This window comes from Trachypithecus francoisi, unplaced genomic scaffold (assembly GCF_009764315.1).
Source record: "Trachypithecus francoisi isolate TF-2019V2 unplaced genomic scaffold, Tfra_2.0 Lachesis_group19, whole genome shotgun sequence".
Taxonomy (NCBI): Eukaryota; Metazoa; Chordata; class Mammalia; order Primates; family Cercopithecidae; genus Trachypithecus; species Trachypithecus francoisi.
This window is the reverse complement of record NW_022681464.1, coordinates 48456927-48680188: the sequence shown is the minus strand read 5'-3', so window position 1 is coordinate 48680188 and position 223262 is coordinate 48456927. Positions and strand designations below refer to the sequence as shown.

At 52.4% G+C, this 223262-nt stretch overlaps 2 protein-coding genes, 2 long non-coding RNA genes, 1 other non-coding gene and 1 pseudogene across 9 annotated transcripts; 4 read left to right on the top strand and 2 right to left on the bottom strand.

Annotated features, from left to right (window-relative positions):
• Positions 1-35613: 35613 nt before the first annotated feature.
• Positions 35614-41573, bottom strand: LOC117064214. Its single transcript, XR_004429328.1, has 3 exons — positions 41066-41573; positions 40475-40794; positions 35614-38050 (listed from the first exon to the last, which is right to left on the bottom strand). It is a non-coding gene; the product is annotated as an uncharacterized LOC117064214 (long non-coding RNA).
• Positions 41574-44189: 2616 nt separating this feature from the next.
• Positions 44190-129635, bottom strand: LOC117064211. 2 transcript variants are annotated; one of them, XM_033178471.1, is made up of 4 exons: positions 129152-129635; positions 122879-123044; positions 84664-85582; positions 44190-44971 (listed from the first exon to the last, which is right to left on the bottom strand). In XM_033178471.1, exons 1-3 carry the CDS (start codon positions 129578-129580, stop codon positions 85572-85574), a joined length of 606 nt encoding a protein of 201 aa, XP_033034362.1. In that variant the 5' UTR covers positions 129581-129635; the 3' UTR covers positions 44190-44971; positions 84664-85571. The 2 variants fall into 2 exon arrangements, with proteins under 2 accessions (XP_033034362.1, XP_033034361.1); XM_033178470.1 differs by lacking the exons at positions 44190-44971; positions 84664-85582 and having other exon boundaries at positions 120408-123044.
• LOC117064213 lies at positions 48445-50031 on the top strand. The gene is made up of 4 exons (XR_004429327.1): positions 48445-48588; positions 48881-49021; positions 49329-49428; positions 49757-50031. It is a non-coding gene; the product is annotated as an uncharacterized LOC117064213 (long non-coding RNA).
• LOC117064269 lies at positions 68965-69098 on the top strand. The gene has a single exon (XR_004429343.1). It is a non-coding gene; the product is annotated as a small nucleolar RNA SNORA70 (small nucleolar RNA).
• Positions 68994-69511, top strand: LOC117064212 (annotated as a pseudogene).
• A 123-nt stretch (positions 129636-129758) lies between the features above and the next one.
• Positions 129759-201466, top strand: CTDP1 (CTD phosphatase subunit 1). 4 transcript variants are annotated; one of them, XM_033178466.1, is made up of 13 exons: positions 129759-130230; positions 144582-144665; positions 145397-145490; positions 147252-147380; positions 153930-154080; positions 160372-160462; positions 162892-163058; positions 164146-165189; positions 167719-167860; positions 168019-168225; positions 178611-178773; positions 186946-187112; positions 200667-201466. In XM_033178466.1, the coding sequence occupies exons 1-13, from the start codon at positions 129917-129919 to the stop codon at positions 200803-200805; spliced, it is 2892 nt and encodes a 963-aa protein (XP_033034357.1). In that variant the 5' UTR covers positions 129759-129916; the 3' UTR covers positions 200806-201466. The 4 variants fall into 4 exon arrangements, with proteins under 4 accessions (XP_033034357.1, XP_033034358.1, XP_033034359.1 ...); XM_033178467.1 differs by having other exon boundaries at positions 164164-165189; positions 200667-201009; XM_033178469.1 differs by having other exon boundaries at positions 129779-129979.
• The last annotated feature ends 21796 nt before the right edge of the window (positions 201467-223262 follow it).

Here is a 223262-nt window from a genome sequence, read left to right as displayed (position 1 = left end):
ACAATCTTTTTGTCACCCCCGGATAAAACCCCGTGGCCTTCAGCAGCTGCTCCCTGTCTCCTCCCCGCCCCCTGCAGTCCCTGGGACCTTGAGTTAACGCGTCTCTGGATTTGCCCGTCCAGGCATTTCATGTCAGTGGAATCATAAACGTGGAGCCCTCTGTGGCTGGTGTCTTCCCCATAGTATGTTTCCCAAGGTCATCCGTGTGGTCACGTGGGTCAGTATTTCATCCCTTTTTATGGCCAAGTCATGTTCCCCGGGTGATGCGGACCCCACGTCACGCTGCTCCTTTGTCGGCTGGTGGACACAGTGGCTCCCACCTCCTGGCTGCCATCAGCTGCGCTGCTGTGAACGCTGGTGTTCAGGTTTTTGTTCAGGTCCCTGTTTTCAATTATTTGGGGCATATTCCCTGGGAGTAGAAATCCTGGGTATTACGGTAATTGTATGTTTAACTTTTTGAGGAACTGTTTTCTCCTCCTCAGTTTTTAAATTATCCATCCCTAAGACAGATCCTGGCTCACTAACCTAATTTGGAATCACATATGTGAAGCACATCATATTTATAATTATTTATGCCAAAAAAATTAAGTTAGGTAGAAGATGACTAAATGTTCATTTATACCAAAGCAGAAAGCAGACCCCCCCAGCCAACCCCACCCTGTGCCCGCCTGCAGCCCCCTCAATGCCCGCCCACAGCTTCCCCAGCAGACCCCTCCGGTGCCCGCCTGCAGTCCCCCTGGCTGCCCCCGTGCCCACCTGCAGCCCCCCCAGCAGACCCTCCTGTTTCTGCCTGCAGCCCCCCCAGCAGACCCTCCTGTCTCCGCCTGCAGCCCCCCCTCCCCCTGGCAGACCCTCCTGTCTCTGCCTGCAGCCCCCCCTTCCCCCAGCAGACCCTCCTGTCTCTGCCTGCAGCAGACCCCCCTGCTTTGGGTTTCTGCCAGGACCTAAATGCACAGTGTCTGAGTTGCCGTGACGGTGCCCACAGAGCCCAGATGACACACGTTCATTTTACTTCACATATAAATTAGAGAAAAGAGCCGTGGTGAGGACGTCGGTGCTGAGACGTAAGCCAGTGGATGCGGTTCATGAGGAAAGGGGCTTCTACCGACATCTATGCAGCGACTTTCCAGCTGACCCTAGAACTCAGCATCCTGACCTTTCTATAAACACAGCGGCAGAGCGTTTTCCAGGTTGTGTCGTCAGAAAGTGACTACCATCTCCACGTGGCTGTTCTCTGGGATCAACAAGTTTTTCAGCACGTGGGACTTGGGTCCCATCTTCCTGGCAGGACAGAGCTGAGTGGCTCCTTCCTCAGAGTGTGGCTGGAGGGCAGATGCGCTGCCACTACTGTGAATGGTTTAATTTGCAGAGCACTTTCGTGTCCAGCAGGCAATGCCCTTTTCCCAAAAAGGAGGGAAATGTTCATGAGCATCTATTCTGGGGCAGCCTGAGTCTCATCCAGACTGGGGGGAGCGGGGGGCGGCCTGGGTCCCATCCGGACAGGGAAGCCGGGTGATTCAGGCCCACAGTACTCAGCCTCTCACGGGCCGTTTCCCCTCCCTGCTGTGCCCGCTCTTCCGACCTGGGCACTGGGGGCACAGTCTGGGCTCCCACTCCACCCGCCACCACTCTTCCCAGCTGAGAGTCTGCAGAGGTGCGTTTTCCAGACCGCATGTTTGTTTCTGAGGGGCCTGCTGGCTGCACAGACCCTGGTCGTGTGAATGTTGCCTTACGGGGTCCCTGGGTAGTGCAAACACCACGCCACTCTCATGCTGCCCAGCACAGATGTGGGGACAGGTCCTACCCAGAGGCAAAGCAGGCCCCCAGTGGCACCGCTGGAATGCTGTGGACTCTCAGCAGACACCTCGGCCTCTCTGCAGTGGGGGTGTCTGCTTTCCTGGGTGTGGTTCTCATGGGAGACAGCTGCACGCTGAGCCCCCGAGGGAGGGCAGGTGCCTGTGAGACGTCAGCAGAGACCAAGTGCCCACCCGGCTCCAGGGCTCTCAACAACCCCCTTCTGGGGATGCCAAGTTGGGCTCCCTCCCCCAGCCAATGCCCAGTGCCACGCCTGGTGCCACTCACACAGCTGTGAGGCAAGATCTGCCACCTGTGACCTTCAGGGAAACCCTCCCCTTCCCCAGCCTCAATGTCCTCATCTTGAGAATTGAAGGGGAGCCGCCTTCGCCACAGCACCATCCTGGAGGCTGAGATCCGTGGGTAGGCAGGACCCCCTGCCAGGAAAACAGAGCTAACCCCAAACCCAGTGAGTGAGCGCATCGTGCTGTCCGCGGGAAGGAGGCAAGAGTGGAGGAAAACAGGAGACACAGGCCATGGGAAGTTATGGGGAGGGGCCAGGACGCCAGCCTCTGAGGCCACGGGCAGGGCCACCTTCCAGGTGTCCAGGACAAGAGCTCTGAGAAAGGGAACGGTCAGTGTTAGGCCTCAGGTCCGAGGGCACCGGGTGCTGGCAGCAGGAGGGCTTGGGTAGGAGCCGGAGGGTGGCAGGTTTTATCTCCCAGAAGTGACTGAGGCCACATTTATGGACCCACAGGCTCCTCTGAACCTTGCTGTCCCCTGGCTGAGGGATGGAGGCACCTTCCCCTCCCTTGGCCTGCACGGACTCTGACAGCCTCAGCGAAGGTCACGCAGGGAAGCAGCTCTCCAGGACATGCAGGGCTGGGCTGGACAGCATCCTCCGTCCGCTTCCCCGGGACACTCCCCCTCAGCACCAGCCAGGGTGTGAGGAAGCCCAGGCCACACAGGGAGGCTGCAGCAGGTGTCCCAGCAGGGCCCGGGCGGAGGTCCCAGCGGACAGCACCAACCATGCAAGAGAGCGAACGAGTAAGAGAGAGACAGAGAAGTGTAAGACTAGTGAGCAGCCAGCAAGTGAACGAGCGGAGTCCCCTTGTAGCTGCAGAGACGGCACTCCCAGCACCTCCGGGTCCCAGCACCTCCAAATCCCAGCACCTCCGGGTCCCAGCACCTCCAAATCCCAGCACCTCTGGATCCCAGCATCTACTGGTCCCAGCACCTCCAAATCCCAGCACCTCCGGGTCCCAGCACCTCCAAATCCCAGCACCTCTGGATCCCAGCATCTCCGGGTCCCAGCACCTCCAAATCCCAGCACCTCTGGATCCCAGCATCTCCTGGTCCCAGCACCTCCAAATCCCAGCACCTCCGGATTCCAGCGCCTCTCGGTCCCAGCACCTCTGAATCCCAGCATCTACTGGTCCCAGCACATCTGGGTCCCAGCACCTCCAAGTCCCAGCACCTCCGGGTCCCAGCACCTCCAAATCCCAGCACCTCCGGGTCCCAGCATCTCCTGGTCCCAGCACATCTGGGTCCCAGCACCTCCGGGTTCCAGCACCTCCAGGTCCCAGCACCTCCAAATCCCAGCACCTCCGGGTCCCAACACCTCTGGATCCCAGCACCTCCGGGTTCCAACCACCCATGTGTCTCTCCACACATTCCAATATGCCCACAATTCTCAGGGCTCAGATTCACAGCAATCCTAAAACTGTTAGCAAATTATCTGAGATGCTGTCTCCATGGAAGGCCACTATCAGCGGGTTCTATTCCAACCCGATATATGATTAGTAATTTTTTAATGTCCAGTAAAAAAGAGGGTTGAGTTAAAATACTCCTTAATTAATGGAACAGTATAATTAGTGGCCTAATTTTAAATGATGGCGTTCTGGAGCTCCTTTGGGGATTTAGTTTTAGCCTATGAATAGGAGAATTACAAGACAAAGTGAACTCAGGAATCCTTTTATCCTTTTTGAGAATTGCTTCTCACGCTGTAATGTCTAAGCAGGTCTAAGTCACGCTGGAACCTTCTTCCCAAATCCTTCTCTTCCCTTCACAGCCTCCCAAATCTCTTCCTCCCTTTCTTCCCTGCTCTTATCACTCTCCTGGCCTTTAACATCTAAACTGACAGCAGGTGCAGGAAAACAATGAGGGTGGAAAAACCAATGAAGTCGGGAATGGAGACCGGTTTCCTTTGCCGAGATACTCGACAGTCAGCACCCCATGCCGGGGGCTCAGTGAGCAGCTCGGCCTTGTCCTTTAACACCTCTGTCTGGTTCTGGCTCCGGAGTAATGCCAGGCTCAGAATGAGTTGGGAAGTGCCTCCTCTTGGCTTCTGAAGAGTCTGTGTAAAACTGGCCTGGTGGAATTCACGAAGTCACTCGGACCTGACGTTTTCTCTGCAGGAAGATTGCTAATTACTAATTCCTCCAATAGATACAGTGTTATTCAGGGTCCTTGTGTTTTGACGCTTATGTCTTTGGTAGCTGATGTCCTTTAGAACGTGTCCATTTTATCCAGCTGGAGAATGTATCAGCATAAAGGTGTTTGCGGGGTCCTTTGCTATCCTCTAGCATGCACAGAACCAGATGGCATCCCCTCTCTTGCTCGTGACCTGGGCCACGTGCGTTGTCTCTCTTTTCTCCTGACGATTCTGGCTGGAAGTTTATCAATTTTGTTGATCTTTTCAAAGAACCGGCTTCTGATTGCAAATATCATAAACTCTGATATTTATTATTTTCTTACATTTGCTTACTTGGAATTTCATTTGCATTATCTAGTTTTTTAAGGTAAACTCTGAGGTCATCAGTCTGAAACTTTCTTCTCTTCTGATATAGGCACGTAGTACTATAAAATGCCCTTCATACTGCGTTAGCTCTATCCCACAAATGTGGATTTGTTTTCACTTTATTAAATTCAAAATCCTTTCTAATTTCCACTTGACTGCTTCTTTGACCTACTGAGAAGTGTTGAGTTTTCAAATATTTGGGAATTTCAAGGTTTTCTAACTTAATTCCATTATTGTTCAGATAATGCACTTTATATTATTTTAGTTTTTATATGCATTAAGACTTATTTCACAGTCCAGAATGGAGGCTGTCTTGCTAATGTTCCCAAGTGCGTGATAAAAATCTGTCTTCTGTATTACTGGGTGAAGTGTTCTTAAAATTTCAGTGAGGTCAAGCTGCTCAGTGCTGGTGTTCAAGTCTTTCAGCTCCTGACTGATTTTCTGTCTCCTGTTATGTTAATTACTATGTAGAGAGGGCGTTTTGGCCTCGGACTCTGTGGGTTTCTTCCTGCTCGTGTCCCCATCAGGTTTTCTTCTGTGTATTTTGAAGGTCGATGATTTGGAATTGTTGAGCGCTCCAAGTTCATCAACTCCTTTATCATGAATTTTCTCCCCTTGTCCCTGGTAATACTCTGCTCTAAAATCTACCTGGTCTGATATTAATCAATCTTTTGATTAGTGTGCATCAGAGACATTTACTCATTTTTTAACCTTTAGCCCATGTATAGATTGAACATTTCAAATTTGAAAATCTAAAATCCAAAATGCTCCCAAATCTGCAACTTTCTACTCCAAGGAAATGCTCATTGGAGCATTTTAGATTTCAGACTTCTTCTCTTTGGGATGATCAACTGGTGTAATGCAAATATTCCAAAACCAGAAAACATCTGAAAATCAAAACAGTTCTGGTCCTGAGCATCTGGGGTAAGGGAAACTCAGCCTGGATATCTTTATATATGAAGTGGTTGTCTTGTAGGCATCCAATCTGGTCTTACTTATTATACAATCTCATCATCTCTGCCTCCGAGAGCGGTGTTTTAGACGATTGCACTTCATCTAATTATTGATCATGTTAGATTTAGAGCTACCCCCTTGTTGTTTTTCATTTGATCCATCTATTACCTGTTTCCCCTTTCTGGCTTCTTTTTTTTTAAATCGAGTATTTTTATGATACCCCTTTTTTCTCCTTTGTTGGCGTCTGAGCTATATCTCTTGTTGTGTCACTTTAGTGGTTGCTTTAGAGGTTACAGGTAATCTCTTTTGCTTATCCACAGCCTACCTTCAAGTGCTGTTACCACATGGTGAATAGGATAAGAACCTCCCAAATGCAGACCTCCACCTCCCTGTACCCAGCTTTCGTGCAATTGTTATCAAACTTCTTGCATCTATGTATGTTATAAATCCATAGTGTATTCTTAATATTTTGCTTTAAAGAGTAAATTATCTTTTAAAGAGATTAAGTAATAAAAAATTATAAACATTTCACACTTATCCATTCCCAGCACTACTCACTATTTTCTGGAGACCAAGATTTCCACTCAGTTTACCTTTCCTGAAGAACTTTCCTTTAATGTTTGTGTAGTACAGATCTGGGGGTGGTAAATTATTTTGGCTTTTGCATATGTGAAAAAGCCTTTACTTTGTCTGTGTTTTTTTTTTTTTTTTTGAGGCGGAGTCTCGCTCTGTCGCCCGGACTGGAGTGCAGTGGCCGGATCTCAGCTCACTGCAAGCTCCGCCTCCCGGGTTTACGCCATTCTCCTGCCTCAGCCTCCCGAGTAGCTGGGACTACAGGCGCCCGCCACCTCGCCCGGCTAGTTTTTGTATTTTTAGTAGAGACGGGGTTTCACTGTGTTAGCCAGGATGGTCTCGATCTCCTGACCTCGTGATCCGCCCGTCTCGGCCTGTGTTTTTAATTTTTTAATTTTAAAATAATTATAGAGTCACAAGAAATTGCAAAAAAAAAAAAAAAAAAAAAAAGGTAGTACAGACAGGTCCTGTTGAGACTTCACGTTTCTCCTCAAAGTGGGAACTGGCACTGGTACCACTTAGAGGGCTTATGTGGATCTCACTAGCTTTACATGCACATATATGTGGGTGTGTATAGTTCTATGCAACTTTTTCCTCAAATGTATGTTCATGTAACCACCACCAAAGTCAGGATACAGAATATTCCATTATGAGATTTCCTAACCCTTTGCAGCCATGCCTGCACCCTTCCTCCATCCCCAGCCCCTACAACCAGTGATGTGCTCTCCATATTTACAATTAACATTTTTTCTTTTTTTTTTTTTTTTTTTTTTTTTGAGACGAAGTCTCGCTCTGTCACCCAGGCTGGAGTACAGTGGCCGGATCTCAGCTCACTGCAAGCTCTGCCTCCCGGGTTTACGCCATTCTCCTGCCTCAGCCTCCCGAGTAGCTGGGACTACAGATGCCCGCCACCACGCCCGGCTAGTTTTTTGTATTTTTTAGTAGAGACGAGGTTTCACTGTGTGAGCCAGGATGGTCTCGATCTTCTGACCTCGTGATCCGCCCATCTCGGCCTCCCAAAGTGCTGGGATTACAGGCTTGAGCCACCGCACCCGGCCTACAATTAACAGCCTGCAGCCTTCGAGACTGGCTTTTCCTCACTCAGCATAGCTCTCCTGCCAGCCATCCACCTTGTCACCTGCGTCTGGCATTTGCTCCTTTATTTCATGGCGTGATCGTACCACAGTTTGTTCCACCATTCAGTCACCGAAGGACATCTGAGCTCTTTTCTTCTTCCCCACATTTTGGCTACTATGAATTAAGCTGCTGTGAACACTGGTGGTGTCCAGGGTTTTGGTGAACGTGCGTTTTCGTTTCTCTGGCATAAAGGCCCAAGAGTGCCATTGCTGGGTCATATGTAAGTGCATGCTTAGCTTTTCTTCAAACTACCCAACAATTTCTCAGAGTTGCTTTATCATTTTGCATTCCCACCAGCAGTGCAGGAGTGACTGGTTTTATTTTAGCCGTTCTGATGGGTGCACGGTCATGCTTTATCGTGGCCTAAACTTGCACCTCCCTAACGGCTGATGACGCTGGACATCTTCACACACCATTTGTTGTCTCTGGATCTGGACACATTTGGAGCTGGTAAACATCTCCTTGGGCCTTCTGTTTATTTTTTACTGCCGGGTTTGAGAGTCTTTGTACATCCTAGTGCAAGCCCTTTGTCCGATACATTTCTCCCTATCTGCAGTCTGTCTTTTCAGTCTCTTAACAGGATCTTTAGGAGAGAAAAACTTGAATTTCAATGAGGTCCAATTTTTGATTTTCCCTTTTTCGAGTCGTGCATTTGGTGTCAAGCCTAAGAAGTTTTCACCCAGCCTCAGGTCTGGAAGAGTTTCTCCTGGACCTTATTCTACAGGTTCTGTAGTCTTGAGCTTTAAGTTTGTAATCCATTTTGAGTTAATTTTTGGAGAAGACGTAAAACTCAGCCCGAGGGTCCCTTTTCCCTGTGTCTAGTTGTTGCAGCTGTGTTTGCAGAACAGCCACGTGTGTGCTTTGGACAAGGTGGTGTAGCTCTCAGTGGGACTCTCTATCCTACTTCCTTGGCCTCCATGCCTGTCTGTCCCCAGTTCCACCAGTCAGCGTCACCATCATCATGGAAGTCGTGAAATCTAGGGGAGCGATTTCTCACACTTTCATTCATTCTTTCTTTCTTCATTCTTTCCCAAAATTATCTTAGCTATTCTAGGCCCTGTGTCTTTCCCTATAAAGTTTGGAATAAGTATGTCTATCTCTACAAAAGCACCTTGCTGGGATGTTGGTGGGAACTGTATTTAACCCGTAGACCAATCTGAGGAGCCCTGGCACGTTTACTGTCTTGCGTCTTCCAGCCCACAAACATGGTACGTCTCATACATTTAGCTCTCAAGCAAAGCTTTTTCATCGGCTTTTAAATTTTTCAGCATACAGATACTCCACGTGTTCTGTTAGGTTTGTGTCTTGTATTTCATTCTCTTTGGACCAATGTAAATGGTGTGTTGTTAATTTAGATTTCTACGTGTGTAGTGTTAATACATGGACATGCGATTGACTTTTGTTGGTTGACATTTATCCTGTGAGCTTACTAAATTCACTTATAAGTCCTAGTTTTGCTGTAGGTTCCTTGGTTTTCTATGGAGACAATCATATCATCTACCAATAAGGCCATTTCTTCCCCCCTAATCTGTATGCCCGTCCTTCCCTTCCTTTTTGTGGTTTTCAACAAACGTGGAAAAATGTCAGCCGTTCTGTTCAAATATCCCTGCCCCTCCTCCAGCAACTGCAGCTGCGTATGGGTTAAGTTGCTTGACGCTGGCCCACGGTTCACTAACTCAGACCTTTTCTATGTTTTTATTTTACGTCACTTCTAGTGCCGTGTCTTCAAATTTACCAGCTTTTTCCTTCTGCACCGTCTTGTCTGCCATGAAACCTGCCCACTATACCTTTCGACTCCAGCACTGCAGCGTTCCACTCCAGAAGTCATTTGGGAATGTTTACACGTCCGTGCTCAGCCTCGCCTCTGACCCCCTGAACAGGGGGAAGATTGTCCCAGTAACTGTTTTACTGTCTTGGGTGCTAACTCTTCATCTGCTCCGTTCACCATTGGTGTTAACTATTCGGTTTTCTTCTAGGTTGTACTCTCCTGCCTCTTTGAACGCCTGCTCATTTCTGATCACATGCTAGACACTGTGAATTCCGCCTCGTTTGGTGCTAGTTGTTTTGTGTTCTTATAAATTGGCTGATTCGGAGCTTTGGAGGACATTGATCCTTGTGGGCCATCCTTGCTCTCAGGCTTTGTCAGGTGGGACCTGAGCAGTGTTTAGTCTCCAACTAATTTTTCACTCTGTGAAGACAAAGCCCTTCTCAGGACACTGCCTGGTGCCTTGCGAGTGTCTCCACCATGGACGTCGGGACGAGGACTACTCCCGGCTCTGAGTGAGACCCCATGTTGCTCCCCAGAGCCTCTCGGGAGGTTCTTTGCCAGGCTGGTCAGCCCTCGACTGAAGACTCAGGCTGCCCCTGCAGATTCCAGAGTCCTCCCTCTGGTCAGCTCTCCTCGCCAGAGATCCAGTCTGAGACCTCCAGCCTCTGTGTCCTCCCTGGACCCAGCTCCTTCTCCTCAGCCCTGCCTGGGGCCTCTCCCCTCACCGAGACAAGAACCCATGCCCGCCGTACACTGGGCCCCACCTCGTTTGCCCGCCCCCTCAGGGACCATGGTCTCTCGGTGCCTGGTGTCTGAGGCTAACAGGGACCATGGCCTCTCGGTGCCTGGTGTCTGAGGCTAACACATTTTTCAGATATTTTGTCCATTTTCTAACTATTTTCATGGAAGGGTGAATCTGGTCCCTGTTAGTCCTTCTTGGCTGAAAGCATAAGTTCTGATGCTGATGTCTCAGAGCTTCCTTGGCCAAATTTTAGTCAGTGCAGTAGTCAATCTTCCATTGCCCTGCATTTTATGCGATACAACAATAATGCTATTCAAATACAAACTCCTGTCTAGCTGAAAGAAAGGCTTGTGATCACCAGCTCTGCCTGGGGCCTCCTGTAACTTTAATCGGAAGGGAAAGCATCAAACAGAGGCTGAAAAACAGCTCTGGCTGCCAAATGTGCCTTTTACCTGGAGGAAAAACAAAAGAATCCTGGGGAAGACACAGGAGGTTTTCACTTTTTAAAACAGCAACAGGGAAACAAAAATGTATCCATGTCCAGCTGGCATGGGAATCCCCACTCCTCCCACACAGCTCGGGGGGCTGGGGTGGCTGTCAGTGTCCTGGGAGCTCCCCGCTTCCCATCCGCCGCCTCCGCCCAGCCGCACTGCGCTTTCTCATCCTGATGTCTGCACACGCTGCTGCCTGGCTTGGCCACTGCCTCTCCAAGGCTGCACTGCTTTTCAGGGAGGGCCACTACTGGCCACCTGCCGCAGCATGGAACCTGGAGACTGACCACGGAACTGCCTGCGTGTGTCTACCCAGAAAATGAAGGTTGCTGAATTCACGGATGATTCTAATTCTTGTGTTTTCGTGGACTGTACCTGGAAACCTTATTAACTGAGACTACCTTAATTTGGAATTTGGAATGCTTGGACCTTCCTTAATGATGATTTGGCTGGATTCAAGTTTACCTTCTGACTTTCTAGTGAGAAAGGAGTTTGCCAAGCAATTTAATCTCTTAAAACAAGAGTGCAAGTGTTTTCTCACGGGAGCATTTTAAAGACTTTTTGGAATGCTCATTGTCTGCATGCAAATAAGGCTGCTAATTATGAGATTTTTTTTTCCAATTCATTGGCGGTCCCAGCAGGACCTGACTTGAAAATGTGCTATTAGCAATTAGTTCTTGTAATGACATAGACTTGAAAGAAATAAAGGAAAAAAATTTTTAAAAATACCCTCTAATATAGACTTTTCACAAATTTAGACACCATTAATCTAGATGATAACAGTCAATGTATGCAGCTCAACTATGGTTGTCAGAGTATTTTTCAAATGTGTGCTACCTCATTTGATCCTCAAAGCTGCTCTGAGAGGGAAACGAGGCATGCCACATACCCAGTTCACAAGTGAAGGCACTGACAGGGTTAATTAACTTGCAGGCTGCAGAGTTTTCTCACTGTGTTAATAGTTTGTTCCATCCATCCATCCACGGACCTACCCATCCATCCACCCACTCATCCACCCACCCATCCACGCATCCATCCATCCATCCACCCACCCACCCATCCATCCCTTCATCCACCCCTTCATCCATCCACCTACCCATCCACTCACCCATCCATCCATCCATCCATCCATCCATCCATCCACCAACCTATCCATTCATCTACCTACCCATCCATCCATTATCCATCCATATCCATCAATCCATCGCTTCATTCATCCCTTCATCCATCCACCCACCTATCCATCCCTTCATCCACCCCTTCATCCATCCACTTACCCATCCACTCACCCATCCATCCATCCATCCATCCATCCATCCATCCACCATCCATTCATCTACCTACCCATCCATCCATATCCATCCATATCCATCAATCCATCCATCCATCCCTTCATTCATCCCTTCATCCATCTACCACCCATCCATCCATCCACCTACCCATCCATCCATTATCCATCCATATCCATCCATCCACCCATCCATTCATCCCTTCATCCACCCACCCATCCATCCATCCACCCATCCATTCATCTACCTACCCATCCATCTATTACCCATCCATATCCATCCATCCATCCACACATCCATCCCTTCATCCATCCACCACCTATCCATCCATCCATCCATCTATCCATCCATTCACCCATCCACCTACCCATCCATCCATTATCCATCCATATCCATCCATCCACCCACCATCATCCATCCATCCTTCATCCCCCATCCACCCTTCCATTCATCCACCTACCCCTCCATCCATTATCCATCCATATCCATCCACCCACCCATTCATCCATTCATCCATCCCTTCATCCACCACCCATCCACCCTTCCATTCATCCACCTACCACTCCATCCATTATCCATCCATATCCATCCACCCACTCATTCATCCATTCATCCATCCACCCACCCATCCACTCACCCATCTATCCACCCACCCATCCATCCATCCATCCACCCATCTACCACCCATCATCCATCCATCCACCCATCCAGCCATTCATCCCTTCATCCATCCATCCACCCACCTACCCACCCACCCACCCATCCATCCATCCATCCAGTCATCCTTCCCTTCATCCATTTATTCACCCACCAACCCACCTATCCATATCCATCCATCATCCATCCATCCACCCATCCATCCACCCATCCATCATCCCTTCATCCATCCATCCACCACCCACCCATCCATCCCTTCATCCACCCCTTCATCCATCCACCTACCCATCCACTCACCCATCCATCCATCATCCATCCATCCATCCATCCACCAACCTATCCATTCATCTACCTACCCATCCATCCATTATCCATCCATATCCATCAATCCATCGCTTCATTCATCCCTTCATCCATCCACCCACCTATCCATCCCTTCATCCACCCCTTCATCCATCCACTTACCCATCCACTCACCCATCCATCCATCCATCCATCCATCCATCCATCCACCTATCCATTCATCTACCTACCCATCCATCCATTATCCATCCATATCCATCAATCCATCCATCCATCCCTTCATTCATCCCTTCATCCATCTACCCACCCATCCATCCATCCACCTACCCATCCATCCATTATCCATCCATATCCATCCATCCACCCATCCATTCATCCCTTCATCCACCCACCCATCCATCCATCCACCCATCCATTCATCTACCTACCCATCCATCTATTACCCATCCATATCCATCCATCCATCCACACATCCATCCCTTCATCCATCCACCCACCTATCCATCCATCCATCCATCTATCCATCCATTCACCCATCCACCTACCCATCCATCCATTATCCATCCATATCCATCCATCCACCCACCCATCCATCCATCCATCCCTTCATCCACCCATCCACCCTTCCATTCATCCACCTACCCCTCCATCCATTATCCATCCATATCCATCCACCCACCCATTCATCCATTCATCCATCCCTTCATCCACCACCCATCCACCCTTCCATTCATCCACCTACCACTCCATCCATTATCCATCCATATCCATCCACCCACTCATTCATCCATTCATCCATCCACCCACCCATCCACTCACCCATCTATCCACCCACCCATCCATCCATCCATCCACCCATCTACCACCCATTCATCCATCCATCCACCCATCCAGCCATTCATCCCTTCATCCATCCATCCACCCACCTACCCACCCACCCACCCATCCATCCATCCATCCAGTCATCCTTCCCTTCATCCATTTATTCACCCACCAACCCACCTATCCATTATCCATCCATCATCCATCCATCCACCCCATCCATCCACTCATTCATTCATTGCTTCATCAATCCATCCACCCACCCACCCACCCATCTATCCATCCATCCCCCTACCCATTTATCCATTATCCATCCCCTGTCCATCCATCCACCCATTCATCCATTATCCATCCATCCATTCTTCTACCCATCCATGTACCCACTCATCCACCCATTCATCCATTATCCATTTAGCCACCATTAATCTATTAACTCATCCATTTAGCCACATTCATCTATTAACTCATTCATCTATCCATTATTTATGCACCCAACCACCCATCCATTCATTCATCCACCCATTCACCCATCCATCATCCATCATTCCACCACTCATCCACACACCCATGCACCATCCATCCATTTCCATTTATCCATCATCCATCTATCCACTCATTCATCCACCATCCATCCACTCATTCATTTATTCATCCATCTACCCACCCACCCACCCACCCATCCATTATCCATCCATGTATTTACCCACCCAGCCATCAATCCATCCATTATCCATCCACCCACACATCTATCCATTCACCCATTCATCATCCGTGCATTCTTCCACTATCTATCCATCCATCCATTTATCCATCCATCCACTCATTCGTCCATCCATCTACTCATTCATCATCCATCCACTCATTCATCCATTCATCCATCCATCCATCCACTCATCCATCCACTCATCCATCCATCCATCCACTCATCCATCCATCCACTCATTCATCCATCCATCCACTCATTCATCCATCCTTCTGCTCATCCATCCATCCATCTGCTCATCCGTCCATCCACTCATTCATCCATCCGTCTACTCATTCATCCATCCATCCACTCATCCATCCACTCATTCAGCCATCCATCCACTCATTCAGCCATCCATCTGCTCATCCATCCACTCATTCATCCATCCAGCCACTCATTCATCCGTCCATCCACTCATTCATCCATCCATCTACTCATTCATCCATCCACTCATTCATCCATCCATCCACTCATCCATTCCCGCTGAGTTCACATGCTTTACTATGCTTTCTCACTTACACCTCATGACGATGGCTGACACTGAGATTCCAGCACTACTCTACAGAAGAGTTTGCTAAGGCACAGCAAAAGCCGGCTGCACCTGAGAGTTGTTCCACTCTGCGCAAGGGTCTGTCCCGACACCTCTGCCAATTGAATTGTTCCAGGCTGTCCCTCAGGCACACTCAGTGAACTGAGACAGGAGGGGATGTTTGGCAGGGAGCAGTGAGAGCCATGGAGGGGAAGGGAGGGCAAGGGACGGGGTGGCCAGGACCAAGGGCCCCCAGTGCTCTCCCTGCCTCACCCCGGCCTTCCCAAGCTTTGCTGGGGGTCAGACCCTCCCAAGCCAGTGCCCAGGGTCCCAGGAGGAACCCGCAGGGTTCTGGGCTCCACTCTGCTGCCCTCTTGCGCACAGATTCACATTTCCCTGGGTCTGTTGGGTGGGTTCCCTGGCAGAGCTGAATCCTGGTGGGGGGCATGTCCCAGCTTTCTGGAAACAGATTCTCACAGGGGCCACAGGCCCAGGTCATTTCTGCCCCGAGTACTCCCCCTATCCTTGTCATCAGGCCCCTTGGCCAAGCTGTCCCATCTTGTCCTGGTTGCTGGTGATGGATGGCTGGTGTTTTACTCCAGGACGGGTTTGCTGGTTTTTCTTGGGGGGCAGAGCAAAATCCCTCCCCCGCTGATTCAGCTGCCTCTGCCAGGAGCCTCTCTGGGATGAGACAGGCTGGCGGTGCCTGGCAGGAGGGTGTGTGGAGACACACATGTCACTTTGGGCAGCTGCCCCAGGCTGTGCGCTTAGCGTGTGTGCGCCATGTGCCTGGGGACATGGAGACCAGACCTGGGGAAGGACAGGAGGCCCTGAGAGGGGAGGGGACTGAGTAAATCAAAGCCAACATGACACAGTCCTGGGTTTAGCCCAAGTTACCAACCATGGCACTTTCAGAAATTTTTTAGTTCTGTGTTATCATACTGATATTTACAACGACCAGGAAGATGTTTTTGTGCCTGGGCCCCAAACCGTGACTGCACGATGGCGGAACAGCTCTGAGTCCTGAGGGGCAGCCAGTGGGGCACCCTTGAGGGGCCTGAAGGACTGCGCATCCCCGAACCTTCCCACTGGAGGCTCCCAAGGCAAATCCACCACAGCCTGTCGTGGCTGGGGCTGAGGTTAGAGTGAGGCACTCACGCCTGCCTCCCCGGGCACCCCCTCACCCCACACTGGGAAACCCGGCCTCACCCCTGCCCGGCCCAGCCGGTGCCCAGGCTTGCGAAGGCCGCTGACGATGGTCACTATTTCATGCTGAGGAGCCCAGGTTGATGCCGGAGGAGCTTTGTCCGCAGTCCCCCCGCTGCCCCAGGAGCCCTTCCCAAGACAGCAGTGGCTTCTGAATGATGTTGGACCTGTCTAATCTCTGGCTGTTGGCAGCCTTCACTGTGGGCCACATTGTCCTGTGGAAAAGCTGCCACGGCCGAGGCTGTGGGTAGGGGCGTGAGGGGCCTGGGCTCCTTTGGACACCATGATGGCTTCTTCCCCAAGTGACTGCTACAACTGTGTCCAACTCTGGGTGAGCCAGCTGGGCCAAGGACAGTGGGCTGGAGAGGGAGGCGGCCCTGAGGCTAAGACCAGGGGCTCCCTAGGACAGGGTAGGCCAGTTCTTCCCCTTGCAGGTGGCTCCCTCTCTGCCCTTCGGCCTCTCTCTGTGTGGAGGGTGGGGGGGACCCCCAGCATTGCACCCACCCGGCTGCGGCTGCCCTGCTTTTCCTGGGCCTCCCAGATGCCCGGGTTCCACCTCCTCCTCTGCCCCCCGCCTGCCGCCGCTGGCACCCAGACAGCAGGCAGTGAGGATCCCCACCTCGGCCTGTGAGAAAAGACAGTGCCCTCTTCTCTGCAATGGCTGCAGGCAGGCCGGGCCCCCCACGGTGGAATCCACCCCTCAGGCTGCCCCATGTCCACAAACATCCCTGCCTGGGGAGGCTCTGGAGGGAAGGAGGGAGGTGGCCCTTGCCATGTTGTGAGGTAGGAAGACAAACTCCTGGGAAGCAGGAAGCCCCGGCAGGGCTCGGTCCTGGGACCCCCAGCCACCTGGCGCAGACCCCTCCCCTCATGGCCTCGGTCCCAGGACCCCCGGCCACCGGGCGCAGACCCCTCCCCCCATGGGGGCCCCCGGTGGCTTCTCTGTAATCCACAGATATGGAAAGAGCTTCACTGACCCTGCAAGTCCAAAACGTACAGGGCTGTTTCTATCAAATAAAAAATGGTCATCATCTTATCACAAAGCTGTGAGGGCCTCTGCCCTTTTCTTCGCGGTTCCACTGTATTCAAGGATTTGAAATAGAGTCTCATGTTGGCCACCACTGAAGGTGCTGGACTAATAATACGTTTGCAGAAAACTTCCAAGGGGAGTTTCTAAGCTCCATTAACCAGGCCATCCATTTCCTGATCCTTCCATTAACCAAGAAATTCTGGGTTGTGTTTTGAGGAGCTGCACTGAGATCCTGGTAGCATTTCTGTTAATGAGAAGGAAGGAGCTCGTGCGGGGGGGTATGCACCCAGGGAAACAGGACACCCCTGCTATTCCTGCTGCTCCAAGCTAGAGGTTGAGGTGCCCCCGCCCCACCCCATTACCAGTGAGAGGAAGAGGAATGAGGCTGGAACACGGCGCTGAGAGGCCTGATCCAGGGCGGTGGACAGGCCGGATGCTCGGCGCTGAAGTGGGAAAATGTTTCCCAGGGCCAGGCAGGAGCTACAGGCAGGGAGGGCGGGTGTGGACCCCGGGGCAGGTGCCCTCGACCTCGGCGGCTGCTTGAGGGCTTTTGGTTGTGGTTTGTGTCCTCACAGGAGGCATTTGTGTTTGCTGGGGAGACTCTGCATATTAAATCCCTGGGCTCTGGGAGAAAAGTCCAGTTTTATTCCATTTGCGGGATCTCTCCTCCTCCCTCTTTCAACAAAGAGCTCACTGCCCGAAGCTGGAAGACGCACTCTGGGCCGAGGCTGGCTGCATGCAGGAGGGGCCCTAAGCACCTGTAATGTCACATACGGTTCTGTCGTGGCTACGGCCGCCGGGGCCCGGTGGGGTCTGAGTGCTGAACTAGTGAAGGCAAAGGGAGGCAGGACCCTGAGGCCGAGGGGAAGGCACGGCACAGTGAGCGGGGCTCAGCGCTGCCTTGCATTGTGAGTGTGGGCGGGCCCTGCACACACAGCCACAGTGGAGGCCCGCACACTCACGGACCTGCCTCCCTGCCCAGCAAACCTTCCAGATGCTTCCTGGACTTGCAGATACTGAGCGATGTAGCTCCATCAGGCTGCTGTGGCCTGGGGATTTTTATTTCTAGTAGATGTAGAAACTCTTTTCTTCAGCCCTTAATCTGTGCCAGCCTGGCACCCCCTGGGGCAATGGGGCCTTATCTTCCACTCAGCACCACATGACACCCGTCAGGATGGAAAGGCGGTGCCCACATACCACGCTTACCCTCTCCACGCTTGCCCTCTCCACACTCACCCTCTCCCTGTTGCTGCATGGCAGCTGTCAGACCCCACGGAAGATTGCGCCTAACTTGCTGGCGTAACTCGCTGGCTTGGCTCCACCAGGCAGCCCGGGGCCCCCATGTCTTCTCCTGTTGTGTCCCTCCCCTGGGCACTGTCCACTCCCTGGCGGGCTGGGCCACCCACCCCCCCACACACTGCAGCCCCTGCAGAGAGGCCCCTTCCCTGCTGGCTGAGCGCCCAGCGTCTGCGGAGACAGAAGCTCGCTCTGGGCATCGTGGGGAGGGGGCTGTGCGGCCTGCTGACACGGCTGCCCGGTGTGGACGAGGCCATGGCGCCTCGCAAGGGTGCACGCTCTTTAATCCTTGCGGCAAGTGAGATGGCTCAGTGCCCGCTTTGTTCACAAAACAAGGGTGTTTTGTTTCGCCTCTTTTCTTCTTGGTGGGTGAGCAGTATTTTTTTAAGTGCTAAACTTGTGGTTTGCAAAGCAAACCCCACTGTCACTCACAGCCAAGGCCTGTGCTGAGTTCCACACCGCTGTGTGGCTCCGGAGGCTGAGTCTCAGTTTAGCTTCAAATACAGGCTTAGAAAATGGGAGACTGGTGAGCCCACTGTTTAGATTAAAAACAGTTTAAATAAGTTTCCAGGAGTTTCACGAACCTAAATGTGGTGATAACAGTGTAAGGATCAAAAGGAAAGGGCTCTCCCCTCGCTGACAACGTCTGGATCGAAACATTCTTCACTTCCCTGAGACTGTACCCCAGAGCCGCACGCCGGCCACAGCCGGGACTGTACCCCAGAGCCGCACGCCGGCCACAGCCGGGACTGTACCCCAGAGCCCCACGCCGGCCACAGCCAGGACTCTAGGGAGGCAGAGCTGGCCGGGCCGAAGCAGGTCTGGGTCAGAGCCTCCCCCGGGGGGCTGCAGTGTCATTCAGCACCTTCCCGGGGCTGGGTCATGGGCAAAACGCACATGGCTCCTTCCCAGCGAGCCAGGCCCACACGCAGAACGACGGCCCAGACGCCTGGCTCTGGCAGAGGCAGCTCTGAGCAGTGAGCCCTGTGCCCCACTCCAGAGGAGGGCTGGGCCCCAAAGGGCGGGCGGCCCGCTAGGAGCCACACGGCCGACACCTTGGGCTGGCCACGGAGTGGGGTCTTCTGTCTGGTGTGGCTGCAGCTGTGTCTGGAGGAAAACGCAGAAGCTCCTCCAGATGCCTGCAAGTCCCCACCACTTTGGTGCCCATCCCGCCAGCTGCGCTGTGGCTGCCCTGGGCTTGCTCTTGTCGCCCCACCCCCCGAAGGCCTCCAGGGCCCTCAGTTGGCTGCTGACCCAGGGCCTCCTCCAGAGCGCCTGACTCAGGCACACAGAGGCTGCGGAAGGAGTAAGAGAGTGAGTCGGAGAATTGCAACCAAATTCAGAATCCGCCCAGCCCTGAGGCCACCTCTTGCCTGCCGCCCACCTGGGTGGGGCTTTACTTCCACTCAGGCCCAGGCGCACCTGCCGGACCTCCGGTGCCTCTGCGACTCCTTCTTCGCACTGGCCTGGGCCTGGCCTCCCAGCCCTCTGCTCTGTCTCACTGAGGCAAGGCGTCCACACTGGCCAGTTCTGACTTTGGTCCCGGGGGGCCGCCCTCCACCTGCTGGCCCTGCTGACGCTGAGTGTGACTCAGCCATGCCCGGCAGCACCGCAAGACGTCTGCTGAGCACAATGTCTACCTGGCATTCAAGGTAAGACACGTGAGGCTCGACGTGTCTGTGAGAGTTCCAGATGAGCCTGGCATTGGGACCTGTGGACCATGCACCACTGACGGCCCCAGCACGGTGGCCTCTTCCTCAGCCCAGGTCCTGACTGAAACGACATGGCCGACCTTCCTTCCCACAGGGCCCTCCTGCCTTTTGATTCAGACTGAAGCTCGGCTTTTCTTGGACTCAGACCGGAACCCCACTGCCAGCCTCCGGGGTCTCGGGCTTGCAGATCTGGGGGCTGGTGACCCCTGTCACTGTGCGAGCCTGCCGCACCCGTAGCTGCACCCGTACCCACATCCGTACCCACACCCGCAGCCGCAGCCTCAGTTGGGGTAGAATTGATTCCTCCCCAGTTCCGTGAGAAGCCCCTCGAGCTCTAATGAGCACTGAGATGGCCACGCCTGTCCACACTGCCGCAGCAGCCACCCTTGAAGCCCATCCCAGCCCTGCACAGCCCTCGGCCTCTGGGCACCCCAAGAACACAGGCTGTCCCCCAGGGTGCATGGCGCCCGCCAGCTCTCGGAGGCCGGCTGCGGCTTGACTTGGTGAGGGAAGAGGCCTGGCTTGGGACAGGAGGAAGCTGCATTCCAGCCTCAGAGGAGCCTCCTTACCCTGGCCGCCGCTCTCCGAACCCTCCACACGACAATAAGATGATTTCAGGATCATAATTACTAAAGAAAACATTGCCAAGAATGATTCTGTAGCACCCCTTGTTCGCGTCCCCACTCAGCATCTCCACGCGGGGGCCACGTGTTGGTGTCTGCTGCTGGGCAGCCAACAGCATCCACAGGGTCCCCCTCTCCGTGCACGGCTCACAACCCCACGTCCACCCAGGCTCACAGGGAGCCCGGCTGCATCCCGCCAGAGGGCGGCGGGGTTTTGTTTGGCAGGAAGGGGTGAGGAAGGAGCGAGCTGTTGTTAGTCTCGCCCCTGGTCGGCTGCTACATTCACCCTCTTCCTGTTGGAAGCAAGAGCAGCTCCTTCCAGCGTCACGGGATCCCTTGGGAGCACGAAGGCACTGAGGAGCTGGGACAGGGTCTCCTCCAGTCTGGGGGGAATGAGGAGTTGAGTCGGTGGCATGGGTGTCGGGGAGGAGTGAGGGTGCAGAGTCCTCTTGAGGGCGGGCAGGGGGAAGAGGAGAGGCCAGTGGGTGGGACGGGGCCAGGAGCCACTGGCCCTGCTGTGAATGAGGCTCATCCTGAAGCAGCTGGAGAGGTGGTGGCACCCATGGGCCGAGACGGGAGGGCAGCTCCTGCAGGCAGTGTAGGTGCTGTGCCAGGCTGGGTCTCGGGGGCAGTGAGGCAGACACCCAGGGCCTGAGCGAGGAGGACGGCAGGAAAGAACAGGACACGGCACCCCAGAGGCTCTTGGAGTTCGCCGTGCTTGGGTCTGGGGGCCTGGCCACTTCCCCCGCAGCCTCCTGCTTACACCTGGGGATGCTTGACCCCAGAGGGAGGAGGCCTGAGCGGGGCACTGGGCTGGGGGCTCGGTATCCTCACGGGTCACTCACACGCCGGCTCTCCCAGGACGGGGACCCTGCACACCGGTGACATCTCTCGGGCCCGGCCGGGCTCTGGGACCCTGGGCTGTGGTGTCCTCCAGACCCAAGGCCCTGGCAGGGCCTCCTCTCTCACCAGGCGTCCGAGGTGCCCGCTGCATGCGGGGTTTCTCACGTGTTGCCAGGGGCGCTGGTTATTTTATTTTGCTTCTGGTTTTGCTCTGCCAGCCGCTCGTCGCCCAAATTCTCTGACTTTTTTTCTCAGCACCTCTGCTGGGAGCTGTCTACGAGCTCAGGCCGATGGGTTCTGCCAGCAGCACCAACTCCCACGGCTCACGGGGATGGGGAGTTCGGGGCTCTGAACCCGTGTGTGGAGCAGGGGGAGCATCACCTCATTCCCCGGGGGCCCCTTCGCATCCCAGGCCCCACCGGACTGTGACGGCAGTGGGAAGGGAGGATACGTGTGGGGCCGAGAGGGAGCTCCTAGGAGACGCAATTGTTGTCCCAGGGTGGCTGTGACAGAGCCTCACAGACCCACAGACAGGGCGGTGCGGACGGCGGGAAGGCAGGTGACAGAGCCTCACAGACCCACAGACAGGGCGGTGCGGACGGCGGGAAGGCAGGTGACAGAGCCTCACAGACCCACAGACAGGGCGGTGCGGACGGCGGGAAGGCAGGCATCCTCCCTCCCGAGGCCAGAGCCGGTGCTGAGCTCTGCGGGGAAGCCGTCCCAGCCTCCCTCCAGCCTCCCTGGGCCTGGCGCTTCTTCGCCATCTCCACCTCCGTTGTGTGGTGTCTGTGCATCTGTGCCTTTGTGGGCTCTTCCTTGGGGCCTCGGTTGTGGAGTATGAGGGCCCCTGCCCAGGACCTCATCCCAGTTGCTCACCTCAGCAACAACCCTGTTTGCAAACAAGGCTCCACTCTGAGTCCTGGGTTCAGGACTTCACCCTGTGAGTTTCTGGGAGACACAGGTCGACCTCTGGCAGAGGTCCCAGACTCGGTCTCTGTGGGGACGGCGGGGGTCGGACGCCCACCCCACCACGGGCCTCCCTGCTCCAGGCGGATCTGTGGGGTCCAGGCCCCACTCTCGCCCACAGGACTGCGCTGGGGAAGAGGCTGGAGGAGAAAGGAGCCTCTGCCTTGCTGAGGATTTCCCAAGCAGACATTGGACAACCTCAGCCCAACTTCACCTGAAATTCTGATCAATAAATAATGTCTGATAATGACATCTTCCAACAGCATTCCCCATGCCTGTGGGTCCCGGGGCCGTGTTCCCCCTGCCGCTCTGGGATAGGAGTGGTTTTACCCATGGGGCTCCCTGGGGCACCCGCCCTGCAGATCCTGAGGCTCCAGGAGGCCTTGCCTGTGACTCCATGGGGAAGAACGGGCTGGGGCTGCCAGCGTCTGAAGCCCTCTCCCCTGCGAGCTTGGGCAACGCGGCGGCCTGCGGCTCCGGCCACTGGGAATGAGCCTAGCTTTGGGGACTTGACCTGGCCGTCGGCCATCGCAGGAGCCCCTGCTGTGGGCTGAGAAGAGCGGCCGTCCTGGTCACACCCCTCGGAGAAGCTTCTCGAGGCTTTTGGAGGGAGGAGCTTTCACAGCCTTAACGCTGCCATGGGAACCAGGAGAGTCCCACGGAAATTCATGGAAAGCTCCGCCAAAGACCATTTAGGCTTCTGTCTCCTGAACTTAAACCTGGGTAAGGCGAGGGTAAAGGCAACGCCTGCGTTTGGCGGGGCCAGGTTTCAGCAGCTCACACCTAGGGAGACACGTTGGGCAGCCGAGGCTACCGCCGTGCTCAGGCGCGGCCCTCCGTGACTCAGGGAGGACCCGCCCACTGATTCACCGGCTGCACCTGCCCTGTCCTGAGAAACCCGGTTCTCCCAGGGCTGACCTGGCCTGACCCAGGCTCCCCAAGGAGACCTGGAAAGTGCTTCCAAAAGGCACCTTCTCACCCAGGCCCTCCACGTCCAGGGCTGGATGTCTCATCAGCAGTCACTTGTCACTGAGTGCTGGATAAACAAGGCGGTGAATGAACTAGCGGGCGCATGAATGGCACCTAACACTTAGAGTCACATCAAGAACCCACGGAAAAGAGACGGGCAGGGCAGAGGCTGTCTCTCGGGCAGTTCCTAATCGCAGGGGCAATGGTGCCAACCCTGCTGTGCCAGCAGCCATGCTGCCACGTCATCTCCTGCCCATGCCACAGCTGCCCCCACACCATCTCCTGCCCACGCCGCAACTGCCCCCATGCCATCTCCCACCACACCACAGCTGTCCCCACACCATCTCCTGCCATGCCACAGCTGTCCCCACGCCATCTCCTGCCCCCATGCCATCTCCTGTCCCTTCTGTCCCTCCCGGGGCCCCTTGGCCTCGAGGTCTGCTCCCACCCTAACCTCTCAGATAGCATGGAGGGGCAAGTGGCTGAAAAATCCTGAAGAGCTGCACTCGAAAGAAGGACGGGACTTCAACAGCACACGGAGCCTGAGGCTAAACTCTGTAAAATACAGCACGCGGCCTCCCGTTCCTGTTCCCGCGCCCCAAGGACGCACTGGCTGATGGTGGCGCGTGTGCCCTCTGATCCCAGATGTCTCTTCCAAACACGCCGGCAGCAGCCACTGCAGGTTGTTGGCCTCTCTGCCTTAAGCTGACGGTTTGCTGATGTGGGTGCTGGAACTTCGAACCTCAGTGTGGGAGGAAGGGATGCCGGGGCCTCCTGGCCTGCCTGAGGTCATGCCTCCCTCTTGCCTGAGCTTACCCCTACTCTAGGGACACCCTTAGAAATGGCAGCATTGCTCTAACTGGCTGATTCAAACAGAGGGCTCTCCAGAGTAGAATGCGTTTCTGCATGGGGCGCGCAGCACAAGAGCCTCCATGATTCACAGGGAAGATGGGCCTGCGGCTAAGGGTCTCGCTATCATCTGAGGTGGTTGCTGCTGCCACAGTGGTTGATCAGGTGTCTGTCCCGTTTGGCTTGAAAATCTAAGTAAGGGGCGAACCTGAGCCCCAAAGTCGTGCATGGCCGTATTTAACCCTCAGTCCCCGGTAGCTGGCGGGTGGATGTCACAGTCGTCACTTCAAAGGTGACTGGTTAGCCTCAGAGGGTCAGCCTGCAGCCTCCCCGGCCCAGTGTCTGGCAGAGCTTTGCCAAGTGGCTCCCAGAAAGTTACCACCCAAGGGCATCTAATGCAATCCTTTGTGAAATTCTTTGATACCCAGGAGTATCATGTTGCTGTTTAAACCACATCTTGTTTATCCTCCTAAATTCTTTATTTATTTATTTTTTTTTTTTTTGAGACAGAGTCTCGCTCTGTCACCCAGGATGGAGTGCAGTGACATGATGTCGGCTCACTGCAAGCTCCGCCGCCTCCCAGGTTCAAGCAATTCTCCCACCTCAGCCTCCTGAGTAGCTGGGACTACATGGGCATGCCACCAGACCTGGCTAATTATTGTAATTTTAGTAGAGACAGGGTTTCACCATATTGGTCAGGCTGGTCTTGAACTCCTGACCTCAGGTGATCCACCCACCTTGGCCTCCCAAAGTGCTGGGATGACAGACGTGAGCCACTGCGCCCGGCCTATCCTCCTAAATTCTTTTTTTTGTTTGTTTGTTTTTGTTTTTTTTTTTTGTTTTTTTTTTTTGAGACGGAGTCTTGCTCTGTCGCCCAGGCTGGAGTACAGTGGCCGGATCTCAGCTCACTGCAAGCTCCGCCTCCTGGGTTTACGCCATTCTCCTGCCTCAGCCTCCCGAGTAGCTGGGACTACAGGCGCCCGCCACCTCGCCCGGCTAGTTTTCCTGCTAAATTCTAAGCAGGAGATGGAAAGCACATGGCGGAGAGCCTGCGGCACTCACACAGACACAGCAAAGCTCCCTGATTTGGTTCCAGTCCTGGACCAGCAGCTCCTTGGAGTGGCAGCGAGACGTGAGGACGCGGGGCCGGCTTCCCGGGTCAGGGAGAGTTAAGCCGCCTTGGCAAGTGCCCGTCCTCTTCCTCCTCCCGCCCCTCCTCCCCTGTCTTCTTTTTTACTGGGAGAAAAAGCTTTATAGTTTCTGCTTGGTCCACGGCCCAGGGAGGCCTCGTGGTTGGAGGGAGAGCTTGGACAGAGGCTGCAAGGCTGAGGGTGGGCCCTGCAAGGCAGCCACTGCTATGAGGCTCCTGGTGAGCTAGAGACCCTGCCTGGCCATCAGGGTGCGAGGTCAGTGGTGGTCTGCCTCCCGGCAAGTCTCACTGCCTTTGTCAGGAATGGTTTTAGGAAGTCGCAGAGATGGGGTCTGGGCAGGCAGAACCAAGGTGTGCAGACCAGCAGGGCTCCGTTGTTCTTGGGGCTCAGGGTCAGTGGCAACCAGCAGCTAATGCAAAGAGGGTGGGCTGGTCCTGGAAGCAGGGACAGCCAGAGACAGGCTGCAATGGGGGTCTGGGGGCCACCAGACCGTTCCTCAAACACCAAGAGTGCAGGAGGCCAGCAGCGAGAGCCCCGGACACCCAGGGGCAACTTCTGGACCCGACGGGCTGTTTCCCCACCCGGCTGCCCTCCCTCAAGTGTGCTGCCGGGTGTGGCTCCCTCAGCCTCGGGGCCGACCTCGGTGTCTGCGCACTCTCTCTCGATCTTCCTCATCTGCGGGGTCAGGGGTCACACGGCACCATTGCCTGGGTCTCCGTGCAGGGACAGTCGACTGCTGACTCTGCTAGAAGGCTGGAAACGTTACCTTAGGTGGAAACGTATCTTCAGCCATCTCAAGCTCCCCGAGAAGGTGACGAAAGTTCTCCAGAGAATCCAGAAGTGCGAAGAGAAACAGATCATAAGCTTGATTCGGATGTGTGTTTAGGACCTAGGAACCCAGTTTAATTGAATTTTCTGGTGAATGCATGATTAACTGGAAGACCCTTTTCTCTGTTATATTTTGTTGAAAAAGATCTCGCTGAAATTATACCTATTGTCCTTCTTAGGAAGTAGATAAAAACAAAGAAACAAAAAAGCTCCTGTCTCTGATTGCTGGTGTCTTAGCTGGTTTCCCCCCAGTGAGCAACAAAGGCTTCTGTGCAGGTGGTCCCTTTCTGTGCAGGTGTGGAGCTCTGCAGTGGAGACATGGAGGGGCTGAGAGCCGAGGCGAGGATGCCTTCATGGATTGGTTACCATGGCCGCGTCACAGACGACCCCAACACTGAGCAGCATCCAGCAGCAAACGTGCATCTCATCCCCAACACTGAGCAGTGTCTGCAGCGAAGGAGCTGTGTGAACTGCCTGCGTTTCATGGCCTCAGGGCCTCTTGCTAGTGTGAGCCTAGCTGTCGCTATGTCTCAGGCACTGCCATCATCTCCAGGCGCATGGGAGAACCCTCCCTACGAGAAACCCACTCCAGGAGCAACCACCCCCGCAGGAGAATTCCCACAGGAGAATCCCCCTCCCAAGCCCCCATAACCGGCTGTCAGTCGGAATCTCAGCTTCCTGCGTGGCAGCCAGCTCCCCTCCCAGCTGGAGGGAGAGAGGACAGCCTGAGACGCACGCTGTGAGCACCAGGGTGTGAGGTCACTGGGGGCATCTAGAGGCTGCCCAGCCCGGCAGACAGCATGGCCACTTCGATGGGCAAACCCTTCTAGAGGCCTTTGCAGTGAGTCCTGGGGCTACTGACTCCACAGACGAGGAGAGGCTGAGGAGAGTCCATGGCTCCTTTCTGCAGGGAGTAGTGGTCAAGTGAGAGACAGTAGAGGGGACATGAGCGGGTCCACAGAGGTCCCCACATGCTGGGGGTTCCTAGGGCCCTCACTCCTCGCAGTGAGACGAGTCTGGCCCACTGACCTTAGCCCAGCCTGGCCCTTCTCAGCAACATGCGGTAGAGGCATCCAGGTCTACAGAGAGGGCAGGCCCAGGTGGGCCTGTTCCGTAGGGAGGGGGCCTCCTGTCTGCTTCTGGGTCCTGGTGAGGGATGCCCCCGGCTGTTCTGCTCCTAACGGAACCACCCTGCTGAGGGCTAGGGAGCCTGAAATGATGTGGGTTGAGACCAAGGGCTTGTCCATGGGCCCCCAAAACCAGGGCACATGTGATGGGCGTGCCCCCCAGACAGGACTGGGAAGGAGGCACTGCGGGGGGACAGGAACCTGGAGGGAGGGAGGTGGCTAAGCAGGCCGAAGCAGGGGACTGGGGCTCTCCCAGGCCCCGGGCAGCCAAGGGGACCAAAAGTGGCTCCTTTCCAATCTCACTCCCCCTGTCTGCTCTGTCTTGGGTGATGGCTTCTCCCTCCCTTCAGCTGCTCAGGTTCAACCTCTCAAGACCCTGGCGACTTGGTGGCACAGCCTTGTACTTCCTCTGTCCACCTCCCCACCACCATCCTCTGCCAGGGGTCCACAGGCCGCCTTGTCCAGCCAGCAAGGACTCATTGCCTCTCAGGCTCTTGGCCCAGCCCCGGGCACGTTCCCCAACCCTGCTCTGCACAGCTCCAGACCCTGCTCGGAAACTGCAGAGTCAGGAAACCTCGTGGCACTGTGGCTGTGCTCAGAAGGCATGACCAGCCCCTCCACCAGCCTGAAGTGGCCAGGTGTGTGCAGGGGGCTTGAGGGGGACGGGGACAGGCCAGGACGGTCTGTCTGGGAGATGAGTCCAGTCCCTTCAGCTCTGCCCCGGGTGCCTTGCGTAAGAGCAGGGACTGTCCTGTGTTCACAGGGCACGGGGCATCGTGACCATCCCAGACGTGGGTCACCATGACATGGGCGTGACGTGATTGAAGAGGAAGCCCTGAGCTTCAGGCATGAGCCGCTGGGTGATGTTTAATGATGTTCCGCAGGAAATTCCTAATGATCAGTGAAATTGAGGATCTATTTTCAGAGAAGGCGCTAAGAAAGGAACTCCCCCACAGGGTGGGAAACGCCTCCTCCTTCTCCATGTTCAGGCTGGAGGGGTGTGGAGCCCTCCCTGAGCACCGGGGACCCCTGGAGATCCCTGCAGACCCCTGGAGACCACTAAGACCCCTGAGACCCCTGCCAGCCTCCAAGGGCAGCTCCAACCAGGCAGGAGGCCCCAGCCTTGAAGCCCACAGTGAACATGGCAGAGCGTCCAGAAGAGAAGCCGAGGCTCTGCTCGGAGCCAGTGAAGCCTGGAAAGCTCATGGTGCCCAAATCTCAGGCGGGGGACGGAGTTGGGAGCAAGAAGGCAGGACCCACCTGCCCCCAGCATCTGCCGTGTGGACGGGAACTGCACACTGTTCGCCAGGGGGATGGTGGGTATAGTGATTCGCAGTGCGTTTTCCTGGGTGGGTGGGAAAAGACCCTTCCTGTTTGCTCTGTCTTGGCCGATGGCCTCTCCCTCCTCTCAGCTGCTCAGGTTCCACTGAATCTTGACCTTAAGAGGCCTGTTGGTTGTTAGTTGATAGATACCTGGACCAGGGGTCTACAAGCAGGGCAAGAGTCTCCACAGGACTCTGACTTTAGCCAGGCATGGTGGTGATGGCGCCTGTGGTCTCAGCTACTCAGGAGGCCGAGATGGGAGGATCGCTTGAGCCCGGGAGGTCACGGCTGCTGTAAGCCAAGATTGCGCCACTACACTCCAGCCGGGGCAACAGAGCAAACCCTGTCTCCAAAACAAACAAACAAACAAAACGAAAGGAGAACCCTGTGTTTGTGGGCTTCTTTGGGTGCCACACAGAACATTTGTGGGTGTGGATTTTAGCAGGGAAGGGAAAATGCGCAGGAAGAAGTAGGGGTGCAGAGGCAGCGACGGCTTCTCAAGATGTAACTCTGGTGTTACGGAAGGTTAAGGGCACGCATTGATAGGAGCAGCTTCAGTTTTCTGTGAGCTGAGAACCAGGCCATGGGTCCACTGGGTCCTGTGCGGCACTGACCTCTGTGGTTGGGGCCTGGGCCTCCCGCGTGGGCCGCTGGGTCCTGTGTGGTGCTGACCTCTGTGGTTGGGGCCTGGCAGTGTGGGCTGCTTGGGTGTCTGCAGATGGCTGCATTTCAGTCTTGAATGGTGAGAAACTCCCCACAGTCAGAGGATGCCTGGCCGTGGCATTCTCTCTGATGATGCCACATGTATGATCATCCCCAGACCACGTTCTCACGGCAAGGAGAGGGAAGAACGCAGTATTCCCTACGAAGAATAAGATGCCTCTTCGTGATGGCAAGCCTGATAACTTGGCGATTAATCCTCAGTGCCAAGAATCCTCATGCTGAGAGGGACAGTTGCTCCTGTGTTTGGCTCTGGGCCCTCAGTCGACGCCTCTGGTTACGGTGACACAGGAGAGCGTCGCTGGAGAGGGTGGTGGCGTCCCAGGCTGTGTCTGCTCTGCCGGGCCACAGCGTGGTCAGCTGGCGCCCGGGGAGTAGAACAGGAAGTGCTCAATTACCAGGCCCCCTGACAGGCCACGTGTGGGGACACGATTCATTGATAAAGCAGAGCATGTCCTGAAGGTCCCCCTGGAATGGCCCTGCTCCACTGGGAGCGGCGGCGGGTAGGGACGGCAGTTCCCTGGCCTGCAGGAGGGAGCTGAAGAGGCTCGCAGGCCTGTGCAAGGGAATCAGGAGGCAGGAGGAAGACAGACCCCGTGGTGAGGGCTGAGCTCTTGCCATCCTGGTGGCCTCATTCCATCTGGGCTACAGCATGGTCAGTGCCTTTCTTAGAGGGCACCTAAAACGAGACCTGCCTGGAGATTTGATGCCACCAGGAACTTACTACTAAACTTGTATGTGTGGGGATAGTCTGACAGTAATGTTTTCTTTAAAGATTCTTACTTTTCAGAAACAAATGCCAACATATTTTTATAATGAAATAGTAGAATGTCCAGAATTTGCAGGGAATGGGTAAATGGATGAAGCAAGAGGGGCCTGAGCTGGCCCCTGGGAAGCTGGGGTGCATGGGAGGTCTACTGTGCTAGTCTCTCTACTTTTGTTTGTGTTTATATTTTTTCCATAATATAAAATCAGACCGGGCACAGTGGCTCATGCCTGTAATCCCAGCAGTTTGGGAGGCCGAGGTGGGTGGATTACTTTAGGTCAGGAGCTTGAGACCACCCTGGCCAACATGGTGAAACTCCGTCTCTACTAAAAATACAAAAATTAGCCAGGCGTGGTGGCGCACGCCTGTAATCCCAGCGACTCTGGAGGCTGAGGCAGGAGAATCACTTGAACCTGGGAGGCGGAGATGGTAGTGAACGGAGACTGTATCACTGCACTCCAGCCTGGGCGGGACAGAGTGAGACTCTGTCTCAAAATAAATAAATCAATAAATAAAAATAAAAATTTCCACAACACAAAATTGAAAATAGCCCCAGAGGAGAAGTTGCCATTCACATTTTCTGTGTCTTCATTCTGAGAGCTGAAAATATCTGCAAGACAAGGACTCATGAGACCCTCTGCTTAAAACCTGAGACTTGCAGAATCTCCATCCACCACCACGACAGCCTGCCATTGCCACCATCCCCTGGGTCAGCTCGGCTGTCTATGCCAGACTCCTCCACAACTCTCTGGCCAGACGGTCTGCACTATTTGGTATATGACATGCTCAATAAAACGCAGCTCTTATCACCATCAAATTATTTTCCATGATAGGAGTTTTGATAGGGGTTAGGCAGAAAAAGTATGAGGTTAGAGGAAGGGATGACCAAGGATGCAGAAATAGGTACGAAGGGCACCAGAACTAACCTTTGCTGATTTATGGTGTGTCGTGGGCATTCAATAGATTGCCTGTGGTAAGGAGTTTAGACTTGCATATTGAAGTAGCCCCACATTAAAATAATAATAACCAATGGGTTGAAGATTATATTGTTGGCAGAGTTTTATGTTGGACTCATCCTAGTTTGTACTTTCAGCTTGAGCATGAGTGGAAATTAGGAAGCTCATCTCATCTTCCGACACCACAATTCCAAGGGAACGAGCATAAGGAACGTGTCTCAGGTCTCAGGGGAGCTTACAAATCCCCACAAATACCTCTGCTTATGTCGAATTAGGGCATCCAGGAACTTCTTACCACTTAAGAGAATAGGCCTGATTGCCAGAATAACATTCAGACTCTCTGTAAAATATCAGCCCGCTGGCCTCAAGTAATTCCCTCCTTGTTTAAGAAATCTAAGCATTAAGAAGCCCAAGCATTAGGAAACCCGAGCATTAAGAAGCCTGAGTGTTGGATGGGTGTGGTGGCTCACACCTGTAATCCCAGCATTTTGGGAGGCCAAGGCGGGTAGATCACAAGGTCAAGAGATCAAGAGATCAAGACCATTCTGGTCAAGATGGTGAAACCCCATCTCTACTAAAAATACAAAAATTTGCTGAGTGTGGTGGTGCATGCCTGTCGTCCCAGCTACTCAGGAGGCTGAGGAAAAAGAATCGCTTGAACCCGGGAGGTGGAGGCTGCAGTGAGCCAAGATCACACCACTGCACTTCAGCCTAGTGACAGAACGAGACTCCATTTACAAGAAAAAAGCCTGAGTGTTAAGAAGCCCGAGCATTTATCATCTTTAGTGTCACCAAGTCGCCTTGTCATTTTAAATAAGTCAATCATTAAGGAAGATTTTCTATGAATTTTTTATTATAAAAATAATTGGCCGGGCGCGGTGGCTCAAGCCTGTAATCCTAGCACTTTGGGAGGTCGAGACAGGCGGATCACGAGGTCAGGAAATCGAGACCATCCTGGCTAACACGGTGAAACCCCATCTCTACTAAAAAAATACAAAAAACTAGCCAGGTGTGATAGCGGGCGTCTGTAGTCCCAGCTACTTGGGAGGCTGAGGTAGGAGACTGGCGTAAACCTGGGAGGCAGAGCTTGCAGTGAGCTGAGATCCAGCTACTGCACTCCAGCCTGGGCCACAGAGCGAGACTCCATCTCAAAAAGAATTTTTTTTTTAATTAAAAAAAAAAAAATCATTGAGGAAGAATTGCCTATTAATTTGTTTCCTTTTTTCTGTTGTTTTGTTTGTTTGTTTTTATTGAAGACAGGGTCTCACTCTGTTGCCCAGGCTGCAGTGCAGTGGCTCAGTCATAGCTCACTGCGGCCTCAGCCTCCTGGGCTCAAGTGATCCTCCTGCCTCAGCCTCTCAAAGAGCTAGAATTACAGGCATATGCTACCAGGCCTAGATAATGTTTTTTTTTTTTTTTGCTTTTTGTTTTTAAGATTTTTGTAGAGATAGGATCTCACTATGTTTTCCAGGCTGGCCTTGAATTCCGGGGCTCGAGCAATCCTCCCACCTCTGCTTCCCAAAGTGCTGGGATTATAGGCATGAGCCACTGTACATGGCCAGAATTTTATTTTTCCATGATAAAAATTATAGCAACATTATAAAACTTTTAGGCATGCGAGAAAAATATCACATCTAATCTTACCACTCTATCTCATAATTAGCATTTGGTGTTCTTATCTCTGCCTTTTGTTTTATACATTTTTAACTTTGCCAAAACCAAGATACACAGGAGTTTTGTGTTGTTTTTTTCTAAATATCTAAGCATTTTCCCCCCACATGATTACATAACCCGCTTAACCATTTCTTTAAATGGCAACATTATTGTGATGGTCAGTTGTATTTGTCAATTTGGCTAAACTGTGGTGTCCAGTTGCTTGGTCAAACACTGATCTAGATGTGAAAGTTTTTAAAATACGTTATTAAAATTCGCTGTCAGTTGACTTTAAGTAAAGCAAATTACCCTCTGTAATGTGGATTACTCTTATTCAATCAGTTGAATCCTTTAAGAGTAAAGACTGAGATTTACTGACGAAGAAGGAATTCTGCCTCAAGACTACAACATAGAAATCGAGTCCAACTGTTCAGCCCACTGGCATGCCCTGTGGATTTTGTTTTAGAGTTACCAGTCCCCACAATTACATGGCCCAATTCCCTAGAATAGGTTTCTCTCCCTCTCTCTCATGTTGTGTGTGTGTGTGTTTATATTTGCGTATGTGTATGTGTTTATATTTGTGTATGTGTGCGTGTTTATATTTGCATGTGTTTATATTCGTGTATGTATGTTTACATTTGTGTGTTTATATTTGTGTTTATATTTACATATGTGTGTTTATATTGGCATGTGTGTGTTTATATTGGCATGTGTGTGTTTATATTTGCATGTTTATATTTGCATATGTGTATGTGTTTATATTTGTGTGTATGTTTTATTTGCATGTTTATATTTGTGTATGTGTATGTGCTTATATTTGCGTGTGTATACTTGTGTATGTGTGTTTATATTTGTGTATGTGTTTATATTTGTATATGTGTGTATATGTTTATAGTTGTGTATGTGTGCATTTATATTTGCATATATATTTATATTTATGTATGTGTTTATATTTGCATGTGTGTTTATATTTGCATGTGTTTATATATGCATGTTTACATTTGTGTTTATATTTGCATGTGTTTGTTTATACTTGTGTGTTTATATTTGCGTATGTGTATGTGTTTACATTTGCGTGTATATTTGCATGTTTATATTTGCATGTGTGTTTACATTTATGTGTGTGTTTACATTTGCATGTTTATATTTGCATATGTGTATGTGCTTATATTTGTGTATGTTTATATTTGTGTTTGTATTTGCATGTGTTTATATTTGTGTATGTGTTCACATTTGCATGTTTATCTTTGCATATGTTTAAATTTGCATGTGTGTGTTTACATTTGAGTATGCGTGTTTACATTTGAGTATATGTTTATATTTACGTGTTTATATTTGCGTGTGTTTATATTTGTGTATGTGTATATGTGTTTATATTTGCATATGTGTGTGTTTACATTTGCGTATGTGTGTGTGTTTATATTTGCATATATCCTGCTGGTTCTATTTGTGTGGAGAACTCTGATATTTATATTCTATTGAGTTCTTAAATTTATTTATTGCTTTGCTATTGTTGGATATTTTCCAACTTATGCTACTTAAATAATACATCAGTAAATATATGTACACACTTGTTTTCCAAATTATGCTACTAAAATAATACATCAGGCCGGGCGTGGTGGCTCAAGCCTATAATCCCAGCACTTTGGGAGGCTGAGACGGGCAGATCACGAGGTCAGGAGATCGAGACCATCCTGGCTAACACAGTGAAACCCCGTTTCTACTAAAAAATACAAAAAACTAGCCGGGCGTGGTGGCGGGCGCCTGTAGTCCCAGCTACTCGGGAGGCTGAGGCAGGAGAATGGCGTAAACCCGGGAGGCGGAGCTTGCAGTGAGCTGAGATCCGGCCACTGCACTCCAGCCTGGGTGACAGAACAAGACTCTGTCTCAAAAAAAAAGAAAAAAATAAATAAAATAAAATAAAATAAAATAATACATCAGTAAATATATGTATACATCTGTTCATATTTTGGATTACTCTATATTAGACTACATTCTTAGACATTGAATTATCACACTAGCAGTGTGCCCACATTGTTGGCATACATATTTTCTTCTGCCAACACCAACAATGTAATCTTCAACTCATTGCTTATCATATTTTTAAAAATGTGAGCTAGTTCCATAAATAAATCCAAACCCCTCATCATGGGTTACACCTTCAATGTTTAATCCATGCCAGACTGTCTAGCTACAGGGAGTTTGCAAAAAATAAAAATAAAGAAACATAACATTCAAAAGAAAGAAAATGAGAATAGAGCACTCCAGGCAAGGGAACAGCAAGTGCAAGAGGAAGGTCTTTAAGTAAAAACAACGAATCCCCAGCAGCCTGCACCAGGATGCAATCCACGCACTGCTTTGAGAGAGACTTATAAAAACAGTTAGTAATTTAACGTGTCTGAGAATTTTTGTGCAAATATATGTCATCTTTTATTAAAAATAGGTACAGTACACTTAGGAAAAAAGTTTAGTTGCAAGCAACTTCACGTTCAAAAATTTGTACATGTATGAATACACAACATGCCCCAATTCACATTGGTTGCACTTTTGATCTGACTCCTTCCAGTCTCCGAGGAAGCTTGGAGGACATGACACAATTATGTTTTCATTCCTTGGCCACTGCTCTGGTCCAGAAGTCATCTTCTGGAAACAGGTTTCCTTGGTTCCAATTTACCCATATCTTCCTTCCTAAAGTAAATCCCTACAACAACACATGCTAGCGTGTGTGTGTGGTGGGGGGCAGGGGGGATACAAAAATACAAATGTAAAAGTAGACAGGGAGATGCCTTTATTTATTTATTTATTTAGAGACAGTCATGCTCCGTTGTCCATGCTGGAGTGCAGTGGTGCGATCTCGGCTCACTGCAACCTCCGCCTCCTGGGTTCAAGCGATTCTCCGGCTTCAGTCTCCCAAGTAGCTGGGACTACAGGTGCCTGCCACCACACCCGGCTAATTTTTTATTTTTTATTTTTTAGTAGATACAGGGTTTCGCCATGTTGGCCAACCTGGTCTCGAACTCTTGACCTGAGGTGATCTACCCACCTGGGCCTCCCAAAGTGCTGGGATTAGAGGCGTGAGCCACTGTGCCTCGCTGATGCCTTTATCACAGATATAAAAGGAATTTGGGTGGCTTGGCATCTTGAAAGGAGAAAGGAAAGCGAGTCTCCACTTCTGACCATATGAAAAGGTAAAATGTCTTGTTTTTGCTGTGAACATGCTGTGTGACAGGTGTGCGACTGAGGCTGACATGAGGGGGGCGCCGTGTGAAGGGTCCTGGGTCGTGGGCATGCCTGCCTTCTTGTTCCTTTGGGGTGAGGGTCCCGGGTCGTGTGCATGTCTGCCTTCCTGTTCCTTTGAAGTGAGGGTCCCGGGTTGTGTGCACGCCTGCCTTCCTGTTCCTCTGGGGTAAGGGTCCTGGGTCGTGTGCACGCCTGCCTTCCTGTTGCTTTAGGGTAAGGGTCCTGGGTCGTGTGCACACCTGCCTTCTTGTTCCTTTGGGTCTTTACTGGAGCTCGTTTCTGGGCTTGTTCTAAGAGTCATTTCTGGAGAAGTCACTTGGGGAAAGGAGGAGGAACAAGAGAAAGTGTGGGACGTAGCGAGGGACCATCACAGAGACAGATGTGGCTCAGCCGCAGCAGGTTCTGGAGGACCCATGGCTGCGTCAGAGGAGCTCCGAGGGACTAACTCGATGTGCCCTGTGCGTTTGTGTGAGATCCGTCAGCCTCCCATCTGTGTGCACCACCGCCTGGACTATCCTTGCTTCCAAAAGTGCCCCGTCCCTTTCTCATCTACAGAAGCTTAAACTGTGGTCACACATGGCCTCTGAATTCTTTCTTCTTCTAAGCCAGGGCTTTGCAACTTTTTTAAAACTGAGACCCACAATAAAAGGCACATTTTACACCACAACCAGCACGTACACGCAGAAGTGAAATAAGAGTTTGTGAAACAATACTCCCTCTGATGAGTGATTCCCTGATAGAAATCACAACTTCCATAATGATCACAGAAATAGGTGCTTCCATGCCGCTCTGTTCCTTTTTGAAAATGCTCGTTAGGACTCATTAAATTGATTTCACAACCAGCTGTTTCACAAACACATCCAAGTCGTTGCAGCCTGGAAGCCGCTTCTCTGCGGAGGCTGCAGCAGCGCTGACCCGAGGGCCCGTCCTCATTTCTGCCTCTTCCCGGCCCCTCTTGCACAGGTCATGAAACCCACTGCATTCCCATCGCCCCATCCTGGAGGACTCTCTTCTTCTGTCCCCACCCCAACAATCCTCCTGCTGTACCTTTCCCCAGGCCCCATCAAACTGCACGGTGTCAGTGACTCGCCTCGCTGCCCGGGCACCCACCCCTGGCCGGCGCCAAGCCCGGCCTTGTCCTCGTCCCTCTGGCCTCGGGCTGTGGGATCTGCCCTTCATTCTGTAAAGACTTTTGTGTCCCTGAAATGCTTCCTTTGTTGTGACGAGACTAAGGTGTGAGAAAGGATTACAACAGACGAAAATGCAGCCACGTCTTAGGCCTGGAATTGTGGGTGACTGGTAGCATAGTCTTTATATATTTGCATTGCATTTTCCAACTTGTCTCCAATGGATCACATCACTTTTAGGACCAGGAAGAAAATCGACGTTAAGATGAGAAGAAATGGAAAGGCATTGCTGGGCCATCTGTCTGGGTCTTGCTGGTGTCACCCTCCCCGGGGGGGTGGGGGGTGCTGGCTGCAGGTGGTCTCTCCTGGAGCCTGTGCCCACCTTCAGTGAGGAGCAGGAAAGCTCGAAGCTGCTGCTGGTGGCTGGTGGCGCTGCTGTGGGGGACTGCATGTGGTGGGGCCATTGCTGCCCCTCAAGGGCACCATGGGGGCCCCCAGTCTGCGGGGCTGGTGAGTGCCTTCCTGGCACAGATGTTTTTTATATGTTTGTTCCAGCTACGTCTGGCTAAGCCGTCTCTTTCTAAATGCAGGGTCTGTGCACACATTTGCTCCTGGGATTCTTTTCCACTTTGAAAGGCAGTTCTCGGCAGGGCTGGCTGTGTTTCCTTTGCGATGTGAGCTGCCCGGTGTCGGATGTCACGGAGCTGGGGTGTTGGGGACGTGGAGGAGGGAGGCGCAGGCCTCTGCTCGCCAAGGCGGATCCCAGCCGGTCTGCAGCCTCACCTCCTGTTTCAGTGGCCGCGCTGATGATGTCACCCACATACCGAAGTGAACATGCTATTTCCTGACCTAAAGTCGGCCAAGGGGAGCGGGCAAGTCTGTGTGAATCTTCCTTCCCCCTGAGAGGGCGAAGTCAACACAGAAGATGTGGTTTCTCTGAGCTCCAGCCTCTGGGATCTGACCTTCCCCCCAGCTCCCTCCATTTCTCCACTTTCTGTCTCCTCTGTTTGTCTAAGGGAAGAGACGGGAAAGAAGAAGTGTGGCCTGGGTGGATTCTGGCCCTAAAGTGAAGCATAAAGGAATAAAGAGAAAGAACAGGATGTCTCCACGAGCTCAGGGCAGGCAAAGCTTCCTCAAATAGAACACAGAAAATCCAAGCCATACGGGAAAAGGTTAATCTCATTTGACTTCATTAAAATGACAAACTTTTGTTCATCGAAAGACATCATTCCAAAAAGAAGAGGCAAGTCAGACTCAGAGATTGGTGGTACGTGCAGCCAACAAATAACCAGAATATATATAAAGAACACTTACAAATCAGTAAGAAACATGCTTGCAGCCCTATTTTTTTAATGGGCAGAATACTGGCACAGACGTTTCACAGATGAAGACACCCAAATGATCAGTCCACATTGGAAAGGTGCTCAGTGGCACCATTCATCAGGAGGACAACCACGAGATGCCATCGTCCCCCAACAGAAGGTTTGAAGCCGAGAGGACTGACGGGGCCAGTGTCAGAGGGGGTGTGGGGCAAATAGCCCACGCGTTGTGGACGGAAGCCTCAGCAGACACAGCTACCTTGTAAGGGCTGGTTATTGGTGATTCTTTCTCTGCAGGTGGTCCGACCTGTGTGCCCCACTGGCTCGCCACTCTTCCCATGAGGTTAGGGCAGGCAAAGATTTCTTACACAGGCCCCAGAACACTTGCACTCCACTGCGTCTTGGAAAGCAGCCCTGTCTGCAGCTTTGTTTTCTGCTCCACCTGCGTGGCTATTACCTGTGGAGCCTAAACATTGCTCAAGAACCTGGCAGCAGCTGCAGCCATGCCCCCACCAGGCTCCTGATAAGACTGGAAATCACGTGTAATGCTGAGTGCCATCAGCTGAGATTTGGGCCTTAAAGCTGCTTCTTATGCTAACATTTTTTTTTCTCAGCATGGAACTGAAAAGTGTCCTAAATGTGGAAAATCGAATTGGGTCTCAGAAATAAATAAATGCCTCTTCAATAATTAACAGACGGAGATCCAGACCAATGGCAAAGTTAATCAATGCAAAAAGGTGGTGCAGGGCAGACAAACAGAAACTCAGGAGCTCCTTTTAGAAACCAGAGGATCCTGGCGGGTGCACTCACGATCTCCCCAGGTCACTAACCTGGGGCACACGCCACACCACCTGGCCTCGGTCTCTTCATCCGATTTGCCATAAACCTCACCTGGTGTCCTCAAGTACACTTTGAGCACACGGGCATCAGAACATCAAGTGGGAAACGTGCATGAATTTTCCACTCCAGGATCCTGGAAAGAGAAGCACTTGTTCCTAGAGAACCTCCTTATTCTGACCTTTGGGTAACTAGATAATTCTTCCTGAATTCTGCTGAGGGTGAAGAATATTGTGTTCCATGTTTTAAAAACACACTGGAAGAACACCATTCTTTCTGAAGCCAGAAGGGAAATACATCAGCAGCTGAGGTGAGGTTTTGCTACTGTGTTCAGCGGATTTAGATTAACATGGCGTCTGAGTTCAGCAGGACACGCTCTTACTGTCACCATCTGAGTACAACAGGACACGCTCTCACCTTCACCATCTGAGTACAACAGGACACACCCTCATTTTACTGTCTCAGTACAGCAGGACGCGCCCTCACCTTCACCGTCTCAGTACAGCAGGTTGCGCTCTCACCTTCACCGTCTCAGTACAGCCAAACGCGCCCTCACCTTCACCATCTCAGTACAGCCAAATACGCCCTCACCTTCACTGTCTCAGCACAGCAGGACACGCCCTCACCTTCACCGTCTCAGTACAGCCAAACGCGCCCTCACCTTCACCGTCTCAGTACAGCCAAATGCGCCCTCCCCTTCACGGCCTCAGTACAGCAGGACACGCCCTCACCTTCACAGTCTCAGTATAGCAGGACGCGCCCTCACCTTCACTGTCTCAGTACAGCAGGACGCGCCCTCACCTTCACTGTCTCAGTACAGCGCGACACGCCCTCACCTTCACCGTCTCAGTACAGCCAAACGCTCCCTCACCTTCACAGCCTCAGTACAGCAGGACACGCCCTCACCTTCACAGTCTCAGTACAGCCGGACATGCTCTTATCTTCACCATCTGAGTACAGTGGGACAGCACTGTCACCTTCACAGTCCCAGTGAGTGATCTATGGAACTGGCGTTTTTTTTTTTTTTTTGTGGAGTGTCTGAAAAAAATCTCTCCAGTGGTGGTGGCTGGGGTGAGTTATCAAGACGAAGCAAATTGGACTGAACTATATGAGAAAAAGCCAGGCTTGTAGAAGACAGGCTGATGGAAGCCCACAGAAATGAGTGAAACTGAAGGCGGGGCAGAGGTTGCCCCAGACCTTAGCTACACACACCCCTGGGAGCTGTTTCTCAAAGATGTTTACACCAGCAAGAGGCTCAGCGTTCATCGTTTATAACAACTTCTGGGAGCTACAGTTGAGTTTACAAACATCTCGCCTTTCAGTACTTACCTATGCAGGGTGGCAACTCAAGCTGTCATGGTCATAGAATTAAGAAGGATGAACGTGGACAGGTAGGGTTTCATTTTCCGTATCCCTCCAGCAAGCAGAGTGGGTGAGGATGGGGACACTTTCTTCCCCCTGCTTGACAGCCGACTTCTTAGAGGCCTTAGTAGACATCCACCAAACATCCGACCACCACAGAGGGTGACGGGAAGGCCCGCTCATTCAGGGCAAGCAGCTGCGGAGCTCACACGGGGTCGGGGCAAGGGCAACTGCCGCGGTGGCATTCGGCATCCCGCTGGCATGAGCTTGTGGCCAGGGTAGGGGCCCTGGAAGAGAGACAGGAATTAGTCATCCCACGGTTTGTCGTCTGGCGGTGTAGTTTGATACTTGAGAGATGTGATCTTTATTTCAGAAACACCATCTGGCCACCAGCCCAATTCTTGACTTTTTGATTTCTCTCAAGATGATCATTAGGAGTGGTTTCAACAAAACTGAACACAGAATTTTGAGGACCCCAAACATGACTTAACCAGAGCCCTCACTGAATTTTTCATGAGTCAGCCCGGCCCTCCCCACTGACTTCACCCGGGCGGTCACCTGTCTTTCTTCTTCTTTTATCACTTTTTGCTTCTCTTTTAGTTTCCAGCTCTGACTGAATTCAGACCCAAATTCTTCCAGGCCGTCTCAGGGAAACTCAGAGGCAAATTTGAGTGCAGGGAGCAGGGGCTTCGCGTGGAGCTGCGACTGCCCAGCGCTGAGAGGGACCTGAGACGCCGGTGCCTTCCAGGCTGCCCCGAGCTGCGAGGGACCTGAGACGCCGGCGCCTTCCCGTGCTGAGAGGCACCTGAGACGCTGGCGTCTTCCCAGACTGCCCCGCGCTAAGAGGGCACCTGAGACGCCGGCGCCTTCCCAGGCTGCCCCGCGCTGAGAGGGACCTGAGACGCCGGCGCCTTCCCAGGCTGCCCCGCGCTGAGAGGGACCTGAGACCCCGGCGCCTTCCCAGGCTGCCCCGCGCTGAGAGGCACCTGAGACGCCGGCGCCTTCCCAGGCTGCCCCGCGCTGAGAGGCACCTGAGACGCCGGCGCCTTCCCAGGCTGCCCCGCGCTGAGAGGCACCTGAGACGCTGGCATCTTCCCAGGCTGCCCCGCGCTGAGAGGGAACCTGAGACGCTGGTGCCTTCCCAGGCTGCCTCGCGCTGAGAGGAATCTGAGACGCTGGTGCCTTCCCAGGCTGCCCCGCGCTGAGAGGCACCTGAGACGCTGGCATCTTCCCAGGCTGCCCCGCGCTGAGAGGGAACCTGAGACGCTGGTGCCTTCCCAGGCTGCCTCGCGCTGAGAGGAATCTGAGACGCTGGTGCCTTCCCAGGCTGCCCCGCGCTGAGAGGCACCTGAGACGCTGGCATCTTCCCAGGCTGCCTCGTGCTGCGAGGGACCTGAGACGCCGGCGCCTTCCCAGGGAGCTCTGGAGAGGGGCCTCGGGTTGGGGAGGAGGGAGTCTGCCATCCTCCCCTCTACAGGCAGGGCTGTCTTGTGATGGAGGCTCAGGATCCACTCCAGGCCCTCGACGACCCCCAAGCAGAAGTAGGGGTGGTGTTTCCTGCCACCCCTCACCAGGCAGGAATGCCAGGGATTCCGCAGCCAGAGTCGAACCTACGTTTATCTAAATGGAAGGAGAGAGGCGTCTCTGGCCAGAGAAAGAGGGGAAGTGGCACCCCCCAGAGAAGAGGTCGTCCCGAAGCCACAGAGTGGCTGGTGGCCGCTTCAGGAGGAGGCTTCGGGACCTGGGGAGGAACGGCCAAGCGAGGCAGGTGTCCGTGCAGGGGACACTCCATTAAGATTCCGCCCCAAATAGTGACGGAGGTCCGGGAGCTGCCCTGTCAGGGATCTGTGGGGCATGTGTGTTTCCTTTACCACCTCCAGAAACTCCGCTACAATGGCAGCGAGTGGAGGGGGTGACCCCGCAGGACGAAGAAAACAGCAAGCCACAGTGGTTCGGAGAAAAGGCCGGCAGTGGCACAAGGTGGGTCTGCAGGGGCGGGTGAGCTGCATCCCAAGCCCAGGAGAAGCTGGAGACACCGGGAGCTGGGCCGCCCTACGAGGCTGCAGACAGAGGTGGGGCCGCCAGTTCCAAAAGCAACTCCAAGACCTAAAGGCTGTCTTCCAACAAGCTCCGCCCTGGACGCATGTCCTCTCACCAGGCGGGAGCGGGGCACCCTTAGCCAGGGCTGCAGGGAGGGTGGGCGGATGCCACGGGTGCCCGGCCCTGCCTCCCGTGACAGGTCACCGAGATGTGATGATAGGGAGCACGTGAACTCTGGGCTCATTCTAGTCCTCCTGGCTGCTGAATGCTGGCCGCATGACATTTTGCAGTTCAGAACCCAAGATGAAGAGGGGTATGTGGGGCCCCTAAACAGCAGCAAGGAAGCCGGCCGGCCGTTGGCAATGCCTCAGTGCGTTCAGGAAAAGGATTTCCTACCTAGAAGTGGAATCCAACCATATTATCAGTCAAGAGTAAAGAGAAAAAGACATTTTCAGACCAGTACAGAGGCTGCTAGAGGATGTGCTTCACCCAAACGAGGCATCAGCCCTGAAGGAGGACCTGGCGCCAGGACACAGGAGAGACGGGGGCGGCAGGGGTGTCTGGGGATGGGAGGGGCTCCTGGGTGACAGTGCAGGAGAGCCAAGGGCTTCCAGGGGGGTCTGAACCAGCATTCTCATTGTATGGGGAGTTTTCTGTTTCAGACTGAGAGGTTGGGAGAGAATTGAGGATGGGTATATGAGCAAAGCCATTTGAAAATCAAGGCAATTATTAATTCCAGACAAAATATAATTTGTATAAGATGGGCTATGTAATCACAGCACATTAGGATACATTGGCTGCTTTGACAAAGACCTAAATAATAGTGGTCTAAATAATCTAGAAGCTCACTCTCAGGAAACCACTAGCATGGAAGTGGATACAGCAGCTCTGCAGGACCAGGCCTGGCCATCCTGAGCATATGGCAGGCATCTGCTCACAATCTGCCCACCATCAAGCCCACACTTCCCCCTGGGGGAGACCAGGGGAGGGGCATCTTTCCTGGTCCCATGTCCTGCCAGGAAGTTGTATGCATCATGTCCACTCATAGGCACTGACCAATGGCCAAAACCCAGTCCCACAGCCCACTGCAGAGGAGGCTTGCGCACCTGCCCACAGGGCCAGCAACACTGGGATTGCTATAAAAGATGTCTCAAGGCAACTGGAGGAGGTTGGGCCTTGGATGCCATTAAGGGATGACTGCTAGTTTAGCCGGGTATGATAGCAATATTGTGGTGATATTGGTAAAAGCCCTTACCTGTAAGAAATACAAACAAAAGTGTTGATGGATGAGACGACACGAAGCCTGAGATCTGCTTCAGAATATACCACGTGTATTTGGCTATTACTCGTGATTAAGAAGTAAATTTTTAAAAAGATCAAAGAATTTCTCTTGTCACATCTAGTAGAGGAGGCTGGAAGGTGATGGACGAGCCGTCCCTGCCTGTGGGTATGCCCACAGCTGCTGTGAACACCCACTAGATGAGCTGATGCCCACTTAGCGTGGGGTCCACCTCCACCTGGGCCCGACACAGGAGGGGCCCAGGGAAGGAAACAAACAGCCCTAGAGGTGGACATTTCCAACAGCCCCAAATGGTCACCCTCCCCAGCAGGACACTGGTAGAAAATACCTATAACTTAGAAATCATTGAAAAGCAGTGAAACTTTTTTTAAATTGAAGGTGAAAACCAAAAGGAAGTTTAAAGAATATTCCAAGTGAGCAGAGGGGGTGGCGGGATCACTCAAAAACACTGCTGTGTGGTTATGGTCATTATAAGCATAAAATATTTCTAAAATACTTAAAAGATCACTTTAATAAAAATAAAATAACAAAGTGATAAAAAAAAGTCTTGCTGAAGCAAGGAGCCTGATGTGCACAGGACAAACAGAAGTGAAGTGAAGAAGAACAAGGGAAACTGCGCGGTCAGGATCTGTGCACACGCCTGGCTGGGTTTATCACCCCTGCAAGGGCTTCGTGCCACATATGGACACCGTCAGCCCAGTGGCCAGAGCCTGGCTGGGTTTACCACCCCTGCGAGGGCCTCGTGCCATACACAGACACTGTCAGCCCAGAGGCCAGAGCTCCCCAAAGCCAGGGCTGCTGCCTGGAGAACAGGTACCCTTGGGGTGGGAGCGGCGCCCCGCCATGAGCCGCAATGGGGCTGTGTGAGCTGTCGGCGCCTGGCATTGCACATTCCGCGTGTGTCCCAGGAGGACCCTGTACAGAGACGAGACCGTTCCATGCTTTCCTCATTTGCTTCTCCCATGAGCCGTGATGGGGCTGCATGTGCCACCGGCACCTGGCATTGCACATTCCGCGTGTGTCCCAGGAGGACTCTGTGTGGGGACTGTTCCACACTTTCCACATTGGCTTCTCTGGTAGCAGGTAAGCTCCGGGATCCCGTCAGCACTGCCTCCGCGGGTCTCCTGAAATATTCAAAGAGTATAAACAGGTGAAAAGTTTTAACCCCTGAATAGCCGGGATGTAAAAAATGAAATCTAGCAAGTGATTAAACGAAATCACAAACCTAATTGCTTACACTTAAAATAATACTAAAGCAAATGTGAGATTATGTTTAACTTGGAGGACCAGCACCGTCAGCAACGTGGTTCTGTTCTAATTTTTCACCAGGGAGGGCTCTACATTCCAGGCTGTTCGTGCAGCACGATTATGAAGTCCTCAGTGTCTGTGAAGTTCAAGTGTTTTAAATGGAGCAGAGGCCCCTCCAAGGATTGCCCACCCCATTTCCACCTCAGCCCTGTTGGCAAACCATCCCTGCTGCCATGAGCAGGGAGCAGGAGCTCCCCCCTTCTGATGCAGCGGCTAGATACCAGGAGGGCCACGGAAGCTGGCTCCCTGAGAGACTCCGAACCTCAGATCCAACTGGGGGATGCCAGGTGCTAACGGGACTACGTGGCCCTAGGTGGAAACTGTGACTCCATGGGACTCCTGTCTTCTGCGACCTGCTCCAAGGCTGCCCTTGTGCAGAGCTCGGCCATGGGGCTGTGGCCCTGACCCCTCTGCCAGGCTGCCCACACCACTCCAGGGGACGTGGTTTCCACTGTGGGCAGCTGGTGCAGTGTGACCGTGGTGCAGGTGGGGCCTCTGGGCGGAGGACATCTGGGTAAACTGGGCTATAGCGGGGCCCAGAGTTCGGGATTGAGGGGAGGCCATGCCAGGTGACCTCTGCAAGGACTTGGGGAACTGCATGCAAAATCACAGAAAGAAAGATATGGTTCTTAACCAGCTTCCACCCTGTCTTACAGCCTCTTTGTTTACTTCCCAGTTGATCTTTAATTTCAGTTGCCAAAGCAGCTGTTTGCACCATGCAGATGAGTCCCAGGGGCCTCAGACCCGCCCAGCCGCCCGCCCAGGGTGAGAATTGGGGCTGCGGCCGGGCTGGGCAGATAGGGTCGGGGGGCACAGCTCACAGGGCCCCCCACACTCCACAGTGCCAAGTCCTCTTTCTCCAGAAGTCCCAAGCTAACAGGAAGAAAGAAAAATGGAGGGAGAGAGAGAAAGAGAAGTGAAAAAATACAGTCATAAATCTGGGACCTGTTTTTATTGGTGCTTCTATTTCAGATTTCCAGTTTGGAAAAATACTTTTTTATGCATCCCAGGCACCTTGGTGATGGTGGAATGATGATGATAAATGCAAAAAGTTTTTAAAAGTCCTTTTTATGCCCAGGAGAACAAAGCCCGGTACAGTGCAGCCGCCTCAGGGCCTCTGTCACTCTTAAAGAGGGTTGGCTTGTCCAGCTTAACTTTGCCCCATGCCTGCGTGCTGGTGTGCCTATGCCAGGATGCCCTCGGTGCCCTGAGACCCTGTCCACGCCTGGCTGCGCCTCCCAGGTTTGTCTTAGGGAGCGGAGGTTGGCCAGGCACCCTGTGGGAGGCTCAAGCAGGGAAAGTGCCTGTCGTTGGGGAATAACTCGGGGGAAGCACTTGCAGATGAACTGCAGGGAACAAGTGAAGAGTGTGGACACTGGAGCAGGGGGCGGTGAGAAGAACAAGCGAGGAGTGTGGACACTGGAGCAGGGGGCGGTGAGAAGACGATGCAAGGTCTGCCATCCGAAGGTGGGCTCTGTGTCCCCTGAGGTGGGAGGCCGTGAACACAAGGCTGGGTTTGCACCTCAGGTTTGTGCTGGGTGATGGGACCTGCCGGGGCCTCCCTGCCCTGCCTGTGAAGAGACTGTTTTTGCTGTGAGTGTGCGTGCATGGCGGTCCTGCTGTGCCTGCATAGGTGGGTTTAATTGGTTCCAGCTGCACTGGCAGCTCCTCTCCCCCACTATGATGTGGCGCATGGAGTTATGGGTGGAGCCCTTTGAAGCAGCTGCAAGTCATTCCATCGTGTAAACTGAAATAAGGAGAGGGTGAAAAATGCAAGCCATGACTCTGCCCGCTCCACAGCTGGGCTCACACAGCTCCATGAGACGGCCGCCCAAACTAAGCTACCTCCATGGGCCTTGGCCAACTGACAAGAGGAAGGGAAGGAGATTACTCTAAGCCCCAGATATTCTGGTGAGCTGGAAGCTGGCCGGGAGGGCTGGGAGCCAGTGACACCTCCAGCCAGCAGGCCTGTGTGGAGGCCCCGTTCCGGTGAGTGTGCCCAGGGGCGAGGGGTGTCCGGCCGCCACTGACCGCCAGCTGCCCAGGAGGCAGAGGTGACCCGAGAGGGGGCTGCTCAGTTCAGGGAGGAGCCCAGCCCCCAACACAGGGCATGGATGGAATCTCTCAAGGTTCCCCGGGCATCCTGCCCACCCAAGCTGACTGCTAAGGTCATTGAAATGGAACAGGAGCTCAGGCCTAGAGTGTCCAGGCCAAGTGACCACCATGAGTGCCTGAGAGGCCGGATGTGCAGGCTGGCTCCTGGCTTCTCACCTGAGCCTCCCCACCCCCTTGCCTCCACGTCTGAGAATACCTGGCGCCCCAGCATGGCCTTGGGGAGGCAGCAGTGCTAAGCACATGGGGCCAAGAGGATGGCTCTGGGCCAGTCGGGTGCTGGGACAGTGGCTGGCAGGGGACCCATTTGGAGAAGAGCCCACTGCTCTGAGCAGCTCCAGCTGCAGCTCCCGCCGCCCTCTTGTGAGGGCCTGCCTGGGCCCATGTCCAAATCCCAGCACCACAGGCCAGACGGCCGGCAGGTCTCACGGGGTGAGCACAGCAAAGGCCGCTTTTACACGGGGCCCCCTCCAAGAGCTGCTGCCCGAGAGGGAGCATGGCCCACAGAGACCCCCTGGACTCGGCCTCTGGGGTCCACCTGGTGGCTTCTGAGGGTGCTGCCCGACCAGAAGCTCGAATCCTGCTGGCTGCACTGTCCTGAGGCCACAGCCAACACCCACTCCTGCCTCCAGCCTGGTGTCCCTTCCCACTGTTAGCAAGGCCTGGGGGACGAAGGGACCACCACAGTGCGGTGGGAAAGAGAGAGCCCTCAGCTTCACCCTGGGTGTGTTGTGGAGACGCAGACTCATCTGAGGTCAGACGGGGGCACTGGACTTGCCAAGGTGTCCACGCTCAAAAGGAGCGTCTGGAGCGGGGGTTGGCATGAGGGGTTCAGGGGCTTCCTGGGAGCAGTTCCAGCTGACAGAGCTCCATGGAAACCAGATGTGACCTCGGGGACCGCCGGCCTGTGGGATGTGCACCAGAACCCAACACTGCGGGAGCCCAGCCTTCCTCTCATTGGGTGGCAGTGGCTGGGCTCACACACACCCTAGCGGCGTCCAGCTCCCCTGTCAAGGAGAGACCCCTCCCCAGAGTGGGCTGCGGGGCCAGTGCCAGCAGTGACGGGGTCCATCCTCACTGTCTCCTGAGGGGCCAGGCCTGGCCTGAGACTCCGATCTCGGGGACGACAGCCACCAGCTGGATGAACTGGCCCCATGTCCTTCCTACTCCTCACCTCCCTTCTCTTGCTGGGACTTCACGAGAGAGCCTGAGTTACTGAGTCGACGGGAAGCAGAAAAGACTCCCATGCAGCTCAGGCCCCTGTGGCAGGACCAGGAAGGAGGGAGAGGTAGCACATTGCCAGAGCGCTCACGGACACCAGGTTTGCTCCCCATGCACTGTCTGTGCCACGCCGCAGGTGCCAGGCAGCCACAGGCATTGTTTGGGCCCCGAGCCGGTCAGGCTGGAGTCAGGTCCCGCTAAGCCACACGTGACTCTTGCTTGGAGTGGGGGCTGAGGGGTGTCTTCCTGCTGCAGGGCTGCAGCTGGTGCCTGGTTCGCTCTGTCCAGACGCAGCTCTGGGCTTGCAGCCTCTGCTGCCCTGATGGGACAGCAACCCTGGGCATCGCTGGAGACTCTGAGGTCTGCACAGGGCACCATCCTGTATTCTGTAGGGTCCAGAGACCCAGAGAGGGAGGCTGGCCCAGCGCCCTAGTGGGAGAAAGGCCAGTGATGTCATCGGGGTGCTGAGGCTGACAGCCGCCTTCTACTGGATATTACTGCTGAGAACCAGCCAGGTGCCTGCACTCGCTGCCGTGAGTAATTGCCCAGCGGCCCGTGAGGTGCTGGCAGTTCCTCCATTTACGAGTTAGGAAACAGGCACAGAGAGACCAGGTGGCCTGTCCCAGCAGCACTGCTCTGGCTCTTGACCCCCATAGCAGCAGCGAAACGGCTGAAATCAAGATAGATTTATCCGTTCTCACCAGGCTGTGGGCGCCTTGCCGGTCTGCGCTCCTAGCTGGGGGCCCAGGGAGACTCTGCTTCCAGGATTGCCCGCGTGTGGGAGGAACCCAGCTGCCAGCTGCAGGACTGAGGTCCCATCTCCACCCTGGCCTCTCACAGGGCCCTCAGTCCTGCCAAGCAGCAAGCAATGCCGCACCTCAGCCTCTCACTCTGCTCTTCGGTTCCCTGGACCCCCAGCCCAAGCTCCGGTGATTACCAGGTAATTCCTGTCCCAAGGCAGTGGTGCTGAGTGTTCTAACATAGTTGCCATGTGGCTCTGTGTCCTGTGCACAGGCCAGGGGTTTAAGTGGGCATCAGCAATGCTCGCGTCAGAGACCCTCCACCACGACGTGGCCACCGTGAGCACAGCTCCGTGGCCAGCACTGGAAACGGCGTCTCCTGCCTCCAGCTGCATGACTCGGAGAAGCAGGAACTTTTCCATCCTCACTGTCCGTCCATATATCCAGGGCTGTCCACATGCACCCACACCATGTACTCGCCGTGTGGCCTGTCGAGAACACAGCATCCCCCTGCCCCTGATTTCCCAGGAGAGCTGCACGTCCATGACGGTGGTCTCCCAGGCATGCATGGCCACGGAGCACGGGAACGTGCACCCCTGCTGGGAGCGCACAGGAAGACTGCACGTCGGGTTCTGAGGCTTCCTATGAAACAGAGAACCTGAAATATCTAATTTTTTACGTTGATTACAGATTTAAATGATAACTTTTTTATAGATTGGGTTTAACAAAATATTAAAAGTAATGACACCTATTGGCCCGGTGCGGTGGCTCACGCCTGTAATCCCAACACTTTGGGAGGCCAAGGCGGGCAGATCACGAAGTCAGGAGATCGAGACCATCCTGGCTAACAAAGTGAAACCCCGTCTCTACTAAAAACTACAAAAAACTAGTAAGTCATGGTGGCGGGCGCCTGTAGTCCCAGCTACTCTGGAGACTGAGGCAGGAGAATGGCGGGAACCCAGGAGGCGGAGCTTGCAGTGAGCTGAGATTGCGCCACTGCACTCCAGCCTGGGAAACAGAGCAAGACTCCGTCTCTAAAAAAAAAAAACTAATGACCCCTGTTTTTTATTTGTTTCTTAACGTGGACATTAGAAACCTTAAAATTGCTTATGTGGTTCCCATTAGATTTCCATCAGACAGCGTGTGTCTAGAAAATGGCTATAAAGTGTTCTACCTCCTGCTGATTTTATTGTAAGTGTGTCTGATCTGCAGGACTAAACATGTGGTCCAGGGAACTGTCCACACTGGAGCACACAGAGTTGCTGAGGAGTGGGTTGGTTGTTGGTTTGGTTTGGTTTTGTTTCCAGTTTTTGAAAATTTAATATGGAAAGATTTTGAGGTCATGCATGGTCTACAAATGACGTTTCTGTCCTGATTCAGGATGGGTGCCCACACACCTAAGTCCACCCACACAGGCCTGTAACATGCACGTGTGTACCTGAGCATGTATGTACATGAGCACGTGTGTACCTGGGCATGTATGTACATGAGCACGTATGTACCTGAGCATGTATGTACCTGAGCACATGTGTACGTGAGCATGTGTGGCGGTACCAGCACAGGGATAAGCTGTGGCCTCACAGGCTTCTCACTGCTGCAGCTAGACGTGCCACTGTGAACAGTTGGGGCAGGGGCCTCCTGCCCTCATGCTGTGTGTGGCAGCCGCAGGTCCCTGTGCCTGCAGCCTGAGACAGGTGCCCAGAGTCGCTGCCTGGGGGTGAGTGAGTTCTGCTGGAGGAAATGATGTAGAACTGCGAGGATGCCGTAAGAAGGCAACAGCAGAGTCAGAAGTTAAGGAGGAGAAGACAGAGGTAACAGGGAATTGCTCCTCAGCAACGACACGTGAGAGCCGCGTGTGCCATGATCCCAGGCGCTGCGGCTGCACGGATGACACGTGGCGGGGAACCCAGCTTCCGGACCTGCCCTCGAGGGCTGAGCCTCTCACACCCAGCCTCGTCCTCCCCATCTTGAGGGTGCCACTCTCGTGCTGCACAGGGTTCACCAGCTGTGCAAAGCCTGTCTTCATTTGGTTAGCCAGAGTCCTAGGATGGGGGCCCACTCACCCATGTCACCCTGTGATGAGGACAGCAGGGATGGAGCCTTCCTTGGTCTGAGCTTGAGGCTGCAGCCCTGCGGGGTTGGGAGAGCCCTCTCCCACTCTATATGCACAGCTGCTTTCTCTCTGCTGGGCAGTCCCAGTGGACCCGGGGGGCCTTGACGTGGCTGAAGAGAGCCCTGCATGTGAGGTGCTGTCACGCAGCCTCAACACAGAACCTCCTAGAACACTGCAGAGGCTCCAGGCTCACACGACGCCCGAGCCAGCACTGCCAGGAGCCAGGGCCCAGGAAGGGCGTTGCTGGAACAAGTGCTGACCCCTCACCCCTGTGTCTCCAGCGGGGCCACATCATGCATGTCACAGATGATGGCCCTGGTACTTGGGTCAACACCCTGTGTTCACACGGACTGAAGCTGTGAGTCAGGTAGGGGACGGGGGATGGGACTGCCCGCTGCCTATTCCCTCAGTGGGAGAACCTGGCCTGCACCCAGAGCTGCACTGCTGCCCTCACCCCAGGGCCTCCTGGAGAGGACAGAGCCACCAGCAAACAGCTTCTCCCTCACAGCCCAGGGAGGCCTGCACACCCTCCGCAGAAGTCTCGGTCACCCCCATTTCTAAGTGCTCCGCCACAGGCAGCCCTCGGGAGCCCCCATGTGTCGGCTACCACCTTGGAGGGCTTGGCGTGGACAGTAGGCCATGGTGTGGGCATCTTGGGTGTCCCATGGGGACAAGTGGGGGCCCAGCTGCTCCGCAGCGTGGGCTGACTCCTCCCTCCCCCAACATGCTGCAGTTCCCACTTTGTTAAGCCCCTGGGATGCAGCTGATTAAAGAGCCGTTTGGGTTAAACGAGATCCTGGTCTGAAAATGCAGGTGGGTCTGGATTATCAAAAGGCCATCAGTCACCCACGCGTTAGTCTGAGTAAGTTTGGTCTGCTTGATTTTACTTCTGCTGGTCTGACTTTTGGATGGGAGTCTAGGGAGGAGCTTCTGGAGCTCCAGCAACCCCGAGGGATGGACTGAGGGTCTGTGCCCCTCACCTGCTTGGTCCTGCCCCTCAAGGACTTCCTGAGCCCCAGGCTTGTGTGGACACAGGGAAGCCCTGCTGGAGGGCCCTCTTTACATGGGGAGGCCTGAGCCCTGAGCAGTCAAGGAAGTTTTGGAAGTGAGTAGCTATGGCTTCTCCACCTGCTCCTGCCTGGACAGCGCCCTTCAGAACTCAAGTCCATCCATGAGACAGCACCCATGAGGGCCAGACGCCGAGTCACTCCATGAAGGCCAAAGGTGAGCACACAGGGATTTCTCTCTGAAGACACAGTGCAAGTAGCAAGTGCAGACGTGGGTGTTGACACAGGCACACACATATGCACATATGCACACACATGCCCACATGGCACACATGTACATGTGCACTATACACGCACATGCACATACAGCATACATATGCACACATGCATGCACACAGAATATGCTCACATGTACGGTGCACACGGCATACATATGCTCACATGCTTGTGCACGGCATACATATGCTCACATGCACAGTGCACATGCACATGGCATACATATACACGCACAGTGCACACATGCACACACATGGCATATATATGCTCACATGCACTGTGCACATGTATACAGCATACATATGCTCATGCTTGTGCACACAGAGCATACATATGCTCACATGCACAGTGCACACATGCACATGGCATACATATGCTCACATGCACAGTGCACATGCACACATGGCATACATATGCTCACATGCACAGTGCATATGCACACATGGCATACATATGCTCACATGCACAGTGCACATGCACACATGGCATACATATGCTCACATGCACAGTGCACATGCACACATGGCATACATATGCTCACATGCACAGTGCACACATGCACATGGCATACATATGCTCACATGCACAGTGCACATGCACACATGGCATACATATGCTCACATGCACAATGCACACATGCACATGGCATACATATGCTCACATGCACAGTGCACATGCACACACATGGCATACATATGCTCACATGCACAATGCACACATGCACATGGCATACATATGCTCACATGCACAGTGCACATGCACACACATGGCATACATATGCTCACATGCACAATGCACACATGCACATGGCATACATATGCTCACATGCACAGTGCACATGCACACATGGCATACATATGCTCACATGCACGGTGCACACATGCACACACATGGCATATATATGCTCACATGCACTGTGCACATGTATACAGCATACATATGCTCATGCTTGTGCACACAGAGCATACATATGCTCACATGCACAATGCACACACGCACATGGCATACATATGCTCACACACAGTGCACATGCACATGGCATACATATGCTCACATGCATGGTGCACATGCACATGACATCCATATGTTCACACGTGCACACATTCACATGTATATGCACTTGGCTCGTGCACACATGCCACCTACATGCCACCACATGCACACAGATGCACATTCACAGGCTCACACACTTCTTGATGCCTGTGTGGGTGCCACGCCGGTCCTTCCTTCCTGGGGCACTCCTGTCCCTCTGTATTGTGGTTGTGCCCTGGATGCTGAGAAGGCTCTGGCCTGTTTTCACTGGGATTCAGAGGCATTGTGGACTGCAGAACTGTGTCAACCCCACCCATTTTCTCCACAAATGTTCTTTATTAAGAGAACCTTAATTGAGAACATTAAGCAGAAACCAAAGAGATTATCGACTTAATAGTGGGAACGGCCCTGGTGCACCTCGTTCTGAGGCCTGGGGCGAGTCATTAGGCTCCTGCCTCAGCTTCCCCTCTGTGGGTCGGTAGCGTGGCCTGTGTGGGCTCTCAGGAGATTAATGCTATGAACCCCCAGGGGAGGGGCTGCTCTGTGCTATTTTGGCAGGTTTGTCATCACCTCGCGGGGGCCTGGAGTTGGGAGAGAGAACAAAATGAAGAGGTGCCTCTGATGACAGCTCCAGCCCAAGCCCCGAGCCGTTCTCTCTGGGAGCTGCAGGAGCCATGGCCACATGCGCTGCAGAGGGGCTGTCTGTGTGCGGCCCGATGACATGGAGGCTCCACATGCAGCCAGACAGAGCGGCCCCGTGGCTCTCCACAGCCCCGACCTGTGCCCCTGCACAGAGCTCAGGGAGGACACTACCTTCTAGAACGGATGCCAGCCCCACAGACGCACCTTGGAATCCCCTTGGAGCCCACAGGAACCACTTTTTTCTGCTTAACTCATTGTTTTATGGTCCTGGGGCTGCCAGGTCAGTGTTCCACTATGTTCCATGGGGCTGTAGGGTCCTTGGCATCTTTCACTGCTGTGGGGGACTTAACAGCTTATCCTCTCAGAACCCTGGAGGCCAAAGTCTGAAACCCCAGTGCGATAGGGCGTGGGGAGGGTATGCTCCCCGGGTGCTCCTGTTGTGGGCAGGATGTGCCCCCGGGTGCTCCTGGGTCCTCCTGGGCGCGGGCAGGGCGTGCTCCCTGGGTGCTCCTGGGCATGGGAAGGACGTGCTCCTGGTGGCTCCTAGCTGCCTGTCCCAGCACCTGCTGCTCTCGGCTTCCCTGGCTTGTACCGCTGCTCCAACCTTACCCTCTGCCTCCCACCGCACCATGTTGGTCTCTCTCAGGAGGACGCCCGTTCCTGGACTTGGGTCACCCCCAGTGCTTGTCTTGACCACATCTGCAGGATCCTGTTTCCAAATGAGGTCCCACACTTAGGTCTCAGGGGCTGGGACTTCCTTCCACACACTTCCAGGGACACAGTTGAATCCACAGCTCCCCACCGTGTTCCCATCTTTCACTGCTCTGGAGTTCACACTTTTCTGGTGCAGAGATGGCCCTCAGGCCCTACCCCCAAAGGCCTCGTCTACACCGCACTCCCTGGTGGTGGTCAACCGAGCTGCACCTTGAACCCTGGGAGCTCTGGAGGGACCGATGCCTTGTGGTGGGTCCAGGTGGCCTGAGGGCTAGAGAGGCAGAGCTCGTGTAGATGGGAAACCCCAGCTGGGAGCAGACCGGCTGGGCAGGAGGGGCCGGGAGCCAAGCTGCAGGGCTTGGGGAGGCTTGCGCCCACGTGAGCAGGACCCATGCTGCTTGCTCTCCTGCCACTCCTGCCGGCACTGGGTATGCTGGGGGCCGGGCAGTTGTATCCACTGCTCCAAGAAGCACTTGTTCCTCCTCTCCACTAAAGCGCCCCTGTGCCCCTGCATGCCCCCCGTGATGTCACATGCCTCCACATGCTCCCCATGTCCCCCCCATGTCCCCCGGCCCCCATATGCCCAATCCCCATGTGCTCCCATGTGGCACCTCCCAGCTCACCTGGACACATGAGTCTCGGGGTAACCAGCCCCCCTGCACGGACAGCAAGTGGGAGTCAGCAGCCAGGCAGGAAACTCAGGGGCTTTGTGCTTGGAGGGAAGCCCGCCCGATAGGAAAATGCTTTCGAAGCTTGTGGATCAGAGAGGTCGGTAGTGCACCGGGTAGTCAGATCGATCAGTCAGTCAGGACGATCAGCCCCATTTCTCAGGTAAGAAAACCAGGCGCCAAAACTTTCAGCAACTTGTGCACAGTAGCAGGTGGGTCACCCATCAGCAGCAGAACCAGCACAACCCCAGCAGGTCCGGGGCTGGAGGCGCCCCTGCACCCCACACCTCCCCTAGAGTCCCCCACCCTGCACAACCCTGCTCCATGCACCCAGCACCATTGCATCCCACATGCTCCTGCAACCTCCTGTCCCACACACCCCATGCCCCACACCCTCACACCCCCAGCATCCTGCACCCAGCAGCCCCCACCCCATACTCCATAACCCCTGCACCTGCTGTGCCCCTGCACACTCCCACACCCCACACTCCTTGTACCCCATACCCTCATCCCCACTCTGCACCACTGCACCCTGGCCAAGGCCTGCAGGTGCCAGGGCAGCAGGGAGCCCCTGTCACAGCAGTGAAGGATGCCAAGGACACCACAGTCCCACACTGTGGACACCCCGGACTCTGGTTGCTGTGCCAAGCCCTGGGGGTGCCTCCCTGCCTGTGTCCTCTGCTCTGAGCCCGGCTCCCTCTGGTGGGGTTCGGGTTCCTGGTAGGAGCCCAGCTTGCCTGGCTCCAGCACTCCCCCAGGGCCTCCTACACCACACCCAGGCTCCGTGCAGGCCCAGCACACCCCTCCCAGCCCTCGTGGCCAGAGAAGGGAATGGCTTTCAAAAGAGGAGCCCCTTGGAGTCCAAGATTCTTCAAAACTTCCAAAAGAAGTTCTGTATTTTGGACGTCAGTTTCTTTCAAATAACTCATTTTGTGGAACACATATGACAATTGTAGGATGGGAAAAGGCATGCAGAGCTGTGACACTTTCCTTTAGAGGTCACTACAGTGCGTCCATGTCCTCCCAACACCATGAGTGCAGCCGCACCAAAGCCAGGGGAGCAGGTGCGCTTCTCCATGGGTCGTGGTTTAAAGCAGGTGGAATCGCCATGGCTCGGGATTGAGGTGGTAATGGACATCCCAGTCCTCAGGTGGGGTTAAGTCCTCCTCCTGCACAGACCGTGCTGGGGGCAGCCTCCCTCCCACGATGCTGGGGGGACTTTGCAGTGCCCCCCAGGAAGCACTGGTGGGGCAGGCTGCAGGAGCCAAGGCCAGGGTCCTGGCATGGGACTACGGGGCCCTTGGCATCCTTCACTGCTGTGACAGGGGCTCCCTGCTGCCCTGGCACCTGTGGGCCTTGGCCAGTCCCCAACGCCACGTTGTGGTAGTAGAGACCTGGTGGTGGCCCCAAGCAGGGCTGCACCCAGCACCATCGCAACCCACACGCTCCTGCAACCTCCTGCCCCGCACACCCCATGCCCCACCTTACCCTCTGCCCAGCATCCTGCACCCAGCAGCCCCCTACGGAGGCTCTGTCCCCACTGATCATCAATGCAGACACACGTCCACGGGAGGGGCTCTCGTTTTCCCCACCTTCCAATGAGGAAACCGACCAAGACAGACTCCGCACCGAGCAGGGGTCAGACCCTGGTGGAGGTGGAGTCTCTTCACCGTGGCACAGTCCTGCTCAGTCCCTGGACTGCCCCCCTGCACCCAGCAGCACAGGCTGCAGAGACCAGGAGATGTGGGCAGGGGCTTCCCCCTTGCCTGCCTCACTCCTGCCCACCCAGTGGGCACCCCGTAGATAGGAGTCGCTCTCTGCCTGGCACTTGGACTGCTGGGCTGAGTCATGGCTGCAGGCAGCGGCTCAGTGGCATCTCCAAGGTGCCACCACAGGGACACCCTCCGTGTCTCCAGGCTGTGCTGTGGCTCCGCGGAGCCAAGCTTCCCCATGCCACTGAGTCGGGGGCTGCAGAGGCCTGTGCGAGCTGCGGTGGCTGGACCTGGGCCTGGCTGCTTGGATGCTGAACGCTGCTCTCAGCCTGGAGGCTGGCAGGCCTGCCAGGGGCCAATGAGCAGGCATCGCTCGCCTGAAGCTCTTTGCCTTCGAGGGAGCTTCAGCACCAGCCAGGAGCAGTTTATGAGAAATTCAGAGACACATGCAGACTTCTCGGTGTCTTCTGAAGAACAGCCACTGTCTCACCCACCTCTGGTCAGAGGACTCTGGAAAACTTGCGTTTCTGGTACGTGTAGAAAACCGACATGCTAAGCCGCAAAGCCGCCCCCTTCAAGGCGCAGCACACACGAGGCTCGCCCTGCCACGAGCACTGGTACCAGCTCACTTTCCGCTCTGCTCGGCGGGACTGCCGGCCAGGCCGAGCATGCAGCTGCAGAGAGGTTTAGAGTGAGGCCTTCGCTTCGCTCTCTGGTCCAAGAGTTACAGCATCTGGTGAAGTGTCTCGTTTTCCTTTTTTGGACAGTTAAGCTACAGCAGTGGGCCAGCTGGCACCAGTGTGGAGAGACAGGTATTCCTCACTTTGGGGCACCAACGTGGTTCTGGCAAAGTTGCCTCTTTTCCAGTAAAACAAGTCTCCTCTCCCCACCGCCTTCCATTTCAGGACCAGAGGTTTGTTCCTGGGGAAGCAGCCTCAGTGACTGTGAGCTTTGCCCTCTGCGGAAAGCCTGGCCACCAGCGGCACAGAAGCCAGATGCGTGGCCGTGCCGGCAGAGCAGCTGGAGCAGCCCCTGCCCCCCATGTACCTCAGTGTCCCCCAGGCCACCCGCGCCCCACTCTGCCTCGCCTGTACCACCTCCCTCACCGCCACACTCAGTCCCTCAGAGCAAAGTGCCTACTCCACAGCTCCACGCCCCTGCCCAGTGGAGCCTCAGCCCTGTCCCACCTGCAGCGTGCCCAGCCCAAGTGCCCCAAACCCAGAACCTCGGGCTCAGGGCAAAAGGAAGCCGCCCCATCCCATCACATCAGGGTCCCACTGCACTTGTTTAGAGCAGAGCACAAGTCTCCTCGCATCTGAGCCCCTTCACACAGGTGACTCTGAGAGGCTCAGGACAGAGCATTGCAGGGGACACAGAGGAGGAAGGACTCGGGCTGTGAAGAGGGGCTCGGCCTCACCAAGCAGCACGTTCTATTCATTTAGCAAAATGGCCGCCCACCCCCCTCCCAGACCCTGCTCGGGGAGAGACCACTGGGGCCGTCCCGTCCCCGACTTCTATTTTGTTTTCGCCAGAGCCGCCTCCAGCCTCCCTCTTCACTTTTTATGTCAACTCTGGGGCCCTGCTGGCTGAAAGTGAGTTCTGTTTTCCGGCAGCCTTGTGGCTTTTGGACTCGGCCTTGAAAATTAGTTCATGGCGACCCAGGCACACATCGCACTGGGAAGCCACGTGGGAGCCGTGCGGGTGGAGCGGCGCAGCCAGACTGAAATGGATCCCAGCGCCTGGGCCTCGTCAGGCCTTTATGACAGAGTGTGAAGGGAATTGCTGCTTAGTCACCAATTTGCTTGGCAAAATCGGGTGGATCAGGAAACATCAAAGGTCAGACAGTAGGAGTTTGTCTAGACACTCTATTTTGGACGACGCTCACCCGAGGTGTTTCTGTAGCAACCTTTACAACACTGCTGTTCCGGCAATACTGGAGAAAACACTGTCCCTCCTGTCAGCAGGTAGGGCCCACTCTGAAAATCCTCGCCCCGTCGCCGGGTCTGCGGCGGCGCCTCCAACTCCATTTAGAACGAGGAAGCCTGTCGGGGAGGCCCCGGGGAGGGACCGGCTGCTTGGGCGGAGGCCAGGCCTCGGGAAGCTCGTCCAAGGCTCCCGGGCAAAAGCGCCAAGAAATGGAAGTGGCTCATTTTTCCTCTGGGCCTGAGGGGAGGGTTTTGATTTTTACAGCCGCCCGCAGTCATTTCTCACAGGTTTGAAGCAGACGTTTCCAGGGAGGGAGGGAGAAGGGAGATGGGGAAGGGTGGGGAGACGCCGGAGGAGGCAGCCACCTCAGGGGATCCCTGGAAGCCTGGACGCGCTCTGCCCAGTGGTTCGGTCCCCCGGGGACACGTGGTCATGTCTGGAGGCATCTGTGGCTGTGGCGGTCACGGTAGGGAGTGCGCCTGGTATCGAGGGGTGGGGCTGCTTCCTTCTGCCTGTCCCCGCTGCCCTCCCCATCCTCCATGTCTCCCTGCCACCTGCCCTGCTGCCCTCCCCGCTCTCCATGTCTCCCTGCCACCTGCCCTGTCCCCGCTGCCCTCCCCGCCCTCCATGTCTCACCACGGTGCCCGACGGCCCTCTGCGAACCAGGAGAGGGGACGGCCAGCGCTTCGGCTTCCCTGCATTTCCCCGGGAGTGGGGGAGCCAGGAGCAGTCCATGAGTTCCCTCTTCCTCCTGGGGCCTGGGCACCAGATCCCAGAGCTCCCTACCACGCAGTGGGTTCCCTGGCCTTGCAGCCCTCCTCGGGTCCCGCGGGGAAGGTACACAAAGGTGGCTCGACAGCTCCTTAGCCCGCCACCTCCAGCAACGTCAGCCTCCCCTGCCTCAGTTTCCTGAACTCTGAAGGGAGGACGAGTGGCACGATGATTCCTGGGCAGAAACCTCAGGGCACGGTGACTGCAGGCCCCAGGTTTCTCTCCCACTGACCGCCCAAGAGACCTCAGGGCACGGTGACTGCAGGCCCCTGGCCTCTCCCCCACTGACTGCCCAGGGGAGTGAAAGTCCAGGACTCTGTGCATGCCTGGGGACCTGGGCAGTGGGGGCAGGATTGGGGACCTGGACGCAGCATCTGCCCGCCTTGCTGGTGAGGGGTGCAGGCTCCCAGGCCCTGCATCCAGACACCACCCTCACCCATGCAGGAGCAGGACTCAAACCCGCCTCTCTCGCCTCCTTGTATTGCAGAGAACGTTCAAGTCCTGATGTGGACTCTGTCTGACTGCGGCAGAAAATCCAGAGATGGCCTCTGCCACCACTGTGACGGGCTCTGGCCAGAGAAGCAGGAGGGAGGTGGGCCCACAGCTGCTGCTTCTGAGCCATTACAGGGGCAGTGGCATCCAGGGAGCACCCTGAGATGCAGCCTCTGCTTCAGCCTGACAGACCTATAGCTGCTTCTGGAGCACGCCTGGGGGACGCCCTTTCTTCCTCTGGGATGCCAGCTGGACTTACTGTGCAGACAGGGCCTGAGCCAGACCAGAGGCACTGGCTTCTAGGCGTGGGACCTTCTTAGCGCAGGACCTTCTCAGCGCGGGACCTGCAGCTGCCTTTCCCACACTCACACAGGCTCCTCCCATTGTCCTAAGAACCCTGTGGCAGTGCAGGCAGGGGTTACCCAAATGCTGACCCATGTGAGTCCGAGAGGAGCGCAGCGCCCGCCCGAGGGGCTTTGACCTCACGCTCACTGCTGTGATCATTGTCACTTACTCTGAGCTGCTCTGTTTGGGAGGGGAAGCCACACTGCGGAGGCTGAGGAGCAGCCGGGGCACGTGCCTGGCCCTGCCCTCCAGCTGGCCTGCGTTCCACGCATGAGAGCCTTGCCTAGAAGGCCTTCGGGGTGGGGGGGGTCCACCTGAGCCCCCCACCTTGCAGCCCCCCTCATTCTCGTGCACTGGGTCCCCTTTGCTGTTGGATTTGCAGCTTCTGCAGGCAAGAACCAGGTGATGTCCCCTCTGTTCTCCAAGAGCAGCTATGGGAGAACTTGGGGTAGAAGTGAATGAATGAGTGACAAACTGAGGATGCAGATGTCTTGGCTGCAGAGGAGCAAAGACAGACATTTCATTTGACTGCTCGGAAACCATACAAGCAGGAAGAGAATGAAATGAAATATTTAAAGTGTTGAGAAAGGAAAAAATAGACCCCAACCTGGAATTCTGTACCCTGTGAAATTATCCTTTAAAGGAGAAAAGAAAGACTTCCTCAGAAAAACAAAACTTAAGGGCATCAGTTGCCAGCAAACCTGCCCTGTGAGAAATGCGAAAGGAAGCTCTTTAGAGAGAAAGAGAATACTACTCAGATCCAAAGACAGGAAGAATATTGGAGGAGGAAAAAGCAAAGTAAGATAAAAACACTTTGTTCTGATTCTCCACTGATCTAATAGATAAGTTTGTCCAAAGTAATAACAGCAACAATGCAGTTGGTCATGTGTGCTTACATAGGTTAAGTATGTATGCTGACATGTATATATGCATGCATACCTAGGTATGCTGATATGTAAGTGAAATCAATTGCAGCAATGACACAAAGGATGGGAGGAAAAAATTAAAGCGATTTTGTTATTAGAAGGTGTCACACTATCCATGAAGTGGTATTGTATTATTTGAAAATGGGCCTGGATTAGTTGTTCATGTATGTTATAAACTTTAGGGCAACCACTAAAAAAAGTTAAAAAGTATAACTGATATGCTAATAAAGGAGAGAAAATGGAATCATATAAAATACTCAAAACCACAAATGACAGAAAAAGAAGACAAAAATAGGAACAGAGAACATGGGCCACAAAGGAAAACGGTAACAGACCTGGTAGATACTAACCCAACTGTATCCATAATTATCTTGAAGGTGAATACTGAAGATGCACCAGTTAGAAGATAGACTGTCCAGGAAACAAGACCCAACTATATATTGTCTATAAGAAACCCACTTTAAATATAAGTACATGTAGAGTAAAAGTAACTGAATAGAGAGATTTATATCCTGCTAACACTAAGAAAGTGGGAGTGACTATTAATTTCAGACACTTCAGAGTGAGGAGAGGGTCAGGGATGAAGCGGAGCATTCCATAATGGTAAAAGGGTCAATTCTCCAAAAAGATAACAATCCTGAAAGTGGGTGTGACTGCCAACAGAACATCAAACTACTTAAGGCAAAACGGATAGAAATACAAGGAGAAATAGATTAATCTACTGTTATAGTTGGAAACTTCAGTGTTTCTCCATCAGAAATGGAGAGATCCAGTAGGCAAAAAAAGAAAAAATCACTAAGGATAAAGTCAAACTCAACACCATCAACCAAATGAATATAATTGACATCTATAGACTATTTCATCCAACAGCAGAATAGCAACCTTCTTGAGCTCACCTGAAACATTCACCAAGATCACATTTGGGTCACAAATCATACCTTACAAATGTAGAAGAATTGTGTATTAGTCCACTTTCACAATGCTGTAAAAGAACTATCTGAGACTGGGTAATTTATAAAGAAAAGAGGTTTAATTCACTCTCAGTTCTACATAGCTGAGAAAGGCCGCAGGAAACTTACAACCATGGTGGAAGGCAAAGGGGAAGCAAGGCATGTCTTATGTGGTGACAGGAGAGAGAGAGAGTGAAGGAGGAAGTGACACCCTTTAAACCATCACATCTCGTGAGAACTCACTATCATGAGAACAGCATGGGGGAAACTACTCCCATGATCCAGTCACCTCTCAGCAGGTCCCTCCCCTGGGTGAGAGCAGACATTGCCTGATTTCTGTTTGATATGGTTTGGCTCTGTGTCCCCACCGAAATCTCATCTCCAATTGTGGGGATTACAAATTTCAGATGAGATTTGGGTGGGGAGACAGAGGCAAACCATAGCAAATAGAAATCAGGCAATGTCTGCTCTCAGACCACAATGCAGTTAAACTAAAAACCAGTAACAGAAAGGTAACTAAAAAATCACAAAACACATAGAGACTAAACAACACATTTCTACATAACACATGAGACAAAGAAGAAATACCAAGGGAAATTTAAAAATATTTTGAGCTAAATGAAAATGAAAACACAACTTATCAAAATTTGTGGGATGCAACAAAAGCAGTACTTAGAGGGAAATTTATAGCATGTATATATGTTAGAAAAGAAGAAAGATCTAAAACCAATTACCTAAGCATCCATCTTAGGAGACTAGAAAAAGAAGAGCAAATTGAATCCAAAGTAAGCAGAAGAAAAGACATAACACAAATTACAGCAGAAATCAATAAAATTGAAGACAAAATCAATAGAGAAAAGCAATGATACCAAAAGCTAGTTATCTGAAAAGACAAAGAAAATGGATATGCCTCTAGCTAGGCTAAGAAAGTGAGAGAGAGGACACAAATGAATATCAGAATGAAAGAAGGGACAACACTGTGGATCCTGTGGACAGGAAAAGGATAATAAGGGAGAAATATGAACAACTCTATGCCCATTTGTAACCTAGATGAAATGGACCAACTCCTTGAAAGACACAGTCTGTCAAAACTCACACAAGAAGAACTAGCCAATCTAAATAGACCCATATCTATTGAAGAAATTGAATAAATAACTAACAACTTTCCAGGTCAGGCATGGTGGCTCATGCCTGTAATTCCAGCACTTTGGGAAGCCACGGCAGGAGGATCACTTGAGGCCAGAAGTTCAAGACTAGCCTAGCCAGCATGGGGAAACAACGTCCCTACTAAAAATCCCCCCAAAATTAGCCAGATACGTTGGCACACATCTGTAATCCCAGTGACTTGGGAGGCTGAGGCAGGAGAATTGCCTGAATATGGGAGGCAGAGGCTGCCTGAACTGAGATCATACTACTGCACTTCAGCCTGGGCAGCAGAGTGAAACTGTCTCAAAATTAATTAATTAATTAATTAATTAACAAGTTTCCAAATCAGAAAACATCAAATCTAGATGGGTTTACAGTGAATTTTGCCTAACATGTGAGGAATAAATTATGCCAATTCTCTACAACCTCTTTCAGAAGATAGAAGTTGAGAAAATATTTCCAAACTCATTCTATGAGGCCAGCATCACCCTACTACCAAAACGAGATGAAGATAAGAAAACCACAGACCAATATATCTCATGAACATAGATGCAAAAATCATCAGCCAAATATAATCAAATTGAATTCCATAATATAGACAGAGAATTATACACCAAGACCACATGGAACTTACCCCAGGTGTGCAAATCTGGTTCAGCATTTGGAAATCAATAATGTAATCCATCATGTCAACATGCTAGGGAAGAAAAATTGCATTATCACATCAAGAGATGCAGAAAAATCACTTGACAAAATCCAGTACCCATTCATGATAAAAACTCAGTGAACTAGGAATATAGGAGAATTTCTTCAACTTGCCACAGAATATCTACAATAATAATGGTGAGAAACTCAAAGCTTTCCTACCAAGATCAGGAACAAGGCAAGGATGTCCTCTGTCACATCTTTTCAGTATCATACCAGAAGTCCTAACTAATGCAATAAGACAAAAAAGGCAAATAAAAAGTATACTGATTGGAAGAGAAGAAATAAAACTGTTCACAGATAACATGATTGTCTATGTAGAAAATCCAAAAGAATTGACCAAGAAAACCCTCCTGGAACTAATAAGCAATTATAGCAAGTTTGCAGGATACAAGATTCACATACAAAAGTCAGCTGCTTTTGTGTATACTAGCAATGAACAAGGAATTGGAAATTAAAAATATAATACAATTACATCAGTCTCCTCAAATGAAATACTTAGTTATAAATCTAATAAAATATGTACAAGTTCCATATAAGGAAAACTACAAAACTCTGATCAACAAAGTGAAACAAGAAGAAAGAAATGGAGATGAGGAACAAGGCAAGGAGAGAGACCTCTCTCCCTGAGGACACTGCAAGGCTCACTGCAGCCTCTGCCTCCCAGGTTCAAACAGCTCAAGAGGTGAGGATGTCCTCTTTCAGCTCTTCTCTCATGTTCATGGACAGAAGATTCAACATTGTCAAGATGTTCATTCTTCCCAGTTTGATCTATAGAGTCAATGTTATCCTAGTCAAACTTTCAGCAAATTATTTTGTGGATGTTGACAAACTGATTTTAAAGTTTATGTGGAGAGGCAAAAGACCCAGAATAGCCAGCACAACTCACTACAAAGAAAGGGTGATATTGGCAAAGGAATAGACAGATAAATCAATGGAACAAAATAGAGATCTCGGGTATCCACGTAGAAATCTATATCCACATCGATACAGTCAACTGATATTTGACGAAGGAGCAAAGGCAATACAATAGAGAAAGATGGTCTTTTCAAAAAACGGTGCTGGAACAACTGAGCACCGACATACAAATAATGCGTCCGGACTCAGACCTCACACCTTTCACAAAAATTAACTCAAAATGAGTCACAGACTGAAACATAAAACACAAAACTATACAATTCCTAGAAAACAGCATAGGAAGAAATCTAGATGAGCAATACCAAAAGTATGCCTGTGAAAGAATTGGTAAGCTGAACTTTCTTAAAATCAAAATATTTTTGCTCTGCAAAAGAACACTGTCAAGAGTATGAGAAAAGAAGACACAGACTGGGAGAAAATATTTACAAAAAAAATCAATACTTGGTAAAGGGAAAAATACAAAGAATGCTTAAAAGTCAATAATAAGAAAAGCCCAGTTTAAAAGTGGGTCAAAGACCTTCGCAGACCCCTCAGAAGAGGGTAGAGACACATATGAGAAGATGCCCCTGTCAGTCATCAGGGAAATACAAGTTAAAACGAGGAGACCCCTTCACGTGCCTGTTAGAACAGCCGGCCTGCAGACACGGGTAGCATCAAGGGCTGGCAACGATGTGGCGCTACAGGAACGCTCCTCCACTGCCAAAGAGGATGCAGCTAGCATGGCCACTTGGAAGACAGTTTGGGAGCTGCTTATAAATCTCAGCATGGGCTCTGACCCTGTGACCCAGCGTGCACACACCTTGGTACCTGCCCAAAAGAGCTGAACTCCCTCGTCCACACGGAAACCTGCACACACAGGTTGACAGCGGCTTCCCTTCACTTGTCCAAACTGGGACGCGACCAAGATGCCCTTCAGTTGGTGAATGGATAAACTGGGCACTTCTGGGCAGTGGAGTATCACTCGGCGCTAAAACAGAAAAGGAGCCATCAAGGCATGAAAAGACGGGAGCAGCTTGAATCCACAGCACTAAGGGAACAAAGCCAGTCTGAAAAGGCTACACACCACGTGAGTCCAACTAGACGACATTCTGGGAAAGGCAAAACTACGGAGACAGTAGAACGATGACAGATGGCCAGGGGCTTGGTGAGAGAAGGACAAATGCACAGAGCACAGAGGATGTTTAGCAGCAAAACTGCTCCGTGGGACACCACAGGGCAGATGCCTACAATCACACATTCGTCCAAACCCACGGAGTGAGCGGCCCCAGGAGGGAGCCCTGCAGTGAGCTCCGGGATCCGGACCATCCTGATGCGTCCGCGCAGGCTCATCGCCCGGCACAAATGCACATCTCCAGCCCCAGAGGGTGGTGGTGGGAGAGGCTGTGCCTGTGTAGGGGCGGGAGGCATATGGCCAACTCTCTGGACCTTCTTCTCCATGTTTCTGTGACTGTAAAACTGCTCTGAAAAGCAGTCTTTTACGAAAAATCAAACATCAAAAAAAAAAAAAAAAAAAAAGAAAAAGAAAAAAGAGGCACAAGCAATGTCTAGGATCACCCAGAACCTAAGTGTCAGCTGGAATTGAAACCTGCGTCATGGGTTTGGTCTGAGGGTGACATCGATGGGAGGTCACCTGGCTCCGCTCCAGCACCTGACCCAGCTCCAGCAACTGGCCAAGCTCCAGCTCCAGGCCCAGCTCCAGCACTTGACCCGGCTCCAGCACCTGACCCAGCTCCAGCAGCTGACCCAGCTCCAAGCCCAGCTCCAGCACCTGACCCAGCTCCAGCTCCAGGCCCGGCTCCAGCACCTGACCTGGCTCCAGCGCCTGACCCAGCTCCAGCTCCAGGCCCAGCTCCAGCACCTGACCCGGCTCCAGCACCTGACCCAGCTCCAAGCTCAGCTCCAGCACCTGACCCAGCTCCAAGCTCAGCTCCAGCACCTGACCCGGCTCCAGCGCCTGACCCAGCTCCCACGCCTGACCCAGCTCCAGCGCCTGACCCAGCTCCAGCACCTGGCCAAGCTCCAGCGCCTAGCCCAGCTCCAGGCCCAGCTCCAGCAACTGGCCCAGCTCCAGGCCCAGCTCCAGCGCCAGGCTCCGCTCCAGCGCCTCACTCCCCGGGCTGCCTGGACCGCAGGAGGTGTGGTTTGGGATGACACCATGGCTGTGATCTCGTTGGCCACAGGCTTCCCCATCCTTCTCGGCCGAGAAGCCACTCCCATGGCCACCTCTGACTCTGAGCTTGGACTCTGGAGTGGTTGCTGGAGTCACTTCCCACCATGCCGGGGGAGAGCTGCAGGAAGGCACAGGGTGTGGGACGCTGACAACTGGCAGCCGCCTCCCAGCCACACCCCAGCCTCCCGCAGGCACCAGGCCTTTGAGAACCAGAGCTGCACCTTGTCCAGCGGGTTTCATAGGTCTCAGGACTGGGAATGGCGCTGGATGCGTGGACGGGTGAAGTCCATTGTTCGTGCTGCTGCAGGTGTGAGCCGCAGCCCGTGCCCACCACCAAGGGGGCAGAATGGTGGCATGAATGGAGAAGCACTCATTTGCCAAATGATTTACGTCAGACTTTTCACAGCTGAGAACGCCACCGCAAAGCACAAACGACTCTGTTCCAGAAAGAAAAGGGACAGCAGGGCACTGAGGCAGACCACGGGAACACGAGCAGTGCCTTCCACTGTCCGGGTCCGGGGAGGGCACTGAGGCAGATCAGATCACGGCAGCCCTGGCAGCACCTTCCACACTGTCCCGGGGAGTCCTCTTTACCAGTGAGGAAAGTGACGCTTGAGGCTGAGAGGAAGACACTGATTCCAGGTGAAAGGACAATTTTTAAAGACTCTCCAGCTAGACGGTCTGTTTCTTTTTTTTTTTTCTTTTTTTTTTTTTTTGAGACGGAGTCTCGCTCTGTCGCCCAGGCTGGAGTGCAGTGGCCGGATCTCAGCTCACTGCAAGCTCTACCTCCCGGGTTTACGCCATTCTCCTGCCTCAGCCTCCTGAGTAGCTGGGACTACAGGCGCCCGCCACCTCGCCCGGCTAGTTTTTCGTATTTTTAGTAGAGACGGGGTTTCACCATGTTAGCCAGGATGGTCTCAATCTCCTGACCTCGTGATCCGCCCGTCTCGGCCTCCCAAAGTGCTGGGATTACAGGCTTGAGCCACCGCACCCGGCCCAGACGGTCTGTTTCTTCATTAATTTTCCTTAAAAGCCCCACTTGTGAGACAGGCAAATGCTCGCCCCCTGTCCCAGCCCCCGCCCCCATCATAAACCAGTGCACCTGGAGGAGGGGCTCGTGGCAGACAGGCCTGGGAAGGTGTTGGGATGTGCACCATGACCCACCTCCCGGGATGACCACAGAGCTGGGGGTGTATTTTCTGCACTTTAAAATGACTGAAGCCCTGCAGCCAATTAAGCCGACTGAGTTCCTTTCCTCATGTCGGCCCAGTGTGCAATGGCTGCAAACAGCAGCTTCCCTGGTAGTGATGCAGCCTATTTGTTGTATGGGTTGCTCTAAGGGACCTTGGAGACAGTCCTTTCAGATGGATGTTCATGTTTCTGACCTTGCACTACCCCAGTGTAGGCTCCAAACAGGCATGCGGGGTGCCATTGGAAAGCCCCAGGGCACTGTGGCCAGGGTTCACATTGACCAAGTTATGTCCATCCGCACCAAGCTGCAGAACAAGGAGCATGTGATGGAGGCCCTGTGCAGGGCCAACTTCAAGCTCCCCAGCCGCCAGAAGATCCACATCTCAAAGAAGTGGGGCTTCACCAAGTTCAGTGCCAATGAATTTGAAGACATGGTGGCTGAGAAGCGGCTTATCCCAGATGGGTCAAGTACGTTCCCAATCGTGGAGCTCTGGACAAGTGGCAGGCCCTGCACTCATGAGGGCTTCCACTGTGCTGCCCCCTCTTAATACTCACCAATAAATTCTACTTCCTGTCCACCTAAAAAAAAAAAAATGCCTTCACTTCAATTACCCCTCTTTCTTACGTACTTTGTCTGTTATTTTAGTTTTATCCTGATTCCCTCAATAAACATTATTAGTATATTAAAAAAATTAAAATAAAATAAAATGACTGAAGCATTTCTAAGGTCAAAGTGGAAGGTTCAAATAGCCCAGCCAGAGCCCAGAGCAACGTCCTCTTCAACACATTTACAAGGAAAAGCCATCTGATTGAAAGCGAGAGACTCCATGGTCACATCTGTAATTGGCCAGAAAATCACCTCATGAAGGCAGCGTGTTGTTTGAACTATGTCTGATTCCAAAAGAATTTCATTAAAGCAATTATATTTTAATAAATGTGGGAGGTTATAGATGGCATTTCATTTCATAATAGAGCCTGTATGCTGCGGCAATTAGCAGCGGAAAATGAGCGGGACGGAGCCCAGCCTTATGCCTGTGTCATGTTTTCATTACAGGAGTTACAAATAATCTATTAATCTTCCTCTAAACACCCAGCAACATGCAAGCATTCCTCACCTCAAAGTTGGTTCTAAGTAAACAAAATAAGATGCCAAGAGGTAGTGTGTCAGCATAGGATTTACAGAGTGAATCAGAGACCTTTGTACGATTGAAGACGTCGTTAGCCCTCGGGAGCCGAGTGTGGCAGCGCCGGGAGCCGGGCGCAGAGCCGGCCTCACCACCGCGCAGGAGCTCTGCCTATCTGGCCTGGTTGGTCTTTCTGGAAAGGTCCGTCTGCCCGGGTCTCGCCTGCCCTCTGCCACTGCCATCAGAAAAGCCTCAGGGGGCCCCAGTGGGCCCCGTCCCTCGGGAACCAGCTGCTGCCACGGCTGTCTCAAGCCACCTGCCAGAACGAGGGCCTCCCTCAGGAGGAACGCGTGGCAGAGGAGAAACTCCCCAAGTCTTTCAGACAAAAATATTAGGTCTATTGAACTCTCCCGAGTGGCAGACAAAATGGGATAGCCTAAATCCGAAGGAACCCCTGGAATCTCATCTTTCATCTTCTCCAACAGAAATGGACACCAGACTGGCTTTTGCCAAGAATACCACAGCCCTAGCATGATTTTTTAAGATCTATACATTTATGGTAAATTTCTTCAAAACCAAATCTTACAGAATTAATGAGGCTGGGGCTGGGCTCTGGGGAGGGGAGGTCCAAATAGAGCTGTTGGGAGCAGCCCTGGGACCCCCTCTGGGGTCTCCTGTTGTGTGGGAGAGACCTTGACTCTCAGGACACAGCAGTGGGCAGAGTGCGGTGGGTGACGGAGACATGGCCCGTGGGTGTTGGAGCCACTATCAAGATGACTGTGGTGGGAGATCCCTGGGAGACTTGGCCCTGGGCCGCTGGCAGAGGGCAGAGGGCCGTCTGTGTCTGAGGTCAGGCCCCCTCTGCTGAGGCACCTGTGCTGAGAAGCCACTGGTCCCTGGAAGGCACCTCCCTTCAGATGCAGATGGCCCTTTTTGCCTTGACTGCTAGGAAGCTCGGTGTTCAAAGGTTACCACTCTCTGAATCCCACGACACCTGCCCTCCGCCATCATCCCTGCGGAGTTGTCTGTTCTTGATTGAGAACAACCTCAAATCCCTTTTGGAAACAAATGGGTAATAAATGAATGTGTGATGGGAGCTCAAGCCCCAGCCAGCTAGGAGACCCTTGCCCCACATGCAGGGGGTCCCTCCACACAGCTCCCAGGCCCCCATCTCCCTTCTCAGACCCTTCTCTGAGAAACGTCTTTGAATGTCAGGACTAAGCTCTAATTTTTTATCTTGCCCAAATTCCTATCTAAGGGGTCTAAGAGTTTGACTCTTTTCGTCATACCCTTCAACCATAAATTCTCATCAGATGGGTCTTATTTGACCCTATATCATGACTTACTTTCCAGTCTGACTCTGGCAAAACATTATAAGACAAGAAAAAAATCAAAATATTTCATCCCAAAATGTATTTCCTTGCCAGACCTTGAAATTGCCCTGCAAAGTCTCTTGTGGGAAAAATCCACATTCTTTTTTTTTTTTTTAGACAGAGTTTCGCTCTTGTCACCCAGGCTGGAGTGCAGTAGCATGATCTCGGCTCACCACAACCTCCACCTCCCAAGTTCAAGCGATTCTCCTGCCTCAGCCTCCCAAGTCGCTGGGATTACAGGCATACGCCACCACACCCGGCTAATTTTTGTATATTTTTTACTAGAGACGGGGTTTCACCATCTTGGCCAGGCTGGTCTCAAACTCCTGACCTCATGATCCACCCGCCTCGGCCTCCTAAAGTGCTGGGATTACAGGCGTGAGCCACCGTGCCCAGCCAAAAAATCCACATTCTATAGAGGATTCCCTTCCCCTTTGTTTTCCTTCCTTCCCTTCCAGATCCAGGAGATAATTAGCTAAGAGCCAGGCACCTTTTAGGTCCAATAAGAAACAGTTCACAACCTGCTCCCTCTGAAGTCTGCTATCTGAGAGCTTCCTCTGCACAATAAGACTTGGTCTCCACAATCCTTTATCTCAGCCTCGCATTTCCTTTCTATTAATCCCAGGTCTTCTTAAACTCAACCAGTTGTCAACCAGAAAATGTTTAAATTTACCTGGAGCCTGGAAGCCCCTGGGCTTGAGTTGTCCCGCCTTTCTGAACCAAATCAATGTATTTCTTCAATGTATGTGATTGATGTCTCATGCCTCCCTAAAATACATAAAACTAAGCTGTACCCCAACCACCTTGGGTACATGTTCTCAGGATCTCCTGACGGCTGTGTCACGGGCCAAGGTCACTCATATTTGGCTCAGAATAAATCTCCAAAAATATTTTACAGAATTTGACTCTTTTCGTCAATAAATGTATAAAGCTGTTGAAACATATATCAAAACAGTTATGAAAGTATTTTTATTTTGAGACAGAGTCTCACTTCTTTGCCCAGGCTGGAGTGCAGTGGGGTGATCTTAGCTCACTGCAACCTCCGCCTCCTGGGTTCAAGCGATTCTCCTGCCTCAGCCTCCCCAGTAGCTGGGGTTTACAAGCATGCGCCACCGTGCCCAGCTAATTTTTGTATTTTTAGTAGAGACAGGGTTTCACCAGGTTGGCCAGGCGGGTCTCAAGTTCCTGACTTCAAGTGATCGACCCGCCTTGGCCTCCCACAGTGCTGGGATTACAGGTGTGAGCCACGGCACCCGGCCAAAAGTATTTCTTAAAAAACAAAATCATGGCCAGGCGCGGTGGCTCAAGCCTGTAATCCCAGCACTTTGGGAGGCCGAGACGGGCAGATCACAAGGTCAGGAGATCGAGACCATCCTGGCTAACCCGGTGAAACCCCGACTCTACTAAAAAATACAAAAAACTAGCCGGGCGAGGTGGCAGCGCCTGTAGTCCCAGCTACTCGGGAGGCTGAGGCAGGAGAATGGCGGGAACCCGGGAGGCGGAGCTTGCAGTGAGCTGAGATCCGGCCACTGCAGTCCAGCCTGGGCGACAGAGCAAGACTCCGTCTCAAAAAAAAAAAAAAACAACAACAAAATCATAACGCAGTGATACATCCTTTCACACCAGCGCAGTGAGAGCTGCGTCCCTTGGTGGTTCCAGTGGCTCCATCATTCCAGGTGGTGATGGGCAGTGCTGTGAGCTATTTGCAACAGCTGCCGTGTGCACGAAGCCACGACTTCTAGGGCAGGATTTAGCTCGCGGCATGAAGAAATGTCAGCTTCTTTCCTGTCTCCATGTTCTCCTGCTCTGACCCCCATCCTGCCTGGGCCTCCAGTGGGTCCCAGCTCCCAGATAGGTCCGGGAGAGACCCTGCCCCTGCCCCGGCCCTGATCCCCTGACACAGGGCCCTTGCCGCTCGTTCAGGCTGCAGGCCGAGCCAGGCACCTTCCCGCTACCCTCAACTGTTCCGAAATACACATTGGTCTTCATCCCCACTTCCTGGCATACAACTCCTAAAGTTCTTGGGGTCTCCTGAGTGATGTCTGTTTGTCTGCTAAGGAGACGACCGTGGTTGGCTATTCAAGCTGATCCCCAACAGGACTGTCAGGGGCTTCTGTATAACGGACTCTGGAGGTTCCTGGAGGGTAAGTGCCCAGGGAGGGCCTGAAAGCTCCAGCCCCTTCCCCACACCTCGCCCCATGCACCTCTCCATCTATATCCTTTGCAATACCATCTATAATAAACCTGGCACATGTAAGTGCGTGTCCCTGAGTTCCGTAGCTGCTCTAGAGAATTAATCGAACCCAAGCAGGGGGGTGTCATAGGAACCCAGCCTGTGGGCCGGAAGTTCCGAAGGCTCAGACTTGCCGCTGGTGTCTGAAGTGGGTGTGGGTAGCAGGGAGAGGTCTTGGGGACTGTGGGATCAGACACTGTCTCCTGGGGAAAGAGTCAGAAAGAACTGAACGGAGTTGGAGGGTCCCTGCTGGTGCCTGTGCAGAGCCGCCTGTTTGCTTGGCGTGTGGGTAAAACCCCACACATCTGGTCATGGAGTCTCAGTTGATTGTTGTGCGTAAGAGCAGAGAAGAGTCTGTTTCTTCTACTCAGGACCCCCAGGGCCACAGCCCCTCCCTGCTGAGATCCTGCCAGGCGGGAGCATCTGCAGGAGCCTGTGTAGCCCCATCTCCACCCCTGCCAGTATCCACAGAGCGAAATGCAAGCAGTTGCTTTTGGTCCTGGGGTTCAAAAGCCCCTTCCCCAGGAGGGGACCTGGAGGCCTGGCCACCTTGTTGCAGTGCCACCCCCCTGGCCCTGCTCTGACGCCCCCCTGGCCCTGCCCTGAGAGAGCCTGCGTTCTCGCCGGCAGGGTCTTGGGTCACTGGCTCAGCTGCCCCTCCCAGGCGGTGGACTTTTCCAGGGCTTGCAGGGCTAGGTGGGTGCCTGTGAGGGCCCCATGTCTGGAGTGCCACACGCGGCCGCAGCCCCCGCTCACTCGTTCCAGCAGACGTTTTCCCACAGGCAGCGGCAGAGACTCCCTTCAGACCAGAACATGGGCTGTTCACCCCGCAGGCCGTCCCCGCCTGGCACCTCCAGGACGGCAACCACCCTGCTCTCCCTGAGGCTTTCCTGGGTTTTGCTCTGAAAGCCCCACACCCTGGAAACCCCTCAGTCCTGGGCAAACTGGCCGCCCTAAGGCCCAGCCTTTCTCAGACCCTCAGCCAGCCTCTGCCTCACAGCGTTGGAGAGTTTGTCTAGGGTCCCTTTGAGGAGCCGAAGGCCTGGCAGGAGTGAGTCCCCAGGGGACAGCGTGAGGCCACGCACCCACCCAGGTGAGGTCCCAGCCTTCTCTGTGAGCCGCATCCCTGTAGCCTGTCCTGGGACTGTCCTGGCAGAGAACCACACACTGGGGACTTAAAGCAATGGACGTTATCCTCTCCCAGCTCCGGAGGCCAGAAACCTGAAATTAAGGAGCCTCCGAAGGCTCCAGGGGACGCCTTCCTGCCTCTTCCAGCAACCCCAGGTGTCCTGGGCTTGTGGCTGCATCACTCTGCCCTCTGCCCCCTGGGCACGCAGCTGGCTTCCCTGTATGGGCCCATCTCTCTGAATTCACATGACCATCCTTCAGTAAAGACACCAGCACCAGTCCCTGACTCAGGGCCTTCCTCAACCCAGTATGGCCTCATCTTAACTAAGGATGTCTACATCGACCCTACTTCCAAATAAGGTCACATTTGAGTTTCCTGAAGAACATGAATTTGGGGTACTGCTCAGCCCAGTACTGCAGTTTCTGCAACAGACAACATGGGAGCCCCCACTGTGTCTCTGTGGCCAGGACAGTGCCCCTCACCAGCCAGACTGTGGGGTCCAGGGACCCCCGGGGGAATCTGGGCCGTGGGTCTTTCAGCTGTGGGTGTTCTTTATGGACACCGTCTGCCGAGGGCAACTCTGATCCCCAAACTCTCAGCAGCCAAGTGTCCCTGGGACACCCCCACCTGTGCTGAACAGGGCTTCCCAGGGAGACCACAGACCTCAGGGCACACACAAATGCACACACATACACACGTGTGCACACACAAACCCTGCTTCAGAGAGCCCCGGAGGAACACCACGCTCACCCAGCCGCCTCACATTTCTGTGCTTCAGTCAGTTACAAGAGTATGGATTCTTGAACACTTACTTTACATCTTTGTAACCCAACACGCTTTGTTTCTTGAGGGTGTAGTATCCACCCAAATTCTCTGCAGTTCCTTCTGTGAGGGGACTCTGTCTCTTCTCCCCTAAACTTACTTTTTAGCATAATGACTCTTAAGCTTTAGAGAAGGCCATTGTTTAGTCTTTGTTAGCAGCGTGAACATAGTTTATCATCTTTTCCATCAGAAAATGCAGCACAGCACGGCTGTCCTCTGTCTCCACTGTGTGCTCGGAGCCAGGGATGCCCCGCCTCGCCCTCCTGCCCAGCGTAGCTTCCCTCTGCCTCCCCCGGGGCTCTTACTCTGCATTTGCCCCTGGCCCGGAGCCCACCCTGCTCTGCTCACCCAGTGCCTGGGCCCCTCGCTGGCTCCCGAACCCCTTGCCTTGGCTTCCCCACCGGGTCTGTGCTCCTCTGTTCTGCTGGGGCTTCCACACCCGGTCTGCACTCCCCGCCAGGTCTGCGTTCCTCACCTGGTCTGTGTTCCTCTGCTCTGCTTCACGTCTGGCCCTGCTGTCTCCACTGCTCCCAGCCTCCTCCACATCCCAGTTCTCCACGACTGCAGTCCATGTGCGAAATGCATAGTCCAGGACACCCGTGGAGGCTGCGAAATGGTGGAAGGGGTGGGGGGCGGGGAAACAGCTCTGGCCAGGGCCAACCCCACTCCCCACTGCCCTGGCAGCTCCACACACGTCCAGCTGCACAAGGCACCGAGATTGCACACGGAGGAGCCTCACTGGCCTGCAGGATTGCTGGCTGCTGGCCAGAGACACGACCCTCCAGGGTGGTTTTCACAGCAGTGGTGGTTCTGAGGATTGGAGCCAGGCTCGGGACCTGCACACACACAGGGTGCCTTCGCAGGGAGACCCCAGATCCCGGGCGGAGGGAGCCACTGCCCGATCCAGGAGAGGCCACGTCTCTGCCTCCGGCAGATGTCTCTGAAAAGACCATCTGGACACGCCACGAGAGGCTGTCGGCAGCGCTGTCCCCGACAATCCGCCCTCAGAGTCCCCATGTGTGAAACGCCGAGAGGGTTCCATGGGGTGAGGAAGGAAGACGGCGCTGCGGGGGGTGCCCAGCGTTCACAGCGCTCACGGGAGCCTGCCCGGCCCTTCCTCCAGGCCTGGGGCGGCTGAGCACAGACCACACAGGCTCTGCCTCTTGCCCCATGGCCTGTGGAGACACAACAGCGGCCACACGGCAGGCAGAGCCTCCAGCAGGCGAGAGCCTCTGCCTAACTCTCATGCTCAGGACACACTACTGCACGCCAGCAACATGCCAGGGGCCTCAAGGGCCAGGGCACAGGGAGGGACCTCTGCTCCCGGGACAGGCGCCCTTTGGGGGGACCCAAGGTCTGCGCCCTGGCGAGCAGCTCCATCAGGGCCCGAAGGCCCCGTGTCCGTGAGGCCCAGAGGGACGGAGACTGACCACTTGAGCGGGGCACTTCCCACAAGCTTCCTGTCCCTGCCTTCAGTAGCCCTGAGGAGCGCAGCCCCCTCCTCACTGTGGGTCCAGGCCCAGACAGGAGGGCACGGAGGCTGCTGGGCCTTTTGTGGCAGGACACGGGCACCCTCAGCTCCACAGAGAGCCAGGGAGGTGTCTTAGAAAGGAAGCTCCAAGTCTTCTTGCTGGACGCTTTCGGCACTGAGTGCAGACGCCAGCCCCAGTCCTTGGCCCATGGACCAGGGCACAGGAGTCTGAAGCCACTCACTACATACTCTCCTCCAGGGCTTAAAACACAGCCGGGACTCGCCCCCTCTCGGGGGTTTCTGTGTGGCCTGCCCCTGTGAGGACGCCAGCGGGCTTGGTGCACGGGTGGCCCCGGGGTCAGCTCCACGGGCACTGCTCCCCCCCGCCGCGCGCCCGCAGTGCCCGAGCCCCGCTGCCCTCCCCGCTGCTGGTGTGCGTGCACCTCGGGCCCCTCCGGGAGCTGCACAGAGTTCACACCAGGTCAATCCACCATCCCCTGCACGGAGGGGCCAGCGGCCCGGGGCGGCTGTGCTGGGGAAGGCAGCAAAACCCTTAATCTAATGATGTTTTTCTCCAACCGCAACCATTGCACGCTAGGAGCCACTCTCTCTTAATTAAGCTCAGCTCCCACATCCTTTTAACCATGCAACTTTAAAAGAAACATGTATCTTTCCAAATTAACTTTGTATCTAAGAGTAATAAGAGAGCAAGAGTTGTACTAATTAACTTACAGTCAGCTACAGAACTCATTTGCCAATGCCGTGTTGGCTTCAAGGGGAGCCAACATTTATTCAGCACAGAGGACATTCCAGGGCACTGGTCCCACCTGGGCATCACCCCTTGTTTCCACAGAGCCCCGAGGGTCTTGGAGGCAGGAGCCCAGGGACAGTGCGGAGCTGGGACTCGGGTCAAGTGTGTCTCCCTCCGGAGCCATTCCAGATTCCAGAAGGATCCAGAGCCTTCCCTCCCACACGCCAGCTCACGGCATTGGCTACAGTAATAGTCTGCCTAGAGTGTGTGCTTTTGATTGAAAAAGCCAGGAGAAAATCTTTTTCAAAGAGTGGAATGTTCAAAGAACGGAAATCTGTGAAAATCAGCCTGTGTGATTTATCAGGGCTCATTTCCATGAGACGTAGTTACATTCTCGACTGGCCAAGGACGCTGCCTGCCCAGCCTGCGCAGGGTGAGGCGCGGGGACATGGCCATGGGCCACTCTCCAGGGCTGACTGCAGGGACCTTCGCCTCCGAGGAGCCAGGAGAGATGGAGACACCCAATCTGAGATGTTCTGACAGCTGCTTCACAGGCCCAGCTGCAGGAGGATGGCAGCGTCCTTCATCCACGCGGAGCTCTGGAGCTTGGAAGCTGAGGCCGCCAGCTCCGTCCCGGGCAAGCTCAGAGCATCACAAGCTCAGAAGGAACAAACTGCAGTGTCCACGCCGGACACAGAGCGCAGGGAGAGGCCCCTTGTCCCTCACCCATGGCACGGAGCATGTGATGGCAAACGCCTCTGCTCCGAGAGAAAATGGGCAATGCCTTTGCAACCGACCAAGCAAATGCAGACACCAGATCTGCTTTCTAAAATGCTAGGGCTGTGAATCGCACATGCCCCAAGCAGGCAGAAAAGCGGAAGAACGCTGTTCCGGAGAGAGTGCGCCCAGGGGTTCCCTGGGTTTGGAGGGGGCTGAGTTTGAGAGGAGGAGGGGCTGCGTGTGTGGGCAGAGTTGGCAGAGCTGGTCGCTGCGTGGCTGAGGGAAGGGGCTGAGAGGCCATCAAGGCCCACCTGGACGTTCAGTGGCTTCCCAGTGCTTCCCCTCCAGCCTGCAGCTGCCGGCACCAATGGCTGGGTCCAGGTGGGATTCTCCAGCACAGGAGGGGCAGGGCAGCTTCCCCAGGCCAAGAGGCTGAGGAGAGCAGTGCCCAGCAGCAGGCAGATCCAAGGCAGGAACGCAGCTCAAAGGAAACGGCAGCAGCCAGTGTCCACGAGGGGACAGGCCACATGGGCCTGGCTTTGGGGCTCAGGGAGGCCAGGACGGTCCCCAAGACTCCCCACAGAGTGAAACTGGGCCAGCTCAGACACAGAGCCACGGCCCTGGACACACCCACGACAGAGACACGGATGCAGAGACACGGCCCCGGCCACATGCACGAGACACGTGCCACATGCGGCCCCCAGAGCAGTGACCTTGGCATTGGTAACTGCAAAGCAGGGGCCAGTGCGCTCCAAGTGATGCCGTGTTATTTAAAAGCCTGACATGCTGTAGAACACGAGGCCTTTGCTGTGGTTTATGGCCCGTTCTGGAGATGCCCGGGCTCTTGCCACTGGTGTCCCCAGAAAAGGGGGGACTCATAGAAGGGGCCCCTGTGATGAACAGCTGGGCCCTTTCCCCCAGGCCCAGGGTAAATGACCCCTCCACAAGCCCCTGGAAGACAGGACCCTACGTGCTCCGGGAAGACAGGACCCCGCCGTGACCACAGGACACCGCGCACTCTCAGGCATGCCATCCTCCCCAACTGACCGAGCTCCCCCAAGGCCGTCATCGCCTCCTGGGTGAGGGGAAAGTGACCATGAAGGACTTGCTCCGGGCTGGGCCGGGGTCTGTCTCAGCACTGCGGCCAGGCTGGTGGCCTTGGCTGGTGAACGTGCCTCCAGTGGGTGCCACTGCTGTGTCTGCTGCTAGATGTGGGTCAGGACCCCAGAGCATAGGGCTGAGCTCCAGGGCCTGCTCCACCCCAGTGCCTTTCTTCATGGTAAAGCCCCCCCCACTGAACCACCTCAGGAGCAGGCTGAGCCTCCACCTCTGCTGCCCTCTAGGCCCCAGCATCCCGGAGCAGAGGGTGGGGCCATACTCAGATGCCGGGCCTGGCTGTCCTTCCTCCCAAATCTAACCCTAGCCCTGAGCCACACCCCAGGTATCCTGAGCCAGCACCCTCCAGAATGTGCCTCCCTTCAGATCTCAGGCCAGCAGGGGGAGAAGGACAGCACCGCCCCACCTTTTATCTGGGAGCTTGGCCAGGCAGGGGCTGGCCCGAGCAGCAAGAGCCTCCTCCTCCTCACCGCACCGTGGCTCGGAGGAGTCTGCATCTTCTTGCCTCGGGAGCCTGGAGCATCGGAGCTTCCCTAAGCTCCACTCATCCATGCGGGACAGTCACCTCCACTCCGGAATGGGTGTGAGTCGGACAAGGGGCTCGGTTGGCTGTGCATATGAACTGGGCATGTGCTCTTGGAAATAACTTTATAAAATCCCCTGAGAAAGAAAAGTGGAGACAGCCGAGAGGACCCCACACGCCTCCCTCTGGAGGCCCAAGGCTGAGGCAGCTCGGTTTCCAGCCCCTCCTCACGGGATGCCAGGTTCACCCCAGGCCGTGAGAACCCAAGCCCGAGGCAGCTCAGCCACAGGCCCCGATCCGGCCCAGAGCCGTGCCCTGATTAGGCCCAAAGGAGAAGTCAGGATCAGGGAGAGGAGAAAACATCTGAGCAATCAGGCTCCCGCCCACCGCAGGATAACAGGCAGAGAGTGAGTCATGCTGACTGTGGGAATCTGTGTAGATGGGTTTGGTTTGTTTTCTTTGCTATTGTGGGGTGTTTGTCTCCATCTAATAATTTTCATTGTGTGCTAATAAGCACAGTGGCTTGGCTTGCATGGAAACCGCCCAGCCGGCCCTTTTGTTATGCAAAGGTTTGAAGGGGCCCAGGACCTCCCAGGGTCAGGGGAGGAGCAAATTACCTCTTCCATGTGGAAAGAGGGCGGGCATGTTATGGCTGTGGCTACAGAGACCAAGGCAGCAAACCGACACCACTGCCCTCATCGAGGCGGCAAACCGGCAGCACTGCCCCACACCCCTGTGCCCTTCGGAGGGTGGCACTGACCCATTGCCGGAGGGGCCCACAGACCCAGGGATGGGCACTTTCCCAAGAAAAGTCGGGGTCCCCTTTGGCAGCTCCCCTGGGTGACCAGGAGCATGGCAGCGTCTCCAGGACAATGGGAATGGCCAGTGCCCTGAGAGCACTTCTTCCTTTGTTCCCTCCCTGGATGGGCTGAAGGGGTCACCCTGTCTGGTATCTGCTGGATGACCAAGTTCCCTGAGCTAGAGCGTCAGGCTGGCCTTCCTCTCCTTAAATAGTCGTCAGGACAGACACACTCCAGCTGTCACACAGAAAGTAAGTGGCCCAGGCCGGGCGCCGTGGCTCAAGCCTGTCATCCCAACACTTTGGGAGGCCGAGGAGGGCGGATCATGAGGTCAGGAGATTGAGACCATCCTGGCTAACATGGTGAAACCCCATCTCTACTAAAAATACAAAAAAACTAGCCGGGTGTGGTGGTGGGTGCTTGTAGTCCCAGCTACTTGGGAGGCTGAGGCAGGAGAATGGTGTGAACCCGGGAGGCGGAGCTTGCAGTGAGCTGAGACTGCACCACTGCACTCCAGCCTGGGAGACAGAGCGAGGAAAAAAAAAAGAAAGAAAAAAAAAGAAAAGAAAAGAAAGTAACTGGCCCACAACTGTATTTGTCATGCAGGTTCCCAACCTCCAGGGCTGCTGTCATCGAAAGGTACATGACTTTAAAGACCATATCCTCACAAAATAGGATCAAGTAAAAGTGCTCAGTGGTGAAGACGCGGAGCCGGACCAGCCCTGGTGCCGGGTGCAGCAGCCACTGTGCAGGAGGCCTATCTGCACCGTCCGAGAGAGTTGGAGCCAGAACCTCACCTGCAACGCCACTCCTCCTAGAATAGGGGAACGGCCCAGGTCACCCCCCAACTCCACCAGTACAGCAGCTGCTCTGCAAAGTGGATGCCCACAGGTGCTTCCAACACACGTCAGAACTAAGCTGGAGCCCTGTCCACGCTCCTTCGTGCTCCGCTGGGAGGCTCTGCCAGAGCTGGCCGCTGGGTGGGAGGGCAGAAGGTGGTTTCATCTTCCCCACAAGGTGGGCACGCCCTCACTGGACCCCAGGGTTTTCTTCAAGCCTCTGTGTCAGAGCCAGTGGGCAACTGTGCTGCCTCTGCCCACCCTGCCCACATGGGCACACGTGGGTACATGTGGGCACACACAGGTATCTGCAGGCACACCTGGGTACATGTGGGCACACATGGGTATCTGCAGGCACACATGGGTACAGGTGGGCACACCTGGCTACATGTGGGCACACGGGTACATGTGGGCAACCTGAGTATCTGCAGGCACACCCGAGTACATGAGGGTACATGTGGGCATTTGCAGGCACACATGGGTACATGTGGGCACACCGGGATACATGTGGGCACACCAGGATACATGCAGGCACACTTGGGTACATGGGGGCACACATGGGCAGGGCAGCACTGGCAGCCGCTCCCTGCCCATCACAAGCCATGACCTCAGCTTTGACCTTGCAGGTGTGCCAGGTTCAATTCAAATGCATGCCGTGGCAATGTGTGTGTGCATATTGTACAAGCAATGTAGCTAGGAACAGTAGCTATTATTATCCTAAGGCTAAATATGGATTTTTTTTTTTTTAGGTGAAAATTCAAAACCAAAGGAAATTACTGCCATCAGGGTTGTGGCTGCAGCCAGAGCACGCCTCCCAGTCTCACACGCACGCTCTCTTGTGGAATCGGGCTCTGCAATTCTTTTGGCCGGAGCAGAAAGGAGCTGCCACACGGCCTGGGGAGACAGCTCCACCTCTGAGGTAGCAGCAAAGAAGCAGCATGGAGGGAGTGGTGGGGGAGGTGAGCAGTCCCGGCCGTCTGCTGACTTTCCCCTTTCTAAGATTTTGTTTTCATAGGGAGGAGAGAGAGGGCGCCTGAGTCTGACGAAAGGGTCTCAGGTCCCGTGTGCTGTCCACTCTCCTGCCAGCCACAGAGACCCCCGGGCCATGGTGCCCGGCCAGCCTCAGGTCCCGCGCTGCCCACTCTCCTGCCAGCCACAGAGACCCCCGGGCCATGGTGCCCGGCCAGCCTCAGGTCCCGCGCTGCCCACTCTCCTGCCAGCCACAGAGACCCCCGGGCCATGGTGCCCGGCCAGCCTCAGGTCCCGCTCTGTCCACTCTCCTGCCAGCCACAGAGACCCCCGGGCCATGGTGCCCGGCCAGCCTCAGGTCCCGCTCTGTCCACTCTCCTGCCAGCCACAGAGACCCCCGGGCCATGGTGCCCGGCCAGCCTCAGGTCCCGCGCTGTCCACTCTCCTGCCAGCCACAGAGACCCCCGGGCCATGGTGCCCGGCCAGCCTCAGGTCCCGTGCTGTCCACTCTCCTGCCAGCCACAGAGACCCCCGGGCCATGGTGCCTGGCCAGCCTCAGGTCCCGTGCTGTCCACTCTCCTGCCAGCCACAGAGACCCCCGGGCCATGGTGCCCGGCCAGCCTCAGGTCCCGTGCTGTCCACTCTCCTGCCAGCCACAGAGACCCCCGGGCCGTGGTGCCCGGCCAGCCTACTGGGTGACAAGATTGGAGGGTGCATGGAAGGGCCCAGCTGCTGTGAGGGTGCCAGTGTTCCCTCCCTCGCCTCCTGCTGCACCTGCTCTGAGCTGAGTTCTACAGATGTAGGGTTGGCAGAGAGACCACCTGGCAATGAGGTGTGCGTGTCCGGATGGAGTGTCTGTAAGGGACGTTTGCTGATGGCTCACTGAGGTGATGGTGGAACCCGCCAGTTGTGGAAAGCAGGAGCTGGCACTGGCTGTAGCGCCCAGACCCCAGGCCTCCCGCCTGTGGCCCAGCTTCCTGGCCGCCTCATAGCTCTAAAGTGAACACCCTGGCCAGAGAGATGCGTCTCATCCCCAGCAGTCCTCAGCTCCTGACGCAGCATGGATCCCTCACTCACTCCTCCAGGCAGCCCGGGACCTGCATTGATAGAGCCTCTAGCGTGGCACACCAGGTTCTGAGGGTCTTTAAAACAGACACCGGCCAGGCACGGTGGCTCACGCCTGTAATCCCAGCACTTTGGGAGGCCAAGGTGGGCGGATCACGAGGTCAGGAGATCGAGACCATCCTGGCTAACACTGTGAAACCCTGTCTCTACTAAAAATACAAAAAAATTAGCCGGGCATGGTGGCAGCGCCTGTAGTCCCAGCTACTCAGGAGGCTGAGGCAGGAGAATGGCGTGAACCCGGGAGGCGGAGCCTGCAGTGAGCGGAGATCGCGCCACTGCACTCCAGCCTGGGCAACAGAGCGAGACTCTGTCTCAAAAAAAAAAAAAAAAAAACAGACACCAATGGAAAGTTTTGTTCACAGAAATTTAACATCAAAAAGCAAATGGAAACAGAACAGAAAAGACCAATCACGTTTCCCAAGTTGGAAAGAATCGGGTTCCATCTGCCTGGGAGAAACAGGAGTCTCCACGTGCTGGGAGTGGCGCATGGGAAGTAGAGGCAGTCTCAAGAACAGAAAGCCAGGGGCACTGTCCCGCAGGGAAGGGCGCCAGGGGCCTAGGGTGGCCTCTCAGGTTCACAAACCAGGGAAGGGACCCCAATAGACGTGCACTCGCCTACATCGCCCCTGGGGGAGGCTCCCCAGCCAGTTGAGGACATACCCTGGGCTCCAGCCCCACCACAGCCTCCCTTCTAGTCCCTGGAGGATTCCTCTCACGCACGGCAGGAGGTTCTCACCGTACGGCCTGTGGGTCCTGGCATGGGGTAAGTTCCCAGGGATTCTGCCAGGGCGTCTGCAGATCAGAACTACATTTGTGACAATGCTGAGTGACACCGTGTGACAATGTGTCACTACTTTTATGACAACGCCTTCTCCAGCAGGCGGTATCTGCAGAATGGTGACTCCCTGGTAGGTACGGGGCAGCGGCTCCACACCCTGCCTGACCACAGCCAGGCACTCATCGTGCAGTAGAAACAACAGCTCCACTTTTAAAAGCCACCCCGAGGCAGAAAAACTATCCATTCTGTTGTATCTCAGCCTTGCATACAGCACAGCGGGGTGCATGGCCACAGGTGGGGGAGTACATAGGAAATGCAGGCAGAGTGCGTGTACCACACATGGAAGCTGACGGGACTGGGAAAAAGTGTGCGACTGAGTCTAGAGCCACACCTGCCACCCCCCAGCTACGCTGTACCTGAAAAAACAACCAACAAGCCACAGTCATTGGGCATCGGGCAGGCATTTTCTTGAAAATGAGCAAACGAGCCTGTTGCTTTAAGGTAAACTTGCAGTATTTGTTACCAATAACAAAATTTGAGCTTTCAAGCAAAAATTAGAATTTTGGAAAACTTGTATCCATCACCGTGAGCTTCCCAGTCAGCATGTCAAGACTTTTCCGAGGAAGTTGGTGGTGATATTTGCAAATGTGACTTTTGATATTAAATAAAGAAACACGTCAACATTTGGAAGCTCCACATGACTCGGTGAACTGACCTTTTCCAGATGACTGTCGCAGGATGCTACGAAGCCACGCCGGGTAAGAGCCCACCCAAAGCGCATGATGGCTGCACGTCACGGCCTGGCTGAGCATGGAGCATGTGCACCGTGGTCTCAGGTTCCACAGCAGCTCACCTTGAAGAAACCATCACTTCCCACCTGTTGTGTAATGCCAAGAAAGATGATGCACAATTATCCAGAAAGGCTGGTAAATAATCCTCTGTCCCGACTCAATGTCTGTGTGTGGTCAGGTTTTCTCAATTTCAACCAGAACAACAGTATCACAGCAGTTCAAATCAAAGAACCCAGTGAAAGAGGTTTGCAAAATGTAAGATAATGCCATTCTTTTTACTAAAAATATTACTAAAATTTTTATCCTATATGTGAACACTTAGTGAGTTTATTATTGCTGTTTTTAAATGAAGCAGAAAAGGATGAAATGGTCTGTTTTGCAGCAATGTGGATGGAAGTGGTGCTCATTCTCTTAAGTGAAACAGAAACACAAATGCTGCATGTTCTTACTCGTAAGTGGGAGCTGAATCACCTGTGGACACAGAGTGTGGAATTATGGGCAACAGAGTCTGGGAGGGAGTGGGGGGAAGAAAATACTTAATGGGTACAGCACACATTATTGGGGTTCCCTAAAAGCCCTGGCTTCACCACTGTGCAATGTGTGCCTGTGACAAAATTACACTTGTGCCCCATAAATTCACATAAATCTAAAATGTATAAGTAAATTTTGAAATGTAAACATGAATGAAGCCATAAGTATTTTTAAATGTCTCAGTTCTAATTGCTAATATAGTCTATATATAATTTACGTATATGATATACATACATATATAATTTACACATGTATGTGACACATACATGCATATAACACACACACACACACACATATATATATATTTTTTTTTTTTTTAATTTTTTTTTTTGAGACAGTCTTGCTCTGTCGCCCAGGCTGGAGTGCAGTGGTGGATCTCGGCTCACTGCAAACTCCACCTCCCGGGTTCACGCCATTCTCCTGCCTCAGCCTCCCCAGTAGCTGGGACTACAGGCGCCACCACCACGCCCGGCTAGTTTTTTGTATTTTTTAGTAGAGACGGGGTTTCACCGTGTTAGCCAGGATGGTCTCGATCTCCTGACCTCGTGATCCTCCCGTCTTGGCCTCCCAAAGCGCTGGGATTACAGGCGTGAGCCACCGCGCCCTGCCGCTAATACCGTATATTTCGAAGGTTATAATGCACAAAAACAAAAGCTCTGAGGGTCTTCAACAATTTTTAAAGTGTAAACATGTCCCAAGACCAAAACGCTTAAGACCCGCCGGTGAAGGCAGCTTGGCACACGCTGGGGTTTCTGCCCATCTGTTGACACAGCCGAGGCCTCTGCACCGACTCCGAGCTCCCGGCTCCGCGCGTCTTCCCACGTGGAGGCCGCCCCCGCCCGGGCTGGGGACTCGGCCCCGTCTAGACTCTGTCCCGGCCTCTGGCATCGCCTCTCGGGAGCCGGACCCCTGGATCGCTCGCGGCTCCTCTGAGCTCCCCCAGCGCAGTCCGGTCCGCACGCGGCCCTGTCCAGGCCCTTCGCGATTTGGCCGCTTCTCCCCGCATCCGGCCACAGCTGGGAACACAGGGACCGGGGCCCCCCGGGAAAAGGAGACGACGCCCCAGGAATGACGGCGCTGAGCCCCAGCGGCGGGACAGTCTCTGAGTGTTTCACGGGATTGGAAAGAAAAGAGTCTTTGACTTTCCCTGAACACGAGCTGCCTGCGACTCACGGACCCGAGGCCCAGGGAGGAGCCGCGGCCCCGGGAACCCCCCAGGGAGGTCTTTCGGGGCCGCAGCCGGGAGTCCCGGCCGCCCGCAGCCCCCCCATGGCCCGAGAAGCCGGGGACCCTCCCTGCGGGACGCGCGCCCCCCACTCAGAGCCTCCCAAGCTCCCTGGAGAGGAGGAACCGCCTCCATCTTGTCCCCGGTCCCCGCTCTCCCGGGACCCCGCGGCTGCCTCCGCCTCTCCAGGCTCGGCCTTTCCCCGGGGGTCCCGGCCCGGTCAGTCCCCCCGAAGAGCGTCCTCCCTCAGACCAGGCCCAGGCTCCCCAGTGACCCCCGACCCCACCGTCTGCCCTGCCCAGGGCCGCGGCATCGGGAGGACTGGGGGGTCCCGCGGGGGTTGCTCGGCTGCGCCTGGAATCGGCCTCGCGTCCCCCTGCGCCTCCCCGGGCGGCCGGACTCGCGCTCCCCGGGAACCCCCGACCCCGCGCGGACGAGCAGCTTCCCAGAGGCCTCAGGAAGCCTCTCATGGGGTGTCAGCTCCCCGCAGTCCCGCAAACGCCCCGGCGTGTCCCTGCCAGTGACCCCGAAACCCCAACACCCCGACACGGCCTCGGCCGGCTCCGCACCGCCCTCAGCAGCCGCGCCTTGGCCAGCGGGTCCCCCGTGCCTGCGGCCTCTGACATAGAAAACGAGGAAGGAGGCCGGGCACGGGGGCTCGGTGTCATCTCAGCCCTTTGGGGGGCTGAGGCGGGCGGATCATTTGAGGTCAGGAGTTCGAGACCAGCCTGACCAACATGGTGAAACCCCACCTCTACTAAAAATACAAAAATTAGCCGGACATGGTGGCGGATGCCTGTAATCCCCACTACTCGGGAGACTGGGTTGAGAAGCCTCCCGGGCCCGTGCTGCCCCCTGAGCCCCGGTCCACGGGCCTGTGCGCCTGATGGGGACTCGGTGGAAAACAGTTGCGAACACGAGGCCTAGAACCAGCTGCACAGCGAGGCCGGCGACACTCGAACCAACGCGGAGGCCCCCGCAGCCTCCCCAGCGCGGACTCCAGCCGGCCTCGGTCACCACGCGCTCCTGGGGGGTCCCGCCGCGCCCCCTTTGCACACCGAGGACTCGAGGCTCTGAGCACACGCAGCTCTCACCAGGGGCCGCGATCCTCGTGAGGCCAGTGGGCACAGGCTGTTCTGAGCTCAGGCGGCTCAAGAGGGGAGGGGTCCCACTCAAGAGAGAAGAGAAGGGAACCATTCTCAGAACAGGTGGGGGGCCCCAGCTGACAGCTCCCGGGATGAGGTCTCCAGGGGTGACTCCACAGGACACACGGCGCCTGTGTATGACACGGATGACCTGGCGCTTTGACGGTGTGGAAGGATCCTCAGTCCTCGGATTGCAGGAGGGTTCCTGCACCTGCCGCGGCTTGGGAAGACTTAGTAGTAGGTACAGAGAAAAGGAGGAAGGCAGATGCAGCAGCCAGCCCCGGAAAATGGTAAAGCTACTCAAGTGGGGGATGCGATTCCAGGACAGGTGGCCACCAGGCCTCAAAAGGCAGAGAGCACCCGGGGGAATACAGCAGCCGCCAATGCATCTCCCATCCATGTTAAAAGGCAGCCAGGGCCAGGTGCAGTGGCTCACGCCTGTAATCCCAGCACTTTGGGAGGCTGAGCGGGAGGATCACTTGAGGTCAGGAGTTCGAGACCAGCCGGGCTAAGATTTTCTACTTAAAATACGATTTTTAGTGTTTTTCTACTTTAAAAAAATTGTATTTTTCTACTAAAAATACAAAAATTAGCCAGGCGTGGTGGCACAAACCTGTAGTTCGAGGAGGCTGTGGCAGGAGAATCGCTTGAACCTGGGAGGCAGAGTTTGAAGTCAGCCAAGATCGCACCACTGCACTCCAGTCTGGGCGACACAGTGAGACTACAACTCAAAAAAAAAAAAAAAGGCAGATGTGCTGGCTCAGCAGGAACAAAACCTAATAATGACACATTAACGTAAACATAGCACATGGGCTCCTTACAGCTGCAAACATGCAGAGCCGAGGGGGGCAGAGGAGGCAACATCAGAGCACTAAGCTCACATGGTAACAGGATGACAGCAGACACTCTCAAAAATCAGTCAGTGTGAGCATACTGTTTACATGCTAACAGGATGACAGCAGTCTCAGAAATCAGTCAGTGTGAGCATACTGTTTACATGCTAACAGGACGACAGCAGACACTCTCAAAAATCAGTCAGTGTCAGCACACTGTTTACATGATATCAGGATCACAGCAGACACTCTCAGAAATCAGTCATTATGAGCACACTGTTTACATGCTAACAGGACGACAGCAGACACTCTCAGAAACCAGTCAGTGTGAGCACACTGTTTACATGCTAACAGGACGACAGCAGACACTCTCAGAAATCAGTCATTATGAGCACACCGTTTACATTCTAACTGGACGACAGCAGACACTCTCAGAAACTAGTCAGTGTGAGCACATTGTTTAGAAACATGGATGGAGACAGCTGGAACGTGTGTGGAAGTCGGCCGGGGCACTGCGGGTTTTCTTAACAAGTGTCACAGTCCTATTTAATCTCGCGTGTTATTTTGTAAAAACTTGAAGTAACTGTTACAAGGGGAAGCTACAAATCTGGGCACGTCAATCCCCTTTTAAAACCTTTCGATCTTTCCCATCGCCAGGAGGCCAAGTCCACGCTCCTGCATCCCATTGCCGGGAGGCCAGGTCCACACTCCTGCAACCATCGCCGAGAGGCCAGGTCCACGCTCCTGCGTCCCATCGCCGGGAGGCCAGGTCCACGCTCCTACAACCATCGCCGGGAGGCCAGGTCCACGCTCCTACGTCCCATCGCCAGGAGGCCAGGTCCACGCTCCTGCAACCATCACTGCAAGGTTGTCTGTTGCTAAAGCTGCGCCCCGGGTGTCCTGAGCCTGCAGCTGGCTGTGCACTGAGTTGTGATTTTCTCTAAATGCACACACCCTGAACGAACGAGTGAACAATCTGAGAGACGTGGGTACGTTTGCTGAGTACTAAAGCCAAGGCTGATTTGAAAGTTAGGCTGCTACAACCTGGCCAACACGGTGAAATCCTGTTTCTACTAAAAACACAAAAAAATGAGCTGGGCATGGTGGCGGGCGCCTATAATCCCAGCTACTTGGGAGGCTGAGGCAGGAGAATCGCTTCAGCCCAGGAGGAGGATGTTGCAGTGAGCCGAGATCGTGTCACTGCACTATAGCCTGAGTGACAGAGCAAGACTCCATCTCCAAAACAAAAAGATAATGAAGAAAAGATTAAAAAAAAAAAAAATTAGGTTGGTCAATTCCCATCAGCCTTTGACAGTGGAAGGGAGTTCATTGAGGGTTGACTGGAGAAGAGTGAGTTCCTGAATGGGTTGAAATAAATAATTTATTGCTGACTCTTGTCAACATCAGCCAGTCCTGGTCACCACACCCATCCCCTCCTCTGAGGGCAAATTCCAGTGGGGACTTTAGGATGGTGGCACCAGGGGGACCAAGATCCTGGGGGCATCAGTTTTGCAGGTGCAACACACACTTGGAAGCACAGGGCTGGCCTCCCCGGCTGACCTCTGACCCTGGGGTCATCTGAGGCCCGTGTCCACCCTGCCATCCTGCTGCCACACACAGGGGTCAAGTGTGTTCCTCACAAGCGTGACCTGGTTTGGGATCATGGTGATGAAGGACTCTGTGTCACCGAGTGGGAAGGACAGAGGGTAAACCAGCGCTTAGCTCAGTTCCCCCATTAGCCTCCTAATAGAGACGTCATGGTGGCGCGGGATCCATGTGGATCCATGTCACGGGGAAAATCCTATCTGGATCAACACAGCGAGTGGGAATGAGAGCCGGCACCCCCGCTCCAGCTGCCAGCAAGATCCTGCATAGGTAGCAACCAACAAGACCTGTGCCTGCCCTGGAGATGGTTTCAGGAGAATTCGCAGATGCAACTACATCTGTCAGTAGCGTGTAATCAGATGAAAAGTCCCAAATCCACCTGCAATTTTCACAAAAATAATAGGCAGGAATGAGAAGCCACAAGGTGCCTCACTGTTGGGCTCACGGATCCTCTGCACGGCTCCACGGCCAGAAGGCAAAGGCCTCATGCTGGTCCTCACGACTCATCAAATTTTCACTAGAGCAACCGCTTAGTTTTCATTGCCCAGAGAGGCCCAGTTTAAGGAAGTTTCATCTCCCCACATCTAAGTGAACAGAACAAAGAAACTGAAGAAATTTGAAATCTCTTTTTCAAAGACACCTCTACATATAAATTTAGAAGGACTTTCTATTGAGCAAAAGTTGGCAACCAAAATTTCCATTAAAAAAACCTTTAACTTCACAGTTTTTTGCTTAGTATTTACGAGTGAAGAAACTCTGCAACCAGTGACCTCGCAACACTCCAGTCACCTAACAAAGCAGAGAAGCAGCGAGTGGACCCTCAACACTCCTCCACCGTCCAGGTGTCGTGGCTACAACCGTGAGCCTGAATAGACCGTGGGTTTCCGCTCACACACGCCAGACACCACCCAAGACTCTGCAGAGACAAGCAAGCTCAGGCTTGGCTACTGCAATGATTCTACTGCCACGATTTGGTTTGGCATGAAGACCTCCACCCTTTCAATGTAATTTAGTAAAGGTCATTTTCTTCAGGGGTCTCTTCCTCCAACTTCACACTTGGGAAACTAGAAAAGGTAAGAGACAGACACCAACACTTTGACAATAGCAAATAGCTCTGGAGAGCCTGAGGTCGGAGGTAACGAGGGAGAGGAATAAAAAATAAAGGCGAAGCCGGGATGCAGAGAGGTAGAGGTTCCTCCTGCAGACATGGGGCTGAGGTGTGTACAGTAGGTAATAGAGAGGCTCCTCCTGCAGACGTGGGGATGAGATGCGTACAGTAGGTAATAGGCTCCTGCAGACATGGGGCTGAGGTGTGTACAGTAGGTTATAGAGAGGCTCCTCCTGCAGACGTGGGGCCGAGGTGTATACAGTAGGTAATAGAAAGGCTCCTCCTGCAGACGTGGGGCTGAGGTGTATACAGTAGGTAATAGAGAGGCTCCTGCAGACGTGGGGATGAGATGTGTACAGTAGGTAATAGGCTCCTGCAGACATGGGGCTGAGGTGTATACAGTAGGTAATAGAGGGGCTCCTGCAGACATGAGGCTGAGGTGTTTACAGTAGGTAATAGGCTCCTGCAGACTTGGGGCTGAGGTGTATACAGTAGGTAATAGAGGGGCTCCTGCAGACATGGGGTTGCGGTGCATACAGTAGGTAATAGGCTCCTGCAGACACGGGGCCGAGGTGTGTACAGTAGGTAATAGAGAGGCTCCTCCTGGAGACGTGGGGCTAAGGTGTATACAGTAGGTAATAGAGAGGCTCCTGCAGACATGGGGTTGAGGTGTATATAGTAGGCAATAGAGGGGCTCCTGCAGACATGGGGCTGAGGTGTTTACAATAGGTAATAGGCTCCTGCAGACGTGGGGCTGAGGTGTATACAGTAGGTAATAGAGGGGCTCCTGCAGACATGAGGTTGAGGTGTATACAGTAGGTAATAGGCTCCTGCAGACGTGGAGCCGAGGTGTATACAGTAGGTAATAGAGGGGCTCCTGCAGACATGGGGTTGAGGTGCATACAGTAGGCAATAGAGGGGCTCCTGCAGACATGGCGTTGAGGTGTATACAGTAGGTAACAGGCTCCTGCAGACATGGGGTTGAGGTATATACAGTAGGTAATAGGCTCCTGCAGACGTGGGGCCGAGGTGTATACAGTAGGTAATAGAGGGGCTCCTGCAGACACGGGGCCAAGGTGTGTACAGTAGGTAATAGAGAGGCTCCTCCTGGAGACGTGGGGCTGAGGTGTATACAGTAGGTAATAGAGGGGCTCCTGCAGACACGGGGCCAAGGTGTGTACAGTAGGTAATAGAGAGGCTCCTCCTGGAGACGTGGGGCTGAGGTGTATACAGTAGGTAATAGAGGGGCTCCTGCAGACACGGGGCCAAGGTGTGTACAGTGGGTAATAGAGGGGCTCCTGCAGACATGGGGTTGAGGTGTATACAGTAGGTAATAGAGGGGCTCCTGCAGACATGGGGTTGAGGTGTATACAGTAGGTCATAGAGGGGCTCCTGCAGACATGGGGTTGAGGTGTATACAGTAGGTAATAGGCTCCTGCAGACGTGGGGCCGAGGTGTGTACAGTAGGAAGCAGAGACTGCAGGATTCGGCCCTACACCCTAGCACTGACGACAGTCGTTGGGCCACATTTCAGGGCCAAATTTTCTGGGATTTTCAGGGAGGGATGAGCTACATGCCGGCTTTACGGATTTGGTCTACGGAATTTGCAACTCAATTTTCCACAAGTCATTGGCCCTGCCATTTAGATGGAAGGTATTGATAAGTAATAAATTATTGATAAGCCTCCACTCAAAGGTATTTCCACATTTTTCTACTCCTGGTGGAGACAGTGATTTGCCGTGAATATTTAAACAGTGCTTAGATTGAACCCCGCTCCACGCTTTGTGCCCTGGTGAAGCCGGCCCCTGCTCAGCTCCCGGGTGTCGCACTGCACATGGTCTTCCCCACCTTCAACGGTCAGCTGGGGCTGAAGATGTGGCCTAACACTAGTGCAGTCTGACTGTGCGTCCACGCTCTGGCTTCTGGCACCTGGACAAGGAGACCCTCACTTCATGGTCCCAAGGCACTGTCAGAAACCACTTTGTGGTGTCAGGAAGAACCAGTCTCAGGATAACGCAGAATAGGAAGATTAAACAAGACCACGTGGTTGGTGACATCACTGAGCTGCTGGGTCAAACCCTCCCTGAAGGCTTCTCTTCTGGATGTCAGCTACAGAAGCCAATAGACCCCCTTTGTTACATTATTATTTAAGTGAGTTTGAATGGTCAGCAATCTGACTGATACAGCTCAGTGAAAGTTGAAAGTTACACTTTAATTTCCTACCACCTTGAAAATCCTGCCTAGGCTAAAGGAAGCACTAAATGGTTTCTCTCAGGGAAGTCCTGCCGTATGGCTTGTACAGATTGGCTATTTGCAGATTCCTAAGAGGAGGAATTTCACTGATGCCACCCTTGCAGCACTTATTTTTCTGTGCATAAAGACTGTTAATTAGGACTTTATATCCTCCACAGGAAAGTCAATTTTATGAGATTGGTTCCTTTATAAAGCCTAACTCTCTGCAGTAAGAGAATATTTAAATAATAACAACAACAATATGTTTGTGAGAGCAAACAAGGGTTGCAGCTCCAATTCAAGAGGCCCACCATGGCTAGTCTTGAAGATCTTCACTCATCTGCTTTTTAAGGAGCTGTTAACTGAAAATGTGGGACTCAGAGCTTCGGGGACTTTCTGTGTTGAGTGTTCCGCCAGGGGTGCTTGCATGTCTCAGCAGCACAGAGCTATTTCTGGGGAAAGCAGAAATCATAAACTCACTGAAAATACCCATGATTGATCCAAGCTTCCTCTTTCAAAGAAAAACCGGAAGTGCCTCCTTCCGTATTCTTGTGGAAGGCACTGCAGGTGCAGGGCCACGCAGCCGGGGTGTCTGGGGAGCGGCCCTCCTGCCGCTGACTGGTCAGGCCGGCTCCCTGAGTGATTAATTCCCAGGTCACATTTCTGTTGACAGCTGGGAGACAATGATTAAAACTTGAGTGTGTTTATTCCTTTGCATTGGAACTTGAAAACATCATTTTTTTTCTTGGATAAGTAATAAGAAAAGTAAAACAAGATGAAAGAAAGGAGAGTTTGTGCTATGGACACAAAGATGTAGAAAGGCACAGTCCTGGAAGGAGTGTGGGAGCAGCTTGAGAGCAGATGGACGGAAAGAGCCACAGCAGACGCAGCCCAGAGACACCTGGAGATCAGGGCACGTGGTCCAGGCCACATTTCAAACCATGGGCAAGAGAATGGCTGCTTCCATCCCTAGAATAGAGATCATTTTGGAAAGTTAATTTGGAAGCCTGTAAGATGCAAATTCCAAGCAGATTAAAGTTTGTAGCGATGGGGTTTTCTGTAGGCGGACTTTTTCTAGATGTCCAAAGAGCTGATTGGGCAGAGCCTCAAGGTCCCACGCGGTGCTGAGGCTGAGCCACACTTGCCTCTGGAGGGCCTCATCGCCGGCTGCATGTGCAGGCTGCTCTTACAATGTCCTTATTACAAAATACAAAGAAGACCCACTCCATGTCCTGTCCAGCTGCCTCCGTGTCTAGAAAGGGGCCCATCCACTTCATGCCTGAGCGACAGGGACCCGCCCTGACAACACAGCAGCCCGCGTGCCACCGAGGAAAAGCCTCGGTGAGAACAGAGACGCGTACAGGGTGCTGCCTGGAGGGGCACTTGGCTCCTGCAAGAAGGGCTGGCGGGACGCCTGCCAGGGCGTTTTGGAACATAAGCCACTCTGCGTGCGCCTCACACAAGCAATGTCTGCTGCAGCAAAGCACGGCCCTTCTCTAAGCAGCGCAACCCCAGCCACCCTCCTCCCTGCCACTCAGGCCCCGGCTCTCGGCCCAGCCACACACGCTGCAAACCCGTGGGTGACATTTCCCCTTGCTTCAAACCTCCATCCCACTTTCTGGTTTTATTTTATTTTATGCATTTTATTCTATGTGATCTATTTATAATCTGTTCTGGAACTAGGCCAGATTTTAATCAATTAACAAATCGGCTGCTTTAGAGTCCGGTAACCCCAACTTACTCGAGTCATTTCCAGGTGGATAAAGCCCTCAGTACAGGGCTTTGGGGACAGATTCTGTCATGTTCTGGAGAAGAATGTTTTTTACACTAATTTGCTAATTGCAGAAGATTCATGCAGAAACTGAAACAGATCAATGGGAACCAGAGAACGAACGAACGCCCACACTGCAGCTGTTGCCCCCAGCCCACGCCACTGCCCCGGGGCAGAGCTGCTGTCCGAGCATTAAGCCTAACGGATCGCGCTTCCTCCAGAGTTCTCCACCCACCTCCAGAATCTGCACTGGGAGCAGCCTGTGTTTAAGGGCTCTGATGGACAGACAGCGGGGTGGACATCCCGCCCGCACGAGGGAGGCCACCGGACACGTCACCGGGCCACTGCGCCCAGCTGGCCCTGCAGAGGCGCTGCAGGAACTCAGGCACGCTTGATTTGAGAGCAGCAAGCACAGGGACACCCGTTTGTCACATCCAAATAAGCAGGTGTCAGTCTTCCTGCCCCACTCCCAAATCAGGGCTGAAGCCTGCTCTCTTCAGCTTGAAATGAGTCAGCCTGGGGCTAGCGAGTGAGCTGGGGTTCAAGTGAGGTAACACTGGCCTGGCCCCCCGAGGAGGAAGGGCTCACACTTTGGGAGCAGAGGGGCCCCACCAGTCACTCCCCAGGAACAGGGGTGCAGGCGAGGAGGGGTCAGAGTGGGGAGAAGAAGCACAGGCGAGCCCCGAGCCAGGTCCACGAGGGGAGGCACAGCTTCCCCAGGCTTCTACATGGCCGCTCAGCGTCGAGAGGGCTGGGGAACCGATGTCTCCAGGGAGGGCTCCCACGGGCAAGCCCGCAACCTCCAGAGTGGGCTGTGAGGGGACACCGGCCCAGGCTGCGCCCCCACTCTGCTGGGGTGGAGGAAGGTCGGCCAGGATCTGGAATTCCCACAGGTGAGGCACAGGCATGGGGCGCACATCTGTCTGCTCCTGGAGAACGTGGTTGGAGGCTGAGGCCGTCCTGGCTGTAGCGAGGTCGTGCTGCGTCTTCCCTGCACCCTCACAGTATCTCAGACCATGGTGCTCCCCGCAGTAACCCTGCCCGAGACACAGGCAGGGCGCGTCCAGGGGGCCTGATACGGGGCTTTGTGTTTCCGAAGGCAGCATGACTGGGTGGGAAATCGCAGTGAGAAGGTCATTGAGGTGTTTTCCACGCTAGGAGCACCCTCAACTCAAGTTAAACACACAAATCCACCAGCCTGTCTCCAACGGCCCTGGAGAGCAACTGGGCTCTGCTGCTCTCAATGCCACCGGAGGCTTGTGTAGATGAACTCACGTAAGCAGAGCTGCCCAGCACCCGCGGGGGGTCCTTGCTGATAGGACTCTGGGTGTTGTGGGGGTGACAGGCACAAGCAAGTGTGTCTGAAGCAGCAGGGAAGGTGTCACAGAAGAGGTGACAGCCTCGGGGACACTTCAGGCCCAGGGAACCTGGGGAGATGAGGGAGGAGGCATTCAGGCCGAGGGAACTTTCCAGAACCCGGCGAGGATGAGGGCAGACCATACTGTTTTCATCCGTTGTCTGGGTCAGGTGTTGTAAAGACACGCTCTTAGAACCAGCTCTGCTGGGTGACGACGCGGAGAAAAACACAGTTACTTTTGTTCTCTCCTGAACTTCAAGTACAGTAAAGAGATTTTGTAAAACAAAAGCAGCTCACACAAGGGGAACGAGGCAGAGACGTCTGCAAAGTGGAGGGACCTGGGGCCAGCATTTCTATGGACCCCAGAAACAACTCTGACAGCAGTGGGGACAGGGCACCCTGATTTAGATCCTGAACCCCAAAGCCCCTGGAACCGTGGGCCGAGGATGATGCCGGGGGGGGGGAGGGCTGGAGGTGGGGAGGGGCCTGCACAGGCTAAAGACCCTTCCCCACCCCTACCTCCTGGGGCCACCTTCCCTTCCTGTCTCATCTGTGCAGAGACTGAAGTGGCCCCTGGCCTGGGCAGCCGCGAGCTCTGGAGGGAGTCCCTCTGCCCAATGCCAGGCCAGCCACCTTCCCCACTTGCTCCCAAGCAGGAGAGCCTCTCCTCCAGGGAAACCAACCCTCTAAAAAGGAAGCCTCAGAATACAAGCAGACACGCAGCTCTGTCAAAACACCTGGGCAAACTCTCCAGCAGGAAAATAAACACAAGCAAAATCACGTGGAAGTGAACGGAAGCCACACCGGGAGAAGAGCACAGCATCAGCGCAGCCACCCTGGAGGGGCGTCACCGTCATGAGCTGTGGACAGAACCCACACTCCCACAGCGAGACTCACGGTCCCCACAATGGAACCATCACAGAAAAGAAGGAAATTGGCAGAAGCGCCGAGAGGTGAAGGCACCAGGAATTGGAGCCTGAAGACAAAGATTAAAGCTGGGATGGAAGGTGGGGCCGAAGGACCAGTCCAGAGGCCACCTTGCCGGGATGGGCGCTCCGGAGGGGGGAGCAGATACAACAGAAAGGGAGAAACCACAACCAACAACACAAGGACAGCCTCGCAGGATGAAGGACGCGCGTCCTGGCGCAGGAGGAGCTGGCAGGCCCACACGGCACAGGAGACCATGCCCGGGCAGCACCTCCATAGAAGGAGAGGGTCATACACCTTCCAGAGACCGAGAGGGTCCCAGAGAACAGCATCCAGCATCTCAAGGGTACCTCAGGGAGCCCAAACGAGGGCACGATCCCAGCCTCCCAGACACGTCATCCCCACCAGACTGTCCATCGAGTGCAGGGAAGCCCCAGGCAGGGGCCGCGACAGAGGAACCCCCAGAGCGAGGGGCCTGTCAGCATCCCTCCTGTGGGACGGGCTCCGGATACCCCCAGAACAAAGTGAGTTAGAGGCGTGGGAGACGCATCATCAGGAAGCCAAAATTAACAAGCGCTCAAGATAAGACAAGAGGAGACTGAGACACTTGGGGTTCCATTAGTATATACACAGAAAATAAAGTTGATGGAAAAAGCTAATTATTAATTTCAGGAAAACGGAAAACTGCAAGAAAAGTCATCATCGTTTGTGAGGGGCTCGGTGGTGCTGGTGTGTGTGGTCATCGCAGTCCTGGCCCATCAATCTTTGGTCTCCACGTTGTGGATGAAAGGGGGCGGGGACGTGGGGCGTGGGGAGGCGGGGCGCGGGGAGGCGGGGCGTGGGGAGGCGGGGCGTGGGGGAGGCATGGAGGAGGTGAGACCTGGGAAGGGAGCTGATGTTTATTGTGGAAGGTGACAGGTGATGCCCCAAATTAACCTGCCCAGAGGTAGTGATAGCAGCCAGTTCCACAGAGACTGGAGGTGAATGCTGAGAAAACCAGTTTAGAAATGTGGGAGTGAATGGTCTGGAAAGATGGAAAGTGAGGTACAGGACTAGGGACTGCTGTTTGCGGAACAAGCCTTAATAAAAATAAAAATAAACACATCCAAGCACAAACTGACGCTGAAAGGGACCAGCCTCCAACAGAGAAACGGTTTTCCTGACGGCAGCAGTGCCCGAGGTGGGATTCCCAGCAAGGGCTATCGTTCGTTGTTCAGAACCTTCGCCTGCAGTTGGTAATCCCACTGTTATTTTCGCATGTGTCTGTCTCCTAGGGATGAGAAGAGGCTGGTTGGGTTGTGGAAAACGAATCTATTAATTTCCAGTCTTCATCACCCCGAGATCCTATTTAGGACGAGCGCCAGGTCGGTGATGCTGCGTCTCCGAGAGCCTCCTCCTGCTGTTGGGCTGAGAGGTTCTGGAAACGAAACCAGAACGCTGTCCAGGCTGACGTGGGCATCTGGTGAGCAGAGGGACCGTCTGTAAATCTGCGTCCCACATGAGACGCACATGCCAACTGGAACTAATGCCACTCACGGCCTCATCACACCGCGGCGTCAGCGTTCTGGGCAGGCCATCCACACGCACACTCGGGCCCTGGCACTGGGTCGGATCCTGGCCATCGGCCACTATACTCTACAAGCGGCTCCTTCAGCGAGTCACAATACTTGCTGATTCTGGGCCTCAGTTTCCCCCTTGTGAAAGGCGAGGCCAGCGCCTCAGCCTCACAGAAATAAGTATTCTAGGAGCAGAGGGAAGTGTGGTTTAAAACCCATGAAAACCACAGCGAGGGCCTGAGATCCCGTCTCCCAACGGCACCACAGCCTCACAGTTCCAGCCATGGGTCACAGACCTTATTCCAGGCAAGCCGGGAACTCCAGCCAGGTCTGGGTTATTATTTCTTGCTAGTGATTTTTCAGAGAGATTTGTATCCACTGGGAACCATCAGTCATGTAGTCACCACGTGCGTGTGTGTGTACTTGCCTGTCTGTGCCTGTGTGTGTGTGTGTGCGTGTGTGTGTGTGTGTGTCTGCACCTGTGCTTGGTGTGATGAACGATGGTGGTGGGGTCGTGTGTCCTCCTGCCATTGGCTCTGACAGTTGGAGCCAATCTGGCCAGGCCGGTCCATGCATTCTTTCTTTTAAGGATGCCCTTAGGTAAAGCCTCTGCTTCTGAGTTTTCATGCAAGAGAACGTTGAGTTAAAATCATTTTAGGAAAGGAAAAAAAAAAAGAAAACAACTTGTTTTGAGTAATGTCCATGCCCTTCAAAACTGAACACAGCATTAAGAAATAGCTGAGTATCCAGAATGGCAGCCTGTCTCAGAGTGGTAATAAGGTCAGCTGCAAACCACACAGCCTGGTGTCCTACATGTGCTGGGTGGCTGAGCCGTGCTCCAGGGCCTGTAGGGCCTGGGGGGGCACTGGATGTGGCTTGATGGCTGCAGGGCCTGGTCTGTGGCCAAGAGGCCATGGCGGGCTGTGTACAGGTGAGTGCTGGGCCCACAGGATGTAGCCTGCGAGGCTGGTGAGGTGAGCCAAGACCTCTTATCTCCCATCGGGCCTTCTGTTCCCCTCTCAGGAAGCCCGTCGGTGGCCAGCTAACTTTTAAACCCAAGTGCTGAACAAGAAAAAGTCAAGGGGAAACCTAGGGGCTCCCTAAGATGAGTCTCGAAGCTGGAAAGTCACCCACATACCCAGGGAGGTTCAGGAGTCTTCATACCCAACCAAAAGCTCTTCCTCAGGTCTGTGCTAAAACGTGTTGTTTCTCCTCAGAAAAAGAAGGCATGTTCTTACACAAATTTGGAAAGGATGACAAAATAAAAGAAAGAAACTAGAAATCATCCACGGCTCATGTTAGCATTTTTGTGGATGTCCTTCCAATTGTGAGCATGACTCTGTGTGTGTGTGTGTGTGGTGTGTGTGTGTGTGTGTGTGTGTATACGTAGGGGGACAGGATAAAGTTGTGTTGAAAACACTAAAGTCAGGCTGCTTGGGTCAGAATCTGGACACCAAACAGTAGAGTTGAGCAAGTAAGTGAACCTCTCCACGTGTGTCACATAGAGGTGAGGGCCACCCCGTGGCTGGTTGTGAAATCCTGCATGACGAGCCTACCCAGGGCTTGCACGGATGCTTACCAGGTATCAGCTTAGTATTATATTGATTGCACGAATAATCATACGTGCTGTATGTACAGTTGTGTGTCAGCCTCTTCACTCAAAGTCACAATGTGCACCCCATGGCACTGCACGTTATTTGAAAGTACGACTTTCAAGGGCTAGCGCTTCTGTGATGCGGCTCGGATACCGTCCGGGGGCTGTTCCCTCTTGGTGGAAGCCTGTGGCACTTGTGATGATGGTAACACTGCAGTGAAAGCCTCACTTGTGGGCCTCTGTGATTGTCTCTGATCATCCCTCAGAACGAGCCCTAAGACAGCAGCAGGATGCAGATGTGGTTAGCACTGGGATTCACACTGCCCCGCGGCGTGGCTGAGGTCCACCCACGAGGATCCCTCGCCCGTGACCGCCCTCCTCACCCAGCACTCCAGGCGAGAATGGGATTTCACTGCTGCTCCCATCTGCAGCTTGGGATTACTGTTGAAGTGGAACATCTAGGGCTCTTCTAAATAAAGTTTCAATGTCTATTTTTGTCCATTTTTATTAATAAGATTGTCCGTCTTTCCTGATTGATATATGAATACTAGTAACTTTGATTTAATATATTGTATAAATTTTTTGCAGCTTATTATTGCAGTTTTGAAATTTGTTTATGCTGTTTCATGACTTCTTGCCTTTCCTTCGTTTTTCTTTCCTTTTTTATGTTTAGAAAGCTTTTCTCCATCCCCAGGTCAGAAAAGCATTCATTTTCATTTCTTCTAGTTGTTTTATAATTCGATTTAAAATTTTTAACTTTTAATTCATCTGTAATACATTTTGGTGCAGGTCTTAAATTATATAAATTAATTTAAACAACTCTTCTCTGGTTTATTTTGTTGTTGGTGATGGTGATAGTGATAATGATGGTGGTGGTGATGGTGGTGGTGGTGGTGATGGCAGTGATGGCTGTGATGGCGCTGGTGGTGGTGGTGGTGAGGGTTGTGTTGGTGATGGTGGTGATGGCGGTGGTGGTGACAGTGGCAGTGGTGGTGGTGATGGCGGTGATGGTGGTGGTGATAGTGATGATGATGATGTGGTGGTGATGGTGGCAGTGGTGGTGGTGATGGTGATGGTGGTGGTGAACTGTGGCCTCACGTCCCCTGGCCCACGTCGGTCAGCCCTGCTGGCAGCTGCCTTCAATCTTGCTGGGCTGTGTGCATCCCCAGCTGGAGGAGGCTGATGGGGGCACAGCACCCTCTCCAGTGGGTCCACTTGGGAAGGATCCTGGACAGCACTCCCAGTGACCCCAAGGGAACCCCTCCCAGGCAACGCCCTACAGTGCAGCCCAAGGTTCCAGGAGCTTCCTTTCTGCTGGATGGACCTTTGAGCATATTGACCCTTAGCCCCGAGTCATCCCATGGCCCTGGGGATGTAGCAAGAGGCCCCGCAGGCAGGGTGAGTATCTCCTGGAGCCATGTCTCCTGGAGAGCTCCTTAGTGGCTGGCAGAGAAGGACTGAGAAGACATCTTCCCCAGCAGGCCTGAGCAGAACACTGGCACACCCAACCTCATCCCTGGGCTGGCGTCCTCGCCCCCACCATGCCCCCAACTCCAGCCCAGCTTCTCCACATTGGTGGTCCAAATGTACCATGTGCCTCTCCCTCAAAGTCACTTTCTCAGTGAGCTTCTCCCTGCTGCCCTGCCCCCAGCCACAGACTCCTGGCCAGTTTCTTCCATAGCCCGTGACCCAATGACTCACGTGTGGCTCACTGTCTGTCTCCCTCCCTGTAGGACCGTGACTCCTGGACAGCGCCTGGATGTGGCCAGCTGGGTTTTGTTCCCTGGGCCGCCCAGCTGCCCCCTCCTGGCCTCCAGTGAGAATGAAGTCCATGTAGAGAAAGGCCCACCCGGCCCCTGCCCCCTTTTTGTTGCACTAGGGTCCCAGCCAGGGCATCCACACTTGTCCAGTCCCATTATGAACACCTCAAGCGTCTGTGCTGCTCACTCGGGCCTCACAGCTGGTGCTTCTTCGTTGAGTCAGCGAGCTTTCCTCCCCACAAAGTGAGCTTTCCTCCCCACAAGGTGTCTGGGCACTGCTGCTCTGCCGTGCATGGCGCCAGCGCACATCCCATCCCTGGACGGTCACATTCCTGGATATGCTCTCGGCAGACAAGGCACAGTGACCAGCGCCTGTCTTAACCTGGGAGAGACACCTGAGTGGCGGAGACGAGTTTTACTCCTCCTTGCAAACCCTGGCAAACATCCGCAGAGAGTCCAGGCTCCGCGGTGCTGTCCCCCGCGCTCCACGACAGGGATGGAGCTACTCATTCAAATCCAAATGCAGCCATTCCTCAGGGCCTCGGGGAACGGGATGAGAATGAAGAGACAGCGGCCGCGACAGTGGCTCCTGACCGCTCGCCGGGAGCCGCCTCTCAACTGCGCCATCACGGACGGGCCCGTCTGTCCCTGCACCACACATCACAATGTTTTCATATTCTAAAGCACAAGCGGACGTTTCAGTGAGGTCATGGATTTGGTAGTAATATTTTAGCTTGGAACTGGTAAGAAACTAAGGCAAATTAAATTCGATGCTAGTTTACACTTGCATTTTAAAAGATTTTGAAAATAAGCAGCATATGAAGCTCAAAGAGCTACTATAAACTCCTCGGAAACATCAGAAAAGCCACCTGAAATTCAAAATAAATGAGAATCCGCCACTAAAAGATCTGAAATCCAGATGAACAAACCCACAGCACGCAGCCTTCTCCGAGTGAGGCGGCCTCCACACCGACCCTCCGCACCTGCAGAGCCTCTCCGGGTGCCCGGCCAGGCCTCCGAGTGACGCAGGCCCTTGAGGGGAAAGACATTGACCTAGAACACGCCAACATCTACAAGGTGTGCAATGGTCTTAATAAAGGGCTACATCTTCTGAAATGCTGCATTTTAAAATCCTGTCTCTCTGTCTTTAGGGTCCATTTCCTTCCTAAGGCACGTTCGGAGCCGGGCCTTGCTGGGCCTCCTGGGCGCGGGCATCTCCCGGTGCAGCTCCGCCCTCCTCCGCGCTGGACGCCGCAGCCCGCCCTGGCCCGCGGTGAGTCCGGGGAAAGGCGCTCTGGGGCCGCGGCTGTAATTCGAAGGAGCGGTCCCGGGCCCACCCCAGTGAGACACCAGCACCCACGTCAGCTCCGACTTCGCGCGCCCGAGACCCCGGCCTCTGGTGCCACCTGCGCCGCGAGCCGCGAGAGGACTTGGGGCCTCGGGGACCTGCGGACCGCCCAGCTCTTGGCTGGGGAGCGGCGCGCACGTGGCGCATCCCACGGTTCCCCCGGGCCTGGGCCTGTCGGGGACTCGGGAGGGGCCCCCGAGGTCTCAGGGGGACTCTGCCGAGGCGCAGCCTGGGCCTGGGGCGCTGTGCGCCGACACGAGTGGGCGGGAAGGGAAGAGCAACCCCAGCCAGGCCGCCCCATCTAGGGCGCCTTCCCCACCCGGGCCGGCGGCTCCGCGCTCATGGGCGGCCTGGGGGCATCTCCGGGAAGGACTCCTGCTCCTGCAGGAAGTTGCCCCACGCAGAAGAACGAGGCCCCTGGGAAGCGCCCACGAACACAGGGAGACGGCGCGGGGCCCTGGAGCCGATGCGGGGCGCTCCTGCCTCAGCCCAGAGCGGTGCAGCCTCAGGCCCTGCTCTCCGCCTGGGAAAGCTCCGCGGGATCGAATCTGCTGTGAAACGTCACTGGCGCACTCGCCATCCGCGGACAGGAGCCGCTCCCGGGGGCCTTTCCACTCCGGGAGGGGACGATGCGCTCCGAACTACTCGCGGGGAGCTTGGCCTGGTGGGTTCCAGGTGGGAGGAGGCGCCGCCCGCTCAGAGGGCCTGGGCAGCTGTGTGGTCCCAGCGCGGGGGTCTGCGCCGGGTGGGGCCCCGGCCACGTGGAAACCCGGGTCTGGCTGTGCCCACTGCGGTAGCGGTGACCCTGGCGGACTTCAGTGAGGACCTGGAAGTGAGATCCTCCCAGGAGACCCCCCCTCAGGGACCCGGGCTCCAGTCCCGAATGGGAATAAACCGTGTGGACCCCACATCCACGCAGAGCAGCTCGGAGCCCTCGCCCTGGCTCTGAGCAAGCCGAGCCTTTGAAGGCCCTGGACCCAGGCTTCCCTGGAGGTCTCCCGGCCCTGCTATGCGCCCCGAAGCTCCGGTGTCTGGATGCGGCGCGGCTGGGGCTTGGCTCTACCTAGAGCCCAAAATGTTTTCAACATTAGTTTTTTATTTAAGATGAGAAAGTTTGGCTTAGTTCTGCTTCCACTTGCTGACATCTGTGCCTCCGGGAAACTTGCCAACGTCTGGACTGTAAATAAGGGACTCTGACCTAAAAGTTTTTACAAGCTTTAAAGTTTCAGTGACAATACTTGGGTAGTGATATTTCTTGGGAAGTTTGATGCCAAAAAAAAAAAAAAGCATGTGTTTTGCCTTAAGGAAGTTTGGCTGGCTGCTCCTCACGGCCTGGGCCCCCCAGGAGGAGAACCCAGCTCTGCCACACTGGTGTCTGCTGTCCTGACTGTAAACCAAAAATAAACTTCTAAGCCCCCAACTGACTGAATGGACCGCCTCTCTGTCAAGGGGATTTCAAAGAAACCTGAAAAATGAGGTCAGGCCATGTGTGGCTACCTCAAGGGTCATCCCTGCAGCTTCCAAAGCACAGGCTGGCGCGGGAGTGGGGGCCGCAGATGCCTCATTCTACCCTCCCCACTCTGGAATTCAGGCACAACTGACCAGTATGAACTTTAAAACAGGGATCTTAAGGCTGACAAGCAGGGTGTAGGTAGCAATATAAGATACCAAATTCCCACCTGAGTCTAGTCTAGCATCACATGACTGACAGCAGGCCCTGGAAGCATCCAAATGTTTTACTCTAAAATGTATTTATTTGATATATTTTTTAATGGCCCTGCAAAGCTGTCTCTTGTGGGAGACATTTACATTGTGTAGAGAATCCTCTTCCTTTTCCAGGACTTTTTCTGATGCTGAAGAGATTGGCTGAGAGTCTAGCACCTTCTAAAGGTCTAAAGAGGAAACATTTGTCATTTATTGTCTCTAAGGGTGGCCACCTATGAGACTTCATCCATATAAGAACCTTGGTCTCCAAAACGCCTTCACCAAGACACTCCTTTTGGTGATTCCAGGTCTTTAGATAATAACTTAACTCTTTCAACCAATTGCCAGTGAGAAAACTTTCAAATACACCTATGTCCTGGAAGGCTCCACTTTGAGTCATCCCACCTTTCCAGACCAAACGCATGCACACCTCACATATAATGATTGATGTCTGCCCATTATTTCTGTCCCCCTAAATGTCTGAAGTCAGCCTGGGCACATGTTCTCAGGACCTCTTGAGACTGTGCCTCGGGTCTTGGCCACTCATATTTGGCTCAGAAGAAACCTCTCTAAATATTTTACAGAGTTTGGCTTTTTTCCCTCAACATGACCCTGCCACCCACCAACTTGAGCTGATGAATAAAAATGGTTTCAGGTGTCTCCCTGCCCTCTTTGCCCCCACAAAGAGAAACACATTGTCTGAAACAGTCGGAATGTGAAGCTTACTGTCTTTATTCCTGTTTTCAGCCAGAGGTTGGGCCAGGGGTTCCCTGGCGGCCCAAGTCACCCAGGAGACACAGGGACACTCCACAGCCACAACCGTCCCACATGGGAGTCTGAGTGGAAAGTGGGGGACTGGGTTAGTGGCACTTAGAAAAGAGTGACATCTTCTCAAACTAAGTGCCAGATGCCTTTCGTGGGATGAAGGGAGTGCTGTCTACCATGCTATGGTAGACCGCAGAGAGTCCAGCAGGACCGCGGTACGAACCGGCACACTGGAACGCTGCTGTGGATGCCATGCAGGCAGCACGGGGCCCTTTCCTGAGCAGGGTGCCGCGTGTGGCCACAGCGGTGGGCAAAGCTGGGGCAGGGACTCCAGGTGCGGCTGCCTCAAGGGTCCTCCCTGCAGCGTCCGAAGCATAGGCTGCCGTTGTGTTCTGAGCCTGTGCGACGTCAGCCACACTCACTTTGGCTCTGGGATTCCTCCTTCCCATTCAAAAAGGAGGATCAGAACAAAACCCCACACATCCATATCGTTTTGACTGTAGAGTATCAGGGCACCTCAGGAGAAACTGGGGGGCCCCACAGAAGAGCCCTACATGCCCCAGATGCTCACTGCAACCTCCTCCTGTAACAAGTAGCCACGGTGAAACTTTCCAAATTCCCAGATAAAGCAGCAGGGCAGAGCAAGTCCTTCCCGGAACAGTAGGCTCCTCCGCTGTGTTTTTAAAATTGTGGTGAAACATAAATAACATAAAATGTGCCATTTTAACCATTTGTAAGGGCACCGTCCATAGGGCTAAGCACATCCACAATGTTCTGTGCAGTCATCACCACTGACCCTCTCCAGTACTTTCTCATCCTCCCAACCTGAAGCTCTGTCCCCCTGGAACACTCGCTCCCCAGCCCCGGCCCCCGGCACCCCACCTGCTTTCTGTCTCTATGGACCTGTGGACTCCAGGGACCTCCTGTGAGTAAGACTCATGCATGATTGTCTTTACTGGGTACGACGTCCCCAAGATTCATCCATGGTGTAGCCTGGGTCAGATTTTCCTTCCTTGTTCAAAGCTGAATAATTTTCCACTGTAGGCCGGACCACGTTGTGCGGGTTCATTCCGTCCTGGATAGACACTTAGGTGGTGTCTACCTTTTGGCTTTTGTGAATAAAGCTGCTGTGAAGATGGGGGTACAGGTACTTCTTCGATATCCTGATTTCAATTATTTGAGGCCTATACTCAACCTTCACTGTATTTTAACATGATTTTATCTTTCTTTAAGCCACTTTTAACATCTATAAGATTTTAACTCGTTTAATCGAGCAATAACTGTTATTACAGTTGACCCTCAAGCAATCCGGGTTTAAACTATACGGGTCCATTTATAAAGCCAGTAGTTTGCAAATGGTGAGTCCTCCTGGCTGCAGAGACTGTGTGGGGACTGGTCCCATATTCGAGGTTCTGGGACAAGTCCCCCAGGGACATCAAGGGACGACTGTGCCATTTTTCATATTTGCCACCATTTTTCATCTCTAACTGGGTTTTCTGCTAATCAACACCCCTGACTGTCAGAAGGAGGGCAGACAGGGCAGTGAGGCCCCAGTGCAGACCTCAGGCAGGCCGGGCTCACCTCAGCCTCCCCCGGCTCTATCCCAGCCTCCCGCGGCCTCCTGACCTCAGGTTCCAGGCCTCTCACCATGAGGACGATGACAGGCCCAGAACTCCTGTCCAGATTTAAAACTCCTGACTCAGCCGCGACCCTGCAGGGCCTCCAGCCGCACCTGCTCCTCCCAAGCTCGGTCCCGGCCCGGTCAGCACAGCCCCCTTGCCCTGAGGAGGAACCTGGCCCTTTGGAAGTCTTCCACTGTGTCCTCTGGGGAAACCACAGTGCCTCTCTTGCCAAAGCCTGGTTCCTTCTCTCCCTCTTTACCAGGCTAGGTTTTGCAGCGTTGTCTGTCGGATGCCATGGAGATGGGAAAATGAATTTCATCTTTCATCTTGCACATGCCCTATCTGAAGGTCCAATGTTGCCCTGGTGTGGGGACAGTGAGGGGCAAACTCGAGGAGCCCCTGTGGACATGTGGGTGGCCTCATGCCCCCCCGGGGAGGTGCCCCAGACCCCCCGGACGCCAGAACCCACGGGGATGGGGCCTCGCCTGGAACAGGGCTTCCTATCTAGATGACTTAGAATACCTCAAACTATGCAATGCGGTGTAAATACTGGTTACACGGTATTTTATTGTTATTTTTTACTGTTGTATTGTGATTTTTCTTCCCCTCTGGGGTTGGTGGAACCCTCAGATGCAAACAGGAACGCAGAGGTGGACGGTGGTTCCATGATTTGGAAATTATGAAAGACCACAGAGCCCTGCCAGCTTCTTGGTAGAACTTTGGTTTTTATAAGCTCGATAGAAGATCTTATTAGCTTGATGATTCTTTGAGACCAGGTGCTATTCTTATCCAATTTATTTATTCATTTATTTCCTCAACAAATATTTCTTAAATGACTTTTATATTCTCCCTCAAGCATCTTAAGCAGATGCTTAATAATAGGAAATAACACTCCCTTTATACAATAACATTACGCAATGCCATCATTTGTTCTCATAAAGGCAATTAGTGCATGAATTTCCACCCCCACCCTCAAAAAATTGCAACACCGTGTGCAGTGGAGAAATCTTGGGCTGTCTCAGGTTTCCCCACTCCACACTCTCCCCAAGACAAAGTGGGTAGTTACCGCACTAGAAGGTGGCCAGGAGCATGTGTGTCTACAGGCAAGCACCTTACCCTCCTGGGGTGAAAATAATTTGGAGAAAGTAGAATATATGGAAAGAAAGTCTGGAGTTAAAGAACCAAAGCTCACAGACCATCTCCCCAGGAACCAGAGAGTTACTTAAATGCTTCGAATGTCACTTCCCTCATCTAGAAAATAGGGGCGAGGCCTCTAACCTCCCAGGACTGCCACTCAAGTCAAACCCTACCCGGGCATGAGAAGCCTTTGAGGCCTGCGATTTTGGCTGACAGAGGCACAGGTGGAGGCCAGGGCAGCTCGGGGAGCATGAAGCCGCCGCGGCAGAACACGAAGCCCTCCGTGGGGGAACAGGGAGCAGGTGAACTTGCTGCCCCCGCCCCAGCTGGTGCGTCCCCAGCAGAAAGAGGCCCCCAAACACCGAGCGACTCAGTCTACTGACCATCAGGCTTGTTTCCAAAACCTTGATTTCCAGGTTTCAAAACTGTAAGCTACGCCCTGTCCATGGCCACGTGCCGCCCAAAGACCCCCCCTCAGCCCCTCAGCCTGGATTCTCGTCCCCATAACGGCAAGCACGGCTCGGGACGGCCAGTTCCATGAAGAGCCCGCTTCCCGTTTGCATTATCCGAGGACAAACCTCCCCAGCACTGAGGAGTTCTTCCGCCATGGCTGACAGCACCAATGAATCAAGGGCCTCCTGCTTGGAGACCCGAGGGGAGAGCAGGTGAGGCGGAGTCATCCCCGATCCGCGGGTGAACGATTCCCAGGCAACATGGAGCAGAGATCTGCCCCTGGACGGGGACTGTCCCATTCTCCTGGAAGTTGAGGGATTTTTGCTTCATCCTCCCACAGGCATTCTTCCTGCGCTGTTCCAGAGCCCAGAAGCTGGGGCGCCCCACAGGGCATGGCTGTGTCTCCATCTCAACCGACAGTCACTTAAAATGTTTCTCGAATTAATTTTAAATGTAATTTTGCTTTTCAACTTAGGCTCATTCTAAATAAAACGAGTGACATCATGGACTAAGATGCCTGTTATATTATTCTCTACCACATTCGAATTAATATATAATAATATGTAAGAAATAAGTAACTAGTGGCCGGGCGCGGTGGCTCAAGCCTGTAATCCCAGCACTTTGGGAGGCCGAGACGGGTGGATCACGAGGTCAGGAGATCGAGACCATCCTGGCTAACACGGTGAAACCCCGTCTCCGCTAAAAAAGACAAAAAAATTAGCTGGGCGAGGTGGCGGGCGCCTGTAGTCCCAGCTACTCGGGAGGCTGAGGCAGGAGAATGGCGTGAACCCGGGAGGCGGAGCTTGCAGTGAGCTGAGATCCGGCCACTGCACTCCAGCCTGGGCGACAGAGCGAGACTCCGTCTCAAAAAAAAAAAAAAAAAAAAAAAGTAGTAAAATAAAGAACGCGTGTGCACATTTTTCCTAAAGAGCCTCTCTTGCACGGACAGGACTAGGCATAGGGTATTTGGGGAAACTGTCTCCTGAGAAGTGAGGGGCGGAGGCAGGTGCCAGGGGGCTGAGGGCCGGCCTCCTGCGCGGGGTCCTCCCTCCGGCTCCCTGCGGTGCCAGCCCCACTTGCAAGGCGGTGGAGAGACGTCTCCATCTAGTGGCCGCCTGCTTCCATTACACTGGGAGGCAACTTCCTAATCCTCAGGGTCCTGTGTTTCCTTTTGATGATGAAAACCCTCTGGAATTGCATAGCGCTGATGGCTGCACAATCTTGTAAATATACTAAAAAAACCCCTGAATTGGACATTTTAAAGGCATGAATTATATGGTACGCGTTACATCTTCATTTTTAAAAGAACTTTTGTGAAAGATTTCAATATATGAGCAGAAAGACATTGTTCACACCTTCTTATGGTGAAATTAAAGCATCTGAAGCATAGTGAGTGTGTCTTTTTTACTTTGTCCTAGAAACATGAAGTTTAAAACATCCAGGGACCACAAGTCTTCGAGATAGAAATTGTTTCATTTGTGCTTTTCTGAAAGCCATAGCTATAGTTGTTACTAAACACCATTATTCCAGGACTCTTTTATCTGATATTCTAATAAGTTGTTTCTTTTTAAGGGCACTTCTCCCTAAAAAGTGCTCTCAGGCTGCAATTACACAGATCTGAAACGTGCAGCATCCGCCTTTGCTCTCACTCTGCAGTGGAGCTTGTGGGTGTGGTTAAATTATGATGTTTTATTCTAAGGAGAGGCTGAGAACCATCTGCTTCTTGATGGAAACCATGTGTTATTACAAGACACTACGTCAGGCATTTTAACATGATACACTCCTTGCAATTATACTCACTAAGCAGAACACCAGTGCAGAATTCCTCTAACGTTCTCCTCACACACCAACTCAAGAATCTTCCCCTGCACCTCAAATGGGATTGATCAGTGCAATTATTTTGTAAAGGTCTTTGTCAGTGGATTCAAAATAACCAGAAACAATAATTATTATTATTTAGAATTCAAGTGTAATTTTCCAGCTGAGATGCAGCCTCAGCCATACAGGTGTGGACAGAGTGGAAAATGAGGTTCTTTGTGTCCAGCACGTCTTCAGAGAGGGGAGACCCTGCTACCGGCTCCTCCTCCCCAAAAAGATGCATGAATCCGTGCGACCCTAGGCCCGTCACTGTCCCCGTGCACGTTTCATGGCCTCAAACGAGTCTTCCTTGTGTGTGTTTCAGGGAGAAAGTGCCTTCACGGGGTGAACGCAGAAGTACCACCCCAGGAAGCCTTTGCTGCCCAGCAGCAGGAAGGGGGGGTCCAGTCTGAGGCCCCAAGAGAGGAGCAGCTGAGCTCTGCTGTGGGGAGCCCAGTCCAGGGATGAGCAAGGCGGGAGGGGAAGGCCGGGGAGCGTCCGGGGAAGTCTCTGAAGGCTGCCTTCACTCAGGAGCCTGGCCGAGGCTCAACTGGCGTGACCACGCTGTGATTCGCATCTGCCTCTGCCCAGCCCTGATTCTCTTTCCTCACACAGCCATCGACCCTAAACAGATCTGACCTGCAAAACCGATCTGCACGTCAGCACAGCGGAGCCCTCAAAGACAGGATTATTTAGCACAAAATGTCACTAGCACTGTAATTGAGAGATCCTGAGACCGACTGACCACGAAGACAGAGGAGGCAGTTAGTAAGCCTGGTGATGAGAGGGCATGAGAGGGCACATCACCACCTTGTGCTAAGGGAATGGTATGAGCAAACATATGCCAATAAAGACGAAATGCAAAAATGCCTAGAAAGACACAAATGGCCAAAACTTACTCAAGAAGAAATGGAAAATCCTAATAGGCCTGCAACAAGTAAAGATATCTTAAAGTCTTCCCAAAAGAAAAGCCCTGTCCCCAGTGGCTTCATTGGTCAATTTTATCAAATATTTAAATAATACCAATTCTACACAACATTTTCAGGAAAACAAAGAGTAAGTAATACTCCACAATTCATTCCATGAGGCCAGGATCACCCTGACACCAAAGCCAGACTCAACATGACAAGAAAACTTCACACCAATATCTCCCACAAACACAGACACAAAAACCCTTAACAAAATATTAGCAAACCAAATGCAACCGCATACAAAATGGATTATAAACCAGGTATCAATTAGAGTGTACCTCAGAAATCCAAGATTGGTTTAATACCTGAAAATCAGTTAATCAATAGATATGAAAAAATCATTAACAAAATCCAATACCTATTCACGATAAAAACTCACAGCAAACAAGAAATAGAAAGAAGGGAACGTCCTCCATCTTTTAATGGACATGTACAAAAAACCTACAGCTAACATCACAGTTAACCATGAAAGACTGAGGGCTTCCCTCCTAAGATGGTAAATGAGACTACGCTGTCTGTTCTCACATTGTGCTGGAGGAGAAAAATCAACGTTAGAATTCATTAGTTTATTCACTTCCATGTAACGTACAGAGTAGACCTCAGGTGACAACTGGCCACGAACAGCTGGGAGGTGCCAGAAGCTCTCTGGCTGCGCCAGACAAAGGAAGGGTTTAAATGAAAGCTGGGCTTAAAAACAGGAACCAGATTCACCCTAAAATATGTGTTATTTTCTTAATGCCTGACTTGTAACAATAATTTCTCACATTGTGCTGGAGGAGAAGTGGTGATAACAGCCAGCCTTGATTTGTTCAGCATCTTAGGAGGGAAAGCTTCAGTCTTTCATGATTAATTCCTTTCCAAGGAAGGAAGGAAGGAAGGAAGGAAGGAGGAAGGAAGGAAGGAAGGAAGGAGGGAGGGAGGGAGGAGGGAGGGAGGGAGGAAGGAAGGAGGGAAGGAGGGAAGGAGGGAGGGAGGGAGGGAGGCAGGCAGGGAGGGAGGGAGGGAGATTAAAACCATAAATACTGAAAAGAAGAAATAAAACTATCTATTGGAGATGACCTAATCCTCTATGTAGAAACTCTTAAGAAATTTATAAAAAAGAATTTATAAAAAAACCCTACTGAACTAATAAACAAGCTTACCAAGATTGTAAGATAAATCATTAAGCAAAAATCAATTATATTTTATATATCAATAAACAACCTGAAAATTAATTAGGAAAACAATTCCATTTACAATATCATCAAAAAGAATAAAATAGTATTGAATATAACAAAAGACACTGAAAGCTACAAAACGTCACTGAGTTTTCATTAGCAAAATCTGCAAACATCGTAGAAGCAAAAACTGCAAACATCGTAGAAGAGCAAAACCAGTGGAGACATCCTGTGCTCTTTGAAAGTTTCAATATTATTTACAAAACTGCTCCAAAAATTGCTATGATTCAATGCAGTCACTATCAAAATATCAGCAAAATATCAGCATGCTTTTGTGGCAATTGACAAACGGAACTATTTATTTACATGGACCTGGAGAATCCAAAAGGATTTTGAGAAAGAAGAACAAAGTTGGAGAATGGATGCTGCTGGATTTCAGACTTCCTATAAAGCTACAGGGATCAAGATCATCTGGTATCAGCATAAGGATAGACATAAAGATCAATGGACCAGAACTTGAAATTCCAGGATGCTCATGGTCTATAGTGTAAAATGCAGCACTTTAAGGCATCCCTGGAGAGCGATTTCTTTCTGTTAAAGACTCTCCCAAGTCCAGCCCACCCTCGGTTCTATCTTGTACTGTCTGTCCACGGCTCCAATCCCTTCTCTGTTTTGAATCACATTAAGACAGTCATCTGGGGACCTGCTTCTTAGAAACTCTCTCCAGTGGCTGTAATGGAAACCTGGCAGTGATAAGAACAGAAGCAAACTAGAAAGTAATTTGTACATAAATTGCAAGTGAAATTTATAGAGGAAGAATGTTTCCTCTAACACAACATTTTACATTGTGTATTATGAAAATTTTCAAACATATGTGAAAGCACCAACAGTTCTTCTGTCCCGCTACCCCCTCCAGCACCCTCAGTCCTCAGTCCCACCGCCCCCTCCAGCACCCTCAGTCCTCAGTCCTGCTGTCCACCCCTCTCCAGCACCCTCAGTCCTTGGTCCTGCCGCCCCCTCCAGCACCCTCAGTCCTCAGTCCTGCCACCCCCTCCAGCACCCTCAGTCCTCAGTTCTGCTGTCCTCCCGTCTCCAGCACCCTCGGTCTTTGGTCCTGCCGCCCCCTCCAGCACCCTCAGTCCTCAGTCCTACCGCCCCCTCCAGCACCCTCGGTCCTTAGTCCTGCTGCCCCCTCCAGCACCCTTAGTCCTCAGTCCCGCTGCCCCCTCCAGCACCCTCAGTCCTCAGTTCTGCTGTCCTCCCGTCTCCAGCACCCTTGGTCCTTGGTCCTGCCGCCTCCTCCAGCACCCTCAGTCCTCAGTTCTGCTGTCTTCCCATCTCCAGCACCCTTGGTCCTTGGTCCTGCCACCCCCTCCAGCACCCTCAGTGCAGCACATCTTATCTCAGTCATACCCACTAGTCTCTAAACCAGGTTACTTTGAAATAAATCTCAGGTATCATACTATTTAATCTCCAAATATTTCAGCATATGTCTCTAAATGATAAGAATCTTCTTTAAGTAATATTCAAATAAGTCATCAGTTTTATGTTTTGGAATTATTTTTAAACAAACAGAAAAAATTCTCCCTTAAGTTGCATGGACAATACGCATTCAGCATAGCAAGCCTGGAGGTCTCCTTTAAAAGGCTTTTTAAGACTCATCTGATGATTTAAAGTCAAATGAGTCCTATGCTTATTTTCCCAAAATATGTACTTTTGCCAGCTGCAAAGAATACATTATAATACGCAATTGCAAATAGCCTATTGCTGTATGGCCAGAACACATGTGTTAGGAAAATAAATGTTGGAATACATTAGTTTATTCACTTCCATGTAAAGTACGGAGTAGATCTCAGGTGACTGTGCCACAGAAGAGTAGGGAAGGTGCCAGAAGCTCTCTGGCTGCGCCAAAGGAAATTTTTAAATGAAAGCTGGGCTGGGAAATGCGAATCAGATTTACCCTAAAATATGTTTTCTTTTCTTAATGCCAGACTTTTCATAACAATTTCATAAATTAAACCCCAACTGTATGGAAGGCTCAAACAGCAAAACATTCAATGCCATCTCTGCCTGCTATAATTAAAAACACACCTGGTGAAAATTGTAGGCCACGACGGGGTCCTTCTAACTCGGAGTCGCTCCAGCCACCGCCACAATCAAATGCACCCTGGAAGCTTTGGGCAGTGTGAGCACTGGGCTCAGCAGCGGAGCCTCTGTTCCCGCCCACGCTTCCGCCGGGCGATTAGAAGGCGGCACGTTCGGCCCGCGGCCCCACCAGCCCTGCAGGGCGCACCAGCTGCACTCATGGGCCACGGACTCACGGATGCCGTCCTCACCCCTCTAGAGCGGCCTTCTCCGAGACAGCACACGGACCATCTACGTTTTGCCGGTTGTCTTTTTCTTTCCGAAGTCCACGTGTGCGCTACCACCTCCTTTAAAACACAGAAACAGAAAAGCAAAACAACGACAAAGACAGCACGTTCCCTTCAGCCGAAGTGCAGCACATTTGTTTCCATTATTCCTCCGTTTCACTGAGAGGAACGCGCCATCCAGACAACCCGTGGGAGCGGCCCCCTTACTCAACTGGACGGCGGATTTAATTGGCCTGTGTGTTCGGATGCACGGTGCAAACTGTTCTGACGCGAATCCGTCGTGGAATAGCATCTTCCATGCAGATGTAGTTTTGCTCATAGACACCTTGTCTTAGGAGCTCTCTCCCCAAAATGGTAAGACTCTGACCGTCGAGGCATCGCCTTCTCCCCGTCACATCAGCAGGGCCCTTCCACTCACAGGGACTTTCCCGATTCTGCTCTTTTTTTCTCTGCCCCATTTATTGAAATAAAAGCAACCGGGAGCACATGCCCCCTCTAGAATGCATGCTGTGTCTCAAAAAACCAGCCCAAAAGGAAGAAGAGGAGGAAGAGGGGAAGGAGGGGGAGGAAGAAACTGGTTTTCCCTGTTGGTCTGTTTTATGCAGTTATAGACAAACAGAAGAAAAATCAGAGGGGATTTCTACTTCTGACAATAAGGGAGGCCAGACACTCGGAAGGGTCCTCACCAACAAAACCATCCAATCCTGCCTGACACTTGGTTTTCCTACCAGTATTGGGCTTGAATGAAGTAAGGGACTTCGTCAAGGCTCCCTCCTGACCTGAATTCAGAGGAGGGAAATCCCACAATAAAATAGAAAAGGTGAGGCTGCCCTGAGAGGACTTGCCACATCAGAGCCACCTAAAGGTTGTCTGGGCCAGGAGGTGAGCTGGGGCTCCAGGCCCAGCAGAGGAGGCAAATGTGCTCCCCATTGAGGTCCCCAGCTTGAGACAGTGGTAAAGACCACCAGGTTCTCACAGAGTGACATCAGCCAAACCTGAGCTCACGGCCAAACAGCCGCAAACACACACTGAGGAACGTGTCCATGAGCAAAAGTCAGCACACACAACCCAAACACAGAACAGACTCAGGCCCGCAGAGGCATCAAAATTCGTGGTTAGATCTGAAGAAGTTGTCCAGAATGCATAACAGAAAAACAGGGAGGCAAAAAATATTTGAAAGATTAAGAGGGAGAGATTACAGAATAAAGTCTAACAGATATCTATTTATAGGTCCAGGAAGTGAGACCAAAAAGGAAGAGGAAAAAAATGATTGATTAAAGAGATGATACTTGAAAATCTGCAAGAATTGATGAGAGTCATGAATACATAATATACTCCAAATAGAGTAAATAAAAGGAAACCTACCCTTAGACACACCGAGAGAAAATGTCAGAACGCTGAGTCCGGGCGCAGTGGCTCATGCCTGTAATCCCAGCACTTTGGGAGGCCGAGGTGGGTGGACCACCAGAGGTCGGGTTTGAGATCAGCCTGGTCACCATGGTGAAACCCTGTCTCTGCTAAAAATACAAAAATTAACTGGGCGTGGTGGCGGGCGCCTGTAATCCCAGCTACTTGGGAGGCTGAGGCGGGAGGCCAAGGTTGCAGTAAGCCGACATCACTCCATTGCACTCCAGTCTGGGTGACAAGAGTGAAACTCCATCTCAAAAAAAAAAAAATTCAGAACACCAAAGACAAACAGAAGACAGATCGCCAATGAAGCCAACAATAAGACTAACAGATTTTCTTTTTTATTTTTGTTTTGGTTTTTTTCAAGACAGAGTCTTGCTCTGTCACCCAGGTTGGAGTCCAGTGGCACAGTCTTGGCTCACTGCAACTTCCACCTCACAGGTTCAAGCCATTCTCATGCCTTGGCCTCCTGAGTAGCTAGGATTACAGGAGTGTGCCATTATGCCTGGCTAATTTTTGTATTTTTGGTAGAGACAGGATTGCACCATGTTGGCCAGGCTGGTCTTGAAGTCCTGACCTCAGGTGACCCACCCTCCTCGGCCTCCCAAAGAGTTGGGATTACAGGCGTGAGCCACCGCACCATGCCCAGATTTTTAACAGCAAAAATAGAAACTGGAATCCAGTGGAATCGTGTCTTCTAAAAACAAATTGTCATTCTACTGCTGTCTACCCAAACCATCTTTCCATGAGAGCAAATAAAACATTCTCAAAGAAACAAAACTGAGAGTTAAACTCCAACAAAACTCTCCTAAAGGAGTTCTAAAGAATGTGCTCTAAGCAGGTGGAAGCTAATCCCATAAGGGCATGACTGACTTCTGCATAGCATATCGTGTGGCGTGTAGTGTGTCCTATGTAGCGTGTATTATATAGCATGTATTATGTAGTGTGTATCATGTAGCGTGTATTACATAGCATGTAATATGGAGCATGTATCATGTAGCATGTATTATGTAGCGTGTATCATGTGGTGTGTATTATGTAGTGTGTATCATGTAGCGTGTATTGAGTAGTACATAGTGTGTATTATGTAGCATGTATTATGTAGTATCATGTGGTGTGTATTGTGTAGCATGTATCATGTGGTGTGTATTATGTAGCATGTATCATGTAGCGTGTATTACGTGGTGTGTAGTATGTAGTGTGCATTATGTAGCATGTATTATGTAGCATGTATTACATATAGATTACATATTATCTAACTATTGAGATGTCTATTCGATATACATTGTTTTAGCAGAACCAGTTCGTCTACATTGAGATAGATCTTTTTCCTTATAAATTATTTGTTACTTAAAAAAAGGAAGTTATAAAATATCAGAAGAAATGACAAACAAATAAATTGTTAAATGTATGTTAAATCTAAACAAACATTGTCTATGAGATAATAACCACAATATCTAACTTGGGAGTTATAAAAATTACGGAGCTAAAATATTGATCAATGATAGTTTGAAAGTCTGGAGAAGAGTGATCTAAGATTTATGTTGTTGAGAAGGAAACTCAAGTATTAATCTTAAATTTATTATATTCGAAATGCAAAGTAAAATTTCAATGGTGATCACCAAAAGAACAACAATGGAGTGAACAAAAATTTCAAAAATAGACAAAAAAGCAGATCTCCATAGATTCCCAAAGGAAAAATGTGTGATAAAGGAGAAAAAATACACACACACATATATAGAGAGAGAGACAGGAACGACACACACATACACACACACACACACACAAAGAGGGAGAGAGGGAGGGAAGACACACACACAAGCAAAGTTGATAAAACTGCAGGCGAAATTGTCAAATGTACTTTCAAAGTGAGAGATTTTGACGCATCTCTTTAGACTATTGCTTTTTCAATTAGAAAAAAGTAAACATATAGTAAATTTGAATAACACATTCAACAAGCTTAATTTATTAGATAGATATAGAATGCTGAACCAAATCAGAAAATAATACACATTCCTTTGAAGCAAATATTAACCATATACTGGGCTTTATGCTAACTGCATTAAATTTCAAAATAATAGTATCATACATTTTATGTTATCTAACCATAGTGCAATTAATTTAGAAACAATACAGGCTGGGCACAGTGGCTCATGCCTGTAATCCCAGCACATTGGGAGGCCAAGACGGGAGGATCACGAGGTCAGGAGATCGAGACCATCCTGGCTAACATGGTGAAACCCCATCTCTACTAAAAATACAAAACAATTAGTTGGGCACGGTGGCGTGGCGCCTGTAGTCCCAGCTACTCGGGAGGCTGAGGCAGGAGAATGGCGTGAACCTGAGAGGTGGAGCTTGCAGTGAGCCAAGATAGCGCCACTGCACTCCAGCCTGGGTGACAGAGTGAGACTCCATCTCAAAATTAAAAAAAGAAAAAAGAAATCAACAATATAAAGATAAAGAAATTTCCTATACATTTGGAAAATTTAAGATGTACTTCTAACTAACTCCTTCATCAAAGAAAAAGATTGCAATAGCAATAAAGCCATACTTGACTGATTGACTATTTTAAAACTTGTGAGAGGAAGGAAAAGTGGTATCTAGTAGGGCATTTATAGCTCTGAGGTTTGATTCAAATGAACACAGGCTTAAAATTAATGAGCTAAACATCCAATTTAAGATGATGAAAAACAACAATAATGAATCAAAATAAATTGGCAAATTCCTAGAAAATATAATTTCCAAAAGTGAAACATCTCATTTTGAGATGAGATAGGTCTGAACAGACCTGTAACTCTGAAAGAAATCTAATCAATAGATTAAAATTTTCCCACAAACAAATACCAAGACAAGAAAGGTTAAGGTTATATCAAACATTAAAAAAGGTCATCCCACACTTAAAAAATGCTTTCAAAAACGGAATTAGAGACAGAAAAGAGGAAAGCTTCCCAACTCGTTCTATGAGCCCAATATACGTTTGATTTCAAATTCAGCAAGGATAACACAAGAGAGGAACACAGGCATTTCTCACTTGTAAACATGGCCATAAAAAGATTAAGTCAAATATTAGCTAACTAAAAATCTACTTATGGAATTTGTTTTATCCCAGAAATGCATAACTGAATCTGGTTTTTGAAATAGAATAATGTATACATTATAATATGCAAATATACGTATTTCCCTCTTAACAAAATGAAAGAGAAAAACCATATGATCATCTCAACAGAGGCAGACAACCATTTGATTCTATTCTAAAATAGTCATAAAAATCTTTTAGGAGACTAGGGATGAACTGAAGTTTCTTTAACCTGAGAAAAGACATGCCAGAAAAACCCTTAGCATAAATCTTTCCTGATGGAGAAATGTCGGAAACCCTCCCTTTACCGTCTGGAATAAGACAAGGAAACCCACTATAACGGATTCTGTCAATCACTGCACTACAGGGCTAAACTACCACAGCAATGCAAGAAAAGAAATAAAACTTGGAAGAGAAGCATAAAATAGTCATCATTTATAAATGATATTTTTTTACAGTGGAAACTGCAAATAATCTACTGATATACTATTAGAAATAAAATATCTTAGTAAAGTGAGTGTGTGGTGACAGTTCATGAAAATCCACAGAAGTTCTGTAAACCAGCAACAATTAGCTGGAAAATGGCAGTTTTAAAAAAAGCTATCGTGTACAACAGGAACAGAAAAAGTAACTAGTAATACACACAAAACAAAAAAGAGTAAGTGCTATATGGAGAAAAGCATAAAATCTTATTGGAGGACTTTGAAATGAACCTAAGCAAGTGAAATGGTAAACCGAGTTGACAGACGGGAAAATTCAAATCACAGAACTGCCAGCTATCCTCAAGCTGCCCGAGATTCCACGCGGCTCTGTTAAGGCCCTAACAGGTTCATCAATAAACTCGACACATTAATTCTACAAGTTATGAAACAACAAACACCAAGAACAGCTGCAAAACTTCTGAAGAAACTTCTAAAGAAGCCGCAGCTTCTCCACCAGCACCTGCTGCTTCACCTTCGCTTTTATGTTACAGAAACGGCTTCTTTCCTTCAGCCTCATGAATGAACTTCTGCTGGTTTCTGAAGAGAGTGAAGAGAGGCAGCTTCCTCGCCTCTCCAGCCTTCATGGAATTGAAGGGAGTTAAGGCCTCAGTCTAGACAAGGCTGTGGCTTCAGGGCGTGTCATGGCTGGTTTGATGTTCTATCTAAACCACGGAAATTTTCTCTGGATCTGCAATAAGGCTGTTTTACTTTCTTATCATTTGTGTGCACTGGAGTTGCACTTTTAATCTCCTTTAAGAACTTGTCCTTTGCATTCACAACTAGGCTAACCATTTGGTGTAGAAGCCTAGCTTTTGGCCTGTCTTGGCTTCTGACATGCCTTCCTCACCAAGCTTAATCATTTCTAGCTTTTGATTTAAAGTGAGGGACCTGTAACTCTTCCTTTCCACGAAACATGTAAAGGACATTGTAAGGTTGCTAACTGGGCAGATTTCAATATTGTTCTGTCTGAAGGAACACGGAGGCTGAGGAGAGGAGACGGGAATGCCAGGTTGGGGAGCTGTCAGATCACAATTAAGTTTGGTGTCTCATGTGGGCAGCTATGGTGCTCCAAAACAATTGCAGCAGGAACATCAGAGATCACCGATGACAGATCACCATAGGTGATAGAAATGAAGTTTGGATGACTGTGAGGATTGCCAAAATGTGACAGAGACAGGAAGTGGGCAGGAGCTGTTGGGAAAACGGTGCCCACCAACTTGCTCAAGGCAGACTTGCCACAAATTCAATTTGTGAAAAATGCAGTATCTTTGAGTGCAATAAAGCGAAATGAGTAAAATGCCTGTATATAGCAACCAGTTTGAGAACTATTTCACGGCACACTGGTAGCTGATGGTACTTAGAAGCTGCCGGTTTTGACAGAGCTCACCTGTGAAGTGGTGATGGCTGGCTCGTCGGGGCCCAGGACCTGTGCGTGGCTGGGAGCTCCCTGTGGGGGTCTTTCTCGGGCTCCAGGACCTGTGGAGTGTGAGTTGTAGTTCGGTGGACAAACATGGCCAGGACAGCTTGTGCTCCTGGGGACTGGGCACCTTCCCCTAGAAAATCAGTGATGTGGGAAACAGCTGTATTAGTTGTGAGTGACGTCAGCGTGTGGTTCTCAGCAGTCCTGTGAGAGGCAATGCTACTCTTCCATTTATATTTTTAAAAAGAAGAACCTGGTGGGGCTTTTAAGCTTTAGGGATAAAATAAACCAGGAAAACAAACAGCTTTTCTTGATAAGACGGATACATACCCCAGGTCTTCCTCCCTGGAACTGAGACATTGTTGAGAGGTTGAAAGAGAGTGGCCTGCACCACATCCAATGACCGTTCAGCTTCTCTCCTTCCTGAAAAGCTTCCACGGCATTTAGCGAGACTCCTCCACGTGCTATCCCATCCTTTCACTCAGCGAAAATGAATGAAAATGGCCAGGTGCGGCAGCTCACGCCTATAATCCCAGCACTTTGGGAGACCGAGGCAGGTGGATCTCCTGAGGTCAGGAGTTCGAGACCAGCCTGGCCAACATGGTGAAACCCCCCCCCCCAGCTCTACTAAAAATACAAAAATTAGCCGGGCATGGTGGTGGACACCTGTAATCCCAGCTACTCGGGAGGCTGAGGGAGGAGACTCACTTGAACCTGGGAGGCAGAGGTTGCAGTGAGCCAAGATCGCACCACTGCACTCCAGTCTAGGTGACAGAGTGAGACTCCATCTCAAAAAAAAAAAGAAAAATCAAAACCCTAGTTGTAAACTGTAAACTTGAAGGCACCTGTAGTATTGTAACATAGACTGTTTCTCACAGATTAATTTTGGTGGAGTTATAAAAGTTGTTAGAATCAAAATGAAGGCACTTGTGTTAGAAAAGCAAACAAAAAGCCCTGACGAATGAAGGCCATGAAGGGAGCGTTCCCACATACGACTAATGAAAAATATGATAGAAGACTGCAAAACTCAAAATCTTGCACAAAGACCAGCACAACCTGACACAAAAAATACTTGTGCAAGGACGTCTGCCCAGCAACTGCCTGTCTAGCCTCAGACTAGCATCACCCTCGCTATTGATCTTTGTAGCCCGGGATAATTCTTTCAAAATAATTCTGTCATCCTCCTAATTTTCCCTTTAAAACCCTTTGTCTTCCTGTACCTGAATATGCATGCAATTTACTGTGGTATGTGTATTCCCATTTCAATGCTTTATTCTTGAATAAGTTACATCTTCTTTGAGTGACCTTCTCTCTGTTACTTAGCCTGATACATATGGTGTCAGAAATGGGACCAGAAAAATATCACCTTCGGAAGAAATCATTTTTTATTCCCATTTTTTTGGAACCATTGTGCAGTATGTACTCCACCTCTTTGAGCTCTTCACTTCCATAACTTGATTTTTCACCCTGGTGAGTCCTTTCTCAGGCTGAGCCTTTCTCTTTGTGTTGGAGGCTTTTTGATGCTACTCAGAATGTGACTTGGATGAGGCCGCCTTGATAAAGGACCGCACATCCGGCCCGAGATGATAAACAGGCTTTTTGTCTTCTCTGCGAAGTCCTTGCTGGTGCAAAGGCATAAATCTTTCTGGGCTGAATGCTCTGATTTGTACAGAATTAACATTCCCTCTGTAAGGCATGTCTTTACTTGTGAATTCACTTTTGATCTGCATGCCTAGTTTAATATTTTCTATCCGGACACCCAGGTTAAAATTTTTGTGAACACTCTTACCTTGGTTCCTTTGGACTTGATTCGAGTCTTTCCCCTTGATGGTTTTTTTAAATGTTCTGAGAACAAAAATAAACATTCTAAATGGTGGGTGCAGAACGGCTAACTAAAGGCCGCGAGGGCAGCCGCCGCAATCTCAAACATGGCCTGAACTCCTGACATTCCCTGGCTGGATTTGTAGATTTTCTTTGCTCTCAAGAGATTAATAAGAACTGAATGAGATTCTAAAACATTAAAGTATGTCAGGTGTGCTGGGATTCCAGCCAGCTACATGTTGTGGCCCATTCTCATGCACGTTTAAAGTGATCGGCAAAATGACACCAAGGAAAATCCAGAGCTCAGTGGCCATTATTTGAACTCTCTAAAAAAGCAACTCTCTGGAAAAAAACAACCTTGCAGCGATCGAGTTAGCATGGAGTCTTCGCAGGTCTCTATCTCTCCTCCCACCCTTTTTTCTTTTTCTTTTTTTCTTTTTTGCCTATTTTGAATTTTCTGACTCTTCTGCTGGTGTTGAGATGAAACTCACTGCTTATGGCATTCTAGCCAAGATTTTTTTCAAAGTCTTAAAGGGCTTTCAAATTAATGGCGTTAAGAAATTACAACAGCTCCACGGTAACCAACAACCTAGACACCTTTTAGAGACATCAGTTTAGGTTTGACTAACAATTGCTTATGGTGATGGAGCACTTAACTGAAAAATTAATAATCTAAAAGAAAAAGAACTACATAAATATTTATAATGTTTATAAAAGTTAGGCTCTCAGATTACAGAGGTCAAAAGCTGGAACTCAGAGCAATAATGTAAGGTATCTCTGTCCAGCATAAAAACTGTATTACTTTTTCTGCCATGCAGAGTCCGAAAAGAAAAAGCCAAAAACAAAATAAAACCAAACCCCTGCTCCAATGCTTCCTGCCCATATCTCTAACCAACCAAACAAGGCCAGCAACCAAAAGGCATTTGCTGCTAGTTCAAGGCTACATGGAGATTCTTATACAATGCAGTCAATCCTAGCTAAAATGTTTTTCCTTTTATAGACAGATACAGATACAGAGTCTTGCTCTGTCGCCCAGCCTGGAGTACAGTGGTGGGACTACAGACATGCACCACCAAACATGACTAATTCTGTTGTCATTGTTTTGTAGAGAGGGGTTTCACTCTGTTGCCCAGGCTGGTCTAGAACTCCTGAGCTCAAGTAATTCACCTGTCTCAGACTCCGAAAGTGCAGACATAAGCCACCATGCCTGGCCCACCTAGCTAAAATGGAAACAATTGAAAATTTAGTCCTAACCTCATTTGAAAATGAGAAACAAAAAACAAACAAACAAAAAAAGAGGTGGGTGGGGGTAGAAATGGTGTTTTTTATTTTTATTTTTAAACTGCATGGAAACTGTTTACCCAAAATTTTGGTCCAGAGCCTTCATGAGATTTCCTATCAGAGTAATTAGCACAAAACTAAAAATCTTGGTCCCCGATTGTATTCGTCTATTCTTGCACTGCTATAAAGATACTACCCGAGACTGGGTAATTTATACAGAAATAAGGTTTAAGTGACTCACAGTTCCTCATGGCTGGAGAGGCCTCAGGAAACTTACAGTCATGGCAGAGGGGAAGACGCATGTCTTACATGGTGGCAGGCGAGCCAGAGCAAGCAAGAGCAGTGAAACTGCCTGACAAAGCCCTCGGATCTCCTGAGAACTCACTCACTGTCACAAGAAGAGCATGGGGGAAACTGTCCCCGTGATCCAATCACCTCCCACCGGGCCCCTCCCTCAACTTGTGGGATTATAGGGATTACAATTGGAGTGGAGATTTGGGTGGGGACACAGAGCCAAACCACATCACCTATGTTAGAACAACAAGGTTTTCTTAAAGTATTGATTTGCCCTTAGGAAAACTGCAAGAGGTTTTGATATTTAATCCTGAAATCTGTTTTTCTTCCCCCATTTTTTGTAGAGATGGGGGAGGGGGGGTCTTCCCATGTTGCCCAGGCTAGTCTCGAACTCCTGGGCTCAAGCAATTCTCCTGCCTTGGCCTCTCAGAGTGCTGGGATTACAGGCATAAGCCACTGGGCTGGCCAGCTTTTCCTGATGTGTCTGGATTATTCTGTATAACCAAGAAAATTCCTGTGCTGTTACTAAGAGTCATGTAATTCCCTGCTCCAGGCACTCTTTTTCTTGTTTACAGTTCTCTATAATTCTTGACTAAGAGGTGGTGGCTTATGCTAATTTTTCTGACTGTGGCCTCACTTTCTTCCCAATAAATTTGTTTCAATCTGTTGATACTAAAGTTTTATTTCATGATACCTGTAAGACAGCTGATTTTAACCAAAGGTAGCACACCAATTAAAGGCAAGGTAAGTTTCATTTGCTGTCTAGCATCTCTAATTGGAAGACCACAGGGCATCTACCCAGGTTGGAGTTGTAATCATCTAGGGACGTCTACATCTGTCTACCTAGATCAGCCTGTCAGTTCCATCAAGGTCTGCATTTCAAATCCCTAAATAACACAGGTTCTTCCCCTTTTACAGAATTATGTTTTCAAACCAAAGTTCACATGCCGCCGGTGGGAAGAGGTTCAAATAGGGAATGTTGATACATATCAACATCCTTTGAGACAAACCTGTTCACCAGCACTTCCTCTCGCAGGCGCTGGCATCACCCAGGGCTTGCGCTGCTGGGAGTGTTCAAAGGAAAACTTGAGAAACATTAAATTTAACAGAGTTTAACTGAGCAAAGAATGATTCAAGAATCAGGGAGCCCCTCAAACCACAACAGGCTCAGAGAGACTCCAGTGCCGCGGTGTGGCCGAAGACTTCCAGACAGAAAAAGGAGTGAGGCACAGAAGGCAGAGGTGAGGCCTGCAAACAGCAGGGCGGCTACAGCTCGCATGTGGCCTATTGAAACAGAGTTTGAAGAGCTGACCACCTGTGACTGGTTCAAGAGTAGGTTATACTCTGTCCACACATCCAGTTAGATTACAGATCACTACGTATGGAGAAACCTACAGGCTAAACTTAAGAGAATGTAAGAAGGTGGCTTCAGGCTACATTTGAGTAGTCTGTCCTTACAGTGTCAACAAGGGGTTCATGGGAATTCATCATCCAGTGGCCTTGTAAATGTTGCCCATGCTTTTAGTTTTGTTACCTGGTTGCTCTGTCTTTATGGGATTGTGAGAAACTGAAAGACTGTGACTGCTGGTGCCATTTTCCCACAATCTCTATTTTTTAAAAATCCCATAAACGCTCTCTCGTGAGTGCCGCACGTTTTCCCTTGCAGTCATGGGGGCAGGGGCTGGAGAAGGCAGCAGAGATAGGCAAAAACCCGCAGCTACAAAAAATGCACTCCTAACAGCAAGTAATGGTGAGGGCTAAAAGGCACTGTGCCCATTCTGTGCCATTCTAATTACCAAATGTAAATGGTTTTGAGAAAACAATTTTTATCTGAGGAACGTGAGTCCTTTTAATTATCAGGCCGAGAGAGACATTCAAATGAGGTGACAATCACGCCCCACTACCCTTTGACCTGTGTTCATCTCTTTAAACTGCGACCAGTGGCAATAGCGCTACAAACAGCTATAAATTAACCTAATAACGCCACACTGGACACTACACCCACACTCAATAGCTTAACAACACAGAGTCAGTCACTAATCAATGTTATTTCTGTAAACCAGTGAAATTCCTGACAAACAAGTTCCTTTTAGTCGACTCTCTGGCTCCCTCTTTTGCCTTTAAAACCCACTGCTAACTGCTAATCGGAGTACACACTCAGGGTGCCTTGAATTTGTGCTCCTCAAGCGTGGCCCAAATAAACTCTCTACTTAAAGAAACTGTGCCTCCGCTTCTTTTTAAGCCGACAGTTTCCAAAATGTTTACTAAAATGAGAAAAGCCACCATATAAACGTGAGGGGAAAAGGCAAATACAGGGTAATCTCAATTGTACATAACACTTATATATGTAAGGACAAAGATACACAGTAAAAAAAGAACTCGGGCACGTATTAAGGCTGAAAAAGTAAAAACAGTCCAGAGGGGCCTGGCTCAGTCCAGCCTCCCGCCTCAGCCTGCCGAGTAGCTGCGACCTCAGCCACCGCGCCCGGCTAAGTATTAATGAATCTATTTTAGAGATGGGGTCTTGCTATGTTGCCCAGGCTGGTCTCCAACTCCCAGGCTCAGGTGATCCGCCCGTATCAGCCTCCCAAAGTGCTGGGACTACAGGCTGGGCCGCCCGCCCGCCAGCTTAATTCACGTAAACTCCCGACAAACGTAGAAACTGGCTCTCCTTTAATAAGACACTTGCGGCTGCTGCTCATCAGGGTTCGCCCGGGGCCACTAGGACCACGCGCCGCGCCCGCCCTCCCGCTGCGGTCGCTCGGATTTTCTGAACCCACCAGGGGCTTCCGGGCGCCTTGCCCCAAGCGGGCCCACCGCCTGCGCGGGCCGAGGGCGGCGCACCTGCCCCTGCGCTTCCGCGTCGAAGGGAAGGTCGGAGGAAGAGAAGACCACAGCAGCTCCCGCGGCGTGGGGTCCGGGCTGGACACGGGGCGGGACACGAGGCGGGACACGAGGCGGGGCCACCCGGACGCCAACAGCCTCAGGGCTCTGTGCCCGCGGCGCGCACGGCATGCCAGGACCCGTAGTCTCGCGACATTGGGACTCGCAGTGCGCGACGGAAGTCGAGGAGAGCGGCTCGCGGTGCATGCCGGAACTCGTAGTCTCAGGAGGCTGGCTCTCCGCGTGTGACGGGGTAATAGGCTGCCCGCCTGCGTTGAACGCTGGGACTCGTAGTCCCGCCGTGCCCTGCCCGCGATGCACGCCGGCATACGAAGTTCCGCGCGCGCCAGGACCGTCACTGGGACTGGGGGACAGCGGGCCGCGCTGCATGCTACTGCTCCACGGTGCCGGCTCCCGAGGAAAAGTAGGGCGCAGGAACGCAGTACTCCGCGGCCGGCACGCAGGCTTGGTCCCAACACGGAGCCGGCTCCGACACTCGCGCGGCGCTCGTGTTTACACGCGCACGTACGCACGCACGCACGCGGCGCCCTTGCCGTGACGTCACGCGCCCTCCAGGAAGTCGGCGCGGGCCAGGCGGCCGGTGGAAGCCGGTACCGAGAGGAACTACAGCGTCGCCGCCTGGGTCGTGCCGCCGCGGTGGGCGCTGCGCTCTGAGCGCAGCGCAGGCCCCGTAGCGACCGCCCGCCCGCCCGCCCTCTGTCCGCGATGGAGGTGCCGGCCGCGGGCCGCGTTTCCTCCGAGGGCGCCCCGACGGCGACCGTGGCCGAGGTGCGCTGCCCGGGGCCCGCGCCGCTGCGCCTGCTGGAGTGGAGGGTGGCGGCGGGCGCCGCCGTGCGCATCGGCTCGGTGCTGGCCGTGTTCGAGGCCGCCGCCTCCGCGCAGCCCACCGGGGCTCTTCAGTCCCGTGCAGCCTCCGGGGGCTGCGTGCGCCCCGCGCGGCCGGAGCGCAGGCTGAGGTCGGAGCGCGCGGGCGTGGTGCGGGAGCTGTGCGCGCAGCCGGGCCAGGTGGTCGCTCCAGGGTGAGTGCGCCGGGCCGGGCGGGGCTGAGGGCGGGCGGCTCCGGGGAGGGGTCCTGGGGGACCGGCCGGGCTGCTGCGGCCGCGTGGGCAGGGGCGCCCAGGGGACGGGAAGCTAAAGCGGGACGCGGGCACTGCGCTTTTCCCCTAAAACTGGATAGTCACCACCTGTGGTTTTACCAACGGGGAGCATTTTGAGATGAAAGGGTCCTGCGTAGCGACACGAAGTTACTGTTTGGGAAAGCGATGGTGTTTGTTTTTTCCTTCTGCAGTGATAGTCCCCGCCCCTTCCTTTAGCTCCACCTTTGTGACTTGGGAAAACTCATGGGTGGCTGTGAGCACAAGAGTCATCAGGCAGGCTCCAGACCTGTTATTGAAATATAAACTGTTGGGCGTGTGCACATCTTTAAATTTTTGTAAACTTTGTGAAACGCAGTTGTAAAACCTGGTGCAGCTCTGTTTCGTGGCTAAGGAACGGGCGGAACCCAGGCCTGCAGCGAAGGCAGTGGCCCCGTGGTTGACCACGGTGGGCATTGTTGCAGGCTGCTTCAGGTGATGCGGGCGTGTGACAGACTCCACAGCTGTCCGTAACTGTGCTCTGACTCCAGAACCCCTTCCGGGATGTGTTTCCGTAACACCGAAGCGTCCAGCCGTGTCTGAATCGACCCTGTGTTCTGGGATGGGCAGGCACGTGGGCACGCGTGTGCGCCTGGCTGTGGTGGTTTTGATTGTCAGAACAGAAACTCCAGGGCCTCAGAGGGGCACTCCAGCCTGCAGTGGGCCGGGCGTGAGCTCCGTCTGGGAATGATGCCGCTCGTTCTGGGGATGCCAGTCTCTCCCTCCTCGACAGCCGCCGTTCCTCGTCCCTGTGGCTTGCCCTGACCCTGTGTTTGTTGAGGATCTGCTCAGCACCTGGTTCCGCAGGAGTGAGGACTGGGACAGGAGTCTTCCCATCACAGCCCCAGAACGTCCTGGCTCCGCTTCGTTTGGAGACAGAGCCTGGGTCCTCAACCCTCTCTGCACGGGCACCCACTCCTGTCCCCTGCGTGCTGGTGGGTGGGGCTGGGAGGTTGAGGGCCGTGCCTCCCAGGAAATGCCGGCACGGCTTCCTCAGTGGGCACTGGTCATACCTGCGAGGATTGTGGAGGCTGACCCCAGTGCTGGTGTGTTCCCGGGGCAGAAAACCCTAGGATGGAAGAGCCCTACTGAGGTTTCGTTCCGTTCCTCTGATTGTACAGAAAGGGCCACTTTGACCCAGACAGGTGAATAGCTTGGTTATGTGACTAGGTAGTGTTGAAACTCCATGTTCAGTCAGTCTAGTGAATAAAACAACCCAGTGCATCAATCAGCCGACTAATGAGTTTGATGGCGGGTTCCCAGCAGTCAGTACTGTTTTACAGGGAGGTGCTGTTTGAGTTCTTGGGGTACCTCACAGCAGTGCTTCGTCCCAGGGCCCTTTGAGACACTGATGTGATGTCATTTCTCCTCAGAGTGTCTGTGTGGCACTAGGTGTTCCTCTAGTTCCAGGAGGCTCGTCTGTCTGCCTCCAGTCCACTGGTGGCAGGTGAATCCCTGCCTTAGAGAAAGCCACAGGTGGTGTTACCTGGAATTTAAGATGCCTCCTTTCCCATTTCCGTGTACTCCTGTGGGTTTGTAGACGGGTTTTATGAGCATTCTGGGGAGTGTGGTGGTGTGACATCAGCATTTCCGGAGGTGTTCCTGCCCTTGCAGTGGGCATGGGTGCCACAGATCCAGGAAGGAGCGGCTGGAAAGGCTTTAGTCTGAAGCCCTGTGTGCGTGTGCCCTGGCAGTTCTGGTCGTCTGTTTGGAATCAGGTTCCTGCCTCGCGGTTGTTAGCTAGCTGAATTCAGGAGGTGCATTTGCGGCAGGAGTCCATGCTGCTGACAGCGGCTCCAATCGGTCCCGAGGGCGCTGCCCTGGCTTGGCGGGCTGCCGTTGGGAGCCCGTATGTGTTGGCCTCCCCAAAATGCCTGCTGCACCTTTGTGGAACACAGTTGAAAATTACTAGATTAAGTCACTTGTTGACAGATTTTGTGAACAGGGTGGGGGTTACAAGTGCGTTTCTCTGGCAGCACGCCTGTGATGGGAGTAGCGCCCTGCAGTGTAGACTTGTGGTGGCTTTGCCGACGTCTCTCTGTAGAGAGCTGCAGGTAGAAATCTCCACAGCTTTGGCTTAAAGCCCAACAGTGACGGCTCTCTCCAGGACTTGAGCTCCAGCTCAGCAGCTCTGTACACTTTGCAGCTGACCCTCCAACAAGCTGGTTTGGTCTGCGAGGGCCACCTTTATGTAGATGTTTTTCAGTAAATCGTCTGCTCTCCGCATCCGTGGGTTCCATGCCCGACACTGTTTCCTGGGTGTGGAGCCCAGCCTGTTTATACAGAGGACTGACTTTCTGGATCCGTGGGTTCTCCAGGCTGACTGCAGGACCTGAGTATCTGCAGAATCTGAAGGAGTCCTGGAGCCCGCCCCCCGTGGAGGCGGAGGGACTGATGATATATGGAAGGTCTTCCCGTGACAGATTGTGCCGCTTTTTGATGACGTGGAGAATATTGGGCGTAATTCCATCCTGATGTTGGAAGGTGATGGGCATGAGTTTAGTTCTCGTCCCCGCGATGCCTCTGGGATGTTGGTCGGTAAAAAGCATCTCCCTTCCTCCAGAGAGCCTGAGTCACAGTACTTTTCACTTGAAAGGTTTTTCCTGTGTTTTTCTTTTTTTCTCTGATTGCTGGTGTGGCCATTTCCAGCAGCAGCTCCATGGTTCTCTTCTGTGGTGTCATACCAGTTGGAGGCTGGAAGGTGAGGACATCAGGGAAGAGGAACTGCCTTAAACCGTCAGTAACTCTGCTCGCCAGCCCAGGTGTTTGACTTTTACTGAGCAAGTTTCCAGAATTGCACAGGGGCTGTTTTAGAATTGACTTATCTTGACCACCTCTAAAAGTTTTCTTGAAGTTACAGGTTCCTGAGATCTTTATCTGGGAGAGCAAGCATTTGGTTGAAGTTTGCTTTGAATGTTTGTAGACTGATTATTGTGTATTGATACTTAGAGCACCCCTTTCAGGTTATGCAAATAACATGCACTTGTACAGACCAGCACGGCAGAATCCACAACTGCTTTTGAGGAGGCTCCGACCCTGGCTTCAGCTCATCTGTGTGTGAGGGCAGGGGAGGTCCGGAATCTGCTCCTGGACTTGTGCTGAAAAGAGTCTCCCACTTTTAACACAGACCCCCCCCCGGCGCTGATGGAACCCCGTGGTTCCTGGTGAGAGAGCAGGTCCTGCCCAGCTGACGGGTCAGAAACGCAGGTGTCAGAAACGGGGTGTCGGGGTGGCCGCCTGAGGAACGCGCAGGCGATCTGACGGTGGAGTTCTGGCTGGGGTGTCGGGGTGGCCGCCTGAGGAACGCGCAGGCGATCTGACGGTGGAGTTCTGGCTGGGGTGTCGGGGTGGCCGCCTGAGGAACGCGCAGGCGATCTGACGGTGGAGTTCTGGCTTGGGTGAAACCCTTGATGTGGCCACACAGTTTTGGTCCCTCAAAGGCTTAGTGGTGCCTGCGTGCCCTGGTGGCTGCTTGGCCAGGGGCCTTTGGAGAAAGTCTTGGGAAATCAGGTTTCCCGAGGGTGCTGTTGAGGACATTGCCGACGAGCTGTGGAACTGGGGGGAGGACAGCTTGGCTCTCTTGAGGCTTGGTCTGGTCGCTGTGTTCGCCCCACAGGCGTTGTGAATTAGCTTCCCGCCCAGGATGGTTTTGGGACTGGGGGGTGCCTGCCCCATTATTGTTTCTTCGTCTTGATCCTTTCACAGGGCTTATAAACGTACTTATTTTTCAGGAGTAACGGGAAATATCTTTGAAAACATAGCATTAAATCTGCTACACTGGAGTTTGCAGAGAGCAGACAGCAGCAGCAGCCTGAGTGTGCTGAGCTCCAGCGTCCGCTCATGTGCTGTCAGCTTAGTGAAGGTGGCTCCTGACCCTGCTGGCCACCAGCTGCTTGACAGTAACTTGTTTAGCTGAGACTGTGTTTGAGAAACTGAGAGGTGTGGTTGTTGCTTGTACATGAGCAGCCAGCATGCTCACAGTGCCGAGGAGCAGAGGACGTGCTGGTCCTGAGCGTAGATCAGAACGTCAGTCTAAACAGTTCTTTAAAGCACGGAATTTTAGCACAGAAAGACTCCCACGTGGGTATGTGTGAGTGAGTCTTGTGTCGCCTGGTGTTGGTTACTGAGGCAGAGCACAGTGGAGAGAGGTAATGGAACCTGTGGCCCTGTAAAACCTCCCTCTGTAAATAGCAGGTGTGAGTGAATCTGTGAAAAGCACCAGCACCAGCCAGGCAAGGTGGGTCCGTGCGCTTGTTGCCTTCATTGTTGTTATCAACAGCATTCATCCTAACCACATGAGTGGTTATTTTTAGACAAAGAACCATTCTAGGAACTTAAAAGTACTGCATTTGGGTGAAGTTACAATAGTCACTAGATTGTTGTTCTGATCTTTAATAAGATTATATGTTTTTGTCAGGCTTCATCCTATCTGGCAGAAGAGCCTCCTCACTCTATAGGAAAGAAACTGAGGTTCCAAGAAGTTTGGACCTGCCCTGCCCTGCCTTACGGGGTGTGAGGGTTCTGTTGAGGGGGACGGTGCAGGCACCTCGTGGTCTCTAGTCCTCGTTTCTTCTCAGAGCCCCTTATGGTGTTTGATGGCCCGGGTGAGGACAGTGCAGGCACCTCATGGTGTGCTTAGGGCCTTGAGAGAGCCTCCGTCCTTGGTCCTCCGCGTGCTGCTCTCTGTAGACCAGGTTTCAGCCATGGAGCTTCCTAGTGTAGAGGGAGTAGCTAGCACAGTAGCGTTTAGTGGAGTACAATTATTTTAATAGGAATTCTGACAGGTCACCATCTTTCAGAAACTTAAGTCTTTCTTTTCCTACACATTTCTTTGCTTTGGTTTTTTCCCACTCACTCACAGGGAGATATTTAAATCTCCAAAGAAAGGGGAAATTACCTAAAATAATCAGGGAGCCTGCGGTGACCAGTGAGAACTAACAAGTGGAGGCCATGTGCAAGGGTTGATGATGTCGATTGGCTTCACCTATGCCTTTAGCTGGTCCGCAGGACCAGCTAAAGTCTGCACTGGCCAGTACGGGGTGTGAGGGTGCTACAGAAGAGCAGGAGAAGCATTGCTATCTATCTATCTTTATTGCTTTGTAGATTTTAGAATAGGAATCTTTGAGAAATAGTAATGAAGTTAGAATAGGCTACTACCCAAGATTAGTTCCCCCACTTTATTCTGTGATTGGGGAGTAGAAGCTTCGGAAATTCTAAATGTGGTTCAGTCCTGCATGAACGTCGTCATCTGAGGGTCAGGTCCTGGAAATAAGGAGAGTTCGTTTTCATCCGGGTGCCGAGAATCTTGATGAACTGGTAAGTCTTTTAGAATAATTTTATTATTAATAATTCTAATAATTAATTCCTTGGAATAATTTTATTCTTCCCTGTTGCTGCCTGCACTGTTTAAAGAATGATGCTTTAGAAAAGATATCTGTGTCTGAAACGCGGGGGTTGCCGGTTTGTTGCCCGCTGAACGTGGGTAAGGTGCACTTCAGGTGCTTTGCTTTGTTTTTCCCACTTTTCACCTAACAGAAAACCACTGGGCCTTGTTCCTTCCTTGGTTGTGTTCATCTGTGATTTACCTTTGTCATGATTTTTAGGTATCTCTGATCTAATCTTTTAGATAAAGGCCTTTGGAGCATGTCCGCCTGGAAATGGTAGGTTTCAGAAATGTTGTGTGTTATCAGATTTGCCTCCATTTTCATGGTTCCTTTAAAGTTAGTTTTGAAGTGGGTTACATGAAATCATCTAGTATCTGGGTACAGAAGAATGGGTGAATTCTCCGCTTTATGTGTATTTCAGAAGTGCACAAATATCAAAACTGAAATAAGTTCTTTGTCTCAGAAAAACTGCTGCTTATATTTCGTGGAGAAAGAGAATGTAGAGAAAATGGAACCGATGAGTTTCAAAGGATTCAGGTGATATTTTTTAAAGGATAAATATACCTTTTAAAGATTATGAAGAGATGGTCTTGATAGATTTTTAAATATATATTTAGCATCATATATGTACAAAATTCCTTACAATTTTAAGAGGAACTGGAGCTAAAATTTAACTCATTTAATATTTGTAATATTTTTGAAGTAGCTTTTGAAAGAGTAATTTTCCTATGGTGCTTTAAATGGTGAATAACGCTGGTGTCATACTGTTTTGGTGCATTTTTTGTGTTGTGAACTGGTGGGAATGACAGAGTTAGCGAGTCGGTACCCAGCATCGCGTTGACTTTCAGTTCGCTGGTGGGCCTGCTCCATGGCAGTTGGCTTTTTGTCCTGAGCATACCACCAGGGGGTTAAAGTGTTTTCACACTGGAAGCATTTGACACCATGGCTCCCTGGGGTCTGTTGAGGTTCTGAGGCAAGGACCTTCGTTGCAGGTCTGTTTAGCCAGCAGAGAGGGCAGTAGAGTCTGAATGGTGTGGTGCACGTGGCACCACGTGGTTTTGAGCTGTGCTGGGAACTGGTTTTGTTGGGTGACTCGCTCTAGACCACAGTGGCAGTGTTGAAGCTTCCCAGCCGTGGCTCTGTGTGGATGTGTGCCACGCTGGGAATCAGGCTGGACTGCCCTTGTTTCTTCTTCACATTCCTCACACGTTGTGCTTTACAGCCACGGCTTCAGGAACCGCTGCCAGAGCCCCGCTGTGCAGGTTCTCCTGGAGGGCTGCGTCTGGGCTTTGGGCGACTGAACCAGGTGCAGAGTGTGAGCCACAGCTGACGACTGCACTGCTGTGTGCACAGCACTGGACTCCAGCCTGGGGCTGGTGCTGGAGCACCCTCCTACCCCTGTGGCTACAGAGGAGACAAAACAACAACACTTGTTCCTTTCAGGCTGTTTGTTTGTTTCTTGTTTTGAGATGAAGTTTCACTCTTGTCACCCAGGCTGGAGTGCGGTGGTGCGATCTCAGCTCACTACAAGCTCCGCCTCCCGGGTTCACGCCATTCTCCTGCCTCAGCCTCCTGAGTAGCTGGGACTACAGGCGCCCGCCACCACACCCAGCTAATTGTTGTGGTTTTAGTAGAGACAGGGTTTCACCATGTTGGCCAGGCTGGTCTTAAACTCTCGGCCTCAGGTGATCCACCCACCTCAGCCTCCTGAAGTGTTGGGATTACAGGCGTGAGCCACCACACCTGGCTAATTTTTGTATTTTTGGTAGAGATGGTTTCACCATGTGGGCCAGGCTGGTCTGGAACTCCTGACCTCAGGTGATCCTGCCTCGGGCTCGTGAAGTGCTGGAATTACAGGCGTGAGCCACCACACCCAACCACTCGGGCTCTTTTGGGACATAATTTTTGACTTCAAAGTTGCAGTAATAGTGCACAGAATTCTCACACCAGCTTCACCCCAGATTCCGCGAATGTTAAGGCTTTGCTGAGTTTGCTTATCTTTGCCCACGCACACGCACTTTTTTCTGGAGTGGGAGAGTTCGTTGCAGGTGTGATGTCACTTCACCCCTAAATACTTCTGTTTCCTGAAAACAAAGACGTTCTCTTACATAATGGCCGTGCAGTTACCAAAATCAGCAATGAACGTTCACACAGTGCGGTTTCCTGCTCTACAGATTTCCCGGCAGTCCTTTTAAAGTCCTTTGTAACAAAAGCAAACCGTGAGCCCCACGTGGCATCGCTGGTTGAACCCTCATGAGTCAGCTCCTCCTTCCCTCCGCCTTTCTTTCGGTATCTATCATTGCCTGCTTTTGTAGGACGTCCCTCAGTTAGATCACAGCAACGCACTCTGATGAGACTGTCCCAGAGCCTGCGTTTGGTGAAGTTGGTGTCTGTTGCGAAAAGTTACTACTTTTCCTGTTGTTATTCAGTAACTTGAAAGATATACTTTGTTACTACATGAATACCTTACATTCTTACCAAGCTGACCCACCGCTGTGGGTATCTGTCAGCGATTCCGGCTGGAATCGCTTCATTTCTAGGATGATACTCCAGGGGTGGTGTTCTCAATTCCAGCATTTCTTCTCCATTTTTGGATTGGCTTTCTGCCATAAGAACAAGTAAGGCCGGGCATAGTGGCTCATGCTGTAATCCCAGCATGAGCCGTTCACTTTGGGAGGCCAAGGTGAACGGATCACCTGAGGTCAGGAGTTTGAGACCAGCCTTGGCAACATGGTGAAACCCTATCTCTACTAAAAATACAAAAATAGTCAGGCATGGTGGTGCTCACCTGCAGTCCCAGCTACTCAGGATACTGAAGCAGGGGAATCACTTGAACCCCAGAGGCAGAAGTTGCAGTGAGCCGAGATCACACCACTGCACTCCAAACTAGGTGACAGAGCGAAACTCGGTCTCAAAAAAAAAAAAAAGAACAAGTAATTAACATGCCTATTTAGCAGTGCAGGCTCATGGCTTCTTAGTTTCTTTAATGGCTTATAATCTGTTATTGTTCTTATTTGCCTTGACACACAGTTTATCCCACCTGTGGCTGGCGGGATCCCCATGGTGCTGGTTCCCGGCGGCTGACACTACCGCTTTGTGTGCGTAACAGATTCGTGGCTGCTGCTCTCCTGGCCACAGTCCTGGAATCAACCGTTCTCTTAACAAGTCCTGCGTCCTCTTAGTGGAGAATGGCATTTGGAAACCCAAGGTCTAGGTGCAAAAAATACACTCTTCCCTCTAAATACATTTCTATACTCAGAATGTTGGAACTTAAGGAAGACCCTGGAGCCCTCCTGATCTGTAGAAGGAAGGGAGAAGGTTGGACCCACCTGGAGCTGATGCTCAGAGGTGATGGCGTCCGTGGTCCAGGCCCAGCCCATAGTCCTCTCTGATGTACCTGTGCCCTCGGACCTCCCCTGGGGAAGCTGAGAGCCCAGAACCCCGGAGAGTTGGGTACTTACTCTACTTGGGCATTTTGAGGAAGATAACTTGTTTAGAAATTGCATATCATGGCTTTCTCATGGATTTTCTTTAGGACAAACCAGAAAACATTTATTGGTGACTGATTTGACATTTTTGGGCTGAGCTCTTTGGTTGGGGTGTTTTTACGCTTGTGTATCCTGTATCCGTGTTAAAGAATCCACAGGGTGTCACTCCCCTTTTTAAGGTGTGGAGACATTTCTCTGCCTGGAGCGTGGAGGCTGGAGCATGGAGGCTGGAGTGGAAGTGTTCAGGGCTTTTCACCCCTGTTTTGTGTCAGTGTCTGCGAAGACGAAGTGTAGAAATGACTCGTATTAAGAAAGGAAATCCGTTGCTCTCTGCTCCCTGTCTGCAAGCAGGTTTCCCGGCCTTTGCACACACAGACATTCTGAGCCAGATGGCCTGGCTGGCAGTGTCCTGCATGCTGTGGGATGCTGAGCACCATCCCTGCCTCCAGGTGTGACATCCAGGAGTGTCTCCAGCCACTACAGGGGTCCTGGGGGAGCAGAGCCTCCACTAGAATAAAACAGGCAGAACCTTTTGACCCCAGTACAGAAAATTACGTGACTCTGATGTGGCTAGTATGCGAACGATTTTCTACGGAAGGTCTGTGTTTGGTCCACGTTGCTGAGAGCCTGGGGAGTGCTGCCCACATGCACTGGGCGCAGGTGCCCTTGGTGTCAGGAGCCGGCCTTGGCTCTGCCACCGGGACCTTGCGTGGTTATTATTTCCAGCCCTCACCTGCTTCCTCTTTGTCTGTCAAGACCCAGCTGTTACAGCTTGTGATGCTGTTCTAGAAACTTCCTTCCTCATACAGAACTAGGCATCTGCTGTAGGTATCTGTGGCACCTCGGTTTTGCAGTGGCTCTTGTCTGACTCGTATTACGCTGTTGGTGACAGCATGCAGTGCACGCCCAACTCAGCTTATAGTCAACATTTTTCAGACCTCAGGCTGAGGTGATGGCCCGAGGGAGGCTGTTTGTGGGAAGCAGGGCCAGTTCACACTCGCTCTTAGACCTGTGCTGGGGATGGCAGGTGGCACCTGGCCTTGCTACCAGCCCTTCTTTGGAGCAGGAGGCCCCCGTCCTTGGTGGCAGCCTAGGGTCACTGTGCAAGGGGTCACACAGCTTCCCAGGCAGGACTTGGGCTGGGGGAACAGTGGACAGCTCCCAGGGTGGACTTAGGCTGGGGGAAGAGTGGACAGCTCCCAGGGTGGACTCGGGGTGGGGAACAGTGGACAGCTCCCAGGGTGGACTGAGGCTGTGGGAAGAGTGGACAGCTTCCCAGGCAGGACTCGTGCTAGGGAACAGTGGACAGCTCCCAGGATGGACTGGAAGCAGGCGAAGAGTGAACAGCTCCCAGGGTGGACTCGGGGTGGGGAACAGTGGAGAAAACCTTTGCAGAATCCACTCTGCAGGCGTTTGGCAGTCTTCTATCCGTTTGTGTGAAGCCCCACTGGCTAGAAGGTGCCCCCCCCCGCCCCACGGAATTTGCTGGACACCTTGGTTGGTTGTCGGTTGGTCATGACTTTGAGTCTTTCTAGACGCCTGTGTTCCATGGGTTTATAGTGTATGCCTGATAAGTTCTGAAGTCAGGTAGTAAAAGTTCTCTGTTATTTTTCGAAATTGAGATTCCAGGTTTCCTGAATTTCCATGTAGATTTCAGAACCAACTTGTCAATTTCTACAAAAAAACAACACTTATTTATTGGTTAAGCTAGAGACATCCCAGATCTTTCTTCATGCTAACATGTTTAGGAGAGATTGGCAAAATCCTCCTAGACCATATTTGAGGATTCCTGAAAAAAATATTTCCCAAGCCATAGTTTTAGTTTAAAAATGAGCAAGGCAAATAAATACAAACTGCCCATTAGCTGTGCACATGAAGGAGAGGTCACAGCAGGAGGCGGCAGTGTTCTCCCCCCGAACGTGCTGAATGAGCTGGTTTACCTAACTCTGTCTTTAACACCTGCAGCCAGCATTGCGAGGGGCACACACAGACTGAGCCGGAAGTCGTCAGGTTACAGAGACCCACGAATCTTCAGACCTGAGCTGCACCTGCAGCCTTGGGGCAGGAGCATCGGCTGCTGCCACAGTCGCCTTCCCCTCTCTTCACCTTGCAGGGGGTAGAACAAGGAGCCCGCCACGAGGTGGTGTTCTACGTGGGACAGAGGGTAGAGTGAGTAGCCCGCACCTAGTGTCCTGCGTGGGGCAGGAACTGTGCAGGGTTTCCTTGCAGAAGGCTGATGGCACAATGATGTCACCTGGAGACCAGGGAAGCTTGTTAGAGGGGCTGGGGCTCCCAAGTCGGGTTGCTGCTAGGACTGGAGGAGCAGTGCCTAGGGGAAGGACGTGGGGCCATTGGGAGGACTGGGTTTAGGTGTTGGTGGTGGGGCCGCAGAGCCCTGTGGGTGGACAAAAACAGCTCAGCGGGGGAGTCGGCGGTGGAGGTTGGAGGATGCCAGGCACCGGGGAGGAGCCTGGATGTGGAGGTCCTGAGTGCAACTGTGATGGCGGTGGGGACACAGACTCCTGGGCGGGGATGGCCCCCGCAGCCTCAGCAAGCAGGGAGCAGGTGTCACTGAGGCCTATGAAGCCTGGTAGTGTCTTTGACCAGGTGCGGTGACCGGGAGGGGGGATGGTCCAGTGTGGGGTTTGTGCATTCTTTTTTTTTTTTTTTCTTTTCTTTTTTTTTCAGAGGTTGGGTTTTTTATGTTAAGTCTGCTCATTTGGGCATTTTAGGGCAGAACTCTAATCATTCATTGTAAAGTACTTTGATAAAATTAAAGAAATCATACTTGTCACCTTAGAAAGTTTAACACACTTTTTCAAACAAGGTGTCACTATTTTGTTGTCTGGTTTAAGAAAAACCTCATAAGGGCTGAGTCTCCTTCATCCAAACTGCTTGGGAACAGAGAAGTGTTTTGGATTTCCGGATTTTTTTTTTTTGGATTTTGGAATATTTGCATATATACGTAACGAGATATCTTGGAGATGGGACCCGAGTCCAAGCGCAGAATCCATTATGTTGCATATGCACTGTATACACACAGCCTGAAGGTAATTTTACACAACACTTCTAATAGTTTCCTGCATGAGCAAAGCTTTGACTGCTGCCCTTCCCATGGAGTCAGGTGTGGAGTTTCCCGTGTGCGGTCGTGTCCATGCTCAAGAGGTTTCATATTTGGGTTGGGAAAGCCCAACCTGAGTGTAAAAATTGAGATTCTTCTAACCAATAAGAAGTAGTTTTTTAAACTACTTCTGAGAATTGTGGATTTGCGGAATATATTTCTCGACAGAGTTCTCCTTGTGATTTTTTTTCTTTGTTTTTTGAGACGGAGTCTCACTCTGTTGCCCAGGCTGGAGTGCAGTGGCGCGATCTCAGCTCACTGCAAACTCCGCCTCCCGGGTTCACGCCGTTCTCCCGCCTCAGCCTTCTGAGTAGCTGGGACTACAGGTGCCCACCACCACACCCAGCTAATTTTTTTGTGTGTTTTTAGTACAGATGGGGTTTCACCGTGCTCGCCAGGATGGTCTCAATCTCCTGACTTCGTGATCCCCCGCCTCGGCCTCCCAAAGTGCTGGGATTACAGGCGTGAGCCACCACGCCCGGCCTGTGATTTTTTTTTAAATGACTCTCTCTTTCCTCTTGTTTCTTCTGATTCTGACTTAGGTATGTCTGGTTTTCCTCCTGGGGGGCTGGTGGGAGGCTCTGTGTGAGCTTGTGGGGGCCGGGAAGTGTCATGGGCCCTGGGGTTGTTAAGGGCAGAGGAGGTGCAGGGGCAGGGCCACCTTATCTCACTCTCCTCGCAGGGTCAGGATCAGGGTTCCAGGACCCAGAGGAGCTTAGATTCTTGATGGTCACTGGCAACCCACTCCATCCCCGAGGGCACAGAGCCCCACACCACGCTGTGTGGTGTCTCCTCAGCACTGTTCCTTCTCCCGGGCGATCTGCACACGCCCATCCTCCTCCCCAGGAAGAACTCCCTTCTGCTTCCCTCCAGGCTGCAGACCCGCCCCTCCAAGTCTCCCTCCAGGATGCAGGCTGCAGACCCGCCCCTCCAAGTCTCCCTCCAGGATGCAGGCTGCAGACCCGCCCCTCCAAGTCTCCCTTCCGTTCCCTCCAGGCTGCAGACATGCCCCTCCGAGTTTCCCTTCTGCTCCTCTCCAGGCTGCAGACTCTTCCCTCTGAGTTTCCCTTCTGCTCCCTCCAGACTGCAGACCTGCCCCTCTGAGTCTCCCTCCAGGATGCAGGCTGCAGACCCGCCCCTCCACGTCCACCTCCAGGATGTAGGCTGCAGACATGCCCCTCCTAGTTTCCCTCTGGGATGCAGACTGCACACCTGCCCCTCTGAGTCTCCCTGCAGGATGTAGGATGCAGACCCGCCCCTCTGAGTCTCCCAGCGCAGCCCACCATGGCACAGTGGGCATGGAGGATGTAGCTCCGCCTCGTTCCCACCTGCGGCCTGATCCTGGCACCCTCTTGATGACATGGCTGGGCGTCTCGGTGGGCCATGGTGCATCCGGCCTGGAAAGGTCCCATTGACAGATGCAGCTTGGGCAGCTGCCTCATGTGTGTCCGCGGGGCAGGGTGTTCAGAGCAGCCCAGCTGCGAGGGGGTGTGGGGTTGCAAGTACCTGGGGCGGGTGCTGAGTGTTGGGCAACCTCATGTCTGTGGGTGGAGCAGCCCGGCTGGGACAGAAGTGTGGGGCTGTGAGCACCTAGGGGTGGGCGCTGAGTGCTAACTGGCCTCATGTCTGCGGGTGAGGGTGGTCGGAGCAGCCCAGCTGGAGCGGGAGTGTGGGGCCGCGGGCCCCTGGGACGGGTACTGAGAGCTGGGCGGCCTCTGGTCTTGTGGCCTTCAGATTTCAGCACTTCTTCCATGGTTTCTGCCAGATGACCACTGTTTGGACAAGTGAAACAGTTTGTGTTTATATAAAACCAGAATATTACAGTAGTTTTGTTAGGAAAATGTAGTTGCGTCAGCCTCTCTCTAGACTGGGAATGATGTAAAAGTTTTAGGTTTTATAAGTTCTCTATCACAAATGTTAGAGGATCACATATAAATGTGTATTTTGAGACAACTTTTACATTCTCCCCAAGTCTCCTCTTTGAACTAAACATCCTTAGTGTTTTCAGCTGTTCTGTGGGTGGCACGGGGGTGGTGAGGCGTGGTGGCATGTCGTTTTTCGCGTGTCGTTTTCGTGAGGGAGACCTACAGGTGGAAAGTCTTCAAGGGGTGAGGCCACTGCTTACAAGGTTATGCAAGAGTCGGTGTAGTATTGGCACGAAAACTTAGATTTTAAAATTCGTACTGGAGGGTTCTTATGATAAACCAAGAGATTTTAAAGTGTTCTTCCCTTCGTGTTTTGTAGAGCGGTTCTGGTGAAATTGGAAGGATGCAGCCACCCGGTTGTCATGAAAGGCCTGTGTGCTGAATGTGGCCAAGACCTCACCCAGTAAGTATCCAGAAAAGTGAGATCTGCCTGCTGGGGCTCAAGGTGGCGGCCTCCCGAGAGGCCGAGAAGCTGTGCTAGGGACCCAGTGAGGCCCTTGGTTTCCCAGCGGCAGATGCAGATGCCTCCTTTGGGCCCCACGCGAGTCCCACTCAGTGGGTTTCCTTAGGAGGCGGTCCTTCCTGCTCTGCCGTCACCCCAGCCTCGTGCCATTCTCAATTGTGGTAGTGGGGGTGCTGGAGGGCTGAGACCTGTCTGTTTTCTCCTGACTGTGAAGATGCAGAACACTGAGCATCTGGAACCACACCTCCCTCAGGACAGCCTGGCTGGTCCCCCCCAAGTGCCCCCATGCTGGGGGCTGCTTTACCTCCGATGCCAAGTGGTTTCTTGGATTTATCACTTGGGCAATGGGAGGTTCGGCAGCTACTTTTTCTGCATTTTCATGGTTGAGGGCCTGTTTCTGTTTCTGTGTGACTTTGCAGTTTGTTTTCACGAAGAACTGTGGCTCTGTGTGTTCATGAGTGTGGCCATGAGCTCAGTATTTCCACCAATTTTCCTGTCTGTCTTTAAACAGTGGAGAATGTTTCCACAGTTGCCAACAGAATCAAGTTCTGTGCTCAGATAGCAGCATGTGTCCATTAAAACATCAGCTGGAATCCCATCACTTAGAGCCCAGTGTACATCTGTGCTCAGGGACCCCGCGGAAAGTGCTGAACCTGTCCTTGCACTCACAGGTTGCAGAGTAAGAACGGGAGGCAGCAGGTGCCACTGTCCACGGCGACCGTGTCCATGGTGCACAGCGTGCCGGAGTTGATGGTGAGCTCCGAGGTGAGCTGGGCGTCAGCGACTGCGTGTTGGGGAAGCGTGGTGCTCTGAGGAGGACGGCTGCGGGAGGAGGGCGGCTGCAGAAGCACTGATGTGTGCTTGTCTTCGTTGTTACTGAAACAGCCCCTCGTCACACCGATGCCTTACGGGGCTGCTGCCTTCCTGAAACGGGGACGGCTGTCCTTGGTTCTCCACTGACAAGTCCGCCTGCAGAAGCGACTCGGGACCCTGGGGCTGCATGACCTGCGTGTTCCGCAGCTGTGAACAGCCAGGCTCAGCCAGGGTTCCCTCCAGCCAAGTCCTAACTGGGGAGGGATGTGACAGCTGCTTGTGGAGCTCAGGAGGTGGCCGCGCTGCCAAGGCGTGTGCCAGATGAGCCGGGAGGGCGAAGCCTCTATTGGGGCAGATGATGGCAAGGAGTCGGTGGCCAGGGTGGGGCGAGGGGGCAGTGGTAGCACTTTGTTGGCTACAGGAGTGGCTGCTGCTGGTACCAGTGGGAAGCTGGCTCGGGAGAGTGGGCACACGCAGGGGTGGGTTGGGAGATCCCAGGGCTGTTTGCCTTGTGCTAACAGGAGAGCCCACGGCGGGTACGTGGGGTGGAGAGAAGCAGCAGGTGTTCGTGTGCCCAGTGAAGAGTGATTTGGGTTTTTATCTTCAAGTGTCTACGCCTCCTGTATGTATTTCAGGAGTTGCTGGGGCTCTGTGGGTCAGCGGCTCCGGGCACCTCCTGTGCTTGAGGCAGGCGCCGTCTTCCCAACCTCACTTCATCCCATGGGTGAAAATGCTCTGGGAGCCGAGAAAAACTAGTTTGTGATCTTATAGACTTTCAGGGCTGCACAATTTTGTGAATAGGTAAAACACTTTGCAGTGTTATGATTTTGGTAAATTCGTGCTTTTAAATGATGGACACCAATTTCAGTCTGTCTTTTTATGGGAAAACAAAATGCCAGATACAGGATTCTGGGTTTTCTGAATTACCAAACTTTAAACGAATGTGAAGTGTGTGTGCGTAGACCACAGCCGGCAAGTTTGGGGGTGAAGGGAGGAGGAAGTACCCTCGTCTTTCCGGCACCTGCCGGCCACTCTGTGCGTTGCCCTTCAGGGACGGGCACGGGAGGAGGTACCCCCTGAGCGGGACGAGGATTTTGTTGTGAGGAGTGAGGGGCAGTTACAGTGAGAAAGGCAGCATGGTGAGTCCTAGCACATCACGTCCTGTGTCCCACGCTGGGCCCCCACTGCCTGGGTGACTGGGCGCTTGTTAGCACTGCTCTGGGCCCTGCGTAGAGGGACACCCTGATGCGCTGTCGCCAGGCCCCCAGGTCTCTTCAAGGCACAGGAATAGGCTGAGCGTGGGAGGTTCTGAGCACACGGCCCTTGCCAGTCTCTGCTGCCCGGCTTGGGCCACCCGGCGTCTCCCTTTTCCCAGCCGGCTGACTTGGTTTCTTCGTTAATTCTGCAGCTCACTTTTACTGAGTGCTCCATACCGTTGAATTGACTTTGACAGAAACAACCAGTTTCTCTTCCCCTCTGTTTTCGTTGGCTCATGTATTTAACTGAATTATAAAATCGTGGTCACAAGCAAGGTTGCCGTGACCCAGGTGGTGACCTGGCCCTGTCTCTCGGCCTGTAGGGCGCAGGCCGTGGGGAGTGCCGGGGGCTGGAGAGGGACACATTTATTTCGTTTCCTGTTTCTTGATAAAATGGAGTTTTACCTTGGATGCAAACGTACTGACTTTGTCTTTTCTTGTTTCTGTTTAATTGTAGCAAGCAGAGCAGCTGGGAAGAGAAGACCAGCAGCGACTGCATCGGAACCGGAAGCTGGTGCTCATGGTGGATCTGGACCAGACGCTGATCCACACAACCGAGCAGCACTGTCAGCAGATGTCAAATAAAGTGAGTGCAGCTGGCACCCCAGGTCCCGGAGCCATGGGTCCTAGAACTTTGATTCAAAAGTGTGTTACCTTGTTTTTTAGATGATTTCCCATAGGTCAGCCTGGATTTCGAAAGCAGACTCTGTTGTTCTGGGTGTGGGCTGTGTGTCTGCTGGGCTGTTGGGTAGCATCTGCGGCCCCGGGCAGACATCTTGGTGCCCACTGTGTCTCACACTTCCTGCTCTTTGTACGGGAGCCCTTTGTGTGCCCGCCCAGCAGGCTGTAAGCGTTCCGAGCCTGTGAGGATGGTGCAGTGGATGGTGTGAGACATGTCCTGAGAGTGGTGGTCTTGGTTGGGAGGACGTTGGTGTTGGATGCCTTTGTGTCGCTGGGATGTCAGGGGCAGGTGGTGGACACCTGGGTTTGTGCTTGGGAGAACTGGGCTGGAGGAAGAGGCTGGGAGGTGGTCAGCGTGCATTCTCCAGAGGAAATACAGGAAGAAATGAAGGATAAGGGCAGAACCCTGTTTGATGCACACGGAACCCTTCCTGCGCCTCAGCTGTGTCCTCAGGATAGAGCCAGAGAAACTGAATTTCTAGACCAAAGGCTCTTTATATCTGTGCCAAGAGGCTTGCCCAGAAGCTTGTGTCGGCCTAGACGGTCGCCAGCAGGGAGGCCCTCACCAACACTGAGTTGTTTTTTAAATGTTTGCTGTTAAACAGATAGTATGTGGGCTCTGGCATTAGATTTGGGAGTTCAGGGGCCTGTCAGTCAGTTCTGACCTTTCCAGTTCCTAAAGATTCCTGGGGATCTTGCAGGTCCCGATAGCAGACGCTTAGCAGGCTGGAGGGTGCACCGCGGAGCCAGGCGCCCTCCACTGCCGAATGGTGGGGCGTGGCACCAACAGCTGGGACAGATTGATGACAGTTACACCTAAGTCAAATTTGTGACAAGCTTCGTCTGAAAGAAGTTTGGTTACGTTTGGCCTAGTACGTCAGTCTGGTGGCCAGTGTGAGCTGCACAGATCCCCCAGGTGGCACAAACTCTCACGTTTTAGGCTATTTGCAGAATGGAGAGAATCGAGTAACTGCCGTGCTGCACAGGAGTTTCCTTTAGGGCCGGAATTCAGGCCTCACCCACAAAACAGCTTCTATTTTTGGCTGTGTTAGTCATTTGTGTGTATCATGGCATCTTATACAGCAATATATTCTTCTATACAGTATAAACTGTGACTAGATATTTTCAGATTGCTTCATTCATATCCACTACTCTACTCACTAAGGTTTTTTTAATGCCTATTTTCTGACAAACTAGGTATTTTGAAGGATGTAAGGACTTTATGAAAATACGTTCTGCACACATACACCTTTGTGAGTTGTTGTGACTGTTCCCTGCTTTTATTGTGCCTGTGAAGTTGGGCATTGAGTGAGTTTTATAGGCACAGTTCATTTTATGGTGCTTCACGGATACTGTGTGTTCACAGAGAGGAGGCTCGGGGCAGCCCAGCGAGCACGGCTGGGGGTGTCATTCTCCAGCAGCATGTGCGCCACGCTCTGGAAATTCCCGTGTACTTCAGACTCCTCGGTAGTGTTCTGCTGTTACAGGGACCTGTAGTCAGTGATGTTTGAGGTCAGTGTTGTTTGAGGTCAGTGTTGTCATAGTTGCTTCATTAGTGTTCTGTCTGCTCTAGGGGATTGTGATCTGCGATCTTTGAGGTCACTGTTGTCATTGTTTTGGGGTGCCATGAAGCACACCCACATAAGACAGCAAACGTACTGGGTAGATTGTGTGTGTCCTGACTGCTCCACCAACCGGCCATTGCCTGTCTCTGTCCCGGTGCTGAGGCCTCCCTGTTCCCTGAGGCACAACCGTATTGAAATTAGGCCAAAGTAATAACTCTACAGTTTCCTGTAGGTGTTCAAGTGAGAGGAAGGCTCACCAGTCTCTCACTTTAAATTAAAAAGTAGACGTGATTGTGCTTAGGAAGGCACGCCGAAAGCCAGGATAGGCTGCAAGCTGGGCCTCTTGCACTCAACAGCCAAGGTGTGAATGCAAAGGAAAAGTTATTGAAGCAAACTAAAACTACTACTTCGGTGAACACACAAATGATAAGACAGTGAAACAGCCTTATTGCTGAGAAGAAGGTTGTAGTGATCTCAGTAGAAGATCAAACCAGCCTCAACGTTCCCTTAAGCCAAAGCCTAATCCAGAACAAGGCCCCAACTGTCTTCAATTCTGTGAAGGCTGAGAGGGGTGAGGAAGCTGCAGAAGAAAAGCTGGAAACCAGCACAGGTTGGTTCATGAGGTTGAAGGAAAGAAGCCGTCTCAGTAACATAAAAGTGAAGGTGAAGCAGCAGGTGCTGACGGAGAAACCGGTAAGTTCTCCAGGAGAGCGAGCTGAGATCATTAATGAAACTAAACACACTAAACAACAGATTTTCAGCGCAGACGGAACAGGCTTCTATTGGAAGAAGATGCCGTCTAGGACTTTCATAGCTGGAGAGAAGTCAGTGCCTGACTTCAAAGGACAGGCTGACTCTCTCATTGGAGACTGACTAATGCAGCTGCTGACTTTAAGTTGAAGCCAGTGCCCAGGTGCCTTTCTGAAAATCCCAGGGCCCTTAAGAATGGGCTGAATCTCCTCTGCCTCTGCTCCATCCATGGAACAGCAAAGCCTGGATGACAGCACCTGTGTTCACAGCGTGGTTTACCGACCATTCTAAGCTCACTCTTGAGACCTGTTGCTCAGAAAGAGATTCTTTTCAGAAATATTCCTGCTCATCGACCATGCACCTGGTCACCTGAGAGCTCTGATGGAGACGTGCAGGAGAAGAACGTTTTCATGCCTGCTGACCACATCCACCTTGCAACCTGGGGCTCAAGAAATGATTTCAACCTTCAAGTCTTATTATTTAAGAACTGCATCTTCCAAGGCTGGAGCTGCCTTAGAGGGCAATTCCTCTGATGAGTCTGGGAAAATCAAACAGAAAATCCTTCTGGAAAGGATTCCCCATTGTGAGTGCCCCCAGGAACACTTGTGATTCACGGGAGGAGGTCAGAGTACAGCATCAACCAGGAGTTCAGAAGATGGTGATTCCAGCCCTCAGTTCGGAAGATGTTGGTTCTCACCTTCATGGATGACTTCCAGGGTATCAGGACCTCAAGCGGAGGAAGGCGCTGCAGGCGTGTTGGAAATAGTGAGAGAATTAGGAGTGGAGCCTGAAGATGACTGAATTCTGGCAACCTCAGGATGAAACGCGAACAGATGAGGAGTTGCTTCTGACAGATGAGCCAAGAAAGTTTCTTGAAATAGAATCTGCTCCTGGAGAAGATGCTGTGAACGTTGTTGAAATGACAACAAAGGATTTGGAAGATTCCATCAACTTAGTTGGTAAACCAGTGTTAGGGTCTACGACGATTGCCCCTCATTTTGAAACAGGTTCTCCTGTGGGTGAAATGCTGTCAAACAGCCTTGCATGCTACGGAGACCTTTTGTGAAAGGAAGAGTTGGTTGATGGGACAAACTTCATTGTCATCTTACTTCGAGAAACCATCACAGCCACCCCCAGCCTTCAGCGAACTCCCTCTGATCAGTCCGCAGCCGTCAGCATCAGGTGAGACCGTACAGCAGAGTGAACTCCCTCTGATCAGTCCGCAGCCGTCAGCATCAGGTGAGACCGTACAGCAGAGTGAACTCCCTCTGATCGGTCCGCAGCCGTCAGCATCAGGTGAGACCGTACAGCAGAGTGAACTCCCTCTGATCGGTCCGCAGCCGTCAGCATCAGGTGAGACCGTACAGCAGAGTGAACTCCCTCTGATGGGTCCGCAGCCGTCAGCATCAGGTGAGACCGTACAGCAGAGTGAACTCCCTCTGATCGGTCCGCAGCCGTCAGCATCAAGGTGAGACCGTACAGCAGAGTGAACTCCCTCTGATCGGTCCGCAGCCGTCAGCATCAAGGTGAGACCGTACAGCAGAGTGAACTCCCTCTGATCGGTCCGCAGCCGTCAGCATCAAGGTGAGACCGTACAGCAGCCGAAAGAATGTGACGTGCTAAAGGTTCAGATGTTGTTAGCATTTTTTAATAATAAAATTATTATTTTTTTTTATTTTTTGAGACGGAGTCTCGCTCTGTTGCCCAGGCTGGAGTGCAGTGGCGCGATCTCTATATCGTGCAGCCTCCACCTCCCGGGTTCAAGCCATTCTTGTGCTTCAGCCTCCCGATTAGCTGGGACTACAGGTGTGTACCACCACACCCAGCTAATTTTTATATTTTTAATAGAGATAGGGTTGCGCCATATTGGCCAGGCTGGTCTCGAACTCCAGACCTCAAGTGGTCTGCCTGCCTCAGCCTCCCAAAGTGCTGGGATTACAGGCATTGAGCCACCGTGCCCAGCCATTTTTAATAATAAAGTATTTTTAAATTAAGCTAGGTACATTGTTCTTTTAGACACAATGCTATTGCACATTTAATAAGCTACAGTAGAGTGTCAGCATGGATTATAGTCACTGGGAAACCAAAAAATTCACGTAATTCTCAGTATCTCCAGGATAGGCCTGCTGAAGACAGTTGGAGTCTGGTTATGATGTGGCTGTTTCTCAGTTGTATGGTCTGGAAGGCGACAATGTCCTGATGTAGTGGGGAAGGGGGTCTAAGCATGAACTGACTGTCGTCTGCCTCCTCAGTAGCGTTAGTGTACCCCACTCGACATCCAGAGAAGACCCTGAGGCTGGTGCCTGGCCCTACTCCTGGCCCCTCTCAAAGCAATTTGGGGGCTCAGAAGTGGTGCTGGCCACACCTCCCGAAGCCTGGACAGCTGCTGGACTTTTTACTGTTGAGTAATAGGAAAGTTGTTACTAGAACGTCTCACTCCTAAATCTTTAACAGAGTACCTTCTTCATGAGGGTCGTAATTGACTTAGAGCTAGAAAAATGTAACTTGGAAAGTTGTTACTGAAACTCTTCACTGGTAGATCTTTAACAGAGTAGCTTCTTCCCGAGGGTCCTAACTAACGTAGGGCTGGAAAAATGTAACTGAGCTTAATTAAAGCCATTAAGAGTAAATATTTTACTGAGAACTAACAGGATTAAAAGGATCGAAGTTTAACTTCCTGAGGAAAGCAGTCTTGTTTGCGTGTCGATCATATGTAAGCGAGTGAGTTGGTATTGCTCATTTCATCTGTCTACTAAATACGATTTAGAATACTTTCAGCTTTTGTGTTGTATGTGTAAATGAAAGAAACTGTATCTGAAAATCACCCGTGCGTTTCACCAGGTTACTTGGGAATGTTGATTTCCTTTATTCAGTAGCTCAGGAAAGCACTGTGAGCAGGTGATGTGGGAGGAGGTCTGTTCAGAGCACCTACGGTGGTATTGCTGTGTAATGTGTCAGCATTTGAAGAAACAAAGACAGAAGTGACATCGGTGGTTATCTCGTAGTTAGCATAGGTTGTTACTGTTGGCGTGGTTATCGGGGTGGTTATCCTAGGCGGTCGTTGCAGGTAGGTAGTTATCATGAGTAGTGAGGGTAGCTGTCATCGGTAGTTATGTGGTTATCATAGGTGGTGACTGTTGGCTGGTTATTGGGGATGGTTATTGTGTGGTTATCATAGGTGGTGACTGTTGGCTGGTTATCGGGGTGGTTATCAGGGACGGATTGTTGCAGGTAGGTAGCTAGCATGAGTAGTGAGTGTAGCTATCATCGGTGGTTATTATGTAGTTATCGTAGGCTGTTACTGTTAACGTGATTACCCAGGGTGGTGATCTTGAACAGTTGTTGCAGGTAGGTGGTTATCCTAGTAATCATGGGCAGTCGTTAATCACACACATCGAGGGCGTTCCCGCAGCTGAGAAGGCCGCACTTGCTCACTCATACCGCGTGCATGGAAAGGACTTACACAGTGGGTTTTAAATGCCACAGGTAGTGCCTTGCATCAGTTAGGGTCACGTCCTTATTTGGAGGGACAGATGGACATGCAACCTCTGTCCCACGTGGAGGGGCGTGTGCACACTGTCTCCTGTCCCACGTGGAGGGGTGTGTGCACACATGTCCTGTGTCCCATATGGAGGGGCGTGTATACATGCCCTCTGTCCCATGCCCATGTGGAGGGGTGTGTACACACACATGTCCTCTGTCCATGTGGAGGGGTGTGTACACACACATGTCCTCTGTGTGGAGGGGCGTGTACACACACGTTCTCTGTCCCATGTGGAGGGGCGTATACACACATCCTCTGTCCGTGTGGAGGGGCATGTACACATACATGCCCTCTGTCCCATGCCCATGTGGAGGGGTGTGTACACACACATGTCCTCTCTCTCTTGTAGAGGGGTGTGTACACACGCATGTCTTCTGTCCCATGTGGAGGGGTGTGTACACATGTCCTCTGTGTGGAGGGGCATGTACACACACATGTCCTCTGTCCCATGTGGAGAGGCAAGCATGTGTGTGTCTTCAGGACACCTGTCTCGGACACGTGTGTCTTCAGGACGCCTGTCTCAGGCACACGGGTTGTGGGGGCTGCTGGGGCTTCTCAGACCTTTTCTCCTCACTGTTGCTGCCATTCTTTTCAGGGCATCATTCACTTCCAGCTGGGCCGGGGTGAGCCCATGTTGCACACACGCCTGCGTCCGCACTGCAAGGACTTCCTGGAGAAGATCGCCAAGCTGTACGAGCTGCACGTCTTCACCTTCGGCAGCCGGCTGTACGCACACACCATCGCAGGTCAGTCAGCCGCAATTGAAGGGGCCGTGTGAACAGTGGGTTTCTTTCCTGTTGCCGGTTTCTTAAAGGTGAAGAAAGAAAAGATGCGCTCCTGCAACTCAGTTGTGGTCTTCGAGTTGGCCGTTGTGCAGGGGTCGTGAGAGGTACGGGAATTCTGCCACTGGGGCCGACAGGTGGGGCTGCAGCTGCCCTGGCCGGGTGCAGTACTGGGTGGGCCGCTTTGAGAGTTTGGCAGGACGACGTGGGCACGTGGAACCTTCTTCTGTGAGCTTACTCTGAGAGACACCTTCTTAATCAGTTCACAGGGACTTCAGGCCAGGCTACTTGTGTGTGCTCGTGCTGGGTGCTCTGACCATCCCCTACCTACACGTGGGCACCCTTAGGATTTAGCGTTTGCTTCTGTCTCCCTGGGTGATAGCATGAGTGCCAGTCTGCACAGCAGGATGAAGCAAGGGGACAGTGCCACAGGACAGTGACTGTCCCATGTGTGCGACACGAGGGGACAGTGCCACCGGATGGTGAACGTCTGTTCCACGTGGGCGAAGCGAGGGGACGATGACACTGGATAGTGACCATCTGTCCCACGTGGACGAAGCGAGGGGACGATGACGTGGGACGGTGACCGTCTGTTCCACGTGGACAAAGCAAGAGGATGACGCAGGACAGTGACTGTCCCACATGGACAAAGCGAGGGGACGATGACGTGGAACGGTAACTGACTGTTCCACGTGGACGAAGTGAGAGGATGACGCAAGATGGTGACCGCCTGTCCCACGTGGACGAGGCGAGGGGACGACGCGGGACGGTGACCGTCTCTCCCACGTGGACAAAGCAAGGGGATGAGGCGGGACGGTGACTGTCCCACGTGGACGAAGCGAGGGGACGACGACGCGGGATGGTGACCGTCTGTCCCACGTGGACGTGGGCCCGAGTGGCAGTGTGGGCTCCTCCATGCTGGCTCCAGAGGTTTAGATTGAGCATTTTAAAATTCAAAGGTCTTTCCGGATTGGTCTTAGTCTTTTGTTGTTGGTGGGGAAATGAATTTTGAATCCTCCTTTAATATTTAGTGACTTTCTAGGAAATTTTGATCATGACCCTTAATTCCTATTGTAATTGAAATTCGAAACATTCACTTGTAACATTATGGCTGCTGCTGTATGGCTGTCTGAGATCGATGATGTGAAGACAAGTAATTATGCACAAGGGTGATACTGCTCACGTCCTCAAGCCAGTAAAGAAATAACCTGCTGGCCAGGCACCATGGCTCACGCCTGTAATCCCAGCACTTTGGGAGGCCGGGGCAGGCAGATCACGAGGTCAGGAGATCAAGACTATCCTGGCTAACACGGTGAAACCCTGTTTCTACTAAAAATACAAAAAAGTAGCCGGGTGTGTTGGCAGGCGCCTGTAGTCCCAGCTACTCGGGAGGCTGAGGCAGGAGAATAGCGTGAACCTGGGAGGTGGAGCTTGCAGTGAGCCGAGATCATGCCACTGCACTCCAGCCTGGGCGACAGAGCAGACTCTCAAAAAAAAAAAAAAAAAAAGAAAGAACGCCTGCTATGATTTGGGGTTTTACAGCCCCCAAGTCCATATGTTAAAACCCAGTCCCAAGGCGAGGGTATCAGGCGGGGTGTGGAAGGCGGTGAGGTCATGAGGACTCCATCCTCATGAGTGGAATCAGGGCCCTTACCCACGCGGGTTCTGGGAGCTGCGGGAGGCGCAGCAAGCCAGTGCCCACTGACCTGCAGCCACGTCGCTGGCGCCTTGGTCGGACGCCTGCCTCCAGAACTGTGAGGAAGGGACGTCTGTTCCTGAGTCACCCACGCTACGGAGTTTCTTCAGAGCAGCCCAGGCCGACTAAGCTGCCTTAGTCAACTTCCACTATGTGGAAATAGACCCTCAAATCCCTGTGTGTGTTCCAGCCCTGGATTGTGCCTTTGCAGCCAGTACCAGGCACCTCCCAGGGGCCAACCCGTAAGTCACACACACCACAGTGCCGGTGACGCCCACGCAGACCAGACGCCCGAGGGGGCGTCACGTTCACAATAACAAATGTCAGGGAGAGACTAAAAACCAGAGAAGTCTTCCTCACGGTCGTCATATCCATGGCTGTCCCCTATTCTCTGTTTGTTTTTTGTGTATAATTTTGCCCGAGTTTGTCTTAATATGTGCACAAGTTTACGTACTGTTCTTTTCACATAAGATTTCGTCACCAAGAATTTATCCGTCCCTTTGTTATAAATCTTCATCATTTTATGTGAGTTTTTCCCCCTCTATGGACTGGATCCTCTGGGTGAGTTCCTAAAACCCAGATTGTTCAGTGGGGGAGTGGTTCCTAACCGCAGGACTGTGAGGACGGCGCGCTGCATGGCCTGCTCCCTGGGAGGTGACGCGTTTGCCTCCTGCCTCCCGCCTTCCACCTCCCACACAGGGTGCTCACCAGCGGGCACAGCCTGGCGACCTGCAAGTCTGATTCCTGAAGGCGGCAGGCAGTCCAGGATGCACCGGTGATTTTTTCTTCTTCTCTTGTCCCATCTTCCGTCCATGTATCTAGTGCCCATGCAAATGTTTCTTATTTGGGGCATCCTTCTCCAGGTCTCTCAATTTAAAGTTGGGGTTATGTAGGTTGGCATATCCTTTTCTGAGGGACATCCATGTTTGTTGGTCAGAGTACACAACCCCAGTGAGGATGAGTATGTGGAAGGCTCAGGTCTGTTTAAATGCTTGGCTGGAGGGGATTTGGGCTAAAAACAGAGGGGTCCCAGGTTTTAGCTGGGCCACACCCTCCGCCCCTCACACCGACAGGCAGGGCATGGACACTACAGTCTGATCCCATGTTCATGAGGCCTCGTGTGGTGAAAGATGAAGCAGGTGCAGAGAATGCCATGTTTCTCTATCAGCCTGAAAGCTGGAGGGAGCCTGGTAGCTGCTTGCAAATTCAGCAGAACGTCCGTACTGACATCTGCAGGCCCCTGAGCCGGTTGGACAGCAGAGCAAGGGAGCCTGCTGGTGGGCGTGTGGCTGTGGAGGGCCTGGAGCCTGGGTCCTGCTGCAGGGAGACCCGCTAGGTTTGCTGAGCATCACCGGGCCCTGTCTGGCGCCTTCTGCATTTCAAGCTCTGCTTTCTACGTGAAAGTCCAGTGTTCCAGTGTGTCCAAGGGACGTGGGCCGAAACCAGACGAAGACATCACAAGAAAACTGCAGACCAGTATCCCTTTGAACATGGATGCAGAGATTCTCAACAGAACACGGGCCCTCAAGCCCGGCAATGTGGGAGGAGGACGGCGTCCGGGCCGCAGCTCCGCCCGGCAACGCGGGAGGAGGACGGCGTCCCGGCCGCAGCTCAGGAAGGGCCCGCTTGGCTTTGTCGTGGCTGGCCGGATCTGTAGAGATGACCTGGGTCAGCTTTTCTACAAGTGAGAAAGTGAGGTCCGGACTGAAGCCTGAGGTGGCTGCCGAGCTTCCACCTTTGATACTTTTCATTTTGAAAGTGACTGTGTTGACAGCATGTGTGCTTTCAGCATGACTAGGACAGAAATGTGAAGTGTTTGGGATGCGTGTCTTTTTTTTTTTTTTTTTTTTTTGAAATGGAGTCTTGCTCAGTCGCCCAGGCTGGAGTGCAGCGGCGCGATCTTGGCTCACTGCAAGCTCCGCCTCCCGGGTTCCCGCCATTCTCCTGCCTCAGCCTCCGAGTAGCTGGGACCACAGGCGCCTGCCACCTCGCCCTGCTAATTTTTTGTATTTTTAGTAGAGACGGGGTTTCACCGTGTTAGCCAGGATGGTCTCGATCTCCTGACCTCATGATCCGCCTGCCTCGGCCTCCCAAAGTGCTGGGATTACAGGCTTGAGCCACCGCGCCTGGCCCGGGATGCGTGTCTTTTGTGTGATTGTAGAGACGCTAATAATTCTATTAACAGGCTTTAGATTTAGCGACTTCGTGGCCTCAGTGATCATCTAGAAGTTACGTGTCTTTATACAGTAAGAAACAATTGCGTTTATTTCTCTTTTAAGTCCAAGTATCTTTTTGTTACTGAAATACTAACCAGTGATATCAAGGAAGGGAAAGCTCCTGGCAGTGCTGCATTGGAAACGTTTGGAGGTGGTGGTGCTTCAGCCAGGAGGCAGGTTCATCTTCCCAGAAGATCTTACGGACCCCGGAGTGCACTGTGCATTGTGCGTAGCGCCACGGGGCTGCAGGGTAACTAAAGTGGTGCACAGAGCAGCTCTTCTGTTTTAACTGTAATGTGCATGTTTCAACCTGTATCGAAAACAGCCAGCGTGTTTCTCACGTTTGTGATCTCAGAGGTGGTGGTACAGAGGTTGAGCCCAGTAGGGATGGGTGCAGGGAGTAGTTGATTAAAAGCCAGCGTGAAAACAATAGTGATTGTGTGGAGTGCAGTCAGGGCGCGTTCAAATCCCAGAAGTGGACCCCGTGTGCCACGTGGAGATGTGGAGCCAGGCGCTGTGGGGTGCGTTCAGATCTGGAAGTGGACCCTGGGTGTCATACAGGGGCATGGAGCCAGGTGTTCCAGTGAGATTTAAGTCTTGAGAGAATGTGGGCTGTGTGATTGGAGTTTGGGTTCACAGTGCCTCTGAGATGTCTAGTCTACCTCCTTTGCTTCATGCAGCGCTAACGGTTATGCAGGGGACCTGTGTGCCAAGACGAGACCACAGTCCCAGCTCTCGACTCTGGACTGGCTCACTCTTCTGCAATCTAGTCTCCGTTTTGTTCCATGGCACCTGCACGTGTCATGGCAGATAGAGGTTGTGTGTTAATGTGTTCAGTTTTCTTATAATTTCAGCCTCTTGGGAGGGTAATAATTGTGTTGTATTCATTCCTGTACCTTATATTCCTAGCAAAATTCCAAGTAATGTTAAACTCAGTAAATGTTAAATGAACAAACACTCTTAAACACGTTATCTAGGTGCCATGGAATACCTATCTCTTGAGGTATGTCCAAATTTTTGGCTTCAGCCACTTGTATGATGAGTAGCTGAAACTTTTCCTTGTAAGGCTTCATACTTACCATCACTTTTTCTCTCCAGAATGTTTTAAATGGCCGGTGAAATTAAATTGACATTGAACTTGATGCCTCCAACGTATTTTACCAGTAGAATAAATTACCTGAAAAGTCTGTTTTGGTTTTGTTTAGTACCCCTACTTCCACAAACTGAAATACGTTTACTACATATTCTGTGGTTCTTGTAAATTAGCAAGAGATGACTTATTTTTAAATTATCTTTCTTTAAAATTATGGGCACTTCACTGTAAATTGAAGACTTTGCAAACTTAGGAGGATAACACAGTAGGCTAAAAGTTCAGAAGATAAATTTATAGATCAGGAAACCCAGAGCAGAGGTAATACCAAGAAAGCTCCGCCTGATTTCTTGATTGTGACGGTGGTGCCTCCTGACGTGCAGAAGGGGTGTTTGCAGATAGCATGGTTTTGCCGTCTTTAAAGAGTCAAAGCAGAGCATCAAGCAGGTAAAGGTCTTTAGAAAATTACTTTTAAAAAATTAAAGTAGACTTGTCATTAACAGATGTCATGTAAAGTACAAGTGTCAAGTGTAGCCCAAGCAGATTCTCCGCGGTGGAAGCACCTTCCGCACGAGCTGGCCAGTGTGGCGTCGCGACGCCCTTGCTTCCCAGTCTCCTCTGTCAGGCAGGCCTCCTCGATGTTGCCTAAATTACCAGCGTGAAAACGTGTGTAATAGTGAGAAATAACTGACCTTTCTGTGTATTTCTACAACACAGCGTGTGGGTTTGTGTGATTCTACTAAAGTCACTTGGGAGAAGCAAGCTTGCTTGGTAACCTTTTCTCCACTAACCATGACAGATGAGAGCAGGGCCGCCCGCCCGGGGTTAGGAAAGACCGTATCTGAGGTGACGCAGAGTAGTTTCAGTTCAGCGTCCGGACTCCATCACGCGAAGAACCACGTGCAGTGTTTTGAGATTGAACGGTGACTTACCTGTTTGACTTATGGAGTGCCTTCCGTGATTGTCGTGTCCGTCTGGTTTAGACGGGCACTGCAGTAGGATATTACAAATTTTCCATGTTAATAGAATTATCAACACTCACAGACATGATTTGTGTTTGACAACTAAGTTCACCGTAAGAGAAAAGAAGCCCTACACGAGCCCTGTCTTACACGAAAAGGGATGGAGTGTTTGGTGCCAATTCATCATGTTTTGTGTCTGCCACTGTAAAATAACATTCAAGGCTTTACCACACGCTGTGTGACCTAAACGTGTCTCAGGCATGTAATCTTTGTCCTGTTTTCTTTTCCAAGGCTTTTTAGACCCCGAGAAGAAGCTTTTTTCTCATCGAATATTATCCAGGGATGAATGCATCGACCCGTTTTCTAAAACGGGAAACCTTAGGTATGTACCTGGCCACGCTCCTCACAAAGACCTCTTGCTGTTCGTTTCCCATTTCAAAAATCGCATCTTGAGATTTAGAGCAGTATTTCTTTCTCTATTTCTTTTCTTTTTCTTTTTTTTTGGAGACGGAGTCTCGCTCTGTTACCCAGGCTGGAGTGCAGTGGTGCGATCTCAGCTGACTGCAAGCTCTGCCTCCCAGGTTCATGCTATTCTCCTGCCTCAGCCTCCTGACTTAGCTGGGACTACAGGTGCCCGCCACCTTGCCCAGCTAATTTTTTTTTTTTTTTTGTATTTTTAGTACAGATGGGGTTTCACTGTGTTAGCCAGGGTAGTCTCTATCTCCTGACCTCATGATCCTCCCACCTCAGCCTCCCAAAGTACTGGGATTACAGGCGTGAGCCATCGCACCCGGCCTAGAGCAGTATTTCTGTATTGATGTTTTTTAGGAATTTAATGTCCCCTCTCCAGTTTTCCTTGGTAGCCTCAGAGTACCTAGAAAGTTCCTTTCTAACCTGTACTCCCACTGTCTCCCAGGTTGCCTGAGCCCCTGGTGCTTGTGCAGGGCCCCCAGTCCAGGCTCTGCCCCGTCCCAACAGCCCTTCCCTGAAACCACCCTCGAGCTGGCTTTTGTGTCTGTGGAGGCGGGGACTGTCATCCTTCAGCCTCATCTCTGTCAGACGGCACCGATTCGAAGTCAGTGCGCCGCCTGACGTTGTGCATCTGTTTGCTTAACCAACCCTGGCATATGTGATCATTCTAGTCCCTTTAGCTCCAGGTTTTCATTCCTATGCGAAGACTTGTGGTTGGAGAGGCAGGAGGCAGGTGTGTGTCCCCACAGTAGGCCAGCTTTTGCCTCTGAGGATCCAGGGAATGCCTAGGGCTCCTGGGGAACTCAGGGACTGGACTTTTGGGCCCAGAACCCAGGAGGGCAGGCGTAGGGACGGGATGGCATCGGGGAGGTGGCAGCCGAAAGGACTCGAGTGGGCAGAGGAATGTTGATCACCCCACCCCACGCACAAGTTCAGCAGCTCTGTGGGGCCCCTTTTTTAGGGGCAGTTCTTGACATCAGCATCAGCATCTGAGGTTTATAATTTTCTTAGGAGCTTGCTTGTGTTAATCCTACTAATAATTTATAAAATTCTAAGCCACATGACTTTTGCCCATCTTTTTGCTTTTTGCCATTTCTTCCTTTCCATGAGCTCCAGAGCCGCCTCCTGTCAGCTCCTCTGAGCCTTCTTGACAGGGCGGCCCCTCCCTGCCCCTGCGTAGAGACGTTTCTATGTCCTTCTATATTCTTTGACGTTTCTTGCCCACTCTGTAGGAGGAGTTTCCCCATGTCCACCCGGAAGCCCATCCCTGCCGGTGCAGCGTCCGGTGTGGCTTGTTCTCCCGAGGAGCCCTAGAGGGCGCAGCCTCAGCTTCAGCCGCTTCCTGGCTCCCGGTGGCCGCCCGCCTCCCAGTGCCTCAGTTTTTACGCTTAGGGAGTCCACGCAGACTGTGAGGCCTATGCAAGCTAATGTGAACTAAGAAGAGAATCTGAAAGTGTTTACTTCAGAAACCTCCTTTTTGCTAGTTAGCGCCAGAGTGAGCAGATTAATCAGGGCAAAAGAGAATGAGAGGTGCTGTGAGTGATGTGTTAAGGGGGAAAGTCACCTAAAGGCAGAATGATAGGATCGAATGGGGACACGCCCAGGATAGGCCCTAGTGGTGGGCACTGCGGTTTGCGTGGAGGTAGCTGTAGGTCCACTTAGAAATTCTGCATCGGCAGTAGGTCTGGTTTTTGTTTTTTTTGTTTTTGAGACGGTCTAACTCTGTTGCCCAGGCCTAAGTGCAGTAGTGTGGTCTCAGCTCCCCACAGCCTTGACTTCCTGGGCTCAAGCTGTCCTCCCACTTGAGCCTTCTCAGTAGCTGGGTCTACAGGTGCACACCACCACACCTGGCTAACTTTTGTATTTTTTGCAGAGACAGGGTCTTACTGTGTGGCTCAGGCTGGTCTCAGACTCCGAGGCTCAAGCGGCCCTCCCAAAGTGCTGGAATTCCAGGCATGAGCCACACAGCCCATCCCGGTCTGTTTTCAGAGTCAGCAAATTCTGGCCTTTAGGCTACCCAGCCTTGTTTGTCCGTGAAGTTTTATTGGAACATGGCCGTGCCCACGCGGCCAGAGTTGGGTTTCATCCCTGTGGCCCTTCATGCCTGAAGTAGTGACTCTGGCGCTAAATTTAAGAAAGAGTTTGTGAACTCCGGCTTGAAGGGGAATCAGAAGCAGTGGAGAAGATGTTACTGAGGTTTAAATGTGACCCAAACAGAAAGGGCTTCGGGGTGGTTGGTGTCAGTTTCTGATTAACTCGCTGTCTGCTGGTTACATGTGGGTTAGAATCTTAAACTCTTTTCATTATTATTTTGTGTGCATTATGCATTTTCACTTGTAGAAATCTCTTTCCTTGTGGAGACTCCATGGTTTGCATTATTGATGATCGAGAAGATGTCTGGAAGTTTGCCCCCAATCTGATAACTGTGAAGAAATACGTGTACTTCCAGGGCACAGGTGACATGAATGCGCCCCCTGGGTCCCGAGACTCTCAGACGAGAAGGAAAGGTGGGTAACCTCCTTCCTGATTCTCCAGAATTACATTTGCTTATTGTTTAGCTCTTCCTATTTCTTATCTCTATTTTGACTGCTATAAATTCAAGATACGCTTTGTTTTTTTATTTGTGTTTCGATAGAGGTTATTGGATTTATTTATATAGTACTGAAAAACAGGATATTATGTCGTTTCGATTTGGGCTTTAAAAAAAATGGCCCTCACTTAAGCGTTTTCCCAGTTGAATAAAAACTAAAGGATGCTGTTTAACCTAACATGTGAGTAACTCCTCTCATCCCAGTTTTCCTTAAACGTACCCCTGGGCCTTGGGCCATGGCATTCTATAGAGAGAGCGAATGTGGGGGCAGTGGCTGCAGGGAAGAACTGTTCCCAGAGTGCAGTGTTCAGGCCTGGCACTGGCTGGGGCCCCTGAGAGCAGTGTGGTTTAACCTGTCAGGCAGGCATGCAGCTGACGTCCACCCTATGAAAACTTAAGTGTTTTTGACCTTTAGTTTTTAAAAATATATATTTTGAGGCATATATTTACTGCTCTAGTCACTAAAATGGAACTTGGAGGTTAAAACCAGAAGAGGGTGGAACTGGGGTCATTCCTGTAGAAGGTAGAGACTTTCACCAGACGGGTGGGGTCAGCGTGGAGTTGCTGACTTCCTCCAGACCGGAGCTTGGGAAACTGTGGCCACGGTGGCGCCAGGTCTGCAGCCTGGAAACTTCCAGTCGTTCTTATAGATGGAGGATCCTTCCTCCCCCAGATCCAAAGCTTTTTGAGTGCCCACATGGTGCTTAAAGGAAGTACTCATTGGAGCATTTTGGATTTTTCAGATTTGGGAATGTTCAAGTGGTAAGTTTAACGCAAATACACCAAACTCAGAAAAACATTCAGTGTCCAAAACATCTATGGTCCCATGCACTTCGGGTAAGGGGTGCTCACCCCGTCCGGCTCTTCACAGCAAGGTTGCCAAGGCCTGGTCTAGAGGGTGGCCGGAGTTCACAGCCATGAAGAAGGGTGCTGCTTTAACTTGGAACGTTGTTTAATGTTTAATGCTGAATTGCGGTAACTTTTCCTTTTGCATGCATATTTAGTAAATCATTCTTCTCGAGGCACCGAGATCTCAGAGCAAGCTCCACCGGTGAGAGAGCCCGAGGGGGGAATGCAGGCCCCTGGAGTGGAGCCCAGCAATGGCCTGGAGAAGCCAGCTCAAGAGCTGAATGGCAGTGAGGCTGCCGCCCTGCAGGACTTGCCCCACCCCGGGAAACCGGATGAGAGGGACACCTGGCCCCCTGCCCAGGCCCCCACCAGCAGCGGAGAGCTGGCAGGCACTCCTGAGCCCCAAGGATCCTGTGCGCAGGGTGGCCGGGCAGCACCAGGACGGCAGCTTGCCCAGGGTGCCACGGGCACTGACCTGGACTTCGACTTATCCAGCGATAGCGAGAGCAGCGAGTCCGAGGGCACGAAGTCTTCCTCCTCCGCCTCTGACGGCGAAAGTGAGGGGAAGAGAAGCCAGCAGAAGCCAAAGGCCGCCCCAGAGGGAGCCGGGGCGCTGGCACAGGGCAGTTCCCTGGAGCCGGGGCGGCCTGCAGCACTGAGTCTCCCCGGAGAGGCTGAGCCCGGCACGCATGCCCCAGACAAGGGGCCCGAGCTGGGTGGGCAGGAGGAGGGTGAGCGGGACGGCCTCTGCGGCCTGGGCAATGGCTGTGCCGACAGGAAGGAGGCGGAGACCGAGTCCCAGAACAGCGAGCTGTCGGGTGTCACCGCGGGCGAGTCCCTGGACCAGAGTGTGGAGGAGGAGGAGGAGGAGGAGGAGGACACGGACGAGGATGACCACCTCATCTACCTGGAGGAGATCCTGGTGCGTGTGCACACCGACTACTACGCCAAGTACGACCGCTTCCTCAACAAGGAGATCGAGGAGGCGCCAGACATCCGCAAGATCGTGCCGGAACTCAAGAGCAAGGTGCTGGCCGATGTGGCCATAATTTTCAGTGGGCTGCACCCGACAAACTTCCCGATAGAGAAGACGCGGGAGCATTACCACGCCACGGCGCTGGGAGCAAAGATCCTCACTCGGCTGGTGCTGAGCCCAGACGCCCCTGACAGGGCCACGCACCTGATCGCCGCGCGGGCTGGTGAGTGCTGCCTCCCTGTGCCCTGGGCATGGTCAGGCCCGCCGTCTCCTTGCAGGCACTCCTTAGAGCTGGCGTTGCTGTTTATCTCACATTCAACTTTTAGAAACATTTCCCAGAATCACCGTCTTTTAAGAATAGATCATGACGTCGGGTGAAATTCGAGTTCGGGCACGTTCATGCTTTCGGACCACAGTCATCGCGCACACTGTTGGGTGGTGTGAGTTACTCATGTGCGGTGTAGAAAGTTCAGCCTTCTCCCTGGAGTAAGCCATGGCTGGATTAGAGAACAGGGAATCAGCGATGGGGTGTAGTGAAGAAGCTCAAGGCAGGAACAGGTGCGAGGCCCTCAGTTTGCAGGTAAAAGGTTGACAAACCCTCTGAGTTAGAAAACTAAGTGCAAAGTTTCAGCTGAAACGTGCGTAGAAGGACACGTTGTGGCTGGGAGGGAGAGCGGAGGACAGGCCAGCTGTCTCCTGATGGTGAAACCTGTCCCAGACAGGGCAGGCTGCTCTGACATGTTGAAATGTCTGCCGAATAAAACAGAACCTTTCAGCGATAGGTGAATCTTTTTTTTTTTTTTTTTTTTTTTTTTTGAGACGGAGTCTTGCTCTGTCGCCCGGTCTGGAGTGCAGTGGCCGGATCTCAGCTCACTGCAAGCTCCGCCTCCCGGGTTCACACCATTCTCCTGCCTCAGCCTCCCGAGTAGCTGGGACCACAGGCGCCCACCACCTCGCCCGGCTAGTTTTTTGTATTTTTAGTAGAGACGGGGTGATAGGTGAATCTTGAAGGAAAACTTGGCATCCCAGCGCTTAAAAAACCCAAATATCTCATTATTCTAGTTATTCTGTGAAAATGCTCCCATAAGCTCCTGGATTTTCCCCGAATGAAGATTGCCTGAATCACTTCAGGTCTGCTCCTCCAATGGCGCTTCCTGTCCTGGCGGCGTTTCCTGAGAGGGTGTGTCAGTGCGTAGCCCCGCCTCCGGGGCTCAGGATAGCCTTGTGGGGTGCGCTCATCCCTGTCCACGCACGCTCCCTGGCAGCAAGTGTGGTCTTATTTGAGGCCACGCCTCTAGTCCGTGTCACGTGGTGTTGGACATGCATGTGCTCAGTAAAGCATTTGCATCAAGGGGAAATGGAAGGTTCCATCTCAGTGTGAAGTAGCCAGGTGCTGGCTGCAGGGCAGAGGCAGGCGTTCCGTGGAGCCCAGTGAAACCCTTGATCCCAGGAGAAAGCCAAGCCCTGGCCTCCCATGGGCAGTCAGGCCCTTCTCTCCTGAGCGTGGAGCCGGGCCAGGCCACGGTCCTCCATAGCTCCTCAGGTGCCCGTCTGCCCTGCCCCGCGTCTGCCCAGCTCCTGATCCTTCTCTCCTGTGCATGGAGCCAGGCCAGACCGGGGTCCTCCTGAGCCCCTCGGGTGCCCATCTGCCCTGGCCCTTCTCTCCTGAGCATGGAGGTGGGCCAGGCTGGGGTCCTCCTTGGCCCCTCAGGTGCCCGTTTGCCCTGCCCTGTGTCTGCCCAGCTCCTGACCCTTCTCTCGCTTTCCTTCCTTCCCCCCGAATTGTGCTCACGTTTCTTTTTGCTTCTGTGTTTGTGGCCTCACTGTTGACGGGCCTTCCTGAACACATGCTCATGTCACCCGCTGTGCCCGGCTCCTCGTCTGAGATCCACCACTTCCCCCCATGGCTGCTTATCCCTGGCTTGGGAGATGGGAACCTGCAGTGGGCAGCCCTGGTGGGGTGCAGCTGAGTGAGGGCCCTGGGCTCTGGTGGGGTGCAGCCAGGTGAGGGCCTTGGTGGGATGCAGCTGGGTGAGGGTCCTGAGCCCTGGTGGTTATAGCTGGGTGAGGGCCCCGAGCCCTGGTGAGGGCCCTGAGCCCTGGTGGAGTACTATTGGGTGAGGGCCCTGGTGGGGTGCAGCCGGGTGAGGGCCCTGAGACCTGGTGGGGTGCAGCCGGGTGAGGGCCCCGGGCCCTGGTGGGGTGCAGTCGGGTGAGGGCCCTGGTGGGATGCAGCCGGGTGAGGGCCCTGGTGGGATGCAGCCGGGTGAGGGCCCTGGGCCCTGGTGGGGTGGAGCCGGCTGAGGGCCCTGGGCCCTGGTGGGGTGCAGCCGGCTGAGGGCCCTGGGCCCTGGTGGGGTGCAGCCGGGTGAGGGCCCTGGGCCCTGGTGGGGTGCAGCCGGGTGAGGGCCCTGGGCCCTGGTGGGGTGCAGCCGGGTGAGGGCCCTGGGCCCTGGTGGGGTGCAGCCGGGTGAGGGCCCTGGGCCCTGGTGGGGTGCAGCCGGGTGAGGGCCCTGGGCCCTGGTGGGGTGCAGCCGGGTGAGGGCCTGGTGGGGTGCAGCGGGTGAGGGCCCTGGGCCCTGGTGGGGTGCAGCCGGGTGAGGGCCCTGGGCCCTGGTGGGGTGCAGCCGGGTGAGGGCCCTGGGCCCTGGTGAGGTGCAGTTTGGTGAGGGCCCTGGTGGGTGCAGCCAGATGTGGGCCCTGAGCCTCCAGTGCTGGCCAAGACAGCCTGACGCAGCTGGGTCTCCCGCAGGCACAGAGAAGGTGCTGCAGGCGCAGGAGTGCGGACACCTGCACGTGGTCAACCCTGACTGGCTGTGGAGTTGCCTGGAGCGCTGGGACAAAGTGGAGGAGCAGCTCTTCCCGCTCAGGGACGACCACACCAAGGCACAGAGGTGGGTCCTCGCTGCACCCAGCACGTCCCTGCCAGGCGTTCCCTCACCGGACAGCTGTTGGTTCACGCACCTAGGCAATGCCCGCCAGATGTCCCTGCGTGCCTGCCCTGCGTCGCCTGGACGCCCTGCTCATGGCCATTGTTCTCTTCCTCCGACAGGGAGAACAGTCCTGCAGCCTTTCCCGACCGGGAGGGTGTGCCCCCCACCACCTTGTTCCACCCAGTGCCGGTTCTTCCCAAGGCCCAGCCTGGCCCCGAGGTTCGAATCTACGACTGCAACACGGGGAAGCTCATCAGGACGGGCGCCCGGGGGCCCCCAGCGCCCCCCAGCTCCCCACCCGTCCACCAGGAGCCCTCTTCCTTCAGGTACATGGCGGTGCGGCCGCTGCTCCCGGCTAGTGAGGGCTCTTCAAGCTTGCTGCTCTGGGCCATTAGGGGGATGGCTCCAGTTGCCCAACGTGAGGGTGGGTGGAGGCCGCAGACGGTGACTCCCGTTTCCACCTGTGGGAACGCCGCCCCCACTTGCTCTCTTGGGTCCTTTTGTTCTTCTGTCCTCTCTTGGTTCCCAAAACTGAAACAAAAACCCCCCAACCAGCTTCTCAGATGTTGTCCAGGCACCTGCATGTGCACACCTGTGGCCGCCCCGCAGAGCACTCGGTCCTGGGAACACTCAGCAGAGAATGGGCAGAGCAGGGCTGGTTTTGAGCCCCCCGCCCCCGTCGCCTCACCGGCTGCTCTCGGCCAGCTCCACATTCGTTGCTCTGCCAGACCCTGGGCTGCCCTCTTTGTTTCCACACCGAGCAGACGCAGGGGTGGTGGCAGTGGCGGTTGGTAAACAGCACTGTGAGGAAGGGAAACTTGATTGGACTGGAAGGCGTTGGTAGCTGGGATCTGTGCTGCCCTGGAGAGGGGAGATTGCAGGCCCCAGGTGATGCTTCCTGAGCACGTGGCTTCTGTGCCTGTTCACCGGTGTGGACCGGAGATCAGCCGTCAGCCTGAGGTTGTGGCCCCTACAGACCCCATGGGACATTCTTGGAGATTTAAATGAGGAGTCTTTGTACCATGGTTGTTGCTTTGAAATTCACCAAAAGTTTAACTAGATTAAACTTGACCTGGGTGAGGAGCACCCACCAAGACCTGGTGTGTATTCAGCCCTGGAAGCCCTCTGACAGGTCACAACGCCTCAAATCCTGCGACGGGCGCAGAACGCAGGCTGCTGCAGGGAGACGGGTGCTCATGGTTAATGGGGAGATGGAGAGGTACGGCTTGGTATCCTTTTCGAGCCCTTGCAGGATCCAGCACTGTCCCTGCGTGGGGACACTGAGGCCCGGATTGCATGGCCCTCCCAGGTCAGGAGCAGGGGTGGCCACAGCGTGGCCTTTGCACAGTGGGCGGCAGCTCCCGAGCCTGAGTGGGCAGATGAGTGAGGAGGCCCCCCGCCAGGCACCACGACAAAGCCCAGTCCGCTTTTGGGAGAGACCACTCCCTCTGGAAATGCACTCTGGTTCCTCCCAGGTTTTCTGTTTCATAGATTGTGTTTTGTCTTTTGTGATTCTGGAGAGTAGCGTGTGCCCCTCTTGGCTGATTTCACGGCCCTTGAGGTCACAGTGGGGAGTGTTGCTAAGAGGAGGAGTCGGGTCGGGCGACTGGGAGGTGGGCAGGTGCAGGGTGGCCTACTGTGTGGCAGCCTGGCAACGCGCTGGGACCTGGGGGATGGGGGTTTTGGGATGAGTCCAGGGTTCTCCATTCTGATGACAGGGAAGAGGATCCCCAGCCACACAGAGATGATGTCATCCTGAAGCATAGGAAGGTATTCTGGTGACAGTGTCACCTCCCGTCGTCAGGAAGGCGCCCGGTGGTGATGTCACCTCCCGTCGTCAGGAAGGCCCCCGGTGGTGATGTCACCTCCCGTCGTCAGGAAGGCCCCCGGTGGTGATGTCACCTCCGTCGTCAGGAAGGCGCCCGGTGGTGATGTCACCTCCCGTCGTCAGGAAGGCGCCCGGTGGTGATGTCACCTCCCGTCGTCAGGAAGGCGCCCGGTGTGATGTCACCTCCCGTCGTCAGGAAGGCGCCCGGTGGTGATGTCACCTCCCGTCGTCAGGAAGCGCCCGGTGGTGATGTCACCTCCCGTCGTCAGGAAGGCGCCCGGTGGTGATGTCACCTCCCGTCGTCAGGAAGGCGCCCGGTGGTGATGTCACCTCCCGTCGTCAGGAAGGCGCCCGGTGGTGATGTCACCTCCCGTCGTCAGGAAGGCGCCCGGTGGTGATGTCACCTCCCGTCGTGTCCGGGTGACGATGTCGTCTCCTGTCATTCAGAAGGCATCCTGATGGTGATGTTGTTTCTGGTCTTTAGAAGGGCTTCCTGTCGCGGGCTGGTTGGGCTTTTCATACGAGGTGTCTTTCCAACACTGCTGTTCTAGCTCTTCGAAGCCAGCAGGTGTCTGCAGTTCAACTTGTTTCTGATGCTGACGACCCACAGTTGGCATCAGGCCTTGAGTGTATGGGCTCAGTCTCTCGTCTGAGGGTTGCCCTCGTCTCGGGCCTCCAGGCCCCTCACCGTCCAGCTTGGCCACAGGGTTGGGGGTCCCCAGACACAGACTTGTGCAGTTTTGATCGTCTGCTGAATCAGCTCACGAAATGTTGGGAAACGTTTCACTCAGCAGTACCGGTTTATTTTAAAGGCTCAAGAACAGCCAAATGAGGGGGTGCATGGGGCAGGGTCCAGAAGGGTCGTGAGCACGGCGCATGTCCCCCAGAAGCTCTGCGTCCTTCCGTCTGTGGCGAAGGCACGGCTGATCCCACCCACTGCCCACTTGCTCCTGTAAAGCCTTCTGGTGACCAGCCCTGCCCTGAAGCTGCTCAGGCCCAGCCCACAGCCCCTCACCACAGCGGTGATTCCAGGGACTGGGAACAGGTCTCTTTCCCTAAATCAGGGCTTAGTCCTTTGATGCTACTCTTATTCCTTCGTTTGACTCAGTTAATTCCAACTCTCCAGCCCGTTGACAAAGCTCCTGGACCCTTCTGAGGACAGCATGGTGGAACCTGGCCTATGGGGTTGCTGTGGGCCAGTCAGTGAACAGGCCAGCACCACCTAGAGCCAAATGATGCAGAGACCCCATATCTAGGAAGTCAGGGTCTGTTGTGTGCTGTAATTCTAATCAGTAGCAGCACGATGGCAGGACAGATACGTGCGTTGAAGTGACACTGCTGAGATTTAGCTTTGAAATTGCAGTTTTGCAAAACGCTCACATAGTTTAAAGCAGCCACACGATCAGTACTGTGAACAGCACCTGTTCTTTAGATGCTGCTTTTCATACTGATGACTGAAATGTTCAGGGGCTGGCACTGTAGTCCCAGTGCTTTGGGAGGTGGACCCACAAGGATCGCTTGAGCTCAGGAGTTCAAGGCTGCAGTGAGCTGTGACCGCACCCTGCACTCCGTCCTGGGCCGCAGAGTGAGAGCCTGTCTCAGAAAAAAATTTTTTGAAGTAAAATCACAAACCTTTGACTTATTTTTTCTTCAGTATTTTTATTTATTTATTTTTTTGAGACGGAGTCTTGGTCTGTCGCCCAGGCTGGAGTGCAGTGGTGCAATCTTGGCTCACGGCACCCTCTGCCTCTCAGGTTCAAGCAATTCTCATGCCTCAGCCTCTTCAGCAGCTGGAATTACCGGCATATGCCAGCCACCACGCTCGGCTAATTTGTGTATTTTTAGTAGAGACAGGGTTTCACCATGTTGCCCAGGTTGGTCTCAAGCTCCTGTCCTCATTGTCTTAAAACTACACAAAGTGGTTAAAGATTAGATACAAAACTGGTTTTTTAATAATTCAGCCTTGCTTGAAGTGAGCTAGGAATTTCTAAGATCAATGAGAAAAAAATAATTGTTACCTGAAAACATACTTGCAGATGGGAAGCTGGATTTGAATAAAGTCAAACACTTTCACTTGAGTGACACTAATAACATAGCAACCGATAACTGTGTATATGTTCTGAAATGTGTATAGTTTACGTGAACAGCAGCAGTTCAGTTTCGAATGGCACGTCATAAACCACCATTCAGCTCTGCCTGTCTTTCGTGAGGAAGACTCACACTGGGCTGCAGTTCATTTGAATAAGTTGACTTTTGCTGTTTTTAATCTGAAAGTGTAATTTGCACCAAAATACCAATAATCAGTTAATACCAGCTCATTTATATGAAAGGGTGTTAATATGATTTGTTAGGTTGCGATAATCGTCAGTTTGGTGGCGGGAAGCAGTGTTGTTGTGGCCGCAGCAGCGGGCCGCCTAGCCTGGGTGATTGCAGGCGGGCACACCTTTGCCACAGCAGCGTTGTGGCCGTGGCAGCGGGCCGCCTAGCCTGGGTGATTGCAGGGGGGCACACCTTTGCCACAGCAGCGTTGTGGCCGTGGCAGCGGGCCGCCTAGCCTGGGTGATTGCAGGGGGGCACACCTTTGCCACAGCAGTGTTGTGGCCGTGGCAGCGGGCCGCCTGGCCTGGGTGATTGCAGGGGGGCACACCTTTGCCACAGCAGTGTTGTGGCCGTGGCAGCGGGCCGCCTGGCCTGGGTGATTGCAGGCGGGCACACCTTTGCCACATTAAGGAAATGTCTCTCCCTTCACTTGGACGTGTTGGAAACTGGGTTCTCCTAACATGAGCCTGGGTTCTGCTTTTTGATGGTTTTCAAAATTGATGAAACTGCCTATTTATATTAGAAAAAAGGAATGCCTGCTTGAATGTCTCCTTCCCCAGGCTAGATGTAGTGCTGAAAGTCCGAGGAAACGGGACCAGCCGGCAGGAGTTCTGCGGGGCTTTTCTGCTGCAGTGAGGACCTGGGCCTGTGTGGCTCGGCCACGCGTCTGGTCACACCCTACCTTTTCTCTGTAGGCCTCCTTCTTGGGGGAGCAGGCAGAGGGGTTTCTTCTGGTTTAATCCAAGAGTCCCCCCTGCTTGTTTGAGTTCGTGTGGCACCTGCCCAGTCCCCTGCACTACATAGAGCTGTGTCCGCAATGCCCCTCCACGTGTGGACCCCTGGTGCCTGCAGGACCACTTCGCCTGTACAGGAGTCCAGTGTGGTCTCCTGCAGCCACCCTCACACCCTTGTAACAGCGCTGGTGTGGTTCCGCCGTGGCACCCCGTCTCAAGGTGGGTTCCACGCCTGAGTGGCCCCAGGCCTCATCTGTTGTGTGCATTGGTCACCCGGTTTCCCCGTGGCACCCCATCTTACGGTGACTCCCACACCTGCGCGGCCCCAGGCCTCATCTGTTGTGTGCATTGGTTGTGCTGCTGTGGAGGTGGCCCCGTCGCCCTTCATCCCTGAGAGTGGTGGTTCCTCTTTCTGTCCCCGGAACCCTGTGTAGACCCCGTTGTGACCGGACGCTCAGCGGTGAGGGCGGTTGGCGCTTCGTCCCTGGACTGGTCCTCATCTAAGGCTTTGAATGTTGTACATTTTTTCTAATTCTGGCTTTGAGCTTTTTGGTGCTGGGCTGGCAGCCTGGCTCACTGTGGACCTGTGCGTGAGTGGGAACATTCAGTTTTTTCGTTAAACTTTTTGAGATGTTTGTAGATTGACTCACAGGGATGATGCAGAGAGGCCCTTTGGACCCTTTATCCCGTTTCCCCTGTGGTTGCCTCTTGTGAAAGTGGGGAACAAGCTCATCACTGGGACCCACAGGGGCTCATCCAGACAGAACCCCCACCAGCTCCCCTGTAGCCCTCACAGCCTCAGCCACTTCCCCTCCCTGACCCTTGGCCCTCCACCTGCTGTCCCTCCCTGCACCGTGCCCTCTGCGGAGTGCTGTGGACGGTGGTCGGCAGCCTTCTGGAGTTGACCCTTCTCCCTTGGCCGGTTCCTGGAGCCTCTGCGCCCCTCGTTCATGTCCTCTTCTCGCTGAGCCGTGTCTCGTGGTGTGTGGAGAGGCCGTCTGTGGCTTCACTGTTCCCCCTCTGAGGGATGTTTGGGTTGTCTCCAGCCTTTGCTCTGAATGTTTGCGCAGGTTGAGCATCTCATCCAAAAATCCAAAATCAGAAATGCTCCAAGGTTCACAGCTTTCTGAGCACGAAGATTCGCACCTTTCTGAGCAGTGACGTGGCCCTGGAAGGAAGTGCTCATCTGAGCATTCGGATTTGGGGTCACCAGTTGCAGATGCTCAGCCCGTAAGTGTAACACAGATACTTCAAAATTCAAAAAACCAAAATAGGAAACACTTTCGGTCTCAAGCGTGTTGGATATGGGATACTTAGCCTATCTAAGTTTTTATTTCTTTGGGATACATGTCCCGTGGTAGGTACAGTTGCTAAATTGGATGATGAGTGTGTGTTTAGCTTTTTAAAGAAATTGCCAGACCTTTTTCTGGAATACCTGCGTCATCATTTCACATTTTCAGTGGTGGTGAGTGACCCAGGTGGCCTGGCCAGTGCTGTTTATTGCAGCCATTCTGATAGATGTGTCCGGAGCTGGTTGTGGCTGTGACTTGCGTTTCTGTGGTGAATAATGCCACTGAACATCACCTCCTGTGTGTGTTCCATCTGCTAGTCCTTGGTTGGCTGTGTGGCTTACAAATCCTTTCCTCCCAGGCAGCAGCTTGACTTCTCTGAGACCTCAGAGGTGGGGTGTTTGGCTGGTGTAGAGCAGTTATCACAGGTTTTTAACATTTAATTGAAACATTTAATTCAGTTTAAAATAACAGTGCAGTTGGCCCTTTGAACAACACTGCTTTGAACTGTATGCGTCCAGTCATACGTAAATGGGTGTTTGAGCCAAATGCAGATGGGAAGCGCGTGTTCGCTGGACGGGAAGCGTGGCGTTCACGGAGGGCCGAGGCGAAGAGTGGACTTTGACAAGGCTCAGGAAGCCCTGAATTCCAGTCAGGCAGATCATCCTCTAGAGGGTCTTTGGCAGAGCAAAAGTTTTTAATTTTCACGAGCTTCTATTTATCACTTCTTTCTTTTAGGAATCGTGCTTTTTGATGTGAGGTTAACTAGTAGCCTAGTCCCAGATCCCAGAGATTTTGTTGATGTTTTATCCTGAAAGATCTGTAGTCTTTCATTTGACACCTCAGCCCGCGATGCTCTTGAGGTTGGTTTTCTGGCCCTAGCCAGACATTGTCGCGGGCGCTGTCTTCCCCACGGCTGCTTCTGCCCCAGCATCTCAGGTGTGCTCAGGTGCACCTGTGTGGTCTGTTCCTGGGTTTTCTGCCCGGAGATGCCCTTGATCAAGTTGGATTTCCTGTTTCTGTGAGTTGTTAACACCAGTGAGTGTTGCATTGTTCCGGTGTTTGTTGATTGATATTCTGGTGTGTGTGGTTTTTCTTCTTTTGCCTGTCAGTATGCGGTGCTCACATTGACTGATTTTTGGACATGAAAAAACCTTGCAACCCAGAAACCAATCCCCTTGGCTGTGGTGTGTGGTAACCTTGATGCACTTCTGTGAAGCGTCTTCATGTTGATGTTGAGGGGCCTGTGGGGCTGCACTTGTCACGTTGTGTGCCGTCTGTCCCGGGTTTGTTGTGGCTCGGTGGCCTGCCGTGGTGAGGTGGGAAGCGTCCGCCCTCCAGCATCCCTGGTGAGACTGTAGACCTGCCGCTTCCTTTCACGTGTTTGGGAGAATTCTCCAGTGAGATCGTCTGGTCCTGGAGATTTTATTTTTGCAGATTTAAAATGTCATGTTCCTTTTCCTTAATAGTTACAGGGCTTTTCACAGGACCTGTTGCTTCGGGTGAGTTGTGGTTGGTTGTGTTTTTGAAGGAATTGCTCCACTTACCTCTATTTTTTTTTTTTTTTTTTTTTTTTTTTTTTTTTGGTTTTCAGCCTCCTTATTTCTTACCTTCTGCTTGCTTTGGGATTATTTCTTATGACTTTTGTTTCGACAGTCAAGTGTGATCTAGAGAACCAGAGCGGGGTCTCCGGGGCTTGCCTGGATTCCTGCTTCCGTCCTTGCGGAGTTCCCTGAGGGGATCCCTTCCCTCCCAGCCTGCCCTGCGGTGTCCATCATGCTCTGGGGCAGGCCTGGGCCCGCTGCAGTCTCTCCCTTGCTGGGGGACGTTTTCACGGGACAAGACTCTGGGTTGATCTTCCTTTTTCTCAGGGCCTGAGAAACATCTGGCTTCCTTCTGGGCTCCGTGGTTCCGATGAGTGATCCTCTGTCTTTGGCCGTTTTTCCTGTAGGTGAGCTGTGTTTTCTCTTCCATTGCCTTCAGGGTTTTTCTCCATCTTTAGTTGAGGTTTGAGGATGAGGTGTCCTGGTGTAGATTTGGAGGATTTACCTTGTTTAGGTTTGACTCTGCTTTTTGAGTTGGAAGGTTTATGTCTTTTGACGTCTTTGGGACATTTCCGGCCACTGCTTTTCAAGGCCATCTCTGCCATGCATAGGACGGCAGGGACACGGATGCTGAGGCTTTTCGTATCTCGTGCGTCCCTAAGCTGTGTGCCTTTTCCTGGTCGGCTCATTTTCTCTGTTGTCCGGGTTGGGTGATTTCTGTTAGATTTTCAGGTTCACAGCCTTCTTCTGTCTCCTTCATTTGCTGCTAGTCTGTCTGTGACATTTTTTGGTTTTAGTTTTTATTTTTCAGTTATAAAATTTCTGTATCTTCTGTTTCTTTGTCGACCCTCTGTGTTTTTCATTTGCGTATTTGCAGTTGCCTATTGAAGCGTTTTTATCGTGGATGCTGTAAGTCACTATGAATCTTAGCATCTCTGCCCCCTCAGCTTGGCCTCTGTTGATTGCCCTTTTCTCCGTAGTTTGAGATCTTCCTGGTTCTTGCTGGGGCAAGTGACATCAGATTGAAACCTGGACCTTTTTCACATCATGTCAGGAGACTCTGGATCTTACTTAAACCTTCTCCCATCGCTCATTTTTTTTTTGGGCCATGCTCCAGCAGGAGTGGAGGCCCCCTAGTTCCTGCCAGTCGGGACAGGAGTCCGTTTCCCCACACGGCCTCTTTTTGATGCCTGAGAGTGGGGGATGAGGGTGACGCTGTTGCTGGTGGACGCCTGTGGGAATGGGGGTGACGCCATTGCTGTGGCAGTCCTGGCTCCCCACGTCGTCATCGCTGGCACCATGGGAGGAGTGTCTGCATCTCCAGTGGGGGCTGGGGACAATCCTGACCCTCCCACATGGATGGGACCAGTGGGGTTGGATGTTGGGCTCCCCACGGGCTCCCCCATGGCCTTCTCTGAGACCTCAGAGGTGGGGTGTTTGGCTGGAGTAGAGCAATTATCACAGGTTTTTAACATTAATTGAAACATTTAATTCAGTTTAAAATAGCAGTGCAGTTGGCCCTTTGAACAACACTGGTTTGAGCTGCGTGTGTCTGATTATACGTACATAGGTGTTTCAGCCAAATGCACGTGGGAAGCACGTGTTCGCGGGATGGGAAACGTGTGTTCACAGAGGGCCAAGGTGAAGAGTGGACTTTGCCAAGGCTCAGGAAGTCCTGAATTCCAAACAGCACAGATCAGCACCTTCAGATTTCTGGGCAGAAAATCTTCTCTTCATTGTAAATAGCCTAATACAGTTGTGTCTTTTTAGTTTTGTGACTTTGACTTAATGCCTGTTTTCCTTCACCAGGATGGGTTTTATCCCCTCATCCTTGTGCCTGTCCCAAGCGAGCTGGTGTCTGGGACGCACGCTCAGTGCCTCCTGGTCTCGTCCTTTGGTCACTCAGGGAAGAACCAGCAGCTAGAAACAGCCGCCTCTGAGGAGGGCAGCACCACCCATTTTCCCAGAGGCTTGCCTTAAATTCCAGCAGTCAGAGGCATGCATTAGAATATATTAATAAGATTTACACATCCAGATCGAGAAAGATATGTATAGAGGAGAAAAACCATTTCAAATGGAGCTGCGGTTTTAACATAGCAGAAAAGTCCTTGAAACAGAAGATTGGCCCTTTCTAGTTTATTTATTACATTAATATTTAACCATGCAAGCACAAGAATTACCTTTTTCTGGGTTTTTTTGTGAATTTTTTTTTTTAAGATGGAGTCTTGCTCTGTTGCGCAGGCTGGAGTGCAGTGGCGTGATCTCGGCTCACTGCAACCTCTGCCTCCTGGGTTCAAGCGATTCTCCTGCCTCCGCCTCCTGAGTAGCTGGAATTATAGGCACGCACCAGCATACTGGGCTAATTTTTGTATTTTTAGTAGAGAGGGGGTTTAGCCAGGTTGATCAGGCTGGTCTCAAACTCCTGACCTGAAGTGATCCACCCACCTTGACCTCCCAAAGTGCTGGCTTTACAAGCGTGAGCCACCGTGCGGGTCTGTGAAATGATTCTAATTTCAGCCCACTGACCTGTTTTGCCACTTCGCCATTTTTTGTATCTGTTTTCGCAGCCTGGAGATGGTGCATTTTCTTGTTTTGTATTTTGCCATGTAGCTCTCCAGACCCTGTTTTCAGGGTGAATGGCGTGTCCTGGGGGTTCCCAGAACACGCTTAGTCTCCTGTGTCTCTTTGCCCTTTATTCTGAGATGCTGGAGCCCAGCAGATGCTCTCTGCCTCAGGGGGGTTTTGTGGATAAAAGAAGTTGGGTGGTACTTTTCCACAGGATAGTCAGAAACATGTTTTGCCACGCAGCCTGGCTCAATTAGCCAATTCTGATCTATTAAACTCTGAAAAGCGTGTTGGCGCAACATCACGTTTTTCCTGTGATTCCCTGTTGGGGTGTGAGTGTTTGCCCAGTTCGAGAGCCAGGAGTCTGACTCAGTGCTGAAAAGTGCGATTCAAACCGACTTCCTCATGTGGGGCCTATGAAATTCCTTTCAGAGCGGTTCCGCCACCCCAGCCGCAGACGTTCGGCGAAGAGCTGCCTGACGCTCCGGACGGAGAGCAGCCTGGCCCTTCTAGAAGAAAGCGACAGCCCAGTATGTCTGAGACAATGCCGCTGTACACTCTTTGTAAGGAGGATTTAGAGAGTATGGACAAAGAGGTGAGCCAACCACGCCCTGGTGCCCACGGCGCGCTCGTGCTGGGGCCGCAGAGCTGCGGTGTGCGGGTGGAGGCAGAGCGAGAATTCTGCACTTGTGCAGTCGTGTCTAGTTCGAGACTAGCGCTCATGGTTTTCACGGAGCTTCCTATTCAAGGAGACCCAGAGCGGCATTAAGCGGTGTGTCTGCAATGTGTGGCGTGAGAACACGTCGAAGTTGTGGCTTAAGATTCGTGCCTGCGTCTTCACCAGGACCAACGCCGCCCAGCCCCTCCTGCTCTCCTGGCCCACACCAAGGACATGGGACAGGGTCTGGAGGCACTCATGGTCGTGAGGAGGAGTGATTCCCCTGCCCCACGCCGACAGGCCCCCATTGAGAAACGCTGGAGCGCTGTGTGTCCGCTGCACGTGGGCCTTACACACACACACAGAGTGGCTGGTGATGCTCACAGCATCTCGTTACCACAGCACTAGAGAGCTTTAGGCCGCGTCGGTGGAGTCGGGGTTTTCTCAGCTGGGTCCTGCTTCACTCCTGTGTCCTGGCCCTTGGCCCGCGCGCTTCTCCTCTTGGGTCCCAGGCCGCCCGATGGAAGGTTCCACAACAGTCGGGGTGTTGGGGCGGGGGATCTCGCAGCACCGTCCTTCGGAGACTGCTCTTTAGAAGGACCGTCCTGGGAAACCACATCCCGTGTCCTCCTGTAAGTGGCCCTCGTGGGTGGCACCTGTGTGGGGTCCTCACCCACAACCGGTCAGGGCACAGGCCATGCCCTTCCCTCAGGTCCTCGTGTTCCCTTCAGAGGCCGTCCTCCCTGCCCGCCTGGTGCCGCTGTCCTCTGGAGGGAGCCGCCTTTCTGTTTGCATCCAGAAGGCGGCAGAAGTTTCTTGAGGAGGAAAGCAGCTCCTGTTTATTTTCAACAGTAGCAGAAAAATGCAGATGGTTCTGTTCAGGGCAGACTCGTCTCATTAACTCAGGTTATCACTTTTAGATACCAGTTTATCTTGTGAGGATCAGACCTTTTTTCAGATGTGCTGAATTTCTCTGCCATTTTTCTGTCTTTTTGAACATTAGCTGTTTTTTGTTTCACAAAAATGTTTTCTCTAAAAAAAATGTTTCTCAACCACTACCTATAAGCCCAGACCACTTTATTTGAGATTCCAGAAGGTTCTATATAAGGAACAGCCACCTGCCTAGGACCAGGGGCAGGAGGAGAGGAGGGAGAGACTCTACCTCTTCCCACCTGGAAGCCGCTGACACATCCCATCTCCCTCCTGGTTTCCTGGTCGGGCTTGGAGGACCCAGGGTCTGGTCCCCGCGCAGTCCTGTTTCAGGCAGTGGTGACAACTTGATTCTTATTCGATATCAAAGGGGGTTGAATTCGAAATGGGGGACAGATGTCTTGAATGTACTCAGCAGCTTTCAGCCACCCCAAAACCTCATCCTTTCTCTCAGAAATAAAAAGTGATCGTAAACCCCCAGATGCGGCTCTTCGGGAACAAATGGTATTGAAAGCGGAAGACTGCAGCGGTGGATTGTTCTGTGCATGGGAGAGAGGCCAGAGGGTTTTATGTTTGTGAATATTTAAAGCCTGCTTGATTCTCTTTGAGTCCTGGGCCCTTAAGACAATCAGCGCCTGCAAGGCAGGAGAAGGGGTCAGAGGAGCCCCGGTGCCAAGGACCCGAGGCCTCTAGGAGCTGGAAGACGTGAGGAAGGGATTCTCCCTGTGGACACCTGGATTTTGGTCCTGTGAGGCTCATGTTGGACTTCTGACCTGCACAGCTCTAAGGTTATGAATTTGGATCATTTGAGCTGTGGTGCGTGGTTATTACAGCAGCCTCAGGAAGCTCCTCATGACCCAGCCCTGGCTTGACAGCCTCGTTTCACATCTGTCCCTCTTCCACTGCCTGTGCTTGGGGCAGATGAGGCAGCTGCACCCCAGATAAGCCTGTCTCTCGGGCCCGTTGCCTGCACCCCTGTGGGCCTGTGAGACGAACTGGGTACCTGCCCCGTGGTGCTCCCTGGAGGCTGCCGTGGCCTCTCTTCATCCTGGGGATACATGGGGTGGGGGCTGCTTCTCCTTTTGGGACTCAGGTAATGGGGAGTCAAGTGGATCTGGAACCAGGTCAGGTGCAGCCTGTGGAGGGGCCACTGAGTGAGGAGTGTTGAGACCTCTGGCCGTTTCCGGCACGTCAGTGTATTAGGCGTCTGCTGCTTCAGTGGTAGAGGAAGGGTCTCCTTGTAGACAGAGGAGGGGCAAAGCTGCTGACCCAAGAGCACCCCCCCGACGGGCTTCCCCGCCCCGCATATGAGGAGCAGCTTGGAGAACTCAGCCCGGTCAGTGCTGTGGGAATGTCAGACCCGGTAGGCATCTGGATTTCTTCTTGGGTTTAAACCGCAGAGGCGTCTACAGCTAGCAGACCACTCACTTGATGTCTCTGCTTTCAAAGAAAAAGCGGTCCCCCACGTAGCACTTGCTTCTGATCTCCACGTCCAGAACGTGCCTAAGCAGCGTCAGGTGTGATGTCAGTAGGCCTTCACCTGAAACGGCATTGAAGAAACTTGAAGGCCGTGAAAATTAACGTTGTAATTTTATCTTAACCATTTTTAAATTCTGCATTTAATATACGTGGAAGCCAAGAAATGTGATGACCCCGATAAAATGCCTCAAGAACAGAGGCCGGGTGTGGGGCCACCGTCACCAGGAATGCTCCCAAAATCACTTAGACACGAGAACTCACTAACATCAGGAGCCCTCCCAAAATCAAGACGTAGAACTCGCTGTCACCAGGAGCCCTCCCAAAATCACGAGACGTAAGAACTCACATCAGGGATGCTCCTCAAATCACGTGAGACCTAAGAACTTGCCGTCACCAGGAGTGCTCCCAAAATCACATGAGACATAAGAACTCGCTGTTGCCGGGAGTGCTCCCAGAACCATGAGATGTAAGAATTCGCCAGTATCAGGATGACTGTCCAGACCACTTGAAACAATTACATGGCACGTCTGTCTACCAAAAACAGGTTGAAGGCAACATGCAAAAAGTTTCAAGCTGTCACAAAAAGTTAAAACTTTGCAGATTCTTATTGCCCATGAAATGTGCCTGGATGTAGAACTTCAGAATGGTCTGGCCTGGAGTGTGCTCTTATGCAGTGTCCAAGCTGCTTCTCTGCAGTTGGCACTGGTGAACACAGCAGTGCTGCAATCCCAGCCCGAGGCTCTGTGCTCTTCTGACCCCTGAAACCACTCCCACCCATCATTCAAGACCCTGCTCACCTGCTCCCTTTCCACAGATCTGCTCTGACCCCCACCCCACACACACACCGAGAAAGGAGGCAAGAGGTGTTGGACACAAACAAGGACTGCAGATGGCAGCCACACTCGTCTCTACACATGGGCGTGGCCATCAGTGCCTTTCAGCAAACAAGGAATGTGGACGACGGCCACACTTTCTACACGTGGACGCGGCCATCCATGTCTTTGAGCAAATGACTGCAGAGGGCCGCCACACTCATTTCTACACATGGATGCAGCCATGCCTGTCTTTCAGCAGATTTGGGGAGTTTTCAACCACGATGTCTTCCAGTATTTTTTCAAGGCCAGTCTCTTTCTCTTTCGGGAATCTGTGACACAAATATTAAACGTCTGGGCCTGTCCAGAGGCCCTAAGGTGCCACTGCTTTTCTTGGTGTGCTTCTTACGAGGCCGTGTCTGCAGCTCCACTCTTAGTGTCTGTGGAGTCTTGGAGCCTAAACATGTTAGTGAAGCTGTGTTTATTGAACTCGGCATTTGTTCAGGAAGTGCTGGGCACCTGCTAACGTGGAAGCCTTCTCCTAGGCGAACAGTAGACTCACAATAGACTGCAAAATTAATGGCGGATGAGAATCAGGGAAACTAAAGGGCCAGAACCCTTACCCACGGCCGTGCACAGCTGACGCATCTGAAGATTCATTAAAATACGCACAGTGCACGTGAAATCAGTGACGTTTGGAAACTCTGCTGTTACTGAAGAGCAGGGATTTTTCCCTTTATGTCTGATTTGTGGTTTTTGTGTGTGTGTGTGTGTGTGTTTTTTTTTTTTTTTTTTTTTTTTTTGAGACGGAGTCTCGCTCTGTCACCCAGGCTGGAGTGCAGTGGCCGGATCTCAGCTCACTGCAAGCTCCGCCTCCCAGGTTCCCGCCATTCTCCTGCCTCAGCCTCCCAAGTAGCTGGGACTACAGGCGCCGCCATCTCGCCCGGCTAGTTTTTTGTATTTTTTAGTAGAGACGGGGTTTCACGGTGTTAGCCAGGATGGTCTCGATCTCCTGACCTCGTGATCCGCCCGTCTCGGCCTCCCAAAGTGCTGGGATTACAGGCTTGAGCCACCGCGCCCGGCCCTGATTTGTGGTTTTTAACCACAGTTGTGACTTGATCTTTTAAAATATTTTGATTAACCAAAATCCTTTAAGAATGAGTTAGTTTTGTACATTTTGTTGTCCAGTCAGTCAGTAGAAGTTGTTGATGACAGTTGATGCAAAAAAAGACTTAAGTCACAACCATGTCTAAAGATTTGATCATTCTTTGCATGGTTGGAACTTTAGGTATTTGGACTTGGTTTTGATTTTTCTTCCGTGAAGTTGATAACTTTGGAAAGAATGCTTTTCTCCTTGGGCTTTAAGTATTTCTTGAAAGGTTTGGTTACTGAAGTGATAGTGAATTAAAGTTTTCCGGCAGGTGTCATTGAATAGATAAGACGTTATCTTTTGTTTGATAAGAGACTTGTCACAGTCTCTAGGTAGAGCAGCTTTGTGGGTGGATTTTGGAGTGCGTAATTTGCGTGAATCATTCTGGGGACACGAGCTGCCTGCAGCCTCATCTTGAGTGAAGGGCTTTGGGTCCCACCTCTCAAGCTTGGCAGTTTCTGAATGCCTTGAGTTTGTTTTCCAAGTTTTGGGGGTTTTTTACGTTTTGTTAAAGTTCCTCTTTAGTTGATGTTTTCTGTTCATAAAAGCTTCTTTCCAGTTGGCATTATTTCACTTAAACATTCACTCCACATTATAGTTTTTCAGGCAAATTTTGACTTCATGTTTAATAGAGATTTGTTCCTTGAAACTCGAGCTGAGTGCATGTAGTTGGCCAGTTGGATGGTGGCCTTTTCACAGGAGGTGCCGTGTCTTGTCATCTGCTGGAGCCTACGTGTCTCTACGCAGACACCCGCCTCTGTCTCAGCCAGCTCACAGAGAGACTCACACCCACGTGTCGGCCCCCCTGCATGTTCTTGTGTGATCATGGAACTGCGGGGAAGGGAAGGTGCCGGAACCAGGGCTGGGAGGTCACCAGACGGTTGAGGCGGGGCCTGTCCCCTGCACAGCCCTGCGGGAAACCCTGCTGGGCCCCAGAGCCGCCGTCCACAGCCTCTCCAGCTGTGTTGCCTCGTTTCTGCCTGTTCTGCTTCTCGTGGTCAGGGCGCTTTCCAGGCCCTGCTCCGGGTCCCTCTCATTTCCCATCCTCGCACGAAGCCGTCCCACCTCACTGCAGGACAGAGCTGGGTAGTTTTATTCTGTGATCCCGGTCATGCAAGGAAGTTGGTAGAAACATTTGATTTCCGTGCATTGACAGGATACAGCAGCATCTGGTGTTATCTGTATTTCCCCTTTGGTAGAAATTCCGACACTTAGGTATGAATTCATTTGTGTTTTTTCTTTTTACATACTTCTAAATTTTCCTTAAGATTAAAAAAAATTATGTTAGCATGTTCTAAATAAAGTAAATACAAACGACCCTCAACTTATAATGATTCACTTAACAATTTTCTAATTTTGCAATGATGTGCAAGGGATGTGTGTTTGGTAGAAACCACACTTTGAATCGGGAATCTTGACTCAGAATTCTGTAGAACAGCTCGTTCCAAGTCGGCCTTGTGCTGGATGACTTTGCTAGCGATGGGCTAATGTCTGAGTGTGGAAGGCAGCTGGGCTGGGTGTGCTGACGCGTTTTCGGCCTGTGATGGGCTCATCTGGACGTGACCCCATCCTGAGTCCAGAAGCTTCTGTGGTACAGAAAACTGTTTTTCAAAAAGTGCGGTCACCTTTTTTGTAACAACAAGCCCAGGAAAGATAGGTGTTGTTCCCACACTGGTATGTTTACATGAGTCAGGCAGAAAGAGGGAGAGGAGATCGGAGCACGGTGTAGGCGAGGTCAGGTTTTAATGTGTGCCCATGTTTCTGGTTTGGCTGTGCCCAGCGTGCCTCCGGATCTTCCAGATGGCAGCGAAGGGACAGATGCCGGGCCGCCCTGCGTCACCAGCGTTGGCACGGACGTCTGAGGCCTCCCAGGTGGGCCGCCATGCTAGCGAGGGTCCCTCGGGGTCCCTGGGTTGCCTGTTGGCCGGCCCGCCTGCCCTTGGGCTGTCAGATATAAAACAACAGATTTTTAACAGTGCCTTTTTTTCTCTCTTGACAACGTGTGATGCAGTGTTAAAGGCCCTAAGTATTTCAGAATAGAATTGAGTAGAATTATTCCCATAGGAGATTTGCCATCAAAACAGTAAATACAGTGATGTAAGCATTCTGGTGAAGTGTGAACAGCAGTAACGTCTTGAAGTAACTAGATGCTCTGATGACCAGTTCACGCCAGCGTCTCTGGTCATGTGTTACTTTCAGGGATCATTATCATGACTTGATGATAAAGCCGCTGCCTTAGCTAATTAACTATTGGTTAAAATGTTTCTGCTTTTTGATGATTCAGGCCAGGGCACATGTGCTGTGACTCGCTGGACAGTGGCGATGGGTTTGAAATTGCAGACTGGGCGGGGTGGATGAGTTGGCCTCCCTGTGGGCTCGGGGGCTGAGCCGTGATTTCTGATCAAAGCGGCCTCACACCGAGCCTCTGTGACTCTGGACTCGGCCTCCCCTGCTCCGAACGGCGCCTGTCTCAGGAGTTGTGCTCCGTCCGCTGTGGCCGTTTCTCGTAGCTGCTGTGGGGGTGGGGGTGGGTCTGTGTCAGTGAATGCCCCTCGAGGCCCCAGCCTAGTATGTACATACCCAGACCCCTCCTGGGAAGCAGCCTGCGCTGGGGACTGTGGACAGGCCGCCCCACCTCACCTGCCTGTCTTGGGGACCACGCGGCTGTGCCTTCGCACACAGATGCCCTCAACATGGGAGAGCTGGGAGCAGGGCTGTGCTCTGGAATGGGAGCCCCGAAGAGAGCTGCCCACCAGCACCCCCCCAATGCGCTGGCACCCTCCAATGCGCCGGCACTCCCCCCAACGCGCCGGCACTCCCCCCAACGCGCTGGCGCCCCCCCCAGTGCGCCAGCACCCCTCCAACGTGATCCATGCTGGACATAAAACACTCTTCCCCCCGCTGGCCATCGGCCGAGCGGGCCCCTCGATGCTGGGTGCAGGTTCTTTGTGCACGTCCTTCTCCCACCTCCATGCAGTTGCGGAAAGGAGGTGAGAACTTGAGTTCACCTCCCCGGCACTGGGCTCAGCCTCTCCCGCCGCCACAGCGAGGCACTGACGGCACCCGTTTCCTGCCTGCTGAGGTTCGAGGAGGCTGAGGTGTGGGTGCAGTGCTCCCATCACCTGCTCACTGGCCTGCCGCCTGTTTCCACTCCCATCTGCGTCACACGTGTCAGGCCTAGGACCGGCTGAGCGCACCCCAGGTGTTCAGGAGTCGCCCTCTTTGCATGTGTCCCAAATTGGAGGCGTGCCCAGAGCGAGCGGGCGGGCGGGCATCCTAGCGAGCGTCCCTGTGGCGCGGCCACGTCTCCACTCCCAGATGGCTGCTCTCCTCCTGGATTCCAGGATGGGAAGGATGGGGGTGCCTCCTGGAAAGCCCCGTCCCTCGGGAGTCGTGCTGTGGCTCTCTCTGATCTTGAGACTTTCAAGCAAATATGCTGGTTATTCACCATAAAATCCAACAGTACACTAGGAACAAAGTCCCTGTTCACATAAGGGACAGAAGGAATTTAAACCCAGTCTTTGCCTGTGAACCGCCTGTCTGGGTTTGCTCTTTTACCCGGGGCTTTGTTAAGGATTGGTTGAGTTTCAATCCCCAGGGCTCAGGTAGAAAGCAGAGTCCCACCTCCAGCCCCCACCCTGCTACACTCAGAGCCCTGGACTCTGCCGGGAGAAGGCCTGTTGCGGGGGCACGGGGCCCGGGAAAGAGGTCTGTCGCTGACTCTTGGCCGTTTGTCAGGTGGACGACATCCTCGGGGAAGGCAGTGATGACAGCGACAGCGAGAAGAGGAGGCCTGAGGAGCAGGAGGAGGAGCCCCAGCCCCAGACGCCAGGGGCTCGCAGGGAGCGGACCCTCGGGGCAGCGGCGTCCAGCGAGAGGAGCGCGGCAGGCGGCCGGGGGCCCAGGTGAGTGTGGGGTCTGAGGTGGGAGGGGCCTGACGCGGGCTCCCAGAGGTGACTCTGCTCTTGATGGGCCGCCTGGCTGCATCTCTTTCTTCATGCCCGTCCCCCATTCTGTGTGTGAAACCAGCAGCTTCCAAACTCAGCAGGCCCTGGTGGTGGCCGCTTGGTTGTCTCCATGCCGACTCCATGTCATCTTGCATGTGCGCAGGTGTGTGTGGGGTCTGCATGTGTGCAAGGAGTGTATGGAGTTCTGCATGTTTGCGCAGGCCTGTGTGCGGTGTCTGCACATGTGCCGTCTGTTGATTCTTAGTGTTCAACATGAAGACCGCGTCTGTTGTTCCCTCCGCCCTGCCAATGTCAACATGCCAGGATTTGGGGGTGTGGAATGACTCAGTGTTTCCTGTGACCGTAAATTGCTCTTACCAAATAGAATAGGACACGCTGATGCTGTTCCCTTTCTTAAACATCTGTTTTTACCTGGATTTAATAATTACCTCACTTTTGTTAGCTTTCTTCGTTTTTGGCTGTTTCTGAATCCCTGGCTGCCTCTCCGCTCCACTCCCTGGCCTCCCCCACCCGACTGCTCGCTGCCCCCAGGAGTTGCCTTCCCCACTCTCTGGGGTGTTCTCTGTCTCTGCGTTTTGGTGGAATCCATCTCCCAGAAGCTTCCTGAGAAAGTGTCTTTGTCCCATCCACACGTCCGCAGGCGGCGGGATGCGTAATCCCCGGGTGGCACCATCTCCTTGAGGATTTGGAAGCACAGCTCCCGCCTTCAGCTCCGGGGCTGCCCCGAGCCCCTCCGCGGTGACCTCGGAGGCTTTGTCTTGCTCGCCTGTTAGACAGGATGTGGCCTCCCCAGGTGCTGCCGACATCCTCAGTACAGACGCGTGTCCCGAGGATTTGCCCTGAGCACTTGGCCTCCAGAGCCTTCTTGCAGCTGCTGCGGGGGGTTTTGGGGCCAGTAAACCTCTGCATCCTGGTTTCCTCACCTGTGAAATGAGGTAGGAGCAGCGCCAGCCTCAGAGGGGCTACTCCCAGCTTCAGCAGGTGAGCAGGGGGCGCTCCAGGTGCACGTCTGGCGTCTGTGGTGAAGAAGGCAGTGCAGACTGCTTGCTTTCTCCACTGAAGCGGTTCTCCCCGTGTCTGGTCTTACTCTTAGGCTCTCCTGTAGGTGAATAAACAACATTTCAAGAAAAGAGTGTAACTCATTCAGGCAATCCAGTTACAAAATTGGGCCAGAAATTCCAACAAGACGAGATAGTCGTTGTTCCATTTGCAAGAATTACAGAAAATCACCTGATTTTCTGCTCTGTGGTTTAGCAGGGAAATGAGGGCAGCTTCTCTCCAGGTCGCCCACTCTGTGTTTACCATGTAGGAAGCAGTATTTTCCAACTGTGTTGAAATGATGTGAAATTGTTTTAGGAGAGATTTTGAAATTCCGTATTGGGTGATAACATGCCTTGGTTTTTCCCACATGAGTTACAGGGTGGTTTTGCCTGGCCATACCTTCCTTCACTCTTCGGTGTAGACCCGTTGGGTCTGTTGTGAAGCTCTGGGGTCAGGCCGTGCACTGGGGGCCTCTGGGAGGGTTCCCCTGCTCTCCCCGAAGACCCTCTAGGCCAGGGCTAAGCTGAGCCAGCTCCAAGGAGTGTCTGCCGCGGCCATGTTAGTATCTGGATTTGCAGCGTGCTCTGGGGATGAACATAGGTGGTTTTAACCTGATAATTTTTTTCTAATTAAAAGAAGAAACCCAAAGTGCTTTTCTACTAAGACCAGTGAAGGTGTTGCTGGTGTCCATCCACGTCATCCAGGACACATGCCACGTCCGTGCCTCCCCCTGTGGGCACCTGGATGTGGCGCTCAGCGGGTCGGGACCCAGAGCTGCAGAGGACTTGGGGCCAGGACTGGAGTTAGCACCCCTGGGTTTTTCTTTTTTTGTTGTTTTGTTTTGTTTTGCTGAATGACCTGCCCATGGCGGAACTGAACCTCACTGGTGAAACCCTGCAGACGAGATTAGCCCCTCTACTTCGGGGTGTCTTCCATGCTGCTCTCCCAGCTGCAGGAGGCGGTTGGGGCTGTGCCTCTCCATTCTGGCTCCTCAGGCAAGGACCGGATCGTTACTGTAATCGCCGTTTCACTCCATGTCTTAGGGACTGGGCGGGCTTGGGTGATTTTAGAATTTGAGATCAAGAGAATAAAGTGTCCTGGGTGTCTGTTCAGATTCTGCTGCGCAGCCTTCATCTCTGCCACCAGGACAGTGGGACTCTCATCTCTGCCACCGGGACAGTGGGACTCTCACCTCTGCCACCAGGACGGGTGGGACTCGGGTCTCAGCGCTTGCTCACAGCCTTCATCTCTGCCGCCGGGAGGGGTGGGAGTCGGCGCTTGCCCCCGCCTGCGCCACGCCTGCCGTTTGCAGATCACTGTGGGCGTGTGGCCGTGATAGCAGCCTGACTGCTGGAGGCCATGTGTGCCCCTCGAAAGGGTGGGGCAGTGGGGTCTGTTCAGCTTCCTGTCAGCTGGGTTTTTGTGACTCTTGGGCTTTGGGATCTCACTTTTTCCTTAAAGACCAGGGGACTTGGGCCTTCCAGCTTTATTTCATTCCTGTTTATGGGGTATTTGGTGAGACATGAATGGTTTGAAATTTTTCACATGAAATTTTTGCTTGTGATGAAGTAAATGTGGTTTTAGTTTTTTTATTTTTGCATGTCGAACATGTCGGTTTCATCATGATTCTTTCCCACGTGGCGACATATTTCGTACAGAAGCTGGAGGCAGCTCCGCTTCTTCCCGGCAGTGCTCTGGCTGGCGGGACGTCTTGCTAATGTCACATGGCCAAGAATCTTAATGTCAGTTGAACTTGAAAATGAGTTTTAACAGAAGGGGGAAGGCTGTGTTTTTTACTTGTCTACCAAGAAGTGATTCATTCTTCCCTCAAGTCAACAAACATCAGATGCCTGCTCTATATGCAGCCGCCTGCCAGGCACTTTCGCTCCTTAAAGTAAATCCTCAAAATAAAAAACCAAACAAGGCGTCTTCAGAATGTTTAAGGATCTCACAGACACATCATCCCACCACCAGTTCCAGGTACTGAAAAAAACAGGCACGCAGGTGAGGCGAGGTCTCCTGCTCAGGTGATCTGTCCCTGAGCCTGTGGTTGGGTGAGGTCCCTGTGCAGTTAATCTGTCCCTGAGCCCGTCCATGCTTTTGGTTGCCGGAGGTGAATCATCGCTCACAGAGGCAACTTTAAAATAAACCATACCCTTTTTCAGATCATTCCTAGAGTTCGTGGAGAAGTGAAAACGACATTGAGTTAACTGCCAAGAAACATAGCATAGCATTGGTGGGAGCTGTTAGCGGCAAGAAGATGAGCTGGTCGTTCCCATGATCTGTTGACAGAGACAACAGCTGACGACGGCTCCCTAAGTACTTGGAGATTTTAGTCCTGGCGCCGTTTCCTGTCCCATCTGGTGCAGTGATAAACAGGAAAGGAAAACAGCACCACGTTTTAAAGGCTTAGTTTCCTGACACGACTACCCAGATCCCAACACTCAGCTCTTCTCCATGGGGGCGTGTGATCAGCCTGCATGGGAGACGCGGGGCAGCAGGCAGGGCCCTTCCGAGGTTGACCTCCCTCCTCTTGTCCATTTGGGAGGGTCGTGTGAGCTCCCACTTAGACAACGGGGAGTAGTGCTCCATCAGAAACACTCACACATCAAAGTTATGTTTAATCTTGGATAATTAAGAAAGATAATCTTTAGGAGAGAGAGGAGCAGAAAAACTATTCAAAGACATAATGACTGAAAACTCCCCAAATTTAATGGAAAACATTAATTTGTATGTCCCAGAAGCTCAACAAACTCCCAAGTAGGATGAACACAAAGATCCTCACCTGGGCACATCCCACTGGACGTGGAAATGCCAGGAGCAGGGCTGGGGGCCCAGAGGAAGCATGAGGCGTCACAGGGGAGAGGCCTGGGGGCAGCAGAGGAAGCTGAGGTGTTGGTGGAGAGAGGCCTGAGGGCAACAGAGGAGGCGTGAGGCGTTGCAGGAGAGAGGCGTGAGGTCGGCAGAGGAGGCATGAGGCATCCGGGAGAGAGGCCTGGAAGCACCAGAGGAAGCGTGAGGCGGAGGCCTGAGGGCAACAGAGGAGGCATGAGATGTCATGGAAGAGTGGCCTGGGAGCACCAGAGGAAGAATGAGGAAGTGTGAGGTGTTGCAGGAGAGAGGCCTGAGGGCAGCAGAGGAAGCCTGAGGCGGAGGCCTGAGGGCAGCAGAGGAGATGTTATGGGAGAGAGGCCTGAGGGTGGGAGAGCCCATCACACCACAGCCGCTTCTCCCAGAGATGGTACCACCACACCTAGGCCCCTGTATGCAGCAAGACAGCCTTTCCAAAACAAAGGCAAGGTTTTCCCAGACAAAGGGGGAATTCAGTAGCAGACACACCTTACAAGAAGTTCTAAAGCAAGCGCTTCAGGCTGAAAGCAGGTGACCTGGATGAAAATCTGAATCCACACAAACAAGCAGAGCACCAGGAATGGAGATTTCGTAACTCTGGAAGGCAGCGTGTTGCTTCTCCTTTTTTTCTCTTGATTTAAAAAGCAATATGGGCCGGGCGCGGTGGCTCAAGCCTGTAATCCCAGCACTTTGGGAGGCCGAGATGGGTGGATCACGAGGTCAGGAGATCGAGACCATCCTGGCTAACATGGTGAAACCCCGTCTCTACTAAAAAATACAAAAAAACTTGGCGGGCGCCTGTAGTCCCAGCTACTCGGGAGGCTGAGGCAGGAGAATGGCGTAAACCCGGGAGGCGGAGCTTGCAGTGAGCTGAGATCCGGCCACTGCGCTCCAGCCTGGGCGACAGAGGGAGACTCCATCTCAAAAAAAATAAAATAAAAATAAAAAGCAATATGGTTTTATAGTATAAGACTGTGCCCGGGCGTGTGGTGGCTGTGACTCACACCTGTAATCCTAGCACTTTGGGAGGCTGAGGCGGGCAGATCACTTGAGGTCAGGAGTTCAAGACCAACCTGGCCAACATGGTGAAACCCTGTCTCTACTAAAAATACACAAATTAGCCAGGTGTGGTGGCGGGTGCCTGTAATCTCAGCTACTCAGGAGGCTGAGGCAGGAGAACCACTAGAACCCAGAGAGCGGAGGTTGCGGTGAGCCACGATCACGCCACTGCACTCCTACCTGGGCCACAGAGCGAGAGCCTGTCTCAAAAACAAAAAAAAACCAAACAACTTTTTGTACCTAATTCTGTTGTTGGGCCCATACCTTGTGGGGATGTAACGTTTGCCAGTAGCCGCGCCGAGGAGGGGCCTGGGATGAAATGTCAGCCCATGGTGACTGGAATTTACAGCAAGAGCTGAAGAGACCCAGGAGTGCTGAACAAGAAGGTCGGTCTCACGTGCTCCGAGTATGTACCTGCTCCCCCTCCTGCTGTAAATAATTCAACGACATATTGTTGGGTTTGTGGCGTGCGTGGGTGTGGTATTGTAACAGTGAAGCACGGCCGGGTGCGGTGCCTCACGCCTGTAATCCTAGCACTTTGGGAGGCTGAGGTGGGCGGATTGCCTGAGTTCAGGAGATCGAGAACAGCCTGGGCAACACCGTGAAACCCCGTCTCTACTAACATACAAAAAATTAGCTGGACGTGGCAGCATGCGCCTGTAGTCCCAGCTATGCAGGAGGCTGAGGCAGGAGAAGGGCTTGAACCTGGGAAGCAGAAGTTGCAGTGAGCTGAGATCGTGTCACTGCATTCCACCCTGGGCGACAGAGCGAGACTCCATGTCAAAAAAAAAAAAAAAGCATAAAGTAAGGAGTCTGAGTGTGCACCTTTTCCCCTCCTGCTGTGAATAATTACAACGGCATATTGTTGGGTTCGTGGCATGTACGGACGTGGCATTGTAGCAGCGAAGCATGAAGTGAGGAGGGCCGAGCTGTGCAGCAGCCATGTCTCCATATCGAATTGGAATTAGGCCAGCATCAGCCCGAAACTGATTCTGATGGAGTGAGATGTATGTTTGCTAAACCCAAGAGCAGACGCTAAGGAAGTAACTCAAAATAGGTCGTGAAACAGATCATAAAAACGTGAATGGAAAATAAACCTCAGTCCCACCATCACGAAACTGAAGGGGAAAGTCACTCTGGGAACTGCCCGGGGCCAGCCTGCCGCCCCTTCTGTCCAAAGCCACCCTCTGCTCACTGAGACAGAGGCAGGTCTCACGGTCTCCTTTGGAGAGGCTGATCTGAAACTCAGAAGAATGCAGCCATTTGTCTCTTGCCTGCCTGTGACCTGGAAGCTCTCCCCGGTTCCAGCTGTCCCACCTTTCCAGACGGAACCAGTGTTCATCTGATGTATGTTCTTTTGTGTCTCCTGTCTCCCTAACTTGTATAAAACCGAGCTCTGCCCCGACCACCTCAGGCACGTGTCAGGACCTCCTGAGGTCGTGTCACGGGCGTGTGCCCCCAGCCTGGGCAAAATAAACTTTTTAAGTTAACTGAGACCTGTCACAGGTACTTGGAGTTCACAAAAGGAACCAAAATGTTATATTAAAAAATATTCACTTAATGCAAAAGAAAACAGAAAAGGGAAAACAGGAACTCAAACTACATGAGACCTGAAAAACAGCAGAGTGGCAGGTGTGAATGTGAGGGGGTTCAGAGCTTTAACTACGAGTGGATGAACCGTTTGGTCGGGGGCAGCACCCGTAGGAAAGCTGGAGTGTTATCCTAATGTCGGAGAAGACTGAATTTAAAGAATGCTTCTACAGGTCAAGAAGGACGCTTTGTAATGAGAATGGGTGGAACTACGGTGCTAAGAGCTGGACCCATCGGGCCGATGTGACAGTTGCTAGCACATGTGCTCCGAAGTGAGAACCAGCTCACCAGAGGCAGAAACTGACAAGCAAAGGGAGAGGCAGGCACGGTGAGACTGCAGAGGTTCCCCCACTGCTCAGCCGTGGGAGGCAACGTGGGGGGACGCTGCCCCTGGGAGGGCCACAGACCAGTCGTGAAGCTCTTACAGGAACGCAGGAGACCCTTTAGGGTCTTGCAGAAGAGCCGGCCAGAGGACGCACGTCCTGCTTCAGAGCCATGGAGGCTGCGGCACTGGCGTGATAACGGCGTGGTGAGCCTTGGAGCAGAAGTGTCCGCCCCGGAGCGGCCTCATGTCCGTGGCCTGCTGGCTCTCAGCAGGGGTACCAGGCCACTCCGTGGGAAAGGCCTGTACGTCCTGTGAGTGGGGTGGGGAATCGGAAGGTGCCGCTGGGATTTGGAGGTGTCCCCACGACACGTAAGTTCACGTGAGTTTCAGACGTTTTCAAAGCAGTTGTAACGAGCGTGGCCGTAATGAGTGTGGATGATTTTTGTGGAGAAGATGAGCGGTCAGCACACGTACGTGTTGTGACTGGATTGTGCGTCCCTCCTGCGTGTTCTGACCCTGTGGCCTCTCCAGGGTCTGCCCCTCGAGGGTGTTAGAGGTGTAGGCTGTGTTCATTCTCCCTGCACACAGTGTGTGGAGTTTTGGTTTGTGTAGATTTGCTTTTCCGTATTTTCATAGTTACACAAACATGCATCTCTTGGAAAAGTGAGAGCCTTTTGGCAACCGCTGTCGCTGTGAACAGGTCAGGAGGCCCTGCCTTGCCCACCCCGTACTTAGGGGCTTAAGAAACAAGGCCTCCCTGTTGCCTGGGCTGGAGAGCAGTGGCACGATCGTGGCTCACTGCAACCTTGAATTCCTGAGCTCAAGGGATCCTCCCGCCTCAGCCTCCCAAGTAGCTAGGACCACGGGTGTGGACCACCATGCCTGGCTAATGTTTTTAAAATTTTTTTGTAGAGATGGGGACTCCCTGTGTTGCCCATTGAGACCAGCCTGGCCTCAAACTCCTGGCCTCCAGCGATCCTCCCACCTCCGCCTCCCAGAGTACTGGGCCTACAGGCGTGAACACTGTGCCCGCCATGCCTACCGGTGCTAAGGTGGTCTTTGGTGCACCAGGCTGAAGGCTCCTAGTTGCATGCCTTGACTGTGTGCTGCCGGCCACTCCAGTGCCTGCAGTTTAGAATTTGGGTACAGAGCTGCTGAATCGAATGGGTTTTTTTAATAATTGCCCAGTAAGTGAGAGACATTCATTTTTTCCAGTCCTTTCATACCAATACATGAAGCAGCAATTCTCACCCTAAAAAAGCTCACTGAACTTCCCACTTTCAAGAGCCCCGCCTGGGAGCAGCGCTCGGAGGGGGTTTGGGTGCGGTGAGCACCTGCCAGCTCGCTGCTGGGAAGGGTCCCTGCTCCTCTTCCTGTAACACACACAGGTTAATTCTCATGCTGTGAGATTGCTGAGGAGAGCGTGACGATGTCCATGCCCAGAGCTGTGGCGTCCCCGCTGGGGCCCTGCCGGGACTGGGGCTCAGGTGCAGATGCCACAGAGGGAGGGCACTGCTGTCTCTCACTGGGCCTGGGCCTGGACCCGGACCCGGGCCCGCTCTCAGCAGCAGACCGACGCCTGCCGCCTGCTCTCCTTGGCGGAGCCCGGCCCTGTGCTGTAGGGGGTTGTACTGTTGGGTCTCCGCTCACGTCATCTGGCAGGTTCCCTGCAGGTCCCCGCGGAGCGCAGAGCCCCCCAGGCTTGTGTGCGGCTTTGCCTGCTTTGGGCATATCCCCACGCCGCCCTCACGCCGTGTTCCGCTCTAGGGTGCATTGGGGAAATAATCCGCCGTGCGCAGCACCTCCCGCAGGCGTCCCAGCGCGTGCAGACCTGGCCACGCCAGCGTGGGTTTTCAGGGGCATGGTGGCCTCACTGAGCAGCACTGACCTTCCCTCTTCTTCCGGCAGCCATGCTGGTGGCGGCCATGGGAACCCTGTGCCTGGATTGCTCCGTCCCCGTTGGATTAGATGCTGGTGTGACCCGGTCGTGCGTGTGTTTGCTGCGCTGACGGGTGTCTTTCTGGTGCCAAATCGTGTGCACTGTGACAGCCCAGTGTGTTTGGAAAACTGAAATATGGGGGGGAGGATGTACATACCTATTATTGTTTGTATTCTTGCCTTATTCCACATTGAATTTGAAATAAATGTTCAAGCTTTAAATTTTCCTCAAATTAAATCTGTTAATATTGGTCTATGGAGCTGTGCAGCCGGTTGTAGAAACAAAATAGAAATGTTGCATGTTATGCTGAGGAAGCGAAGCTGGTATCAGTTACAGACATTTACTAACCATGGTTTGCAGCTGTGTCTAATGTTTGAGGTAATTTTTAATGACTAAAATCCATTCGTCTTGTACTTTTAAATGCCATACTCCAAACGTCGTTTAACCAAGAGCGAAGGTTTGTGCCACCGTAGTGAAGTGTTCCCTGTTCTTCATTACGGAGCTGGAAGCCCACGGGAGGCCGAGGCTGCGGCATTTGCGGCACCAGGAAGGACCGCGCAGGGCCGACCTGGGGGACCCATGGAGGGCGGCGCGCTCCAGCCCGGGCTCTGTGACCCCTCGGGGTGGAAGCCATCGACCTGGTCCCAGACACGCAGCCTCATGTAAGCCCTGCCCTGTCTCCCAGTCAGCCGCGTTTTTCCAAAGTGTGTGGAAAACATTTCTCAGCATTCTCACCAGCATCGTGGGGTCCAGGCCCCCGTTTTGAGACAGGAATGGTGGCGCCTGCCCGCGGGGTTTCCTGGAAAAATCAAAGGAAGAAGCACTTGGTGCAGCTGGCCTCAAACCACAGCGTGCCCAGCTGTGAATCCACAAGAAACGGTTCCCAGCGAGTGCTGTGAGCACCTGCGGCCACCTCATCTCCCACAAGAGCGACAGAATCATGATCAGAGGCCTTTAGAGTCATCATTATCATGTCTGCATGAGCCATGACTGTGCAAGCCGTGTCTGTGCGTGTGCCGTGTCTGTGCGTGAGCCGTGTCTGTCTGTGCGTGAGCCGTGTCTGTGCGTGAGCCGTGTCTGTGCGTGAGCCGTGTCTGTCTGTGAGCCGTGTCTGTCTGTGCGTGTGCCGTGTCTGTGCGTGAGCCGTGTCTGTCTGTGCGTGAGCCGTGTCTGTGCATGAGCCGTCTGTGTGTGTGAGCCGTGTCTGTGCGTGAGCCGTGTCTGTGCATGAGCCGTGTCTGTGCGTGTGCCGTGTCTGTGCGTGAGCCGTGTCTGTGCGTGAGCCGTGTCTGTGCGTGACCCGTCTGTGTGTGTGAGCCTTGGTGCATGTGCACAGGGCTCTCCAGCAGGAGCTGAGGTGGCCCCTTCCATGGGCTCGGTTCAGGTCCCGTGGCACCCTGCCAAGGCTCGCTGGCGTTTCTGAAGGTGTCCTGCTGTCAGCAGCACACTGGGTGTTTTTGTCGGCCTTATGAGGGGAACGCTGTGGCCTATTTCTAAACCTCAAACAGAAAGAGTCCCGGCTGGCATTTCCCATCGTTTGTCATCCTCCTGCTGCCGTTAGAACTCTTGTCTGCCATGGATGGCTTCCTCACTTGATTTTAGAAAGAAAGGAATTGTTGGAACTCATTCTTGTACCTCTCGCCCTCCTCCTCCTCCCCCTACTTGCCCCCAGGGTCCCACCTGGCTGGTGTTTGCCCCGTCTTCACTTTCTGTTGGGGACCCTGCCCCTTTCTGCTCGGTGCCCCTGGTGTGTCCAGCCCAGCATGGCTGTGAGGGAGCCGAACACCCCTGCCAGCCCCCCGAGTCCGGCCCACTGGGAGGGCCCAGGGTTCCCTTAAGCAAAGCGTCAGCACACGGGCAGGGAGCTGTGTCACCAGACTGTTAGGGTCGCGCCACACACTCCCCAGGCCCCGTGCACACGAGATCCAGGCCTGCCCTCTCCTGGACTTGGCGACTGTCCCAAGCTCGGCCTGAGATGCCACTTCGGCTTTCCTGTTCACAGTCATGACTGCTCCCTCCCCGAGGTCAGCGCCGTGCACTGCTTGCTTTGAGGGCCTGAGACACCGCCTCTGTTGGCGAGGGTCTTCTGTCCAGCCCACCCGCCAGTGGGTTCTTCCCGGGGTTCAGGGCGCCCCTCACTGCAGCACCTTGACCTTCACAAGAACTGTCTGTATCTTGTTTTGTTTCAACTTCTCAAAACTGAGTGAAGTGGAGGAAGCCTAATGGGAGGATGGGAGCCAGGTTTTCCTGGAACAGCTGCCAGCCTGTATGAGGGAGGAAGAGAAATCACTAATGAATTTTGTTAATTGCCAAAAGCTTGTTGCCGTAGCAACCAGAGGCCAGACTTGTGGCCCTGACAGCATCGTTGGTGTCAGTAGAGACTGGAAATAAAGGAAACTCGTGCATGATACGCCCGGTGTCCTCAAAGCAAACAGCGGGAAGTGCCCAGCCCAACACAGGCTCGGGCACAAGGTCTGCAGACGAGGCATGCGGAGGGGGCACGCGGAGGGGAAGCAGACACACAGAAAAGGTGCGCGGAGATTTTTCTCTTTTAAGACAGCGTCTTGCTCTGTCGCCCCGGCTGGAGTGCAGTGTTGCAGTCATGGCCCAGGCTCACTGCAGCCCCCAGTTTCTGGGCTCAGAGGATCCTTTCTCCTCAGCCTCCCAAACAGCTGAGACTCCAGGCATGCGCCGACACTCCCAGCTAATTTGCAACCCCTCACTCTCATAGAGCAATTAAAAGTAAGCCTTTATTTCTCAGTAGAAAATATTCATTCCAGTTGACATGAAAATAGTGAATTCGTTTAAAACTTGGATGGCAGATACTAGGGAGTGCTCTTCCCACTACTCCGCTTTTTTTTTTCTTTTTGAGACAGAGTCTCACTCTGTCGCCCAGGCTGGAGTGCAGTGGCATGATCGCAGCTCACTGCAACTTCCGCCTCCCAGGTTCAAACAGTTCTCGTGCCCCGGCCTCCAGAGTAGCTGGGACTACAGGGGCCCACCACCCCTGCTTTTGTTTTGTTTTGTTTTGTCTCTGTAGAGACGGGGTTTCACCATGTTGGTCAGGCTGGTCTTGAACTCCTGACCTCAGGTGATCCGCCCGACCTGGCCTCCCAAAGTGCTGGTATTACAGGCGTGAGTACTCTGCTTTTAAATGATGGGATGCATTGCTTTTCAGGAAAGGATCTCATGGATCCAGGGGTCCCAGTATGTGATGAAACATGGTAGTTCCCATCTTATACAGTGGGTTGGACTCAGAGGCAGGCCGGGGAGGGAGGAGCTGGGTACAGAGGACAGGCTGGCGAGGGAGGGGCTGAGCACACAGAGGGCAGGCCAGGGAGCGAGGGGCTGGGCACAGGCAGGTCCAGGAGGGAAGGAGGGAGGGAGGGAGGGAGGGGCTGTCATCCTGCAGCCCAGTGCCTGCCACCTGGACAGGATTTGGAGTTCTGGGGCCTTGTGTTTCTCTCGTGCCGTATTCTGTGGACCAAGCACAGTTGGGTTCTCTGAACAAGTTTGTCGTGACTGACCAGCCGTGGGTGTCAGCCCAGCCCACGGGGTTCTCTTATCTTCTGTTGGTTCCATCTGATCAGCTGATTCTATGTCTTTTGTCTCTTATAAAGGAACTGTGATTCTTCTAGTACCAGCTTGAGTGGTTTCAAGTTATTTCTGTGCTATAGTTTGTGTGTTAGCCTCGAGTGCATGCGTGTTACATGCCTGTGTGTGCGTGCAGCTGTATCACACTACCGTGCTGTAGTTTGCGTGTTAGCTTCGAATACATGTATGTTACATACGTGCTTGTGTGTGTAGCTGTATGACACATAATGTGCCACATAGGCATGTATGTTAGCTGTATTGTGTTTACGTTAGCCAAGAAAATATTTTTAGGGTTTTCGTGTATGGTGACTGTTACTAACTTCTCTCAGTGACTTTTCAGGATTGTAACTGAAGGCTGGTATGGCCCAGTTGCCCCTAATCTGGTTAAAATCAAAACAGCTTGTGCGCATTTAACCAGGCTTCCATCTCTAAGGTTGTAGCTGAGGTTCCTTGGCACAGTGGGACGTCCCAGCATGGCACCGGAAGGGAGGGTGTCTGGCAGGACGTCAGCCGATCGGAATTTCAGGGCTCTGGGAATCTCGTGGGTGTGCTCCTCAAGCCGGCCGACATCACAGGAACCAGGTGCCTCTGCAGTGGCTCAGAAGAAAAGCCTAGTGGCATGCAAAGGGCTGGTGTTCTCTTTTATTAGAGTCATTTTAGCAGCAGTCCGAGAAAATGAGAATTTCCAGACCACGGCCCACTCGACCTGGGAGATGCTTGTTAACGTGACACTGACAGTTACTCTGACAGACGATCTTATTTTCCTGTCCTGGTTTTCCTGTTCTGATGTCTTCTGGCATCACAGGTGTTTATGAGCGACCGGAATGTGCGTTTGCAGCAGGTGAAGAACCGCTTTGTCGGTCGTGTCCTCGTGTGTAACAGGGCCAGGGACCTCTTCTCCTGTGCTGGGCCTCTGGTGTCCACACGCGGGTGACGTGGCCCTGGGTCGGTGGCCTGTGTGCGTCGTTGACCAGAGAATTGTGCTGTGTCTTGTGTTAAAACCACGGAAGCCCCTTCCCACATGCAGACCAGGCGATGCCCCGGCGTTGTGTGTTTGCCATGAGCATCTCACACCGTGTTTGCTTCTCTGCAGAGGCCACAAGAGGAAGCTGAGTGAAGAGGACGCCGCCAGCGAGTCCAGCAGGGAGTCCAGCAACGAGGACGAGGGCAGCAGCTCCGAGGCCGACGAGATGGCCAAGGCACTGGAGGCGGAGCTCAACGACCTCATGTGAGCGCGGGCGGCGGGCAGGGACTGAAGCCTGGCTGGCCTCCAGCAGAATTCGGACGTCCCCGGACCAGCCCTCAGTCTCGGTCCACGCGGCTTTCTTCCCAAAGGAAATGTATATTTGCAGAGCTCCACATACAGGAACACATTATTTTGCAGAAATAGGTGTTTTTAAGAAGTTTTACTACAGGATAGTGGCAGGTGTTAAAGGCCCCGGTGTGAGCTCGGCAGAGGCCCGCGTGGCCCAGGCTGGCGCCGGCTGCTGTCCCGGTAAGGGGCGGTTGGTGTGTGTTCCTCTGTGTACCAGAGCACACTCCTCGGGACGGCTTTGGACTAGGAGTTTAAACGGGACAGCGTGCGTGCACCCAGCGCCGAGCCCGGCACAGACATGCCCATCGCTCCCTCCTAGGGGACCCGTTTCCGGGGAACGCCGTGAGTCTTGGGCAGCCTGGAGTTTCCTGCAGCTTCCTATGCAGGGTCCACGCCACATGACTTGGGCTGCCACCCTGCCCTCCTCCCACTGGCATCCTGGCAAGGGGGCGTCGCTTTTCCTGGGCGGCCTTTTATGTCTTGGAGAGACCAGATGTAAAGTTTCTGTAAATCTGTTTCATATCTGACCCACCAAGCAGATTTTTCTTTCATTTAATAAAAATTCTTTTTGTAAGTTCTCTTCTCGTGGGTGTGTGGCAGTGGTGAGCACCCGGCTCCTCCCTCTCTGGGATCCAGCTGCTTAGCCGGACGCTCGCGGGACGTGAGCTGGGTGGGCTCCGAGCTCGCTGTGGTTTGTCTGAGCGTGAGCAGGGCGTGGAGGTGTAAGCAGGAGAGCGTCTTGCTGTGGCTTACTCTCCGTTATCTAGGAGGAATTTTTCAAAAGATGGCACTGAAACATTAAGAATGAGAGAGACTATTGTTTTTTCTTTTTCTTTTTCTTTTTTTTTTCTTTTTTTTTTTTTGAGATGGAGTCTCACTTTGTCGCCCAGGCTGGATTGCAGTGGCGTGATCTTGGTTCACTGCAACCTCCGCCTCCTGGGTTCAAGTGATTCTCCTGCCTCAGCCTCCCTCAGCTGGGATTACAGGCACATACCACCATGCCCAGCTAATTTTTTGTATTTTAGTAGAGACAGGATGTCACCATGCTGGCCAGGATGGTCTCGAACTCCTGACCTCATGATCTGCCCGCCTCAGCCTCCCAAAGTGCTGGGATTACAGGTATGAGCCACCACGCCTGGCCTGTTTTTCTAATTATTAGATTTTTACGAAACTTAAACCCGAGATGCCCAAGGGGCCCAAAGGAAGCGCTGATCCTGGGAGGGCGTTCACAGGTGGAAAGTGGGGTCCCTCCCTGGGGCGTCCGCCACACAGCTCGACCCTGGGCTATTCCCTGGGGTTGGTCAGGGTCTGGCTCACAGCCCCACGCAGCCCCCTGCAGCCCCCCACGAGAACGGCAGGTGTGCGGCAGCCTCTGTCTTCAGGTCACGCTGCTCTGAGGTCTCTAGACCAAGCAGCCTCGTCGGTGGCCCCACCTCTCTTAGCACAGTTCCTGCTGAGCTGTACTGTGAGGGAGGAAACCCAGCATCTGTGCCGTGTTCGTAACCCCACAGCCAAGGCTCCAGCTCTGTCAGACAGCAGGTCGGGGACTCCAGCCGGGGCGAGCTTTTCTCTGAGACTTGGCTGTTGAATTGCTGCTTCAGCCAGCCGTGGATCAGCAGCGTAGCCAGCCCTTCCATTTTCTGGATTTATTACCAAATTGAAAGTGAAGTGTAGCCAGCCGTGGTGATGTGTGCCTATAGTCCCAGATACTCGGGAGGCTGGGGTGGGAGGATCGCTTGAGCCCAGGAGTTTGAGGCCCCAGTGAGCTGCGAGCTACTGCACTCCAGCCTGGGTGACAGAGCGAGACTCTGTCTCTAATTTTTAATAAAAGTGAGGCATTAGGCTGAGGCTGTGTATTCGTCATACTCTTTTCAGTTGCAAGTAACAAAATCACAAGTAGAGTAGGTGTTTCTTCACATATTGACTCTCTTCTGAGTCCTGCGGGTAGCTGCAGGTGCGGCTGAATCCAAGTGCTCTCCAGTTGGCCAGACGTCACCAGGAGCCTCAGGCCTCTCTCTCCTGTGGTTTGGCCTTTCTCTCGGTTGACTTCCTCCTCGGCCAGGCCTTCTCCACATCCCAGCTGAGATGGTCCAACTCCACCCACACTCAGGAATGACGTAGACAGAGGAGGGGATGGAGGTGTCTCCGTGGACCTGGGGAACTGGCACTGAGCAGGTGAAGGACCTGCCAGGCAGGCCTCCAGGGCCTCCAAGGGCCAAGGCGCAGGCCCTGCCTCATCTCCTTGCTCAGGTAGGGAGCTGTAAGTACACTTATTTGCCTCTCTCCGCATCAACAGTAGTGAAAATCTCCATGTTTTTTAGTCTAAGTTTTTTCTGTGAAGCAGAAAAGGAGAAAAATCCCCGCAGACGAGACCGTGTGGAATGGCAGAAATGGAAACAGCAGAACTGCGTGATGATCTCAGGGTTTTGCCTCTGGGCATAAGAACCAGGCTTGTAGCTGGTATTTTAAAACGGTTAAGTGTGAAGAATTACTCTCGCACATTTTTCCATCCTCCCCTTGTTTGTTTGGGATGCGGACGCCTGAGAGCTGCAGGTAGGTGCTGGGCTGTGGCCACCACCAGGACCCCTCCCGGCCAGCAGCCTCAGCTCACGTCCCCTCCTCCCAGCATCAGTCCCGCAGTGTGGCGGGTGGGAGGCTGCACCTCGAGGCCACGGCTCTTGTCCAAAAGCACACACCCCTGCATTCCGACGGCACCCTCCCCTGACCACAGTTGGGGAGGCAGCGGGTGTGACAAGTCTCCATCCATGGGATGCGGCTCTCACGGGACCTCCAGGCTCAGGCTGTCTCCGCTGGGTGTGGGACCTTTCCTGTGGGGTTTTCGATGGAGACTGGCTAGGGGGGAGGTGTCCTCAGTGGGTAGAGGACCCCAGGGGTCCCGGTGCTGTCGTCAAGATACGGCGACGTGGCGGCAGAGGAGAGGCACCAGTACCCGCAGCCCTGGGTGACTGTTTCCTGTACTAACTAGGAAGCGTTAGTTATTTGCAGGGCCGAGTGAAGAGGCAGCTTTACCACCCAGCCCACCTGTGGGTTCTCCAGGGTCTGCAGTCTGCAGTCTGAGGAGGCCGCTGGATGAGCAGACGCCGGCCAGGGAGTTCCTCCTGTCCAGAGAAGCGGGAGGTGAACGGGGCCCACCTCAGTCCCAATTTTGCCACAAGCAAGAATGTAAGATGAATTGGACAGAAAACAAAAGTAGGTGTACAAGTTGATACCAAAGAAAGCAGAAGATTTCTACAGTTTACAGGGGCACAAAATGTGCAGGGAGTGATGTGCTGGGGGCAGGGGGTTGGGGACAGGGGCAGCTGAACGAGGCCTTGATGCTTTCTGGAGGCCTCCGGGAAAGGCTGGGGACCTTCCCCGCCTCTGCCGCGGTTTCTCCCTGAGGACGATTCTGCGTGTGGCGGGTCCTGCTGGGACCGGGGTGGCCCCTTGTGCTCTTGGCTGAGTCCCCTCCGACTTCATAGGGTGTTCCTGAGGCTCCGCAAGGCCTCTTTAAACCAGCCTGGAGGTGCAGATGGCCCTGCAGGGGCAGCAACAACAGGAACCTCTGCTGCTGCGTCTGGCCTGGGGGCGATGAGGATGGGAGGAGGGTGGGGTGGTCGCTGGCTGCGTGGGGCCTAGTGACGGGCAGGGCTGGGTCGCATGCAACCTTCAGGACCAGCGTGGCCTCTGGTGCTGCACCTGGGCTGGCCGTGTGGCCTCTGCTGTTGTCAGCAGGTTGATATGTTTCTGCCCCTGCCCCATGTGTCCTAAAAGACCTTTTTAACAGAGGACCCAAACCCTTCTCCCGAGGGAAGGTGAGTGAACAGAGCGTGCAGGGGAGATGCGGCCAGTTCTCTCTGACACAGAAGAGCAAGGGGTCCCCCGTTCCTGGAGGAGCAGCAGAATTACCCCAGGCTCTGGGATCGCCCACAGGGGCAGCGGGCCAGCACCCCCAGCCGCATCTCTGCCCAGCCGTGCTCCACACCTTGGCCCTCACGTGTTGGAGGCGGGTCCCAGCACCAGCACATCCACACCAATAGCTTAAAATGGAACTTTTCTCTGCCTGCCTCAGTGTTGGCCCGCCCCCATGCAGCAGCAGGGACCCCACTGTGGGGACTCCAAGGGCCCCGTCCTGTCCTTGGCTCCAGCCTCCGTCAGCACCAGCCGTGTCCTTGCAGCCCTGACGGGAGCAGCTCCCAAAACCGTGCTGCCCAGCGGGTCCCCTGACCCCGCCCACGGCCGTGGCGGTCTGCTGGAAAGCCGGCCCCGAACGGCGCCTCCACGCGGGCAGCCCTTGAGTGTGGTGTGTGTTCTGCACAAAAGAGCCAGGAAGTCACCTGTGGGACTGTGATCGACGTTCATGAAACGTTCTCTGTTAGGGGAAGAAACTACTGAGTGTTGGGGAAAATATTAAATCCTGAATAATTGTACAACTGTTCCAAATAAAGTCGTAAGACATTTTAATAGGAAACTTGAACTTGCTCCCCTGAGTCTAAATTTCATGTCAGGTTTTAAGCTTGAAGTGGCTGTAAGGAAATTTGTGATTTAAAATTCGAAGAGGTAACTCCTTAAAGTTCGAGATAGTCATATAAATAGATGATAACTTTTAGACCATTCAAAAATCTGTAACAGTTAAATTTAATGAAATTTCCTTCCTTTTCTCTTTTGAGAAACGGAACGTTGAAATTTTGTATAACAGCATGAGTGGATTTCATATCTGATAGGTTTTTCATACTAAGTTTTCAAAACAACCATGAAGCTCTAATCTGCACGTGCGCTTGCTGTGAGACAGTGCCTGGCAGATGTGGAGACTGGGAGGTGTTGGTTCTCCACCTGGTGCCACCCAGGGCTCATTCGTAGTGCCGGACGTGCCATAGGTTTTCACAAATGTCTGATGGCGTATCCACCACCGCGGTGTCGCACAGAATCGTGTCCCCGCGTCTCCACCGCCGCGGTGTCGCACAGAATCGTGTCCCCACGTATCCGCCACTGTATTGTCGCACAGAATCGTGTCCCCGCGTTTCCACCACCACGGTGTCGCACAGAATCGTGTCCCCGCCTCAATAAGCCTCTGTGCTCCCCATGCATCCTGTGTTCTAACCTTTGGCAGCTACTAATCCGTTTACTGTCTCCATAGTTATCCCTTGTCCAGAACGTTATATGACTGGAATGCGACAGTATGTACCCTTTTCAGATTGACGCCTTCCACCCAGTAAATGCATTTAAGTTTCCTCCATGTTTTTTATGACTTGAGAGCTCGTTTCTTTTTAGCACTGAGTCGATTCATTTCTCTATTCATCTACTGAAAAATAATCTTGGTTGTTTCCAAGTTTGGGCAATAATGAATAAAGCTGCTCTGAATATCCATGTACACATTTTTGCTGGGACATAGCTTCTTAATTCCTTAGGGTAATGCCAAGGCATGTGATTGCCGGATCCTATGGTCAGAGTGCATTTAGAAACTCAAATTGTCTCACAAAGCAGCTGTGCCATTTTGCATTCCTGCCCACAGTGAATGAGAGTCCCTGTTGCTCCATGTCCTCACTAGCATTTGGTGGTGTCAGCGTTCTGGGTGGCAGCCTTTCTGTCGGGTGTGTGGTGGGCTCTCACCATTTTTTTAGTTTGCATTTCCCTGATCACGCACTGCAGAGCATCTTTTCATGTGATTATTTGTCATCTCTGTATTCATATCTTTCGTATCTTCTTTGATGAGGTTTTAAAATCTTTAGCCCATTTTGAAATCAGTTTGTTTCTAATTGTTGACTTTCTCTTTTTTTTTTTTTTTTTTTTTTTTTTTAAGAGGCTGTGTTTCACCATGTTGCCCAGGCTGGTCTCGAACTCCTGAGCTCAAACAGTTCGCCTGCCAGCTTCCCAAGGTGCTGGGATTACAGGCGTGAACCACCACACCCGGCAAGTTTTGATTTCTGATTAGGAAAGGGTTTTGTATGCATTTTGAAGAACAGTCCTTTCTCACACGTGTCTCTTGCAACTCCTGTCTCCTAGTCTGCCTTGTCTTCTCATTCTCCTGACAGTGCCTTTGAGAGAGCAGTTGTTCATTTTCATGAAGTCCAGCTCATCCGTTACCTCTGTCATAGACTGTGCCTTTGCTGTTGTGTGAGAAGGTTCACCACCATACCTACATCATGTAGGTATTCCCTAGAGGTCTCATCGTTTTGCATTTTGTAGTTAGGTCCCTGATCTATTTTCAGCCAGTTTTTGTGAAAGGTGTAATGCGTGTGTCAACATTCATTTCTTTGCATATGGACATCCAGTTGTTCCAGCACCATTTGTTGAAAAGACTCTCTTCTCCACTGTATTCCCTTTGCTCCTTTGTGAAAGATCAGCCGACTGTATCTGTGTGGGCCTGTTTCATCGATCCATTTGTCTTTCACTAGTACTTCACTGTCTTAATTACTGTCACTTTAGTTAAGTCCTGAGGTCAGGTAGTATCAGTCCTTCAGCTTCTTTCTTCTCCTTCAGTATTTTGGTGAGTATTCTGGGTCATTGCCTCTCCATGTGAACTTTAAAGTTAGTTTATCAATATCCACAAAATAACATGCTAGGATTTTGATTAGGATTGCGTTGAATGTATAGATCAAATTGGGAAGAATTGACACCTTTAAAGACTCAATATTGATCCTATCCATGTACATAGAATATCTCTCTGTTTCATTCTTCCTTGACTTTGTTGATCAGAGTTTTGTTGTTTTCCTGATAGAGATCTTACATGTGTATAGTTACAGTTATACAAAAGTGTTTTGTTTGGCAGAGGGAATGTAAGTGATACTATATTTTTAATTCCAAATTCCACTTGTTCATTGCTGGTATGTAGGAAAGCAGTTGACTTTGTGTATTTACCTTGTATCCTGAAAACTTGCTATAGTTCCAGGAGGCACTTGGCGGGGGCTTCTTCTGGATTTTCTACACAGACAGTCATGTCATCTGCAAAGAGTTTTATTTCTTCCCTCCCAATCAGTATACTTTTAATTTCCTTTTCTTACAGTATTAGTTGAGACTTCCAGTGTGATGTTGAAAAGGAGTGGTGAGAGAATGTCCTTGCCTTGTTCCTGATCTTAGTGGGAAAGCTTTGCATTTCTCACCATTATTATAGATTTTCTGTGTCAAGTTGAAGTTCCCCTTTATTCCTAGTTTACTGAGTTTTATCATGAATGAGTATTGAATTTTTGTCAGATGCTTTTTCTGCATCTGCTGATATGCTCACGTAATTTTTGTTGTTGATGTGATGGGTTACATTGATTTCCAAATGCTCAACCAGATTTGCATACGTGGGGTAAATCCCAATGGTCTTGCTGTCGAATTCTTTTTATGTATTGTAGCTTTCAATTGGATAATATTTGGCTGAGGATTTTGCATCTGTGTTCATGAGAGATATTGGTCTATAGCTTTCTTATTTTCATCTGGTTTGTATGATAGAGTGATGTTGGTCTCATAGAATGAGCTTGGAAGTGTTCCCTCTGCTTCTGTCTTCTGAAGGAGATGATAGAAATTTCATATAATTTCTTCCTTAAATGTTAGGCAGTATTCACCAGTAAACTCATCTGGGCTTGATGCTTTCTGCTTTGGAAAGTTGTTCATTATTGATCCAATTTCTTCAATAGATGTTGGCCTATTTAGACAACTAGTTCTTATATGAGTTTCAGTAGGTTGTGTCTTTGAAGGAATTGGTCCATTTCGTCTGGGTTATCACATTTGTGGGCATAGAGTTGTTCATAGTATTCCCTGATTATCCTTTTAATGTCTATGGGATCTGTAGTGACGTCCCCTCTCGTTTTTTGATATTAGCGATTTGTGTCCTTTTTTTTTTCCTTACCCTGGCTAAAGAGATACCAATTTTCTTTATCTTTTCAAAGAACTAGCTTCTGGCTTCCTTACTTTTCTGTATTGATTTCCTGTTTTCAGCTCTAATTTTTTTTTTTTTTTTGTCACTTCTACTTTGTGATTGTTGTTGTTTTTTGAGATGGAATCTTGCTCTGTCGCCCAGGCTAGAGTGCGGTTGTGCAATCTTGGCTCACTGCAGCCTCCACTTTCTGGGTTCAAGTGATTCTCCTGCCTCAGCCTCCTGAGTAGCTGGGACTACAGGCACGTACCACCACGCCCAACTAATTTTTGTATTTTTAGTAGAGACAGGGCTTCACCACGTTGGCCAGTCTGGTCTCGAGCTCCTGACTTCAGGTGATCTGCCTGCCTTGGCCTCCTAAAGTGTTGGGATTACAGGCGTGAGCCACCGCACCCAGCCTATTACTTCTACTTTGAATTTAATTTGTTATTCTTTTCTTATTCAGGTGGAAGCTTCACTTATTGATTTTAGATCTTCTTTTCTAATATATATATTCAGTGCTATAATTTCTCTGAAGTACTGCTTTTGCTGCATCCCACAAATTTTGGTAACTTGTGTTTTCATTTTCATTTACTTCAAAATATTTTTAAATTTCTCTTGGTATTATTTTTTTGTCCTGTATGTTATTTAGAAATGTGTTAATTGCTGCATGTTTTTGTGATTTTTCAGTTATCTTTCTGTTACTGATTTTTGGTGTAATTTCACTGTGGTCTGAGAGCAGACACTGCATGATTTCTCCTCTTTTAGGTTTGCTGAGGTGTGATTGATGGCCTGTCTGCATAAGTGTTCCTATGAGCCTGAGAAGAACATTACTGTGCTGCTGGTGGATAACGTTGTCTGTAGATGTTAATAACATCCAGTTGATTGATGGTAGTATTGAGTTTGACTGTATCCTTACTGATTTTATATCTACTGACCACCCCGTACTATATCCTTACTGATTTTATATCTACTGACCACCCCGTACTATATCCTTACTGATTTTATATCTACTGACCACCCCGTACTATATCCTTACTGATTTTATATCTACTGACCACCCTGTATCCTCCCCTCCTTATAGCCCTTTCTGAATTTTGGGTTGTTTTTATTTTTGTCTTTTTGTTTTGTTTTGTTTTGTTTTTTGGCTGACTGCTCCACGACAGCAGGAATGCAGTTTGGTTGATTGATGTAGCTTCTACTCTCAACACAGAACTGGCTCATAATATGTGTTCAACAGAAGTTTGTTGAATGAATAAATCCAAGTTCTCAATTCCCAGTATCTTGCAGGCATCCACCTAATGTGGCTCAGCCTCTGGGACTTTGTATTTTCCTTTGGTCTACTTCCTATTCCACGCTGTCCACTGAGTTTGTTTTTTCTCTGCCTCCAATAACATTTTACTTGCTAAGATCACACTTGCCCAGTTGTGATTGCCCGTGCCAGTTAGGAAGGCAGTGGTGAGGAAGAGTGCACAGGTGCCTGCCTGTGGTTTGTGAAAATCCCTTTCAGATTCTGACAGTGGGTTGTGGGCTTTGGTCTTGGTGTTATTCTTTTTTCCTTTGCCTGTGTCTTTGTAACTACTTTAGAGGGGAGATTGTGGAGGCTGTATTAGGAACTGTTAGCCAGAATCTTTTAAAAAAAACTTACTATTTTTACTTTTTAATGGAAAATGGAGGCTGCATATCCCAAGAATCAGAGGTTGTATAAAATATATGAAACATGTGCTTTTTAAAGAATGAAAATGAATAAAATAGGATAGTTAGGCAAGAAAAAGAAATAAAAGGCATTCATATTGGAAAGGAAGAAGTAAAACAATCTTCACAGGTGGTATTGTCTTGTATATTTAAAAAGCCTTAAAAACCTACTAAAAAACAGTTAGATACAGTAAGTTCAGCAAGGGTACAGAATACAAGGTCAGTATACAAAAATCAATTGTATTTCTATACACTAGCAGTGAACAACCCAGAAAAGAAAGAAAACAATTCCATCTGCATGCAAAAGAAATTAGACCCCTTCCTCACACCATATACAAAAACTAATTCAAAATGAATCAAAGACCTGAATATAAGAGCTAAAAACTCCTAGAGAAAAACAGACATAACTCTGTCTCTTGAGTCAGTCAAGGATTTCTCAGGTTTGACAACTAAAGCACAGGAACTAAAGAAAAAATAGGTAACTTGGACTTTATGAAAATTACCAGCTTTTATGCTACAAAAAACTATCGAGAAAATGGAAATACAAGAATTGGAAAAAATATTTGCAAATTATCTATCTGATAAGGGTCTAGTGTCTGCAGTATATAAAAACTCCTACAACTCAACAATAAAAAGACAATCATTCAGATGTAAAAATGGGCAAGGGATCAAGACATTCCCAGAGAAGAGACACAAATGTCCTGCAGGTGCATGAAAAGCTTCCCATTTCATTCCCACTTCTTTAGGCAGAAGGATGTGGAGTGAGGAGTCAGAGCAGATGAGCGTGGGGTTTCCTTCAGGGGTGGTGCAAATGTTGTGGAATTAGGCTGTGGTAATGATTACACAACTGAGAATATACTGAAATTCCACTGAATTGCACACATTAAAGGGGTGAACTCATGGTATGTGAATTAAAATAGTTTTTAAGAGTAAGTAAAATAACCACCTGTTGACCCAGCACCCTGCTTAAGAAACGATTCTCAGAGCCCTTTCTGTCTGAGTACTCTCCTCCTCCCCCCACCACCCCACCCCATACCCATAGACAAATCCTGAATTTTCTGTTAATCGCTGATGTTTTTTCTGCATAATTTTACCACATGCATATGTTTGGTATGTTTGGTTTTGCCCATTTTTTTACTCAGTACAGTCTTCAGCTTACCATGGTTTGACAATAGTTTCTTGACTTTAGAGTGGTTCCAAAGGGATACACATTCACTAGAATCCATGCTTCGAGTATGCACAGAGCCATTCTGCTTACCACTTTCAGTTCAGTAGTCAGTACATCACGAAATATTCAGCACTTCATTATTACATAGGCTTTGTGTCAGACGAGTTTGCCCAACTATTGGCTAACATAGGGTTCTGACACATTTAATCTGGGCTGGGCTAAGCCATGATGTTTGGAGGGTTAAGTGTTTAAATGCATTTCCAACTTGGGACACTTGGGTTTATCAGGACGGGACCCCATGGTAAGTAGGGAGAGAACCTTTTCTTTCTGAGCTCTTGTGTGCTTCAGGGTATTGTCCGTGCATGCAGCCATGGTCTGTCACTGCCCTCCGCGCTCAACAATGTTCCCGTTCCACAGCTTGTCCTCCTTTTGGTGGACGTTTGTGTTGCTTCTGGCTCTTGTTAGGCAAATGCAGCTGCTGGAGCATTCTTTACGTATGTCCTGATCCACTCGTGAATGAGCCTCTGGGGTTAAATACCCACAAGTAGAGTTACTGTGACTGGGGGGCACCTCAGTGTAGTTTTCCTGGATAGTGTGGAAATCATTTCTCAGTCAGTGGTGCTGGTTCACACTCCCTCCTAGTGAGTGATGCTGGTTCACACTCCCTCTCAGTCAGTGATTCTGGTTTACACTCCCAGTGAGTGATGCTGGTTCACACTCCATCCCAGTGAGCGATTCTGGTTCACTCTCCCTCCCAGTGAGTGATGCTGATTCACACTTCCTCCCAGTGATTCTGGTTCACACTCCAAGTGACACTGGTTCACACTCCCTTCCAATGAGTGACGCTGGTTTACACTCCCTCCCAGTGATGCTGGTTCACACTTTCTCCCAGTCAGTGATTCTGGTTCACACTCCCAGAGGTGAGTGATGCTGGTTCACACTCCCTCCCAGTCAGTGCTGCTGGTTCACACTCCCTCCAGCAATGCCCACCCATGTCTCCTGCTCCATATTCTTGCTGGTGGAAGTTGTTTTCAATGGAAGCACTTGCCCTACTGAGTGAGGTTCCCGCAGTTGGAGGTGAACCTGAAGCCAGCAGAGTAGATGTTCCTTCTGAGGAGGTTGGAGCAAGGAAGTCCCAGGCCCATCCAGCAGCAGCACCCCCCATAGCTGGTCAGCCAAAAACGGCTTTTCCAATCACAGAAGGACCTGAAGGGCAACTTCACAGCAAGCCCCTCCCAGGTGGGCAAAGTTATGTCTTTAGAGAGAATATTCTAAATCCTCAGAGCTGCAGAACCAGAAAGCTGGGGCCCAGGCTGTGTCATTAGCCTTCCCAAAATGTCTGCACGAGCTCATTCCCACGGTTGATGGAATGACATTTAACTGTCACCTTTCTCTAGAAGTGACCACCAAGCACAGAGAGTGGTCTTCAGGCTCCTGGACAGTTCCTTGCAGGGCCTGATGGGTGGTGACCATGTGACTGGCAGCTCGCAGTTGATGGAGACTGTGCAGCCGTCAGACATGATGTCAACAAGACACCGAGTTTTAGGAAGCAGCCTCCAAGGTGCTGCTTGATGTGTTCACTGTGGGTCGTGTGCTTGGCCAGCCTCTGCCTGCCCGGGAAGCTCCTTCACCTGGGCGTGCCTCTGCTGGTTTTCCTGAGACACAGCCCTTGGGGGCACTGATGGTCCCCGGGTGGCCAGGGTCACCAGCAGTGTAGTCCGCTGTATAAAAATGACCAGGGTCACCAGCAGCACAGCCCCAGCCCCATGTGTGAGTGACCAGGGTCACCAGCAGTGTAGCCCCAACCACACATGTGAAACTCACCAGGGTCACCAGCAGTGTAGCCCCAACCACACATGTGAAACTCACCAGGGTCACCAGCAGTGTAGCCCCAGCCACACATGTGAAACTCACCAGGGTCACCAGCAGTGTAGCCCCAACCACACATGTGAAACCAGGGTCACCAGCAGTGTAGCCCCAACCACACATGTGAAACTCACCAGGGTCACCAGCAGTGTAGCCCCAACCACACATGTGAAACTCACCAGGGTCACCAGCAGTGCAGCCCCAGTCCCGTGTGAAAGTGTGGTTTCGTCCTAGGTCCAGGAAGCCCATTTCTAGCACTGTAAGGTGGATTCCAGGGCGCTCTAAGTCAGAGCTGCCCAGATGGCCGAGATTGCTTCTTTGGAAAAGCAAGTAATTAATGAGATGCTGCAGAGGACAGAGGCCACGTCTGCCTTCAGCCCTGGTGTTGGGAACGTGGCTGCTCTGCCCACATCCCAGGCTTCTGAAGAGAGGAGAGCCGGGCGTTGGCACCATTTAGCCCCTAGGGTTATTTTTTTTTGTTAGCACTAGTTTCTAAAGATTCATTTTTAACATTTTTCAGTGAAGAAGGAAGGAAAGATGTCAGTGAGCGCCCCGTGAACAGTCAGTTCGTGACACCTGCCGGGGATAACGAAGACGCCGTCAGCAGCTGCAGGCTGAGCTCTAAGCAGTGCTTTCCCGGGGAGGCCTGGAAAGGCTGTTGTCTGAAAGCCAGAAACTGGCTCAGCCCGAGCTGACAGAATGACTTACAGATGAGCCGCCTTGGCCAGAGATAGGCTTCCCTGGGGTTGGGTTGTGTATTTGTCAAGGACAATTAACAGGCACTTTCTTTAAAAAGCACAATTCTCCAGGAACCTTGAGATCTTTGGAAGAGTCAGGAAAGTGCAGTGAGGAGTTCTGCTGCGTCCTGACACCCTGTGACAGAAGGCGACGATCGAGACAGAAAATGCCTTCAAAATCACTCAGATGTCACCTCAAACCTCCCTTCATTCCAGGCAGTTCCCGAAAGATGCATTTTGATCATCGAAGGCATGAGTCTGCTCTGTGTGTTGCCTTGACACCTAGCGCCAACGCCACTGTTTCTTTTCAGGCGTGAGCCCAATTAGGCTGAAAGCTGTACCCGCCTCTCCTGCACTTCCCAGGCCTAGAGCAGCAGCGTGCCTGCAGCAGGGTCTTATTCTTGTCTGGTAACTGAGATGGCTCCGAGCAGCCCACAGCAAGGGACGCCTGCAGCGTGGACAAGGGATGGGTCCTGTCCTGGGTGAGACAGAGCCAGACGGATTCCCAACAGCAAGGGACGCCTGCAGCGTGGACGAGGGATGGGCCCCATCCTGGGTGGGGCAGAGCGGGACGGATTCCCAAATCACCTGCTCAGAACGCTGCACGCACGATGTAAAACTGGTACTTGCCAGGGACGAGAAGGACCATTCAGCTCTGGGGCACTACCAGGTCTCAGAGGGAGGCAAGCAGCTGCATCCCTGTGCCGAGGCCGCTGGTGCGGGCTCCGGTGCTGGAGCCAGGGGTGTTGGCGGCGCCCAGGGGGAGCCCAGCGACCCACTGTGGCTCCACGTCCCACAGGTTCACCAGAGACAAGCCTTTGTTTTTGCAGCCACTGTCCTGGAGTAGCAGCCGGACTCCCCCCCTGAGGCTTCTGGTGCTCTGTTCTCCCTGCGCGCTCCCTAAGTGCCTCACTGAAGCTCCCACTCCCGGCCCTTCCTATCTCCGTCACGGGGCCCAGCACAGAGCGGGCACTCAGAGTCCACTGGCTGGTACGGGAGGGACAGCAGCGCTGAGAACGGGCGCTTCTGGCTCCAGGAGCGAGCAGGGGAACCCTCCAAGAGGGTCCTGCTGGGCTCCAGGCTCAGGACGAGGCCCTCGCAGGTGCCTGGGGATGCAGAAAGACCAGGAAGATCGGGGTGCGGCTCCAGTGCCCCCGGCACACTCATCCCTGAAGGGGCCCCCACATCTGTCCCTATCCAAGCTGGATCTCCATACAGGATTCGGACTGAGGAAGGGGTTCCCTGATAGATAAAAGGAGTAATAATGAGAACATTGTTATAAGAATGAGGAAGTTTGAAATATCACTGGTCTAAGTGACTCACCAGGTACTTTTGGCACAAAACAAACCAACCACGACATTGTCTTTTCTTTTTTGCTCCTTCATTTCCATCCAGGACGCGGCTGCCCCTAGTGTATAACATAGCTCAGCCCCTCGGCTCCGAGAGCCCCACGCCTGTGGGCTCCACAAGGGACATCACGAGGAAAATGCAGACTGCCCCCTGCAAGGGTGTGGAGTGGAGTGGGGCGGCCGGAGCCCCTCCTGCCTGCCTAGGCAGTTCCAGAATCCAGCCAGGGCTAGAGGGGTGAGCGGGGCGTGAGGGACAGGCGCTCCAGGGGGAGCCTTCGTCTCGCAGTGGCGGGAAGAGGGGTGGGCGCACCATCCCCGTTTCTGCTTCCAGATCCTCACACCCTCGTCACGCCGGCGGCTCTGCAGGGGGCTGCTCCGGGAAGCCCGGGCCTGACGCTGTGAGCCACGTGTGCCCACATGCAGGTGACAGTGAGGGGCTTATGCCCAGAGAGGAGCCACATGCCCTTCCTGCTTCAGGAAAATCCAGCCAAGAGCCGGTCAGCTCAGCCCAGCGGCGCGTGGAGACCACCGCCTGCCCTTCTTGTCCGCCCAGCGCCTGCACTGCGTTTGGCCGTCGCCGTCCCCGTGAGGCAGTTCCTGCTGTGTCTGCGGCGACCCGGACCCTTGCTGAGGCATTTCATACGATGCCCCTCCATGTGGGCTCCTCTCACGCGTCCTTGGGATCATATTCGTAGTTCTGTTTTCACAGGGGTCCACCGAGATCACAGTGCACCTTCCCCAGGCACTGTCTTGAGAGGAGCAGGTGTCTGTGTGCTGTGGCCCCGGGTGGGCCAGCTAGAGCAGTGTCTGCCGGGCGTGTCCCCACTAAGCGGCTGTCTTTGTCACTGAGCGGCAGGGAGACACAGTATTTGAGACTCTGCAGATATCCTGCTTCCCACAGGCGTTGGCCCCTCATCTTGGCACCCCTGATGGTTCCACCGGGAACGACAGCTCTGTGGCTTCTGCCTCTCGGCGGCTTTCTGTTGCCGTCACTCCTGTATTTATTAATGGAAATTCTACCGTGAAGAACGCTGGCTCTCCTCCCCCGCCAGGCACTGATTCACTTACTCATCTCATCAGCGCAGGCTCAGGGCGTCAGCTCCGTTCTGGGGTTGGAGTCCACGGTGCCTGCCGCCGGGGTCTCAGCTGGTCCCCTTCTGGCCAATTCAGACCCATTCAGTCCAGCTCTGTCCTCCAACACCCAGTCTCTCTCCTCCATCCATGTCTCCCTATCCCTGTCTTCTATCTACTCAGCTGCGTCTGGCCGTGGAGCGACTGTGTGGCCTTCAGAGCCGGCCCGATTGCACCTGCCATTCAGACCTAAAGGATCTTCCCCTGTGCCTGCACCCACCTGGTCCCCGGCCACCCCCTTGGGGCCACGTAGGGTTGCTTTGTTTTGTTCTCGTTGGGGCGACAGTGCCCGGGGGCAGCTGGCAATGTCTGGAGAGGCATTCGATTAACAACTTGGGGGTTGGAGGTGCCGCCAGCCCCAAGGCATGGGGACGGTGGGAGGGCGAGGGGCTGCTGAGCACAGAACAAAGAAGGACCCAGAGCAGGTGACCTGCAGCGGCCAGGATCACTGCTGGGAGAGCAGGCACCTGGAGGCCCCACCGCAGCCGGGTGGAGGAGCTGCTGCCTCAGAGGCTCACCCTGAGTGTGTGAGGAGGCAAACTGTTTCCTTCTCCCGGAATCTCCGAGGCTCTATACACATGCCGCAGTCATGTGAGTGTGTGTGTGTATAGGTGTGTATGCATATCTGTATAGGTGTGCGTGTGTAACTGTACAGGTGTACGTGTATCTGTGTATAGGTGTATCTGTGTATAGGTGTATCTGTGTGGATAGGTGTATGTGAATATCTGTGTATAGGTGTGCATGTATCTGTGTATAGGTGTGTATGTATGTGTGTATAGGTGTGTATCTGTGTATAGGTGTACGTGTGTATCTGTGTGTATCTGTGTGTATAGGTGTATGTGTATCTGTATATAGGTGTGTGTATCTGTGTATGGGGGTGTGTGTATCTGTGTGTATAGCTGTACGTGTATCTGTGTATTGGGTGTGTGTATCTGTGTGTATAGGTGTACGTGTGTGTATCTGTATAGCTGTACGTGTGTGTATGTGTGTGTATAGGTGTATCTGTATGTCTACACTGTGCTTGTGGGTACATGTGTGCCCGTATGCTTGTGTATGAACATGTACATGTGTACATAAGAAAACAGACAAGGCCAAGTGTGGTGGCACACGTTTGTGTCCCAGATACTCAGGAGGCCAAGGTGGGAGGATCACTTGAACCCGGGAGGTCGAGGCTGCAGTGAGATGTGAGCATGTCACTGCACTCAGCATTGGTGACAGTGCAAGACCTTGTCTCTAAAAGAAAGAGGAAAGACAAAAACAGAGCAGCACAACTGGAAAGTGTCCCAAGTTTCCCGTCGTCACGGCTGCAAGTCATCCCTCCATTCTGCACATATGGCTTGAAGGGGCTATGATTTGACATGCATATGCTCATCTTGAAAGAAAGTGCTTGGCCGGGCGCAGTGGCTCACACCTATAATCCCAGTACTTTGGGAGGCCGAGGCGGGCAGATCACGAGATCAGGAGATCGAAACCATCCTGGCTAACATGGTGAAACCCCGTCTCTACTGAAAATACAAAAAATTAGCCGGGCGTGGTGGCGGCACCTGTGGTCCCAGCTACTTGGGAGGCTGAGGCAGAAGAATGGCGTGAACCTGGGAGGCGGAGCTTGCAGTGAGCTGAGATCGCGCCACTGCACTCCAGCCTGGGCGACAGAGCGAGACTCCTCAAAAAAAAAAAAAAAAGAGAAGAAAGAAAGTGTGTATTAATTAATGTATTTATTCAACAAAACCATAAAACTGCCTGTGTGGGGAGGCAGTGTGCTGTGCTCTGTGGTCTGCTGAGTGTCTGGGGGGTGCAGGTTTATGGGACTTGGCCCCACAGTCCCCATGACCTACCCCTCAGTCCCCACAGCCAACCCCACAGTCCCCAGAGCCCCACAGTCCCCACGGCTGCTCCTTGTCTTGTAGGCCCCTCCCTCTGCCTTATTGTCCAGAGCAGTGACTTCCCCCGTGGTGGGGACTCCGGCCAGCACGGGATCTGTGTGCTGTGGCGGGGCTGAGCCCTTCCATGGGGCCATGGTGCTCCTCTGTCCTCATGATAAATAATGGGTGTGGGTGTGTTGTGTGTTCACTCTTCAAAGCTGCTCGAGACGTGTGTTAGCCTCGGTCCTTCGAGGAAACATGGAAGAGAGTCCTCTGGGGAGCACTGTGCTGGAGGACGGGAAGGCACTGGAGGGGCGAGGACGAGGAGGGCAGCAACAGGCGGGTAGGAGCTCAGACTGAAACACAGCAAAGAGTTTGGCCAGCCCATGGGGGTCCTCGAGCCCGTCGCCTGCCAGGAGAACCGCCCACAGCAAGGGGACCCATGGGGTCACTGCCACCTGCCGCTGGCCACAACCCTCTGGTCATCTCGATGCAGGCCGCCAGCGGCGGACCAGGTAGCACGGCCACTGCATGGGCTAGAGAAGGACAGTGGTTAGTCCCAGCACCAAGGAGCTCCTCAGAAACATGACCCAAAAGCCAATCCATGAATGGAACATTTGCCCTGGACATGCTGACGTGGAATCACCCCTCTAAAATCTGACTTCACAGAGGAGATTTTTAAATTTTTGTTTTGCTTTTAAATCCACTCTGTATGGGACAGTGGCATGGGTGAAGGCTGTGACGGCCACGCGTCTCCACAGTCCAGGACTTCCTGAACGCTGGGCCCGAGGATCCGGCCCCCAGGGCGGGTCTGGAGGTCCCGTGGTTTTCCAGCACGCCTCACTGGCTCTTGCAAAGGGCAGGCTTGGATTGCTGGGAGGATCGTGCTGAAGAGAAAAATCTAAAGACATCCAGTGACAAAAATAGGACCCAGACATCTTCACACTCACCCCCAGAGCAGGCTTTAGGGTTTGTTAAGAACATCTTGTGCAAAATGACAGGCTGGGGGCCCCTTTGAGAATTCCAAGACCTCTTAACCAATCACAAAGAAACTCAACAGCTGAGAACCTGCTGGGTGATGAAAGTGAGGGCAGAGGCAGGGGCGGAGCAGGGGGCAGGGGCGGGTGGAAGGGCTCAGGGCAGCGACTCTGGGCATGAGAAGGGGAAGATGGCTGGCTTCCCATGAGCCGGGCTGAGGAGGCAGGCCAGATGCACCCAATGGATGGGGAGCAAGAAGTCTGGGTTTAAGTTCCGCCCCCACAATCCCTAAGGTGAAACTAAATGGACAGGGCATGTTTAGTGATTTTCAAGGTAGGATATAAATAAGGACTCAAAGAGTACCCCAACCAGGTTGGGGAAAGTAAGGGTGTGAGAACAGGCAGCCCAAATTGGAGGCCCAGGATGGAGGATGAAGAATGAAGAAAGCTTTAGGGTAGAGGCCTGTCCTGGAGGATGGAGACAGCTCTAGAGTGGACTGTCACGGAGGATTGAAACAGCTCTAGGTGGAGGACTGTCCTGGAGGATGGAGACAGCTCTAGGGTGGAGGACTGTCATGGAGGAGGGAGACAGCTCTAGGGTGGACTGTCATAGAGAATGGAGACAGCTCTACGGTGGAGGACTGTTCTGAAGGGTGGTGACAGCTCTAGGGCAGAGGACTGTCCTGGAGGGTGGAGGACTGTCCTGGAGGATGGAGACAGCTCTAAGGTGGAGGATTATCATGGAAGATGGAGACAGCTTTAAGGTGGACTGTCACAGAGGATGGAGACAACTCTAGGATAGAGGACTTTAATGGAGGATGGAGATAACTCTAGGGTGGACTGTCATAGAGAATGGAGACAGCTCTAGGATGGAGGACTGTCCTGGAGGGTAGAGGATTGTCCTGGAGGATGGAGACAGCTCTAGGGTAGAGGACTGTCCTGGAGGATGGTGACAGCCAGAGTATTGAATGGCTCCCACACAGCTGGCAAGGCAGCAGGAAATGAGGTTATCTAAAAAAAATTCAAGTGGGACTTGTAGACTTCCGAGAGTGGTGGATATTTTGGGGAGTGTCAGTGGGGTCTGTGCCGTGTAGGTGAGCCTCACACCGTACAGCTGTTCACATTCGAGCGTTAGCTGTCCTCTGGGTTGGATAGCCTGGGAAAACGATATTTAATATGAAGACAGGAATGAAAAGGCTGTGCACCTGCGTGCAGAGGCCAAACCTCTCTGCAACTGTGTCTGTCTTTGGTTCTTTTTCTACAAGTTCCAGCTCTTCTTCCTCCATGCTCCTGTCCCTTCCTGATTTGAGAAACCCTTGCTCCAGATGCTTCTCATTTCTCCTGCTCCCCACAGCCTTGCCCTCCGTGACTTCTCTGGTCCATGACCTCCCTCCCCGTGCGGCTGGGCAGCCTCATCATTGCCGAGGCTGGGTGGTGCTCCCTCGAGGTACGAGCTTGTTGAAGCACTAGCAGCTCCAGGTCTGCCCGGAGGAGGGCAGGGGGCACGAGTTCTTCTTCCCAGATTCCTGACTCTCCAACTCTTACCTGATTAGGAGTCCACACAGCTGACAGGCAGTGCGTGGGCCTGAGGTTGAGGCCGAGGCCGCACTCTCTGGACTGGAGCTGCCACAGTTCCCCTGCTGCCATGCATGGCGCCGCCGTGCTCCCTGTCCCTGCTGAGCCCTGAGTCCTGATGCAGAGGGAGAGGCCTGCTCCACAATCCCACAACACCGAGTCTGTGCTCATCGGCTCCAAGAAGCACTCGTGGCCGCGCAGCCCAGGGGCTCTGATCTCTTGTCCTGAGTTCCTGAGTCTTACTTCAAAAGGCATCTCCGAGGAGGGAGCTTCGAATTTGCTGCTTAACCTTCTGTGTGGTTTAGTCAGACAGTGGGCAGGTGGGGTGGCCCCAGACCCCCTGCAGGGACGGTGCAGAACCAAGTGTCCAGAGACAAAGCTCCTCAGGGCTGCAGCTCCCAGGAGCTGTCTGGGAACAGAACCTAAGGAGAGAGAAGAAAACCTGAGCACCTTCATCAGAACAGCACACAGAGTAACAACAAGGGGTTCTTGTTTCAAAGCACATTGTCTTTAAAAAATCTGTTATGTGAAGTATGTCAAAGAGATCAGGTATTTTTAAAAAGGTGTATGCTGAAGATAGCAGAAGCTATAGATGTATGCATTTAGCTGTGGTTTTCCATTTCAGCAACAGAAAAAGATATAAATATGACACCCACACGCATAGGAACTTAAATTTGTTTGCATGTGTTACATTATAAATACATATGTGCGTTTTAAACGATGATTCCTGGACGCGGCCCCATGGGCCGCGTGTGGAGTGGTTTTTGTCTCAAGGGATCCACGTCCCCCTCGGCTCGGAAGTAAACACGATGACACGTTCCCAGCCATTCTCCCGTTCAGTCACGTGGGGTCGGAGGGCTGATCGCGGGCCATGGGCTCTGAAAATACATGTGTGGCTTCATTTCGAGTTCTTGATGGAAGTTCCTCCAACTCTTGAGAAAAGTGCTGTGGGTGGGTTGGAACAGCCCCCACCCCCTTCCGTGAGCGGCACAGCAGCCTGCAGCAGCAGTAAAGCCCCCTGGAACAGCGCCCAGCACAGCAGCCTGCAGCAGCAGTAAAGCCCTCTGGAACAGCGCCCAGCACAGCAGCCTGCAGCAGCAGTAAAGCCCTCTGGAACAGCGCCCAGGTTGTGGAATGCCTGCAGCCAGCAGTCACCCTGCCGGTGTCCCCCACACAGAAGCATCTGCCTGGTCATCACCCGACGCGCACCGCCCACGAGCCCCCAGGGGCATGCAAGGCTGTGGGAGCCATCGGAAGACCCCATCATGCAGTGCACATTGTCAGGTCCCCGCACAGACTCCAAAGCCCAGGGCCTCAGCCTCCGCCATGGTTTAAAAGCCTTTTGTCAGCCATCCTCGGGCCAATCGGAGTCCTCTGCCACTGAAAACGTGTGGTTTAATGGAGAAGAAGTGATTTCCAAAGGGAGGTGCTGGTCCTATGAGAAGGGGCGGTTTAGGGCAAGAAAAAAACTGATGTCACTCCCCCACACACAGGCCCAGACTTGGAGGTCGGAGGAGACGCGCAGGAATGGAAACCCAGGTGGGTCTTGACAAAAGGAAGGGGTCGCCTGGGCACCAGAATCCGGAGCCAGAGGCCGTCCGGGAAGGCCACGCACAGACACTGGCCATGACTTGAGAGGACTCCGCTCTGGGCACTGAAGAAGCCGGAGGGTTGGGAGGGAGCACCCTGGATCCAGCCTTGGGAAGGAAGGCGCAGCGGCTGCTATGAACATCAGTGCTGCCCGGGTGCACCTGGAGCACTGTCCGCCCTGGTCCAGCCAGGACTTTGCTTCCTGCATCTTAGGCCCTGCTGAGCCCACCCTCCGGAGGCTGCCCTTCAATGCTGGGCAGCGGCTTTCTGGACTGGGACCCCATTAGTCACTTAAAATCCTAAGTCCCGGCATGCACAGTGGTTCACGCCATAATCCCAGCACTGTGGGAGCTGACGCCTGTAATCCCAGCACTGTGGGAGGCCAAGGCGGGCAGATCACTGGAGTCCAAGAGCCCAAGGCCAGCCCAGGCAACATAGTGAGACCCCATCTGTACAAAAATAAATAGGTTAGCCGGGAGTGGTGGTACACACATGTAGTCCCAACTACTTGGGAGGCTGAGGTGGGAGGATTGCTCGAGCCTGGGAGTTCGAGGCGGAAGTGAGCCGAGCCGTAATCACATCACTGC

What these genes read in the sequence shown, in the direction of transcription:
- LOC117064211 (XM_033178470.1), bottom strand. Translation starts at nt 129,580, where the DNA reads ATGCAGCGCGGCCCGCTGTCCCCCAGTCCCAGTGACGGTCCTGGCGCG. An exon ending in ACGCGGAAGCGCAGGGGCAG is followed by an intron (nt 123,045 to 129,151) that starts GTGCGCCGCCCT and finishes CTGATTTTCTAG; the next exon opens with GGGAAGGTGCCCAGTCCCCA.
- CTDP1 (XM_033178466.1), top strand. Translation starts at nt 129,917, where the DNA reads ATGGAGGTGCCGGCCGCGGGCCGCGTTTCCTCCGAGGGCGCCCCGACG. An exon ending in GTCAGCAGATGTCAAATAAA is followed by an intron (nt 147,381 to 153,929) that starts GTGAGTGCAGCT and finishes CATTCTTTTCAG; the next exon opens with GGCATCATTCACTTCCAGCT. An exon ending in TAGAGAGTATGGACAAAGAG is followed by an intron (nt 178,774 to 186,945) that starts GTGAGCCAACCA and finishes GCCGTTTGTCAG; the next exon opens with GTGGACGACATCCTCGGGGA.